General features: G+C 43.1%; 4 protein-coding genes across 9 annotated transcripts; 2 read left to right on the forward strand and 2 right to left on the reverse strand.

Annotated features, from left to right (window-relative positions):
- Nucleotides 1-7,597: 7,597 nt before the first annotated feature.
- Nucleotides 7,598-66,765, forward strand: TMOD1 (tropomodulin 1; the record flags this gene model as incomplete). 2 transcript variants are annotated; one of them, XM_079706112.1, is made up of 9 exons in its annotated part: nucleotides 7,598-7,732; nucleotides 27,346-27,502; nucleotides 35,356-35,475; nucleotides 43,331-43,420; nucleotides 44,338-44,468; nucleotides 46,210-46,317; nucleotides 50,591-50,734; nucleotides 59,918-60,062; nucleotides 66,701-66,765. In XM_079706112.1, 9 exons carry the CDS (start codon nucleotides 7,613-7,615, stop codon nucleotides 66,763-66,765), a joined length of 1,080 nt encoding a protein of 359 aa, XP_079562238.1. The 2 variants fall into 2 exon arrangements, with proteins under 2 accessions (XP_079562238.1, XP_079562237.1); XM_079706111.1 differs by lacking the exon at nucleotides 46,210-46,317 and having other exon boundaries at nucleotides 7,613-7,732.
- Nucleotides 66,766-67,147: 382 nt separating this feature from the next.
- Nucleotides 67,148-89,928, reverse strand: TSTD2 (thiosulfate sulfurtransferase like domain containing 2; the record flags this gene model as incomplete). The annotated part of the gene is made up of 10 exons (XM_079705936.1): nucleotides 67,148-68,291; nucleotides 69,642-69,908; nucleotides 71,632-71,770; nucleotides 72,349-72,507; nucleotides 73,237-73,355; nucleotides 76,586-76,691; nucleotides 77,538-77,663; nucleotides 82,586-82,706; nucleotides 85,246-85,559; nucleotides 89,764-89,928. The coding sequence occupies 10 exons, from the start codon at nucleotides 89,926-89,928 to the stop codon at nucleotides 68,182-68,184; spliced, it is 1,626 nt and encodes a 541-aa protein (XP_079562062.1). The 3' UTR covers nucleotides 67,148-68,181.
- A 3,789-nt stretch (nucleotides 89,929-93,717) lies between these two features.
- On the forward strand, nucleotides 93,718-135,360 carry NCBP1 (nuclear cap binding protein subunit 1; the record flags this gene model as incomplete). 4 transcript variants are annotated; one of them, XM_079705707.1, is made up of 23 exons in its annotated part: nucleotides 93,718-93,751; nucleotides 100,332-100,420; nucleotides 101,347-101,447; nucleotides 103,303-103,459; nucleotides 111,209-111,316; nucleotides 111,675-111,796; nucleotides 112,730-112,799; nucleotides 113,265-113,480; nucleotides 115,841-115,938; nucleotides 116,886-116,949; nucleotides 118,380-118,490; nucleotides 119,212-119,276; nucleotides 120,652-120,714; nucleotides 120,952-121,026; nucleotides 122,952-123,055; nucleotides 125,295-125,417; nucleotides 126,410-126,512; nucleotides 127,674-127,767; nucleotides 128,475-128,578; nucleotides 130,268-130,382; nucleotides 131,776-131,904; nucleotides 132,515-132,628; nucleotides 134,007-135,360. In XM_079705707.1, 23 exons carry the CDS (start codon nucleotides 93,718-93,720, stop codon nucleotides 134,118-134,120), a joined length of 2,373 nt encoding a protein of 790 aa, XP_079561833.1. In that variant the 3' UTR covers nucleotides 134,121-135,360. The 4 variants fall into 4 exon arrangements, with proteins under 4 accessions (XP_079561833.1, XP_079561836.1, XP_079561835.1 ...); XM_079705708.1 differs by lacking the exon at nucleotides 93,718-93,751 and adding an exon at nucleotides 98,943-98,985; XM_079705710.1 differs by lacking the exon at nucleotides 125,295-125,417.
- A 2,636-nt stretch (nucleotides 135,361-137,996) lies between these two features.
- Nucleotides 137,997-179,119, reverse strand: XPA (XPA, DNA damage recognition and repair factor; the record flags this gene model as incomplete). 2 transcript variants are annotated; one of them, XM_079706627.1, is made up of 7 exons in its annotated part: nucleotides 178,870-179,119; nucleotides 174,761-174,871; nucleotides 151,871-151,976; nucleotides 149,172-149,337; nucleotides 147,379-147,496; nucleotides 146,221-146,296; nucleotides 138,006-138,145 (listed from the first exon to the last, which is right to left on the reverse strand). In XM_079706627.1, exons 1-6 carry the CDS (start codon nucleotides 179,039-179,041, stop codon nucleotides 146,223-146,225), a joined length of 747 nt encoding a protein of 248 aa, XP_079562753.1. In that variant the 5' UTR covers nucleotides 179,042-179,119. The 2 variants fall into 2 exon arrangements, with proteins under 2 accessions (XP_079562752.1, XP_079562753.1); XM_079706626.1 differs by lacking the exon at nucleotides 146,221-146,296 and having other exon boundaries at nucleotides 137,997-138,145.
- Nucleotides 179,120-288,358: the final 109,239 nt, after the last annotated feature.

Here is a 288,358-nt window from a genome sequence, read left to right on the forward strand (position 1 = left end):
GGGCAGGGAAGCACTGCAGGGAGGCCGAGGCTCTCCAGTGAGGAGGTGGGGAGAGGGTGCTCCAGACTGAGAGGACCGCGTGTGCATGGCGCAGAATGTCAGGGGTGCTCAGGTGCTGGGGGCGAGTGGAGGGTCCAGCTGGAAGGGGAAAGCTTGTGCGGGGATTAGAAGCTGGGGTGGCACAGAGGCCACCAGGTCTCCGATGGCCTCAAACCCCAGGCTGGGGAGTTTGCGCTCCATCTGTCATTCAACAGCTGGGGGGCTGTTGAAGGTGGCTTCGGCTCAGGAGCAGCATCAGAAGTGGCTTTCACAAAGATCACTTGAAGGCTGAGTTGCGTGTGGACAGGAAGGTAGCAGAACTGAGGCAGGGAACTGGGTTGGGAGGCTGTTGTGACAACACAGATCCAAAAAAGGCAGTCGCCATGACAAGGGAGAGGAGGGACAGATACAAAGGATGGTAAAGAGATGGGAGTCTAGTCACAAAAGGACAACAGTGTATGATTGCACCCAGCTGAGGCACTTCGAGTAGACCGATTCATAGAGACAGAAAGCAGAATGGTGGCTGCAGAGTCTGGGGGGAGTGGGACGGGGAGTTATCGCTTAAAGGGGGACAGAGTCTCCGCTGGGAAAGATGAAAAAGTTCTGGACATGGATGCTGGCGATGGCTGTACAACAGCGTGAATGTACTTAACCCTCTAGAACTATACACTTAAAATGGTTCATTTTATGCTGTGTATTTTACCACAATCGTTAAACAACAAAAACCCCTATAGCATTCCAAAGAATAAATGAGAGAGAGAGAGAGAGAGAGAGAGAGAGAGGGTTGACAGGCGTGGGGACCCACCAGAACTGGGGGCGTCAAGGGGAGGGTTCGGACTGACCCCCAGGTGTCTGGCCTGGGTGGCTGACGGCAGCAGGGTGAGGGGCTGGTGGTGGCGGAGAGGTGACGCCCTCCGGGTTGAGCACGTGAAGCCTGAGGGACTCCAGGAGATGTGCCCAGCAGAGCACGAGACCCTGCGAGGGTCATCAGCTTATCACTGGTAGCTGACCCCACTTGGAGATAGCCTGCAGGGGGAGTGTGAGCTGTGAGAGGGCAGCGCCCAGGGGCACAGGTGGGCCAAGAAGAATTCGTCATCAGGGAGAATGAGAAGGGGTGGGGAGAAAGGAAGGAGGCAAACCGGGACAGTCTCGTACTTGTTTGGCCGCAAGGAGCAGGGATGCATTCGAGGTAGCTGAGTGCAGCGAGGGTGTGCGAGGAGAGGGTGGGCCTCGTAAGGATTGTGGTGGGGCGGGGGTCTCATGGGACTCCAGCAGGAGCCGTAGCGGCCCAAGCCTGAGGGAGCAGGGACTGGGCTCTTCTGGGACGCCGTGTTCCCCATCTCTCAGCCCCATGAGTTCACCCCCCAGATCTCCCCACAAGAAGGACCAGCCTTGCCACACCTAGATTTTGGACTTCCAGCCTCCAGAACTGAGAGACAATGAATTTCTGCTGTTTAGGCCCCTCCGTTTGTGGTACTTTGTTAGGGCAGTCTCAGGAACCAATACAAATGCCAAGGAATGAAGGAGCTCATTCAACCAGCTCACTCTTTTTTAAAAATCCAAGCCACATAGATCACTGACTAGCCACTCAGTTGGCTGCCTTTGAGCCAGGTGCCCACTCTGCCCAGTCAGCTGAGGTAGGGATCACATGCTATACAGCATGGCTGCCCCCAGAGGTGCCCCTTGGAGGAGGGCAGTGGAGAGACAGCTCTCTCGGGAGGAACAGGGGACATCTCAGGCACTCACTCTTGTGTCCCTGGAGCCAATGGAAGAGAGAGGCTCAGGCTTCAGTGATGAGGAATCATGGCCTAAAATCCCTTCAGCCAAAGTGTCTTCCCAAAGAGAAGAGAAGACGAAGACAGAGGAGAAGGGTTACGAAGAATCAACTTTGTTTGTAAATCCACCTCCCTTCACTGTGGCTGAAATAACAAGATGGTATAACTGGAAAATATTCATTTGAACTTGTGACTCAGCTCTTCCGGACCTCAGGGAAATGCAGTCCATAAATCAAGATACCTCTCCAGAGCCTCCTGCCCAAGTGTCCCCCGGGGCAGATGCTGGAAGAGCCATTAGCACAAGTGACTGCACCCACCTCCCGTGAAAGATCTAAAAGTGCATTCGGTACTCCAGGAGCTGCCCTGTCTCAGAGCTTTCATTCCTGAAGCTTCCTGATGGATGGCCTCAGCCCTTGACCCACTCATTTTTACTATCCAACCTGCCTGGTTTTACTTCCTGGCACAGCTTGTAAATTCTATTATTTTCATATTTAGCAGAAGCTTAAGGCTTCTGCCACTGAGAAGCAGGGAGGCCAGATGTGCCATTAGTGTAAAATGCACAGAATTGGGAAGACTTCAGTTTTTAAATGCATTTTTAATTTATTGAACCGTCCTTTTCTTTTCCTCACCAACTCTTACTCAGGACCCAATTTGTAAAGCAGGCAGCAGCGGCGCGGTTCTGCCTTGGGCAGCCTCATCACCCCTTCCTGCCCATCCCCCCCCTCTTGGGTTCCCAGCCCTCCCAGATTTTTCCACGTTAAAGAAGGGGAAACAGAGGACCTGAGAAGAGAAAGGACTTGCCCCAAGTTCCAAGGACACTAGAGCAAAGCCCAAATGTGCTCATGCCCTCCTAACACCTTTACCAAGCACAGGACTAGGCACTGGGGCCATGAGGACAAGACACATGTCCTTACCTGGCGAACATTACAGACTGATGATAGTGTATGGGGGGGCAGGGGAGGGGGGCGGAGAGGCAGCGGCCCCAGCAGTAGCGGTGGCTGCCACAGCCTCATAATAATGTGGCTGATATTTGTGGAGCCCGCGTTGACCACGCCCCAGCCCCAGGCTGGACGTGATTTTCAACTTTTTATTTTAGCAGCTGAATCCTTTCTTCAAGAGAAACCTTATGTGGAACCCTCCATAAATCAGACAGTACGAGGGGTGAGCCCTCTTGCTTAGCCTCTCCTGTTTAAGCCCCTGCAGGGGCTCTGGAAGAGCTTTCTCAGAGCCTGAGCTCTCCCCTGAGCACAGTTTAAAGACCACCCACGGGGGATAGGTTACAAGCAGAATTTCCGGGTCCATTTATGCCTGTTTTACAGATGAGCAAACAGAGGCCCAGAGGAGGGGAGGGATTCAGTGAGGGTCACCCAGGGAGTCACCACCACAACTGGCACACTAGCCAAAGTCCTCTGAATCTCAGGTCTGTGTCCATCTGTGACACCTCTTTTACTAGGAAACAGGGGCCTTTTACTAACAGCTATAAAATACCATCTACTCCAAGCCATCTTTTTTTTTTTTTTTTTTTTTTTTCTTCTTTTGGCCGTGCCGTGCAGCTTCTGGGATCTTAGTTCTCTGACCAGGGATTGAACCCAGGCCCTTGGCAGAGAGAGCATGGAGTCCTAACCACTGGACCGCCAGGGAGTTCCCCAAGCCATCTTTTAAAGCCGAGCTTGCAGTGGGCTGCTCTATTAACGTGGTGTTTTCACCTCCCTCCTGCCCTGTCTGTCTCCCACCTCCAGTTCTTCCACATCACTGACCATAGGAGAAGAATCTCACCCTAGAGAAACTGTCCCTGGGAGCCAAGTAGATGAGTGTGGCTTGAAGCTGACAGCTTCATAGCTTACCTTAGGAGTTCTCCGTTCCTCTCAGCTTATTTAATGTGATGCCTCATCACTCTGTAATATTCACAGGACACTTGACATTAGAAAGGGCCTTTAAAATCCTCTGAAATAGGAGTTTTAAATTCATCGGCACCGTGGAGTGTGTAAGCGGAACATTAACTTTCCTGTGTGCGCAAAGATGGAGACTTCTTCAGGAAATGTAATGATGGCATCTCTGGAGGTAGCCTGCTACCCAGCCCCATCCCTCGTCCAGCAGGCCCCATAGTTGCCACCTACCCCTCTCTTCTTGCTCATTCCTAGCTCCTTTTTTCCCGGGTGGCTTTGACATGGATTCCTCTCTCCCCTGTTCCCTTGTACTGGCTCGTCCCTTCTCCAGGGTCTGTCCATGACTCTTTCTAAGGGTTTTAGTGCAAACCATCTAGGAAAAATGAGTCAGCCGGCCCAGGTAACAAGCATGGGAAGCTCCTAGGGTTCCAAACCTGTCCCAGCTGGTTCTGTCCCTCAACCCCTTGTTGTGTGAGTCTAAATGGCTCCCGCATATGACCCAGAGGTGAATCTAAGGCTGTGTTTTCCAAACGTTCCATGAGATTCCAGTTCCAGGAGCAGTTTCTCAGAGACATGGTTTCATGGTCCAAAGGACAGGGAAGTTCTGCTTGTACCCTCCCTGTCTTGGTGACTGACATCCGTTGTGGGTAAAGCAGACCAAGAGTTTTGAGAAGTCAGGCAGAGTAGAGAGCCCTGTGCAACTTGGTACAACCCAAGACCTGTCTGAGCACCAGAAACGTGTTTTGCAGCCCATCTGAGAGATGCTAATTCGGAGATGTGTCTGTGAGTTGATTCTGGAAGCCTCTGAGCCCTTCACTAGGGCCCTCTTGGCCCTGGGATGGAGACCACAGGGCCTCTCCCGGCTCCACTCAGGAAAATCCAAATTAGGTTATTCTCTGAGAGCCATCAGGAAGGGTTTTTTTTCATCTATACCAGAGCATTGTCATCTGCTTGTGCTTTCTTTGGAAGTAAATAGAAATGAATCAAGCCAGGGTGGGGGGGGCATTTATGGTCTGAACATTGCATTCTTGGGGTCTGGTCAAAGGAAGACGTCAGACCAAGCTGAGCCATTCTTAGTGAAAAGGATGGCACTGGCCTTTTCTGTATTTGGGAAGCAAGTCCTTTCTTATCAAGCCAGCTGTCACACACTCGGATTTCTCCTACAAAGAGGCCCACACATGCACAAACTTATATTAATAACACGTGTCTCTGCTCTCTTTCTGAAATGGAGGCTTTTTCTGGTAGCCTAGTCAACTTTGTTTTTTGTTTATTTTTAATTACTTTGTTTCAAATTGACAATTAATCCCAGCTTTTTGATTGATAAGTTGGTTATCTTTTCCTAGGTTTTGTTTCTCTCTACTCTGGAAAATTCCATCAGTCATTTCACAGATGAGCCACAGGTTTTGTTTGTGTTTGTTTCCATTGGGGTCTAAAAACCACAAAATGCTGTGAGGAAGGTAATACTGATTGTATTAGTTTGCTACAGCTGCCGTAACAAAGTACCACACACTGAGTGTCTTAAACAGCAGAGATTTTTTTTTTTTTTTTTTTTTTTTGCGGTATGCGGGCCTCTCACTGCTGTGGCCTCTCCTGTTGTGGAGCACAGTCTCCGGACGTGCAGGCTCAGCGGCCATGGCTCACGGGCCCAGCCGCTCTGCGGCATGTGGGATCTTCCTGGACCGGGGCACGAACCCGTGTCCCCTGCATCGGCAGGCGGACTCTCAACCACTGCGCCACCAGGGAAGCCCCAAACAGCAGAGATTTTTGTCTCAAAGTTCTGGAGGCTAGATGTCCAAGATCCAGGTATCGGTAGGGTTGGTTCCTTCCAAGGGCTGTGAGGGTCTGTTCCAGGCCTCTACTCCAGCTCCCGGTGGTTTGCTGGTAATCTTTGGCGTTCCTTGGCTTGCAGAAGCATCACCCCATCTCTGCCTTCATCTTCACATGGTGTTCTTCCTGTGTGCCTGTGTAAATTTCCCTTGTTTATAAGGACATCAGTCCTGTTGGATTAGGGACCCCTCCTCTGGCATGACCTCATCTAAACGTAACTAATTACATCTGCAACAACCCTCTTTCCAAGTAACTGTTACATTCTTACTTGGAATGTGGTTCTGGGTTACTGAGGTACAGGGGGTTAGAACTTCAACATATGAATTTGGAGGGGACACAATTCCACCCATAACATCAACTCTATACATAATAACGCATTTCATTCTGCAGCATTTACAAAAGCTCGGAGCTGCTGCCTCACCCTTTAGCCTGTCTGCCTCAGAAACAAAAGCTGAGAGCTCAGCTCACATAGGCTGCAGGACAGGTGGGAACTGGCTTAGACACAGAGATGCTAGCAGCTCCTGCAGCAAGCTGACGCTGTCCATTTTCCAAGAGAAGAGCCCAGAATGTCCTCAAGGTGGTCTGATTGGACCACCAATGGCAGGTGAGAACTGGAATTGGGTTCATTAAAGTGAAAAACTTCCTGCTGTGTGCACAGCCGTGAGTCGGGCCCTCGGGAGAGTGGGGTGGAGCAAACCCAGGCCCTGCCCATGAGGAAGCCGCAGGAGGCAGACGTGCGAGCCGCGTGCAGAGGTGTGGGTGCAGTGCCGTGGCCGTGATGAACTTTGCTCAGAGAGGGGACACTGAGGCTTCACAGAGGAGGTGATGTGTGAGCTGGGCTTGTCATGTTATCAGACAGTTCCAGCCAAGCTGGGGGACAGAAGGGCTTAGGGCCCCGTCGTGTCTCCTGGGTTAGGTGACAGGCAGTGTGGTGTAGCGGGGAGCGCTGGGGTCCGGTGACGGGTTCTGAGTCAAGCCCTAGGTCATCCCTCAGTTTCTTTGTTGATAAAAAGGTGTTAGTTAAAAGATTCAATTTACAGGGTGTGGCATCAGGATTGAATGAGTTCTCAGGTGTGAAAGTGCCATGGTTATGGAAGTAGCAGAGACAGGATACAAACACAGGTGTTAGGTGTCATCTGTGCCACGGAGAATACGCAGTCGCCTTCTCTCGCAAGGAGAGCATCTGGGAAGTGGCAGACCTGGACTCCCACCCCCTCGATCAATCACTTCCTCCCTCTGAGCCAGCTCCCTGGGGGGTGAAATGAGAGGTCTGGACCAGGCGACCTCCTTCTGGCCATGAAGTTAGGTGACTCTATGAAAAGGTGCCTGATACAATGGCTAGAGCCGCGTGGGCTTGGAAAGCCAGCAGACTGGGGTTCAAATGGTGGTCCTGCCCCCTCTTGGTAGTGTGATTTGTGTGAGTCACTCAGCCTCTCTAAGCTCAGTGTCCTCATCTGCAAGACGGGGATAAATGCATAAATGCGTACCTCAGAGGTTAAATTAGAATGTCCTTGGGAATTACTTAACGCACAGCTTGGCGGGCGTATGGTAGTAAAAGTTAGCTGTTACCGTCAGCTGCTTCTTGTGAGGATTGAATGAGATGTTGTAGGGGAAGGGCCTGCATGCAGCAGGTGCTTAATTAACCATTGACACTTCCCCCGCTTTTAAGATCAGCCTTGGCAGAATTTCCAGCGTTCGTGTTTTCCGTCAGGGTGTGGGGTGAAGGGTGGAGGGCTGTACAGAAAATTTTCGAACTATTTGAAGAATAAGATAGTTTTCAGGCACTCGTAAGCCATTTATAATCACCTATTACTTGTAACTAATGGCCATGCCAATTACAACAATTACAAGTCGTTAAATTGCATGCCCTCAGGACTTTTACCTTGCAAGGTTTATGAGAGAATTAGTCCAACTGAATACAGGATTCCAGTGTAGTAATTATTATCCTGACAATTCGTAAAACATGCCCAGGGCTCCATGTGAGTGATAAGCATCTATTTGCTCTGAGAGCAAATCCAAGAAGGGTCTTTCTAAGATTTTTCTCTTTCTGGTAGGTCATAGATCGGAACAGAAAGTTCTTCTACGATGTCGTACAGACGAGAACTAGAGAAATACCGTGACCTGGATGAAGATGAAATCCTTGGAGCCCTAACAGAAGAAGAGCTGAGGACCCTGGAAAATGAGCTGGATGAGCTGGACCCTGATGTGAGTAGGCACTAAAGGGGACACGTTGTCACAGTTGCAAGGACAGCAGCCATTACCACCTAAGGAAGGGGAAGGCCGACTCCTGGAAGTACCACTTCCCCTTTCCCTCTATGACAATAACATTGGAGTAACATTGCCTTTGCAGGTGTGTGTGTGTGAGTGTGTGTTATATTAGTCAGGGTTCTCTAGAGAAACAGAACCATTAGGAGGTAGGAGATTTTATATATATATATATAGATAGATAGATAGATAGATAGATAGATAAAGAAATTTATTATAAGTAATTGGCTCACATGATTATCGAGGTTGACAAGTTCCAAGATCTGCAGTTGGCAAGCTGGAGACCCAGGACAGCTGGGAGTGTAGTTCTAGCCTGAGTCCAAAGGCTTGGGAACCAGGAAAGCTGATGGTATAGTTTCAGTCGAATAACTAGCAGGCTCAAGACCCAGGAAGAGCCAGTGCTTTCAGTTCAAGTCCAAAGGCAAGAAAAAAAAAAACACAAAAGCAATTACACAGCTCAAAGTAATCAGGCAGAAGGAAATTCCCCCTTTGCTGGTAGGAGGATCAGCTTTTTTGTTCTACATGTATTCAGACCTTCAACTGATTGGGTGGGGCCCACCCACATTAGGGAGGACAATCTGCTTTACTCAGTCTACCAATTCAAATGTTAATCTCATCTAGAAACCCCCTCACAGACATACCCAGAATAATGTTTGTCTAAATATCTGGGCACCCCATGGCCCTGTCAAGTTGAGACATAAAATTAACCATCACAAGTCCACTCCTAGTCAACTTGGCACCCATACACATCTCCTTAAACCATACTTATCTCCAAATAAAGACAATGACAAGGTCATAATTCTGCCTAACATGATACAACTATCCTGTGTATAACCTGCCAGAAGAAGAGGTAAAGTCCTTGAGTAATGTTTACTTTTCTCCTTGATCTCCCGTAATTTAATACTATGATGTAAAATTAACAATACTTAGATACCACCATATAAAACCAATACATCTTGTGTTTCATGTTAAGAGAACAAGAGAGGGAAGAAAACAAAGATATTTACTTAATACACATACATAGACTCACACATACACAAACATGTTCATAAAAAAATACAGAGGAAATACTCATGACAACACTGTCCTCGTTTCTCTAACTGGTCACGTGGTCATAGCTGGTATTTATAACTACCTTCTTCCACTGTCCATTCTGTACTTCCCTTGCCTTCAGCAACCATAGCCTCAGCTGGGTGTGGTTCTTTGCCTGGCGGAGTGAACCTAGTTCCGAAGGGCCTGGACCATTAGTAGTCCTGCCTGGACTGAGTTGTTGTAGTTTTCCATTGACTCTAATTACAGGTCCTGGTAATACTAAGAAAGCCTTAAGGAATCTCCTGTATTACAGACATACTCTTCTTTACCTCCCTTGTGGAGCAGCAGTCTGATTTACCCTTGGTAACCAGGACCAATCACCCCAGCCGGTACAGAAACTCCCTCTCTGCCTATTCATTCAGAGGCATAAGGATCCCAAAGTGGCAGTCTTAACCTCTAATCCAGTGGAATCACTGCTGTGTCTCCTAGTGGAAGCATTCCTCCCTTTGGAACTAACTAAGACCTTGAGGCCAGCGGAGCATCAGGTCACAGGAACAGGATGCACAATGTTTTCCAGTGGGTCACTAGGGGTACCACTGGTAATAGTGAGGGGTGCTACTCCCATTTTCTGGACCCATGAATCCTGGCTGTGGGAGAAGAAGCACCATGTATTGGACCCTGATTCAGAGCATGTACAGGCTCCTAGAGACCCTTGCCCCAGTCCTGAAGGGTATTACCACCTAGCTGTACTGCAGCTGAGTCTGCAAAAACCAAGTCCACCGTTCTGTCAAGCCAGCTGCCACAGGATGGTGGGGAATATGTGTCAGGTAGCACATATAAGTGTGTTTAGTACTCAGAATTTGCCTCTGCAGTGAGGTTACGGCAGTGGTTTGTCTGTGGTTTGGCCAGTCACCATGGAGCTGTCAGCAGAGCTGAGGGAGGTGGCTATTTCAGGGACCCCGGCCAATGCCCAGCTCAGAGAAGGGAGAGAATGAATGTTACTGAATTAAGTGAATTTCCCATTTGATATATTTTTAAATTAAAAATGGGATATTTCATGCCTTTTTAAAAAAAACCTGTCACTGCTCAACCCTAGTTTAACAGTGATCCATACAGGAAAACATTACTTTACCATTTCACTAACCCTCAAGTAATTGCAGCTAGTGTAGAGGGAATGTAGGTTAGCAGGGAATACGCAGGACTAGAGGTTAGGTGTCCCAGGTGCAACCCTGGCCCTGTCTCTTACATTCATGTGACCTTGCGCCAGTTGCTGTCCGTCCCTAAGCCTCAGTGTCCCCATCCATGAAATAATGGAGTTGGTTGGTCCCATTCAAAGCTAAGCTTCCATGAGCTTATAACCTGGTCTTGTCTCTGGGTTTGATTAAATGTCTTCTTTCTAGATAACCCAGAATCCTTGTTTAGGGGTGCTGGGTCCTAGGCCGCACAGAGTGACAAGCCCCTCCAGCAATGTGTCCTCATCTTGTTATTCACGACCCCCGCTGCCCCCCACCCTGACCCCGCCGGGAGGAGACGGTCCCTGAGGTGAGGCCGCTGGGGTTGATTAGAAGGCAGCGTTGGTGGGAGAGCCTTGGGTTCCTCCTTCCCCTGCACCATCTCTTTCCCTTAGCCTGGGTTGCCATAAAAACGAGTTGATGTAGGGAAGAAACAATCAAGCTTCCAGCTTTAGTGCTATAAAGTTATTCTGTTCTAATTCTCTCCTAGATCACCGTTGTATAGAATTGCAAGAGCAGATAGTTTTAAAAAGTGAGAACTAAAGGAAGATGTAGCTACTTCTAGTCAATTCAGTAAACATGACTCAGCTACCTGCCATGCGCCAACCCCTGTGCGGCCAGCAACAGGGGAGCCTAGCGGGGATTCTGCCCTTCAGGCCCTCCGTCCAGTGGGGAGCGGGCATAATACACCACGTCCTAAGTGGGAGCACACAGGGAGCTCAGGGAGAGGATTAATTCTTTTTGGTAGGAGGCTTCACAGAATAGGTGATACTGGAACTGGGTCCTGGATTTTTCAAAGTCAAGAATAAAAACAAAGAATTCTATGCTGAGTGAAGGTCACGAGCAAAGGCTCATGTACAGCAAGTAACTGGGGATGGGGAGTTTAGGCGTGGTTTCTGTGGAGGGCTCGCTGAGCCTGGAAGGGGGTTTGGGCTAGATATGGGGGCAGAGGGGTGCAAGGAAGACCAAAGAGTTTGGACTTTTCTCAGCAGGGCCCAGGCAATCCCGAAGGCAGAGTCAGTGGACTTGCCGACTAAGGACAGATGGACTGGAGGAGATGCTGGGGAGATGGGTGAGAGGTGGAAGGGCTCCCATGGTAGTGAGAGAGATCTTTCCTGAAGATAAGGAGGGGCCCCTACCCCTCTCCACAACCCTCCTGCCATCTTGCAGAACCTTTGCTGTTTTCAGGGTGAAGCATAGACTCCCAGGAGCCCCCAGAGCCTACTGCCTCTGGCCTTGGGGCTGTTGGAGTTGCCCTGAGCCCCTGGATGGGGGTGAGTTTAGATTAGGCTGTGGCTACAAATTGGGTAGGTGATGACAAGGGTCAGAGCCAGGCAACAGACCTGGGAGTGGGAAGGGGGCAGATGGCGGAGCCCTCTCAGAACCGAGAGTGGAGCCCCTAAGGAGTGCTTGAGCCCCAGCTAGGAGCTCCATTTCACTTCTAAACTGGCAAATGGCCTCACCCCTAGTATCAGGGTGTCTGGCCCTAGCAGCAGATTCCCAGGGCCTCTGTACCGTCACACAGCCAGCTGCCCTGAGCCCTTCTCACCGGTTATTAACAAGAAGGTATGAGTGTGAACACTGGAGGGCTGGGGAACCCGGTGAGGTGCAGAGAGCAGACTGACTTGCTCGGCATCACAGGACCAGGGCGTGGAGACTCAGATTTCAGACAGACTCCAAAGTGTAGCACCTCCCCCTCTGGCAGGAGGAAGGTACAAGTGCACTTGAATTTCGGAGTAGGTTTGGGCAATCCGAGACCTGTGATCCTCGTAGCACTGTGGCTTCAAATGGACATTTTCAAAGCCCCCTTTCTCTCTAAGTTCAAGAAAAAGAGAAGAGAAATCAGAGCAAGGATAGGAGATAACGGAGCCCAGCAGGGTTTTTGTCCCCATCTAACAATTAGCCCTTCACTGAGATGTCTCTGTTACCTGATTTGCAAGTCAGGATGGGAGTTTTGAAAAGATCTAGTGGGGCTCCATTCTGTCTGAGAGCACAAACATTCCAGCTCGAGTTTCACCTGCCCTCAGCCCATGTTCTGAAATCACAGCACAGGGAGAGGTCAAAGGTATGCAGACCAGGAGAGGCCTCCGAGCCTCTGGCCAGGAGGGGATGCAAAGACCAGCAGGTGTCCAACCGTTCAACTTACAGGGCAGAAACTGAGCCCAGAGAGGGGAAGGAACTTGGTGTGGTCACAGGCCCGAGCAGAACCAGCCCAGGCCCGCTGCCCTCTCTCTTATACTCTATACTCCTCCTGTTTTAATTCTGGTTTAACAAGTGCTTATATGGCACTTTTTATGTGCAGACACTGTTCTAGGCACTTTGAAAATATTAATTCATTCAACCGTCATCCTAATCCTATGGTGCAGGCACTGTTATCGTGCCCATTTTACGGATGAGAAAACTGAGAGGTGAAGTAACTTGTCCAGGAAACTGAAATGAGGCAGTGGCAGAGCCATGACACGGCTCTAAAAGTTCACATCTTAGCCACACCGCTATAAGGCTTCACTGGAGTCTTCAGGAAGATAGTCTGAGCCACGGATGTGCTCTGGTTTTGTAGTTGGGGAAGGTGCTGTATGAAAAATTATCCCCTTTTCTTCCTAGAAACAGTCTGAGATGCTGAGGTCCTTATTCAATCTTGGCTCTGCTCCCAACTTTGGCAAGTGCTTTTCCCTCTTTGGATCTCAGTTTCCCTATCTGCAAAATGAACACAGTGGGCCTAGATGCCCTCTGACACCTCCTCCAGCTCTAACTGTCTCTGATTTTATGAGCAGTTCCTGGCAATCTTATGACCTGAATTCAGTTAACAGGTAATGTTTCAGGGGGTTATGTTTTCAGTGATGCAGTTGTTAAGCCTCAGTGTCATGTGACACAGTAGAGTACACAGAGTTGGAAAGCTGCTTTGTTTGCAGCAGAGGATTCCAAACTTGGGCACGGTAAAAAAAAAAAAAAAAAAAAAAAAAGTCCCCAAAACTTTCTCTCTCTTAGTCTGCGTCCTGGAAAAACTCAAGCTTATCATGAGATTGTTGCACTTGGACTCCCACGGGAGAGGAATGCTCCATGTGCTAAAAGTATCTGCTGTTGACTGATTCCCCAAGGGGATCTGCCCTTTCTTGTCTCTCTGGAGTTAAGTGGATGCTGCTCTGAAGCTGAGCCAGCTCCTCGGTTCAGATTGCCTTTGTACCAGGCAACAGGGAAAACGGGCAATGTACAGTGATGTTTGAGAATGACAAGTTACACTGTGACTTGGGCAGGGTACAGTGTGTGAGCTCTTATAGCATCAATAGATAGTTGACATTTACTGGGACAAAGCCCTGCATGGATTATCTTCTTTAGTCCTCTGAGTGGTTTGGTTATCAGCTCCATTTTAAAGATGGGGAAACTGAGGCTTAGAGGTATGAAGTAGCCTGCCCAGGAGCTGGGATTCCAGCCCAGAGAGTCAGACCCAGTAGCCTGGGCTGTTAACTACCACCTCCTGTGAGTGTGTGTGGGAGGGCCTGGAAGGCAACTTGGAGAACAAAGCTGGGGAATTACCAGCAAATTACTTTTTTCTAATTCAGTTTCTCTTGAAGTTGTTATGTTATTTTCACCATAAATATAAATCTTAAAAAAAGAAAGAAACCACCAGCACAAAGAATTTCACTATAAATGTTACTTGTTAATGAGGCTTTGAGGAAAAGGAGTAATCTTTTTTAGTGTCTCAGTAAAAGGGTCAGAATATTTACACAAGAGAAGATGGTAGAGATAACCCCAAACTTACAAAGGAATTGGGTTTTACAAGTTGATTTTGAAGTCTGCTATTGGGAGTCTGTGGCACATTACAACTATAGAAACAACAATGGAAAACAACAGGCCCCTGCAAGGCCTGAAATAATAGTAATATTAATAATTTTAAAACTACAGTTATTTCTCTGTTGAGGTCATCTTACATGCCAGGTGCTATGCTGTTTTATGGGCATCATCTCAAAAAACCTCCACGAGGATCCTATGAGACTGATCCTCATAGGCTGGGGTTGAAATCATTTTAAGAAAAGGAAATGGATGCCCAGAATCACATAGCTGGTAGGTGATAGACTGAATTCAGGTAGACCTGTCTCCCTCAGCCCAAAATGTGTCAAAAGTTCTGAGACCAAGGGACCATGAACTGCAGGGAGAAATGATGGGGGAGAAAACCTAGGACTGTAGAATCTCAGAGTTAGAGGAACACTTAGACATGATCTAAGCCCCACCTCTATCCCTGTATATACAAACACGGCGCAGATAAAGAATCCCTGATTTACAGGGTCCTTCCTACACACATGTCATTCACCCAGTGCTTTACGTATTTCATCAAATCCTCATACCAACCCTTTGAGGTAAGCAGTACTATCCCCACTTTAGTGATGAAAAATCAATGCAACAACAACAACAACAACAAAAACCCTGAAACCCAGAGAAGGGAAGGGACTTGTTCAAGGTCACACAGCAAGTAAGCCACAGCACCAGGACAAAATCCTGGGACTTCCTGTCACACTGCATGGCTTCCCACCAGACTCCACAAAATCATAAAATCCTCCATATTCATGGCCCAAATGGTATCCTATAAACCAGAGGTTGCTCTTGGCTGTGCAGGAAGCAGCCATGTTTGGTCCACAGGGCTGTGGTTCTCCCCTGTAGCACAAACCAGCAGATTCACAAGCCCGGGACAGAAGTAAACAGTTGAAATGGAAAGAAATAAATCTCTGCTCTAAAAATAGGCACACATCCTTAGAAACACTGCCGGCCGTGCACAGAGCCAAGGATGGGCCTGGTGGGGTGAGGGCGAGTGAGGCCAGGTGTCAGTGTGTCCCCATCCCACGGGGTCTTCTGGCCCCGTGACCACCTCTCCACCCCACTGCCTTCCCCAAGACCGGCCTCCAGCCTCCCCAGAATGCCCTCCTCCCTGCCCTGCCATCCTCTCCTCCCTGCCTCTGCTGCTGGGGGACCTCTTGGGTCTGGAGCCCTTCATTCTCAAGTCAGAATCATCCCATTTCTCAAGGCCCAACCTCCCCACCCCTCCCTTGGGAAGCCTTCCTGACCCTCCCCCTCCAAGCCCCCAGCACAGCACCTGCCCCACTAAAGACACTGAGCAGTTTCCTTTTTGACTTTGACATTTTTAATAGGAAATATGTTAAACATATAATAGAGTACAGAATACACCTATGTTTCCACTATCCAAACTTAACAAATGTAAAAATGTTGCCTTACTTGATTCAGATCACCCTTAAAAAGAAAAAAAAAAATTACCATAGATAAAGTTTTAACCCTGTCTTCCCACCCGCCCCACAGTCTTCCCCATCTCTCCCACTGCCACACCTTCTACCTGAGAGGCAGCAAACCAGCACCCACAACATCGGGTAGGTAATATAACGAAGGGAGGAAGATGGACCAATTTTCGTGAGGCATGTGGCCATCTTGGGTCATCTTTTACTTTTCCACTCTTTTTTTTTTTTTTTTTTTTTTTTGCGGTACGCGGGCCTCTCGCTGTTGTGGCCTCTCCCGTTGCGGAGCACAGGCTCCGGACGCGCAGGCTCAGCGGCCATGGCCCACGGGCCCAGCCGCTCCACGGCATGCGGGATCTTCCCGGACCAGGGCACAAACCTGTATCCCCTGCATCGGCAGGTGGATTCTCAACCACTGCGCCACCAGGGCAGCCCTACTTTTCCACTCTTGAAAGAGATGTGGACATAAGAAAGAAATTTTTCACTTACCACTTTACCTTCCAAGAAGAAAAGCAACAGCAGAGCCAGTGATAAATGTTAACTGTTTCTTGGCCTCTGTGTCAGAGACAGGAGGGAGTGGTGGGGACTGAGGCAAATGGGAGAGTTTGTGTTTGACTAAAGGGCACTTGCTGTTCCACTCTGCCAATTGTTGTCCAATATTGCCACGTCATCTAATTTTTCAAGAGAGGCTGGAGGGCTTCCCTAGTGGCACAGTGGTTGAGAATCCACCTGCCAACTCAGGGGACTTGGGTTCGAGCGCTGGCCCGGGAAGATCCCACGTGCCACAGAGCAACTAAGCCCGTGTGCCACAACTATTGAGCCTGCGCTCTAGAGCCCATGAACCACAACTACTGAGCCTCATACCACAACTACTGAAGCCCGTGCGCCTAGAGCCTGTGTTCCGCAACAAGAGAAGCCACCACAATGAGAAGCCTGCACACTGCAGCGAAGAGTAGCCCCTGCTCACCGCAACTACAGGAAGCCCGTGCACAGCAACGAAGACCCAATGCAGCCAAAAATAAATAGATAAAATAATTTATTTTAAAAAATTTTTAAAAAGAGAAAGAGCCTGGAAATCTGAATTTTTATGTGCAAGTTTCCTATTTGAAAATGTTGGCAGCTCATTCAAATATACAGACAAAACCAAGTTTTGGCAGTTGATTGGACTATAGGTCTCCCAGTTTCCAATTCTGACTCTGTTCACATGACAGATTTTTAGATAGATAGATAGATAGATAGATAGATAGATAGATAGATAGATGAAAAGTACCTAGCCCAGTGCCTGGCACATAATAGGTGTTTAATAAATGTTTGTTGAACCTGAATATGTGATTTGCCCACTAGAATCTAGGGTTCTTGCAATTGAGAGCCACATTGTAGCACCACAGGTATAGGGCAGCCAGGTACAGTTGTGCAAGTTTTGCGCTGCACAACTCCAGCAACCACTGTTCACATAAACCAGAGAACATATAATGCCCTTGGAGTTGTGCCAGTGCATAACTTGCACAACCAGATGCAGCTGCCCTGACAGAGTCTCCCCATAATGCAGTGTCTGTTCAGTTGAATGGAAGTGAACAATTATGCCCTATGGTGATAAAACTGATTGTCATAATCTGTTTCTAATATAGAGTTCAAGGCTTTATTCTGAGGTTTCAAGCTAAAGGAGATCTTGACCATTTTACAGAAAGGGAATTCAAAGTCAGAGAGCACCAGTGCCCTGTTTGTGGCCTCAAAGCCCTGGGATGAGAACCCAGGCTGTCAGTTAGAATGTAGTTTAGCTGTGAGTAATAGAGATTCAAAATAACATGATGTAAGCAGTGGTTTATTCATCTCATAAAAGTCCAGAGGTGGGCAGTCTAGGGCAGGTAGGGAGCTTAGCTCCCCAAACGTCCCAGAGTCCCAGGTTCCATTCAGCTCACGTCCTTGCCATCACTAAGGTGTAGCCCCCATCTTCATGATCCAAGGTGGTGGCCAGGATAGCTGCATTCCAGGCATTAGAATAGAAGAAAAGGGGTGGGGGTGGAGAAAAGGAGAAAGGCCATTTTTCAAGTACCTTTTAAGGAAAGTTACTGGAAGTTGCCACTGGACAGTTCTCATACCATGACCCAACCTAGCTGCAAGGGAGCCTGGGAAAAGTAGTCCTTAATCTAAGTGGCCATGTGCTCAGCTAAGGGTGGAGTGCTTTTATTACTGGAGAAGGGGAGATATGATACTGGTGACAATTTGAAGTCTGTCACTGTGGGTTTGCCAGTCTGATGGCCTGATGTTCTGCTCTGCCAAAAGTTCTGAGGAGGAGTGAGAGGAGTTGCTAGGAATTTAAATCCAGATCCCCAAAGGAAACATTACAAAGGTCTTACTCTCTAGCTTGGCATTTTCCAAAATCTCCATCAGGAAACTCTGGTCCCACGGTGGGCTCCCGCACTCTAGCACCCTTCATAATGCATCCCCTTCCCCAGACCTGCTTGGGGAAGTAGCTGGGTGCCCAGCAAACAGCTCAGGGCAGCAGGTGTGATGCTGACTTGAAGGGTGTCCAAGAAATACCACCTTTTTCCTGCTGGAGCATCAGTGCTGTGTGATTCTGGACAATTCAGAACACATTAGCACTCACTGCTTGGTGCTGGAGAGTCAGAGACGACTAGGATACATCCCAGCTGGCCTTTGAGGGGCATTCAGTCTCCTTGGGGAGAGGGATGCCGCATAAATGTGCTCCAAGACAAATCAGAAGGAACATTATATAAGAATTGGCAAGATGCCTCAGGGTGTTTGGAAAGAGAATCACCAGATCAGTGCGGGGAGCACAGCAAAGGCTGGACAGGGTGCCCAAGGGGAGGGCTTTGAAGGATGAATGCAGGGAGGGGAGGAGGGATGGAATTCCAGGCAGAGAGCACAGCCTGAGCAATGCCCTGGCAGGGTGAGGGTGTGGGGCACAGCTGCAGAATGCGGAGCAGCCTGGAGTGGCTGGAACATGGAATACTTAAAGATGAGAAGATCGGGAGGCTGGAGTAGGGTGAGGGCAAATCACGAAAAGCTCTCCGTGTCTGGCTGATGAATTTAGTCATGATTCTGTGCGTTAGTAGAGGTGCTGAGCATTTGTGAGTGTGTTGGGGAGTGGCCCGGTCAGATGCGCCAGTTGGTGCGGTCCGTCTGGCTGATAGAAGGGAAGGGAGTACAGTTGGAGAGGCCCGAGGCAGGGAGGCCAGCCTGAGGCTACTCTGATGGTCCCAGCAAGAGACAGCACAGCTTGAACTAGGCCGGCTCCTAACGGATGGAGACGTTTCCAAACCCTGCAGCCTCAGACTCCTTCCCCTGGCGAGCCACACCCCCTCATCCTGCCAAGCCTCTGTCTCCCCGGTGCTATCCCCCGGTTACATCCCTCTCCTCTCTTCTCTTACCCCGGCTGTCTTGCCTGGTGCCCTGGGACTCACTCAGCTCAGGAGCCACCACCTCCAGGAAGCCCGGGTAGAGTAAGCTGCTCACACTTGGGTGTGTCTCCCTCTCTTGGGCCCCTGTGGAGCGCAATCACTCATTCGTTGTCTCAGGGTGCCCCGCACAGCGGGGAACGTGGAACATTTTCCTTGTACATGAGGCAGAAAAGGAGGATTAGGAGAACGCTGGGAAGGGAAGGTTTGGCCTCACCTTGTGCCATGAACAGCAGAGAGACACAAAGGGTGCTGTTGTGAGCCATAGGTTCCACCACAAACAACTACTGGGCTTGGGCTACAGGGGTGCCTTTGGATGTCAGCATGAATGCCCTGTAAAGCTGTCCGGGGGATGTGCTAGCTCCTGGGCTTCACCAGTGGTGCAGCAGGGTCATGGTGGCTGAGCCAAAGGCCTGGCTCTTTCTGGAGAGAACAGGAAGAGAGGAGGAGGTCCAGAGTGCGTTGGGCGGGTGGATGGGTGGGGAATGTATGGAGAGAGGGGGCATATTAGAGGTCTGGACCCGCTTGTCCCGTCTGTGACCGAGGCACGAGTGCTGTGCTCTCAGGCTAGGTTTTGCCGTGCGTGACCAGAAAGCTCTGCTGAAGCCCCACTGAGTGGCCTCCAGTGGGATCTGGAAGCTGCTGGTGAACGGGGCAGAGGCCGGGCGCTCTGTCTCCTGATGGGCCCCGAGGCACTGGAGGGCCACGCTTTACACAAGGGGAATCAGACCTGGCAGATAATTGGAAAATAAAAGTCCTCAAGGCCACTTGAAAAAAAGCATTTGGGTCAAATGCCGTGTAAAAGGTAACTGGATGGCTGACTGGCCTGTTTAGTGTTCAGACTGCTGCTGTGGTGGACGGGCGTCTGGGCAGGCTGAGGTCGTTTGAAGCAGGAGAGAGAGAGAAATTTACCTCCGAAATTTCTCAGTGGGAATTCTGAGAAATCTACCTCCTGGGTTTCACTCTTACCCAGGACAGTAACTCCATGCCTCCGTGCCTCAGTTTCTCCACCTGTAAACGGAGACCAGTGTGATAAAGAGGTGTACTCCGGAGAGGGAACCTGGTTCTTACACGGGGCCACATCTGGTTTCCAGGATCGGTTCTTAGAGGAAGGCAGCCGGGTGGGATGGAAAGCTTTCTGGGGCTTGGAATTCAGGAGCCCGGGCTCTCGGTCCACGTGTGACCTCAGGCAAGGCCCTTCCCCTCCCCGGCCCTCGCTGCCAATACCCAATGAAGAGCACGGTCCACCCTCTTCTAGGGGGCTGTGTATGGTTCAGTCACAGAACAGAAACCCAGGACTCCTGGAGCCCAGCCCAAGGCGGGGGGACACATTGTACATTCCCTTGTTCTTAGACGTAGCTGATTTATGGGGGAAAAGTGATAAAATTCCTTGTTTTTTGTCACTGTGAAGAACCAGGGTGAAGGACATTGTATATGTGCTAAGCCACCAGTCTGAAGACACTCATACTGATCCTTGAGAAGCTAATTATGTGCAGTGTCACCTATATATCAGCTTAGGCTTCCTGGCTGTGTGGCTAACAAGCTGTGTGACTTTGAGCAAGTGACTTCAGTTTCCCTTGCCTCAGTTTCCCCAACTGAAAATGAAAGAATTGGCCTGGAGGCTGTCTCAGGGCTTTGCAGCTCTGAGCTGCCAGGAGTCTATGATCCTTTTAATACATTGTATGTGTATGTGTATGTGTGTGTATGTGTTGCTTGTGGGTGCACTTCTAACCCAGCCCGCAGTAGTTCTAGCCAGGATGGAGTCTCTCATAGCCCCAGCTATCTATAATTAGATAATTATAGTGATAATTGTGTAGATGCTTAATATTTGGCCTTTACTTCACCTGTTTGCAGGGTGTTAGAGCTCCTAACAATGCAGTTGAGGGTTTGTCAGTTTTCATTGTCCTGTGGGCAGCTGGACTCCAGAGCTTGGGTGAGAAAATTAGACTAAGATGTTAACCTGTCAGGCTGTACATCCAAGTTTTAATTTTACAACATTAAACGGAAGTCACCATTTAAAAAACCACAAGTAGGGAACTACAGGAAGAGATTGCCTAGTTTTTCCCTCTGTGATTATTTCCAAGAACATATTAAAGTTTTGATTCATTTTTAATTTTTTTTAAACCTCTAAATTAAAAACCCATGTATACACCTCTTTCTTCCTCTGGCCCAGAGCCTGAAAGGAGCAAGACATTCAGTAATCATGTGTGGAATAAATGAATGAGTATCTTGACTTTCTCTACCTGGAATTTTAGTCTGATAGGAGCCTCAGATCAGAGGTGGCAAAATGGCAGCCCATGGGCTGAGACTGGCCTGCATCTGTGTTTTATTTGGTCTGAACATTGTTCTTAAAATATTTGGATCATGTGTCAATATTTAAAAATCAAGAGCTTTCACATAAAGTTGAGCAGATCTAAAAACACCACCCACGTTCTTACATGGCAGTAATTAGCTGGAGCAGAGTAGTGTGGAGGCATTGAAAGCTCCAATGTCCCACAGTCCTCCCCACTCCCAAGCGTATAACAGCTATAATTTTATATTTAGCCTAAGATCAGAGAGTGTCTAGAAATTCTTCCTCCTTAAAACTAACACTAACTTTCCTGTCAGGCGATAATAAGGAGATCGCCCAGGCATTAGTCACTGCCCTCCTCACACAAGTAAATTTCCAATTGTAAGTAAGGACCTGAAGGCATGCTCCAAGTCATATATATTTGTACCAAAACTGTCTCCTAAAGCAAATCTCACCCATAACCCACCGGTCTTTGAAGTGAAGATGTACATGTGACGTGTGTGTGTAAATACAGATTCCCCTTATGCAGAAGCGATATCTGTCTTGGAGGAGCAGACTGATGCTTTGAACTAAATATAAAGAAAGCACGTGCCCAGCAGATTTACCCTGTGCAGACATTAAGATTAGGAGAATGAGACTTAAGTGCCTTAAAGTTTAGATCGTTCCAATTACCAGCAGACATCATGGATGTATACGACCTTTACAGGAATGTAGAGGCTAGTTATCGACTATTCTTTGCTATTCAGTAAAGTGGACCCCATTGTAGGATCTTGATTAACCTTAAAAACTAAAACAATACATTGTTTTCCACACGTGCTATAATTGAGACTTTTCTCTCATTTTACTCTGCTTCCCCCATTTACCTTCTGTCTCCTCAGTTATTCCAAATTAGAGAGCCCTTGGTAGGGTCCTGGTCTTAGCACACTGCCTGGACACATAATAGTCACTCCATGGATGTTTGTTGAACGAATAAGAAATGAAGGAATGAAAGATACATTTCTACACATACATGTCCTGGTCGAAGGTGACAACAAAATGGTTGTGGGAACTCTTTCCTCACCAATTGGGTAGGCTGGGTCTGCGAGTCAGTTTTAGGTTCTAATAGTCATCCAAGGCAGCATTTTCTTATACATTTAACTGCTCCATGATGAGTTTACATAATATGGCACCTTACTCTGTAAAACAAGACACCATATTAAATCTGGCCAGCTCTAGCCTGCCCAATCTCAGCATCATTTTTGGCCACTGACACATGAAGAGCCTGTGTTCTCAGCATTCCATGGGCATTTAATTTATTGCATTGGCCATTTTTGTAATTTTCCCCTCACTAACATAGTCCATTTTTTAAAAATTTATTTATTTTTAATTTATTTATTTTTGGCTGCGTTGGGTCTTCGTTGCTGCTTGCGGGCTTTTTCTAGTTGCAACAAGCAGGGGCCACTCTTCATGGTGGTGCACGGGCTTCTCATTGAGGTGGCCTCTCTTGTTGCAGAGCACGGGCTCTGGGCACACGAGCCTCAGCAGTTGCAGCATGTGGGCTCAGTAGTTGTGGCTCTCAGGCTCTAGAGCGCAGGCTCAGTAGTTGTGGCACATGGGCTCAATTGCTCTGCGGCATGTGGGATCCTCCTGGACTAGGGTTCGAACCCGTGTCCCCTGCATTGGCAGGCAGACTCCCAACCACTGTGCCACCAGGGAAGCCCCATAGTCCATTTTTAATAATGCCTTTTTTGAGATGTAAAATTCATAAAATTCACGCATTTAAAGTATATAATTCAGTGTTTCTTAGTATATTCACAGAGTTATACGACAATCACCATAGTCAATTTTAGAATATTTTCATCACCTCAAAAAGAAACCTGTTCCCATTAGCTGTCACTCCACATTTCTCACCTTCCTCCTCAGCTGTAGGCAACCATTAATCTACTTTCTGTCTCTACAGATCTGACTGTTCTCTGGACATATCATATAAATGGAATCAGACACTATGTAGTCCTTTGTGACTGGCTTCTTTCACTTAGCATGATGTTTTCAAGGTTTCATCTATGATGTAGCACACACCAGTACTTCATTTCTTTTTGTTGCCAAATAATATTCCGTTGTATGGATATACCACACTTTATTTATCCATTTGTCACTTGATAGACATTTGAGTTTTTTCCACGTTTGGGCTATTATGATTATGAACGTTCATGTATAAGTTTTTGTGTGAACATATTCTTTTATTTCTCTTGGGTATATACCTAGGAGTGGAATTGCTGTCTCATCTGATAACTCTTTTAATCTTTTGAGAAACTGCCAGACTATTTTCCAAAGGGGCTGCACCATTTTACATTCCCATCAGCAGTGTATGAGTGTTTCAATGTCTCCACATTCTCACCAACACTTGTTTTTACTTGTCTTTTTTATTATAGCCATCCTAATGGGTGTGAAGTAGTATCTCACCCTGGGTTTGATTTGTGTTTCCTTGATGGTTAATGATGTTGAGCAGCTTTTCATGTGCTTACTGGCCATTTTTATATCTTCTACGTCTATTCAGATCCATTGCCCATTTTTATATTCTGTTATGTCTATTCAGAAATGTCCATTCAGATCCATTGCCCATTTTTATATTCTGTTATTTGTCTTATATATATATAATATATATATATATTTTTTGCGGTATGCGGGCCTCTCACTGTTGTGGCCTCTCCCGTTGCGGAGCACAGGCTCCAGACGCGCAGGCTCAGCGGCCATAGCTCACGGGCCCAGCCGCCCCGCGGCATGTGGGATCTTCCCGGACCAGGGCACGAACCCGTGTCCCCTGCATCGGCAGGCGGACTCTCAACCACTGTGCCGCCAGGGAAGCCCCATTGTCTTATATTTTGAGTTTAGGAGATCTTTAAGTATTCTGCATACTCGATCCTTCTCAGATATATGATTTGCAAAAACTTTCTCCCAAACTGTGGGTTGTCTCTTTACTTCACAATTTCCTTTGAAGCACAAACATTTTTAAGTTTGATGAAGTCCAATTTATTTATTTTTTTCTTTTGTTGCTTATTGTTTTAGTATCATATCTAAGAAACCATTGCTTAATCCAGGTCACAGAGATTTATGCCTATGTTTTCTTCCAAAAGTTTTATAGTTTTAGCTCTTACATTTAGGTCTTTGATTTATTTTGAGTTAATTCTTGTATATCATGTGAGTTCATATGCTGTTTTTGAAAACAAGTTAAAATGATAAATAATCATGAGTTTAAAAAATATACAACTGTCTTTGGTTTCAATTGAAAATCACGTTATAGTTCACTAAACGCACCATTTGATAGAATGAAAATAAACTCCTAATGAGGCTGATACTCTCAGTATTTACTTTAAAAATCCAATAAGCTAAGAATTGTTAGAAAAGGCCTTACACGTTGTTTTTTAAAAGTCAGCTGCTTTCAATAAAGATAAATGAAACTATATTTTAACATGCCATCTAAGTAATATTTTAAAAATACATTAAAAACATCTTCACTCCCCTATTAGAATGATATGGGCTTCAGTTTTAACAATGAAATGGTTCTCAATCAGGGGCGATTTTGCACCCCTACCAGGGATATCTGGTGATATTTGGGGACATTTTGGCTGTCACAACTTAGGAGGGGGGTGGTGCTACCGGCATCCATTAGACAGAGGATAGAGATGCTGCTAACCAGCCAAGAATGCATAGAACAAGCCATGTGACAAGGAATCATCCAGCCCCAAATACCTCTTGTGCTGACATTGAAAACCCTACTTTCCCTGCCCCCCGTTTTATTGAGATATAATTGGCATACAGCAGAGTAGAAGTTTAAGGTGTACAGCATAAAGACTTGACTTACATACATCATGAAATGATTACCAGTTTAGTGAACATCCATTATCTCATGTAGATACAAAAAAAGAAAAAGAAAAAAATGTGAAAAACCCTACTTTGAATCAGTGGCCTCTATCAGATATATTCAAAATGAGATGTGAGTTTGCAAACCCTTTTTCCCTCAGTTACAAGCTCATGGGTTTCTCCCATCACAATACTGAGCCTTTCGGAAGTCAGAATGTGCCTCAGCACCTCACTGCCATCAAAATCCTTTATGGTGACAAAAATCTCTCAGGTCTTCCTTGTGGGGATTATTGGAAAAACACTTGCTTTCCATGCTTAATTCATTTTATATTTGCATGTGTTCCTTTTTTGAAGTTTAAGATATATTGGGATAACACATCCCCTGTCCAACATACATATTTGGGTAACCAACCTCCTGGTATAAGGTATTTTATCTGATTTTAGAACAGCAACCATAGTCAATAATAGTTTATGTGCTCACTGTATCAGGCACTGTGCTAAGCACTCTTCTGCACTATCTAATTTACTTTTCTCAACAATTCTGAGAGAGTGACTGTTATTATTCACATTTTACAGCCACAGAAATGGAGAAACAGTGAGATTTGCCCAAGGTCATGTTGCTGGAGACATCATTACTCCAAGTCAGGGCTTAAGCCTGGTGTGGGGTTAACTGTGACATGCTGGCGTGTCACAAAGAATTTGATTACTTATTATGGGTAATCACAGATGGACATTTGCTGACACTTAGGCTGTGCCCTCACTCAACTGGGCTACAGTAGATGTACTTTCACTGAATGGACACACACTAGTGGCCACAGGAAATCCTGTCTCACCTGGGACATACCCGTGGAAATGTGGCTCATCTGTGGACCATCAGCCATCCTTCATATCACGGTGGACAGTGTCTGAGGACCGCTGCTTAAGGAAAACTAGGGTATCTGTGGCACCACGTATGTTCTTGACACCCATCCACAAATCAGTCACGGCTTGATTTTCTCCCAATTGGCCGTCCTCTCATAATGTGCTCCAACTCCCAAATGTCCCTCCTGACTTGTGGCCTAAATACATTTGCACACACATCAGCCCCACTCTCCGAGCCCCTGTGTGTACCGATCAGTGTGCTGGGCCCTGCTCACCTCAGCTCTCCCAGAGTTGGGCTCACACTCCAGTCTCCTGATCTTGCACCCACCACTCTTAGTGGAACAGCACAGTGGTAAACTCTCTTGTAAAAAGAACAAAAAACAAAATCATACTGCAGTCAAACAGTAGTATTTCCCTCCCAAGCTTTGTCCTTCTATGTGCCAGGCACAGAGCTCTCTTCATATAGCTGATAGTATTCCCCTCTCAGAGGGGGCTTTTAGGAAAGGATTTGAAGTGTGAGTGAGTGAGTGAAGATATGCATTTTGCTGGTACAAAGATTGGAGACGGAACGGCTCTCCAATTTAGCCATTTTGGGGGTGCAGCAAGAAGTGAGGTGAGATTCTGCTCACATCAGCCTTCCCAATATGCTCCTGACCTCCCCGAATGAAAGGGAGTGGGGAGAAAGCAATGATCTAACTAGAAGATTGCCCTCTTCCCCCAACTCTGAAGAAGGACCCTGGTTTTGGTTCTAGATTTGGGCAAGTCTTTCTTTGCTCTTGGCCTCAGTTTCCTCTTGAAGGGAGCATGTGTACACTGGATGATCTCTAAGCATCCTGGCAACCGTAAACTTCTTTGAATCTCTACGATACTGAGTTAAAGTGAAGTCCATGTGATTCAGATCCACCCTGATTAGGAATCTGCTTTAGTAGTGAGCCCACACCTAGTAGCCTGCCCATGTTTGAAGAAGAGTACACAGTGATTGGTTGATGCTATCTTTCTTGAGAGACCCATCTCCATGGGCAACGTTCAAAATATTTAACAGCCAGCCTGCATGAGCACAACAGTCAGGAGGGTAGAAAGCAGCTGGTAGGGCCAACCAGGGCTGCAGCCTGACAGCATGCCTGGCCCTCCCTGCAGTCCTGCCCAGCTTTCTCTGCTTGTTTTTTGGGTATGCCTCTTCCTGCCTGATTCTGCATCCAGGGCCCTAACTCAACCCCCCTGGGCTGCTTCTCTCCCCAGCCACTTTCTACACAACGGCTGTAAATACCCTCATGCATCCGAACACCAACTTAATCCTATTTCTCCCTCAGCAGATGCTCTTGGAGCCCTCCGCTGTGCTCAGCCCCTGGTCAGCTGACCCCTCACCCCCTTGCCTTTAAAAAAATGTTAGAGGCTGGGAAACAGGTATGGTTAAGAGACCTGAGTCCTAGCCTAGCTCCGCCCCTGTCTGCCAGTGACCTTGGGCAAGCCTCTGCCCCTCCCATATTGTTAGTTTCCTTACATGTAAATGAGCGGCTTAGATTGAGCTCCCCGTTTTTCAGTGATGAGTTTCTGGAGGAATGCAAGTCTTCAGCAGCTGACTGCTCTCTCTCTTTCTCTCTCTCTCTCTCTCTGTGCACCTGCCCCGCAACTGCCACTGTAGAATGCACTGCTGCCTGCGGGCCTGAGGCAGAAGGATCAGACCACCAAGGCGCCCACGGGCCCCTTTAAAAGGGAGGAGCTCTTGGATCACTTGGAAAAGCAAGCAAAGGAGTTTAAGGACCGAGAAGATCTGGTCCCCTACACAGGGGAGAAGCGAGGTACTGAACAATGTTGCACTTTTGAGTACGTCATTCCCCATGATCATTGAGTGCCAGCTGTATGCCAGGCCCTGTGTTGGGCCAGATGTGACTGGGCCTACTTGCCCTCATCCCTGCCTGGCCCAAAGTCACAAACCCAACTCCAAAAGCATCGGCACATGGGGTAGATTTAGTGAAGTTTTGGGGTAAACCAGACCCGTAACACTTTCCCCTGAGTCCCCTTTAACTAGGGTGTTCTGATTATTTTTCATACAAACCTGATACTGTCAAAAGGGAAAGAAGGAACTATTAAAATGGTATCAGGACACGAGGCCCAAACAAGGCCTGTCCCCTCCAAACCAGGAACAAGAGATATCCTGTCTCTACCCTAATTATCCCATCTTTTTCCCCAAAGTTCCTCTCTCTGGCAGCTGCAGCTTCCCTTCCTTCATCTGCCCCTCTAAGACTCTCTGCCCCAGACTAAGGCAAGCCATCTAGAAGGCTCCGGGGAACAGAGAGGCACTCCGACTATCCAACCCTTCCAGGACTTCCCCTACACTCCAAATCATCCTCCTGTCCTCTGGTATCATGCTCACCCTTGCTCACTGCCCTGCTGCCCCACAGGCCTCTTTCTCTTCCCCAAACACTCCAAGCTCTTTCCTAACCTCAGGACCTTTGCATGTATGCCCTCTGCATGGAATGCTGGTCCTCTGTCCACCTCCAAGCTGGCTTCAGGGCTGGCTTCTCTCCTCTGTAAGAGGCGTAATGGTTAGAAACATAGCCTGGAGTTGGGTCTACTTTGGCTACAGTCTTGGCACTACCCCTTACTAGGCTGTGTGAACTCAAGTACATTTGTTTGTTTGGCCATGCCACATGGCTTATAGGATCTTAGTCCCCGACCAGGGATCGAACCTGTGCCCCCTGCAGAGTCTTAACCACTGGACCACCAGGGAATTCCCTCCAGTACATTTTTAAACCTGCTGTGCCTCCATTTCCTCATCTGTAAAATGGGGTTGATGAATATTACCAGCCTTCTGAGGGAGTTATGAAGATTGAGTTAAGATCTATATAAAGCACTTAAAACAGCACCCGGCACATCATGAATGCTATGTCAATATTAGCTATTATTACCCTTTCGGTCTCAACTGTACTGTCTCCTCTTTCAGGAAAGCCTTTTCTGTCTACACTGTTTAGGACATTCCATCCCTTCAACTCCCCCTTGGTTATTCTCCATCTCAGGAGCCTGTGTGTGTTCTTCAGAGCAATTCTTATTTTATCATTATGTCTTTATTTACACTGGCCTGTAAGCTCCATGAGGCAGGGACTCAGCTGCTTTTGCTTACACAGTTCCCCCAACACCCAGCACAGGGCCTAGTGTACAGTAGGGCTCAGGAGAGAGGTGTTGAATGAATGAATGAGTTCAAATTAAATATATGCATAATGGATCTTATAGGCTTTTTCCTTCAAATGTAAGCTCCATGGGTACAAGTACCACATCTGTCTAGTTCATTGTTATATCCCTATACCTCAAAGACCCTAGCATGTAGTAGGCACCTAGTAAAATATTTGTTGAATGAAAGCATTAATTCTAATTAATTAATTAATTGGGTAAATAATTGTTTGTGTTCCACCTCTTCCATTCTCCTCACCCCCAAGAATGTCGGCATGATGAGCCAGGGATCCCTGTCTATGGCATTTATTTCTGTGTCCCTGTTGTATTAGCACAATGCTGCACAGAGTAGCTGCCTGATAAATAATAAAATGAAAGAGCAAACAGGTGTGGGCATTTCAGGGAGGACTTCTAGCCATCCCAGCGCCTGGAATTGAAGCTCAGTCCAGATTTTTTTTTTTTTTTTTGCGGTACACGGGCCTGTCACTGTTGTGGCCTCTCCCGTTGCAGAGCACAGGCTCCGGACGCGCAGGCTCAGCGGCCATGGCTCACAAGTCCAGCCGCTCTGCGGCATGTGGGATCTTCCCGGACCGGGGCACGAACTCGTGTCCCCTGCATCAGCAGGCGGACTCTCAACCACTGCGCCAGCAGGGAAGCTCCTCAGTCCAGATTTTACTGAAAACTTGGAAGGTCAGGGAAGCCCAGGAGACATCTGGATTGCAGAGCCTTGGAAGAATTGTGTGGTCTGAGGCACCCTGGAGCTGGCGGCAGGGGAAGGGGCCCTTGACCATAAGGGCTGAGTGTGCCTGGATGAGAGCGCAGGCACAAGATGGTTTTAAGCAAGGTACTTGTACCATGAGGAGTGATTTCTGTGCAGCAGGTAAAGATAATAAAATCTCTGGATTTCATGGGGCCTTAAAACTTCCACTATCCCCACTATACATTTGAAAAACGGGGAAACCAAGGCTGTGAGAGAGTCAGCAGCAGACCTGAGTGGACAGTTGGTGAGTCATTACTGACATCTGCTCCCTTGTGTGCCCATCCCCCTCCCAGGGGAGGAGCTGGAGATGAGATGGGGGATGGGGAAGGGAATCTGGGCGATATATAAACCAGTCCTGCTGCCCCTTCGCAGAGTGCTGACCTGGCCCCAAGCCGGGAACAGCTCTCCAGACTCCCAGAGCCTGAGTGCCCTCATGAAAAACCAGGCTGACCCAAGGAGGGTAGCTAGAATTTATTCTATTTTCATATTATGACAAGCCTAAAAGGTTTATCATCATCATCACCACCACCAGCATCGTCATCATAAAATATTTACATCATGATTGTTGGAGTCCATGTGTATTGAATAAGTCTAGTCTCAACAGAGAGTGTGGGGAAGGAGACCTTCCAGCTCTAACAGGCAGACGCAGGGCTGTTCAGTCCAGCTCTACTGATCACTTGCCCCACGCTGGGCCTAGAGTGAGCCTAGGCTGAGGGCAAATAGCATTTCAGGCACTACAAAACCCAGCAGGATGTGGTAAGACCCATAAACTGGTGCAAAGTCCTGAGGAATTTGGATTTTCCCTCACTCTCATTCAAGTGGGGGAATCAGAATAAAGTTCCATGCAGGGTATTTTCATTATACAGATTTGGCTGCATGTGCTGAAGAAACAAGTAAAATAAGAGAGACTTAAAATGGAAGTTTAGTTTTCTTTCACTTAGTAGAGCTGCAGGGTTAGGCATTCCAGGGCTTGTAAGACATCTTCCTTGACATTAGGAATCAAGACCCTTTCCAGTTTTTCATTCTGCCATCCTTGTAATATATTCTTGTCCTCATGGTCCATCTAGCTGCTGAGGCTCCAGTCATCACACCCACATCCCAACTAGTAAGATGAAGGAAGGGAAGACGTCTGAGTCCCTCTTATAGTGTTTTAGAGTCACCACCCTCATGGAGGCATCTGCTGCAGGGGCATAATAAACCATAGGTCTTAAATATTTACTGAATGTTCATCCTAGTCACTGCATCAGTCATTTTCACAGTTCATTTTCCTTTTAGCCATTTCGTTTTCTTTTTAGCCATTTTGATTTGCTGTTTTCCAGATGCACCTCTGGTGAAGGTTATGATACATTTTCTCCCAGATGACTTTGCTGACTGTTCTGCTTGTATAGTAATTGATCTTTGCTGTAAACAATTTGTTTATTTATTTATTTTATAAATTTATTTGTTTATTTTTTGGCTGCATTGGGTCTTCGTTGCTGCACGCAGGCTTTCTCTAGTTGTGGCGAGCAGGGGCTACTCTTCATTGCGGTGCGCGGGCTTCTCATTGTGATGGCTTCTCTTGTTGCGGAGCACGGGCTCTAGGCATGCAGCCTTCAGTAGTTGTGGCACACAGGCTCAGTCGTTGTGGCTTGCAGTCTCTAGAGCGCAGGCTCAGTAGTTGTGGTGCATGGGCTTAGTTGCTCCGCGGCATGTGGGATCTTCCCGGACCAGGGCTTGAACCTGTGTCTCCTGCACTGGCAGGTGGATTCTTAACCACTGCACCACCAGGGAAGCCCCTGTAAACAATTTAAATAACAAAACAAAGTAATACTCTCTGCTGAGAGGTAGGCACTGATCCCATTTTAGTGAATATCCTTCTGAACATTGCTCTTCCCACCCCTCCCCACCTCTGGTCCAAGTCACTGTCATCTCTCATGTGGACTTTTGAAGGAGCCTCCTAACCATCTCCTGGCTTCCATCCTGGCCCCACTTCAGGCTATTCCCAATCAGTAGCCAAAATGAGCAGGTTTTTAAAAATTGAAGTAAAATTCACATAACATAAAGTTAACTATTTTGAAGTGAACAATTCAGTGGCATTTAGTACACACACAATGTTGTGCCACTACCATCTCTATCTAGATCCAAAACATTTTCATCACTCCAAAATAAAACCCTGTACTCAATACGCAGTTACTCCCTATGCCCCTCGCTCCCAACCCCTGGCAACCACCAATCTGTTTCTATGGATTTACCTATTCTGGGTATCTCCTATAAATTAAATAATATAATATATGACTTTGCGTGTCCGGCTTCTTTCACTTAGAATATTATTGTCGAGACTCATTCATTCCCTTTTATTACTGAATAATATTCCACAATTTGTCCATTGACAAACATTTTGGTTGTTTCCACTTTTTGGCTGTTGTGTGATTAGTGGTGCTGTGAATATTCCTATACAAGTATTTGGGTAACTTTTGGGTATATACCTAGGAGTGGAATTGCTGGATCATATGGTAATTCTGTGTTTAATTTTTTGAAGAACTGCCAAACAGTTTTCCCAAGCAACTGCACCATTTTACATTCCCATCAGCAATATATGAGGGTTCCAATTTCTCCACATCCTTGCCAACATTTGTTATTTTCCATTTTGGTTTTTGGTTTATGTTATAGCCATTATCATGGTTGTGAAGTGGTATCTCATTGTGGTTTTGATTTGCATTTGTCTAATGACCAATGATGTTGAGCATATTGTCATGTGTTTGGCCATCTGCACAGTTGACTCTCCATATCCGCAGGTTCCATATCCACAGATTCACCCAACTGTGGATCAAAAATATTCAGAAAAATTCCACACAGTTTAAAAAGGCAAAACTTGAATTTGCCGTGCACTGGCAACTATTTACATAGAATTCACATTGTATTAGGTATTATACGTAACCTATAGATGATCTAAAGTATACAGGAGGATGTGTGTAGGTTATATGCAAATACTATACCATTTTATATAAGGGACTTGAGCATCCAATCCCCCTCAGATACCTAGAGGTAATTGTATATCCTCTTTGGAGAAATGTCTATAAGTCCTTTGCCCATTTTTAAGTTGGGTTGTTTTTCTTTTTGTTGTTGAGTTGTAAAAGTTCTTTATATATTCTGAATACTAGACCCTATCAGGTGTATGATTTGTAAATATTTTCTCCTCTTCTGTATGTTATCTTTCCACTTTCTTGTTAATGTCCTTTGATACACAAAAGTTTTATTTTGGTTAAGTTCAATTGATCTGTTTTTCTTTAGTTGCTTATTCTTTTGTTGTCATATCTAGGAATACTTTGCCAAATCTAAGGTCATAAAGATTTATGCTTATGTTTTCTTCTAAGAATTTTATAGTTTTAGGTATTATATTTAAATCATTGATCCATTTCCAGTTGGTTTTTGTGTATGGTATGAGATAGGGGTCCAGCTTTATCTTTCTGCATATCAACTGGATATCCAGTTGTCCCACACCACTTCTTTTTTTTTTTTTTTTTTTTTTTTTTTTTTTTTTTTTTTTTTTGCGGCACGCGGGCCTCTCACTGTTGTGGCCTCTCCCGTTGCGGAGCACAGGCTCCAGACGCGCAGGCTCAGCGGCCATGGCTCATGGGCCCAGCCGCTCCGCGCGGCATGTGGGATCTTCCCGGACCAGGGCACGAACCCGTGTCCCCTGCATCAGCAGGCGGACTCTCAACCACTGCGCCACCAGGGAAGCCCCCACACCACTTCTTGAAGAAACTATTCTTTCCCCATTCAATGGACTTGGCACCCTTGTCAAAAATCAATTTGCCATAGATGTATAGGTTTTTTTCTGGACTTTCAGTTCTATTCCATTTTTTTATATGTCTATCCTTACGTCAGTGTCACACTGTTTAACTTTGTAGTAAGTTTTGAAATCAGGAAGTCTGAGTCCTCCAACTTTGTTCTTTATCAAGATTGTTTTGGTTATTTGGAGCCCCTTACAATTCCATATGAATTTGAGGACTGGCTTTTCCATTTCCAAAAAAAAGGAGGAGGGCCATTGGAATTTTGATAAGGATGGCGTTGAATCTGTAGATTGCTTTGGGCAATATTGCCATTTTAATATTGTCTTCCAATCCATGAACTTGGGATATCTCTCTGTTTATTTAGGTCTTCTTTCATTTCTTTCAGCAATGTTTTATAGTGTTCCATGCACAAGTCTTTCACCTCCTTGGTTAAATTTATTCCTACGTATTTTATTCTTTTGGATTGTATTGTAGATGAAATTATTTTCCTAATTTCCCTTTCAGATTGTTATTTGCTGGTGTACTCCACTTATTTGTTTATGTTAATCTTGTACCCTGTTTTTTGTGTGTGTATGTGGAACATTTTCTGCATATGTCATCTGCGAACAGAGATCATTTTACTTCTTCCTTTCCAGTCTGGATGCCATGTATTTCTTTTTCTTGTCCATTTGCTCTGACTAGAACTTTCAATACACAGTTGGGTAGGAACAATGAAAGCAGGCATCCTTGTCTTGTCGCTGGTCTGAGGAGCTCATTTCCTCACTCTGTCAGGGCCCAGCTCACAGGTCATCTTCCCTGACCACGCTACCCAAGATAGCAGAGCCCACCTCACCCACACCCCAGCCTGGAACTTCCTAGTCTTTTGCTTGGCTTTATTTTCCTTTGTGATTCTTAGTACTCTCTGGTTTATTATCTGTCTTCTTTCACTGAACTGTATACTGTTCACTGCTGACCCCCTAGCGCCAAGAAAGGTGCTGGGCACATAGGAAGTGTTCAGTAAATATGTGTTGCATGGGGCTTCCCTGGTGGCGCGGTGGTTGAGAGTCCGCCTGCTGATGCAGGGGACACGGGTTCGTGCCCCGGTCCGGGAAGATCCCGCATGCCGCGGAGCGGCTGGGCCTGTGAGCCATGGCCGCTGAGCCTGTGTGTCCGGAGCCTGTGCTCCACAGTGGGAGAGGCCCCAACAGTGAGAGGCCTGCGTACCGCAAAAAAAAAAAAAAGTGTTGTATGGATAAATATATATTGATATATGTGCAATTTTTCATAAATGGAATTAAATAATTCATGCTATTTTGTAAACTTGCTTTTTCACACAAGGTTTTGTCTTGGACATTTTCCTTTCATAGTAAGTAGAGATCTCCACCATCCTTTATAATAACAACTGCTAGAACACCATCGTATGGATGCCCCATAATTTCTTTAACAATCGCTCTTGGTGCACACTGCAGCGACCAACCATCCTCTTGGCTCTTTGCTCTCTCGTTCAATTATGAGTCTGACACTGTAAAAATATAGCGTCCCAAGAGACATTATATTTTCTCCCTATGCCTCTTTTAATAATCTGAGTGTATTTTATTTATTTGGTTTAGAAATGCTTCTAAATTTTCCTCTCATACCAGAATGCTTGTTTAGAGTATTCCAGACCCTGGCATTTTATTATATTTTTCTTTTGTATCTTTTCCTATTTACAGATTGTTAAAATTAATAACCAATGTTTTCAGTAGTGAGCAGTCTCCCTTGACCAAGTTATAAAGTTCTTCTTTTCAAACGTGAAGGGTGCTTTGTTGGAGATCTCTGATTCCCTTTCTTTGGACAAGTTTGGCACTGGGTCCCCAGAGGGAGAAGTTTTAATGGAATCTCAGCATCGAGGGATCCACAGGGCTTTGGGACGGTCCACCCAGGGCCCCAGTGCAGCTGCACTCCCTGTAATGGGCAACCCGTTTGTTTTCAGGAAAAGTCTGGGTCCCCAAGCAGAAGCCGATGGACCCCGTGCTGGAAAGTGTGACACTGGAGCCGGAGCTGGAGGAGGCCCTGGCAAATGCCTCGGATGCGGAACTCTGTGACATAGCAGGTAAGAGGTGTTCCTGATGCTTCCCCACGTCCTCCAAAAGCATTTGACCCACGTCTGCAGGCAAGCCTTGGATGGTTTATTTCAACATACACACCCTCTCTGTTTCTAACAAGGACTAGAGGAGATAGAACTCTATTATTAAAAACCAAAATGAGTAAAATGGAGATAAAACTAAAACCCTTCCCACCACGGAGCCAGCTGTTGCTGCCATGAGACCCCATCCCAGAGGGAGGTGCAAGGCAGCCTGGACCCTTCACCAGCCATGGCATCAAATCCTGCTCAGGCCGCCTGGGAAGAGAGGATAGAGGGGGGCAGACAGAGGGCTGCCGGCATCTCAGGTCCAGGAGGCTCACAGAGGGCTGGAGCAAGTCATCTGATTTTACCATTTTGCACAGCTTGGAGAGCCAGGCTTGGAGGCGATCACCCCATATCTCATATTTGTACAACACCCTCCATCTTCATGTGTGTTTCCATGTGATCTTCACAAACAGCCCCTAAAACTCCAGAAGGCGGCCTGATATCCAGAGCTTTTTGCCACCTGCTCTTTTCCCCTTTTTTCTGTCTGGTCCCTGTCCCACTCGCCCATGTCCCTTCCCCCCGGGGGGTCAGGCTCTGGCCACAGTGTGCCCACCACCATGCTGTGCTCCCTGGCCCAGTGAGGTAGCTGGTCTTTTTCTTTTGCAGCCTTGGGGGCTACTAACCCTCACCCAGATGATGACAGGAGTGTGGGTGGGGTAGGGAGAGACTCAAGGCAAGTGGGAAGGGGAGAGGAAAGACAGGGTTAACTGTGAGGTCAAGGGAGGAGCCCAGACCTGGCTCCAGAGACTAAGTGGACATTGGTGCCATTAATGAAGGTGCATTAGTCTGCTCAGGCTGCCCTAACGAAATACCACAGGCTGGTGGCTTAAATAACAGAAATGTATTTTCTCAGTAGTTCTGGAGGTTAGATGTCCAAGATCAAGGTGTCCACAGTCTTGGTTTCCTCTGAGCCCTCTCTCCTTGATTCCAGATGACCGTATCTCATATTGTCCCTCTGTGCACATGTCCCCTTGTGTCCCTTTGTGTGTCCTAATCTTCTTCTTGTAAGTACACCAGACAGATTGGATTAGGACCCACCCTAACAGGCTCATTGACTCTTAATCACTTCTTTAAAGACCTTATCCCCAAATATAGTTACAAATTCTAAGGTACTAGAAATTACTTTATGCAACATATTGGAGGGACAAATCAGGACAAAATCAACAATTTTGGAGGGAGGGACACAGTTCAACCATAACAGTGGGGAGGACAAGGTGTAGGGGAAATACGGAGTTCAGTTTGGGACCTTTAGAGTTCAGGTTGCCTGTGGGCCACCCAATCAAGGGCAGTTGTACATGAAAGGCTTTATTGATTGATTGATTGATTGATTGATTGCTGCGTTGGGTCTTCGTTGCTGTGCGCGGGCTTTCTCTAGTTGCAGCGAGCAGGGGCTACTCTTCATTGCAGTGCTCGGACTTCTCACTGCGGTGGCTTCCCTTGTTGCAGAGCACAGGCTCTAGGCACGCAGGCTTCAGTAGTTGTGGCTCGCGGGCTCTAGAGCGCAGGCTCAGTAGCTGTGGCGCACGGGCTTAGTTACTCCACAGCATGTGGGATCTTCCCGAACCAGGGATTGAACCCATGTCCCCTGCATTGGCAGGTGGATTCTTAAGCACTGAGCCACCAGGGAAGTCCCTACATTAAAGTCTTGAGTTCTGCAAGGGGTCCACACTGGAGATAGAGAGGTGGGTGTCATTAGCATCATCAAGTTCCAGGCAGAGGGCCTGGCAGTAGTGGGGACCCAGGGCTCTGGAGGCAAGGGCCCTGGCCGAGGTAGAAGCCTTTGGGAGAGGAGTGGAAATGGGGTGAACATAGCCACAGTGGAGGCCAGGTAGCCACACATGGGCTGGGAACCAACGGCCAAATCAAGATGGGCAGAGCCTAACGCAAGAGCTAGGGAGACAGAACGAGGGTTCAGGGCTGGCCGGGAGACTCAGAGGTGAAGCCAGAGGCCAGGTGAGCCCACCAGTGCCAGGAAACTCAGCCGGCCGCAGTGTCTTCTGCTTCTCACATCCTCCTGCTTCTCGTGGGTGTGGTGCGCCAGTCCTGATGACATTCTTAGGAAAGAGGAAGAAGGGGCACCAAAGCCAGGTTGCAAGGCCAAAGGAGGGCAGAAGGAGAGCCAGTGTGTAGACCTCGGTCCAGGCAACCCTCTCCTAAGGAGGCAGAACATTTGGGAAAGGACAAAGGGCAGTGGCTTAAAGGGTGTCAGGGCTGAGAGAGAAAGGTGTTCATTTTCTCTATGAAGTATGTAGCAGTGAGGAGGTCACCTGGATGGAAATGGAGCCCTTAGCTCAGGATACCCAGCTGGTTTGCTTGTCAGAAGCCACACAAGTTGCATTAGATCCACATTAGGCTCGGGTATTTTGACGGAACTGTCTCCCTGATGCTGAGTCCCCTTGAGTTCCGGTTAATCTGTGCAGCTGGGCGGTGGGTGAGTGACATGGTTGTCCAGCATCTCCACACTGACTCACCCCAAGGGCTGTTTTTATCCTGGTCCTTCTCCTCCGATCACCCTCCATGGCGTCGCTCCCCTAGTTAGGCAGCTCAGAGGGATTATCAAATGACTGCTGTCCGTGCCAAAACAGAGCTGCAATGTTGTGCTAAATTTCTGGGTTGATATCTTGAAACTATTCCTCTTTATTTTTATTGGCGTGACTAATTATTAGTATCTGTTCATGATACCATACGCTTCCGCTGTCCGGAAAGGAGAGGGGGTTGCTGCGAGGCGACACCGGTGTTCACTGGCTAACCTTGGACATGTGTCGCTGTATGTCAGCCGTCTGCAAGGTGGCAGTGGAAGGAGGCGTGGAATGTTTGTTGACCACCTATGTCCCAGCTGCTGTGGGAGTTGCTTTCCATACCTTGCTGCGTTTGTTAACCACAGCAATCCTATGAAGTGAGTTTTATTGATGTCTCCATTTTTCAGAGAGGGGAGGTCGGCACGGTGACGTTATCCTTGCCCACGGGGTTTGAACCCAGGCCGCTTGGTCCCACTCACAGCATCACCACCCAGTACAGCCTGGATAAAGCCCTCCAGGGTAGGGGAATGGAAACGGAGTGGTGAGACGGGGTGCATGGCAGAGTCTCACAGAGTCGGCCTGGGGAGCATGGGGCCGAATTAGGAAAGGCTCCGGATGTCGTGCAAAAGCATTGACACCCGGGCCTGGGGGAGTGTTGGAAGAGGCCGGATGAAAGCAGGGGCTTGGGCAGAGAGGCGGTGGTGTTCGGAGGACGAGGGGATGTAGGAGGCAGGCCCCAGGTAAGGCCAAGGGCTGAGGTGGACTGCGTCTGGAACGTGGCTCCAAGAGATCAGCTGTTCCTAGAGCTGGGTCAGAGGCCAAGAGGCTGAGATGACGAGACGACGCCAGGCTTTCTGGCCTGAGGCATCAGAAAACAGAGCTGGGTGCCTGCAGGGATGCAAGGAGTCAGTCAGTTTAAGAGATGGAGGCGCTGGAGGCAGGACATCTTGTCGGAGTGCTGGGTGTGTTGGGGGGAGTAGCTGGAGCCCCAAGTGGATGACTCATTAGGGAAAGAAGAGGAGGATGCGCTGGGCACAGGGTCTTCAGGTCATCTCTGCTCCCCACAACTCAACTCCCAGGCAGAGCATTTCCATTAACTAAGCCTCCAATTGCTCTGGACCAATCGTAAGAAAGCGGCCTGGTTTCTGCCCTCGAGGAGCTGAGGTTAAACACTGAGGCCAACGTGGAAGGACAAGTGGGAGTGAGTGTCGGAGGGAGAAAGGGCCGAGTGAGGTGGTGGGGTTGCAAGATGAGAGTGGGGACCGAAGCTGAGCCGAAAGGAGGAAGAGTAGAGGTGAACTAGGCGGGGAGACACATCCCAGTGGAAGAGGGTTCGAACCCTGGTCCGGGAAGATCCCACGTTCTGCGGAGCAACTAAGCCCGTGCACCACAACTACTGAGCCCGTGTGCCACAACACCTGAAGCCCGCGTGCCTAGAGCCCGTGCTCCACAAGAGAAGCCACTGCAATGAGAAACCCATGCACCACAACGAAGAGTAGCCTCCGCTCGCCACAACTAGAGAAAGCCCGCACGCAGCAACGAAGACCCAATGCAGCCAAAAATAAATAAATAAATTTATTTGGAAAAAAAAGAATGAAGCAGCAAGCATTGTTGATGTGCTCTTTTCCTCTATCACTCACTCCTGGTGACATGGAGTGTGCAAAACCAAGCAAGGATAAAGTCACGATTTGGCGCTTAGGGCGGGAGAGGAAATACTGGCTTCAGAGCCACCAAGCATTCTGCTCAGCAGTGGAGATTTAGCTTGGCCTCTCCCCTTCCTCCTTCCCTCCCTTTTTCCCTCCCTCCTTCCCTCCTTCCTTCTTAGAACTCTAATCTCTGAACTGCAAAGTCGTTTTATTTCTTCTTAGGGCTGCTATTGATATACATTACCTCCTAGAATATATTGTTATCTGTCCTTAGAATTCTGAAGTTGAGGACAAGTTTTAGAACTTTAGACCTGTTGCTGACCTAGTGTGTAGAGGTGTGGATGGGGACACTAACTTAGAGGCCAGGAAGGTCCTCACCGAACGGTCTTTGACCAACCATTTCCCTCTTGAGCCTGCTGGAAAAGTGGGGACCGACAGTAACTGCCCTGGATGCTTGCTGTAAAAATCAAACAGCGTAAGAAGATGAGAAATTGCCATGTGGCTATTAAGTCCCATGTGAAGGTAAGAGATCATCCTTCAGACATAGTCCGTTTTACAGGTGAGAACACTGAGGACCCAAAAGTAGAAGTGACTTGGACAGGGTTACCCAGCAAATTAGTACCAAGGCCCAGACTGGAGCCCAGGTCTCCTTCCTCTGTCCCCCGGCACGTCCTTGTAACCTTCCTGCCTCTGCCCTCTCTTTCTGGACCATTACAAGAAGCTATTGTCCAAGCACAAAATGCATTTTCCATTTTCCACCTCTCTATACACTCTAAGCAAGACCAGCCAGCCATATGAGGTTACATCTTTCCTATGATTCCAGCAACCTCTCCAAACTGTTTTTCCAAACCGAGAATCCCAGCAGCAGCCCAGAACCACCACAAAAGCCACTCTCTGTATGGGAGCTGGAAGAGAAGGTGACTCCAGGTGATCTGATTCACCTGCTGCTGACGCAGGCTTCAGCTCCCTCCGCCCACAGAAACGCAGCCTAAATTAAAGCCCAGAGAGCTCAAAACAGTGCAGATGCCTCTCTCCTTACCAGTTCTCCTTAGCGATGAGCAGGGAAGTCTAATTTTAGCAGAGAAGACTCTTAGAATGTGAGAAACAGAAGGTACTTTGAGATCATCTTGTCTTGTGGTTTGTAGCTCCCACTAAGCATCAAAAATCATCCAAGGAGATTAAAAATACATCTCCAGAGATTCGAATCAGTTTGTTCAGGAGGAGCACTGGTATTGTCGTAAAGCTCGCGGGTAATTTGTATGTGCAGCCATGATTGAGAACCAATGGTCTGGTCTCACCCCTCATTGTACAGAGGAAGCTGAAGCCCAGAGAGGGGAGGGCACTTACCCAAGGTCACACAGCATCAGGGGCAGAGTCAGGGCTGGAGCTTGGTTCTCTTGAGTCTTCACTAAAGGCTCGCTGTTGTCTGTCTAGCTAGAAATCGTGTCTAATGAAATGGCCAGGGGAATTTTTTTAAATGAGCAAATGTTTACCAGATACCATCTTCTGGAAGAGGTAGAAGAGAGATAATATTCTTCCCTGACCTCCGGAAGCCCACGGTCCAGTAGGGGAAGCATGCATGTACCCAGAAAGCTCTAACACTGTGTTGACTATGTACTGTGATAAGGACACCAGGTGCTGTGAGAGAGCTACAGAGAGAGAAGGTGGAATCCAGGAGGACTCCCTGGGGGAGGAAGCATTATTCCAAACTTAAAGGATGGGGAGGTAGAGTTGTTAGATCAAATATAGCATGCTCAGTTGGATCTGAATTTCAGATAAATGATGAATAAGTTTCTAATATAAGAAGGTCTCAAATACTGAATGGGATGTACTTATACTAGAACATTTTTCATTGTTTATCTGAAATTACAGTTTAACTGGGTATCCTGTATTTTTATTTGCTAAATCTCAAAACTCTCCCGGGGGGCATTTCAGCAGTGGGCAGTGCAGATGGAGAGAGGGTTGCCAGCAGACAGGCAGCATTGGCAGAAGCAGGAGCAACTGCTGAGCAGTGACCATTTGTGTCGCCGGAGCAGAAAGGGCATGGGTGAGGGACAAGGCTATTGAAGCAGGGCCAGCCCCAGGGAGGGCCAGTGAAGCCAGACTCTGGAGTCACAAGGCACCGTCCTCCCAGGCGGATGCTGCACCAGCCTCATGGTCCTGCACGCCCATCCCTCCCCTCTAGTCAGTGCTCCACATTCAGCCTGAGTAACAGTCACAGAACTTGAGTCAGACCATCTCACTCCCTGCTCAGGCCACACCTAGAAAAAGACATCTGAGCTCCTTACCTGGACCTAGAAGACCCTGTAGGATGTGACCTTGCCTATTTGAATAAAATCTACTCCAAAGGGTTGTTGTGAAGATTAAGGGGAATGGCATTAGGCAGTGTTCTCAACCTTGGCTGCCTGGTGAAACCACCTGGGGAGCTTTAAAAAAGGCAGATGCCTGGGCCCAGCCTAGGGATTGTGGTTTAATTGGTCTGGGGGAGTCCTGGGCATCAGGAGTTTCAAGAGTCCCAGTGATTCTGATGCACAACCAGACTGAGTGTCACTGATGCACAGTGTACTCTCTAGCCCGACATAAGCATTTGGTGAGGACCTGTTGCCCTCTGCCACATGTCCAACTTCATCTCTATCCATCTTCAGCTTCCCCCTCCCTCCCTGGCCTTCCACTCCCCAAGCCTAGGGCTTCCCACCCGCCATCCCTCTGCCCAGAATGTTCTACCTCCCTTCTCTTAACTTGGCCAACATCTATATTCATCTCTCTCATCCCAAGTCTCTCTGTTCTCTTCTCCCAGAGCACACTGAACTTTTTCTTTACAACTCTTAGCATACTCTGCACTTACGTTTTTAATTGTGTGGGTACCTGCTTAGTTTCTCATTCCCAGCACACTGTAACCTACATGGCAGAACCCCTGTCTTTCTTGTTCCTCACTGTCCCCACCCCCCTGGAGCTGGACACATGATGCTGGCACTCGGTAAATGTTGAACAAATGAACGGATGAAAGAATGACTGATCACGGGGGGATGTGGTTAGGTTTGCCTTTCCAGAGAGATCTTTCTGGATGCTCTGTGCTGAATGCTGGTGGGGGAAGATAGGAAGAGACTGAGGCCAGAGTACCAGTGATTCCACAGCTGTGATAATACAGGCGAGAACTGATAGGGCCTTAACCAGGACAGAGGTGATGGAGTGGGAGGTGGGACAGATGAGAGGCTCTGTATAGGAGGGTGAGGATTTAGGGGAAGGGGTGCCATGTGCCTGAGGGTCTACCCCGAGGGACAGGCAGGATGACCAGATGGAACGTGAGCCAAAGGAAGAGGCTGTTGTCGGGAAAGAGGAGTTCCGTTTTGGCCAAGTTGGGTTGGACGTGCCAGTGGGACATCAGAGGGACATCTAGGAATCTGAGGCCAGGGACAGAGAAACCTAGGCTGGGGATGGAGATTCGAGAGTCACGTCAATAGAGGCAAGAGTAAAAACCAAATAAAATTTAAAAGTTTACATGCAAGTGTTTCTTGCCCTTTCTGTGAGCAAAACTTCCTGGGGCATGGAATGTCCGTGCCCAGAAGACTCTCTGTCTGAGAGGCGCGTCATGGGCCCTTCGTGTCCCCGCAGCTATCCTGGGCATGCACACGCTCATGAGCAACCAGCAGTACTACCAGGCCTTGGGCAGCAGCTCCATCGTGAACAAGGAGGGACTCAACAGTGAGTACGGGCGCCCCTCCCTGCCCCCAGCGAGGGCACCTTGGAAGTGAGGGGTCCTCCCACGTCTTGCTGCCTCTGCCCGCTCTCTGGCTCACTGCAGAAGATTTCGAATTCTATAAAGCCAAATCTATCCACTTTTTCCTTTTACTCTCCTGGGATTTTGTGACTTATTTACGAAGACCCTCCCCATCCCAGTATTAACAAAACATCCTCCTGTATTTTCTTCTGTAAGTCTTAGAGGTTTCCTTCTTATATTCAACTTCTTAATCCTCCTAGAGTTCATGTTTGTGTGTGGTGTGAGATGAGATTGAACTTTCATTTTTTTAAATCAATATCCTGTTGTCCCAACACCACTCTTTGTAAAGTTCATCCTTTCACCTCTGGTTTGGGACTCCACCTTGATCATAAATGTCCGTGTGTCCACGTGGGTCTGTCTCCGGACGCCTCTCCTGCTCCACGAGTCTCCTTGTCCTTTCCTGTGCCAACATTGCATTGTCTGAATTGCTCTGCTGCATTGTTCCAAGCTGGCATTTTGGCCCCAAAGAGAAACGAGGGCCCCCAACGTGCAATTATCCCTCCCTCTGGAAGGCCTACACATTTCTTTCCCATCCAGGCTTCATTTTACCCTCACAAGAGCCCACTGGGTAGAACGACTCGTTCACATTCTACAGATGAGGACACCGAGGTTCAGACAGTTTAGCGAATTCACCCAGTTGTTGCAGGATGGCAGAGGCAGAGTCCAAGTAGGGCCCAAACTCCTGGCCCCGGCCATTGCCTGCCCCCATCCCCCATAGCCCCTGAGATGCCCAGCCTTCCGTGTCCCTGAGCTCTGCTGCCGCTTCCTTCCGGTGTCCTTCTGTCGAGGGAGAGTGACGCCCCGTCTCTGTGAGCCACCTGCCTGTTGTCGGTCACTCTAGGTGTGATCAAACCTACACAGTACAAGCCTGTGCCTGATGAAGAACCAAATGCAACAGACTTGGAGGAAACGCTGGAGCGGATAAAGAGCAACGACCCAAAACTTGAAGAGGTCAACCTCAACAACATCCGGGTGAGGTTAACCCCTTTCACTCCACTTGCCCTGCTGGAGGGAGGTGGGGAAGCCCTGTCTAGTGCCACCTAGACCCAGACGACCCGGGCCTGGCTGTGTGGAGACAGCAGGGTTCTGCTTGGACTCTGGGTGCTTCTGGATAGGGAATAGAGACAGAAGCTTTCGGAGGGAGGATAGTATAAACCAGCACGGCCCATGGTCCTGGTTTCTTTTGGGGACTGACATCAGACCCAGATGTTCACCACAGGCCAACCCAGCTTTGGCTCTGGAAACCCGCCACCTTATTCAAAACACTGGAAGCTTCTCTGAGATAAAATTGCGAGTCAGACACATATGGCCGCATGGGATCCCGAGGCTGGAAAAGCCCAGGGCCCACCAGGTTCATGGGGTAACCCAAGCCTGGGGAGGGACCTAGCCCTGAACCAGTGTAGCGTGCACATATTCAGCCTCATTCTGCAACCTTAGAAGGGAACCGTCAGCCCAAATGTCCAAAGACATGTTCCAAGCCGTCGGCCCACATCTCTCCGGACCTTTCCCGTGTGACCACTAAGGGCAGAGCGGGGACGGATGGACAGGCAGTCCTACCCTGGACAGGCTGCAGGAGGAATTCAGAAGCAGGCCCAGCTGCCTGCCCACCTGCTCAGCCCAGGGGCCAGAGGGATTAGTTCTCGGGGGGTGTGGATGTAAGATAAGAAGTGGGCCCCTCACTCCCCGGCTCCCCTTTCCTTTCTTCTCCACTTTCTTTTAAGTGGCTGCCAGCCCCACGGCACAATCAGATTGGAAACCTGCGCCCGCAGTGTTCTCCTGCACCTGGCCTTCCATTCTCTGCTCCCACGGGGGCTAAAGTGACGCTCTGAAATGAGAGATCCGTTCAAACACAGCCAGGCTCTCTCTCTCGGGCGCCTCCACTGTCTGCCGTGTGCACAGTGGGAGACGCTGGCACAATTCAGAGCCGTGCACCCTGGCAGTGCGTACCAGGAGGCATGGGGATGTGGAACCTGGCCAGGGCCCTGTGTCTCCACCGTGAGGCCTCAGGCAAGGGCTCGGCCCTCTCCAGACCTCAGTTTCCCCTATGCACGTGAGGCAGTTGGACTAGATCGGTGGTTTTCACTTGAGGAGATTAAAAAGTAAATAAATGCCAATGCCCGGTCCCTCTCCCCGCAGAGAGTCTGATCTTATTGGTCCTGGGCAGGCCTGAGCATCAGCACTTCGTGAAAGTTCCCCAGGCACCTCTGATGTGTGGCAGGGCTGAGGTCCCCTGGGACAGATGTCTCTTAAAGATCATCTAGGGCCAAGCCACACCTTAGTTTTCCAGAAACAAACCCAGAGAGGAGCAGAGACTTCCCCAGCGTCACACAGTGAGTCAGGAACATTGCCAGTGCTGGGGCGGAGGCCAAGCCCCTGCCCTCTCCCACACCCCCAGACCTGAGCTCCCACCACGACACTCTTCTGCATCCTTTGCCTTGATGTGTTCCTCCTCCTCTGGTCTCCGCACGTACAAAGAAAAAATTACAGGTCCTATCTGAAATTTTCAGGGAGGATTTTCTCAATCTGTTTACCCGAAAGTTCTCCTCCAACCTCAGCCATTTGGGGCAAAGCAGGAACCCTTTGCCCATTCAGCTTTTTGGTCAGAGACTTGAAGGGAATCAGGTTGCACGTGTGAGAGAGCTGCTGCCCCATCTCTCTGCCCTGCCCGCCCCTGACAGGAGCTGCTGGTCACTGCTTGCCTTTCTCTCTGCAGAATATCCCCATACCCACTCTCAAGGCGTACGCAGAAGCCCTGAAAGAGAACTCTTATGTGAAGAAGTTCAGCATCGTGGGGACACGGAGCAATGACCCCGTGGCATTCGTATGTACCTTTCTGATCTGCATTGAGAGTGGGAGGCATAGAAACAGGAAGGTTGACGTTTGTAGCCTCAGGACTGGCCATGTGCCACTGATGAAGAACCCTGTGTGGTGTGGTGTGGTGTGATGTGGTGAAAGGCCCTGGGCTAGGAGCCAGGAGAGGACATGGACAGAACAGCCCTTACCCAGGCACCATCTGTACATTATCCTGGTTAATCTCCATAACCACCCCTGATCCCAGAGGTGCGGGGCTCCCCACTTTACACATGAAGAACCTGAGGTAAAGGGAGCTCAGGCAACTTGCTTTGTCCAAAGTTGCACAGCAAGTGAGAGGTGGAGCTGAGATTTAAAAGCAAGTCAAATGAGGCTTCCCTGGTGGCGCAGTGGTTGAGAGTCCGCCTGCCGATGCAGGGGACGTGGGTTCGTGCCCCGGTCCGGGAAGATCCCACATGCCGTGGAGCGGCTGGGCCCGTGAGCCATGGCCGCTGAGCCTGCGCGTCCGGAGCCTGTGCTCCGCAACGGGAGAGGCCACAACAGTGAGAGGCCCACGTACCACAAAAAAACAAGAAAACAAGTCAAATGTACCCTAAAGCCGGCTCTGTCACCACTCAGCATGTCATGAGTAGACAAGGGCCCGCCCCTCCCTGGTCCTCAGTTTCTCCATATCTAAAAATTATTATCTTCATCAGTGGTTCCCAACGACCAATTTTATTCGTTTTTTACCTCTGTCTTAAAGATATTGCTGATTAGATTAAATTGTACTTATTATAAAGTAGCCATCAATTCGTTTTTAGAAAAAAAAAACATTCAACACATATTTATGGAGTCTCTCTGTGCCCAGGAGTGAATTAGGCTCTGAGAATACAACTGTGACCAAGACAGTCATAGCTCCCACTTTCATGAACATAATGGTCCATCCAGCCATGCAGACAGCTAAAGGCTAACAGTACAGTGTGACTACTACAATACTAATAGCAGGTAAAAAGGTACAGGAATTAGCTTACCAGGCATGGTAATTAACCATTTAGTAGCAGTCAGTTTGTTGATATCCACGAAATAACTTGCTGGGATTTCGATTGAGATTGCATTGAATCTGTATCAAAATGGGAAGAACTGATATCTTGACGATACTGAGTTTTCTTGTACATGGACATGGAATATACCTCCATTTGCTTAGTTCTTTTTTTATTTCATACATCAGAGTTTTGTAGTGTGCTCATATAGATCTTGTACATATTTTGTTAGCTTTATACCTAAGTATTTCATTGTTTGGGGTGCTAATATAAATGGTATTATGTTTTGTTTTTTTTATTATTATTTATGTTCGGCTGCATTGGGTCTTCGTTGCTGCATGAGGGCTTTCTCTAGTTGCAGTGAGCGGGGGCTACTCTTCATTATGGTGCATGGGCTTCTCATTGTGGTGGCTTCTCTTGTTGCCGAGCACGGGCTCTAGGCGCACGGGCTTCAGCAGTTGTGGCACATGGGCTCAGTAGTTGTGGCTCGCAGGCTCTAGAGCACAGGCTAGGTAGTTGTGGCACATGGGTTAAGTTGCTCCATGGCATGTGGGATCTTCCCAGACCAGGGCTTGAACCCGTGTTCCCTGCAGTGGCAGGTGGATTCTTAACCACGGTGCCACCAGGGAAGTCCCTAACTGTAGATTTTTTTGTAGATATTCTTTATCAATTTACAGAAATTGCCCTCTAGTCTTAGTTTACTGAAAGTTTTTATCATGCATGGATGTTGTCAAATGCTTTTTTTTTCATCTATCGAAATGACTATTTTACTTTTTTAGCTTGTTGGTGTGATGAATTATATTAATTGATTTTCCAGTGTTGAACCAGCCTTGTATACCTGGGATAAATCCCACTTGGTCATAGTTCAAAATACTTTTTAATTTACCTTGAGATTTCTTCTATGATCCACGTGTTATTTAGAAGTGTGTTGTTTAATCTCCATGTATTTGGGAATTTTCTAGTTATCTTTCTGTTATTCACTTCTAGTTTGATTCCATTGTGGTCTGAGAGCAGACACTGTATGATTTCTATTCTTTTAAATTTGTTAGGATGTGTTTTACGGCCCAGAATGTGGTCTGTCTTGGTGAATGTTCCATGTGCACACAAGAAGAATGTGTATTCTGCTATTGTTGGATGGTAGTCTATAGATATCAATTATATCTAGTCAATAGACAGTGTCGTTGAGTTCCGTTATGTCTTTCCTGATCTTTGGCCTGCTGGATCTGTCCAAATCCATAGAGGGGTATTGAAGTCTCCAACTATGATAGTGGATTCATCTATCTCTCTTTGCAGTTCTATTAGTTTTTGCCTCATATAGTTTGATGCTCTGTCGTAAGGCACGTACTCATTAAGGATTGTTATGTCTTCTTGGATAATTGACCCCTTTATCGTTATATACTACCCTTCTTTATCCCTAATAACTTTCCTTGCTTTGAAGTCCATTCATAGCCATCAATTATTTTCTGATTTTTTAAATACATAAGACATTTCCTTTGATGTCTTTGAAGTGATGGAAATGGCTCATAGTCTCCCACTGCTGCCAGTAGAGAACCTCTAGATAGATGTCCTCTGGCCTCAGGACATCTTGGTAGATCCTGAGTTTGCCCACAGAGAAACAGCTGGCAAAGCCATATGCCCTGTCCACTGCTATGTCATGGATCAGAAACTACACCCATGCATGCTGGCACTCAGCTCAGCTCCACGAATGTTTGTGGGGAATTGACCCTGTGCCAGGCCAACAGCTGATGTCAGCCCCTTCACACCAGGATACCCATTTTGAAGATGAAAATACTTCCGGAACAATTGGTAAATAGGCTTCCAGAGCTCTGCTAGTGCCCCCACTGCCTGCCCCAGCTCTTCTCCTGTCCGTTCCTCCACTCTGATCCAGCAAACAAAGAGTTGACACCTGGCATGACAGTGCCTCCAGGACCAGCTCAGCCACTAGTATGTCTACTTGGATTGGCCTGGTGCACTGACATACTGGTTGTTAAATCTTTTGATTATCAGGCCAGGCCTTTCCTGGGGAGTAAGAAGGGTGCTGTAGAGCGGGCACAGACTCAGTCCCTCCCCTCAGGAGGGTCCAACCTACTCAGGGTCACAGAGGAAGCTGACATGTCATCCTGGGGTACATGGAAGCAGGGGGAGCTGAGGATTTTGGCTCAGAAGGCATCCTGGGAGCTGAGCCTCGCAAAGGTTTCAGCAAGCAGGGCCAGTGGGAAGGGCATTCCTGGATCAGATCATCATTTCTGACAACCAGGGCCCACTGATCATACATCCTGGCCCATCAGCTGCTGGTGTCTCCTTTCCTCCGTGACACGTCGTTTCTACCACCGGCTAATTACCTCATTTCCTTTAGAGGCTCTGATTATCATCTGCACCCCTGGCTGAAGTCCTCCAAAACGTGCTGGGGCCACCCGAGCTCCTCTCCTTGCCCAGCGGGATGGCTTCCCAGGCTCCCCTCTCTGCTGCTCAAAGAGAATGACGACTCCATGGAATTACAACAGGGACATAGAAGAGACAAGTGGAGAGCATACAGGGAGGTTGGGACTCCACTAGTCACTCAGCGAACAGTGACCAAGGACCTACTATGTGCTGGGCACTGTGTGGGTTGGAGGGCACCATGGGATGAATAAGATGACCATCAGCCCACCAAGAGTACATAGGCTAATGGCGGAGCCAACGCCAGAATAAAAACAACTCTAAACGCAGGAATACAAGTTCCTTGAGGGAGGTTATGGATTAAGTCTGTGAGGTTCAAGAGGGCAGGCACAGCTAGCTGGGGGGCATCAGCAAAGGCTCTTGGAGAAAGGGGCATTGAGAATGGCCTTAATGGAGGGACAGGGTTTGAACGAGTGAAGCAGAAAGGAAAGAGCATTCCAGATGACAGGGACAGGATGAGCACAGGCAGAGCAGAGGGAAAGCACTGTGTGCCCGGGGAACTGAGAGTAGCCCCACCAAGACTGGCAGCCAGAGTTGAGGCTGATCAGAGTGGGGGAACCAGGTAATAGAGGCTTTGGATGCAGGCTATGGAGCTGTAAATCTCCAGCTAGGGGTTCGGGGCCATGGCAAGTTGGAGGGGAGGAGAGACACAGAGTAGTGCTTGGTGAAGGAAGTTGTGGAGATCATCTTGCCTGGCCCCTGACGGTGTGCAAGGGACTCTCACTCCCAGCAAGGCTCCCTCGGTATTTTAGGTTCTACCCACAGGGGCTTCAGCCTTGATCAGGCTAACTCATGGGTACCCTGCATTTTCTCCTTTGGTTCAAGGCCCTTGCTGAGATGCTCAAGGTGAACAAGGTGTTGAAGACACTGAATGTGGAGTCCAACTTCATTTCCGGAGCCGGGATCCTGCGCCTGGTGGAAGCTCTTCCATACAACACTTCTCTGGTGGAACTGAAGATCGATAACCAGGTAAGACGGGCGGAGGTCTCCTTGTGTCCTTCACCTGATGCTCGCCAATCTGTACTTTCCCGCTTGCTTCCGCAGGGACTAGATGCTGCTGGACAGAGCAGATGCTGCTGCTTATAAAAGCACCAGAGCCCAGCTTTAAGGGACCTCCAAGGTTGTCCAGTCCACACCCTCCACCATGCTCACCTTCCTTCTTCATCATTCCCACCAAGTGCTCCTCCACCTTCTGCTTGGATACCCCTAGCGATGGGGAGCTCACTCCTTACCGAGATCACCCCTTTCATTCTTAGTGAAAATATCCTTCCTTATATCCAATAGAAATCAGCTCCTATAAGTGCTGTTTGTTGAGTTTAGCTCTGTTCTCTGCTGCACACAGGACACATCTGGTGCACAGGTTTTATAAACCTTTGGAGTCTTCCTCACTAGGCTAAACGTCCCCATTTTCATGAGTCACCCCCCGCCCCACAACACACACACACACTCAATGGACTTTTGGGTCTCCTTACCATGAAGGTTATTCACTGGGCAAATTCTAGTTTGCCTTTATCCTTACAGGGTTATCATTCCTCTATACCTTCTGTGGTTCCGTCATTTATTTTCAGGGCGACTCTCTCAGTTCCAACTTTCTAAGACAATGCTAATAAGAGTATCTTGTATGTTGCATGTGTTGAGGGTGTCCTGGGGGGCAGGCTCTGTCCTGTGCACCTTAGACACATCATCTCTGATCTTCCCAACAACTCTGCAGGATATGGGTGTTATCAGTCTCAGTTTGCAGAAGAGAAAACAGCTCAGAGAAGCTGAAGGCAAGCAGCTTTCTCAGGGCTGCCAAGTGAGCACTTTCGGAAGCAGGATTTGAATGCAGGTCTCTGACTTTAAAGCCCACACTCCCTCCAGTACACCGTGTTGCTTCCAGTGCTAAAATGCTTTCTTCTTTACGGTTTATGGATAGGGAACTTGGGCGTTTTTTCCCTTACATGAAAACGTTTGCTGAACGGTCATATACATATGTATATAGGAAAAAGATTGGGTGGAAGTATAACAAAATTGTAAACACTGGTTGTCCCTGAATGAGATTATCTCTACTTTTTTATCCTTATTGAAAAATACTACAAACAGATAGAAAAGTGCATAGAAGTTAAATGCACAGCTTAATGAGTCATAATAGGCAGGTAACCTCGGCCAAGAACTAAAGTATCACCAGCCTCCAGAAGACTTTGATGGTCCCCTCCCAATCATAAACCTTCAAAACTCTTCACAGTTTGCTCCCTACTTACTTTCACGCCTCCATGTCTTAGCTCTTGCTTTTCTCTCCCCCTGGAATGTCATCCCCTACCCCCACCCCTTCTCTGCCTAGAGAAATCCTCCTCTTCCTTCTGGATTCAGTTGAAGCCTCTCTTTCTCCTAGTGGTTCTAGAGCCAGCTTGAACCAGCATGCTCGAGCTGACTGTACACATCCCTTCTCAATTCCACTTGAGTGATGGCACGCTGGTACCTTGAAGTCACTCCTAGTGAGAGTATTTACACTATGGAAATTGGCAAACACTACAAGTCCAACCTTTTTGTTTGTTTGTCTGTCTGTCTGTTTTTTCCCAAGAGCCAGCATATCACCGCCTTCTCCCTTCAGCCTGCCACAGGGCCTCTAAGCCTCCCCCCAAGAGAGTTAGGTGCTCCTTCCCTGTGTTCTCCTAGCACCTCAGCTTCCCTGTGAGGTTCTCAGAAGATAGTGCAGTGTCTGAGTCATGTCCATATCCTATTACCCGGCTCAGAACTTGGCCCTGCAGTGGCACTTTATAAGCAGGGCTGCCCTGGATATTTGTATATGTTGTTCACTGCCCAGGGAGGACACAGGGGACAAAATCCAACCCATACTCTACTCTCCAAAACTTGGTATGGGGCTTTATTCCCAGAGAAGGCACTTTTCTCTAATTCATATAAAGAGGCCACATCAGCCTGCAGCAGCCCTGTCATGAGAGTTTGCTGCATCCAACACCTTCCATTTCTCATACGCCACTGGCCTGTGGTTGCATCACCCATTCCCAGCCCCCATCACTTCCACCCTTTCTTCCATTGCTGACCCTGCTTTATCGCAGGCAGATCAGATGGAACAAAGGCATATAGCAGGCTTGGCAGCAGCCCTGGGCCAGGCCCTGGGATTGGCCACTCATGTGACTCCGGGCCTACCCAGGCAGGGAGTCAGGATCTATCCAGTGTCAGCTGAAACCTGAGCCCTGGGGCAGAACGTTGGCCAAAGGTGACCCAGCGCACTGGCCTCAGGTCATTGCAGCGGCAGCTTACAGGGAGTGAGCTGCCCACTACTACTCTCAGCGCTGTCTCCCCAGAGCCAGTGCTGACCATCACCCTCACCCTGGCTAAACATCCTGTGCAAGGACGTTCACTTCCCTGAGCCTGTTTCCTCGTTTGTAAAATGGGGATAGTAAGAATCTCTACTTCTAAGGAGATAAGAGATGCAAACTGTGAAGTTGTTCACTTTTATAATTACTCGGAAGGTGACTTAGGGAGTTTACATGTTATTCTAAGAGTTAATGTACTGAGCAGGTACCCTATATACATTATCTCATGTAATGCTTGCAAAGACTCTTTGTGAGTAGCTGTCACAACCCACCCCAGTATTGTAGATGAGGAAACTGAGGCCCAGGCAGGCTCTGTACCCTGCCCGAGGTCGCACAGTAAGGAAGTAACAGAGGCAAGATTCGAACCCACGTCTTTGTGACTCTAAAGTCCATGAACTGTGCCTGTCTGGGCTCTTGAATCCTACTGTAGTTGTGTGTGGGTCTTGGATTTTCTCAGCTGTCCCTTTCCCTTGGTGCCAGGCCAGAGCACTGGTCACCACCTGCCCCCACCCCATCCCAGGAGCATCTTTTTTCAGTTCATCTCAGTGTTTGATAAGTGCTTGCTGTACCCCAGGGCTATGCTGGGCTCTGTGTGTGAATGAGGCTCTGGCTCTGCCCTCTAGGGATTCCACACTGGATAAGAAGACGGACAAGTGTTCAGCTGACCATCCAACCAGGTGCCCCAGCAAGCCACAGACAGTGGGCCACTGGGGGGAGAAATCTCAGTCAGGAGCAGGCATCAGGGAGGGCTTCTTGGAAGAGGTGGAATTTGAGATAAACCCATAGGGTGGACAGTATCTCAGAGGGTGGCCACGGCCTCAGGTGCAGGGAACCACACAAACAAAGGGAAGGAGAGGGGGAAGCCGTGGAGCCCATCCAAACTAAACTAGATTAATGGGACCGCCAGAGGAAAGCGAAAAAAGGAGTTAGGAGCCCAAAGGGCTCTGAATGGGTGGTTTGAGGGGAAGTGGTCTGTGGGCTGTTATCAGCACCAGTCAGAGTCATGCTCTGCGAAGATGGTTCCCGGCTGGATAGGAGAGGATTGGGGGCGGGGCGAGGCCATCCGGGCCCAGGAGACCAGAGGGGGCTCTGACTGCCCAGATGCAGGGGGCCTGTGGGGAGGTGCTCCTGGGAGCCTGGAGTCTAGAGACTGGACTGGGGCCTGGTGGGGGAGGGGTGGGCTGAAGGAAGTCTGGGGAGGGGGCTCTGCTGGCCCGGGCTAGGGGACGCCACCTGTACCTCTCGCAGTGTGCCGGGAGGCCTGGGCTCTGGGCGGCGTGGCAAAGAGGAGGTGGTGAGTGGCGCTGGGTTTATTCCTCGTTCTTGGTTAGTCACCAGGGCCTCCGGAGGCCGCAGCTTTCTCCGCAGCCCCTGCACCTGCAGCCTGTGTCAGCGTCTGTGTCCTCCTTTCTCCTTATACGGCCAAAAAAAGGGATTTGGGGCATTCTGCCTGGGGTGACACGGAGCCTCGCAGGCTGGCTCGGGACACAAATTCAGGAATAGGACTCTGGGGCAGTTTATTTACTCAGCCAGGCTCTCTTTATCTCCAGGCCATGTTCTCTTGCCGCCTGGAGTTGCCCTGGGACAGCAGTGAGGCTGGGGTGGGAGGTGGTGGCTGACCGCAGCCCAGCTCGCTGAGACACACCTAGTCCCGCCCTCCTTTTATCCCTCGGTGGGGAAACCGAGGGTCAGAGAAGGGACAGGCTGGGCCAAGGTCATGGATCAAGTTAGTGTCAGAGCTGGGCTGGAACTGAGGAGCCCAGCTTCCAGACAGGCTGCATGTATGGATGGACGGGAGAGGCCCTCCCGGCGCCCAGGAAGCAGGCAGCACACATGGGGTGCCTGCAGGCCCCGTACATCCCTGGCCGGCCCTATGCCAACAGTGGGGCGGCTCTCTGCCCGTCTTGATTCACCCTCCTCCCCCGCACCCCCCAGCTCCCTCCAGCAGGCGCTTCCCAGGACCCACAGGGCGTGGGGCACTCTCCCTGCCCCTTAGCACAGATGAGGTCTGGAAACAGGACCCCTGCCCCAATGAAGACACGGGCAACGTGTGGGGGCAGTTCGCCGGATTTCTCAACTTTTCATTCCAATATTTGACAGTGAGAATGTGCTTCATATTTTGAAAAGGCGCTAAAGGAAGTGGATTGGGGTCTCAGACAGTCTCTATATCATCTACCAGGCCAAGCCGGCCAGAGCCCAGGGCTGTGCTGGCTCCTTCAAGGACAGGCCTGAGCTCTTCCCAGCCCTTTCAGGAGCCTTGCCGGATGGGCTGGTGGAATCTTACCATCCTCCCTCTGCCTGCCCTACTCAGCAGTCCAAGCCCCATCTGAACCCGTACAAGCTCCAGTGAACTCATAATACCTGGGAGTAGTTCTCTGTCAGGAGTCTCAGCTGCGGTTCCATGCTTGTCCATTTGGGTGTTGGGCTGATGTGTCTTCTCAACCTTCCCGGGTTGCTGTGCATTGATCCTGTTCCTATTTTTTCCAATCAATTCAATTCCTTGCCCTTGCCCTAGAGATACAGGGTACTGTGTGCTCTCCAAGGGCTCACAGTCTAGGGTAGCATCATCCAACAGAACTTTCTGTGTTGATAGAAATGTTCTGTATCTGCACTGACAATATGGTAGCCACTAGCCAGTGGCTCTTGCACACTTGAAATGTGCCTAATGCAACTGAGGAACTGAATTTTAAATTTTATTTAATTTTTAAATGAAGTATAGTTGCTTTGCAACATTGTATTAGTTTCAGGTGTACAACATAGTGATTCAGTATCTTTTTTCTAGATTGGATTTTATTTCTATATATTCTATAATAATACAGTTGAAAATCTTGCCCACTTTCACACTCAATAACTTTAACAATCAGTTCTTCTTAAAATTTTGGCCTAGGAGAACATCTGTATATCCAAACAGATGGGTTTGTGTGTGTGTGTGCATGTGTGCGTGCACGTGTGTGTGTGTTTATAACAAAGATAAATATGTATAACCTATTATTCCCTGTTTGCCTTGAAAGAGAGTAACCCAAGGGCAAACTCCGTTTTTGTTTCTTGCAAACATCCTACGGTGTGGTGCCTTAAAGTACACTGCCTGTACACTGCTATATTTAAAATAGATAAGCAACAAGGACCTACTATATAGCACAGGAAACTCCACTCAACACTCTGTAATAACCTAAATGGGAACAGAATTTGAAAAAGAATAGATACACACACATGTATAAGTGAACCACTTGGATGCACGCCTGAAACCCACACAACATTTTTAATCAACTACACTCCAGTACAATATGATTCAGTATTTTTATAGATTATTCTCCATTATAAGTTATTACAAGATAATGGCTATATTCCCTGTGCTATACAATATATCCTTGTTGCTTATCTGTTTTATACACAGTAGTTTTTACCTCTTCATCGCCTATTCCTATCTTGCCCTCCCCACTTCCCTCTCCCCTCTGATAACCACTAGTTTGGTTTCTATATCTGTGAGTCTGTTTCTGTTTTGCTTTATATATTCATTTGTATTATTTTTTAGATTCCACATAAATTTTATTTAATTTTGATTACTTAAATTTAAGGTTTAAAAAAACCCAAACAATCTGACTAAAAAATGGGCAGAGGATCTGAATAAGAAGACATACAGATGACCAACAGGTACATACAAAGTTGCTCAACATCACTAATCATCAGGTAAATGCAAATCAAACCACAATGAGCTTCCACCTCACACAGTTAGAATGGCTATTATCAAAAGGTAAGAATTAACAAGTGTTGGCAAGGATGTGGAGAAAAGGGAACCTTGTGCACCATTGGTGGGAATGTAAATTGGTGCAGTCACTATGGAAAACAGTATGGCTATTCCTGAAAAAATTAAAAATAGAACGACCATATGATCCAGCAATTTCATTTCTGGGTATTTATCGGAAGGAAATGAAAACACTAATTCAAGAAGATATATGTATCCCCATTTCATTGCAGCATTATTTATAATAGCCAAGACATAGAAACAACCTAAGTGTCCATTGATGGATGAATGGATAAAGCAAATGTGGTATATACAATGGAATATTATTTAGCCATAAAAAAGAATGAAATCTTGCCATTTGTGACAACATGGATGGACCTAGAGGGTATTATGTGATGTAAAATAAGTCAGACAGAGAAAAACAGATACCATATGATCTCAGTTATATGTGGAATCTAAGAAAAAACAAAAGGCAAAACCAACCAAGCTCATAGATACAGAGAACAGATTGGTGGTTGCCAGAGGTGGGGGGTAAAGTGTGGGTGAAATGGGTGAGGGAGGTCAAAAGGTACAAACTTCCAGTAATACATAAGGCATGGGGGTGTAATGTACAGCATACTGACTATAGTTAATAACGCTGTATTGCATATTTGAAAGCTGCCAAGACAGTAAATCTTAAAAGTCCTCATTGTAAGAAAAAACCCACTTTTTTTGTATTGATAACTATGTATGGGGATGGATGTTAACTAGACTTACTGTGGTGATCATTTCACAATGTATACAAATATCGAATCATTATATTGTATACCTGAAACTAATATAATGTTATGTCAGTTAAAGAAGATTTAAAGTTAAAGAGCCACATGCAGCTGGTGGCTGCTGTACTGAACAACACAGGTCTAGTTGGAGAGACAGTTGTGGAGGCAGGTGACCCAGTAATGCAGATAGACTGGGCCGGGAGTAGAGGGGGACAAACAGTGGGCCACTTGAGTGTCCAGTGGGGAAGGATGGTTTCCAGGGGTAAGGATCAGGAAAGGTCTCGTGGGGAAGGGGGCATTTGTGATGGGTATTAAAGCACTAAGGATACACCAACAGGTGGGTACGGGAGGGTAGGGGCATTCCACATGGAGGCAGGAGGGCACATGAACATTTAGAAATAGACCTCTGCCTGCACGAGGTACCAGGTACCAGACTCCCCATCCCTGGGGTAACCAGGCTGAGTAAAGACTGAGAGAGGAAATAAAGACAAGGACTAAACTGCAGCACTTGGAGTGCCAGGCTGAAGAGGAGGCGGGGCTTATCCTGTTGGGTTATTGAATGAATTGAGACCCTGCAAGTTGCGCACAAGGCATTGGGAACATAGTAAGCTCTCAATAAATGGCAGCAGTTATTGGCAGTGGGAAGTGATTGGAGGTGGTTATGTGTTTCTGTTTGCTGCTTCTTTAGATCAATTTGGCAGTCTTGCCATCTTAGCAGTATTAAGTCTTCTGATCCGTGAATATGGGATGTTTTTATGTTTATTCAGGTCTTCCTTAATGTACAATGCTGTGGTATAGTTTTCAGCGTGCAAGTCTTTACTTCGTTTATTAAATATATTCCTAAATATTTTTATGTTATTATAAATGGGATTATTGTCTTAAGTTTATTTTTGGATTGTTCATAGCTAGTGTATAGAAACACAGCTGGGTTTTGTATATCGATCTTACACCCTGCAAGCTTGCTGAACTCGTTTATTAGCACTAATAGTTTTTTGTGGATTCCTTAGGATTTTCTAGATACAGTATTGTGTCATCTGCAAATAGGAATAGTTTTGCTTCTTCCTTTCCAATATGGTGACTTTTCTTTCTTTTTCTTACATAATTGACATCCAAGATGATTTCCTTGTCTCGTTCCTGCTCTGAGGGGGAATGTCTTTAATCATTAAATACGATGTTAGCTTGCCTTCTCTGTCTTTTCAAACCTCTTTAAGATTATATTTACTTTTTAATATCTTATTGTACATAAAACTCAAACAATACAGTAAGATACAACAGAACACAAAACAGGAAGATGCAAAGAAGAAAACAAAAACTCCCCCAAATTCCACCACCACCAATATGCTCCCAGGCCTTTCAGTGCATATATGTATGTATATGGGAAATAGAGGTAACTTTACATAAATATGACCCGTTTTGTCACTAGGCTTTGTCTACTCAATATTGTGTCATGGCATATTTTCCAGCCTGGAACTGACAATTCGCACCATCATTGTACAGCTGCCCATGTTCTACTCTAAAGCTGAACCATCATTTATTTGAGCACCCCCCTCTTGATGAATGTTTGTTTCCCTTGTATCCCCACTTGTATAAATGAGACTGATGAATATCCTCATCATATCCTTCCCAACACTGTGTATTATCGTGTTTTCCTTTCCTTTCCTTTTCATTGTCAGATGATCACTATGGATTTGGGGGTAGGGAACTAGCATGATCAGAGTGAGGCTTTAGGAGGCTAACTCTGGCAGTCCCAACTTACTCTGTGACCTTAGGCAAATCCTCTTCCCTCTCTGGGCCTGTTTCTTTATTTGTAAATTGCTAAAGGATTGGCTAGCAAACCTGGCTGTGTATTGAAATCACCTGGGGAGTTTTAAAAACCACAGACACCTGAGTATCATCGCAGCAAGTGATTCTGATTTAATTAGTATGGGGGATAGCCTGGGCCGTAGGATTTTTAAATCTCTCTGAGACTAGATGATGTGAAGGTCCTTCCTGCTGAAATATTCTAGGAAGGCTGCAGTGAAGCAGTAGAAAGATCTGTTCTTGGTGTCCAGCAGCCCCGGGTTTGAATCTCAGCTCATTCGCTCCTGGCTAGCTCCTGTCTTTTCAAACCTCTTTAAGATTATATTTACTTTTTAATATGGCTGTGTGACCTTTCAACTTCTCCAAACTTCCATTGCCCGCCCCCCTCCCACTGCCACGCCGTTCTTGGAGTGGGCGGGGACAGGGAGGTATTAAAATCCCCGCCCACCACTCAAGGTTTCTGCAGGTAGAGAAGGTTTATTTTAGGTCCTGCACAAATGAGTGAGAGGTGACTGTGTTCTTTTCTTGATCAAAGAGCCAGCCCTTGGGCAACAAAGTGGAAATGGAGATCGTGAGCATGTTGGAAAAAAATGCAACACTTCTCAAATTCGGCTACCACTTCACTCAGCAGGGGCCCCGGCTGCGGGCGTCCAACGCGATGATGAACAACAACGACCTTGGTGAGTGGACATATGCAGCCTACCCGCCGCCTCTCATTCTTTCCGCCTGTCGCTCTTTCCACCTGTCATGGGAGGTATGGCAGGGAAAACTCCACTGCCGCCTTCCCCAAGGGAGTCCTCTTTTTGGGCCTGACTCCCAGTTTTCATGCTGATTCCGTTACCTTGTTTTCGGTGTTTGCGCCTTGCCTCCCCCCAGACCCTTGCCTAGACGCGAGCGCCCTGCCTGCAGGTGCCGAGGCCAGGCCCTCCTCCCTGCAGGTAGCTCAGCTGAGCACAGGGCTGGACCCAGAGTGCACCCTCAGCGTGTTAGCCGGGTGAAATGAAACGTGGGAGGCACAAAGCCAACATGGAGTCTCCTCCTCTTCTGAATACCCTTTTTGGAGCCCAGAGTCCTCTCCAGATCATACAGTGTGGCCCAAGCCCCAGATCCCAAGGCCACCAACCAGCCCTACTATCCACACCGCAAACCTAGGGGACTTCACGTTGCTTTTAACGTAAAGGTTGAAAATGCTGACTTTATAGCAAAGTAAAACAGGTTATATTTAATCTCAGTTAAAGACATAGTTTGTATTTTTTTCTTAAAAAAAAAAAAAAGAAAGAAAATGTCACAATCTTTCTTAGGAGCAAACACCAAATAGAAATACTAGTCAGTTGAACAAAAAGGGAGACCAATCACCGACTTACTTCCAGATGCTAAGGGTTCTCAAGCTCTATGCCTAGTTATTTCTCATGTGTATTCCTACTGGCTGCTTAAAGAACTTGATAGAGTGTCCAAAGAGGAGTATGTCTGATAAGGCTATAGGAAAATAAGAAAAAAAACAAGGAGTAGGTCTGTTAACTTAATTGATCATTATATTCAGCTGTGAGTTTCCTAGAATCAAGGCAGGAGGAAGACAAACCAAGTTACATTATTCTTGTCAAAAGAGAAGGAAGCATAATGAGTTTTTTAAAAAGAAGAAAGCTTCTTTCTGGGATTGAATTGTGAAATAACTATATTTCTAAAGGACGATGCCTTCAGTGAGTTCTTCATCAAATTCAAACCTGCTCTAAATGTGTTTCTTTTTTTTGTTTCTAACGCTCAGTAAAATGCAGGAGCTTAATACTAAAGCACATCTCAGAGTTCAGGTATGTCACTTCCTGTGATGAATCTGAAGCTAGGTTAATACATGGAAGGCCTAGAAGAATGGGGATGAGTATGTATGTGCGTATCCACGAGGCAGGTACTCACAGAACCTATGCATAGATAACCACAGAGCTACTCAATTCAACCAACATTTGTCAAAGTCCTATCGGGCACTGGCTGTTGAAGGTATAGGTTCCTGTTCTTAAGAGGCTATTTATTCATTGCTTACTCCAGCTGCTACTTTTTCTAGAGCTGCAGATCTAGAAAAGTTCATCAAACAAACAAAAACAACAAAAAAACCCGCACCAGGTCAGGTGTCCTGGTTTATCTGAAGTGTCCTTATTTGAAATAAAACAGAGCAAACACAGACAGCTAAGAATTAGAATTATCATGGTGTAACAGAGGTGATAGCTACATTGAATTGTTGAGGAAGGCCTGCGACCTGGACTTTGTTGGCCCAGCTGTGATCTGGCTGCAGAACCAGCACTTAAAAGTCTTGAGTTCTATTCTGATATGCAGTCATCTCACTTTTTTTTTTTTTTTTTTTTCTCTCTCAGCTTAGATTAAGCTTCTTATGTGTCTCTTGGTGCCTATCTGAAGGCTAATCCAGCTTTGGTCTTCCAGTGGCAAGATGGCTTGGAGGACTTCTTTCTAGGGACAGAAGTTTCCGGATGACTAGAGTCAGGGGTGCTGTAGGGGGGACCCCGGGGTCAGCTGGAGGCTAGAAGAAATGGCCCTTGAGGACTCTCTGTCCTGAGAGTCTATGATTCCAAAATCCAGGCCCAATTCCTATCGCCAGGGACTTGCTGAGGTTACGGCAGGAGCCCAGCATGCCAGAGCTGGACGGGACCTCAGGCTCCTCCCTCCAGTTCTCTTCTGGAGAAACTGAGGCCTGGGAGGGACTGCCCTTCTAGACAGTGGCTCAGTCAAGTCACGCCCTTTGTTAGTTACAGTGAGCACTTTGGGAGCATCTTTTGTGTGCCCAGGATTGTGCGAGGTGACATAAGGGGTAGCAGAAAGCTAGTTCCCTGACTCAAGAAACTTTACAACCTTTTATGGGAGAAGAGACTCAAAATCATGCCCCCAAATTCAAGAAGGCCTACAAACTGTATCCAAACAAAGCTAGCAAATGATTTGTGAGGACAGAGGTGGGTTAATCTAAGCATCCTGGTGGGTGTGGGCCTGAGTCAGCCTTGCAAGGAAGAGACAGGTTGTGTGGGAGGTCAGGAGGCCTTCCTGGCAGGGGTGCTGGTGTAGGCAAAGGCAAGGTGGTAGGACCCAGTATGCAGGATAGGAGAGACAGGAAATTCCGAAAGGATTGAGGAACTATTACTGGGTGTTACACCTGGATGGAAAAACAGGAGCTCCCAGAGGAGGGCGGGAAGGGTATTCCAAGCAGAGGTAACAACATGGGCAAAGGCAGGACGATGAACAGGTATATGGGGTGTTCACGGGAAGGGGGCTGGGTAGGTGTGGGAGGCTGTGAGCCAAAGGCCTTTAATGCCAAGCTCAGGAGTTTGGTGAGGAAAGCAGGTGGGAAGTGGGACCGTGGCAGTTTTCTGGGCAGGAATGACAGGTGATGAAAATGGGCCTCTGAGTTACCCCATGGAACTGTGCAGCTATTCCCATGAGGTTTCCCACAGAAGGAATTAGAGCAGAATCATCTAGGTGACTGCACACAACAGAGTACTAGTTGGTGAAGTAGGACATCTAGCTTTAAAAGCAAATTTGCACCCATCCGCTAATTTTTGTGAAAGAAACGCTTCTGATTCTGATGGTGCGCCAGCGTCCTCCTGCAAAAGAGAAATCCTGCCTTTCTTTCCAACACAGTATTTTCATCCTGCTCTTGATGCTCTGATGAAGCAGACAGGCTTCCATGTTTCTCAGCTGAATATGTTTGTCATAAAAGCCTCCTGCCGGCCCCGGTCCAGCCACCGTGGTTGTTACCGTGTCTGCTGCTGCAGCCTGGCAGCAGCGGGCAAGCTCCGTGCGGTCGAGAGCGGGCCTCTCCGATTTCCTTCTCACTCCAGCCTACCTCTGTGCTGGCTCCTGGCCCATTGCCGGGTCTGCGGGACCTGGGCTTTGCTTGCCTGCGAGGCAGGTGGGCTCTTCCTTGGGAGACATTTAATCCCTAAGGCCATGGGTCAGCCCTGCCCAGGACCCATCCTGACTGGCATGTCTTTGGTCCTTCCCAGCCTTTGCCCTGGGCTCTTAACAGAGGGTTCTGTGGGAGAGAGTGGGGTACCAGTGTGAGGGGGGTGTCAGGAAGGAGCCGAGGACCCCCATCTCTCTTCTCCCATGGTGACACCTCAGACAACTCCTATCTCCACACTATTTATAGCTGAGAGCCAGGCTGGCACTCAGGTCCTGTAAATCTGCCCCTGAAGCCCTCTTCACTTAATGAAATCTCAATTGCAGCCTCCAGGTTAAGACAGTTGTGTGGTAGAGTAACATGTTTAAAAGCAGAAAACATCGCTTCCTGGGAAAGTCACTTTTTTACTATACTCTCAAGGAAGACCTTTCTAACAGGCGCCCCAGACACAGCACATACACCCCAAATCAATTTCATCATCTTCCCCCCAAAACCATCTTGGGAAAGGGCACTACTTTCCTCACAGCCATTCAAGCCAGAAATCTCTACCTCTCTCTATGCACTACCCCCAGCCCAGCCAGCCACCTCCTCACCAGCCACCTTGCCCTGCCCTTTGTCAAGCCCTCATCACATTTACCGGGCGTCCTGAAACATCCTCGGGCCCTGCAGCTCCTCTAGCTCCTCCAGGGTGGGCATCTCACGCAGCACTCATCCCAAAGCTTGTCCCACCACTCTGCTTAGAGCCTTTTCTGTGTTCCCACTGCTCTCAGGTTAAACTCCTTGACATGGCTTCTAAGTCCCTTAGTAATCGTAGCTGATACTTACAGGGCACTTACTGCGTGCCAGGCCTGCTCTGAACACTTCAGTCTTACCAACTCCTGTAACATTCCCAACAACCAGCTGAGGCGGGTGCTGTCGTCATCCCCATCCTACAGTAAGGAGACAGAGGCCTAGAGAAGTAGGTAAGGTTACCCGCTGTCCATGGGCGGAAGTGGGACTTGTCCCGGCAGTCTGGCCCCAGAACCTGTGCTCTCCACCTCCTCTCTGGGTGAGGCCCTGCCAGACTCATCTCTTGACACCCCAACAAGCCATCCTCTTGCCCTACTGGTACCAACCGGTCCAGGTAGCTGGAGTGCCTCCCAGTGACCCAGGCAAAAGCCTCCCTTTAGAGGACTGTTACTCTTAATGCTCCCCATACTTGCCCACCGTCTATCCCTTTATCGTTTAAGATTCGGTGTACAACTTACCCGCCGTCCTTGGAAAATCTGACCACTTCGTTCATTGTGCCTCTCATACTTGATAGAGATCTACCAGGGTACTTGTGATGTTTTATCAGATTTCTTGTAGGTATATCTTGGTCCCCTGTTAATCTTTATTTCTGGTACCTGTGCTTGGCACATCATAGCGCTCAGTCAATGCTGTTGAATAGAAAGGAATATAAAATGCCCCCCAAAGACATGATGGAGGTGTAAAGCTTGGTGGGAAGTGTTGGAGGGAGCTCAAGCCTCGAATGGGGGTTGGTCCAGATGACTCGAGATTCCTGCCGGCTCTGACAATCAACGAGTCTCTGGCAGTTGCCATGATAAGCAACGTGGAGGAGTTTGCTTTAATGAATGTAAAAAGCAGGTTGATTTGAAGAAGGATATTGGGAGACCTGGCTTCTGCTCCTGGTTGGGTCTCTTATTCACTGTGACTTGAGGCAAATTACTTCCCTCTTGGCCTCAATTTCCTTCATTATTAAAATGGAAAGAAAAAAAGAAAACCTGAATAAGTGGGTGCCTTTCCCTTCTCCCCATCCAGTCCCTGCAAAAGCCAGTGGCAGGGGAACCCTGCACAGGTGCAGCCCAGTATGCATACTGAGGGCAGGGAGGGGGAGACAGCACGGGATCCTTTTCTGTACCTTGAGCCACGAGCTGGGGACTCAGGTTCCGGGCTCTGCCGCTTGCTCTCAGGAACCCTGGCTCCCTTCTCTTCTCCAGGGGAAAGGAGCTAGTCCTCCTTGTGAGAACCAGATGAGATGTGGGTATGTAAAGCCTACATAGACAGGGCCGGATTGTACCGAGGAAGTCGCTGGACTGAGGCTCCAGATGAGTCACAAGCCTTGGTTCCTCCTGGTACCGGCTTTATTATTTTGTTCCCTGCCATACTTTCCTCATCCATAACATGGCAATGGTGACAACACTGACACTCCAGAATTGTTGGAGGGGCTCCAATGAGGGGTTGAGTGCAAAAGGGGTGTAATGCTTGTTCGGCTAACGTGGAGATGCTGTCAAGCCTGGCTCATGTAAACCCTCTGGTCACTCTGGGCAAACTTCTGCCCTTTGGGCTTTGGGTTTTGTTCCCCCCCATCTTCCCCCAAGCTGTTAGACATTCTGATGGTCTCCAGAAATCTGGCCAGACACACTGTCTTCTCTCCAGGAGACTGCCCACTGATTTGCATTCATTGTTCTTTCGAGGGGGGTGGAGGGGAGGGGAGGAGCTCAGGCCAAGGCTAAACTCTAGGCTCCAGGCTGGGCAGCCTGTGTGCCCCCGCGCCCCTCCACATCAGCGCCTAGCCTCAGTTCGGTTCTTGTTGCAGCCCGTAAGCATCTATCTGAGGTCTGCCTGCTCAGCTCAGGAACTGGAAGACATCTAAGTATAGACAGACTTTTTTCCTCTCGCAATAGCTTCCTGTCTCTGCCACACCGGCAGCCCCCTTGACTGCCCCCTACCGGCTCCACAGTCGTTGACCGATCTTTCTCTTGTGGCTGATCTAGCTTGCTGCTTGGTTTTCATCTGCAGACACTATAATTTGCTTCGAACCCTCTCCCTTTGCTATAACAAAGGGAGCCCTACCCGCCCCTCCAACCATCCCCGACATCCTGTCAGCTAATGACCCCAGCCTGCAACCCCCTGGCTCATGCTTTACATTTAACTACTTTGTTATGTGAACAGTGTTTGGGCTTGTATTGTCTTGCCCCCGGGAAAATGTCAAGGCTGACCATAAGGGGACACAGATAATACAGGGTAATCTTCAGGGCAGACACTGTTGTTTACACAGGCAGGCCAAACGCTTTGAGGAAGAGTTGGGGGAAATGTTTCCACCAGGTTAAGATCTCGTTAAGATCGACTGAACTTAAATCTTATCTGACCAGAGTGAGGATCTTCAGCCGCGGGGCCTCTGTACACAAAGGACAACAGCGGAGTTGGATAAAGTGGGTTTTATACCTGTATGGCCAGCGATTTAGAAGTACTTTATGAACGAATCTACACCACTACAGACCCTCCTCTCAGTGAAGGCTCACAAGCTGTCCTTTAAAAACACCAGACATCAGAGTTTGCTGAGCAAAGTTGTCAAGAAGCTTCCCGGCGCTCTCAGAGCCACGGTGGTGGTTCGGGTGCACAGGGACAGCTGGCTCACGTGTCATCTCCATTCCTTTCCAGTGAGGAAGAGGAGGCTGGCAGACTTGACCGGGCCCATCATTCCCAAGTGCCGGAGTGGCGTCTAGTGTGTGCGGGTGCCGACCACGCCTTTGAACTGGACGTGTTCTACTGATAGGCTGTGCTCTGCAGTGGAAACCGGAAGGCAAATGCCGGCACAAACCCTGTTGTGGTTCAGTTCTTTACGCACTAAGGTGTTAGGTTCGCTAGTGGTTGTAGTTGAAAATTTTATAAACTATGGTGAATGTGAAGTTTTTCTTTAGTCACAGAAGTTCAGTCCGGTTATTATTTAAAAACTAAAAAGCCCCCGAACTGGCAGACCTTACTGAAGACAATGTTAGAGCAGCAGTGACTTAACCCCAGGAGCCCAGTTTCGGTGACCTTGCTGTGTGGTGTTTCAGGTATATTTAAAATGTGTAACATGAACAAACAGCACCCTCTTCCACGTGATTGAAAAGCATTATAAAATATTTTATTACAAATTTGATCTTAGCTCTTTAGCAAACAGAACATATCATCATTCTTTATTAATTCTCCTTTAAATTTTAAGAACCTCAAGATTAAAGTTGCTAAATTGATTTCTGGATCAAGAACACAATTTTTTTCCCCTCAAGAAAGACAAAAAGACTGAAGCCACAGAGCTCTGCCAGGAATCAAAGAACATGAGATTCCTTAAGCTGGTTACGAGGAAATGATAGAAAAAGCCAATGGTGAAGTCTCAAATTCTAAAAACCGTCCTTTTTTTTTTAAAAAAAAACAATTCCAGGCAACAAACATTTCCCTGGGTGTTCTTTATGAACATCTGGGATTTATTTACAATTTAATACTGGAGTCGGAAAGAACTTTTTCCTTATTGAATGCCAACCTTACGATGGATGTGAAAACCTATGGCCAAATACTTGAAAACACCTTTCTCTGTTGCACAGTGGGCCAATGCCTTATGTGAGGCACATCACTAGAGAGACAAATTTCTAGTCCATCATGGCTTATGCTTACAGACTTCAACTACCTATCGCATCACTTCTTAGACAAGTCACCGCTGATCTCATGCCTGTAAATTAAGCCTCCAAAGGTCAGTGGTGAAGAAAATCTAGATATTTAAGAACTAGGAAATCTGGCCAAACCACCCAAGATGATAATTCTGAAAATGTAATTTTGGCATTCCTGCCGGATCCCTTAACATCACGTGCATCTCTTAGGATCCAGCAAAAATGTTAAGCCACACTGCCCTTGTGCCTTTTAATATGCCACGGTGCCAGTTAAACTAGTATTTCTGTTGCTTGGGGAGTTATTTTCGTGAGTGATTCAGCAAATCTTATGATAAAGGACAAGCCAAAGAGCTGACGAGCACAGACTAAGCTGCAGAGCACTGAGCAGAGAGGCTTTTGGCGAAAAAGGAAAAGTCTTGCACACGGAACTGTAATGATGGGACAGTACAGGGTAACCAGAGGTGGAGCCAGGGCCTCACCACCATGGAGGAGTGTCTACTGAGGCTGCAGATGGGCCCACGAGTGTCTCCGTGCTGCAGGAACGGCCAGCCCCACTCGGCTTCTCCTTGAAACACAATTGCAGCTGTATTCTGCATCACTGGAAACTGCAATATAATATTAAATCTGTTGGTCTAAGAATGGCTGTGCATGTATTTCTTGGGACTTGTGGGCCAGGGACATGCGCCTGACATGTTGGCTAGAGGCTGGGAAACCACCACGGCAGTGCTGAATAACCTCACACAGAATGTCTTGTGTTCTGAGGTGTTCACCTAAAAACTACTGCCCAAGTGTCAGTGTCATCGAGCTCATGTGAAACTCTCAAAGAGAATACTTCAGAGCTAAGAGTGTGGGTGTTGGGGAAAGCAGAGGAAATCTCTCACAGAAACCAAACCACTGACACATGAAGGTGGACCACATCTTTAAGACCATCTCCTCCATCAGAGGAGCTGTTGGTCTAGACTAGGGGTGGCAAGTTTTTTTCTGTAAAGGGCCAGATAGTACAGGCACACCTTTTTTTGTGGTGCTTCGCAGATATCTCGGTTTTTACAAAATGAAGGTTTGTGGCAACCCTGCATTGTCAGATGATAGTTAGCATTTTTTAGCAATAAAATTTTTTAATTAGGTTATGCACATTGTTTTTTAGACATAATGCTATTGCACACTTAATAGACTACAGTATAACGTAACCATAGGTTTTATATGCACTAAGAAACCAAAAAATTCACGTGACTCACTTCATTGCAGTGGTTTGGAATCGAATCCGCAACATCTCCAAGGTATGCCTGGAAATACTGCAGCTTTTGCAGGCCATAATGTCTCTCTTGTAAATACTTAATTCTGCCATAGGTCATATGTAAATGAATGGGTGTGGCTATTCCAATAAAACTTTATTTACAGAAGGAGGTGGGCCAAATGCCATAGTTTTCAGATCCTGGTCTAGTGCTCTGAGGCTAGCAGAGAAGGGAGAAGGGTAGGGGTGGATGGCAGATTGACCTAAGGGGCCTGGTTCCGAGGAGTCCACTTCCAGGGTCACAGCTTACACATTCTGCCATCAGGACAGACAGGTTTGCTGATAAAAAAAAATGACTACTCCCAGCCCTGCTGCATGGCATAGAAAGGGCATGACCTGGTCACCAGGCTCAAGGGTCTCTCCCTCAGCAGCTTTGGGATCCTACACAGCTCACCTTTTTCTGTGCTCTAGCATCTTCTGAGTCAGAATGTCTCCGGTAAGAGGTCAGCACCCAACTCCCTCTTCCCTCCTCTTGTGAAGGACAGGTGGCCAACATGGTGACTAGTTGGCCATGGTGGCTCTGGCAGCACTAAAGTTCCCGGTTTCTCTGCTGGAACAGCCCTAATATTCTCCAATACATGGTCGCCCCAAACCTAGCTCTGTGAAGGCTTGGGAAAAGGCAGATGGGGCCGCTCATGTAAGCATGGCCCATCCTCATCATCACCTGGCCTGGGCCCCGGGCCCACAGGGAGTCGCCCCTGCTGTAAGAGCTCCCTGGGTGCGCGTAGCCGTCGGGCTGTACACTCGCATTCCTCTTTAAAGCTGCTCTGGGCTGGGCTTGCAGCCTGCCTGCTCCCTTTGTCTTGACACGTGACACAACAGGCTGTGAATCCTTGTCCTTGGCAGGCAGGGCAGGTCAAGACGAGCTGGCGGCACTGGGGAGTGGAGCACAGTTTATACTGGTCCCATGGGGCCCCACAGTATGAACATTCTGGGGAAGAAAGAAAAGCCTTGTTATAAAGACACATGAGCACACACGTGTACACACACAGATGTGTACACACACACACACACACACGTACCACATGCACACGTAGATGCAATTCTCCAGTTCCTAAATATAACCCTTAGCTCATCAGCATCTAATGTATCCTTTTGGGTCTGAGGAAGGTTTCTAAATAGTGTAAGTCTCCTGTCTTCTAACAGACAAGGTTCCCCCACCCCCACCTTTTTGGGGGGAGGTTGCTTCTGGGAACTGTCTTCTGATTCCAGCATTCACTGGCCCATTTTTCTTTTCCTCATTTAGAAAACAGGTAGTAACGTTTCTCTCTTTCATTGACTAGTCCAAAGCTGGCCAACCACCCTTTGTTGAATGGTCTTTTCCCTTTAGATCATTCCCTTTTGCACTGGAAGACAACACGCCTGAATACAGATAATCCCACACTGACATTTGGCTTCTGCAGTCCACATTCCTCTTCCCCAGGCCTGAGGTTCTCCTGCTTTTGCCAGGGGACACTTGGCCACACAACTCCTAAAACTCACATTATCTACTTTCTCGGCCCCTTTTCCCTGCTGACCTCCTATCACCATTGATAACATCACTCTTCAAGTCTCTTTACCTAGCTTATGTAAGCTACCTTTGGGCCCGCTCTCTCCCCTTTCTGCTCCATCTAGCTCCATAAGAGATCTGAAGTTGCTTCCAATAAGACACAAATATAAGACCATTAGAACGAATAAAAAGATCAAGAAGAAAGGAGAGAGGAAATCAGACTCCCATCTTATTCATTATCTGAGTGTTAATTCAATCTCAGCCCCTGATCACAGGAGTTCTAGAAAATTCTGACAGCCACTAGGGTTGTCTGCCTGTGATCTTTCCCATTCAAAATGGTGGCATCCAGGGGGAGGATCCATTTTTCTTAAGGATTATTTCCATCCTTCTTTTACTGACTGCCCTCATCTGGTACCATGTTAGTGTGGACTCCAAACTACAGTCATACCACAGACTTCCTGTAGCCACCCCTGCCTCCTGCCTTGGCCCTAGGCTCAGCTCCCGCCTTGGAATGCCCCACTCACCACTCGAAAGTGCATACCACATGTGTCCACAGACCGTCTAATTAGGGGTTCTTTTACTTGTGCCATGAATTTACTTGACAGTCTAGTGAAGACTATTCTGTCTTAGAAAAATGTTTTTACAATGCATAAAATAAAATACATAGGATCACAAAGGAAACCAATTATATAGAAATACAAAATAACAAAATATGCTTTAAAGTCTGGTATACAGTAAAATACTTATTAACACCTTCTATAACAAGATTTAGTGATGGGCCTAAAAACTATTTCCATTTTGAAGCAATGATGAACATAAATGCTATTTTGAAATACAGCAGCTGTAATATATGAAAATACTGTGATTTCTAGTGATAACAAAGTCACAGGTACATCTAATACTACTGATTTGCTGCTTACATTCATAATTGAAGGAAGTACTATATTTAGTGAGGGGTTATGAAACTAAAGATAAAATTATTTTCCATTCCAAACCCTGTCTGCTCCACTGCTGCATCTCCAGCTCTGTTAGGAAATGGTGGTACTATGTACTCCTTTCCCCTTGCTTTATTCTTCAAGTAATCAGTACTGGTCTGTCTTCCAGAAGGTTAATACAGAGGGTGTGCCTGATCATGAATTTAGGTTCTGAGTCTATGCTGACCTACCTGACACTATGTCACTGTTGAAGGATAAGGCATAACGCTCATCAAAAACAAACAACTTCCCTTTGTAAAAACCATCAGGAAACTCCTCCAGGTACTTGTGGATGCCACCCTTGAGCTGGAACACTTCCTTGCACACTCCCTGTGTGTGGAAACACAAGAGGAAATTTGAGGAGACTAGCAGAGACCAGTAGGAAGCTCCACAGAGGAGCAGCATGTGGTAGGAATGCCGAAATGGGGCTCCTGGCTCCCCCTGCGGGACACCGAAGAACTGCTGACCAAGGGGGCAAGGATCCAACTGGCAGATCTTGCCTACTAGGGTGATGGGTGAGGACAGCAGTCAGGGCCTTCACTCTCTAGATCCTGGGAAGCCCAACTATTTTTGCTGCTCCCTAAATATAGGAAGACACCTGTTAGGACATGTAATGTTACTGAATTTGCTCTTCTCAGGATCAAGCAAAAGGATTAGGAAAAGGGAGATATGAACTAATCTTTCCCTTTTGTACTTGATGAGTCTCTAAGACTGTTGAGTGCTTTTCACATCTTGAGATTTAAGAACTTCAGATTTTATACTTAGAAACTCTATGCTGGGGAGAATAAATCCCTGGCTGGCTGGGCGTGGGAGAGGGAGTGAAGGTGGGGATTGGAAAGTTCCACACACGCTGTGGGTGGAGCCTTCTTCACCTCCATGCCTGCAGTGCCCTAAGGGTGGTGACTCACCTTGGCTTTGAGGTAGGCTGAACCCCGCTCACAACGGATGCCCCCAGTGCAATACATCAGCACCCTCTTCTCTTTGAAAAGTTCTAGATTTTCATCAACATAGCTAGGGAAGTAACTGAATTTCCTGATGTCTGGGGCTAAGCAGCCCTGGAACCGTCCCTACAATATAGGAGCAGCAGAAAGAAAATGATCAGAAAAACACACCTGGTAAGGACAAAGCTTCTTTCTGTGTCAAACACCACTCCCCACCCCTGCCTTGGCAAGGAAGCACTTGCTCCCTGCTGTTTTCATCCCACACGCTAGCCTTTCAAACTTCAAAATCTGGAACTTAGGGCCTCCCTGGTGGCGCAGTGGTTGAGAGTCCGCCTGCCGATGCAGGGGATACGGGTTCGTGCCCCGGTCTGGGAGGATCCCATATGCCGCGGAGCGGCTGGGCCCGTGAGCCATGGCTGCTGAGCCTGCGCATCCGGAGCCTGTGCTCCGCAACGGGAGAGGCCACAACAGTGAGAGGCCCGCGTACCACAAAAAAAAAAAAAAAAAAAAAAAAAAAAAAAAAATCTGGAACTTAGAAACAAGGCTGGTGGGCTGTGGGTCACCCATCCAGAGACATCAGGGGAACTGGAGAGGCTGCCCAAAAGCAAACTTGACAAGATCCTTGACACATGTCAGGGGTAGGCATATGGGAGCCAGAAAGTCCATTATGTGCCAAGATGTCTTTAATCCATATTTTCTTAGACTTTCTCACCAGACTCTGAGTTTGAAGTCTTGGGTTTTCTCTGATGCTGCTAGTAGTGGGAGGAGAGCCACTGACTCAGCCACAGGTGGGCGCACAGCGTCCCCTTCAGAAACATGTTATGCTGTGGGAACTCAGTTCTGGTTCTTACTTACTATTTTGCTTTCATAGAAGTTTCTGCAGTCCAGTAGGATAGTATCCCTTTCTTCTTGATTTGCCTGAGACAGAAACTTTTCTACTTCTTTATGAAATTCACCTGGGGATAAATGGATACCTAAAACCAAACAAAAAAATCAGTTAAAACAAAACAAACACTAAACCCAGTTACAACTGGCCCAGCCCGATGACTTCCATTTGCTTTGTTTCTCCCCATCTAAACCTTTCCTCTCATAATTACAATTACGTCTGAAAATGACACTATCTGATGATCATAATGAAAGAATTTAGTAATTCCATGTATCCTCACTCTCCCTCCTCCTAAGATGAGCACTGTGGAGACCTGGCAGTTTAGAAATAATTAGAGAATTCTGCATCCTCATACTTGGCCTAACCCAATAATAAAAGCCAGACAGAAGGGATATATACTGCCATGTGGGTTTTCCGGTCCATGTTATGGCCAGTGTTCTATTGTCACTGTATATGGAGGAGCCTGGGCATGTATATGCTTGACTACAGGCTTTATAAACTGTTCTATACCAACGTCAAGTCCGAGGCTAAGAACCCTGGCACAGGCAGGTGTGAGCATATGGTTATGGAACAAAGTTGGAATAAATTTTTTAAAAATACAGAAGAGTAAGAAGAATGTGTCTAAGTTTGTGTGCATGAGTAAAAGAGAAAAGGGCAGGAATGAAATATGAGAAAGAAGGCAAGAGAGAGAAAAGGATGAAACGCTAGAAGGAGGAGAGAAAGGAGATGAAGAAGATAAGTAACATACAAGGAGACTAAAAAGAAAGAACCTGTCTGGTGAGGCCCTCTGCCTTCTCTACTCTCTAGGATAGAAATACTCCTGTATCTTTAGGGTCCAGACATCTCAGTAGTTTGTGAGGAACTTCTGGTGAATTTGGCCACCATACCTCACGGTGGGGGGTGGGGCGCTCTGGTCCTTGAGTCACCACTCATGATACAGCCTGACAGCTCCGCTCAGGGGTGAATCCCAACAGCCCCGTGAAACTGCTGGGTACCCAGATCGGGCTGGAGACCCAGAGCACGGCCAAGGAATCTGGACTCCTACCTGCTTAACCTAGGACTGCAGGGAGAATTTAACAAGGCCAGATTTTATATAAGTTACTGTCACATAATTACAGTCACCAAAACAGTGGGGTGGGAAGGGAGGTTCAAAACTGTGATGAGGGCTTCCCTGGTGGCACAGTGGTTGAGAGTCTGCCTGCCGATGCAGGGGACACGGGTTCGTGCCCCGGTCCGGGAAGATCCCACGTGCCGCGGAGCAGCTAGGCCCGTGAGCCATGGCCACTGGGCCTGCGCATCCGGAGCCTGTGCTCTGCAACAGGAGAGGCCACAACAGTGAGAGGCCCACATACCGCAAAAAAAAAAAAAAAAAAAAAAAAAAACTGTGATGAGAAGCATGGAAATCTGCTAAGACTTCTCCTTACAGGGAGCTGCAGGGAACCCAGCCTGTTCCTGCTGCTGCTATTACTGTGGCTACTCTCCTGGCCCTGTGGAGGCCTGACCAGAGAGTGACTCACATGAAGTGCTTAAAAGAAGTGCCTCCAAACAACCTGGCTCAAATGAAAGCAGCGAAGCACTGCCTGGAGCCCACTCTCCCCTAAGCTCCAGAGCAAGGTCCTGTAGCGCCAACGAAGAGCTGTTTGTGGTCATCCTGCCTCCTGCCAAGGTAGGGACACTAAGCAGACACGGCCCTTTTTGGCCCTTTTCGCCTCATACATGAGTCTCTTTTCCCAGATGCTTGTATCTTACTCTCATTTCCCTCTGGTTTAACTCTTAGCCTTCTTTTTAAATATTTACATGTTAAAAAATGAACATAGAGCCAGCCAGACCTTTCTGTTTCCTGATAAAAGGAGACAATACTACCTATGAAGTAGACTTGGGGAAAAAAAAGGAAAGAAAGAAAAAAGGAAATCAAACCTGAACCTGACCAAGCCTCTAGACATGAGCTATCTAATACGGTAGCCACTAGCCACATGTGGCTAATGGGCACTTGAAATGTGGCTTGAGATGTGCTGTAATAAGGGTGACATAGATGCAGGATTTCAAGGACTTAGTATACAAAAAAAAGAGTACAATATCTCATTAATAATTTTTTATACTGGATACAAGTTGAAATAATATTTTGGCTACATTGCATTAAATAAAGTGTATTATTGAAATTAATTTCACTTGTTTCCTTTTACTTTTTAAAATGTGGCTACTAGAAAATGTAAAATTCCATTGTAGCTCACATTATATTCCTATTAGACAGCACTATGATAAATCTAACTACAGTTCATAGGAAATACAGAGGACAGAGGAACATCCCATGGAGATGCAATCAGCATTATACTGATTGTGGGAAATGCTATAAGCAAAATGATCTAATTCCTTCGAAAAATAAACTGCAGGGGAAAATAAAAGATGGAAGTGAATTTCTAGGTTAAAAGGGACTTTAGGAGACACAGTGATCAATCACAACGAGTGGACCTTACTTGAATCCTGATAGAAACAAACTTAAAAAAGTATGAGATAACTGGGAATTTTAACCACTGGCTGGATATTTGATAACATTAAGAAATTGCTGTTAAAATGTTTTAGATGTGATGATGGTTTTACAATTATTTATTTTTTAAAAAACCTTTATCTTTTAGAGATATCTACTAAAATAGTTATGAATGAAATGACATGACATTGGGATTCTCTTCTAAATGAACCAGGATGGGAGAAGCAGGTGGGGATAGATCAAAGTTGTCCATGAGTTTATAACTGTTGAAGCTGCGGGAGAGGTACACGGGAGTTCACTGTACTGTTTTCTCTATTTTTTTTAATGTTTGAAATTTTTCATAGTAAAAAGTAAAACAAAACCAAAAAACCCAGCCAAACAAATGTCTTTCAACCATCTACGGTACCCGTGAGGGAGGGGCAAAGAGAACATTCTAGAGCACTTGCAAACAAACTGCTTTGGTGTTGAAAGCCACTTGCTTCCTGTAGCAAAAAGCCTGTGTTTTATTCAGTTGATGAACTATTTACAAGGAGTAATTACACTCTTTCCAAGTTGTTACCTTTGGAAAGAAAACGACTTCTTGCCAAACCATCACCAAAAAGAATAACTAAGCCAAGTCATTCTAAGCAGTGAGTCTCCAATCACCGGAGCACCAAAGATAAGAACCAGTTTAAGCACTGAATGACCCAAGTGTTAGCCACCCCACAGATATTCTGAAGAGAGAACTCATCACAACTCTCGCTGATCAGAATGTCTAGCTTTCACATTTGTCTCTATATTAAGATTTGTCCCTATGAAGAAAAGGAAAATGTTTCTTCTTAAAGCAAGCATACCAGGCTTCTTATAGGAGATCTTACTGGGACTGATCCCCATGGGCACAATCTCTTCAAACACACCGACACGCAATTCTGGAAAACAGCAAGCTCCTCCTTTGCTGGTCTAGCCAATGAGAAACAAAACAGAATACAGTCTTTCTCTCCCATCTCCAGGTATAAGATATTTATTCAGTTAAATTATCTGGAACATTCTACGCTCTAACTCCCTTTTCCCACTGAAACAGTTGTTCCTAATTTGAGGTTTCTTAATACTTCAGCTACCCTATTATTACACAACAGATATAATTCTTATATTTGGCACTTATTTATTGTGTATCTACCATGTGCAGAAATGTCAAATTGAAAAGGTGTTTCTATAGCAATAAGCATTTAACTATAAAAGTGAAACAACACTGAGCAATTTCAACATGTAAGATTACATCCCAGCTTTTGTTCAGGAGCTACGACCTTTTCTTTTCTTATCATCATCACCAGCACTAACACTAGCAAGGTATTTCCCACCACCTCTATCACCCATGATGCTAAAGCATAAAGTCACTCCAACAAAGCAGCTCTCTTGGGAGAGCAATAGCTTTATTCCCTGTGTGTTGTGAAGTACTGATCTGATCCCACCAGGTTTACTAAACACGTAGTGATCCTCTGATACAGCCAGGTGGTCTCTCAAATGAACAAACACGGCTAAGTTTGAGAGTTTATAGAATGTATAAGCTGTAACGTCCTTATTCTATAAAAAAGGAGACCAAGGCCCATGATCACGTGGCGACGTGGTGGACGAACTGGAATGAGCATGCTCCTTCTCCTGCACTGCCTTGGGACCCAGCAAGAAAAGGGTGTTCTGTCCAGCACTGCTTACTTCTCTACAGTGATCCTCTTCATAGCCTGGAGTGGGAAGAGGCACTGAAGCAGAAGCAAATGGCTCTCAATCCATTTTATGTTCAATTTCTCTTACCTTAAAATCGTCCTTACACAGATAATCCTTAAACAATGGGCAGGAAAGCATGACTTCTACATAGAGTCTGGTGGCCAATTTGCTTCCACCCACTGTCCCATTGATTCCTTCTGTAGCAATTCGAACCTGAGACACAAGACAGTGAGAGAAAGGAAATGCAGGATGTTCTTAGCTCGGTTCAAATCTCTGCAGGGCAGAACAGGTTCATGTGTGTCAATGAGTTTAACAGGAAAAGCAGAAACATTGCTGTGGACACCAAAGTGTTACCACACACAGGATGCTTGTAGTTTTCTAAAATGGCACACTGCCCATAGTTCAGATGAGGTACTCAGTTAACGTGTGCTGAACAAGAGAATGAAATGGATAGAACAACTGGAAAGCCCCATTTGCTCTGGAGCTCCAGCTGTCCAATGGCCAAAACTTAAATTCAGGTCAACAGATGTAGGATCAGGATTCAGCTTTGCCACTTACTTGCTAAGTGACCCTGAGAAATTAATTCTCTTCTTTGAACCTCAATTTCTTCATCTTGATAAAACAGATGGAAAAGAATCAACAATGAAAAAACTGCTGTCCTCAAGTCCTAAAGCACAGAACACATCTGAGGGCTGGGAATGCACGTGAGCACATCTCTGCACAGTGTTGGAGGTAAAGCCCACCACTGCAAACCCACCCGTTGGAATACAAATTCCAGGAGGAACTTATGTCTCTTTTGTTCTTTGTTGCATAATCAGTGCCTAGAATAGTACTTGCCACACAGTAGGCATTTAATATGTATTTGCTGAGCAGTGAATGTGTATCCAAATCTAAGGCTTTTTGGCTTCTCAAACCCTCTATTCTCTTTGAAATGCTTCACTGGTTAGGGGACATTAAAGCCTGGGTTAAGCCCCCTGCCTTAAGAGGCAATCCTCTGGGGGGCCTGCAAAGTTACTTGTTCTGGTACCGCAAAATCCTCTGGATAAGTTTAAAGATGGATCATCTCTAGACAGAGCTAGCTTTCTAGGGAAAAGTAAGAAAGTGCAACACTGTATATCATGGTATTCTCTGGAAAGAGATGTAAATTAAGTCAAGGTCTTATATTGTTACCATTTTGTTATATATTGTTATTTATATAGCAATGATACCTACCAATGCATTAGAATTTGAAAAATTTTAAAAGCTCCCCTTTTATTGGGGCCTAGAGAAGATACTTCATTTGTTGCCTCACTTGATTCAATTCTTTAGGGCATGGATATAAATGGGATTCATTTCACAAGCCAGGGCCAACTCACTAGTAGTGGCTCTCCAGAGTTCCGTGATGAGCCTTCTGAGTCACATCCAGGCTCCTTGAGAAAGAGAAGTGCAGTCTATTGAAGCCTGTTCTGGGCTGGGAGAGGAAAGTAGGAAGCATATGCCATCTCTGCTGTACAGACTACTGCACCTATTACCGACTCGTATTTTTTTAAGGGACAACATAGAAAAATAGAGCTGAACCAGCGTAAGGGTCAGGAAATCTACCCTAAAACTGTCTCTGATGGGGGCAAATATGATGAAGAGGTACATACGTCTGTGTACCTGCCTTCTAAGTAGGTCAGAAGACCCTTTCCTATGCTATTTTAATCTCAGAACCCAAATAAAAGACAAGCACAGGCACTCCCTAAATAGCTGAGGCAGAGCAACCTCTAAACTCATGCACTAGACCTTCAACTTCTCTTGGAGGATTCTTCAACTGAAACCTTCAAAGTAGCTGCTAGGTGAGGAAGGCCTTATACCTCAGAGATGAAGAGCAATAGTTAGCATTTATTGAGTACCTAGTATGAGACAGGAACTTTACATTAGACTCCTGGAAAGTAGATATCAAAATTCCCATTTGACAGAAAAGGAAACAGAAGCTTAAAGAAATCAAGTAACTTGCCCAAGGGCACAGAGTTGGTAGGTGGTAGATCTGGGATTCAAAACCATATCTTATTGGGTCCAAATCTTGCAATTTTTCCTTTCTAAAGCCTCTAATGCATCCCCTCAAATTTCTTGAGGCAGTAAGAAATGTATAGCAAAGGGATCAGAAGCTTCTTTCCGTAATTCTAGAATTTTCAAGTTCTCCTCTTTCCCTACAAATGCCAACATTCTGCCAAATCTCCTACCAACACAAAACTTGAAAACTTGGCTGAAGCCTTAAAATTTAGAACTAAGAGCCAGGCAGGTGCTGCCACCTTGTGGGTAGAGACCCTCACTGCTAGATCACCTTGGGCTGGGCCAAGAATAAAAATCCGTCCCAAACCAAGGAAACAAATTGATTTCCTATTTTGTAGGCTCAGGTTTACTGTGAGAGAATATCCATCTTTCAAGGTGTTCTCTAAATAGAGATGGTGATAAACGTATATACGCCACAAATGTTTACTGAATTTTTTTTTTTTTACAGTGTGCCAGCAATTGTGCTAGGAATTGGGTCATAGTGGTTAAAAAATAAATTGTTTTTGCCCTTTGGGAGCTTACAGACTTAAGGAAGGTCACAGATATTCAGAAAAAAGTCACAGACTGACAAGTGCTATGAAAAATCACTGCAAGTGGCAATGAAAGAGTGTATTTGGAAAACAGAATTTAGATGAAAGGTCAGGAAAGATGTCTTTGAGGAAGTGTCATTAAAATTGAGAACTGAAGATCGGTTAAAAATTAGATAGGAGAACCCGAGTGGGTGTGGGAGAGTTCCTTGAAGAGAATTTTCTTGTAAAAAGGCCCAAAGGCACCAAAAAAACTTTGTGGGCTCCAAGAAACTAAAAGGCTATTTTGCTGGAGTGTAATGAGTAAAGAATGGTATCAGATATGTGGAAAAGGCGGAAGGGGCCAAATAATCCAGGAAACGAAGGGCACGTTAAGGATTTGGGTTTTACTCTAAATGCACTGGATAGCTACTGAAAGATTGTGAGGAGGGAGGGAGGGAGATGATTTCATTTACCTTTTAAGATCATTCTGGCTGCTGTGTGGAAAATGATTAAGTGCAGGCAAGGATGGAAGAATGGAGAGTAGTCTGGAAGCTGCAGAAATGAACTAGGTAAGAGAGGGTGGGGCTTGGTTTAAGGTGGTGGAAGCAGAAGACAGAGTGAATGGAATCAAAGGATATTTTAGAGGCATAAGTGGCAGGACTTGGTGATGAAGTGAATGAGGTAAAAGAAGCTTTCAGTCACTATCTATAAAACAACATGGGTATGAAAAATATCACTGACTGATCAAATAATTGCCTTAGGGAATTAAAACCTAGGACATGTGTGGGAAACATTAGGCCTAAGACAGTACAGCGTCGTAACCAGAGGTGATCTCAGAGGGAATCTAGTTCACCTCCTTTTGATTTAAAATTTTAAAATACATACATACACATATGTGTGTATATATATACATATATATATGTATAATCATCGAGGATTTGAAAAAAAAATCCATAGTCCTATCACGTAGAGATAATCACAACTAACATTTTGATATTTACCACTCTCCATCTTTTTACACACACGCTTGTGGTTTTGTTACAAACATACATTCATCCTTTTACTCAACATTCTCCAAATATTTACTGTCTGCTATGTGCTAAGCCCTGTTCTAGCACTGACAATGTATCAATTGATTAACAAAGTTCTGTACTCATGAAGCTTATATTCTACAAGGGAGATAGATTATAACAAATTAAACAAAGATTATACTCTCCAATAGTAGTAAACTTTTTGAAATTCTTTGAGCAGAAGGGAATAGAAAGTGATGAGGTTTGGAGAGAGACAGATTAGAATTCTCAGGAGATAACATTTGAGGGGAGATCTGAAGTGAGGAACAAGCCATGTGAAGATCTAGGGAAAAAAACATTCAAGAGGGAAAGGAAACAGCAAATGTCAAAACCACAAAATGGCAAAAGACTGACATGTTCTAAGAAAATTAGGAAGCAACTTGATATCACACCTATATGCACAGTTCTCTAAAATGTTTTTCCAGTTCCCCATGCAAGGGGTCAGCAAATTATGCCTGCTTTTACATAGGTTTTACTGGAATACGGCCATATCTGTTCTTTTACATATTGTCTATGGTTGTTTTCATATTACAACACCAAGTTTGAGCAGCTTTTGTGCAAAGTCTAAAATATTTACCATATAGCTCTTTAAGAAAAAGTCTGCTGATCCCTGGTCTATGCCTTTATGTAGTCTTATAAAACACCATTTTTTTAATTGAAGTATAGTTGATTTACAATGTTGTGTTAATTTCTGCTGTACAGCAAAGTGATTTAGTTATACATATATATACATTTTTAAAATATTTTTTCCATTATGGTTTATCATAGGATACTGATTATAGTTCTCTGTGTTATACAGAACGTTATTGTTTATCCATATATTATTTATTCCATATATAATAACTTACATCTGCTAACCCCAAACTCCCACTCCATGCCTCCCCCAATCCCCTCCCCGTTGGCAACCACGTCTGTTCTCTATGTCTGTGAGTCTGTTTCTGTTTTGTAGATAGGTTCAGCTGTGTCATATTTAGATTCCACATATAAATGAAATACGGTATTTGTCTTTCTGACTTACTTCACTTAGTATGATAATCTCTAGTTGCATCTACATTGCTGCAAGTGGTATTATTTCGTTCTTTTTTTATGACTGAGTAGTATTCCTTTGTATATATGTACCACATCTTCTTTATCCATTCATCTGCTGACGGACATTTAGGTTGTTTCCATGTCTTGGCTATTGTGAACAGTGCTGCTATGAACATCGGGGTGCATGTAGCTTTTTGGATTAGAGTTTTGTCTGGATATATGCCCAGGAGTAGGACTGCAGGATCCTATGGTAGCTCTATTTTTAATTTTCTAAGGAACCTCCATACTGTCTTCCGTAGTGGCTGTACCAACTTACATTCCCACCAACAGAAAACATCATGTTAATAGCTATTTAGTATTCTACTTAAATGCCTAGCAGGAATTTGCTAATTTCTAAGAACCCAACTGGTGAGGCCTTCAAGCACAGCATCTGCAAACTAAGTTGGAGGCAAGATGAGTCCAGTGAAGGATAGGGTGTGGCAGAAGGCATTACCTTGCCCGTGAGGTGCAGGTGCTGACACAGAGCTGTCTGCCAGGCACAGATCCAATCAGGATGCTCCAGGTCACAGTAGCAGTAATAAAGTAGCACCTCCCCTTCACCATTGCCGTGGCCACTATAAAAAGAAAACCACAGGGGAGAAAGCATTTGAGTCACTGGCATAAGGAAGACACCCAGGCAGACTCAGAAGAAAGGCCTAATGGAGCAACTCATGCCTGCCTTTGCTCCTAACTATCATTCTCCCCCTGAAATGAGAAGCAACTCCTGTCTGTATTTGCTCTAAAGAAGACAATACCTGCACTGAACTCCTTCCTTTATAAGCAAGTGAGCTTACTTTGATTTCCTTGTTTAATCATCATATCCATGAGATAGGTATTAATAACCCTTTTTCATAAGACAGCTGGAAATGTGAATCCATTCTGGCTTATACTCTATAACACAAGGCAGTATCTGTTTTGAATCTCTCTCTGTACAAAAAGGTTTCACTTCCATTTTTTCATGTAACCCTGTTACCCATGAGACAGGTTATTATCATCCCCATTTTACAGCTGAATAAACTGAGCCCAATTCATCCCAGGTGAGACAGCTACAAAGTGACAGTCAGCACTGGAACACCAGTCTTCTGATACTAGAACCCATACTCTTTCTACTGCACTGTGCTGACTTATACTAACTAGTTATGGGACCTGGGTGGGTGTCTTATCATCCCTGAGCCTTGATTTCCTCATCTGTAAAACTGGAGGACTGAAATAAACTGCATTTCTCAAAGTGTGCTCTGAAGCTGTTCTATGAAATCACATGTCTGAGAAGTCCTGCAGATAATATCTCCCCTTTGAGAGTCACAGTGAAAGCCCCTCATCTATGAAGGCTCTGGGCAGTCTTGCAAAAAAGAACATTTTAACCTAATGCTTCCCAAACTTAAGCATCTCTTTTCAACACTTGATAGCATCCTCCAGAGCTAGTGTTGTACAGACATATTTTAGAGAATGATATAACAGATAATAATTAAGGTCCTATCCAGCTCTGGAATCTGTGACTGTCTCATCAGTGCCCTCTTCATATTTCAGGGCCTAGTCTCTGAAACCTGCTTATCTATTTCAGAGCCTATCTATTTTCCTTCCTCTAAATTCCTGTAATGAATTACTGGCTGAGCCATACAATCGTAAGTGATAATTATATAGCCTGTCTCGTACCATCTGCTAAATGTTTCATGTATCCTTTTCTTTGTCTTTCTAACTAAAAAGCAGGGCCATACAGAAATGAAGAGACCACATTTGTATAGCACTTTATAGTTCACAAGTGCTCTTACCATCATCATTTTATATAATTCATATAGCGATTCTGTGAGGTAGGCAGAGCAGGCATTATTATTCCAGTTTAGAGGCGAGAACGTAAAGGTACAAATAATTTTAGTGACTAGCTCAAGTCTGACTCCAAGTTCAATTCTCTAACTTTCTCTTCCTCTTTCTGATAAAGGGAACTGGCATAACACAGGTGACAAAAATGTATCAAATTTGGGCATTTTCTATTCACCAAATAGTTTAGGAGTTGCTTAAAATCAGAAATCTGTCCTCTAGAATTATGTAATATTATGATTTGGTGAGGTTTTCAAAGGCAGATTTAAATTTCTAATCCTATGCCTCAGTTCTAAAACTTAACATAGGGACTTACCTGGTGGCACAGTGGTTAAGAATCCACCTGCCAATGCAGGGGGCATGGGCTCAAGCCCTGGTCCGGGAAGATCCCACATGCCGTGGAGCAACTAATCCCATGCGCCACAACTACTGAGCCTGTGCCCTAGAGCCTGCACACCGCAACTACTAAGCCCGCATGCTGCAACTACTGAAGCCCATATACCTAGAGCCCATGCTCCGCAACAAGATAAGCCAGCGCAGTGAGAAGCCTGCGCACCGCAATGAAGAGTAGCCCCCGCTCGCCGCAACTACAGAGAAAGCCCGTGCACAGCAACAAAGACCCAACACAGCCGAAGATAAATTTTTAAAAATAATAATAAAATAAAATAAAACTTAACATACTTTATAAAACATATTCAGCTCAGAAAACCACATTTGGCACCAAAAACCCCTTTTTAAGTCCTGACATTATTTAGGGTACAGGAATCATTAACATTTCTGGGCCTTCTGATTTCTCTTTGAGAAAAATACAATTTTCTATTCTTTACCTCTGCCTAGAGAAGATAAGATGTAGGATGGCTTCCGAGAAACCCGGAGCACAGTGTAAGCTGTGCGGGTATATGCTACCGCATAGGCTATGGTCTTCTGTTATACATAGAACATGTTTATCGGCCTAGTTTAGGCAGTAGAGAAATCCTGTGCCTCAAGGATTTGCCATTTTAGTGGATGGGTGGTATCTCACTGTGACTGGAAAAACATTTTTTAAATTAAACAGGGCTTCCCTGGTGGCGCAGTGGTTGAGAGTCCGCCTGCTGATGCAGGGGACACGGGTTCATGCCCCGGTCCGGGAGGATCCCGCATGCCGCAGAGCGGCTGGGCCCGTTAGCCATGGCCGCTGAGCCTGCGCGTCTGGAGCCGGTGCTCTGCAACGGGAGAGGCCACAACAGTAAGAGGCCCGCATACCGCAAAAAAAATAAATAAATAAAAAATAAATTAAACAAAAGGTATAGAAATTCTTACCGTAACAGCTCATCAGGGCTAAAGCAGCTTGTATCAGGGAGCCAAGCAGACACTTCATGGTTATGGGTAAGGTCTTCTTTGAAAGGGTTTCTTTTGTCTGCAGACTTAAGAGTCTTTGAGGTGCTCGATGTCACAGTCAGCTGCTTTAGAACAGAAGCAGTCTCGTGGTAAATCTCATCAGCATGTTGTGTTGCCACATGTCTGTGGATGCTGGTCTGGTCTGTGAATAGTTGCTGACAGCATTTCCACCATTTTTCTTTATACTCAGAAGGAGGTGCTGGAAGTTCTTTAGTTTTGACAAAAAGGGCAAATGCCTACAATTAAATTTCAAATATGTCACTGTTAAATAACCTTAGGTTTCAGGCTAGAATGAAAGTCTCAGTGAAATCCCTTATCCTTCCACAAGGGTTTCTAGTTTTACGTCCTACTGTTCTATAGAAGAACTTCCTGAGAGACTGAACTTCCTCCAAAAAGGAAATGGTCAAGGAAATTATGGAGTATACTTACTATGGAATATTAAGCAGCCAGTTTTAAATTACATGGGAAAATATAATATTAAATGAAAAAACTGGATAAAATTTGCTTATACAATGTAATCTCAACTACATTAAAAAGTACATTGAAAAAGACTGGAAAGACTACCAAAATGTTTTGATTTGTATAAAGAGGATTTAGGCTAATTGTTAAAAAAAATTTAAACAGAAGAGAAAATTATGGATGCACCATAACTTTTTTAACCAATTCTAAATGAGTGAGCTTTTTTTGTTTCCAATATTTGCAGTTATAAGCAATGGTGAACGAACATGCCATGCACACATCTTTCTATATGTCTTTAACCATCTACTTAGAATAACTATTTAGAAGAAAGTTCTGGAGGTGAGGAAGCATAAAATTTTAAACTGTGAGAAATAGTGACTACCTGGAAAATCATACCAATTTATACACTCACCAGCAATACATGAGGGTTCCATTTTATCCACAGCATTTTTATCAGTATTTAATTATTGTCAATATTTTTAATATTGACCCAAATAAAAGGCAAAGGAAATATCCTGTTTTTATTTGTGTATCTTTGACTTAAGGTTGAATATTTTTTCATATTGATTCAATGTTCTTTTCTAGCTTACCTGTTAATATCTGTTGCCTATTTTTCTACTGTGGCATTTATCTTATCTTCTTACTGATTTGTAAGTGGTTTTAGTGACCTTTTGTTGATCATAGTTATCCAAATTTGTTTCCCAGCTTGTCATTCATTTTCAACTTTGTTTTTGGTGTTTTTTGATGTATAAATGGAAGTTAAATGGCATCTATGATTATCAGCCTTTTTTCAAGGCTGAAAAAAATGGAAAAGGTATTTTTACATATATATATGTATCTATATATATTTTAAACAATTTTCTTAATGCATCTGAAGACTATAGTACAGCACCCAAAATTGGGCACTCTGAAGAATAACAATTATAAATATGGAGCATCACTTTTGGACCTTCCTCAGTCTGTACACAACCATATCTGGACTGTCCCAGACTGAATCAGGATGGGGTCGTCTGAAATTACACTGGAGGGCATTTTTTAGCCTCTCCTGCAGTTAATCCTTCTGTATAGGCAAAAAAGAGAGACAGAGATGGTGTGTATGTCAACGTAAGTGTTTCTTTGTATTATACTTAGAACTGAGGTGTATGCATCCAAGGCCTCACTATCATCGAGGCCTCAAAAAGTCATGGTCCTTAAAGAAATACTATATAAAATCTGAATTTTTTCCTTCTTCCCTCCTTCCTTTGTCAAAAAGCCATCAGGCAGGCCTGAGCAAGATGGGAGGCCCAGTGTAAATGTGGCCTGCCGCTGGTCTTTTAGGGCCTCGTGAACAAAGCATTGAGGATCCAGCAGCAGCTAGGGCCCGTGTGGGGTCTGTTCAAGAGGGATGCAGGCCAGGGCTTCCCTGGTGGCGCAGCGGTTAAGAATCCGCCTGCCAATGCAGGGGACACGGGTTCAAGCCCTGGTCCGGAAGACCCCACATGCCGCAGAGCAACTAAGCCCGTATGCCACAAATACTGAGCCTGCGCTCTAGAGCCCGTGAGCCACAACTACCGAAGCCCACGTGCCTAGAGCCCGTGCTCTGCAACAAGAGAAGCCACCGCAATGAGAAGCCCGCACACCGCAACGAAGAGTAGCCCCTGCTCGCTGAAACTAGAGAAAGCGCGTGCATGGCAGCGAAGACCCAACGCAGCCAAAAATAAAATAAATAAATTTTTTAAAAAAGAGAGACAAATTACTTCTCTAAAGAAAAAAAGAAAGAGAGAGAGATGCAGGCCAGAGTTAGGAAGGCAGCTCAGAGGTGGGTGAGGCCTATGTGGGAAAGGCAGGCCCTGGTGAAGGAGGCAGCTTGGCAGAGTGGGAAGACCGCATACAGGGAATAAGCAAGTAAGTCAATATATTGGGACTAAATGGAGCTAGGTTCTCCACCAATATGAAAGGAGAGAGAGGGAGTTCCATGGCGGTCCAGTGGTTAGGACTCCACGCTTTCACTGCCAAGGGCATGGGTTCAGTCCCTGGTTAGGGAACTAAGATCCTGCAAGCTGCACAGCGCAGCCAAAAAAAAAAAACTGGAGAGAGAATAAACCTTGTGATGTTGGAATGGAACTGAAAATAATGGTATGAACTCATTTGATTTACACTGATATAAAAGTAAATATAAAAGTATGTGTATGATACATATGGATGTATGTGTATTCATCTCTATATATTCCTAGCTCTGTCCACCAGAGGTCCTGGGAGAAGCAACACCTTAGAAGCAATGCGCTCACCTAGCCCCCAGGTTTTGGTTTTTGACAATTCTCCACTAGAAAGAACCAGGGCTCCTTGAAGAAATGTCTGACTCCAGGGATGAGACAGGGAAAATACAAGATGACCCTGAAACATCTTGTTGAATTAGAAAGTAAGGAAATGCTCAAAGAATGATGAGGGCAAGTCAAAAAGACATAGATACTAGCTTAAAGGGGTTCCCAGCCAATCTGAGATAATCTGAGCATCAAAATAAATAATTATAGTAATGGATTATAGCCCACTGAATAAAACAGAATTCTTGAATACACACTGATACAAATAAATTGGGAGGAAAGAAAGCTCTTCCTTACAGAATAATGCCAAGTAAGAAATCTAGAAGGAATGAAGCAATTAGAAAATCACCGTTTAGAAACCATCACAGTAATAATTCGGCAAAGAAACATCAATGGATCTAAAACTAGTAGATGAAAGTTGGTTGAGGAACAGGCTATTTACATAGTCTCAACGTATTTCCCCCCAAATACTGAATAATTAAAAGGGAAAAAAATAATTTTATAGCAAAGAAATCCGACAGGCACTTCCTTAATCAAGTACCCAAAATTAACATTGCCAGTAATGGGACAAACTGGCACTATGACCGCATGACAGAACGCAGCCAGGTGAACACAGCATCTCTTGTGGGGCAGTCTTATTAACAAGCCATAACTTGAATCTAATCACAAGGAAACATGAGTGAAAATCATGAGACGTTCTACGCCATAACTCATCTGTAATCTTCAAAAATGTCACAGTCATGATTTCAGTGGAAAAACATGAGAAAGTGGTCCAGATTGAACACTTATGAGACATAACAACTAAAGGAGCTAACTAAAGCCATTTGAGGCAACTGATAAAACATGAATGGAGCTGCTGGGCAGAGGGGAGACGGGGATCCTCTGTACAGTTCTGGCAACCTTTCTATAAGTTTGAAATTATTGCAAAGTAACTTAAAAAAAAACCGTTTTGTACCCTTTGGGTTTCATTTTCAAGGAAATCTGTGTGAGATGAGGGTAGAAGGGTGGTAGATAGGAAGTTATAAGCAGAGACATCTATTCTTCATTGACATGGAGCCAATATAAGATGATTTTGCAAAAGAGGGACCACAGATTGGAGGTAAGAAAACTGTCTCAATTGCACTTCCTCAGTCAAGTCATTTTCCTTTGAGCTTCAGCAGGTTTAGTCAATAATCCCTAAAAAAAGAATAAATGGCATAGAAGAATAGCATCCATACCACCCCTGTAACCCAATCCTCAGTAAAGCCTGCAGCATTCTGGGCTGCTCTGTTCCTTCTCCCAACCAACGGAGCCCTGCCAGCTGGACTGGATCAGGAGTCTTAGACAGCAGTTGTCCTAATGCCTGTCTGTTCTCCTTATGACGAGGTTTCCTGGGTTCCTGGGATTCTTCCCATAACCCTAGGTGGGAAAAGGAATCCAGCCCATCTGTCTAGGATCTGTCCTCAAGTACTCCACCATAAATAAGTGTTCCAGAGCCACACCTTGCCTATGATTCTCCTTTGCTTGACACTGAACTAAGATTACTGGCTAATGGCTCTGACTAGACCTTACCTTGAACATGGCATCAGTCTAGTGTCTTGCTAGCCCTCCACTCCCTGGAGGAAAACCTTGATGAGCTACTTCTAGGTATATCTACATTAACTAGACCTAAATGATCCTGAAACACCAACAGCAATTTTACCTTTTTCTTTGCAAATGAGTATTTCTTCTTTGTACTGACATCTAACTCTGCTTTGATACTGCTACTGGGATTGATAAGACTTGTTCCTTTCAAATCCAGGTCTGAAAACCTTAAAACACAGGCCTCCAGGTCATCTCCTTGGTCTGGTGAAGTGGAAGAAGGCATCTGGTTTGGTTCCAGCAGTGAGGCAGACTCCTTTCAGTTAACTATCTCCTAGGAAGTAAGCAAGGGAAAAACAACAATGTCCAAGTCTTTGATTACTATGTGAAATAAACTTGAAGCTAATCAATCATGCAAATGAGCATGGGTCCAAGTAGCTCAAGCTATCCATCCATTCATTTACTCGTTCATCCAAGAAATATTTATTTAGCACCAATTCTATGCCTAGCACTGTTTGAGGCCCTGGAGATACAGCAGTGAATGAAACAGAAAAAGTCTCTGCCTTCTTAGACCTCACTTTCCAGTGGGGAGAGAGAGAAGGTAAACAAATGAATAAATTGTTTTTAAAAAACAGTCAGATGGTAAAAAGGACTATGATGACAACTAAGCAAAGTAAGGAGACAGAGTCACCAAGGGGTTCTTTAAAACTCAGAGTAAAGTCTTTCTGAGGCAGTAGCATTTCAGCAGAAACCTGAATTAGAGGGCAAGCCATGCAAACATTTAGGGAAAAAGATACCAAAAAAGCACCAGATGCAACCAAAATCAACCAAGCTTCCTGTTAGTACCTTCAATTATAAATGTTTTGTTCTTTTTTGTCCCCTAATTTTTAAGTTGGGCAAATTCCCTTACTTAGAAGAAATAACTACCAAAAGAGCCTCATTTTAATGAGCCAAAAGAAATATACAAGCTGCTACTGTGGCCGAATCTTGTCAAAATGGACACAGTACAACCAACATGCTGTTTTTTTGGTAAAGCAAATGGTACAAGTGACAAATGTGAAGAACATGAAAGACTGGGGAAAGCATGGGCTTCGGATTGTGGTGCAGCTGGGTGCAAGTGTGTGAACCTGGGCAGGATATTTAACTTTTCTGAGTTCTAATTCCCAAATGTGTAAAATGGAGATGACAGTATCTACCTTGCAGGACTATAGTGGGGACTGGAAAGGACTACGTAGCCTTTGACACATACGTAGTTCCCCTACCACTCTAGGCTCATCTAAGACAACACTCTCCCTCACGTATCCTGTTCTGGCCATGCTGGACTTCGCCTAGTTCTGCAAGTGAGCCCTGCTCTCTCTTGCCTCAGGGTCTCCACACATGCCTTTCATACCACCCCAAAATGACCTCCCCTCACTCTAAACCCTCTTTCAGTTCTCACTTTAACTTATTTATATATTCTTTATTATTATTTGTGGGGACTTTGCTATGTGCCTGACAGATAAAATAGTGATGCAGATGCAGGTCTTAATGGAACTGATAAGGTCCTTGTTAACTTGGAGCTTATGTTATAGTAAGAGAAGAGACACTACGTAAACAAAAAAACATGAAAATATCAGTGATAAGAGCTACTGCTTCTCAGTTTTCTTTGTTGCGGATCCTCCTTATCATCCCAACCTCTAAATGTTCAATCACTCTATCTACACTCACCTTTGAGGTGATCTTCATCTAGTCCCAGGGACTTATAAACTATATTTACTTCAGAATAACTGGGCAAGGGGAAATAATATAGGTAAAAGAAGATGGGACATTAGTTGGTAATTGCTGAAGCTGGTTGATAAAGTCCATGGGGGTTCATTATATAAATTCCTCTACTTCTGTAAATGTTTGAAGCTTCCATGAAAAAATTAAAAATGGAAACAGTCATAAAAGAAATTTTATGTTTAGAATACTATACGCTAGATGACTCCAAATTTGTATCTCCAGGCCAGGCCTCTCCCCTGAACTCCAAATTCATATAACCGATGTCTACTGGACAGCTTCAGCTGGAAGGCTAGGAGGCTGTTCAAATGCAACTGTTAAAACCAAACTCTTAACTTGCTCTTCCTCAGTCTTCCTTACCTCAGTAACTAATTCCATTCTTCCTGTTACTCAGACAAAAAAACTTTGGGATTCTCATTCTCATCTCCTTACTCTTTCAGACTATTGAAAAGCCTATCAACTCTGCTTTTGAAATACAATGACATCAGACCACACTGCACCACCTTCACTACCAACCTCATTCAAGCCATCATTTCTTGACTGAATTACTGCAGTTGCCTAACTGCCCTGCTCCTGTAGAAGCCACAGAGGTAACTATTAAAAAATAAGTCAGATCGCCCTCCAAAGGCTTCTAAATGTACTAAGATAAAAGTCCAAGGTCCTTATACAACCCCTTCCACCACCTCCCTAATATTATCTTCTCCCACTTTTGCTCACTACCTCTGATTGCACTGTTTGCTGGTTCCTGAATGGGTCATCAGCACTGACAAAGCAGGGGTTTTCCTTTGTTCACCTCTGCATCCTCAGCATCTAGAACAGTGCCTGGCACACAATAAATATAACATATTTGTCAAATTAAATAAAGAGTGATTGGGTGGCCAGGGAAGCCTTCACCAAGGGCCTGATGTTTGAGCTGAGACCGAAATGACAAGGAGCCATCCATGCAGACTTAGGAGCAGAGAGATTAAGACAAAGGAAATAATGAGTATAAATTCCTCAAGTGGGAACGAGCTTGACTTACTGGAGGTACAGAAAGAAAGAGGGGTTGGAATACAGTGATGAGAGAGTAGAACCCTATAGGAGAGATTATGGAGGGTTTTTTTTGCCACGGAAAGCTGTAAACAAAGGAATAACGTGATCTGCTTCTGGATCAGTTCGGAAAGCAGAGTCGGCAGGGTCTACCGATAGATTGTTCCGTAGGAACAATCCTACCTACATTTTTGGATTAAGCAATAGAATGGATGGTGCCATTTACTGAAATGGGTAAGACGGAAGGAGGAATGAGTTAGGCCAGCAGAGTGAAACGTAAGTTCCATTTCAGACGTGTGAAATTTCAGATGGCCATGGACAAGGCAGTTAGATAAGCAGCTGTGGTGCTCATCAGAGATGTCAGGGCGGGAGATATTCACATACACGTATGGAGGTATCCAATAACTACTGAAAATATTACTAAAGCAATCACCCGTTCCTTCCTAAACAACTCGGAGGCGCGAGAGGTCAGATGACGGCCAGAGGGTAGCCCCGGTGTACCAAGCTCACACTAGGGAGGGTCTTTCTGTCCCCGGGGAGGCTAGAGCGGCGCCGCCTCCCACCCGGGCCCCACCCCGCGCGCCTGGGCCTGGCCCAATCTCTCCGCCCAGCTTTCCCAAGCCGGCAAAGGCCCGGAAGTGGGAGAAAGATGAGCACGTACCCGCCTGTCCTGATCCTTTCTTAAATCTTTCTTCACGGAAAGGTCTCCGCCTAGCAACTGTCACCGCTCACTGCCCTCGCACCTCCAGCCCCAGCCTGTGTTTACGTAGGAAGGAACGCCGGGGACCTCACCTCACTCCGGAAGTCTAGGCCATTAGCGAAAGGGCCGCCGGGAAAACCTCCGAGAGGCCCAGGCGTGGGAGGGTCTGAAGTGGAGGCGGGGACTAGAGCGTCCTTCCTAGACCATTGGCCTCCTAGCGTGGCTCGCGGCTGACGGGCTCGGACTGGCTGAAAAGGCGGTGCTCTCCGCGTGGCCCCGGAAGGACTTCGAGGGAAGGCGGGCGAAGGAAGCAGCAGAGAGGCGGAGGTAGCCCGAGAGGGCGGTTGCGTGCGGACCAGACGGCCGCGGCCTGGTGAGCTTCCAGACGCCGGCCCTCCCGGATCCAAGCCCGCCGAGCCACCAGGCCACCTCTACCCCTTGTGCTTCCGGGAGCCGTCGCGAGTGAGTGCGCCTGCGCAACAGCCGCTCCGCGCGCCTCACCGCTGTCCTCGCGCCGGCCGGCTGCCCGAAGGTTCCTGCCGCGCTTCCCGCCCGGCGTCTCGGCTCGGCGGCGCACCGGCGTGCGGCATGTCACGGCGACGGCACAGCGACGAGAACGATGGTGAGTGCCCTGGGCCCGGCCGCCGAGGCCGCGCCCAGGAGGGGTCGAGCTTTGGCTTCTGTGGTCTTCGGGTCTCGAGCGAAGGGACGGGAAGCCCTTCCCTCCGGGAGCGTTCGGGGAGCCGCGGAGAGAAGCGGGTGGTTCAGCGAGAGTGTGGCCGGGCGACTTCTGAAAAGCCCCTGCTTCTCCCCGCCCCACCTCCTTCAGTCGTCGGCCGAGGAGCGGCCTGGTGGACCCCTGGTCTCTAAGGACTCTTCAAGATTTGGCCCGTAGCACCGCCGAGCAGGGAAATACACCTGTGTCTGTGCCGCCGCCTCTTAGGGATAGTGACAGGGACCCACTCAACGCCGTGTCTCGTTTTGACCCTCAAACTGCACCTAAAAAGGGCTCTCAGAAGACGAGAGACCTGATGAATCGCAATCTGAGCTCTCTCCTGTACCGGTCATCCGTCGTTTTGCCTTTTTTCAAGCGGCAAGGAAAGAAATCGGTTTCTTATCCACACCCAAGAGGTCTCTAAAAAAAAAGATGTACGTAGGTTGTGTTAGATTTTGAACTGGCCGTAAGCGTATTTCCCTCGTGTAAGAAAAAGTGCCGGAAGACTAACTGGAGAGCTCGTAGAGATTTAGATCTAAATTCCCATCTCCATTTGCATGGTTGCGCTCATGGGGATCATGGAGTTGCCATCATAAAAACCAAGAATAATTTTGCTAGTTAAAAATAGAAAAGGTGCTTACATTACAAAAATCAGTCAAGAACACATCCAAAAAGAAAAAAAGAAAAACTAACAGTAATTCTGTTATTAATATTTTAGGGTATTGTTCTTTGAAAAGAGTGTAGTGTAGTGGCTAAGAGGCCAGACTTTGGAATCAGAGGGCTTAAGTTCAAAGCTGGACCCTGCCATTTACTTTGTGATCTTGCCCAGGTTTTATCACCTCTTTAAACCTTAGTCTGTAATATAGAAGTAATGATACATACCTCTTGGTTTTGTGAGGATTAAATGAGGTAACACATGTGACTAATTGCTCATGATGGTGTGTTTTTTATCACCTGTTAATGCTTAAGAGGTGACAAACATTGGCAGATGTCGACAATGTAAGAAAAAGTACAGAACAAAACATTTGAATTAATTTTCTCCACTAACATTTTTCTCTCCTGGAATGTTGGGGCACTTTGGGCCAGGAGCAGAATCCCACTAATTTAGTTTTAACAGTGAAATATCAGATTTCTGCTGGGGCATGGCTTGAGAGGATATTCTAGTTCAGCCTCCTCATCTGACACTTAAGGGTCTAAAATTTTAGTGTAATTAACGCGGAGACACGATTAGTAGTGCCCAGACACCAGTGAAAGCAAGTCCAAGGTTCTTGTCACTACACAGGTATTACTACGCTGCATGCTTTGATTTTTTTTTTTTTTTTAAACACAGGAGGCTTCTTGTATAATGTACATACAGGGCACAGAAAATAGTTTTCAGGTGCTTTGCCTTTGATTAATTAAAGACTTAATCTCCTAGAAGTCATCACTTGGGGTTTGGAGAAGTTGAGGCTTTTAAAGTTCTTCCCATTTTCTTTGCTCTTCTCATGCTTTCTCTACTCTTCTTCTTCTCTCTTCTAGGGCATCCCTAAAGGGAGAGAAAATGTTTCCAAGGGGCAGCCTGGAGAATTGAATGTGAATATGTAGGAAAACAACTTTGGCTTTGGTTATTGGGATGCTGGCATAACTTTCTTAGGAGTTGGCTTCTGGCAGCTAAATCACTGTCCATTCGGGTCTTGCTGCAGGAACTTCAGAATAAATACGTAAAGACAAAACAAAATAAGGAGTTAATTAACCAGAGTTTACTATGAATAATATAGTAGTCGAGGGGCAGTTTATAGTCCCTCTTAGATACTACACCAAGTCTGGAACTTCTGTAAATTGCAAAAGTTTGGGTAATGAACAGCTAGGGTTTATCCTAAATGGTGATCTGAATCAAATATTTTAGATACTTTTCTTTTGGTTAAGCATCTACTAATTTTTTTTAAATCAGAAATATTGGAAGCTTAAATACTGCAGAAAGCTATTTTAAAATAGGCTGAATTATTATTGTTGTATTAAATAGATGCATCTGAGCATTTCTCGATTATTGTCAGCTCTTATCAGTCACTGACTGCCATGGCTTTCCATATGCTTGACTAGATATAATAATTTATTCAACAAATATTTAACAGTGCTAGGCACAGTTCTAACTACTGACAGTACAGCAGTGGACAATATAAAGATCCCCTTTTACAGGCAGAATACAATCAAGTAAATATAGTGTATAATATGGTGTTAAGTGCTATGGAGAAAAAGAAAACTGGGTAAAGAGAGTAGAGGCTGCTGTCGGGGAGGAGTTGCCATTTTGTATTGGTTGGTCAGGGAAGGCCTCACTGAGAATCGCATCTGATCAAAGACCTGCAGGAGGTGAGGGGGCAAACCAGATGGCAGTGTGGGGGAAACGCAGTAGTCTAAGCACAGGGAGCCTCAAGTGCAAAGGCTTTAAGGCTAGAGTATTCCTATCATCCTGAAACAGCAAGGAGGCCAGTGTTGCTGTAGCAGAGTGAGTGAGGGGGAGAGTTGTAGGAGATAAGATTGGAAGGGTCGCAGAGAATCAGCTCACAGAGGGCAATTTTAAAATTGTATCTCTGTGCTGAGACTAGAGTCACCTTGATCCAAGGAGATAAGTTCCGGAAGCTATACCAATGAAGTTCACCTAGAGATGGATTTATAGACAAGGAAAGGAAAATCCTAAATGGAAATTAATGTGTATGGATACTGGTCCAGTGCTAAATCTAACTCATTTCTTAGACTCTTTTTAAGACTGTCTCTGAAGCTTTTCAGTTATTTTGGATATGCATACAATATCTGTTCAATATATTGCTTTGTTCTTTTAAGAAAGTTTTTAGATTGTCCATAATCTTGGCCAAAACCCCATATTAGTCCCTTTTAAGCTACTTAGAATTAGGTCCTTACCTTTTAGACGGTGACTGTTCTTTTACCTAACTATAGAAAATAAAACGAATAGAAGTGAAGGGATCTGTTATTCTGATGAAAAGTATAGTTTGTTTCAGAAGTGATGGTTACTTCTTTAAATCTGCAGGATCAAGGTGCTTTACTTTTCCCCTTTCCCTTGTTGTTTTTGTTACTTTCTCTTTTATAGAGTTGGTTTTTGTTTCCACTTTGTGGGTCTAAAATTTTTTATAGTACCTAATTCTAAATAAGGATATAAGATGTGTAGTATAGTGTATCCATATAGAATAAGGATCACCTTACAGGTGAAAAATTATTTGGTGTATTAAGATTCTTTCTGATGGGTTTTTTGTTGGTTTTTTTATTTGGCTGCATTGGATCTTCGTTGCTGAGCATGGGCTTTCTCTAGCTGCGGTGCGCGGGCTTCTCTCGTTGCAGAGCACAGGCTCTAGGCACACAGGCTTCAGTAGTTGTGGCACGAGGCCTCAGTAGTTGTGGCTCACGGGGTCTAGAGTGCAGGCTCAGTAATTGTGGCACACGGGCTTAGTTGCAGTCTTCCCAGACCAGGGGTTGAACCTGTGTCCCCTGCATTGGCAGGCAGATTCTTAACCACTGTGCCACCAGGGAAGTCCCTTTCTGATGGGTTTTAATAGAGACTTGCTTCTCTCTTCTAGCCAAGGGTGTCAGAACGAAGTGCTAATGTGTAGCTTTAATTTACATTGTAAAACTTATACTTAGTTAACATGTTAATATAAAATCTGTTGTTGTTTTGGGAGCTACCTTAGATATGCTTTCTTGAGGGTAGATGAAAACATTCAGCTCGTTCCCAAAATTTTATTCTTCATTAAAGTGCTTTATTCTACTTCCCCATGCTCTTGCCCACATTCTCTTGAGTTCAGTATCCTGTTACTGTGTATGAGTTCACATTGTGTCTGTATGTCCCCCTCCCACCCCTCTTTATATTCTCTCCAATATCAGGTGAGTGTGGGGCATCTCTTACTTCTTAATACTTTCTGCCTCTTCTCATTCTCCAAGCATAGTAAAAATGAGAAGAAGAAGAGAAAAGAAGAGTTGCACTTCAGAGATAGGACTGTATACTGTATTTTCTAGTTTTTCTTCAGAAATCCTACCTTCTCTCCCCACAGCAGTATTTTCTTCTTTTCAGTCTTACAAGAGGGCCTAGGAGGGTTGCTTTAAAGACTGGGATATGATTCTAAACTGATATGAGAACAAGCCAGCTGGATGGTTAATTTAGAGAGGGTGTGGAGGTGGGATGTGGGATAAAGGGTTTTGGCGAAGTAGATGGGCCAGAAAGAAAGGAACAGTGGATAAAGTTTAAAAAAAAAAAACTGCTCTCATTCAGCTAGTTTTTTAGCATCTTCATTCTCCCACCCTTACCAGAATCTGGTTCTGAAGAACATTTAGTATATTCTGCTTTCAGAGTTTCAGAACAGAGTTTCTCGACATCAGCACTACGGCCATTTTGGGCTGGATTATTCTTTATTGTTGGGCGTTGTCCTGTGCAATGTGGTACGTTTAGTAGAATTTCTGGCCCCTGCCCACTGGATGCCAGAGTTGTGACAACTAAAAATGTCTCCAGAGATTGCCAAGTGGCTCCTGGGGGACAAAAAGCCAACCCAGTTGAGAACCACTGCTCTTGGAGAAGGCTATTTTAATGTCCTGGCTGATCGCTTATATAAACATTGCATCAAATATGTCATTTTTTTCAATGAATGAATCCTGGAAATAGAAGTCCTTTGTGTCGAATTTGGCTCTTGGGGTGGTGGAACCTTTATAGAGGTCCTGTGACTTCAGTTTAATGTATATTTGAGAATCAAGGTCACTGATCCCACAATACCACACATGTCCACAACTTTACACGGACACATATCTCCAGGAATACATCACAGCTGTCATGCTGCATGTGTATTATATTTTTTATGGCATTATCCCTTCAAAACTATCCCTTCAAAATTCAGTGGTTATTTAAACCAGATCCTAATGATAACTAAGGGGCTGGGTGGGGGGGTCAAAGCACACAATGCTTTGCCCTATGGCCTTTTATAATACTTGGTTTGGTCCTATCTAGATAGTAATAGATCGGTTTTATTCAGCTTGAGTTCAGGTGGTAGGTACCTGAAGATCATTTCAGACATTGGAAAAAATTTTAACACCCCAAGCTTGGAATAGCCAAGTGCTGTGTTTTATGAAAATCATTGTATTTTTCAAGCCAAATGTTCCAGTGGCAAGTAAGTAATTATGAACTCTGTAAAAATGGTTCAGTTCCTTTGGCTGTACAAGTCTGGAAAAGATTAAAAATATAACTTGCTACTGGGTAACCCTATATCTGCAGATTTTCATTATTAATACAGATCTCCAACACAGTTATAGATTATTGCTTCCTTGTTCACATTCCATCCTAATAATCTAATTGGTGGAAGTTAAAAATTGAATTATACTGGGAGACTAGCCAACATTGTGTGTAGCAACAGCATCATGTTCCATATTTAACACCTTATTTGAACATTTTTCAGCCTTATGTTAGTCCACAAAAGGATATAAGGTGGGTATGTTGAGGTTTTAAACAAAATATTGGTAGTAAGAGATCACTAACAGCAAGACAGTCCAGTGCTTAAGGATTTTGTAGCACAGCTTCATTCAAATTGAATTCTTTAGCGACCAAAAGGACAGAGAGATGACTGGTAATGATTTCAGAATGGTAGTTTTTGTTTGTTTGCACAACTCTGAATGACACCGTTTTTGAACGTAATAGGATCAGTAAAGTATGGAACCAAGAGCTGGTTAAAGCAGGAAACCATAAAACATATACCTTTTCCCCACCGATTGTTTGATATAGTACTCAGGACTTTTCTTTGAGTATGTCTGCTGATTGTAATTCTCATTGTTTGGGATGAACTAGACCCTAGTGCTGCAAGGCCTGTAGAACCAAAACTGTTAATTGAAGAGTTAAGAGCTCAGACATTTGTAAAAACTAGTGAGGAATCCTAATGTTTTATGCTCCCTTTCCCATCTTTTGAAGTTTTCCTCTTCATACCTTTCTTTTTTAAAAGCTTTTTTTCCCCCTAATCAAGTCTTTCCACAGCATTCAACTTGGTTTTTACACCCATATTTCATCAGTTTACATAATTTTCATTATTAAAATAATGAGTACTACTGGCACCGACAGGTTTTAGGAACAAGCGACTAAGGATGAATAAACAGCTCAAGTTCAAAGAATGGGAATAGCCATACATGAATATTACAGGGAGTCTTCTAACTGCTAGTGGTTAGCATGTTATGGGCACCTTTGCTGCCTATCCATAGAAATGGACAGGACTGCTGCATTGCGTTGCTCCATGGGGGCACTATAATCACAAAATTTAACATAAATAATGCTTCCTGGAGTTATTATGGTGCCACTGGGTATGGAGACTGTTGGTTGATCTAGCCTTGTCTGAGAAGTGGAGGGTCAGTTAAGCACTTCTGTGTAAATAGTAGGGCTTCTGGTACAAAAGTGATTATAGCATTAAAAAAATTAACGTTTTTGATAACAGATTCATCATGTAATGTTCACTTTTTTACATTGTTGAAACAGGGGGACAGCCTCACAAAAGGAGAAAGACCTCTGATGCAAATGAAACTGAAGATCATTTGGAATCTTTAATATGCAAAGTAGGAGAAAAGGTATGATCAAAATAGACACAGACTGTGATGGGCTTAGGGTTGTAGTTAACTGTGCTTGATTAGTTTCTGCATCTGCAAACTCGATGATCTAAGTTGTGGGCAAAGTTTGTATTGCCATATATCTATATCCCGAAGTAAATTCATATTAAAAGCCTTGGAATGCAGAGAGTTAAATGTTATTAGTAATTTTCATAGAATATGAGTCTTAGAAGGGACCTTAGGGAATAGTCCACTCAATTTAAAAATGAAGACCAGGGGCTTCCCTGGTGGCGCAGTGGTTGGGAATCTGCCTGCCAATGCAGGGGACACGGGTTCGAGCCCTGGTCTGGGAAGATCCCACATGCTGCGGAGCAGCTGGGCCTGTGTGCCACAGCTATTGAGCCTGCCATCTGGAGCCCGTGAGCCACAACTACTGAAGCCCGCGCGCCTAGAGCCCATGCTCCGCAACAGGAGAGGCCACCATAATGAGAAGCCCGCGCACCACGGCGAGGAGTAGTCCCCGCTGGCCACAACTAGAGGAAGCCTGTGCGCAGCAATGAAGACCCAGTGCAGCCAAAAATAAATAAATAAAATAAATAAATTTAAAAAAATTTTCTTTAATGTATTAAAAAAAAAAAAACTGGAGACCGAGGAAGTTCTGGATAGGTGAGGTAATTTGCCCAGTCATACAGTTAAGTGAATTAGTTAGAGAAGTAGAATAGAGCCCAGAACGTCCTCCCATTTCTAATACTTGTTCTGCTGTCTTAGATTGCTTTTTAACTTTTATTCGTTCTCTTTTCATGGTTTTCTAAAGAATAATAACAACCTGAATTTATTTATACTAAACTCTCAGTGCCTTATGTGTAACTTTTTTATCATCACCTAGAAAATTTTAATGCACTAATTGCTGAGTACTTGACACATATTTAATATGCTGTCCTCTACAGAGTGCCTGCTCTTTGGAGAGCAACCTAGAAGGCTTGGCTGGCGTTTTGGAAGCTGATCTTCCTAACTATAAGAGCAAGATCTTAAGGCTTCTTTGTACAGTGTATGTATACAAAAGATTTATGAATCCAGGTGATAATGTATTATCTACTCTTAAATGCTTGTGAATGTTCAGAAGATGTGTTTATGTTCCATATGTCATCTGCTTTCATTCTGTGGGGAATTTGTCAAATGAAATGACCTTTTGCCCTTTGGCGAACTCTTAGCGATAAATAGGATGAAAATTGAGCATTTTCTTTGTTTTGTTTCTTGGATCCTTAGAATCATTTGAGTTGACTACTTTTAAGTGAGAAAGTAGACAACTTCACATTCAGCAATTTTCTTTTAAGCACGTACAATTAAATGTATATAATAGAGTTTAATTTATACTTTTAATCAGTAGTATCAAACATATTTGAGAACCAGTCACTCAATTAACAATAGCCCTTCTTAGAAGGCTGAAGATACTTTTGAAGCTATGACATAATAGGCATAATCTTTCTCTCAATTAGGTTAGCTAGAACGAGTATCAGCATTTAATTTGTAAGGACATTAGAAAGGGAAAAGTCTCACATGAAATCATGAAACAGTCTCTCCCAACAGTGGAATTAGCAATCCAGACTTACTCATCACTCAGGTGGACATTGGTCACTCTAAACTGTATGCTTTGCAAAGGAGTATCTATGACTTCTGGATAAAGAAGTCTTCATTATGAAGGTGCCTTAAAATGTTATTTCAGTTATTTTAAAATAATGGGGTTTTTTAATTGCTTACAGCTCAGTTTTGAAATTTAAAAATGTACACACAAATTGAAACTATCAGTGGATTTTACTTTAGCAGCTCATAAAGTACAAATAATTTCAGATGCAATTTTTTTAAGGAATCTAGTTAATATTCAGGAAGACATGTCCTTAGACTAAGAAACTAATACTAAGAAAAGTTATTTGGCTAAAGTTATCCGTAGATTCCTTCTGTTCTGAAAGCATTTATTAGAATAGAGTAGATTTATGCTTAAACTCTGATGGAAGCCATGACTTTGAAGCAGGGGAGGGTTGAGGAGGAATGGTTACTATCAATGCAGTTATTTTTTTAAAACCTAAATTGTCCCTAACACTCTTTGCTAGGAACCTTGGGAAAATGCAAAAAGTATAAGAGAATCTGAACAATCAGGAGTTCCCATTTGCTTTTCTTTTTTGAGCTGATTTCTAAAGGCTGCCTAAATTAGGGATCAACATTTGCTTTTTTCAAAGATTTATTACTGTAATCCTCTTCTCTACTTTTCAAATAACTTTAATGAAAGTTAACACACTTGAGTAAGCAAACTGGATGTAAAGAAATCTTACCATATCAGAGTACCATGTTAAAAATTCAACAATTTAACTGATAGGAACTGGTTTTCGTTCTGAATTTTTTCTAAGCAACTAGAATAGTGTTTCTCAAAGTGAAATTCTGATGCCGTGACATTTGGTCGGCTAAGTTTAGAAATGTTGATTGCTCCATCTCTCCCTTAATGATTCTGCATTAAAGAAACTTTTTATATTTTCACTCAGCAATTGCCAGATATTTTACCATGGAAACCATTTTCTGTAGACCTGCTATTCAGTTCCACTAAGCACATTGGAAGAAAAACTGGTCTAGCGTCAGTTATGTCTATTTTAGTTTGATGACTTCACAATTAGAGTGTTTTACTTTCTTAACTCTTGGATTAACTAATTAGAATTAAAATGAAAAAATTGAGAGAGCCATGTCTGCAACTCTTCTCAATATTTATGCCTTTTCTGACATAGTTTTAAAAACATAGCTAAATGTAATGCTTTTCTAAAGTTAGTAAAACAATTTAAAATTTTATATAGTATAAAATTCAGCAACTTAATGCTGTTGTTTTGGGATCTTCTTATTGTGCTGGGTTCTCAAATCAGTGCACGTCTGTTACCTGAGAAGTTGACAATTTATACAACATTAGTTGGACTACTAAATGCCAGGAATTACAACTTTGGTGGAGAATTTGTAGAAGCCATGATTCGTCAACTTAAAGAATCGTTGAAAGCAAACAATTATAATGAAGCTGTATATTTGGTAAGTTTTTTGTGCTTTTGGCTTTTGGGGAGCTTTTTGGTATGTTATGACTTAGTGTTGGGATGAAGGGGAGAGGTGAGCTACAACCAAATAATTTCTTTTCTCTTGAAATACAGTTCCCCACTCACCACAACAGCTGCTCTTTTGAAACCATTCTTTTTTTTTTTTTAATCTTTATTGGAGTATAATTGCTTGACAATACTGTGTTAGTTTCTGTTGCACAACAAAGCGAATCAGCCATATGCATACACATGTCCCCATATTCCCTCCCTCTTGAGCCTCCCTCCCATCCTCCCTATCCCACCCTTCTAGGTCATCGCAAAGCACCGAACCCATCTCCCTATGCTATGCTGCTGCTTCCCACCAGCCAACTGTTTTACATTCGGTAGTGTATATACGTCGATGCTACTCTCACTTCGCCCCACCTTCGCCCACCCACCCCATGTCACCAAGTCCGTTCTCTATGTCTAGCTCTTTATTCCTGCTCTGCAATTAGGTTCATCACTACCTTTTTTTTTTTTTTTTTTTAGATTCCATATATATGCGTTAGCATACGGTATTTGTTTTTCTCTTTCTGACTTACTTCACTCTGTATGACAGACTCTGGGTCCATCCACCTCACTACAAACAACTCAATTTCGTTTCCTTTTATGGCTGAGTAATATTCCATTGTATATATGTGCCACATCTTCTTTATCCATTCATCTGTCGATGGACATTTAGGTTGGTTCCATGTCCTGGCTATCGTAAACAGTGCTGCAGTAAACATTGTGGTGCATGTCTCTTTCTGAATTACGGTTTTCTCAGGGTATATGCTGAGTAATGGGATTGCTGGGTCATATGATAGTTCTATTTGTAGTTTTTTAAGGAACCTCCATACTGTTTTCCATAGTGGTTACATCAATTTACATTCCCACCAACAGTGTAGAAGGGTTCCCTTTTCACCACACCCTTTCCAGCATTTATTGTTTCTAGCTTTTTTGATAATGGCCATTCTGACTGGTGTGAGGTGATACCTCATTGTAGTTTTGATTTGCATTTCTCTGATAATTAGTGATGTTGAGCATCTTTTCATTTGCCTCTTGGCTATCTGTATGTCTTCCTTGGTGAAATGTCTATTTAGGTCTTCTGCCCATTTTTTAACTGGATTGTTTATTTTTTTGATACTGAGCTCCATGAGCTGTTTGTATATTTTGGAGATTAATCCTTTGTTGTTTCATTTGCAAATATTTTCTCCCATTCTGAGGGTTGTCTTTTTGTCTTGTTTATGGTTTCCTTTGCTGTGCAAAAGCTTTTAAGTTTAATTAAATCCCATTTGTTTATTTTTGTTTTTATTTCTGTTACTCTAGGAAGTGGGTCAAAAAAGATCTTGCTGTGGTTTATGTCAGAGTGTTTTTCCTATGTTTTCCTCTAAAAGTTTTATAGTGTCTGGTCTTAACATTTAACTCTTTAATCCATTTGGAGTTTATTTTTGTGTATGGTGTTAGGTAGTGGTCTAATTTCATTCTTTTACATGTAGCTGTCCAGTTTTCCCAGCACCACTTATTGAAGAGACTGTCTTTTCTCCATTGTATATCCTTGCCTCCTTTGTCATAAATTAGGTGCCCATATGTGCTTGGGTTTATCTCTGAGCATTCTGTCCTGTACCATTGATCTATATTTATGTTTCTGAGCCAGTACCATACTGTCTTGATTACTGTACCTTTGTGGTACGGTTTCAAGTCGGGGAGCCTGATTCCTCCAACTCCATTTTTCTTTCTCAAGATTGCTTTGGCTATTTGGGTCTTTTGTGTTTCCATACGAATTGTAAGATTTTTTTGTTCTAATTCTGTGAAGAATGCCGTTGGTAGTTTGATAGGGATTGCATTGAATCTGTAGATTGCTTTGGGTGGTATAGTCATTTTCACAATATTGATTCTTCCAAACCAAGAACATGGTATATTTCTCCATCTGTTTATGTCATCTTTGATTTCTTTCATCAGTGTTTTATAGTTTTGTGAGTACAAGTCTTTTGCCTCCTTAGGCAGGTTTATTCCTAGGTATTTTATTCTTTTTGTTGCAATGGTAAATGGGAGTGTTTCCCTAATTTCTCTTTCTGATTTTTCATTGTTGGTGTATAGGAATGCTAGAGATTTCTGTGCATTGATTTTGTATCCTGCAACCTTACCAAATTCATTGATTAGTTCTACTAGTTTTCTGGTGGCATCTTTAGGATTTTCTATGTATAGTATCATGTCATCAGCAAACAGTGACAGTTTTACTTCTTCTTTTCCAATTTGTATTCCTTTTATTTCTTTTTCTTCTCTGATTGTTGTGGCTAGGACTTCCAAAACTATGTTGAATAAGAGTGGCAAGAGTGGGCATCCTTGTCTTGTTCCTGATCCTAGTGAAAATGCTTTCAGTTTTTCACAATTGAGTATGATGCTTGCTGTGGGTTTGTCATATATGGCCTTTTTTATGTTGAGTTAGTTTCCCTCTATGCCCACTTTCTGGAGAGTTTTTATCATAAATGGGTGTAGAATTTTGTCAAAAGCTTTTTCTGCATCTATTGAGATGATCATATGGTTTTTATTCCTTAATTTGTTAATGTGGTGTATCACATTGATTGATTTGCATATATTGAAGAATCCTTGCATCCCTGGGATAAATCTCACTTGATCATGGTGATCCTTTTAATGTGCTGTTGGATTCTGTTTGCTAGTATTTTGTTCAGGATTTTTCTGTCTATGTTCATCACTGATAATTGGTCTATAATTTTCTTTTTTTGTGATCTCTTTTTCTGGTTTTGGTATCAGGGTGATGGTTTCTTCGTAGAATGAATTTGGGAGTGTTTCTTCCTCTGCAATTTTTTGGAAGAGTTTGAGAAGGATTGGTGTTAGCTCTTCTCTAAATGTTTGATAGAATTCACCTGTGAAGCCATCTGGTTCTAGATTTTTGTTTGTTGGAAGATTTTTAATTACGATTTCAATTTCATTACTTGTGATAGATCTATTTATATTTTCTAATTCTTCCTGGTTCAGCCTTGTAAAATTGTACCTTTCCAAGAGTTTGTCCATTTCTTCGTGGTTGTCCATTTTATTGGCATATAGTTGTTTGTAGTAGCCTCTTATATATAATCCTTTGTATTTCTGCAGTGTCAGTTGTGATTTCTCCTTTTTCATTTCTAATTTTATTGATTTGCATCCTCTCCCTTTTTTTCTTGATTAGTCTGGCTAAGGGTTTATCAGTTTTGTTTATCTTCTCAAAGAACCAGCTTTAGTTACATTGATCTTTGCTATTGTTTTCTTCATTTCTATTTCATTTATTTCTGCTCTGATCTTTATGACTCCTTTCCTTCTACTGACTTTGGGTTTTCTTTGTTCTTCTTTCTCTAGTTGTTTTAAGTGTAGAGTTAGATGTTTATTTGAGATTTTTCTTGTTTCTTGAGGTGAGATTGAATTGCTGTAAACTTCCCTCTTAGAACTGCTTTTGCTGCATCCCATAGGTTTTGGGTCATCATGTTTTCATTGTCATTTGTTTCTATGTATTTTTTTCTTTCTTCTTTGATTTCTTCAGTGATCTCTTGGTTATTTAGTAGCCCACTGTTTAGCCTCCATGTATTTGTGTTTTTTACAGTTTTTTTCCTGTAATTGATTTCCAGTCTCATAGTGCTGTGGTCAGAAAAGATGCTTGGTAGGATTTCAGTTTTCTTAAGTTTTCCAAGGCTTGATTTGTGACCCAAGATGTGATCTTTCCTGGAGAATGTTCCATGTGCATTTGAGAAGAAAGTGTATTCTGCCACTTTTGGGTGGAATGTTCTATAAATATCAATTAGATCTGTCCGGTCTATTGTGTCATTTAAAGCTTGTGTTTCCTTATTTTCTATTTGGATGATCTGTCCATTGGTATAAGTGGGGTGTTAAAGTCCCCTACTATTATTGTGTTACTGTCGATTTCTCCTTTCATGGTTGTTAGCATTTGCCTTATGTATTGAGGTGCTCCTCTGTTGGGTACATAAGCATTTATAATTGTTATATCATCTTCTTGGATTGATCCTTTGATCATTATGTAGTGTCCCTCCTTATCTGTTGTAGCAGTCTTTATTTTAAAGTCTATTTTATCTGATACAAGTATTGCTACTCCAGCTTTCTTTTGATTTCCATTTGCATGGAATATCTTTTTCCATCCCTTCACTTTCGGTCTGTATATGTCCCTAGGTCTGAAGTGGGTCTCTTGTAGACAGCATATATATGGGTCTTGTTTTTGTATCCATTCAGCCAGTCTGTGTCTTTTGGTTGGGGTGTTTAATCCATTTACATTCAAGTTTATTGTTGATATGTATGTTCCTATTACCATTTTCTTAATGGTTTTGGGTTTGTTTTCGTGGGTCTTTTTCTTTTGTGTTTCCCTTTTAGAGAAGTTTCTTTAGCATTTGTTGTAAAGCTGGTTTGGTGGTGCTGAATTCTCTTAGCTTTTGTTTGTGTGAAAAGCTTTTGACTTCTCCATCGAATCTGAATGAGATCCTTGCTGGGTAGAGTAATCTTGGTTGTAGGTTTTTCCCTTTCAGCACTTTAAATATATCCTGCCACTCCCTTCTGGCCTACAGAGTTTCCACTGAAAAATCAGCTGATAACCTTATGGGGATTCCTTTGTATGTTATTTTTTGTTTTTCCCTTGCTGCTTTTAATATTTTTTCTTTGAATTTAATTTTTGTTTGTTTGATTAATATGTGTCTTGGTGTGTTTTTCCTAGGGTTTATCCTGTATGGGACTCTCTGTGCTTCCTGGACTTGGGTGACTATTTCCTTTCCCATGTTAGGGAAGTTTCCCCCTGTAATCTCTTCAGATATTTTCTCAGACCCTTTCTTTTTCTCTTCTTCTGGGACCCCTATAATTTGAATGTTGGTGCATTTAGTGTTGTCCCAGAGGTCTCTGAGATTGTCTTCAATTCTTTTCATTCTTCTTTCTTTATTCTGCTCCTCGGCAGTTATTTCCACTGTTTTATCTTCCAGCTCACTTACTCATTCTTCTGCCTCCGTCATTCTGTTATTGATTCCTTCTAGTGTATTTTTCATTTCAGTTATTGTATTGTTCATCTCTGTTTGTTTGTTCTTTAGTTCTTCTAGATATTTGTTAAACATTTTTTGTATTTGTTTTTTGGTATGTTATGACTTAGTGTTGGGATGAAGGGGAGAGGTGAGCTACAACCAAATAATTTATGTTTTCTCTCGAAATACAGTTCCCCACTCACCACAACAGCTGCTCTTTTGAAACCATTCTTTTTTTTAAAAATAAATTTATTTATTTAATTTATTTATTTTTGGCCGTGTTGGGTCTTCGTTGCTGCACGTGGGCTCTCTCTAGTTGTGGTGAGCAGGGGCTACTCTTTGTTGCAGTGCATGGGCTTCTCATTGCGGTGGGTTCTCTTGTTGCGGACCACGGGGTCTAGGTGCACAGGCTTCAGTAGTGTGGCTCACGGGCTCTAGAGCACAGGCTCAGTAGTTGTAGTGCATGGGCTTAGTTGCTGCGTGGCATGTGGGATCTTCCTGGACCCGGGATCGAACCCGTGTCCCTGGCATTGGCAGGTGGATTCTGAACCACTACACCACCAGGGAAGTCCCGAAATCATTCTTATTAAAGATGCAGAGCTCATTACCGAGTCCAGTGGCTTCTGTTAACTCAATCCTAGTTGACCTCCCTGTAACATGGGATGCTTTACACTACTTGGTTTCTGCAGCACAACTCTTTTCAGGACCTCCTGCTGCCACTTACCTTCTATTCCTCAGTCTCCTTTTACTGGGTAACCTTCCTTTGCCCCTTAAATTTTTGTGTTTCCCAGGATTCTATCCTCACTTCACTTTTTTTTCAAACATTCTCTGCTGAAGCATTCTCATTCTCTCTCATAGCTTCATAAACTACCTTTATTTTGATGACCTTCTCCCCACCAACTCTAGTCTGTATCTCCTGCTTCAGCCATTCTCCTGAGCTCCAGACCTTTGGTCCAAATACTACCTGGATAGCCCTAAGGTATCTTGCCTGGAAGTCCCTGAATTAATGCATTCTTCATACCTCCTTTCCTGTGCCCTCAGCCCAACCCACACAAGTGGCTGCTATTTACTGGATAGCCCGTCCAGAAACCTGAGCATTAATTTTTGTCTTGCCTTTGCCCTCTCATACTCCAAGCAGTCTCCAAGCCCTGTCTGTCCTACCTCTTAAATTTCTCTCCAGTCTGTCCCTTCTCCTTGTCTCCAGGGCCTCTAGTGCAGTTCATGCCTTCCTCGTAATGTCTTAACAGCTCTTAACAGATCTTTTTACATCCAGATTCTCTGCCTTTCACTTTATCTTCTATAGTGGCACCAGAATGGTCTTCTGTAACTAGGCTCTGTTCATGTTGGTTACAGGTTAAAAACCTCAGTTCCTTCCCATTTTCTACAGTGGATAGTCTTCAAAGCCTGGTGCACAAGATGATGCAGGAAGTAAATATCAGAACTCTTACTTATCTTAAATGGAAATGGAATTAAGCCTTTTTAATACATAACACATAGATTGACAGTGGGCCAACTTATATTTATATATAAGTAAATATTATGTGTTGAGGTATGTGATCAAATTCTTTTCTACTGAGTACATAATCAAAAGAGTTTGGACACTCATCAGGCTATTAAGTTCAGATTCCATTAAGTCTGATCCTTCATGGTTGCCCCAGTCTGTTTCTCTTTGCCTCCCATATACCCTCCAGCTCTATCTGAATTATTTGCTGGTCCCTGAACACACCTTGTTTTTGAACCTTTCTGCCTAGAAGCCTCTCCTTGCTCTCCACGTGAGGACTACTTTTTTCATCCTTTATGATCTAGCCCGATTGTTACCTCCTATGTGATGTTTCCCCCTACTCCCTTTGTCCCTATTTCTAGAACACTTTATTTATCTTTTAGTATAGGATTTATCCATCTGGGTTGAGATTGTGCTTGTCCCACTAGTCTATGAGCAGCTCCCATGTGACAGAGACTTTAATAGTGCTCAGCAGTGGCACACAAAGGGCACCCAATAAATATCTGTTCATAAATTTCCATTTCTGTGGTCCAGCGAAAATTTTTTCACAGCCAAACAGAAAAGAAGATTATTGGTTGTAATAGCTAGAATATTACAGTTTAGGTTCTTAGTCTAGTATAAATGTAAAGCTATAAATTCAGATTCCTGTCCTTCCTACAGTCTCTGTCACAACTACTCAGCTCTGCTGTTATAGCACAAAAGCAGCCACAGACAACATGTAAACAAATAAACATGGCTGTGTAAAAGTCGATTTGCGGACAATGAAATTTAATTTCATATAATTTGTATGAATCAAAATATTCTTTTGGATTCTTTTCAAGCATTTAAATATTTTAAAACCATTCTTAGTTTGCAGGCTGCTTAAAAAACAGGCAGTGGGGGCTTCCCTGGTGGCGCAGTGGTTGAGAGTCCGCCTGCTGATGCAGGGGACACGGGTTCGTGCCCCGGTCCGGATAGATCCCACATGCCGCGGAGCTGGGCCCGTGAGCCATGGCCGCTGAGCCTGCGCATCCAGAGCCTGTGCTCCACAACGGGAGAGGCCACAACAGTGAGAGGCCCACATACCGCAAAAAAAAAAAAAAAAAAAAAAAAAAGCAGTGGGCTAGATTTGGTCCTTGGGTTGTAGTTTTTCAGAACTGTGGTTTCAAACATTACAGAATTGCTTGTTTTATAATTATTATAAAGGACATTTAGATTTCATAGAAATTGTTCTCCCCACCAGGTCCGTTTTTTATCTGATCTTGTGAATTGTCACGTCATTGCTGCCCCATCAATGGTTGCTATGTTTGAAAATTTTGTAAGTGTAATTCAGGAAGAAGATGTGCCTCAGGTAAGAAAACCCCTTGTGCTGAATCTTGTCCATATAGTACCAGGAATTTTTCACTAGTAACCCTTTCGTAATAAAAACAGAAGATTAACAGTAGATTTATCACATTATAAATTCTTAATGTCTAAAAGTTAAGTCAGCTGGTATAATGGTGGGTTCTCATGACATCTGTACATTAGTTAAATGATTCTGTCTAGTAAGATTAAAGCTAATATATCTAAAAATGCTCTAAATGAGCCAGATGTCTTTGTTAAGTCCTACTGAATTGCGTCCATAGGATTTTATTCAGGAATGAATATAATATGAATGAAAATTCACTAGCACCTATTTTAAATGTACCTTTTAAAAAAAAATTCTTTAGGTGCGCCGGGATTGGTACGTGTATGCATTTCTATCATCTTTGCCCTGGGTTGGAAAGGAGTTGTACGAAAAGAAAGATGCAGAGATGGACCGAATCTTTGCCAACACTGAAAGCTATCTTAAGTAAGGGCACAGCAGCTTGGTAATGATTTTGTGTCCCCTTAAGTTTTTTCAGAAGAATTTTGTTATAAGTTTCATTTTCTATTAATAGGTAACTCTTTGGATATTGTTAATATTTACGTAGTTACAATAAAGCTAAAGGAAGTCCAAAGATAAAAATCTGCTTTCTCATTACCCTAAGGTACCTTTAAATGATTTTTTAAATGTTTTATATTTTTCAAAAGTTGTACTGTTTTTTTAATAATATATAGATGTTTACAAAAGAATGAAAGTAAGAGTGTGAACATGCTAACATTTGAATGTCATTCCCCCTTTTTATACAAATGATAGTCCAGTATACACATTGTTCTTCTATACACACTTGCTTTTTTTTCCCTCTTAATATAGTTTGGATTCGTTGCATAAGATATTTAGCTCTACCTCATTCTTTTTAACAGCTGTATGGTATTCCAGTCTTTTAATGTACCATAATTCCTTTAACTAGTCTCCTGTTGGTAGACATTGAGGCTATTGCAAGTCTTTGGCTATTTTAAACAGTGTTTCAGTGAATATCCTTGTACATAAGTCTTTATGTGCATGTACAAATATGTTTTGGGGTGATGTGAATTCTTAGAAATGGCATTGCTGGGTTGAAGTGTCTTTACTTTAACAATTTTAATTTTGATATTTAGTCAGATTGCCTTCTAAAGAGATTATACTCTTCCAAATGTCATCTAAAGAGATTATATCAATTAGCCCTCTGCCAGTGATGTTTTTGAAACCATGTATTTGCCTACATTTTGGCAATGCAATACATTATCAGAGATTCTAATATCTGCCAACCTGATAGGTTAAAATGTTTCACTCCCTTAATTTGCATTTTATTAATTATGAAAGCAACTGAATATCTTTTCATGTTTTAAAAACCTAAATGTAGATTTTCATTCTTACCTTTAGAAGACGCCAGAAGACTCATGTGCCCATGTTACAAGTATGGACTGCAGAGAAACCGCATCCACAAGAAGAGGTAAATTGATTTCAGTCTCTTGTGATACGAGCACAGAGTAGATTCTTACCTCTGTGACATATTCAAATCATCCATTTGCATACCTCAGCTGGGTTTTCACATTTCATATCAGGGGTTCAGCTCCTCATAGCCCTAGGCATATAGTGGATTTTTAATAAACGTTAGAATGTCATCAAAACATTCCCTATTCTTTGGGATTCCAGATATCATAGAGTTGATGTATGTTTTATTTATGTGCCCAATTTGAAAAAATAAGAGGTATCAGCCCCAGACAGACTTTATAAAATAATTAAAACAAAAACAGGAACTTAGCAGTATTCCTTAGTACTGTATTTAATTGTAAGTTAGCTTGCTTTTGTATCCTGTATTTTAGAAGGCAGTAGATTTTTGGTTTTGTCTAGTCAAAATGTTATTTCATCTAGCCTCCAAATATCTATTAATTGTTCAAAATTAATCTGTCTTTAGTATTTAGATTGCCTCTGGGCCCAGATTCAGAAATTGAAAAAGGATCGCTGGCAGGAGCGGCACATCCTAAGACCTTATCTTGCCTTTGACAGCATCCTGTGTGAAGCACTGCAGCACAACCTGCCTCCTTTCACACCACCTCCTCACACTGAAGATTCGGTGTACCCGATGCCAAGGGTCATCTTCAGAATGTTTGATTACACGGATGATCCTGAGGTACGTGCATGACCAACAAAAGTGCCTTTGAAAGCGCCTGTGTTGTGTTGTAATTGTGGTTTAATCTTGTTTGAATTATGCCTATGGGACATTTTAATTTTGAGTTGTTTATTATCTAAGAGGGTCAATGGCAGCGAAGTTAACAGTTTAATTCAGTGAATGGTATCACCTCATTATTCAAGAAATCATATTTAGGCAGTGTAAATTGACAGCACGGTGTACAATTGAAGAGTGTAGGTTTGAGAGGCCAAGTAGGTTTGGGTTTTAATCCTGGCTTAGTCACAGCCCAGCTGTGTGATCTTGAGTGAGTTATTTACCTCCCGACCTTAGTTTCCTAATGGAATAATAATAGTATATATTTCATAAAGTTGTAATGAGGATTAAATTATTAACACATAAAGTGCATAGAACAGTATGTGACACGTGATGAGTGTTCAATAAAGTGTTTTTAATTTAAAAATCCCAAAGATTAGTATAAGCTGACTTTATAGTCCTTAAATATATATATTTTTTATTATGAGGTCAGGTTGTTGATAGCTGTTATACTTTAGCAATTAAGAAAATGTATAATTTTGATATTAACATTTGATATAAAAATTTACATTTTAACTGTGCTTTAGTTACTTTATACCTTTGCATTTGAATGACTGTTTTTTGGGGGTTTTTTAAATTTATTTTTGGCAACGTTGGGTATTCCTTGCTGCGCACGGGCTTTCTCTAGTTGCGGTGAGCAGGGTCTACTCTTCCTTGCAGTGCGCGGGCTTCTCATTGCAGTGGCTTCTCTTGTTGTGGAGCACGGGCTTTAGGCAAACGGGCTTCAGTAGTTGTGGCACATGGGCTCAGTAGTTGTGGTTCATGGGCTTAGTTGCTCGGCGGCATGTGGGATCTTCCTGGACCAGGGCTTGAACCCGTGTCCTCTGCATTGGCAGGAGGATTCTTAACCACTGAGCTACCAGGGAAGCCCATGACTGTCTTAACTTTAATACCCAGGCAGCAAGCACAGTGATCACTGGGCTGGTTCTGAAAAGAAGCTCGCCTGGCTAAAATACTATACCTGTTGCTTAGTACATTCCAGTCAGCATAGAGCAGAGTTTCTCAGCCTCAGCACAACTGATGCTTTGGGCTGGGTAATCCTTTGTTGTGGGGCTGTCCCGTGAATTGTAGGATGCTTAGGAGCATCCCTGGCCTCTACCTTCTAGGTGCCAGTAGCATGTCAGTTGTGACAACCAAAAATGTCTCCAGAGATTGGCAGATGTCCCCTTAGGGGCAAAATTTCCCCCAGTTGAGAACCACTGGCATAAGAACCAATGTTACCACCTTAGGTCAAACTTGAGTTTTCCTCCCCTGTCTTCTCTCTTCTGTCCTACGGAAAGTTGCTTATGACCAGGGAAATTTTAGCGTATGTATACTCTATCTCAGGGTAAAAAGTTGTTGGATAATTGGTTATATATACAAAATTATCAACTTGCTACCCACTTGCAATATTGCATATATAATAAAATGCTTTTAGTCAACTTTATGTAATGGTCTAATTAGAGTATATATAATTGGAAGTCTAATTTACAATAAGACTGTTAGAATCTTTGTGATTAGGTATTGATTTGTACAAGGGGAACATTAGAATGACACCTCAAAATTTGCTTCTGTACTATTTGTACTTAATTGGTGTTGCCTCTGTAATGTGCCCATCATCTTTTGCCAGAAGAGCGTAAATATGCAAAACATCTGTTTGAAGAGGATTTGTTTTTTTGTTCTGGGCTTTCAAAAAATGTTTTGTTTTGTTTTAATTAGAAATGATAAAGTAGATTAAAGTAAAAGTCACCAATAAGTAGTAAATAATAAGTAAATAAACTCATTGAACCTGTTTGCTATGCATTTTTTTAAATTAAACAATATTATGTAGGTAATGTTTTTTAACCTTTTTTAAAACAGTGTAGTGTGGATATCTTTCAATGCATACATGATTTTTTTGTGTCTACATAGTGTTCGAGACAAAATTTTCCCTCTCTCCATGTTTTTTATGGAAGTAATCCAGTCCCATGGTTTCAGAAAATAAACTGTATAGGACTAATAATATACAAAAATTATTTAGTTTGCTTCATTTAAGACTTGAAGTGGGCAAGGATAGTACAGTGTCAGATGTAGAAGAAACACTATAGCTGACATTCTAATTCTCTTGTAGACATGAGTGAACACAACAATAAAATTTGCTGAAATACAGAGCTTTCACACTTGTGAACTTTTATCCCCAGCATCCAATACAGTGTCTGGAACATAATAAGCTCTGATATATTTGTTGAATAAATGAAAAACAATATTTTATCTAGGTCTGGAGTATATGCATTTGGTTTTCTTTCCAGGGTCCTGTAATGCCAGGGAGTCATTCAGTGGAAAGATTTGTAATAGAAGAGAATCTTCACTGCATCGTTAAGTCCCACTGGAAGGAAAGGAAGACTTGGTAAGATGCTTTTCATGGTACTTTTATTAGAGTGGAGAAAAAGTAGCAATCTTGATGATTTAGTAAGAGCAAAATGTACGTTAAGAGTAAGAAAATCTTCCTCTCTTCCTGATGCCCTGTCTTGCTAAGACTGATCTCTAAAACACTTGATTTGCTTTCTGGAGGCACTTCACCCTCAAATAGTACTTTCCTGGATGCTGTATGGTACTATAGTGCTTTGTAGTAATATGCATACTGCTCTTTTGTGTGGATATTTGCCATGTGCTCTGGACAAATTAACTTGAATGGCAAGCTATTTTTGGTATGAATGTTGTGGGAATAAATGAATACTAATGGTTTTGCTGTTTCCTAGCAGTTAGAAAAGTTTATTTTTAATATTTTCTGAAACCTTGGAAAGTTTTGGTTTAGATCTTAAAATGGAAAGGAATATAGTATTTTGGGAATGGTCTACCTTATAAAACATTTTAAGTTAGTAGATCTGAATATACTTCCTTACTATTATTACTTACACTCCTTTTTTTTTTTTTTTTTTCCCCTCGGTACGCGGGCCTCTCACTGTTGTGGCCTCTCCCGTTGCGGAGCACAGGCTCCGGACGCGCAGGCTCAGCAGCCATGGCTCACGGGCCCAGCCGCTCCGTGGCATGTGGGATCTTCCCGGACCGGGGCATGAACCCGTGTCCCCTGCATCGGCAGGCGGACTCTCAACCACTGTGCCACCAGGGAAGCCCACTTACACTCCTTTTGATCTTTCAAGGAGTTTTGCATGCATTAAAGAGCTTCCTTATGGTAGACAGAATAATCTGTGCTATAGTTAAGTGAAGTAACTGAAATCTAGAACATTTCAGAAAAGATTTCCTTTATATCTACATACACTGTTTTTGAAACTGCTTATTTGGTTTTTCATATATCTGTGTGTACTCATTAAACTTAAATTACACTTTTTATAGTGCTGCACAGCTAGTGAGTTATCCTGGGAAGAACAAGATCCCCTTGAACTACCACATAGTTGAGGTATGCATTCCAAATGGAGTTTGTTTTTAAGTTTCAGAATCTTTCTGTTGACTGTGAAGTGTAATCTACTCTTGGCCTTTTTGTTGTTCTTGGTACTTGGCAGGTGCTGAAAATTAATAGAGAAGAGAGGAAATTGCTTTCAGTTTTGGAGCTCTGTTAGCCATGTTAGTAAAGAGGAAAGAGGTTAAGCCCAGTGTACAAATGGAATTTTGAGTTGCCTATAATTTATTTATATATTGATAGTATATCTTCATTCATGAATAGTTATCATGGATAACGTAAGTTACCTCTAACTCTATCAATACATTGTCCACTTAACAGATGTATAAGAGGCTTAAATACTTTAAAGTATTGTATTCTTTAGGCAGATAACCCATCTTTAACTGTGTTTATCTGGCCTCTTATTACTAGGATACCCCTGACTAGTGTATTATTTCCTGTATCACAGGGTAGGGATAAGTAGGAATCCTTATTTATTCTTAGAAATCAAAAGAGCCAGTTGTTTTAGAAGTGGAAAAAAATAGATAATGCTTTTGATTCCATATGAAGTCATACAGAAGGATGATACTAGTAGCGTAGTTGAACACCTTGTAGAGATTTATTTCCCAAAAAACAGTGTTTTCACTTGAGCTGTGGGTCAAACTGTCAACTGCATTATTCATTTATGTTAAAATACTCAAAGTGAGCATAATTATGTATCATTTGATTCACTTTTTATTCATATTCTACCTATGTACTTCCTTAGAAATGCTGCATCTGTTCTCTTTATAGAACTTGAGAGTGTGCTTAGGCTATGAACTTGACTCACTGACATGTCAATTGAAATGCAAAATATAAGTCATATTTTTAAATCTTCAAAATGTGTAGAAATTCATACAAAAGTGTAGGAGATGGGAGTGAGAAGGAATGCACACCAGGCTCTAGAAGTCGAGGTAGATGGTCCACAAATAGAAGGAGGATGGAAACAAGTTTGTGAACAAGAGCATGGCAAAAAAGTCTTGGAATATCAAGAATACAGTAACAGTGTAGAATGAGTTAACTATCTTCTGTTCCCATCCTCCAAGTCTACAAAGGACTTTTACTTCTTATAGAAATGAAACTCTGGTGGATCTGTGAGTCCCCAGTAAACTGTACCTCCCTGAATTAACTCTGATACTTCCAGAGTTGAAATTGGACAGTTCTCTGGAAGTATCAACTAAGCATTAATTTTTGCATATTCTTATTTGATTGAGTTATAGAGATAAGAAATCTTCATTACAGTATTCAATTGTAGATCTTTGTGTTTTAAAGAGCATAATTTTAAAGGTTAAAAAGTAATATTTTTTATTATGAATACCATAGAGTTAGAGTTTAGAACATTGAGGTGTTTCTAATAGTAGAAATGTGTAGATAGCTGTTGAATTGAGTTCTGACTTGTGATTCCTTTGTAGGTGATCTTTGCAGAGCTGTTTCAACTTCCAACACCCCCTCACATTGATGTGATGTACACAACACTTCTCATTGAACTGTGTAAACTTCAGCCTGGCTCTCTACCCCAAGTTGTATCCTTTCCTTTGTTTTTAATGTACTCTCTTTGGCCTGACTTTAACAGATTATTAAATATTTCTGCTTGTGGGTTTAAGTCACTTCATGAAAACAGTTTGGCATTTCTTTAAAAGTTAAACATTACATGTGCTATACAGTCCAGCCATTCTGCTCTGGAGTATTTACCCAAGAGAATTAATGTTCATAACTTTATTTGTAATAACCCAAAACTGGAAACAATCCAAATATCCATCAATACAGAATGGATAAGCAAATTTTGTTAACAGCTATACAGTGGAATACTACTCAGTAATAAAAAAAAAAAGGACAAATTTTCAATGCAGGCAGCAACATGAATGAATTGCAGAATATATTGAATAAAAGGTGCCAAACAAATATGAATTCATACTATATGATACCATTTACACAAAATCCTAGAAAATGCAAAGTAATATAGTGACAGCAGACTAATATTTGCTTGGGGGCATAAATGAGGGGAAGAAGGGAGAATGGATTACAAAAGAGCATGGGGAACTTTTGGAGATGATGTAAATGCTCATTATCTCAATTTCACGGGTGTATACAGATCAAATGTAAATCAATGATACCTCAAAGATCAATTACTTGAAACGAAGCTCAGCATTATTAGTCATTATATAGACTTCTAAGAAATGTTATTTTTTCTATCACAGCTTATTTTCAAGGAGAGTATAGTTTTCCTTATCCTGAAATTCACAGCTTGCACAGGCAACTGAAATGTTATACATGCGTTTGGATACGATGAATACTACATGTGTAGACAGGTATAGCAATTGCCTTATTTCTGTACTGAGTGTTAGCAGCTTCTGCTCCCTGTACTTTATAAAAGAATTTGATCAGGAAAACATTGGCCTTTTTAAGAATTTCCAAGTTGATTTTTCTTTCTTGCCTCCCCCAGATAATCCTTTATATAATAAAACTCATAATTGTTATAACATTACACTTTCTAGTTTAATTTTCAATATGAAGTGATGCCCATACTGAGGTTTTCTTTAATTGCATTGTTTGGTTCTTTGGTATGGTTACACTTTTCCCTCTGTAATTGAGTAGGTAAGCTTTTAAAACAGGTTTTATGCTAACCCATATGTGGAAGCAGAGTCTAATACTGTATATTTATGTTTATATAATATATATGTATTTTTGTTTATGAATAGTATCTGCTTCTAAAATAATTAGCTACTATGTGACTACAGCTCCAAGACTCAGTTTATACAAAAAGCCATATTGGATTTTTATAGCTGTGGTAATTTCATGCCCGTTGTCATCTTCTGGGTGAGGTATATGTACTACCTTTATTAGCTGGTGTTCTCTCTTCTGTCAGTTTTCCAAAGTAGATCAGGACAGATATTGAACATTTTCCATAATCTGTCATGTCTGCTGTCCAAATGCGATATTTGAAAATTATCAGTAAAGGCTATCCTGTGTCGTTGACCTATTATCTTGAGTAATTTTAATGACAAATTATAGATGCATGAGGGATGTGCTTTAAGAAGGTGTCTGCTGAGGTTTTTTTCCCAGTCTAATTAATAAACCATCAGTTGTGCTGGGCATCCCTATTATGCCATTCATTCAGCAAGTGTTCATTGGGCTCTTAAAAATTTCACAGTTATACAGTCTACTAAGGTGATCCCTATCTAGTCAGAGAGATCAGATGTGTTTTTAAGAGAAAAGGGGGCTTTGATGGTATAGTTTGTTGTTTGTGGTGAAAGGGTGTGGTATGATGAGAGACTACTTTGGCTTGTCCGTTTATAAAACGTTTTTAATCTTTTTTATTTTTGCACCTCACACCTCTGTTTTGTTGTCAGTTAAATGGGGAAAATAATACATTCCTCAGAAGTTATTGTGAGAATTAAATTATATAAACATATATAAGGTACTTGATATAAAACAGGCACTTGAATCATATCTATTATTCACTTAAAAAGGATAGCACTGTTAGGAGGAGTGAGATGGGGGACTGTTACTTTTTGAAGTAGAAGGTGAGTTACAGGATTTGCACAGAAAAGGGTAACTGGCAGGAGAAAATACAGCTGTAGGTAGGGGGGAAATCGGGTTTTGTCTGAAGGATTATGTAAGTTCCTGTTATAAATTGCAACCATTCATCCTTTTCTGTCCCCCCCACCCCACTTCTCTGTATAGGTTTATTAATTGGTTTTCCCATCATCTAAGTAACTTCCAGTTCCGTTGGAGCTGGGAAGATTGGTAAGCAGTGTTATGTATATTATATCTTTCTTCTCTCTACAGTCTACCATTTTTTTAAAAAGTTAATATTTAAAACTATAAAAGCAATCTTTTTCACAGTCTGAAAGATTTAGGGTTTTTTTGGTATGTATATAAATGTAATAATTTAGGTAGAAGGGAACTATTTGTAGCTAAGTACAAGTTAGGTATAGGTGCAGATCATGTGTAAGAACTTATAAAACTATATTTCCTCATTAGGTCAGATTGTCTTACTCAAGATCCAGAAAGTCCCAAACCAAAGTTTGTAAGAGAAGTTCTAGAAAAATGTATGAGGTAAGTTCTTTGTGTTTTCTCCTTGGCTTAGGTCTTCTAATTTCTGTGGGGGTATTTTTCCCTTCTCTGCATTTGTGATGTATGTCTAGAATATTATTTTTAAATTCCAAGTACCTACCTCTCTTCCCTTTCAGTTTAATAAAGATTTAGGCTGAAAAACTTGGGCAACCATGCCATCTGGATTCTATGTGAATTAAGCCAGTAAGGTTTTTTTGTCAAATAGACTTTGAAATAATTTCAAATTTCAGGAAAATTGCCAAAATAGAGCTCTGTATCGTGTTCATCTAGATTCCCTAGTTAACATTTTACTACATTTGTTCTAATGTCCTAGTCCTTTTTCCCTCTCTGTATATATAATCTACCCTTTATATTGGTCTTTTTCTGAACCCTTTGAAAACAAGTTGCAGATACGATGTCCAAGCATCCTTTAATGGTCGGTTGTATATTTCCTCAAAACAAAGACACTATCCTACATGACCAGCATACAGCTCTCCAAATCAGGAAATGAGCTCTGATACAGTAATACCACTATACGATCCACAGGTGCTGCTGAAATTTTGCTAACCATCCCAACAATGTCTTTTCCTTTTCTGATCCAAAATTCCTGGATAGAACATATGTAGCATTTAGTTGTCATTTTCTTCAGTCAATCTTGAACAGCTATTATGCTTTATCTTTCATGTCCTTGTCAGTTTTAAAGAATGTAGGCCTTACTTTGTTGTGTTGCCTTGATGTGCCCTCATGACTCAAGTCTTGCATTGTCCCACCACTAGAGATGTTAACCTTGATTACATGGCCATGTCAGGCTTCTCTAACTTAAATTCACCATTTTTCCCTTTGTAGTTGATTAATATTTTGTGGGAAATACTCTGAGGTTACACTCACATCCTGTTCTTCATCAGACCTCCACTGACAACTTGTACTTTTATCTGTCACCACTATGGTAATTGCCAAGTGATGATTCTCTTTGTCTATTATTCTTTCTACATTTATTAGTTGGCATTCTACTGTAAGAAAGAGCTTTCCTTTTTTACCCATTTATTAATTCCTGTGTTTATGTATCAGTAGGGACTATTTCATTCAGTGGGTTCTAATTCATTACTGTCTTTATTAATTATGATGCTGAAATTGTCCCTGATTTGTCCATTGGGAGTCCTTCGTTGCTCCTGTGTCCTTTTCTTTTTCTTCTTTAATGTCCCCCTCCATTCATTGAGCATTTCCTTATTTCTGGCACAAGATGTTCCAGGCTTATCTTGTGTTTCCTTGCCCCTTCCCTGGAATCATCTATTTATTCAAGGAGCCCGAGTTTCTTTTAGTGGAGCATGGCACTTAGAAAGCAAGGTCTGGACACTTGATGTGCTTGTTGCTATTGGGGTGTCATTGGTTCTAGGCCCTCTGGATGGACAAGGGTAGTGAATATATTTCTACACACACACACACACATCTGTAACTATTTTTATATCCACTTAGATGTGTGTATCCCTCCAATTCCAACCAAACATCTCATTTTTTTCCTAGCCTTCCCCTTTGCCGTGATTTGTAAATACCTTTGCAGGCATTAAGAAACCTGGTTCCCATTAGCCTCAATAAGTATTTATTTGCTGCAATATAACCAGTCTCCCAACCATACAAACTGTTTCCTCTACCTCATCCCACCCCACCATCACCACCCCACCTACCTGGCCTCCAGGCTTGTGGACCCAGTGGCCCATATCTCAGTGCAAACCATTAAGTTTTGAAGAAGGCCTGAGTTCTGGTGCTGGCCTAGACAACAGTTTAAAAGACTTGTTGTCCTGTCCCCTTTTATTTCTTGGTTGTCAGCTGAGTCCAGGGTGTTGGAGATTGTGACCTTCTGGGTAAGCTGGATGTTACTGAAGAATGGAACTGATGAATGATATTTTCTGAGGCTCTTATTTGTATTGTAGGTTGTCTTACCATCAGCGTATATTAGATATTGTCCCTCCTACCTTCTCAGCTCTATGTCCTGCAAACCCAACCTGCATTTACAAGTATGGAGATGAAAGTAGCAGTAAGTAATAAAACAAATCCTGTTTTTAAAAGGTACTGATGCAAGTATTAAGTCGGTTATCTAAGGTGGAGAAAGTGAACTTTTTCTCTTCTTGGGTTTGTATTTTCTGTTTGAAAGGTGATTTCTCACTAACCTCTATTGTTTTATTTGCTGTCATCATTTTGAAGGTTTATTATGATTTACTTAGTTATTACTGGCTTACTTTTTTCTTTTAATATTGTTTATATCTATGACATTATTTTAAATGTTGCTAAGTATAGCAAGATGAATTTATGGCCAGAACTTAATAAAATGAAAATGTTTGTTATGGCAATGCAGATTACTTGAACTGATTAACATCTGGTAACAGTGCAGGTGTAGGAACACAGGTGTACATAAACTATATTTTGACCAGCAGTATGCCTCTAGAAGTAAATTCTTAAACTTGCTTTTCTTACTTTTTGGTCACATCATTTCTGAGGTGGCACTATAAATCGGGGGGGCCTATATAATTTGATACGCCATTTGTGTTTTACACTTAATGAAGGTAAGGTTGTACGTTGGTGAGCACTGGTAGAGAGTTAGGTGTGGAGTTTCCAAGTTAGTCTTTTCACATGGCACTGAACACAGCTCCTCCATGAGCCTTCCACTTCGTGTTGTGTAGCAGTTCTTTGCATCTTGAAACTCACTCCTCTCCCTTGCCTTCTCATATTGTACCCCTGGTTCTCCACCTGCACCTCAGACTACACCTGTTTTCCTTGAAATAAACTCAGTTGGTTCCAATGCTAAGTACATTTCCTATGTTACTATGTCACGTATTCCTTAAAACAACTCTGAGAAATAGGTATGTTTATTACACGAATTTTACAATGAGGAAATGGCTTCAAAGAGGTAAAGCCAGAGTGAGATTGCTTCTGAGTGGTAAAGCCCAGAGTCAGATACTGAGCAGCCCCGCTCTTGACCACTGTCTTTTCCTGAAAAAGCAAAGCTTGATGTGGTACTTGTAAGTGCCAAGTTTTGATTTCTGCTTTCTACTGGCTCAGAGATACAGTCAGAGAGTTCAGACTTTTGTTGAACACTGAGCTTTTTTTTCCATAGAAATAACTCAGCCTAACACTTAAGGCCCTCCTGTCATTCCTACTTCATGATTTGTCAGTTCTTCTCAAACGAACCTCCACTCCAGCCAGGCCCACTTCCTTTTTTATTTTTTCTATGCTTCTTTCTTGCGTTTGCTTTTGTGCCATTATCCCATTCTAGAAAGCCCTTTCTGTTAAGCCCTTTCTGTTCTCTGATTCCTGTTCTCTTTCCAGGGTCTAGCCCAAGCTCCAGTCTTTTAAATATTTTGTTAACCTTTGGCAAGCCAGTTTTCTGTTGTCTCTGGCTACTTCTTATGTGAATATCTTGGTTTTCCACCTAGAATGTAGACATCACAGTGGCAGAGGATTCTTTTTTTCTTCACTTATTTTTCTCTCCCACTTTCAAGAGAAGCACACAGCACATGTGACCTGTTGTAATTGACTTTATTCATTCCAAGTGCTTAGTGCTTAGTAACTCATATTCTATGTCAGAATTGATTTTTTGTTACCTCTTTGTCTACCTTACATTAAAAGTAGTTGTTCTGGTGATGCCATACAGTATATCAGTATATACTAGTACAATGTAATACAGTAAGGACTCAACAGATATTAACCACCAGTAAACATGTGGAGTCAAAGCACATGAGCATCTGGCTTACATAGATTCAAGTGTGTGGACTCAGCAAAAGAGAAAAGCAAAAAATCTGTCTTAAGTTGGCAGCCTTCACGTTGTTCAAACCCAAATTTAGTTTCCACTGTCTTAGGGAAAGGGAGGAGGAAGGGTACATTGACCAAAATGAAAGAGAATACATTGATTCTCAGCTTTTCAGCTTACGGAGGCCTAGGGATTTGAGGACTGTCAAAGGACAGCTGCAGCTGTGTCCCCTCACCCTCATCCCTGAGGAAGATCAGTACCCCTCATACTCTGAATTTCAGTTAGCTCCGTGTTCTTAAGGAAGTATCGAGGCAAGAATTACCTCTTATGCTTTATTTTAGGTGAAAAAACCATTGCCCTATTAAATGAAACTTTCACATGTGGTTATCTTTATACAGAATAAATATTGATCTTAGGATAAAGAGTACTGTATTTTAAAAGAATTTTTTTTTTAAGTTTCTCAGTTATTTAACTGATTGCAACAATAGTCTTAAAACCTGATCTACTCTCCTCCCCATTCTGTGCTTAGACTCTCTTCCTGGACATTCGGTTGCCCTCTGTTTAGCTGTTGCCTTTAAAAGTAAAGCAACCAATGATGAAATCTTCAGCATTCTGAAAGATGTACCAAATCCTAACCAGGATGACGATGATGGTAAGGGAATTAAATATTTCTTGAATGGAACTCTGTATGGACCATGTTAAAAGTATAAACATAATTTTCTTAAATCTCATGGGATACTCATAAAGCAGTATATTTGTTTGGCCTGTCCATTGTTCCCAGAACCCAGCTATCTTCTCCCTTAAACATTCCCTGTTTTCACTTTAGAGAGTTTCCTGCCCAGAAAGACTTGGTATATTATAAAGTTGGATGTTCTCTCCAAATTAAACTATAAGTTTATCATCAACAGCTAAGACAAAAAGGATGAGATGGACTTGCTTTATCTCGTATTAAAACATCTTGAAAATTACAATAACTAAAACAAAAAAATCAGTAAAAGAGATGAAAAGTCCACTGGGAAAACTAGGTTAACCATTTGTGGGGGGGCGGATTTTGTTGTTAGATGTGTTACATAATGACGTGCACAGAAAAATGACGTCGTCAAAACATTGGTATTTGGGTTATTTATTATTGGGATTTTGTTTGTTTAGATTTTTTAAGAAACTTGTATTATGATGTTAGAGAAAATGTATTTAGAAAGTATAATTCAAAATGACAGTGTTAAATTTAGGCATTCTCAGACATCTTAGGACACAGACCTAACTGTTAAGGGCTTACTGTATTTTTTTCTTTTACTATATTTATTATATATTATTTATTATATATATTATTATTATCTTGCCACCATGTAGAGAGATAAGAACAAGGAAATCTATGTGGTATTTGTAAAAAGAAATGGATCATATAGAAGAATCAGGGAAACAATCCCCAAAAACTTAAGAATTAAGATTATATAGTTTTATATTTTGAGTATTTGAAATCAATGATAGTCTTTTATCATCTATTAGTACTCAAAGACATTGCTTGAATGTCTCACCTGGTATTTGGATGTGAGTGTGCCATCTGTTTAGCAATTCAGGCGAGGGACCAAAAAATTGCTATACTTAAACTTTTTCCTAACTCTCTTACTGTGGGCTATTTTTCAGATGAAGGATTCAGCTTTAACCCATTGAAAATAGAGGTCTTTGTACAGACTCTGCTACACTTAGCAGCCAAGTCATTCAGCCACTCCTTCAGTGCTCTTGCAAAGTAAGTACAGCAAGAACACACATGCTGTCTTGAGGGTTTAGAACTTTGTTTGGTGAACACCAATGGAATACTAATTTTTACCTAAAATTATTGACTGAAGATCTTAACAGTATTATCATATAATTTGATACAATGGGTTTTGGTTTGTGCTGGCTAAAATCCCCATCCTATGGCTCCTGTCAGTCTGTTAGCACAGTTTGCGTGTATATATATTCAAAAGAATGTACATTTTTTCATATAAACCTTAGAGAAACAAGTGAAAAACCTGAGTCCATAGGACAGTCATATACACAGTCAAGAAGTTCCCACCTTGGGACATCCCTGGTGGCATAGTGGTTAAGAATCCACCTGCCAGTGCAGGAGATGCAGGTTCGATCCCTGGTCCGGAAAGATCCCACATGCCACAGAGCAGCTAAGCCCATGTGCCACAACTACTGAGCCTGCACTCTAGGGCCTGCAAGCTACAGCTACTGAGCCCACATGCCTAGAGCCCGTGTTCCACAACAAGAGAAGCCACCACAATGAGAAGCCCACTCGCCACAACTAGAGAAAGCACACACACAGCAACACAGCCATCCATCCATACATCAATAAATAAATAAATAAATTTATTTCTTTAAAAAAAAAAAGTTCCCACCTTGTCTAAGCATCTTCCTAAAAAAAGGTGAGCAGAACTGAGAGCCAGCTACATTTTTAGGAGCCACCCAAAAGGTTGGCATCTAAAGACAGAACTTTCTAACTCGTCCTACCGTTCCAAATGAAGAAAGAACATATAGATATTCCTTCAGTTGAGCAGAGAAACTAGACTCCTCACCCCATCTCAACTTCCAAGTCTCTATATGACTTGCAGGGTTCTCACAGAAGGCACAGTCAGAATACTGCACCTGTGTTTGGAGACAGTTCCTTAGCCCTCATCTATTCTTAGATACACAGTAAACTATAGTCCTAGGCTAATGATAGTATATTGTAATTTTCCTAAGATTTTATGACAAATTCCATACAAACTGTGAAATCCTAATCATACCTTTTATATCCTTAATGGTTAACGTTTGGTTATTTTGCATTTATATATTGCGCTGTAAACTGAGTAACACTGTAAAGGCTTTGAAAATATTAAAATGCTTAAGTTTGTATGTGGTATTTTTCCCCCACTGTCAAAAGGTTTCATGAAGTCTTCAAAACCCTAGCTGAAAGTGATGAAGGAAAATTACATGTTCTAAGAGTCATGTTTGAGGTCTGGCGGAACCATCCACAGGTAAAAACTAAGAGGTGCTGATTGTACAGGTATAAAAATAAGGCAGTTAATACCATCGTTTTAGTTTGCAGAACATGAAATTTGACTTGCCTATAGAACAGTTTTTAAATCTGTAATTTTAGTGCTCTGAAAAAGTAATGATGTTTGAGTCATTCTTTAAAGAGCAATTGTTATGATTTGGTTTGGTATTATAATATCTCAGCACATTTTAAGTACTTAATAAGAAAGAATGCTTATTTCTTGGAAGGTTCTCCAGTTGGGTAGGAAATAGTTATCTAGTCTAGCCAGTTTCTAAAAAACAAGCTCCAGATTTGTCAAATCTTGATACACTATCATACCATCTGTTATAAAGAGGCATTAAAATAAATTTCAGAGTTATATTAAGACTTTTGTGATAAAACTATCTTGTATTTCTAAATTTTAAGATTCGATGGAAATTATATATTTTGTATATATCATCTAAAATTTAAAGAAACATTTTTAAGTGTTAATATTCAGAGTTTTTCTTTTTGCTCAATCTTTGTGTTCTTGTATTCTTACAATAAGTACCAGAGCCAAGCAGAAGGCAAAATAAATCTTAAGACCTAATGGTTAAATTGTTCAGTTCCATAGCCACTGAAAATGAACTTCAGTTTTGTAGCAGTGGGATTATTGTGGCCTACATATAAGTGTCATTTACCCTAATAATTTATTTTCTCTGATTGTAGATGATTGCTGTACTAGTAGATAAGATGATTCGTACACAGATTGTTGACTGTGCTGCAGTAGCAAATTGGATCTTCTCTTCAGAACTATCTCGTGACTTTACTAGGTAATACGGATTATTTTACAAAGTTCCTGTTCTCTAAGAATTAGTTTACATGTGGTCCCTTATACATGAGGTCCAATCTGGTAGGATTGGACTTGGCAAAGATTCTTGCACAGTGGAAATCCACACAGCCAGTCAGGTTGCAGTGTCTCTTAGGGATACACGTAAGTTGAATTAGGACTCAATCAATCAAGTAGAAATGCTTATAAAGGATCCAGACTGTTGGGAGGGAAGATCAGGCTGTATGTCAGGGTCTCAACTAGACAACGGGACATGGGCAGGAGTTCCAGCTCCACTGGGGACCTGAAATGCACCCCAGGAACTGGTAGAAATCACAGTCCGTCATAGATTACACATCATGGAGGGACTGAGGAAAGCCTGGTGGGCACCTGAATGCCTCTGGGGGAGGGAGGTCTCACCTAAGTCATAAAAGTCCTAGATGTAATACACAGAAGATTCATTCTAGACTCATTCCTCATAAAGAGACTTTTCATTAAGCTTGGTTCTCATACATGAAGTTGAGTCCATAGGCTTTATAACTGATCAGGACTGGGACAGCAAGAGTTGACACAAAACAGGAAACAAAGGAAAATTACTTGCAAAGACAAATATCCATTACAACCTTTATCCTCTTCATTGTATGTTATTGACAGAGGACACTAGTCTGAGATAAACTGAATCCTTAGGGTGAAGGAATGTGGTCTAAGGGTATCATACCAGCCAAGTAGGTACTCACAAATGAAGGCAACGTCAGACCATTCTCAGATTTGCAATATCTCAGAAAACTGACAACTCAAGTAGATGTCAGCCATTATCCTGAATGATTTACATCTGCAACTCTAACTCTGCAAAGCCTTCCCTGACCACCCCTTCCAGAGTTAAATTACTGTGCTCTTTTATCCTATCTGCTAACATTCTAGACCTTGAGTTTTATGAAATGATTGGTTTATTATCTTCCACTTAAACTGTCATCGTCCAGATCAAAATCTGCAGAACGAAGTACTCTTCTGTGCTGTATATCCCAGGGTTAGGAGACCAAATGTATAGACATACAAGCAGTTAAGAAGCTACTTAAAAAGCACATGCATATTTATGCGACAAACATTTAAAGCACTTTCAGGTGATCCTGGTATTTGAGCAGTTTGAGAAAGTAGTTGACATATTTATGTCAAATATCTCATTCTTAAAAGCCTAGCAGTTGATAGCTATTATCAACTAATGAGATTCTTAAATGTTTCAAGAGAATTGGCTGAGTTTGCGCTAGTTAAATATCAACAGTATAAACCATGCAAATGAGGCTCAGATTGTTTCCATTTCAAGTTGCAATACTTAGTGTTTACGTTTAGAAGAAAATGTATTTTTGTTCCTAACCTGTTTTTTCTGGTTTGCCATTTCATTGAATATGTACACATACCTTCTATGTGTGTCTAGTAGGGGATGGAAAGAAGAAAAATGACAAGGACCCAATATTGCCTTCAGGAAGCTCACCTGAGTAATGGGTGGAGCTAGATGTTTTGTACAGTTGACAAGAAAAATCATAATTGTTGCTGGAGAGATATGCCTTATTCTGTCTGCCTAAAGAACAGAAGGCTATGTAAGACCTCAAGAATGAGTAGGTTATAAAAGTTGAGAGGTCTTATTTTCTATGAGTATAGTTTAACATATAGTAATCAAATGCCTTATTACTTTAAGATTGTTTGTTTGGGAAATCTTGCACTCCACAATTCGTAAGATGAACAAACACGTTCTTAAGATCCAGAAGGAGCTAGAAGAGGCTAAAGAAAAACTCGCAAGGCAACATAAACGGGTAAGTCTTGTGTTGATTGTAAATGGTCAAAGAAAATATACCAGAAACTTCTGCGAATATTCATTACCTTGATGGGAACTTATTTTTTCGAGACCAAATCATGCAGAGCTGTTTGTAGAAGTGGAGGAAGGGACGGACCTGGGGTCTGCTGTTCTCTCGTTCTGCACGGTGAACCTGTTTAGGAAGCCACAAACCTCACTTCTCCATAGTTCACCATCTCTGGATCAGTTTCATGTTTGCCTTCCCAAAAAGGAAGGAGAAGGAAGGAGGACACTTGTGTTTCTGTAAGAGTTTCTGATGCAAGAGGGGAAGAGGGAGAAGATTGTCCGTGTTCACCACTCCCCCGGTAAGGTTGGGGTAGTGGGGGGTCATTCCCAGGCCTATAAGATACTTCTCATATTAATAAGAAGTTAAGTATTTTAGCTATTTTGGGCAGAAACAGTGAGCTGGCTGTATCCTGCAGACAGTGCTGGCGTTGTTCAGACAGTGCTGGTGTTGTTCGTTACAGAATTTTCCAGTTCTGCACATTGATCATAGTAGAGGGTAAAAGCAAGTTCAATGATTTAGATGAACCAGAGCATGTTCGAGTGCTCGTCTCCATCTAGACACTCATACATACCTGAGCACGTATGTAAACACACTCACACATCTCAAATACTGTGATAAGGCAAATGGTATCATCCCCATTTTACACATGTACAAACTCCAGAGACTTGACTTCACACCACGCTGTTCTCTAGATATGTGGTGTCCAATATGGTGACCACCAGCCACATGTAACTAGTTACAAACTAATTAAATTTGAATACAATTTAAAAGTCAGTTCTTCAGTCACACTAACCACATTTCAAGTGCTCAGGTGTCATGCGTGGCTGGTGGCTATTGTGAGGGCAGCGCAGATCTACGGTGTGTTGTGATGAGAGGCTCCCAAGACCCTAACCCTGTATTTCCCCTAGGAGCAGCAGTTCAGTGTTCACAAACTCAGGGTTCCCAGCAATTTCATAAAACAGATTATGGTGAATAACAAGAATCAGCTGTACATTTTCCATGGCGCTCAAAGCTGTTTTCATTTTGAATGGAGGAAAAATGTGACACAGATTTCCTCCTTGAGTGGGCTGTCTTATAAAAGGCATAACTTACTTCTGCTTTATAGCAAATCTACCACGATTACCCAAGTGCCACTGAATTTCCCTGGCCTAGATAAGAGGTACTCATCATAGGACTTGGGACGTTTTGCCTGTATGTTTGGGACACGGGAGTACTTTTACTATAGAATACAAGTCTTCAAATAGCATTTGACCAGACATAATAAAAATCCTTAGATTTACTTGATGGGATTTAATACACTGCAATCCTAAATGGTGTTTTCCCTTTGTTCCTTTGCATTCGGTAGCGAAGTGATGATGATGACAGAAGCAGTGACAGGAAAGATGGGGCTCTTGAGGAACAAATAGAAAGACTGCAGGAGAAAGTGGAATCTGCTCAGAGTGAACAAAAGAATCTCTTCCTTGTCATATTTCAGGTACCTTGGCTTGGGACACTGATATGTTCAAAGAAACAGTACATTTCTTCAGTTTTAAAAAATGTTTTTATCACAGAAGTAATACATATTCATTTATAAGATCTTAAATATATAAAAGTTTACAAGGGAAAAATAAAACTTCACTAACTGGAAGTAATTGTTATTTACTTAATGAGCATTCTTGCATGAGCATTTCTCCTTGCTTTAAAAAAAATGGATACTATTGTTAAATACCTCTTTCATATTTAATTATTCCCAATTGTTGATCTATTTATTGATAGATGATTGTTTTCCTTCCTGAAGATTTTTGTGTATACATTCCTGTTAACATTTCTGATTATGTACTTAGAACAGGTTCTAAGAAAAATTACTAGCATAAGTAATCTAGACATTAAAGGTCTTCAGGTATTCCCAAAAACGATGTACTAACTCATTATCACTGCTTTTCTACACTGACAGTTATTTATTGAATTATGAAAGTTATGGATACACACCACAAAGACAGGGTGAAACAAGCAATACCTTTGAGGTCTCTTGGTCAAAAATGTGATTGTTTCCAAAGTACAAGAATTTTTTCTGACACCTCTGGAACTTTGTACCCCTTTTCCAGCGTTTTATCATGATCTTGACCGAGCACTTGGTACGATGTGAAACTGACGGGACCAGTGTATTAACACCGTGGTATAAGAACTGTATAGAGAGGCTCCAGCAGATCTTCCTACAGGTTTGTGGAAAACTGATTATATAATAAACATCATTATTCTCAGCCACAGGGATTTTCCATTTCAAAAAGTCATCAAATCTGTCAGGAGGTTATGTAGTACCTGTAAGCCCCTTAGTGTCCATTTGTTCCTACTGCTGCTCATCACAATATTTAGGCTTAAACTGGCTCTATCATTCAGACTCCTAATTACCATTCTCTTTGGAGAGCCTAGCTGTAATACAACATATAGAGAAAAAAATGCTAATGGAAGAGTAATTAGATTTTAAGAATCTCTGTAAATCCAATGTGCAGATGATAACCTTGTTTCTGGAGGCACTATTTAAGTTCTCTGAGGTCCTTATAGAAAGCAAAATGCAACACCTACTCTCTGCTAGATTTAAGTTAAAGATCTGTAAGAGAGTGAAACTAATCCTTTGTATCTTCAGACACTAACACCCCAAATCCTCATTTGTTTGTTCTAGAAAAATGATTAAAGCAGAAGGCATAAAAGGGGGGGGGGTTCTTTAAGGCTGCAAGCAAAAATTTATTCTAGATTTTTTAGTTACTGTCAAATTTAAAAGCTTTAACAGCCCCTAGTTAGTCCTATAGGAATCTGAGTATATTAAAGTTTATATTTGTACACATAGAAGAAACTATTTCATTTTCTGACTTTTTTTTCCAGTTAGGTTCAACAAGTCACTGATATTCAGTAAGACAGATAGATGACCTCTTTATTTTTAAAAGGTTAAAAAAATGAGGTTTTCCTATTTTGTGGAATACTTCACAGATCACTGGCTAATATCACTGGCTAATTCTCTAATATTTTTTTCTTTTGCAAAGAGATACATTAAAGCCCTAACCAAAAAAAGGAAATGATTCCAAATTTTTCTTATGTTTCAAGGACCATGGTTAAATCATGGTTACTTAGTAACAGTGCTATTCTTATTTGTAATGTATACCACCTCCCCCCCAACCCCCCCCTTTTTTTTTTAAATCTTCCTAGATCAGTCCCTGTCCTGACAGCTTTTAAAAAGTCATACTGTATTTTGTCCTGATTAGTGGAGACACATCTGAAACTCATCTAGAATAGTAGCAGGTGCTGCTGCCACTGCCTTGAAGCATGAATTGCATTTACATAGAAGCAGGCCAGAACTGGATTTTTTTAAAGTATTGAACATCGTTTTGTTTTGTTGTTTTCTTTGAACTCGTTTACTCCTACATTTTCTTAATGTTGAGGCTTTTCAGGGGCCTATTATTCCTACTGGCAAAACCACTTTTTTTTTTCCTGTTCTTTCCCATCATTCCAGTGTCAGTGGGCCGCTGAGGAAAATGTTCTGCAAGACTGCTTATGTGCTCTCTCTCCTGACCTAAACATTTATCCCCTTTTCTGTGTCCACAGCATCACCAAATAATCCAGCAGTACATGGTGACCCTGGAGAACCTGCTCTTCACTGCTGAATTAGACCCTCATATCCTGGCTGTGTTCCAGCAGTTCTGTGCCCTGCAGGCCTAAGGGTCATTTTTTTTTCCCTTCCTGTCAAGATTTTTTTAAGATCTCAAAATAATGTCTTATTTTTGATGGTTTGAATGCTTGCTTTCTTGTAGCATCCTTTCTTGAAGCAGAGGGGGAGGACAGGACAGTGAAGAATATGGTATTGATTACCTTTAACTGCCCCCTAAAAAGCAGATATTCCCTAATGACAATAATGTGACAGTGGATGTATTATATATGTGATAGATACAACTTTTCTCTGATATTTTTCTCCTTAAGGCACAAAAGATAACTGATTTGAGGTATGTGAAACACTAGAGATCAAGCTTACAAGTAGTATATAGAACTGATGATGATGGATTTATTATCAAGTAGCATAGCTTTTCACAGCTCATGGGTAACATGGGTCATCTAACAAACATGGATGAAATAAAACTGAAAATATCTTTTTTAAACTTTAGTATTTCATGATTTATCATCTCAGTCTACTTTAAAATTAGTGGTTTCTTACTAAGTGAGGTTTCTTACCTCTATCTGAAATTTTCTCTTCAAAGTATTTTTCATTACTGTAGTATTTTAAGACACTACTGTTATTAAAAGGTGTTACTAGAGTAGAAGTTCCCAAATTCATCTGAACATAAATCACCTGGGGCTCTCTAAGGTTTTTTTTTTTTAATTAAACCACACTCTCTGGGGGTGGAACACAGACATCATTGGTAGTTCTTAAAGCTCCCGGGTAATTCCAATGTGCAGATAAGTTTTAGAACTATCATCATCTTAGAATATCTGATCATTTCCTCAAATCTGAGACATCTGTCAGGTCATACAGTGAATTACATGCTAAAGTGGGATTTAGAAGTAGCTAGATTGGCTAAAACTATACTTGGCATTAGATGTAGGTTTGGATTTTATTTCTATGGAGTCTGGGTGGGCCAAGTAACTACTAATTCCGGAGCCTGTTTCCTATATGGTGTTGAGGCTTAATTAAGATGATAAAAGTACACTGTTAAATAACACACAAGGGATTACCTGACATTCCAAATCCTAACATTTTTAGACTTTTTTCATTAAACCTTCAGAAAAATTTACCAATAATCTCACAACTGAAAGTATCTTTGTGCATTTGTACTATCTTTTTTTTTTTTTTTTTTCTATCTTTTTTTTTAACTTTTAGTACATCATAAGTTTATGATGCATTAGGTATTTTCCATATTAATAAATGCAGTCTCTTTGGTTTACCATACATTTAGTGGCTACAGAATACAGTCTACGCAATAGATGGAAATTCCTAGGATTTTAAAATACCGTACCATTTTTAAATACCGTACCATTTAACAAATAATCACAAGATTAAGGTTGCATGGCAAGTTACTGGCAGAAAGGGAACTAAAACCCAGGTTCTTTGCTAAATGTTCTTTTGTTTACACTGTTCCTCCTTCCCACAAATTATGTAATTAGAAAAAGCTCCTGTCCTCAAGAAGCTAAAGGATAACCATTTAAGGCTTTGGTTAACTTTGATCCTAAACTGCTTTGTAATCCTTTCATAATGTATTGCAAAGTTTGGCTAGTTATACTTACTTGATCCAGATCCTAGAGGAATTTTTAGGTTTTCACCTCCTTTCTCTTGGACCCTCTCTTCATGTGTAATGGTTGCTTCTAACGGTTGCTCACTGATGTAACCCTGCTCTGACCCAGTCTGGCAGCTAGGTATATGAAAAAACTGAATCAGAGACTGAATTTTGAAGAAATAAAGGTACAAGAGCAAACATTCAACAGTTGCTCTCCCCACTAATGAAGCTCACACAGACAAAAGAATGGCATGTCACTGTACATCATACCTTGCAGTAAATCAATATTCTATTAAACTGTGCTGATGCCATTTAACATGCTTTGGTCAAAGTGAACATATACTTTTCCTTAACTCTCAATCTCCCAGGAATTATTCAGAATGCAGTTCATATGAAGATAAGTTTGTTTGCTTTTCCTGGAAAGTATTTAGCAGTGATTTGTGTAACTTACTAATCTACAATTATACCTGAAAATGAAAGATGAGGACAGAACTTGGCAACCTGAGTAAAGCAGATCTGGCTGTCAGCGACAGCTGGATACCAGGACTGTCCTAAATTGATGAAGGTGAAGAGTGACTAGAAGCCCACCTCAACTGGACAAGTCTATTAACTACACTGGTCTTGATGATATGATGTGCTCATTAACAACTGGCTGTTACGTGCCAGATGCTATAGATTCACCGTATTTAATCGTCATGAGAGTCCTTACATTATTATACCCATCTGACAGATAAAAACAGGCCCACGGAGTAACTTACCCAAGGTCCACAGGTAGTAAATGGAATCTGAAACTACGTCCATGTGGTGGTTTTAGGGTTCCTTGTCTCCCAGTAGTAATGCTGTTGTCAGCAGCCTGAACCCCTAGTTACTTGCTGGGAAGGTGTTTTTTTTTTTCCCCAAGAAGTTCTTGCTGCCCATTTGGAATCGCTTTTTACTGAGCTGTAATATTCAGCATAACACATTAAAAAAAATCAACACGATAAATAAAACATTTCTGTATTGAATACTTATATAGGGAACAATTAGTAATTATAGTCTCAAGTCTTTGGATTTGACCTGTTTTGACTTTTGCCCTTCCCTCAAGCATAATCTCCAAGAGCTGATCTAGAGAGAGAAATGAAAATGTACAAAAACTTCCTATTTATTTGTAGCAGTGGGATAAGAAGTCCTGTCAAAGAACTTGAAAATTTATCTAGTTTATCATAACTTGAATTTGTTTTTATCAAAAAAGAATGCATAGGGGCTTCCCTGGTGGCGCAGTGGTTGAGAGTCCGCCTGCCGATGCAGGGGACACGGGTTCGTGCCCCGGTCCGGGAGGATCCCACATGCCGTGGAGCGGCTGGGCCCGTGAGCCAAGGCCGCTGAGCCTGCGCGTCCGGAGCCTGTGCTCCGCAACGGGAGAGGCCACAGCGGTGAGAAGCCCGCGTATCGCAAAAAAAAAAAAAAAAAAAAAAAAAAAGAATGCATAGACCCTGTAGTCAAGCACTTGGGATCAAATGCTCTTACTAGATATAACTACCTTGTAATCCTTTTGACAAGATAGAGGAATATTTGACTACCTAAACTTGATCCAGGTGTCTGGGGTGATGTCAGGTTGTAGGTTACCACTCCTTTAGAAGTGTTAAAACAAGCACAGAAGCAAGCTGTCTTCCCTCCCAGGATTAAATGAGAATACCTGTAAGGCACTTAGCATAGTGTCTGCATGGCACATGGTAAATGCTCAGTAAATGTTAACAAGTTATGATAAACTTATCACTACCTTTGATCAATATAGTTTTTCCATTTTAATCCAGATTTGAAAAGGGCTATCTGGAAACTAATATTAAGATCTATAGTAGTAAACCCTAAGGGTACAGAAAACTTGTCCCAGCAATAGCTCCCTGCTCCCTTGACTTGCAGACAGTAGTCTAGAAGACCTGGCCCAGCCCCTGGGGTGCAGTGGTCTACCACCATCCCTGCTGTTTCTTGGGATAAGAATCCAGTTCAGCCAGTTTTTGCCTTTACTACTAAAAGCTCTTCCTCCTACCCCAATCTAGGGTTTGTCTTGGTTGCTTATTTCTCAATTTTAGCTCTAACCTAACATTTTTGAACCTATCACTCAGCTCCCATACCTATTGTAGAAAAAATGGTCACAGACCCAATATTTTGCCCACAACCAGACCTGCTGGACCTTAACTGAAACTTTTTCTTAAGCCATAACATACATAATTATTGAAGCATTATTTATACAAGTGTTTCATTCATCTATGAAGACTTTACATTTTGATGAATTTTGAACAAGACCAATCTAAAAATTTCCACACTATAAAACATATCACTTAACTAAAAATCACATTTTCTCGTATGTCAGTTCATGGCCACACACAGTACAAGTCTTCCGGTACATGTCATCCTCTAGGTTTTCTTCTGGTCCATACTCATGTTGATGAGCAACTGTCTCCTTTTTCCATAGACTGCTTCTTACTGCTCGCCGTAATTCTAAGAGAAAAATAAAAGCCAGTTTTTCAGTGGCGCTATTTCAGCTGTGTGTGTTTAAACCAAACGTGGTTTACACCTTAATTTTATAACAAGTCAAAACTGCTGATACAGATTTGGCAAGCTTACTTTCTTATCTCACTCACTGGTTTGGCCTGTGAAATTATTCATGTGATTGTTGGAGTTAGTGTGAAACAGGAGATTCAGAATTGAGGTATATGGACTAGAGGGACCGCAAAAAAACAGATTCAGAAGACAAGCGAAAGAACAGGGTTTGTTCGAGCAGCTGACTATGGAAAACAAGATGCCACAGCAGGAAAGGGCAATCAGCTGGGATGACTGAGGATAAGGAGCATTTTAAATTCCTTGTAAGTCAGGAGCTACTTCTCTAAGAGGCAAGTCAGACTTTGCTTGCAAGAAAACTAGAAAGCCAAGAACACCACTAGCTCATGGCTGTTAGAAAAGCTGCTCGTGCAACTGACCTTATGTCTATTAAATTCTTTACCTTATAAAATGAGAGCAATAGTTTAGGACATAAATTGCTAGTAATCATTGCAAAGTACAACATAAATAAAAGAATCACTGACTATTAAGACCTGGAAAGAACCATGGAGTTATTTTACTTCATTTTACTTTGCAGGTAAGGAAATTGAGCAAAGATAGCATGGGAACCCAGGTCATTTATTCCAATGTTTAGAACTTTTCCTGCTACATCACGTTAAGATGTCATTTTCATAAAGAAAAGTTATGTTGGATGCTCTGAAAAGTGACTAGGACATTCTAAAGTTCACACTGCATGTTACCTGAAGAAACCAAATGCTTTGTGTTAATCAGAAATTAACAGGGAAGGGATGTGGGAACAGATGTATATGTATGACTGATTCACTTTGTTATAAAGCAGAAACTAATAAAAAAAAAAGAAATTAACAAGCTAATAACATCTCAGTTTCTAGTTTAATGAATAAAAAGCAACACGAGTTGTTTTCATTTTTCTATTCTGACCAATGATCCATCAAGCCCTGCACTTTTGACAGCAGCACTACCTAAGGGAGGGTATGACCATTATCTTCTATAATCTCAGCCTTAAAAATCAAAGTACACCAAGTAATCACACACATTTTCTTTAATCCATTTTACTATGATAAGTACTATCAAAATAATACTTGAACCTTTGTATTTTCAGCCTTTATTTGTACCATGAGGATAAGCAAGCAAATAGGGCTATGTATCGGGCACTGTTCTAAGCACTTTATTTATAAACATTTAATCCTCACAACACTTTGCAATAAGTACAACTATCAACCCAATTTTACAGATGAGAAACTAAGGCTCAGAGAAGTTACATAAGTTGTGTCTAAGATCAGGCAGAGGCACAGTCTAGCTCAGGCCATGTTCTTAGCCACTAAGCTGTGATGCCTTTTCATACACCTCCAACATGAAAAGCACTTTATCTGAGACATTTTCAAGCTTCAGTGTATATACCTCTAGACAGTTTCCAAACTAGGGAGAAAATCATGTTCATCCAAACTCCAACCTTTATTCCTATATCCTCTCATATTCTGAAGAACCCTAATTTTTCTAAACGTATCTGGAATGCCCTTTATCCTTTTATTTTTCTACCTTGGGATATTTTTAAAATAAAAAATAAATGATATGCTGACCAGAACTGCACAGATGCCTCATGGTTTCAGATAATGACAGGAAGATGTCTCCTGTCCAAGTTCCAATACCAACTTTTCAACTTTGCTCTGATGTAAGGTATCCTGGCCACTTTCCCTTTACTACCCCACGAGGAAAATCTCTCAAAATCTGACTGCATCCCAGTCACTAAGCTAACTGCCCAATTTGTGCATTATGTGAACTTAGGGAGATAAGAAAATTTTCTTAACACTAAAAGAATACTTAACAAAAATCCAGCTTACTAGGTGTAATTGTCACAACTGAACATAAGGTTTTATATTGACTTTATGGCTTTTCTTCCCATCCTTCAGCTAATCTATCAAGGTCTATAATGACAATAAAGCCATATCTTTAGTATTTACTAGACATTCCTGGAAAAACTTGTGCTAGGAGGCACTAAAACAAAACAAAACTGGTATATCTGTCATTTTCTTGCCCTTCTTTCCCCACATGACCAATCTAGTCTTAAAGCCATGAGGTGGAGCAAGTGGGCATGGGGAGGGGAGGGAGCCCAAGATAGATAAGGAAGGTCTAGAGAGGAGGCAGCAACAGTGAAGGGAAATTAGGTACATTCCACTAATCAAATAACTATATATTATAAAGGATAATGGAAATCAGGTTTCTCACTGTCAAAGAAGGAAATTACAAATAAGGAAGAAAACCAGAATAAACCCTAAAATTTTGGATTAGAACTCGGTATATCAGTGTAAACTCAAGGTTTTAATTATATATTATAGATAGATATACACGTGTTTTAAGCTAGAAAGAAGTGCTCAAAGAATGATGAAGACATGTCAAAAGGACACAAGACCTAGCTTGAAGATACTCCTATGGGCCCAAATCTGAAACAATTTGAGCACCAAAATAATTGAGGACAGAAATGAACCAAAAGCCACTGAGAAGAACAGGAATTAATGAATCCATACCAGTAAAAAACAAATGGGGGAATGATGCTATAGAATGCCGATTTCCAACTGGTTAAATGTGGAGTGAGCGCTGAAGGTAGAAAACAATTTTTGCAACCATCATACTAAATACTGATTCAGGCAAGAACCATCCACGGATGAATGTTAAATTTAGGGTGAAGTGTTGAGGAGAAGCAGGACATTCAGGTGGTCTTACAGGGTTTTTTTGCTTATCAAAAATAAATATTACATCACCACTGAGGGCAGATGGATATCACACGCCTCCAGATGTGATGCCCTAGAAAAGTCACTTCATTTATGCTCTATCCAACCTGAAATGAATAACCCGAATCTAACCACCAGGAAACATGAGAAAAACCCCAAATGAAAAACATATTACTACAAAAAAGGCAGGCAGGGGAAGAGAAAAGACTCCTTCAAAAATGTCAGTGTCATAAATGATAAAGGTTGTGGAAATATTCCAGAATAAAGTAGTTTAGGAAGACTTGGTACCTAAAGCCAATACCTGATCCTAGACTGGATTCTGTACTAGAATAAAAAACTACACAGGACATAATTGGGTCAACTAACAGAATATGGATGACAGATTAGATAAAAATATCAATAGTATACTTTTGTAAGAGAATATTCCTATTCTCAGGAAATATACACTGTAGTATTTAGGGGTAAAAAAGGGTGGCAATGTACACAACCTACTCTTAAATGGTTCAGAAATAAACGTGTGTAGAGAGAATGCAAATGGCATAAAGTGTTAATAGGTAAATCTGGGTGAAGAATCTGGGTGTCCCTTGTACCATTCTTATCCCTGCAATTTTATGTAAGTTTGAAAGTATTTCCAAATAAAAACATTTTTAAAAGACAGTAGCTAGATTGACGGGGCTTCCAATGGCCAAATTTGGGCATCAAAATGAATAATCAGGAATGGACAGACTGTAACACTTACTTGAGAATAAGAATCCATGAATCCAACTAGTACTAAAAAAAAGCTCTTCTTTCCAAAAGAAGCCAAATAGTAATTGTAGAAATAACAGAAAAAGAAAGTCACCATTTATATCCACCCTAATAATAACTGACTCAGGCAAGATTTAACCTGGGTGCTAAAACCACTGAGTGAAACTTAAGGAATGAGATGTTCACATAGTGTCAGTTACCCCATAGATTTCTCATTAATTACAAAGGGGAAAGGGTACCTTTACAATGGAGAAATCTGGCAGACACTGCCTTACCTAAGCGATACCATGTGTCTCCTGAGGTAACCTAAGCGATACCATGTGTCTCCTGAGGTAACCAACCAGAATCTAATTGTGAGAAAACAAACTGCTAATAAACCAACGTTGGGACATTCTGCAAAACAGGTGGCCTGGATTCTTCAAAAAGGACAATGTTATGAAAGAAAAAGGCTGAGGAACTAAAAGAGACTATGGATATGCATCATCCTTGATTGGCCCCCAGATCCAACAACTAAAAAGCTATAAAGGATATTGGAACAACTGGGGAAAGATAAATAATATAGATTATATACTAGGTAAAAGCATTATATTAATGTTGTTTATTGAGTGTGATTATTTTTTGGTTAGCAGAAACATGTCCTGATTTATAGTAGATGAATGTTTAAGTATTAATAAGAATCACAATGTCTACAAGTAACTCTTAAATGGTTCAGCAAAATATGTGTGTGTGAATGAGGGAGAAAAAAGTAAATGTGGCAAAATGTCAACATCTGGTGAAATAAAAAATTTGTTTAAATAAGGATTAGAAAGTTTTTCACATTACTTTATTTAAGCAACTTAAAACTTTGGAAAGTAGAGGTCAACTACCTACTGCTGAGAATGAGAAGAAGAGGTGGAAAGATCAGAGACTTTAGAAGAGTGAGAAAAGGTCTGCTAGGCCTTGGGAAAACTAAGGAAACCTTGGGGGTGGAGCGGGGACATACCAAGCAGCCCTGAAAGCCTAACCGAGGCTGGAGAACAGAATAGTGGTTACCGCGTTCCAACCTCCTGGCCCCACTGGCCTAGGATTTCACAACACAAAAAGCTGTAGACTACTTCTCTGGGAAGGTTATAACATTGTTCATGATAACCATCAGTCTTGCTACTGATTATCTTCAGGGACTGTTTCTATTTTTTACCCAAAGAAGTTTTCCCCTAAATTTTTGTTTCAATGAAAAATGTATTTTATACCACTCTACAACTTGTATTTTATCCAGCTTAATATCTTAATTTTACAGAAGAGGCAGCCTGTATTCAAAGAAGCCCAATGCTGTTTACCAGGTAAACTTCTAAAAGAACTAGTGGAGAGAGACCAGATACTTCTAAATAACTGATGGGAGGGCAGGAAGTTTTGACATAGGGTGCCCATTGGTAACGAGAGGGAAAAAAAATCACACGGAAATAACATATGAAGCTTTGGTCTTACTTTGTCCTCCAAAACTAAGGATAGGAAACTGTGTCCTTCAAACTCCCCTGAGAGAAGTCCAAAAATAGTCATAAATATAACCACTGGCCCAGAATTTAAAATGTTCACAAACTTAGAAGGAGCCCCCAAATGGGATTTTCTCACCCACCTCTTTTGGGGAAAAAAGTGCATACTAACAAACAATGAAGATTAATTGTTCTTTGTTTTTAGAAGGCTAACCTCTACCAGTATTAAGAGAAAGCTGAGTATAACTTTAAAGAAAAGCCTTACAGCCACCTTATCTGTGGAAAGGAGCCACGCAAACCCAAAATGTTCTGTGTATTTGCACCAATTCAAAGTTCCCATCCAATATCCAGGCCAACACATACTGCCTTTTTAAAAATCTAGTTAAACTAAGAACAGTGATGCCATCCTTTCTACTTCTGCCTTCTTGGATCTAAGAGATCTGTAACAATTTGAACTTGCCGACAAGGAAATTCTTTGTCTTTCACCTTGTCTAAATTTATATATACACCTTACACTATCTATAATTTTCTTCTCTAGTAAGATCAGTTATTTCTCAAACTGATGAAGTAGAAGATCCTATTCTAAAAACAGGTAAATGTAACCTCTTACCTTTCCATAAAGAAGTAAACTTTGTGTCAGCTTCTTTGTGGATCAAAATCAGAAGACCAAGAGGAACCAGGTTCCAATTTCTTTTGAACTAAAAAAACTTTTAGACTTGCTTTTATTCCTCTCTGTTCTGAGCCTTCTGAGCAAAGTGCATAGTAAGCTCCTCGTTTCTAATTTCTACAGTGTCTACTCCACTCTCAGCCCTTTGTGGCCTAGTCAGGAGGACAGGAACATATCCACCAACCTCTAAAGTAAATCAACAAGAAGAAGCCATAATTAAAGAAGGCATGGCACTGACCTCAGCACATTAAAGACCAGAAGACAATGGAGTAATGTTTATACAACTGAGAGAGAACTCAGGTTTTCATATGCAAGAGAAACAGAAAAACATTCTTAGATTCGTAACAGGGTCTTAGAAAATAAACCATTCTTGTAACCACTTGGAAAATTTCCTCAAAAAACATGCTTCATCCAAACAAGAAATAAACTGAATTAAAGAAACCAGTCTTAAGAGGTCCAAGAAAAAATTTAGGGCAAATTCAAACTCTTCAAGGATGAGGAAAATCCACAGTAGTTTATCTGGTGGATAATAGCAGCAATTTAACATAGCGAGAAAAACAGCCAATTATGTTTGAGTTTATACTTCTTTAAAAAAAATACCCATGTGAACTGTGTAAATCTTAAAAGAAATGTTCTATTCATGCTAATATTTAAATAGATATGACTATCTTAATAGAATTGTTATAGAAAAAAAGCATGAAGAAATTAAACAGATGCCATCCATCATGCTATTGTTAGTCAAATTATAGAATTTAGTCCCCTTTAGATGACATCTTGACCAAACTACAGAAATATTATAGTATCTAATAAAACTACAGATACACCCTCTTTTTAAAAATATTTCATCACTTTGAAGGTATAAGTTTCTAATTCCTTTATCCATATATTATTATCTACAGCAAAATACCATCAGGAAAGTGGTTTGAGGAGGCAGCAGAAAGGGAAGAGCTGAGGTGATTCAGGGAGCTGGGGCTAACAAAAACTCTAGGCTGGTATGTGATTAGTCTACCAATGTGCCCTCCTCTTTCACACCCCTTAAGGTGCCTTCTGTTACCTGATCCCTCAAGGCTTTCCTTGATGTTGAAAGAGAAGAAGGGTCGGGGTAAAACATGGAAGAGATTAAAGAAAGGACCAAATTCAAAAGAAGTCTTTCCAAATCCTCTCAACTGGCCCTTGCAGGTATTCTGGAAGACTGTGGTACAGAAGTGGCTAATTGGGGGACGAATCTTCAATGAAATGCTCTTACATGGCATAGTTTGCTATAGGAAACCTCTCTACAAAGGCATAAAAGTGTCCTTATTACCCTCTGATTCAGGAAATGATATGTTAAGTAACTATAATTTATATAAAGATGTGTATAAGGATGTTTTATCATGGGGTTGTCTGTCTTTTTTTTTTTTTTTTGCGGTATGTGGGCCTCTCACTGTTGTGGCCTCTCCCGTTGCGGAGCACAGGCTCCGGACACGCAGGCTCAATGGCCATGGCTCATGGGCCAAGCCGCTCCGCGGCATGTGGGATCCTCCCAGACCGGGGCACGAACCCGTGTCCCCTGCATCGGCAGGCGGACTCTCAACCACTGCGCCACCAAGGAAGCCCAGGGTTGTCTGTCTTTGATAAATTTTTTTTATTAAACTTTGATTTTTATTCTTTACTGTTAAGTTGATCAATTTTATATATCAAAAATTTCATTTTTAATCAAAATTAAGAAAGCTGAATTAGAAATCTGAAATATGCTCAACTATTATTCCCTTCCTATAATTAAGGAATAAAGCAATCATTGACAAATATTTGAACATTTACACCCAAGTCCAAGGATATGTAAGTGGATCTGTTACCTGCCTTCATTATATAATATCTACAGGGGAAAAAAATAAAACTTTTCTCTAAAGAGTATCCTTGTACAGCAACACATGCAGAACTGTCATATTCTTATAATAGGTACATAATATTCCATAGTAATACTATGATCTATGGGATGTCACCCTGCCCTAGTTCTCATCTAAGCAACTTATGTGTAATGTCTCACTGATTCCTTACTAAACTTTTATAAGGTGGGTGGTATTATCATCATTTTTATAGTTGAAGAAACTGAAACACAGAGAAGTTTTTTTTCTTCTTCTTTTTTTTTTTACAGAGAAGTTTTGATAAACTTCATAAATGTCCAACTGTGCTTCCATTTTTATAAAAATTTTTAAGGGCCTATGCATAGAAAAGAACAGGAAAAATAGACATTAAACTGTTACTGATGATTGTCTCTGGGTAGTATAATTATGGGATAGAAGTTCTTTATAGTTTTCTAACTTCTCTGCACTGCACATGAATAACTCTTGTACTGAAAAGGGGGAAAGAATTCCCTCACAATAAGAAGGAACAAGGTAGGCTTACATTCAATTTTTTTTTTTTGCTCTTTTGTTTTTAAGACATCTGATCTTCATGCACCCTCCAAAACCTCTTCTAAATCCTAAACACATAAGCAAAATTACTTATTATGGCTACGATACTCATTTTAAATGGATCAATTTATTATATGTATAATAACCCTGTATATACAGAGAATACATGTTATCTATATACACTTGACACCACACTGGCACTCTATTGTATGAAGAACATTTATGCCTACTTTTATAAGATTCTATTCTCTGTAGGGAATCTGTGATACAGCCAACAAGTGCCCTTTGTGCTCCTATAACACCCTATGTTCATCACCGTCACGGTACTTATCACACTCGATTATGACTAAGTTTACCAGTCTTTCTCTTCTGACAAAATGTTGACGCCAGCATTTGTGTTAGCACAGAGCCTGGAACACAGCTGACACTTAGCAATTGTTGGATACACTGATTACAGATGGATGGACAGACAGACTTCTGCACATATGCATACATGGATGGATGCATGGACAAATAAATACAGAGATAGATGGACAAAAGAATGGATAGTCACGTGGATAGACAGATGTATGGACAGAGGAATGAATGTACCAATGCAGACTTTCGGTCATGAAATCCCGGCTCCAGTCCCAACTCTCTAGCACCTATGTAACAAGTCACTCTACCTTTCCAGGTCTTTTATTCATATATAAAAGTGATTAGACTATCTGACATTAGAAGGTTCCTTCTAGCTGCTAAATTATATCACTGAGACTTAGGGATTATTTTTTCATTTTAAGCAATTAGAGAGGTTTGCTGGTGGAAAACTTCACTTTTGATAACTGTGTGGGTCACATTTAAGATTGCATTGAGGCCAAACCCTTAACCAGGGGTACATTCCTGACCCTACTGCCGTTCCTATACAAAAACATGACTCACTTGAAGACGAGGGCTTACATGCTTTTTTAGAATTGCAGTGAGGTTTGGACTGAGAGTCTCAAACACCAACTTACTGAGGGCAAACTTTAAGTCTTTTGTTCTTCAATTTATGGGAAAAAAAAAATTTCCAATCCAATGGTGACATTGTATCTTTAAAGTGGAAGAACTTAGCTAAAGGCTCTTTGCAAAGCAGTAGAGCACAGTCCTTCATGATGTAAATGTAGCCACTTACCTTTTACTTTTTTATCAAACTTCTTCTGTTTCATTTTTTCTCGGTTTTTCTGTTGAACTTCCTTCGCTTCTTCTAATGCTTCCCGACTACCCCAAACTTCAAGAGACCTCTTCACAATCTGAAATACAGAATCCATAAATTAGTTGTGATTCATTGTTGTAAAATAGTTATAATTATTAAATCCATAGGTGCCAAAGAGTGATCTAACTTAAGTGCAATTTTATGAGTATTTATTTGAAATTTAAGTTTTTAAATATTGATAAGAAACAACTCTAATAATATCTCTATCTATAAACCTATGAAACCTTCAGTGAATGTATGATGAATTAGATTACGTATTTGCAAAGCACAATAAAACCAGGTGTGCCTGTGTAAATAGAAAAGCTGTCCTCTGACTGCAATCACTTCTCTGCTTTGTTTTCATGTGAATCAAGAGAACTACATGTAGTCAGTGGGTTTGATCGAGTTTTGGCAGGATCACCAAAAAAAATCTGCTGACCAATTATATGAGGTCATCTCCAGAAATCTCCCATCACAGGAAATCAATCAACTACTACTCTTCTCCTGAATCAATAACAGTTTCCATCCACTTGACTAATTTCTGATCTTCAAAATATGAATTTTCTTTAAAAACTTTGGTAGCTGAATGACCTAACAAGTCTTTATTCTAGTTTAAAAACCTTGGAATATATATATATATATATATATATATATATATATACTCTTTATAATATATATATACTCTTTATAATATTTATTTACATTTAGAGAAATAATATACACACTGAGAATTATGCTCGGGATATCCCTTACAATATGTTACAGGGACCAGAATACCAATCAATAAAGCCAAACTGAAATTTCTTAACATAAAGTAATATACTGTTATTTCATAGATTCTAAAACATCACATTTTCCACAATTTAACATCCCTGAAAATGCTGCATCACTAATGTAACTTAATGGTACTTTAACAACTCTGAGTCAAGAAGTGGTTCAGAAGAATTGGACTCTGAATGTAAGGAAGTTTAGGAATACCTTAATAAATCTGTGGTACTTGTATTTTCCTTTTTATGTACACACAAGCATGATTTATAGCAAAAAAAAAAAAATTTAGTAAGTCTAATGGCACTATTTCAATAAAATAAAAGCACCAAGTGATAAGGCAGCACTGGGTCAGTTTAATTAGCAGCATTTTTCATTTTTAATAGTACATAAAATTATGGTGAATCTTTTAATCAACAGTGTATTATGTTTAGTGAAAATTCAGTATATGTCTGCTTTTACAATGTGGTTTCTTTATTAGAAGATACTAGGATCTTCTAGTATATTCCAATCAAACTGTGCTCTAAAGCAATAACTCCCAATATTTTTTATATAATGGCACAAAAAAAAGAATATTATGATATTTGTACCATTCTTGGGTAGACACAGGAAGCTGGAGTTAGATTCTGGGCATCTGTGAAATTCCCAAATTTTTTTTAATGATTTTATTTGGGGGGTAGGTAGGCAAGGGAAACACGGGCTAACTCCTATTTCAAGCATTTTTGTTTCCAAATTGTACTCCTAACATCACCCAATAGTAATATATTTGCTTCAAAGTGCCACATCAAAAAGCAAAATAAGTAAACATGTTATTAAATGTCATTATGTGTAGCTATGACTCATGTAAAACAATAAAATGAAAAGGATCTTTTTAACTTTCTGTAAGTAAACACTAATTATAACTAGTTCATTGTTAAAATTTCACCCGACCCAGGGTTTAAAATGACTGAATATAACTTATTAGAGACCTGTAATTTTAAGTAGAGTTTCATATCACCCCATTGTGCATGACGAGGATTCTTCTTCACAATAAATTTAAGAGCTGGTTCTCTTTTTTCTAAATCACAGTCTTTCAGAAGGTATTCTTGTTTTGCTTCTGTTTTAGTTATAAGCTTGTGTTTATCATCAGCATCTCTGAAAACAGATTAAGTCCATTACATAAAGTAGTTGTTTTAAATAAATTAGATTTTCAAACAGTCCCAAAACCTAGGGGCATACATGCCAAAAGAAACATATAAAATACTTTTTCCTGAAACTCTCATGGTCAAATTAGCAGCATAAGAATTCCAACAGAAAAATACTTTCTTTTACTAATTCTGAGAAGCTATTTATATTAGCAGCAGATCCATGTTATTTAACATGTTAAGAATTTCTTTTTACTAAGTCCCTCTTTTCCATAAAGTATTTGAAATAACTTACATGAACACAGCAAATATAAATGAGAACTAAGACTCAATGAGTAAGAAAATATAAGGCTTAAAGTCAGGACAGGCAGGATATAAGGAATATAAACATGCAAGGTCCAAATGCACCAAGCACAGCTGAGTTTCCAGTTGGCTCTGAGCTTCTTCAAAGCCCAGGTAAAAATGGAGACATAGTCAATTACGTAGCTCTTCTCATTCATTTGTTCTCCATCTACATGCTAGGTATTGTTCAAGGTACTAGGAATACAGCAAAGCATAAAACAAAGCCTTGTTTTCAGGAAGCTTACATTCTAGTTAGGAGAAGACAGTCAATAAGCAAACATGATGATTGATAAAAGTGCTATAAAGGAATACAAAGCATGGTAAAGGAATAGAAATTTTCAGAGAGATTGGGAAATCAAGAGAATGCCACTGATGAGGAAACATTTGAGCAGGGCCCTTTAGAAGTCAGAAAACATTCTGAATAGCTAGAGAAAGAACATTCATAGCAGAAAGAAGAGAAAGTGCAAAGACTCTAGGACAGGAGTGTGCTTTGCAAATGGAGTTCACAACAAGCGGGCCAGTGTGACCAGAATGCTTAAAGTAAGTGATGGTGAGGAGTGATGGAAAATAAAAGTCAGAGACAGGCAAGGGTCTTGTAAGAAATGGTGAAGACAATTTTATTCTAAATGGATTAGAAACCATTAAAGAGTTTTGCGTAAAATGCTATATGGAGAAGAGACTAACCGTGCAAAAGTGGGGGAAGAGGCCAGTTACAAAAGTACTACTGCAGTGGTCCAGGCAAGAGCTGAGAGGGGCCCAGTCTAAGGCAGTAATAGTACAGAGGATGAGAAATGGATGGATTCAGGATATGGTTTAAATATAGACCCAAATGGATTTGGAATTAAACACGGGATAGAGAAACAGCCAGTGAATGAAGCTGGCCTTTACTGAAATGGTGAACACTTAGGAGGAGGTATAGGACAGGGAGTGGGGGGAGCGGGGAGGAGTTATAACTGGGAATAGCTTTAAGAAGACTAAATAATTTGGAAGTATACACCAAAGGAGGGGACAGGTAAACTACATTGTACTAATTTATAATCGTCAAAGATGTTGGAAAAAACAAATAGAATGGAGGGCTGTATTCCTAATTATGTTTACATTTTAAAAGTATATTTCCAGACTACCACATAACATTGTATAAATTGATAATTAGGTTGCTTCCATTTTCTCATGGAAGTAAGGTTATATGTGGTAATTTAGTTCCTGAACACTATCTGTACTTTAAGGAGAGTGATAACACTGTGGACCTTAACCACTGTGTGCCTTAATGACACTGTTACATCAATGGGAATAGAGTTAATAATTCCAGCAGGTACCAGAACATTTCCCATCACAGATCTGATCATGAGACCAGAAACATCTCCCATTCTATCTTCTAAGGATCTACTTAGCAACAAGTCAGTGGTGATGGCTCTAGATGTCTGCAGCAGGGACTCTGAAAAGGCAGGTCCACCAGGCGTGTGAGCAGTTGATCTGGGACTGTACGTACAAGAAGTGGGGACAGGGAACAGATAAGAGGGCTAAGTAAGAATCCAAGGTGGGATCTTTAGGTGTGAAAGGCACCAACACAGGACTTGGCTGAGGTAAGCAGTAGGGATAGGAGAACCAAGTGGAGTGAGTAATATTCTGTGGTGATACAAAAAGAGATAAAGGCTAGGAGAAGAAAAAGAATGACAGAAGAATGTGACTTTTCGTCATCTAATCTCCTCCCTGCCAATTCAGGAGAGTAGAAAATGAATGGAAAGAGGTGTTCTGAGTACCAGAAGAGTAGCTGGAGGCGTTATACTTCCCTCCTCTCATTGAAGGTGCCAGTCCTCTGACCAAGGTATCAACACACACTGGTCAAAGAAAGAAAGAAAGAAAGGGATCCTTAGGGGCTGGGGGGAGAGAAGGGTTAGGAACCTGCTACTGAGAGATGGTTAACACCCCCCCAACCCCCCAGCGAAAGGAAAAGGACATATCTGTGGCAAAACCAGGGACATCCTTCCTATTTATGTGGCATAATGTTGATAAGCACAGTCTTCCTGTAATTCTTTAGCAAAATGGAAAACCCAGAAATTTTAGGAAACTCCCAAAACAAAAAACATATTTATGAAGAAAATATTAAATCCAAATGGATCTAATTATTGTTTTGCCCTAAACCTACAAGCAAACATTAAATTTTAGTAATTTAGAACATGCTCTGAAATAAAAATAAGTACCTGCAGTTATCACAAGTTGCCAAATCAAAGTGGTTCATTAGATAAGAATCCATAAATTCTTTACCACATTCTTCACATATAACATAATCAAATTCCATTACAGGTCCTAAAGAAAGGAAGATTAATTCTCTAAGTTGCCTTTTTTTGTGATTAGAATAGAGCTTCCTCTATCTTATTAGCTTACCAGCATGTATTTTATGCCTGATACAAACATATTTATGTAAAAGACAACATAAAACCTTGATTAAGTAATCTTACATTTATCTAAAAAAATTTTTTAAGGAAAAAAGAAAAGAAAAAGGAAATAACATAAAGGAAAAAATTATGGACTCACTCAGTATTTTTGAACTCAAACAACATGTAAGGTACTTTTGTATTGCTGGTATAACAACTTACCACAAATTTAGTGGCTAAAATAACACATTTATTTTCTCACAGATCTGTAGTTTATATGTCTGACACAGGTCTCAGTGGGCTAAAGTCAAGGTGATGGCAGGGTTGCACTTCTTTCTGGAGGTTTTGAGGGACAACCTATTACCAGCCATTTCCAGCTTCTAGAGGCCACCTGCATTCCTTGACTCATGACTCCCTTTCTCCAGGGATGTAACCTGGAGCCAGCAACTGCAGCTTCTTACATTACTATGGCTTCTTCCATAATCACACCTACCCCTGACTCTCTCCTGCCTCTCTTCTACTCTTAAGGATCCTTGTGATTACACTGGGCCCAGCTGGATAACCCAGAATAATCTCCCCATCTCAAGGTCTTTAATCTTAATCATATCTGCAAAGTCCCTTTGGCTCTGTAAGGTAATAAATCCACAGGTTCCGGGACGGTTAGGATGTGGACATCTTTGGGGGCCATTACTTGGCCTACCACAGTACTGTTGAGAGTACGAAGATTTAGTCTCAAGGCCGAAGGGAGGTGGGGGAGCTGCTTACAGATAAGGGAGATGGGCACTAACATATAACACAGAAAACAGAGGCAACAAAGAATTCACTTTCAAATGGGAAACTTTTTCTCTCCCTCCCCCCTACCAACAGAGTAAACAGCTTCCTCTTCATCTGTCTCAACCACTAGATTGGAAATCTCTCGAAGGCAGAGACTGTATTTAGTTTAGTTATATATCCTCAATACCCAGCACAGAAACTACTCTAGGTAGAGTAAGGCCGGATTCTTTTTTTTTTTAAAGATTTCAAATACCTAGCTAAGGATCTTTATCCTACAGAATTTTTTTTTTCCAACAAGTCTGAAAGTTTTACTCCTAAGTCTTTAGGATGATTGCTACTGCCAAGCCCCAACTCTGAGAACTGCCACAAGTCCCAGCAGGAAGAAAAATGGAGTTGCCATTTGTTCATGATTTGTTCAACGTATTCCTATCACTGCCTTCCCTTACCTACTTCCAACACAAGAAGGTCAGTCAGTATTCTAGCACTCCTCAATCTCACTAATCTCCAAACTCCAACAAAAAAATCACTCTTCTTTCTAAAATATTATAGGGGCATAGCTATGGACAAAAGGAAAAACTGAAAATATAGTCAAAGTGGTATCTTCAAAAAAACTGGTTACTGGAATGTGTTTGGATAGAGAGAAATTACAGTCAGAAATACCAATTAGGAAGGTACTGCACAGTATTATTAATCAAAAGCCATAAAATGTGCATACATTTTCCTAATTTTAAAAATGCCTTATAATGGAAATTTTAAAATATACATAAGGATGATTTTTCAACTCCATCACTCCCTTTACGTTTACCATTTGGAAATTGCCAGTCTACTGTAATCAAGAGCCTTCCCCTCCCCCATTCATTCATTCATTCACTAACACATTTATTATCCATATAGACTCATGGATTCCTATTATTTCAATGGTGTCCTTCATTACTTTAGCATTCAAATTGTCTGAAATTTGGCCAGTGGAAGCCCCTTCAAGCTGACACTTATGCCTCTGTAACATGCTTCTATCACTTTCGGAACACTGACATATTTTCTGGCATTACAAAATGTCCCAAGCTCATCTTGTAACCATCCTGCCCCAACCCTGGAATCAGCTATTTCTCTGAAGGGCCCTAGTTCCTTTTAGTGGAGAACAGTATCAGCATCCAAGATCTGGACACCAGCTGTGCTCACTGCTACTGGGCTACCTCTGCTTCATGGCCATTTCTGTGAACAGGGCTAGGAAATATACGTATATACAGACACACACACAAATACTCATACATGTACTGTATACTATTTTTGTTGAGATCTAACTGACATAACATTATATTAGTTTCAGGTGTACAACATAATGAGTCAACAACTGTATATATTACATAATGATCACCACAATAAGTCTAGTTAACATTCGTCACCATACGGTTACATTTCTTATCATAAAAATTTTTAAGATCTAGTCTCTTAGCAACTTTCAAATATGTAATACAGTATTACTGTTACCATGCTGTACATTACTTTCCCATGACTAACTGCAAGTTTGTACCTTTTGACCCACTTCAAACGTTTCACCTACTTCCCTCCTCCCCCCTCTGGCAATCATCAATCTGTTCTCTGTATCTATGAGTTTGTGTGTGGGGGGGTTGTTTTTAGATTCCACATATAAGTGAGATCATATGGTATTTAACTTTCTCTGACTTACTTCACTTAGCATAATGTCCTCAAGGTCCATCCATGTTGTCACAAATGGCAAGATTTCATTCTTTCTTATGGCTGAATAACATTCCACTGTATGTGTGTACACACACACACACAGCACACTTTCTTTATCCATTCATCCATCGATGTACACTTACATTGTTTCCATATCTAGTTATTGTAAATAATGCTGCAATGCACATGGGGGTGCATGTATATTTTCAAGTTACTGTTTACATTTTCTTTGGATAAATACCCAGAAGTGGGATTGCTGGATTATATGGTAGTTCTAATTTTTTGAGGCACTTGCATACTGTTTTCCATAGTAGTTGCACTGATTTACATTTACAAGCGTTCCTTTTATCCACATGCTCACCAACACTTATTTTTTGTCTCTTTGATAACCACCATTCTAACAGGTGTGAGGTGATAGCTCACTGTGGTTTGATTTGCACTTCCCTGATGATTAGTGATGTTGAGCATCTTTCCATGTACATACTGGCCGTCTGTACGTCTTCTTTGGAAAAACGTCTATTCAGATCTTCTGCCCATTTTTTAATCAGATTGTTTGGGTTTTTGCTATTGAGTTGTAGGAGTTCTTTATATATTTTGGATACTAACCCCTCATCAGATGTATGATTTGCAAATATTTTCCCCCATTCAGTTGGTGGCCTTTTCAAAGGTTTGCTTTGCTGTGCAGAAGCTTTTTAGTTTGATGCAGTCCCACTTGTTTAACAGTTTTGCTTTTGTTGCCTCTGCTTTTGGTGTCATATCCAAAAATATCATTGCCAAAACCAGTATCAAGGAGCTTTTCATTTATTTTCTTTTTTTATTGTTTTTTTATTTATTTGGTTGCGTTGGGTCTTAGTTGCAGCTCGCAGGCTCCTTAGTTATGGCTCCAAGCTCCTTAGTTGTGGCATGTATATGGGATCTAGTTCTCAGACCAGGGTTCAAACCTGGGCCCCCTGCATTGGGAACACAGAGTCTTAACCACAGTGCCACCAGGGAAGTCCCCATCTGTTTTCTTCTAAAAGTATTATGGTTTGTCTTACACTTAAATCTTTAGTCCATTTTGAATTACTCTGTGTGTATGATGTAAGACAGTGGCCCAGTTTCAATCTTTTGCATGTGACTGTCCAGTTTTCCCAACACCTTTTATTGAAAAAACTGTCCTTTCCCCTTGTATATTCTTGGTTCCTCTGTCATAAATTAACTGACCATATGTGCAGGTATATTTCTGGGCTCTCTCTTCTGTTCCATTGATCTATGTGTCTGTTTTTATGCCAACACCATACTGTTTTCATTACAATGGCTTTGAAATATAATTTGAAATCAGGAAGCATGAGGTCTCCAGATCTGTTCTTTTTTCTCAAGATTGCTCTGGCCATTCAGGGTTTTTCATGGTTCCATATGAATTTTAGGGTTGTTTGTTCTATTTCTGTGGGAAATTGCCATTGGAATTTTGATAGGGACTGCACTGATTCTATAGATTGCTTTAGGTACTATGGACATTTTAAGAATATTAGTTCTTCCAACCCAGGAGCACAGAATGTCTTTCTATTTATTTGTGTCTTCTTCCATTTCTTTCATCCATGTCTTATAGTTTTCAGTGTACAAGTATTTCACCTCCTTGGTTAAATTTATTCCTAGGTATTTTATTCTTTCTGATAAATGGGCAACTGTAAATGGGACTGTTTTCTTAATTTCTCTTTCTGATAGTTCATTAGTAGTGTACAAAAATGCAACAGATTTCTATATATTGATTTTGTTTCCTGCAACTTTCCTGAATTCATTTTTTTAGTTTACATGTACACTTTTACATGCATACACATATACATGTTTTAGAAATCAAGAGTTCACACTGATACTGGCAATTTTAATCCATCCCCACAGGGTTCTTTCTTGCCTTCTCCCATTCCATATTTGTATGTCCTTTCTTCTACAATGAGAACCTTGGCTCCCAACAACATCAAGAAATACATTCATCTGCTTGAGCCAATAATACATCTAAACTAGTTTCAAAATTTCTTCACTCATACCACTCTATAAAATGAGTTCAGGAATTTTGTTGTTTTCCCCTTACCACACCCACTTCAAATTGAGGATATACTGTCAAATACTGTCCTCATAAATCATTTGGACTAGTTCTTTCTGTCCTCTTCAACATGATCATGTTATTTCGTTTGGAAAAATACGTCCATTTGTTTATTTGCTTTTAGGTTGTTTACTCCTTCTATCAATGTTAATTTAACTTTTTTTTTAAGTACGTAAACTTTACCAGAAATATACATACTTTTGGGTCAGTTACCCTACTGCTATGAACCAGAGAGCTGGACAAAAGTGCACCTCCAAATATATTCACTGCAGTAATAATTATTAGAATAGAGAAAATAAATAAACAAAAGAGCTGCATTTAAATGAATCATGGGAGGGAATCGGGAAGATGGCGGAAGAGTAAGACGCGGAGATCACCTTCCTCCCCACAGATACATCAGAAATACATCTACATGTGGAACAACTCCTACAGAACACCTACTGAATGCTGGCAGAAGACCTCAGACCTCCCAAAAGGCAAGAAACTCCCCACGTACCTGAGTAGGGCAAAAGAAAAAAGAATAAACAGAGACAAAAGAATAGGGACGGGACCTGCACCAGTGGGAGGGAGCTGTGAAGGAGGAAAAGCTTCCACACACTAGGAAGCCCCTTCACAGGCAGAGACTGCGGGTGGCGGAGGGGGAAAGCTTCTGAGTTGCAGAGGAGAGCACAGCAACAGGGGTGCAGAGGGCAAAGCGGAGAGATTCCGGCACAGAGGATCGGTGCCGACCGGCACTCACCAGCCCGAGAGGCTTGTCTGCTCACCTGCCGGGGCGGGCGGGGGCTGGGAGCTGAGGCTCCTGGCTTCGGTTGGAGCGCAGGGAGAGGGCTGGGGTTGAACACAGCCTGAAGCAGTTACTGCACCATGGCTAGCCGGGAGGGAGTCCAGGGAAAAGTCTGGACCTGCCGAAGATGCAAGAGACTTTTTCTTCCCTCTTTGTTTCCTGGTGTGAGGAGAGGGGATTAAGAGTGTTGCTTAAAGGAGCTCCAGAGACGGGCGCGAGCCGCGGCTGAAAGCACGGACCCCAGAGACGGGCATGAGATGCTAAGGCTGCTGCTGCCGCCACCAAGAAGCCTGTGTGCGAGCACAGGTCACTATCCACACCTCCCTTCCGGGGAGCCTGTGCAGCCCGCCACTGCCAGGGTCCCAGGATCCAGGGACAACTTCCCCAGGAAGAAAGCACGGCGCACCTCAGGCTGGTACAACGTCCCACCGGCCTCTGCCGCCGCAGGCTCGCCCCGCATCTGCACCCCTCCCTGCCCCCGGCCTGAGTGAGCCAGAGCCCCCAAAGCAGCTGCTCCTTTAACCCCATCCTGTCTGAGCGAAGAACAGATGCCCTCCCGGCGACCTACATGCAGAGGCGGGGCCAAATCCAAAGCTGAGCCCCGGGAGCTGTGAGAACAAAGAAGAGAAAGGGAAATCTCGCCCGGCAGCCTCAGAAGCAGCGGATTAAAGCTCCACAATCAACTTGATGTACCCTGCATCTGTGCAATACATGAATAGACAACGAATCACCCCAAATTGAGGAGGTGGACTTTGAGAGCAAGATTTATTATTTTTTCCCCTTTTCCTCTTTTGGTGAGTGTGTATGTGTATACTTCTGTGTGAGATTTTGTCTGTATAGCTTTGCTTTCACCATTTGTCCTAGAGTTCTATCCGTCCGTTTTTCGTTTTTGTTTTTTTTCTTTAAAAAATTTTTTTTTCTTAATAATTATTTTTATTTTAATAACTTTATTTTATCTTACTTTATTTTATTGTATTTTATCTTCTTTCTTCCTTCCTTCCTTCCTTCCTTTCTTTCCCTCCCTCCCTTTCTTTCTCTCCCTTTTATTCTGAGCCGAGTGGATGAAAGGCTCTTGGTGCTGCAGCCAGGAGTCAGTGCTGTGCCTCTGAGGTGGGAGAGCCAACTTCAGGACACTGGTCCACAAGAGACCTCCCAGCTCCACGTAATATCAAACAGTGAAAATCTCCCAGAGATCTCCATCTCAACACCAACACCCAGCTTCACTCAACGACCAGCAAGCTACAGTGCTGGACACCCTATGCCAAACAACTAGCAAGACAGAAACACAACACCACCCATTAGCAGAGAGGCTGCCTAAAATCATAATAAGTCCACAGACACCCCAAGACACACCACCAGACGTGGACCTGCCCACCAGAAAGACAAGATCCAGCCTCATCCACCAGAACAAAGGCACTAGTCCCCTCCACCAGGAAGCCTACACAACCCACTTAACCAACTTTAGCCACTGGGGACAGACACCAATAACAATGGGAACTACGAACCTGCAGCCTGCAAAAAGGAGACCCCAAACACAGTAAGATAAGCAAAATGAGAAGACAGAAAAACACACAGCAGATGAAGGAGCAAGATAAAAACCCACCAGACCTAACAAATGAAGAGGTAATAGGCAGTCTACCTGAAAAAGAATTCAGAATAATGATACTAAAGATAATCCAAAATCTTGGAAATAGAACAGAGAAAATGCAAGAAACATTTAACAAGGATCTAGAAGAACTAAAGATGAAACAAACAATGATGAACAACACAATAAATGAAATTAAAAGTACTCTAGATGGGATCAATAGCAGAATAACTGAGGCAGAAGAACGGATAAGTGACGTGGAAGATAAAATAGTGGAAATAACTACTGCAGAGCAGAAGAAAGAAAAAAGAATGAAAAGAACTGAGGACAGTCTGAGAGACCTCTGGGACAACATTAAATGCACCAACATTCGAATTATAGGGGTCCCAGAAGAAGAAGAGAAAAAGGGACTGAGAAAATATTTGAAGACATTATAGTTTAAAAACTTCCCTAGTATGGGAAAAGAAATAATTAATCAAGTCCAGGAAGCACAGAGAGGCCCATACAGGATAAATCCAAGGAGAAACACGCTAAGACACATATTAATCAAACTGTCAAAAATTAAATACAAAGAAAACATATTAAAAGCAGCAAGGGAAAAACAACAAATAACACACAAGGGAATCCCCATAAGGTTAACAGCTGATCTTTTAGCAGAAACTCTGTAAGCCAGAAGGGACTGGCAGGACATATTTAAAGTAATGAAGGAGAAAAACCTGCAACCAAGATTACTCTACCCAGCAAGGATCTCATTCAAATTTGATGGAGAAATTAAAACCTTTACAGACAAGCAAAAGCTGAGAGAGTTCAGCACCACCAAACCAGCTTTACAACAAATGCTAAAGGAACTTCTCTAGGCAAGAAACACAAGAGAAGGAAAAGACCTACAATAACAAACTCAAAACAATTAAGAAAATGGGAACAGGAACATGCATATTGATAACTACCTTAAATGAAAATGGATTAAATGCTCCCACCAAAAGACACAGACTGGCTGAATGGATACAAAAACAAGACCCATATATATGCTGTCTACAAGAGACCCACTTCAGACCTACAGACACGTACAGACTGAAAGTAAGGGGATGGAAAAAGATATTCCATGCAAATGGAAATCAAAAGAAAGCTGGAGTAGCAATTCTTATATCAGACAAAATAGACTTTAAAATAAAGACTATTACAAGAGACAAAGAAGGACACTACATAATGATAAAGGGATCGATCCAAGAAAAAGATATAACAATTGTAAATATTTATGCACCCAACATAGGAGCACCTCAATACATAAGGCAAATACTAACAGCCATAAAAGGGGAAATCGACAGTAACACACTCATAGTAGGGGACATTAACACCCCACTTTCACCAATGGACAGATCATCCAAAATGAAAATAAATAAGGAAACACAAGCTTTAAATGATACATTAAACAAGATGGACTTAATTGATATTTATAGGACATTCCATCCAAAAACAACAGAATACACATTTTTCTCAAGTGCTCATGGAACATTCTCCAGGATAGATCATATTTTGGGTCACAAATCAAGCCTTGGTAAATTTAAGAAAATTGAAATTATATCAAGTATCTTTTCCGACCACAATGCTATGAGACTAGACATCAATTACAGGAAAAGATCTGTAAAAAATACAAACACATGGAGGCTAAACAATACACTACTCAATAACGAAGTGATCACTGAAGAAATCAAAGAGGAAATAAAAAAATACCTAGAAACAAATGACAATGGAGACACGACAACCCAAAACCTATGGGACGCAGCAAAAGCAGTTCTAAGGGGGAAGTTTATAGCAATACAATCCCACCTTAAGAAACAGGAAACATCTCGAGTAAACAACCTGACCCTGCACCTAAAGCAATTAGAGAAAGAAGAACAAAAAACCCCCAAAGTGAGCAGAAGGAAAGAAATCATAAAGATCAGATCAGAAATAAATGAAAAAGAAATGAAGGAAACATGAGCAAAGATCAATAAAACTAAAAGCTGGTTCTTTGAGAAGATAAACAAAATTGATAAACCATTAGCCAGACTCATCAAGAAAAAAAGGGAGAAGACTCAAATCAATAGAATTAGAAATGAAAAAGGAGAAGTAACAACTGACACTGCAGAAATACAAAAGATCATGAGAGATTACTACAAGCAACTCTATGCCAATAAAATGGACAACCTGGAAGAAATGGACAAATTCTTAGAAATGCACAACCTGCCAAGACTGAATCAGGAAGAAATAGAAAATATGAATAGACCAATCACAAGCACTGAAATTGAAACTGTGATTAAAAATCTTCCAACAAACAAAAGCCCAGGACCAGATGGCTTCACAGGCGAATTCTATCAAACATTTAGAGAAGAGCTGACATCTATCCTTCTCAAACTCTTCCAAAATATAGCAGAGGGAGGAGCACTCCCAAACTCATTCTACCAGGCCGCCATCACACTGAGACCAAAACCAAAGATGTCACAAAGAAAGAAAACTACAGGCCAATATCACTGATGAACATAGATGCAAAAATCCTCAACAAAATACTAGCAAACAGAATCCAACAGCACATTAAAAGGATCATGCACCATGATCAGGTGGGGTTTATTCCAGGAATGCAAGGATTCTTCAATATACACAAATCAACCAATATGATACACCATATTAACAAATTGAAGGAGAAAAACCATATGATCATCTCAATAGACGCACACAAAGCTTTCGACAAAATTCAACACCAATTTATGATAAAAACCCTGCAGAAAGTAGGCATAGAGGGAACTTTCCTCAACATAATAAAGGCCATATATGACAAACCCACAGCCAACATCGTCCTCAATGGTGAAAAACTGAAACCATTTCCACTAAGATCAGGAATGAGACAGGGTTGCCCACTCTCACCACTCTCATTCAACACAGTTTTGGAAGTATTAGCCACAGCAATCAGAGAAGAAAAGGAAATAAAAGGAATACAAATCGGAAAAGAAGAACTAAAGCTGTCACTGTTTGCAGATAACATGATACTATACACAGAGAATCCTACAGATGTTACAGAAAACTACTAGAGCTAATCAATGAATTTGGTAAAGCTGCAGGACACAAAATTAATGCACAGAAATCTCTTGCATTCCTATACACTAATGATGAAAAATCTGAAACAGAAATTATGCAAACACTCCCATTTACCATTGCAACAAAAAGAATAAAATACCTAGCAATAAACCTATCTAGGGAGACAAAAGACCTGTATGCAGAAAACTATAAGACACTGATGAAAGAAATTAAAGATGATACCAACAGATGGAGAGATATACCATGTTCTTGGATTGGAAGAATCAACATTGTGAAAATGACTCTACTACCCAAAGCAATCTACAGATTCAATGCAATCCCTATCAAACTACCACTGGCATTTTTCACAGAACTAGAACAAAAAATTTCACAGTTTATATGGAAACACAAAAGACCCCAAATAGCCAAAGCAATCTTGAGAACTAAAAACGGAGCTGGAGGAATCAGGCTCCCTGACTTCAGACTATACTACAAAGCTACAGCAATCAAGACAGTGTGGTACTGGCACAAAAACAGAAAGATAGATCAATGGAAAAGGATAGAAAGCCCAGAGATAAACCCACGCACATATGGTCACCTTATCTTTGATAAAGGAGGCAGGAATGTACAGTGGAGAAAGGACAGCCTCTTCCATAAGTGGTGCTGGGAAAACTGGACAGGTACATGTAAAAGTATGAGATTAGATCACTCCCTAACACCATATACAAAAATAAGCTCTAAATGGATTAAAGACCTAAATGTAAGGCCAGAAACTATCAAACTCTTAGAGGAAAACACAGGCAGAACACTCTATGACATAAATCACAGCAAGATCCTTTTTGACCCACCTCCTAGAGAAATGGAAATAAAACAAAACTAAACAAATGGGACCTAATGAAACTTCAAAGCTTTTGCACAGCAAAGGAAACCATGAACAAGACCAAAAGACAACCCTCAGAATGGGAGAAAATATTTGCAAATGAAGCAACTGACAAAGGATTAATCCCCAAAATTTACAAGCAGCTCATGCAGCTCAATAACAAGGAAACAAACAACCCAATCCAAAAATGGGCAGAAGACCTAAACAGACATTTCTCCAAAGAAGATATACAGACTGCCAACAAACACATGAAAGAATGTTCAACATCTTTAATCATTAGAGAAATGCAAATTAAAACTACAATGAAGTATGGCCTCACACCAGTCAGAATGGCCATCAAGAAATCCAGAAACAATAAATGCTGGAGAGGGTGTGGAGAAAAGGGAACACTCTTGCACTGCTGGTGGGAATGGGAATTGATACAGTCACTATGGAGAACAGTATGGAGGTTCCTTAAAAAACTACAAATAGAACTACCATATGACCCAGCAATCCCACTACTGGGCATATACCCTGTACCAAATTCAAAAGGAGTCATGTACCAAAATGTTCACTGCAGCTCTATTTACAATAGCCAGGAGATGGAAACAACCTAAGTGTCCATCATCGGATGAATGGATAAAGAAGATGTGGCACATATATACAATGGAATATTACTCAGCCATAAAAAGAAACGAAATTTAGCTATTTGTAATGAGGTGGATGGACCTAGAGTCTGTCATACAGAGTGAAGTAAGTCAGAAGGAGAAAGACAAATACCGTATGCTAACACATATATAAGGAATTTAAGAAAAAATGTCATGAAGAACCTAGGGGTAAGACAGGAATAAAGACACAGACCTACTAGAGAATGGACTTGGGGATACAGGGAGGGGGAAGGGTAAGCTGTGACGAAGTGAGAGAGTGGCATGGACATATATACACTACCAAACGTAAAACAGATAGCTAGTGCGAAGCAGCCACATAGCACAGGGAGATCAGCTCAGTGCTTTGTGACCACCTAGAAGGGTGGGATAGGGAGGGTGGGAGGGAGCGAGACACAAGAGGGAAGAGATATGGGAAGATATGTATAACTGATTCACTTTGTTATAAAGCAGAAACTAACACACCACTGTAAAGCAATTATACTCCAATAAAGATGTTAAAAAAAAAAAAAGATAGCTAGTGTGAAGCAGCCGCATAGCACAGGGACATCAGCTCAGTGCCTTGTGACCACCTGGATGGGTGGGATAGGGAGGGTGGGAGGGAGGGAGACGCAAGAGGGAAGGGATGTGGGAACAGATGTATATGTATGACTGTTTCACTTTGTTATAAAGCAGAAACTAATAAAAATAAATAAATAAATAATAAAAACAAAAAAAAGGGGGAGGAGATATGGGAACATATGTATATGTATAACTGATTCACTTTGTTATAAAGCAGAAACTAACACACCATTGTAAAGCAATTATACTCCAATAAAGATGTAAAAAAGTAAAAACACAAATGAATCATGGTGCAGCCATCAAATGGAGTATTATGTAGCCATTAAAAAGAAAAGTTCTGAAAGAATATTTAAGAAATGGGGAAATGCTCTTAACGACATTCTTATAAAAGAAACATATTACATTCTCATTCACATATCAAAGACAGTCTCAAAGATAATACATCAAAATGTTTGCACAAGAAGTTACTGTTTAATGGGACAAAGTTTCAGTTTTGGATGATGAAAAAACTCTGGAGATGGATGGTGGTGACTGTTACAAAACAACGTGAATGTATAGTACTTAATGCCACTGAACATACTAAACATACGCTTTAAAAGGTTACAATTGTAAATTTTATGTTATGTATATTTTATCACAATTTTTTAAAATAATTTTTTAAAAAGACAGCATGAGCAGTGACTGACCTCACTGTTACACACTATTCTCTCCACATGGCTGCATTCCTCTGTAGTCCTAGAGTACACAGTGGGTTTAATTCTAGACCAGAGGTTGTCAAAGTGTGGCCCCCGGGCCAGCAGCATCAGCATCACCCAGGAACTTGTTAGAAACAAATTCACAGTCCCTACCTAAGACCTACTAAATCAGAAGAAGCCCTAGGGATGGGGCCCCACAAACTGTGTTTTAATCAAGCCTTCCTGGTGATCCTGAAGAACCCTGTTCTAGATTCTAAAAGCATACAATAGGCTCTGTTTTATAGGTAGCAAAGCTTAATGGCCCAAATAAATTATTTTGATTTTTCTCAGCTATGCTACAAAAATAGACTGTCTTTAAAATTAACAAAGAAATCCTTGGTGGGCGTGTGCTGCAAAAGGTCCAAGGGACACTGCCCTCAACAAAGGATAGAGTACCCAGTCATAAGAATCCTGGGAAGCAGAGGGACTTCCCTGGTGGTCCAGTGGTAAAGAATCCGCCTTCCAGTGCAGGGGACACGGCTTTGATCCCTGGTCAAGGAACCAAGATCCCACACGCTGTGGGGCAATTAGGCCCACATGCCACAACTACTGAGCTTGCGAGCCGCAACGAGAGAGCCAGCATGCTGCAAACTACAGAGCCCACGCACCCTGGAGCCCACACACCACAACTAGAGAGAGAAAACCCCCAAACCACAACCAGAGAGAAGCCTGAGCGCTGCCAGTGAACCGCAACAAAAGATCCCACATGCCGCAACTAAGTCCCAACACAGCCAAGGGAAGGAAGGGAAGGAAGGGAAGGAAGGAAGGGAAGGAAGGGAGGGAAGGGAGGGAAGAGAAGGAAGGGAAGGAAGGAAAGGAAGGGAGGGAAGGAAGGAAGGGAAGGAAGGGAGGGAGGGAGGGAAGGAAGGGAAGGAAGGGAAGGAAGGGAGGGAAGGGAGGGAAGGGAGGGAGGGAAGGGAGGGAAGGGAGGGAGGGAAGGGAGGGAAGGAAGGAAGGGAAGGAAGGGAAGGAAGGGAAGGAAGGAAGGAAGGAAACAGAGGAGGAACCAAGATGGTGGAGTAAAAGGACGTGCTCTCACTCCCTCTTGAGAAAACACCAGAATCACAACTAACTGCTGGACAATCATCGACAGGAAGACACTGGAACTCACCAAAAAACATACCCCACATCCAGAGACAAAGGAGAAGCCACAATGAGATGGTAGGAGGGATACAATCACAGTAAAATCAAATCCCATAACTGCTGTGTGGGTGACACACCAACTGGAGAACACTTATAGCACAGAAGTCCACCCACTGGGGTGAAGGTTCTGAGCCCCACTCAGGCTTCCCAACCTGGGGGTCTGGCAACAGGAGGAGGAATTCCTAGAGAATCAGACTTTGAAGCCTAGTAGGAAATGATTGCACGACTTCGACAGGACTGGGGGAAACAGAGACTCCACTCTTGGAAGGCACACAGAAAGTAGAGCGTGCATCAGGACCCAGGCGGAAGGAGCAGTGACCCCACAGGCGATTGAACCAGACCTGCCTGCTAGTGTTGGAGGGTCTCCTGCAGAGGCGGGGGGTGGCTGTGGCTCACTGTGGGGACAAAGACAAGGGCAGCAGAAATTCTGGGAAGTACTCCTTGGTGTGAGCCCTCCCAGAGTCTGTCATTAGCCCCACCAAAGAGCCCAGGTAGGCTCCAGTGTTGGGTCGCCTCAGGACAAACAACCAACAGGGAGGGAACCCAGCCCCACCCATCAACAGTCAAGTGGATTAAAGTTTTACTGAGCTCTGCCCACCAGAGCAACAGTCAGCTCTACCCACCACCAGTCCATCCCATCAAGCCTCTTAGATAGCCTCATCCACCAGAGAGCAGACAGCAGAAGCAAGAAGAACTACAATCCTGCAGCCTGTGGAACAAAAACCACATTCACAGAAAAATAGACAAGATGAAAAGGCAGGGGGCTATGTACCAGATGAAGGAACAAGATAAAACCCCAGAAAAACAACTAAATGAAGTGGAGATAGGCAACCTTCCAGAAAAAGAATTCAGAATAATGATAGTGAAGATGATCCAGGACCTTGGGAAAAGAATGGAGAAAAAGATGGAGAAGATGCAAGAAATGTTTAACAAAGACCTAGAAGAATTAAAGAACAAACAAACAGAGATGAACAATACAATAACTGAAATGAAAACTACACTAGAAGGAATCAATAGCAGAATAACTGAAGGAGAAGAACGGATAAGTGACCTGGAAGACAGAATGGTGGAATTCACTGCCACGGAACAGAATAAAGAATGAAAAGAAATGAATACAGCCTAAGAGACCTCTGGGACAACATTAAACACCAACAACATTCGCATTATAGGGGTCCCAGAAGGAGAAGAGAGAGAGAAAGGACCAGAGAAAATATTTGAAGAGATGATAGTCAAAAACTTCTCTAACATGGGAAAGGAAACAGCCACCCAAGTGCAGGAAGCACAGCAAGTCCCATACAGGATAAACCCAAGGAGAAACACACCGAGACACATAGTAATCAAATTGGCAAAAATTAAAGGCAAAGAAAAATTACTGAAAGCAGCAAGGGAAAAATGACAAATAACATACAAGGGAACTCCCATAAGGTTAACAGCTGATTTCTCAGCAGAAACTCTACAAGCCAGAAGGGAGTGGCAGGATATACTTAAAATGAAGGGAAGAACCTACAACCAAGATTACTCTACCCGGCAAGGATCTCATTCAGATTCAATGGAGAAATCAAAAGCTTGACAGACAAGCAAAAGCTAAGAGAATTCAGCACCACCAAACCAGCTCTACAACAAATGCTAAAGGAACTTCCCTAAGTGGGAAACACAAGAGAAGAAAAGGACCTACAAAAACAAACCCAAAACGATTAAGAAAATGGTCATAGGAACATACATATCGATAATTACCTTAAATGTGAATGGATTAAATGCTCCAACCAAAAGACACAGGCTCGTTGAATGGATACAAAAACAAGACCCATATATAAGCTTTCTACAAGAGACCCACTTCAGACCTAGGGACACATACAGACTGAAAGTGAGGGGATGGAAAAAGATATTCCATGCAAATGGAAATCAAAAGAAAGCTGGAGTAGCTATACTCATATCAGATAAAATAGACTTTAAAATAAAGAATGTTACAAGAGACAAGGAAGGACACTACATAATGTGATCAAGGGATCAATCCAAGAAGAAGATATTACAATTATAAATATATATGCACCCAACATAGGAGCACCTCAATACATAAGGCAACTGCTAACAGCTATAAAAGAGGAAATAGACAGTAACACAATAATAGTGGGGGACTTTAACACCTCACTTACACCAATGGACAGATCACCCAAAATGAAAATAAATAAGGAAACAGAAGCTTTAAATGACACAATAGACCAGACAGATTTAATTGGTATTTATAGGACACTCCATCCAAAAGCAGCAGATTACACTTTCTTCTCGAGTGTGCACGGAACATTCTCCAGGATAGGTCACATCTTGGGTCACAACTCAAGCCTCAGTAAATTTAAGAAAACTGAAATCATATCAAGCATCTTTTCTGACCACAATGCTATGAGATTAGAAATGAATTACAGGGAAAAAAAAACATATAAAACACAAACACGTGGAGGCTAAACAATACGTTACTAAATAACCAAGAGATCACTGAAGAAATCAAAGAGGAAATCAAAAAATACCTAGAGACAAATGACAATGAAAACACGATGACCCAAAACCTATGGGATGCAGCAAAAGCAGTTCTAAGCGGGAAGTTTACAGCTATACAAGCCTACCTCAAGAAACAAGAAATATCTCAAATAAAAAATCTAACCTTACACCTAAAGGAACTAGAGAAAGAAGAACAAACAAAACCCAAAGTTAGCAGAAGGAAAGAAATCATAAAGATCAGAGCAGAAATAAATGAAATAGAAACAAAGAAAACAAGAGCAAAGATCAATAAAACTAAAAGCTGGTTCTTTGAGAAGATAAACAAAATTGATAAACCATTAGCCAGACTCATCAAGAAAAAGAGGGAGAAGACTCAAATCAATAAAATTAGAAACGAAAAAGGAGAAGTTACAACAGACACTGCAGAAATACAAAGCATCCTAAGAGACTACTACAAGCAACTCTATGCCAATAAAATGGACAACTTGGAAGAAATGGACAAATTCTTAGAAAGGTATATAACCTTCCAATACTGAACCAGGAAGAAACAGAAAATATGAACAGACCAATCACAAGTAATGAAATTGAAGCCGTGATTAAAAATCTTCCAACAAATCAAAATCCAGGACCAGATGGCTTCACAGGTGAATTCTATCAAATATTTAGAGAAGAGCTAACACCCATCCTTCTCAAACTCTTCCAAAAACTTGCAGAGGAAGCAACACTCCCAAATTCATTCTATGAGGCCACCATCACCCTGATACCAAAACCAGACAAAGATACTACAAAAAAAGAAAATTATAGACCAATTATCACTGATGAATACAGATGCAAAAATCCTCAACAAAATACTAGCAAACAGAATCCAACAACACATTAAAAGGATCATGCACCACGATCAAGTGGGATTTATCCCAGGGATGCAAGGATTCTTCAATATATGCAAATCAATCAATGTGATACACCATATTAACAAACTGAAGAAGAAAAATGATATGATCATCTCAATAGATGCAGAAAAAGCTTTTGACAAAATTCAACACCAATTTATGATAAAAACTCTCCAGAAAGTGAGCATAGAGGGAACCTACCTCAACATAATAAAGGCCATACACAACAAACCCACAGCAAACATCATTCTCAATGGTGAAAAACTGAAAGCATTTCCTCTAAGATCAGGAATGAGACAAGGATGTCCACTCTCATCACTATTATTCAACATAGTTTTGGAAGTCCTAGCCACGGCAATCAGAGAAGAAAAAGAAATAAAAGGAATACAAATTGGAAAAGAAGTAAAACTGTCACTGTTTGTAGATGACATGATACTATACATAGAGAATCCTAAAAACGCCACCAGAAAACTACTAAAGCTAATCAATGAATTTGGTAAAGTTGCAGGATACAAAATTAATGCACAGAAATCTCTGGCATTCCTATACACTAATGATGAAAAATCTGAAACAGAAATTATGCAAACACTCCCATTTACCATTGCAACAAAAAGAATAAAATACCTAGCAATAAACCTACCTAGGGAGACAAAAGACCTGTATGCAGAAAACTATAAGACACTGATGAAAGAAATTAAAGATGATACCAACAGATGGAGAGATATACCATGTTCTTGGATTGGAAGAATCAACATTGTGAAAATGATTCTACTACCCAAAGCAATCTACAGATTCAATGCAAACCCTATCGAACTACCACTGGCATTTTTCACAGAACTAGAACAAAAAATTTCACAATTTGTATGGAAACACAAAAGACCCCGAATAGCCAAAGCAGTCTTGAGGGAAAAAAACGGAATTGGAGGAATCATACTCCCTGACTTCAGACTATACTACAATGCTACAGTAATCAAGACTTTATGGTACTGGCACAAAAACAGAAACACAGATCAATGGAACAGGATAGAAAGCCCAGAGATAAACCCACACACCTATGGTCAACTAATCTATGACAAAGGAGGCAAAGGTATACAATGGAGAAAAGACAGCCTCTTCAATAAGTGGTGCTGGGAAAACTGGACAGCTACATGTAAAAGAATGAAATTATAACACTCCCTAACACCATACACAAAAATAAACTCAAAATGGATTCGAGACCTAAATGTGAGACCAGACACTATAAAACTCTTAGAGGAAAACATAGGATGAACACTCTTTGACATAAACCACAGCAAGATCTTTTTTGACCCACCGAGAGAAATGGAAATAAAAACAAAAATAAACAAATGGGACCTAATGAAACTTCAAAGCTTTTGCACAGCAAAGGAAACAGTAAACAAGACCAAAAGACAACCCTCAGAAAGGGAGAAAATATTTGCAAATGAATCAACGGACAAAGGATTAATCTCCACAATATATCAACAGCTCATGCAGCTCAATATTAAAGAAACAAACAACCCAATCCAAAAATGGGCAGAAGACCTAAATAGACATTTCTCCAAAGAAGACATATAGATGGCCAAGACGCACATGAAAAGCTGCTCAACATCACTAATTATTAGAGAAATGCAAATCAAGACTACAATAAGGCATCACCTCACACCAGTCAGAATGGGCATCATCAGAAAATCTACAAACAACAAATGCTGGAGAGGGTGTGGAGAAAAGGGAACCCTCTTGCACTGTTGGTGGGAATGTAAATTGATACAGCCACTATGGAGAACAGTATGGAGGTTTCTTAAAAAACTAAAAATAGAATTACCCTATGATCCAGCAATCCCACTACTGGGCATATACCCAAAGAAAACCATAATTCAAAAAGACACATGCACCCCAATGTTCATTGCAGCACTATTTACAATAGCCAGGTCATGGAAGCAACCTAAATGCCCATCAACAGACGAATGGATAAAGAATTTGCAGTACATATATACAATGGACTATTACTCAGCCATAAAAAGGAACAAAATTGAGTCATTTGTTGAGACGTGGCTGGATCTAGAGACTGTCATACAGAGTGAAGTCAGTCAGAAAGAGAAAAACAAATATCGTATATTAACGCATGTATGTGGAACCTAGAAAAATGGTACAGATGAACCAGTTTGCAGGGCAGAAGTTGAGACACAGATGTAGAGAACAAACATATGGACACCAAGGGGGGGAAACCACAGTGGGGTGGGGATGGTGGTGTGATGAATTGGGCGATTGGGATTGACATGTATAAACGGATGTGTATAAAATTGATGACTAATAAGGACTTGCAGTATAAAAAAACAAACAGAAAAACAACTAATACTAAACTTTCTTTGGGTTATTTATGGAAATATGTTAATATAAATGTTTCAGACATTACATGAAATTTCTAAAAATCTTGTATGTTCTGGTATAATGTTATAAGTCATAATTCTAGTTATTACTTTAAAACGTATATCCCAGAAATAACTAAGAAAGAGCTCTTAAGCTGCACCAATTGTAAGTAACTTAAAACATTAAAAAAAAAAAAAAAAGTCCTAGGAAGCAGAAAAGCAGAGAAACAACCAGCCTCTTCTCCATAGGCATCTAGCTTTTTACCAAAGGAGAGGTTCTACTGCTCCCTCAGTCAAGAGTTGCAGAAGCTCCACCCTAACCCCCCTTTTGAGATCTCCCTGTGCAGTGTCCTAATCCACGGGGCCCCTCTCCAGTATGTATGGAGACATCCAAACTTTTATAAACCTAGTGAAGCCCATTTCCTTTCCTTTTCAAGCCCTTTCATCATTGTGACTGTCTGAAATTCTGCCAAGTACAGAAATTAGTGTCTCACTCTAAAAAAAAAAAAAGTGATAGAAAATATTAATTACTCTCCCCGTTTTCTTCTACCCATAGAGGTCATCCACATAAAGTCTTAAAAGTAAGCTCCTTGTGCAAAGGCACCTGCCCAAGGGGGCAAACAGGTGTCAAAATGCAGCCCATGACCACTTTTTAAGCCATGAGCCCTGGCCCAGGCTAAGTCAGCCCAGAGAAAGAGGGTCTTTTTCTAATTTCTCTCCCAAAGATGACACTGTGGAAGAGGTAATCAAGGATGTGACCACCGGTTAACCTGTGAGCTGGACCTGGGCAATCAGAGGCTCCTCACTCTCTCTCCTTCTCTCCTTGGGATGTACATTCTGCCCCACGTTCCCACAGTGGGAGCTGTTTCAAGGACACAGCCTTGAGAGAGTATGGTGTTGTTGAGACCACGTGGACTTGAATATGCAGCTGAACCCAGTGAAAGCTTCTACATATACTTTAAGATTTGGCGAGCAGGTGTGGAGATCTACTTAACTCACAGCCACCCAAGACAAGCCTCGTAAGAAAGTTCCCTTGCTTATTAAAACTGCCACCTACCAATCTGGAGTGCTCTCTTTCTTTAGCCTCTCCCTGCCTTCCCTGTATGGGGCCAGCTTGTGAATAAGAGACACCTTTTCTAACCTGCACAAATTCGCTACCAGAGTGCTAACTGCAAGCAGCAGCCCTACCGTCAATAACAGTATACGACACATGCCACATACATACCTCAGTCAAGCAGAAAGGCACTACAGTAGGTTCTCAATTAATGTTTGTTGCATGACCTGTTAAATGAACACGGCTTTATAAGCCTGTGGTGGATTCAGGAATCTATAGAAAAACAGTTACAGTGAATCTTCATATCCATAGAATCATAAGGACTTTGCAGGTCACTGAATTCAAGGCATTCCCTCCTGATACAGGGCTTTTCTAAAACATCCTGCTCAAGTGGTCTCTCAATCTCTGAAGCCCTCCAATGCTTTGCTATTTAGAGGCAGCACTCCACATGGTTTGGCTCACATGATATATGTGCCAACACCCTATTTAGTGCAAAGTACAAGTTCACTGTACTGAGTTGGAATCTCCCTCACTGTAAGTGTTACCCACTGTTCCAATTCTCCCCTCCAGAGCAAATCACAGTAAGTATAATCTGTCTTCCATAGAGGAATACTTCTTGCATTTGCAGGCAGCTGAAGTGTTTCTAAGTTAAACATATCCAGTTTTGACAACTGTTCCTCACATGCCAATTGCAATATTTCCATTTTGACCACCCTGTTTTGGACATATACACTTGTCAATAGCGCTCATAAAATATGGCACCCAATATATACAGTGGAATATTACTCAGTCATAAAAAGAAACAAAACTGAGTTATCTGTAGTGAGGTATATGGACCTAGAGTCTGTGATACAGAGTGAAGTCAGAAAGAGAAAAACAAATACCATATGCTAACACATATATATGGAATCTAAAAAAAAAAAAAAAAAAAATGGTTCTGAAGAACCTAGGGGCAGGACAGGAATAAAGACGCAGACATAGAGAATGGACTTGAGGACACGGGGAGGGAGATGGGTAAGCTGGGACGAAGTGAGAGAGTGGCATGGACATATATACACTACCAAATGTAAAGTAGATAGCCAGTGGGAAGCAGCCACATAGCACAGGGAGATCAGCTCGGTGCTTTGTGACCACCTAGAGGGGTGGGATAGGGAGGGTGGGAGGGAGATGCAAGAGGGAGGAGATATGGGGACATATGCATATATATAGCTGATTCACTTTGTTATAAAGCAGAAACTAACACACCATTGTAAAGCAATTATACTCCAATAAAGATGTTAAAAAAAAAAAAAAGGCACACAAACTAAAAATAAGTATTTTAATCCTTCAGGTGTCAGCTTCTGAAAACAATAGTTTAGACACACACAGAAGAGAACAGGATTACCACCTACCTTGATGAATACACAACACTTCTAATGCTACAACCAAAACTGGAATAGCTTTTTTAAGCTGTTATATTCCACTACTGGCTTCAAACTTATGATCAAGTGAAACTATCTTTTTCAAAGAGTGTGAAAGTACCCTCATCCAGAGGATGGATGGATATAGATATATATGATTTACCAAAACTTTAACCTTAGATAATAGTTATTTTATTATTCTTTTTATGCCAGACCTATCTTGTACTTTACACACCACTTTTTTTCCTCTAAACATAAAGACCTAAATTTTATCTCTTGCATTCAAGTCCCTCATTTCAGCCTATCAAGATACTTTTAAGTATTTATTCTATCAGCCTGCCTATTATAAAACAGAGAGCATCAACCCTAAGTACACAAACCACATGTTGAATGAATCATTGCCAAATTTGTTTCATTTTTCATCTACTAGCAAAACTGCCAAATTTTATCACTCTTATAAAGCCAACCTGCTCAGTGACTAGACTAAATGTGGCATTTTCTAGCATCACTTTGCAAAGAATTATGCATGTTACTCAAAATGACCAACCTAGGTATCTATTTTCTGAAAACACACTTTACCTGGTTGATGAACAACTTTTCCAATTGTATGTTCTTCTTCCTCCTCCTCTTCCAGAATGAAGCCTCCTCTTGTGTCAATTATCTTCGGGGCTGCTTTTACATTAGCCATCCCTACAAAAAGTAAGAGTGGTCAACAAATGAACTAGGTAAGCCCTTATGTTCCCTTGTGCATAAACAGGAACTTTAAAAAATTTAATATATATCAAACAAGACAAGGATGTCCACTATTACCACTTCTATTCAACATTATAATGAAGGTCCCAGCCACTGTACTATGGCAAGAAAACAAGACAGGCATAAAGGCTGGAAAGAAGTAAAACAGTATTCACAGATGATGTGATTAGGTATACAGAATACCCAAAAGAATCTACAATTAGAATGAAGAAATAATACCTAGGAACAGATGTGTAAAACCTCTATACTGAAAACACCACTAAGAGAAATATACGTCAATTCTCCCCAGATTTACCTAAAGATTCAATGTGATTCCATTCAAAACCGCAGCAGTGGCGGGGGGTGGGAACGCACGTGTGTGTGTGTGTGTGTGTGTGTGTGCACGCGCGCAGGCACGCTCCAGAGGGGGAGGAGTAATGGGAGCTGACAAGCTGATCTAACATTTATATGTAAATACAAAGAACACACAATAGCCAAGGTAATCCTGAACAAAACTGGAGGATTTACACTACCAGATTTAAAGATTTACTACAAAGCTTCAGTAATTATGATAGTATAGTACTAAAACAAAGGGACCAGCGTATTGATAGTAGAAGAGAGAGTCCTGAAATAGACCTACACATATTTGGTCACTTAACTTACAGCAAAGGCTCCAAGACAATTCAGTGAGAAAAAGATAATATTTTCAATAAATGATGCTAGGATTTATGACAAAGGTACTACAAAACAGTGAGGAAAAGATGGTCATTTCAATAAATGAACTTTGGCTCTACCTCATACAATATACACAAAACAATGTTTAAATGGATCATAGTCTTGAATGTAAAGGGTAAAAGGTAAAACAATAAAGCTTCTAGAAGAGGGCATTGGAGAATAATTCCATGAACTTGAGGTAGCCAAAAACTTCTTCAACATGACACAAACGTATTAACCATAAGAGAAAAACTGCTAATTGAACTTGATTAAAACTAAGAACCTCTATTCATCAAAAGACACCATTATGAGAGTAAAAAGACAAGATACAAATCGGGAGAAGCTATTTGCAATATGTATATCTGACAAAAGACTCATCCAGAATATGTAATGAAATCCTATAAACCAGTAAGAGACAAATAGCCCAACTTAAAAAAAGGGAAATAGACCTGAAGAGAAACTTCACAAATGAAGATATGCAAATAGCTAGTAACCACATGAAAAAGGTCTCATCATCATAAGTAATTAGGAAAATACAAATTAAAACCATACTGATGGGCTTCCCTGGTGGCGCAGCAGTTGAGAGTCCGCCTGCCGATTCAGGGGACACGGGTTCGTGCCCTGGTCCGGGAAGATCCCACATGCCGCGCGGAGCGGCTGGGCCCGTGAACCATGGCCTCTGAGCCTGCGCGTCCGGAGCCTGTGCTCCGCAACGGGAGAGGCCACAACAGTGAGAGGCCCGCGTACCGCAAAAAAAAAAAAAAAACAGACAGTACTAATCAAATGGTCAGAATGATAGTTACTTCTGAGGGTGAATGGTTGACTAAGAAGTGCCATTAGGGAAACTTCTAAGGTTCTGGAAGTGTCTGTACAGTATATTGATTGCTGTGGTATTGACACGAGTATTCACATAGGTAAAATTCAGATGAGCGCGTTTTACATTAATGTATGAATGTTATAACTAATTTTTTAAGACAAATTTAGTAGGTATTATCTTGCTTAAGTCTAAACTCTCCTTCTCTGGCCTCAATTTATTAAATAAAGGAATTAGAGTATAAGCCTGTTTCTACTGTTAACAGCAATTCTCATATGCTACTACACTGTCTGTCCATCTCTCTACATCCCTTGATTAGACTGAGTGCTTTTACCTCCGTAATTCTGAAAAATAGTTAAGCATTCCACGAATATTTACTGACTGGATAGAAATCAATGAATGTATCAGAATATGATTCTCATTTCATGAATAGTATAGCGAATGATTAGAATGATCATTCATGAGTGCAGTAAGAATTAAGAAGGGAGGGCTTCCCTGGTGGTGCGGTGGTTGAGAGTCCGCCTGCCGATGCAGGGGACACGGGGTTCGTGCCCCGGTCCGGGAGGATCCCACGTGCCGCGGAGCGGCTGGGCCCGTGAGCCATGGCTGCTGAGCCTGCGCGTCCGGAGCCTGTGCTCCGCGGCCGGGGAGGCCACAGCAGTGAGAGGCCCGCATACGGCAAAAAAAAAAAAAAAAAAAAAAAAAAAAAAAGGGAAGCTGGGGTAATCAAGACCATAATCTGCAGGATCCTGAACACTGGTAAATCATGCCAAAAACAAAGCCCAATTTCTCTCTACTGCTATGCCTTGTTTTTGCCCCAGGCTCTTAGCACTACTCTTAGCAACACATTCTAAGCAAGTTCTTCTCAGTCTTTTTCATGGCATGTCATAGCACACACAGAAAATGAAAACTGTACAGTACATTGAAATAAAAGTACTAAAAAGATTAAACATCTCAGCACCTACCTAACTCTTGAAGCACAGCAGGTTGTACACAATGTTGCAACACAGTTCAGTTCTTTGGCAAATACCTAAGAAATCTAACAAAATATTCATGCTACCTTGCTTTCCATTATCAGACGTTTAGTTTAATACCACTTTATGCTCTATTTTGCACCGGTGTTCCACGGTCTTTTAGTACAGATCTAGAAACCTTTATGGAATAATGAATATGAATTAATCAATGCAGATGGACAACTTTTTGTCCTGACCCTAGAATGCTTCAAGTTGGGAAAGGAATAAAAGAAAACCACTATAAAGCAGAAAGGATGAGACCAGAACCATTAAAACTGGTTGCAATTTGCAGATTCAGTGTCAGTATGAATATCAAGACATGCAGCTCGCTCTTTTCACTCTTTCTTACTTCTGGCTGATGAAAAAGGGTAGTGGATGACACAGCTCTGACCGTGCTCAACTGCTCACACAGTATGGATATAGGTTTAGAACACTTGTGCTTCACATTATAGAGGTGGTCCTGAAGAACCACATGTCAACCAAACTGTATTTCCCTGAGGAAAATTATTAGTTGACCCCACTGGAGAATTACATGATAGACACATACATGATAGGCAAAGAGACAAATAAGCCGCCAAGGGCTGCCCTAAGAAAAGGGAAAGATGAAATCCAAACAAGAATAACAGCCTTTCTTCCTATGGGTGAGAGAGATGCCTAGTATAGCAGAGGCAGCTCGTGAGCAAGGAAAGGCCCCGAACCCAGGGTCAGATGACCCGAGTTCTAGTCCTGATTAGGCTTTGCACTTACTGGGATGCACCTGAGCTTCAAACCCCCTTTCCTTTTCTGATCCTCAGTTACCACCTCAGTAAAACACGGATACCAAACCCTGTCCTAATTATTTTCTCACAGGTTAGCTGTGAGAATCAAATCAGCCAATTTGAAAAACGTGAAGCACAACAGGTGCCACTCTGTTAGCCCCACGAAGGCAGCAGCTAATGTCTGTTTGCTCCCAGCACGGAGCAAGCACTGTGCCGGTTACGGAATATGCACTCAATCACCCTGTGTTAAATAGATGACTGAGGGAAGCTGGTGCAGAACCACTAGTTAAATGTGTTACAAGGTCTAAAAGCTTTACACAAAAACCACCCCTGGGACCGGTGGAAGCTGCAGGAAGAGAGCAGAAAGGGAGAACTGAGGCACTGGCTGGCGTTTCCCGACGGCGAGGGCGGCTGCATTCCCAAGCTAAGGACCGCCCAAGAGCAAGGAGGAAAGGCCAGGGCTGGGAGTCAGGAGTCGCCCTGTGGTCTCGGACAGCCCGCTGTGACAACGCCCGCTGAGCGGATCCCACCCCCACCCCCCGCACCTGGGACTGCGGGAGGGTCTAGGCGGAAACGCGAAGGGAGTGCACGCCACACCCAAGACGCTACCCCTGGTCCGCAAGGAAAGAGAAGGGCAGGCGCCGCCCGGGCCCAAACCTCCGGTAGCCGCAGCCGTCGTCGCCGGGTAAGGCCGGGCCGCCAGCCGGGCCTGGCGCAGCATCAGCGCCCGCTGCCGCTTCCGCTCGATGCTCGCCCGCACCGCGGCAGACAGCTCCGCCGGCTGTTCTGAAACCGCCGGCTCAGACGAAGCTCCCCCGGCGGCCGCCATCTCCGTGCTCCCCCAACGACTGTGGCTCTAGCCCCGCGCACGCGCATTGGCTCCCCGAAGCGTGCCCAAGGCCCCGCCGGCGCCGCCACCGCTTCCGCGCCTGTTCCACGGCTCAGCCTCCGACAAGGAGAGCGCCTGCGCAATTTGAGAAGCTCGTGGGAAAGGGAGGGGCGACGGGCGGAGTCTGCGCACGCGTCGGCGCGGGGACTACTGGCCGGCTTGTAACCCAGGGGGAGGGCCGTGGCTGAGATCGGTGATGGTCATCTTTAAAATCATAGTTTCGCTTGGTGGTTCAGAATATGGACTTTGGAGTCAAACTTGGGTTAAATCCTATCTCTGACACTTGCCATCTGCGTGACTTCAGCAAGTTATTTAACCTGAGTTCAGTTTCTTCAGTAGTAAAATGATAATTACGGAACCACTTCCATGGTTGTTGGGAAGATTAGATGTAGCCTTTCAGCACAATGCCTGGCACATAAAAAGCTTTCAAAAATGATGGCAGGACTTCCCTTGCAGTCCAGAGGTTAAGACTCCGTGCTTCCAATGCAGGGGGCGCGAGTTCCAAACCTGGTTGGAGAACTAGGATCCCGTATGCCAGCAGCACAGCCAAAAAATGTAAAATGAAATAATAAAATAAAATGGCAGCTAGTAGTAATAGTAGTGCCAATCAAGAGAGATCAATAGATGATTGGTCTGACTACTTACAACACCTGGCCTAGGGGGGCAGTGTCTTAGATTCGAAATGAGAGCACCTGGGTTTGAACTCTCACTTGCTGTGACATCAGGCAAATGCAGCACCAGGTTCCCAAGGCTGGTATGCTTGAGCTCGGCTGTCTTTTCCTTGGAATATTTCTTCAGTGTGGATGAGCTGCCACCAGGTAGACAGTGGGTTTGGATTTGGGCCAAATTCTGACTTCCCAAACGTGTGGCAAATGAAGCAAAAGAAACACTGCATGATTTTCTAAAAATGTATGCTTTTTCTTTATTACAAATAAAACCTAACTGAAGCCAGAAAACATTAAGTTCTAATTACTACCTATACCATTTGGGACTAGTTTTTAGAGCAAGCTGGCACACTGAGGTTTCCCACTAATATTCAATGATAAAAGTTTGAGAAGCACAAACTAGTGGTTCTAATCTATCAAATATATGTATATTTAAACTGGAGGACCTTATATAAAGCAGAGAAATGCTGAGCTCTTCTGGTTGAACTGGAGACAGAGACCTCAAGCCATCCCTATTCCCTTTCTCCTCAGATTCTTCTTGCTCCCCATCCATTGACCTTGTCCAGGTGATAAAATCTCAAATTCTATATGACACCTAAAGCACGAGCAAGAAAAGAAAAAATTAGAGAAATTTAACTTCATCAAAATTGAAAACTTTTGTTCATCAAAGGACACTATCAAGAAAATGAAAAGACAACTCACAGAATGGGAGAAAATATTTGGAAATCATATACAGGTTTCCATGTTCCCTACCCAAAAGTAGAGCATTCCTAAGAAACCTTTTCTAAGCCAAAATGGCATAAAGCAAAGAAGCAATTACCTTAGGACACATCTTGCTAACGAATGCACATGCACAAAATAAATCGATAAAGCACAGATGCTCAAAGACACAGTTCAAAGCTATGGCAGCTGGATGCTAAGATGCTGAGGGTAGTTCCCCAGGAAGGAGCTTGGTGGTGTCATTCTCTCAAAGCGCGCTGCCTCTATTCTGCCTCATGCAAAACAAACTCGAACACTATTTTTACTTTTCCCCTTTTTTCCTGAAAGTGGAAATCCTCTTCACATTTCTTTCTGTTAGTGAAAACAGGTACTAATGAAGGTCTTTCGTAAAAGCAAATTGAGATAAAGCAAACTTGAAAAGCGAGGGATACCTGTATCTGAAAAGGGAACTCAAATGACAAAAAGGCAAATAACAGTTTTTAAATGAGGTAAAGACTTAAATAGATATTTTTCTAAATAAGATATACAAGTGGCCAAACAAGCACATGAAAAGAATTCATCATTAGTGAAATGCAAATGAAAAGCATCAGATCAAATGTGAAGTGCGATACCATTTCACACCCATTACTATGACTAGAATTAAGAGGGAAAAAAAAAACAGAAAATAACAAGTGTTGGCAAGGATGTGGAGAAATTGGAATCCTCATACATTGCTAGTGGGAATGTAAAACAATGCTGCCCGTGGCAAACAGTTTGGCTATTCTCCAAAAAGTTAAACATATAGAATTACCATATAAGTCAGCAATTTCACTCCCAGGTAGAATTCAAGTCCTCAAAGGTTGAAAACAGGTGTTCAAACAAAAACTTGCATACAAATATTCATAGCAGCACTATTCACAATAACCAAAAGACTGGAACTACCCAAATGTCCATCAAATGATGAATGGATAAACAATGTGGCGTATCCCAAAAAGGAATATAATTCAGCCATAAAAAGGAAGTACTGACACATGCTACAACATGGATGAACCTTGAAAACATAGGGACTTCCCTGGTGGCACAGTGCTTAAGAATCTGCCTGCAAATGCAGGGGACACAGGTTTGATCCCTGGTCCTGGAAGATCCCACATGCCACAGAGCAACTAAGCCTGTGCGCCACAACTACTGAGCCTGTGCTCTAGAGCCCGAGAGTCACAACTACTGAAGCCCCCGCACCTACAGCCTGTGCTCCTCAACAAGAGAAGCCACCGCAATGAGAAGCCCGCACACCGCAACGAAGAGTAGCCCCTGCTCGCCACAATTAGGGAAAGCCTGCACACAGCAACGAAGACCCAACACAGCCCAAAATAAATAAATTTATTTTTTAAAAAAGAAAAGAAAACATTATACAGTTCTTTTATATGAAACATTTGAAATAAGCAAACCCACAGTAACAAAAAAGCAAATTAGTGGTTGCCAGGGACTGAGGGGAGAGGGAAATGAGAAGTGACTGCTTAATAAGTATGGGACTTCCTTTTGGGGTAATGAAAATGTTCTGTTGTAACGGCTTCACAACATTGTGAATGTACTATGTGTTACTAATGGTAAATTTTATTTTATAATAAGGTTTTTAAAAATTCCAATTCTAACTGGGCCCAGGCAGGTAATGGAAGGTAATGAATCCATCCAGGTGTGGGGCTCTGGCAAACTGGAGTGTGAGGGCCCCGCAAAGGGAAAAGCTACTGCACAGCTCCAGTGGGCAGAGAGAATTTGGGCCCATTGTTGCCAACTGCCCAATGTTTGAAGAAAAGTAACTGCTTCTCAAATTGTAATGCACATACAAGTTACATGGTGATCTTGTTAAAATGAGCATTCTCATCGGTAGGTCCATGGTGGGACTCGGGAATATGCATCTCTAAAGAGCTCCCTGATGGGGCTGCAGCTCCACGAACCACAGATCCAATAGTAAGGGTCTGGCCCACAGGTTCCCAAACTTGGCTGCAGGTTGGAAGCACCTGGGGAGTTTAAAAACCACAAACAGAGTTTGATATCATTGGTCAGAGGTGGGATCTGGGCATTAGGATTTTATAAAGCAACCTCTCCCCCACCCCCATGATTCTAATGGGCAGCAAACTTTGAGAGGCAGCACCCTTAAATGACCCCTCTAGACTCTACACAGCTCTAGGATCATCTAAGGCTGTGCAATATTTCCGTAGGACAAGGTAACAGTTCTCCCCCAATGTAAATTTTGACAATTAGCCACTAGAAACTCCTCCCCAGAAAAGCATTCCAAACTTGAATATTGAAGGACATGGACCATAGCTCAGATGCTGCACCAGCCCTGGTATTTTGTTAACTCCTGACAAACTGTTGGATTTCCTTTTACGGGTAACTCCCTCTCCTTGGGCTTCCTGACCTTTGTTAGCAAGTTTCGTGTAATTGGGTCTGAATTGTTAGCTGAGGCCTCAACCAAGGTAAACCGAGATTCCTCCTTTAGAGAAAAGAGGAGTACATGCCCTGATCTGTGCGTCCCACACAGTGACAGAGGCTGCAGGGCTTGCCTGGAGCACAGGGGCATGAGTCATCTTGGTGGGGGCACAAAAGGAAAACAGGCAAGGAGAATAGACCAGTGGATGTGTTCTTGCCCCTTCCCATTCACAGTGTCGGGAAAAACCTGCTACTACATCTATCTTCCTGCTTTGTACCTCTCACTTCCCAGACCAACTGTGATCCTGGCTGAAAGAAGGGTAATTAACAAAGCACAGGAAGAACTGAAAGCCCTTAACGGAGGCTGAAAAAGAGCAGGCAGGTAAGAATGGAAGCCAGGAAGGGGAATGAGAAACTTGGCAGTGTTTCCTGACAGGGCCTCCTCTCTGAGAGCATTTCTGGGGTTATTCATGCCTGAGATGACAGGATGTGCACATATTTGTCTTTATTATCTAGTAAATAGTACATGTGTGTGGCTTTCTTTTTTACTTTCATTTTTCCCGATTCCATTAACCCCCTTAATGTGGTTACTTTGAACGTCGTTGGCATAAATTCACAATAGGAGAACATCTGTGGTAAGGAGCATGCCAAGGGGGGAAGCTGTCTGGGACGAGGATGCAGCAACACAGAAATTAGCCCGATCCTGTAGACCTAAGCTGTATTGATTTAGTAACCAGGAAATGCAGTCTCTTTTGGCTGTGATTGACACTCCTTCTGGAAAAACTTAGATTTCAACCTCCCTGCACCAAAAGATAAAGGCAAAAACATCTTATTGGAACCTTGATCAATAAAACGTGTGTGCAAAGGGATTTAGAAAACATCTTAAAGACTCACAAAAATTTTCTTTCCAGAAGCAATAAGAAGTAGGAGGGTCCAAACATTCAACTAAGGACAGGACCTAGGAAAAATGATTATCAGCACTGGAAGCCAAAATCCAGTCACCCACTGACCAGCAAGGGCAGATCTTCCCGACTCTGCATTCCCCAGGTCCTGAATGTGGCCCAAGGGACCTTGCTTCTTACTACTTCTTCCGGGAAACTTGCCTGTCTCCTTCCTCAGGCTCCTATGAACCTCTTGTGTGCTGGTGTTGTGGCTCTTCCACACCAGAGGTGATACCTACCTGCCGTCCTTAACTAGACTATCAGGTCCTCGAGAGCTGGGACCGTCTGGTTCATCCCAGTATCGCCAGCACAATGTCTGGCACAGAGTAGCTGCTCATTAAATGTTTGTGGAATTAAATAAATAGAATGAATAGTACTGAATAAACCTAGTCGGATGTCTCACCAGCACCGAAAACTCAGTGTCCAAAGCTGAACCTGACAACCACCTCAGCTCTGCTTATATACCTGTGGTGACAGGGAACACTCTACTTCAGAACAGCCTGCTCCATTGTTGTCTAGCTTTGGCCAGTGTTTTTTGCAACAATAATAATAATAGTAAACACTTACATGGTGCTTAGTATATAATATAGTAGGTGTTTTTAAGCATTTAAAATTTATTAATTAATCTAATTTTCATAACTACTCAATGAGTATATTCACTAGTGCCAGTTTATAGATGAGATAACTAAGGCACAGAGATGTTAAATAACTTGTTCAAGGTCAAGGTGACAGAGCTGAGTTCAACCAGGCACAGCCCAGCCCCAGTATCAATATTGTCAACCACTAAACTCTTAAGTCTCGAAATTAGAATGTCTTCCTCTTACTTCTCCACTAGTACTTGTTCTGCCTGAGTTAATGCAGAGCTGGGATCAGAAACCAGATCCTTGTAATACCCTACATGCTAACCAAGTGGCTTCAAACAGACTGGGCTGTCTTTGTCTGAAGCCTGGTGTGAGAATTATTATTGCCAGTCTTAGATAGGGCCAAGGGAGGGTGAATGTGGTCCAGGGCTCATTCATTACATGGATGAACTCCAATCTACATAATGGGGTCATAGTTTTGTGGTTCCCTGTTTTCTTACTATCCCCAATTGGGGTTTTTGTTTTCCTTTCAATTACCTTTATAAAGAGTGTGGTTGCAACTTTTATTCCAACTTTTTTATTGGCAAGTACTTCCCCTAATAGTTGGAGTTCTGTTGAATAGGTGAACTATCTGTCACCAGATGCACTTGCTTTTACAGTTTTTATAATACTTGGAAATTGGCTGAATGTCTCTGGCTTCCATCCCTTCTCTGGTCCCACTACTACTGGCCTAGTTTAGCCTCCATCATCTTTTGCCTGACCAGCCTCTAAGCTGGTCTCCCAGCCTCCAGACTGACCCCTTCTGACCCATCTTCCACTTGGCCTTACAGCATCTTTCTAAAGTACAACTTTAAGGAATTCCCTGGCAGTCCAGTGGTTAGGACGCTGTGCGCTTTCACTGCCGAAGTCCCGGGTTCAATCCCTGATCAGGGAACTAAGATCCCACAAGCTGTGTAGCATGGCAAAAAAAAAAAAAGAAAAAAAAAAGTACAGGTTTAACCATTTGCTCAAAAGTCATTTGACCCCAAGTCTATAGCTAATCCCCATCATCTGGTTTCAGCCACCTTTTGCGGGGACTTACCTTCCGTGAATCCTCATTGAACTTTATGCTTTAGCCAAACTGGTCTATCTTCTAGGCCAGTCCTGCATTCCTCTTGCTTCTGAACTATTTCTCTCCCTGAAATTCTTTTGTTCATACACTCACTCACTCATTCTTTCATTTGTATATTCATTCAGTCAGCAACTTTATGACACCATGACACCGTGTTCCAAGCCAGGTCCTGTGCTGAGGACCAGGAATACAGCAATGAATTAATGGTCCTCCTCTCAAGGTGCTTCAAGTCTAATCTGGATTCTTCCTGATCACATCCATCACCATCTGTCACAGTCTTATCTGAAAGAATACTATTCCCCTCTCCTTGAAGCCTTTTCCCAATGTTTCAGCTAGAAGTAACCTCTTCCCTTCTCTGAGGCTACTCCATTACCCTCCACCTCCATCTCCCAAGCACCCCCATCTTCCAACCTTGCATCCTGTATTATAATCATGCAGCTGCCTATTTCCCCTGGATGATACAAGATGCACTTCAGCTTCTTAAGGCAAAATCCCTCTGTATCCAGGGACCATCCGAGGAGCTAGCCCAAGGTAGACACCTATCCAGCCAAGGCTGCTGAGAGACACTGCATCCACCATGAGTCAGGCAGAACAGATCTCAGAGAGGTTCCACAAAGCACTCACAAAAGGCAGTGTCGTACAGCTTTATTAAGATTTAAGTCACATACCATACAATTTACCCATTTAAAGTGTGCAATCAAATCATTTTCAGTATATTCACAGAGTTATGCAACTATCACCACCATCTATTTTAGAACATTCTCATCACCCCAGAAACAAGCACCATACCCATTAGCAGCCACTCCCCATGTCCTCTCAAACCCTCTCAGTCCTAAGCAACCACTAATTTGTTTTCTGTCTCCATAAATTTGACTGTTCTGGACATTTCATATGAATGGAATCATACAATATGCGACCTTTTGTGTCTGGCTTCTTTCACCTAGCATAACGTCTTCAAGGTTCATCTATGTTGCAGCATGTACCAATATTTCACTTTTTAATTGCCAAATAACATTCCATTTTATGGATATACCACATTTTATTTAATCCATTCATCAGCTGATAGACACTGAGTTGTTTCCACTTTTCGGCTATTATGAATAATGATACTATGAATGTCCGTTAACAAGTTTTTGTGTGGTTATGTGTTACCACTTCTCTTGAGTAGACACCTAGGAGTGGAACTGCTCAGTCATACGGTAATTCTATGTTTACTAGTCTGAGGAATCGTCAGACTGTTTTTCCAACGTGACTGCATTATTTCATATTCCTACAAGCAATGTATAAGGGTTTCAATTTCTCCACATCTTTGCCAGTATTTATTATCTTCTTTTTTACTATAACATCTTAGTCGATATGAAGTGGTTTCTCATCGTGGTTTTGATTTGCATTTCCTTAAAGATTAATTATGTTGAGTATCTTTTCATGTGCATATTGGCCATTTGCATTATCTTCTTTGGAGAAATGTCTATTCAAGCCCTTCACCTGTTTTAAAATTGGATTATTTGCCTTTTTATTGTTGAATTGTAAGTGTTCTTTATATACTGTAGATATCCCAGAGTTTTTGTTTTCCTTATGCTTTTTGTATTTTCTAAGTCTTCTACAATGGTAATGAGTTACTCTGGTAAGCAGAATATCTAATATGTGATACTAACCTACCTGAAAATATAGAAATTGTACTAATCAAACTTACGAAGGAGATTAAGCTAGAAAGGGTGATTAATGTGTTTGGGGTTTTTTGTTTGTTTGTTTTACAAAATCAAGATCCATTCCTGGAGGAGTGGAGCTGTGGGTAAAACAGTACTATGTGTGTTAGTGTGAACTTCCTCATTTCAGTTCAACAATTTTGTCAAGTGTCTGATGAAGTGGTCTCTTTCGCCTGTGTGGGAGGTGACATTAGACGATCTCCAGGACCAGGTTCAACATTCACTGTCTATGATTTTCAGTTAAGGCAGGGGTAGAACTCTCTTGAGAAGGGTTCCTGAAAAAATAATCTGAAGGTCTCGGTGTCTCACAAACTCAGTGGCGACCAACATGTGATGTGACCAATGAAAAGAGATGATGTGATCTGAGGTGACAAGAATAAGAGCAGGGTGTCTGAACTGGGGGAGACATCTGTCCTGCTGATTTGAGCTGTTCAGACCACATCTGAAGCTGGTGCCCACTTCTGGACAATACTCCAGGAATCAGAGCACTGTCCATGTGGCCAGGATGGAGAGGGAAGGGCTGGGAAGAAATTGTTGGGAGGGAAGCCAATTCAGAAAAGTTGTGATCAAGGCACTACATCTCCAAAGGGCTTCCCTGGGCAGAGGCATCGATGTGGCCTACCAGGCCTTTATCATCTCACTTAACTGGAAATTCATAGCAGCCTCACTGGGCAGGATTTCTTCCTATCTCAGACCACAAGACCCAGGACTACACTCATGGCCAGCTCCAGTGGCCCCTCATCTAGGGAGCTGAAGACCCAAGTGGCAAGACGGTGAAAGTCTGACCCGAGGTCCACACAGCAGGGATGAGAAGACACGAAAGACCCTATAGGGCAGCAAATTCAAGTTGTCATGGGGTCCAAGCTAGCAATGAAAACCAGTGGAGCCAGTTGAGCACTTGCCTTTTCAACGTATAGAAATTTCTTCACTTCCACAGATAAATATGTCATACACTATTTTTCTTAAAACAAATGACTTGGTTTTTGTTTTCCTCTTTTCAGAAAGAACTAAAAGATGTTTTTAGGTTTGTTTTTGCAATAAGAAAAGCAACAGCACATGTGCAATAAGAAACGGCATCCCAGTCATCCTTGTTGCTGGGGTGACAATAGGGAACCGAGAGGACAGCTGTGACAGGACTGCAGCAGGCCCAGTGAAGCCAGGCCTTCTACTTTGTTAAAGAAGAGCTAAAACTTGGGATTTTTATGTGAAATCTTCCAATATCTAAATCTTGATGCCGTTGTTTAGAAAATATCATACAGGCTTGAAATCCCTCTACAACATCTCTTCTGTGGTCTTCTTAACTCTGCTTGCATATCCAGGGATTGGAGCCCAAGCCTACGAATTCAGCCATCTGTGTCTGTGGACTGCTGTGACTGATAGGAATGGACTCTTCAAATTAAACTGAAATCAACCCCTTTACAGTACACTGGGCCAACCACCCCACAACCCGCACAGCCTCTGCCATTAGTCCTAACCTTCACCTCTCAGCCACTCCATCTATTCATTCACTCATTTACACACATACACCAGGGGCCCAATTTCACACCATCTGTTGAATCCAGTGGATGGGAGTCCCCCACAAGTTGAATACGTGTTTTCTTTATCTCTGAGTCCCTTGGGGCCTAGAATAGAGGGAGGTCCCCTGGGTGGGAACATGGTCTCCCAATCCCTCTCCTGAATGAAGGCTGCCGCCCCAGGAAGAAGTTCCCTTGTGGACCTTGTGTGTGGCTCTCCTGGGCAGTAGCCTGGCATTGAGCAGGAGCACAGGGTTTACTGGATCTGGACCCTGGACAAGTCATTGATGTCCCAGCCCAGGCCTCCCCCTTGTGTAAACAGGGGCATTAACACCCAATTCCTGGCAGATTTTGAGGTAGGTAGAAGTCATTTTAAGGGGAAAGTCCTACACACAGCATCAGGATTGTGACAAGTGGTATTGACATGGAGGCGTGGAAGGAACTTGGGGTCCCACAAGGCTGGGTTTGAATCCAGGCTCAGCCACTTTGGGCAGAACATCTAATGTCTAAGAGCCCCTACTTCCTCATCTATAAAATACGGATAAAACTGCCTAGTCTACAGGCCTGTTCTTTGGATTGAAAATTAGCAGTAATGGCACACGTTGAATGTCCTGCACAGTAGGCACAGTAAGGGGTAGCTGTTGTTGCTGCCATAACTGGTAACCAGTAGAGGGCACCAAACTACTCCATAAATGAACCCAGCCTGGTGTACTCACCACAGGGGCCAGAAAGCCTTTACCTATGTGGAGGCTGCGGGAGATAGATACATACACACACACACACACACACACACATCTTTTACATTGGAAAGTTAGAAATTACATTTTACATTGTACTATTGGGCAGGGGGTTCATTTAATAACAAAAGCAGCTTGGGAGCACCCCAGAGAGGAAGGCTTCCAGGACGTGGGTTCTTGTCCTTGTGCTGTGTGACCTTGGGAAAGTCTGGACCCCTTTTTGAAGCCCGAGAGGGTCAAACCGTAATCTCTAAGGGACCTTCTAGATGTCTATGACTAAGATTCTGGGACAAATATATTTCATGAAGCATGCAGGTGGTCAGGGTCGCGATGGGGTGAATGGACTAAACAACCCCTGGATGCCCTCCTGGGGCTGGGATTTGATGGTTTGTACACAGTCATGGGGAGCCTCGTACGGGCTAATCCTGGCCTTACAAAGGAGTGCGGTTAGAGTCGTTGGGTGGTGGCGAGGTTTCTCTGCAAGCACACACGATGCTTATCATCTTTTGTGCAGGTTGATGCCGAAGCCCCAGAGACCACCCAGCCTGACAAAGAAAGGAATTCTTGTCTGCAGTTGACAGCCTTCAGGTTGAAGGCTTTCCATTTGCCCCGGAGGCTGTCACTCGCAGAACAATGGCGACGAGCAGGGTGGCTCTCACCTGAGACTGGCGCTGCTGCGGGGGAGGGGGAGTGACTGCTGCCTCTCCTCCCAGGACGTGGAGGCGGTAAGATCTCTCAGCCAGCAGCAGGCACGCAGCGGCAGACGTGCCTGGAGAGGCTGTGGAGGATTATTTTCTGCGTGGATGGGGTCTCACTCTACAGATCAGAAAGCAAGTAAGTGCTTAGGACATCGCTCTTCATTTAAAAAAATTATCATGAATTATTGATACACACAAAGCATAAATCAATCTCAAATCACTATGTTGGGTGAAAGAAGTCAGACACAAGAGATTACATACTGTATAAGCCCATTTCTATGACCTTCTGTAGAAGACAAAACTAAGCTGTGGTGCTAGAAATTAGATCAATGGCTGCTTTCTTAGGAGAGGGAAAGGTTGACTGCAAAGGGACAGGGAGGAACTTCCTAGGGGGTAGAAACTCTGTCTTGACTGAGTGATGATGAGATGGGTGCACCTTTGTGAAACTCTGAACTGTACACATAAAATCACTGCATTTTATTGTATGCAATTATATTTCAATAACACTGATAAAAACTAAACTGTAAAAACAAGTTTAGGGAATTCCCTGGTGGCCCAGTGGTTAAGACTCAGTGCTTTCACTGCCGTGGGCCTGGGTTCAACCCCTGGTCAGGGAACTAAGATCCCACAAGCCGCGTGGCACGGCTGAAAAAACAAACAAACAAAAAAACAAGTTTAATGACTTTCTCATTCTCAAAAGAAATACTTGTTGGGAGTTCTCTGGCAGCCTAGTGGTTAGGATTCCAGGGTTTCACTGTAGGGGAACTGAGATCCTGCAAGCCACATGGCACAGCCAAAAAAAAAAAAGAAAAAAAAATGTTCACATTAGAAGACTGAGAAAATACAGATATGGTGAAAAATAAAGAAAAATCATCCATAATCCCATCACCCAGAGGTAAACACGGTTATCATTTTGATATGGGTAGTGCCAGACCTTTATTTTCACAAAAATGAAATCATAATCTGCATTATCATTAATTTATTTATGCATTAAATTGGCAATATAGGTACATAAGTAAAACTTCAAAAGGTACGAAAGGTCGTAAAGTGAAAAATAAATCTCTCTCCCAGTCTCCCCTCCCTAGAAGCAATTACTCGTATCATTTACTTGTATATTCTCCTGGAGATATGTTATGCGTTTACAAGCATATATGCGTGATGATCCTTAAGGAAAAAAAATGGTAGCATACTCTATACACAATTTGTACCTGTATTAACCTATATATTTTAATATAACATGACAGGAATATCTTTCCATGTTATTGAAATTTTTCTACAGTGTCATTTTTAAGCAACCTTTGATTCAAGTAGAACATAAAAACCAAAATATGCAAAAACTATAAGTGTAAAGTTCAAAGTGTTTTCATAAATTGAATCTACTTTTATATCCAGTACAAATATAAAACAATAGATCAATACCAGCGTTCCAAAAAACCTTTTGGACCTTCTCCTAGTCACTGTCTCCTCTCCTGCAAAAGAAGCCACTATCCTGACTTCTAATTTCTAATGAGTTTTGCCTGCTTTTTGAACTTTATACAGTATTTATATACTGATAATAGAATTATACAGTATTTATTCTTATGTCTGTATACTTTCACTCAACAGTATATGAATGAGATTAATTCGTGTCATTGCATATAGCAACATTTCATTCACATTTAACTGCCATATAGTATTCCTTTGTATAAATATATCACAATTTATTTACCCATCCTGCTGTTGAGGGACATGGGGGTTGTTTTCAGGTTTTGGCAGTTATAGATGCTATGAACATTCAGTAGATGTCTTTTGGTGAACATATGTATACATTTCTGTTGCATGTATGCTTAGGAGTGCAACTGCTAGGTCATAGATATGCATATATTCAGCATTAGCAGAAAAAAAAAGTCTCCAAAATGGTTGCACCAATTTACACTCTCTCCTGCAGTGTATGAGAGTTCCAATTGCTCTACATCCCACCTACAAAATCAACTTTAATGGCTATGTAGCATTTCATTATACAGACATGCCATACTTTATTTTACCTGTTTCCTGTAATTCAGGGATTCCTAACTCTTTTTGAGCCATAGACACACTGGCGTTCTGATAAAGCTTGAGGACCCCTTCTCAGAATATGACATAGTAAAATATGAGTTTTATTATTAACATACTAAATGATAACATCTAGCAGCAGGTCTAAAATCACAGTAACATCGAAATTTCAAAATCAACATAAACATTAAAATGCTTATTCCCCTTTTGTGCTGCTTTTCCTGTGAAATGCATGTCTTAGCTTTTGCCAATTTTTAATGGCCTATTTATTTTCTAATTTTTATATAAGCACCCCTTGTGTATTATAGATAATATCCATCTATGTGAAATGTTACAATTTTTTTCATTTGTCATTAGCTTTGCCATTGTGTTTGTTTTTTAAATAACAGCTTTACTGATAAAAAAAATCACATACCATAAAACTCACTCTTTTCAAGTATACAATTTGGTGGCTTTTAGTACACATCAGCATGTTTTCAGGGCTTATCCATGTTGTAGCAGGTGTCAGTAATTCATTCCTTTTTATGGCGGAATAAACTCCATTGTATGGTATGGTAGACCAAGTTTTTATTTATCAGTTGATAGCCAGGTGGGTTGTTTCTACTTTATAGCTATTATAAAGTACAAGTTTGTATGTAACAAGTTTTTGTGCAGACATATATTTTCATTTATCTTGGGTATATACCTAGGAGTGGAATTTCTGGGTCATATGATAGCTCTATGTTTAACATTTTGAGGAACTGCCAGACTATTTTCCAAAGTCGCTTCATCATTTAAAAATCCCACTAGCCATGTATGAGATGTTTATGGTTTTTTAATACATAAAAATTTTTAATTTTACATAGAAAAATAAATCAAATCAATGTTTTTCTTTATGGTTTCTGTCTTTGAGTCATTCTTAGAAAGGCTTTCACCATTCCAAAATTATAGAAATAGCCATATGTATATATTTACACACACACACACACACACTATGTACTTCTATGTTTTTCATTTTTGTAATTAGAAACTTTAAACAACCACTTGGAATCTACATTATGCAATGCCAGGTCTTCCTACTCTCTCTGCCATTTTGATGGACTTCTGAATCCATTTCTGTCTGCCTTATAATTAATGGCAATTTTCCCCAGATTCAGAGGTGTGGTGAATTGTTATTGAACTCTTTTCTTGTTTCTTCAGTTTTTATGGCTGTTTCAGGTACTTCTAACCATATGCCTTTTCTCGTTTTGGCATATGACTTTTAAATGAAGTGCTCAACTGAATGTATTTTTCAGTGGTATAAACATTTTATCAGAATTGGGGAAAAAAAAAAGGCTATGGGACTTCCCTGGTGGCGCAGTGGTTAAGAATCCGCCTGCCAATGCAGGGGACATGGGTTCGAGCCCTGGTCCGGGAAGATCCCACTTGCTGCGGAACAACTAAGCCCATGCGCCACAACTTCTGAGCCTGCGCTCTAGAGCCCACGAGCCACAACTACTGAGCCCAGGCGCCACAACTACTGAGCCTGTGCTCTAGAGCCCGAGAGTCACAACTACTGAAGCCCACGCGCCTAGAGCCCGTGCTCCGCAACAAGAGAAGCCACCACAATGAGAAGCCCGTGCACCACAACGAAGAGTAGCCCCCGCTCACCACAACTAGAGAAAGCCCGTGCGCAGCAACGAAGACCCAATGCAGCCAAAACTAAATAAAATTTTTTTTAAAAAGGCTATGGATGGTATTCTAGACACACTTTATTTCATGTGTCCTGTCTTTCCCTGCTTTCATTGTCTTTAGAGTGAATGGAAGCCCTGTGTTTGGCAAGAAGACAACGATTGGCTGAATAAGTAGTGAAGAGACTAGCGGGGCTGAGAGAAGTTTGGGAGTCTTTGGGGGAACATTCACTAGGTTTCCCAGCCTGTCCTCTGTTTCTTCTCACTCTACCCACCACCTCACAAACAGAAAGTTGACTGTTTCCACTTGTAATAGTGTAATGAAGCCTCACATTTCCAACTTTTCATATCATTTTTATTCTGTTTTTTTGTTGTTGTTTTTGCAGTACGCGGGCCTCTCACTGTTGTGGCCTCTCCCGCTGTGGAGCACAGGCTCCAGACGCGCAGGCTCAGAGGCCATGGCTCACGGGCCTAGCCGCTCTGCGGCATATGGGATCTTCCTGGACCGGGGCACGAACCCACGTCCCCTGCATCGGCAGGCAGACTCTCAACCACTGCGCCACCAGGTGTTTTATTCTTACTGCAATCCTAGGAGGTTAGACGGGACCAGGGCTCATTAGCCCCATTTTACAGATGAAGAAACAGAGCCCCCAAGAAGGGAAACGCTGAAACCATAAGGCTGGGGCCTGGTAAAGTAGCATCTTAACAGTCTAGGACTCCTGACTTAAAGCCTCAAAAACCCCTGTTCAGCAGGGAAAGAGGGTCAAAGGTCCAGGGTGTGTACACATACAGCCCTCAAAAGGAATGTGGGGTTTTGTGGTTTGAGTTTTTCTTCCCCTTTCTAAGCACGCTTCGCATGCCAGCAAAGGGCGTGCGTATGTGTGTTGGGGGATGGGAGGGGTAAGTCTCAGAATTGCATGTCATTCCTAAGCTATTTTATAAAGGACATCAAAGCATGGAACGTGTCATGAAGTTCACAAGTCCCTTCTGGCCTTCTGGTGTCTCATCAGAGCCCAGCTTCTGCAAGAGAATGACGGAATGAGTAGAAACTAGGCTTCGGTTCCATGTGACATGACTCATTAAATGGTTTACTGTGATCTGTACCTGTGCTTCAAATTCATAAAACACCCCTTTTGTGACAATAGAGAGAGACAAACTCTGCTTCATGGGTTCAAAAATAAAAGTTGAAAAGATAAAGTCTTTGCATGCCTGTGACACTGCATATCCCAATGTGAAGCGTCCTTTGGGGGAGGGGGGAGATTTTCTGGTCAAATGCTTTGAGCAAATGCCACATATTGCACACCCCTCTTGGAGATTCACAGTGAAAATCAATATATTTGAGGCTCCAAGAAGTCAAGCAATGATGAGGCGTATTGAATTCTGTACCCTGGGGTTTACCTAGCGTCTCTAACCACTGAACTCTTTCCTCAGGTGACATCCAAGATTTCTTGCCCAATAACGGTTCCACAGAACCTAAGTTTGCATAGCACTGCTATAGAACATACGTTTCTACTACATCTGTGTAAATATTAATACATTCCTCCATTAATTCCAATCTATGACTTTGAATAAGCTGACAGTGTTTTTTGAGCCTAAATATAGGTTAAATTCTATTACAACAAACCCCAAGAGGCTGCCCCAATTCTTTTATATTTGTGCTGTGCTTCTAAATGTATCAAATATTCCTTGTTATAAGTGTACGATTTTCAGAAACTGAATGCATTTTTGATCATGCAGATATTTTTATTGTGTAAGAAATTTATTATAATATACTTTCATCTGTATTGTAGTTATTGAGTGGTTGAACTTGATATCTCTATCTAGTATTCATAAAATATCTTATTTTCAAAATTGTCCATATTATATCATCATCAATTTTTATTGAAGCTGTATATGTAATTTTCATGAAAATATTTAAGTGGATTTTCCCTTTGGGGTATTAAAGTATATCTGAATAGAATCTTTGTTATTACAGGAATAATTGATGAGCCCTTTTAAGTTTTTACAAAATACAGAAAAGCAGAAAAAAGACCGTTATCTATTCTCTCAAATACAACCACTATTAGCATTTTCACCTATGCATATATAGTTTTTACATAGTGGAGATCCCACTTTGCAGTGCTGTCTCTTACTTATTGACTTAACATTTTACCAAGAGCATTAGCATTTATTTCTATATTTGACGAATGTATAAACAAAGAAAACAATTTAAGATGAGATTCTGCCTTCCAAGAGACATTGGTGGTTTCAATTATGTGGAGCCCAAGAGTAATGAAGAGGTTCCTCACAGGATGCAGAGAAGTGCAGGGCTGCTTAGATGACCCTGAGTGTCAGTGAAGTAGCATCTTGGCCCCCAGCAGTGCCCCCTCCCTATAGCTAAGTCCTCTTGGGTCCCCCTGGAAGTTTCTCCAACCCCAGGTCCTAGGACCATCCCCTCCCTCACTCAGACTTAAGTCAAAGAACCACGGTCAGGAGAGACAGGTGAATTCACACTTTACGTTATAGAGAAAATTGAGATAAACAACCTTCCCTCAACCACCAAGTTTTGCTTTTCCCTTTCTCCCACATTGGCTGTAATATGAACAATTGCACATTACCTTATAGTTTAAAATCCTGATAATTTTAAGTATTCTAATATTACATATTCTAATGTAGTCCTGGTGAGAGCCTTTTACAGATGAGGTAGTTGCGGGGGCTTAAGTGATTTGGCCAAGACTCCTTTCAGCAGGTAAGTAATAGCTCCAGAATCCCAGCCCCGGTCTCTGGAGTCCCAGTCTCTGGCAGAGACTATGCAGACCTGCACCCCTGCTTTCAGGCAGGCATAAAATGCCATATAAAATGTCAAACCAAACTACAGCTGTCCTTGGCTGTGGGGAATTGGAAGGTATTTCAATCCGACAGAATGAATGGGCTTATTACAAAATCCTTCGAATTCCTCAGTCAGCTTGTCTGAGCCACAGTTCTGGGCCCTCCGTTGCTGGGTATTCATCTATGGCTGACAGACACTGCACATTCAGAATAAAAAGCACGCAGGGCTGGGAGGTGGCTTTGGTTCTCATAATGGCCACAGGTGTGGTCAGATGACAAAGATGATGGCAAAGACTGACATACCTCTCTGAGGTTTTACACAGCTAGGAGGATTTGTTGTGTGGGGCAGCTTTCGTTTGCCTGCCTGTGTTTTCCCTGGAAAAGGAGGACACTCAAAAACATCTCCAAAACTTTGAATCTGGAGGGCAGTTCAGGCTCAAAACTGAGTAAGAAAAGGTTAGAAAAAAATTAGAGTGAAGTTTAAAGAGCATTTTAACCAGGCCATGTACGAGACTAGGGTTGGAATTTGCTGGTGACGGCCAGAGAATAGTAAGAAAGGAACAAAACTGTATTTGTTTCTTTAAAACTGACAAACTTCACCATGAAATGCATGCTCCTTGCCATTTGACATCATTACAAATAAATACAGTTTCCCAAATATAGGGCCCCAAATGGAACCTTTCAATTTTTTATTCTAATCCTTCAAGTGTTCCTGAAAGACTGGGCCAGAAGATGTAATTTCTCAGTCTGGGTCTTACTTCCCCTGTCTGTAAAATGAAGGATTTTGAACACACAACCACTTAGGGTCCTTCTATTATAGTTTCTATTATTTTTACATAAATTCAACTTAACAAACGCCATTGAACACTTATCCTATGGCATTTCTTGTTCCTGGCTCTGACAGTGCATAAGATACTCGTTTCCTGCCCACAAAGAGCCACTGTTCGCTAGTGGGGGGATGAGACTAGTGGAGAGGCTTGTAATACAAAGCCAAGCCTGGTGTGTGTACGTGTGTGTGTGTGTGTGTGTGTGTGTATGTGTGTGTATGGTACACAAGATGCAGTGGGCCAAAAGAGTGATAGAAGTAGAGAATCTGGCCTTGAATGCTAAGGCAAGGCGTGGGCAGTTCATTTGGTGGGTACTGGGGAGCCACTGAAGGCCTGAAGGAAGAGATGTAATGTCATCAGAATTGTACTTTAGAAATATTAATCTAAATGGGCCTATTGGTTTTCCTAAAGGCCTCCCAGGTGGCAAACAGAGGAGTTGAAATTAGAACCCACCCAGGCTGACTCCCAAGCTTGGGCATATAGCTCTCCAAAAAGGCCACAGAAACACTCTAGATGAGCTTCAAATTGACAACCACTTAGACTGTTTAGACACCAGCGTCCTAACCGGAAGGATACACTGGGGGAAAATAACATCTGACAGGAAGGGGTGAAGATTTACTTGCTAATTCCTAGGTATTGAAAGCTGACCCTTAAAAGACATGTCCACATCCTAATCCCTGGACCTGTGAATATTACCTTGCATAGCAAAAGACTGAATATTACCTTGTAGAGCAAGAGACGTGAATAAATTAAGGATCTTGAGAGGAGGAACTTATTCTGGATTATTCAGACAGCCTTACATGCAATCACATGTATCCTTATAAGAGAGACACACAGAGAAGAGGAAGAGCAATGCGACCACAGAGACTGGAGTGATGTGGCCACAAGTTAAGGAAAGCCTGAGACCACCAGAAGCTGGAAGAGGCAAGGCATGGATTCTCCTGAGAACCTCAGAGAAGAGATTGACCTTGCGACACCTTGATTACAGACTTCTGGCCTCCAGAACTGTGAGAGAAAAGATGTCTGCTGTTTTAAGCCACCAAGTTTGTGGTACTGTGTTACAGCAGCCACAGGAAACTAACATACAAAGCCACTTTTTGTTAAATTTAATTAATTCATTTCAACTGGTAATGCATGCATATGGGTCAACATTTTGAAAGGGTAAAGAATATATACTGAAAAGGAAATCTTCCTCCTTTTCACATCCACCAGCCACCATTTCCTCCCATTAAATCTTGTGTGTGTGTGTGTCTGTGTCTGTGTGCATGTGCGCAACTACAGATTTGCACATTTTCCCAAAATAATCTGGAAGGTAGCATGTGGTCATGCGGTAGCAAAAACAGACCTTATCTGGGCTTCCCTGGTGGCGCAGTGGTTAAGAATCTGCCTGCCAATGCAGGGGACACGGGTTTGAGCCCTGGTCCGGGAAGATCCCACATGCCGCAGAGCAACTAAGCCCGTGCCCCACAACTACTGAGCCTGCGTGCTGCAACTACTGAAGCCCGCGCTCCTAGAGCCCATGCTCTGCAACAAGAGAAGCCACCGCAATGAGAAGCCCGTGCACCACAACGAAGAGGAGCCCCCGCTCGCTGCGACTAGAGAAAGCCCACGCGTAGCAACGAAGACCCAACGCATATATGGAGACTCTCTGGACAAGCTCCCTAACCTCAGAGGGCCTTGATCTTCCCCTCTGTATAGGGGGGAATGATGATGTTTCCCACCTCTAGGACTGCGGTGAGGATTAAATGAGATGATGTGGGTGAAGCTCACAACAGAGACTGGTATGTGGCTACATAGAAAGTTCCCATCTTGTGAACTACTGTCGCTGTTGCTTATGTGGCCTGTTGGGGGCGCTTCTCAGCTCAACACTTCTCCACTTGCAATCAGCCAGCACATCTTTTGCTGACAAGCCTAAAAGAGATGGCCGCATTCTTGTCATTCCAGGGTTATTTCTGTCTGTCTGTGGGCTCTTCTTTCGGTGTTGATGGAAAACAAAGGTTACATAACATCAATAAGCCAATTCTTAAAACCCATAAAGAGAAAGTAAGGAGCATGAGAGGAAAGCAGATGTGCCTGAGTTACAAAGACAGGATTCTGGGCCTTCACCCACACTGTTCCTTCACCTGCAATGCCTTTTGGAGTACAAAAATTCTAATGGCAACCCTGCATTGGGGTCTTCAATGTAATAGAAAGAACACAGGAGTTAGGGAATTCAAACCCACTTACACTGCAACTTTGGCCAACACGCTTCCACTCAGTGAGCCTCAGTCATTTTAATCTACCTATCTCAGAGGTGTCATGTGGGTTACAAAGGAGGAGCCAGGGACCAGCTTAGACATTAGCTACTCCATTGCTTATTTTACAAATGAGGAAGTCAGGATCCAGAAAAGACAAGTTGCCTGCCCAAGATTACCCAAGGAGCCAGTAGCTGAGCTGGGGCAGGAACTCAGCCTTCAAGAAACGTCCCTTTTCTCTTTAGCAGGCTGATGAGACATATGTGATGAACCATCATATACTACATAAGTGTCATTTGAGGTCACTGGTCTTAATGATGGCTACACCTTGGTCTACCTGTTTCTTTTTCTAAAGTTCTATCCAAAATGGACGCAAGTCCCAAGCCTCTGCTTTTCAGCCTTTGAAGGAAGGGTATGGGGTATCTGAATTGCCCCTACAACTATGGGCCTCTGGTCCTAATCCCCACTGGCTGCTCCTGACCCCACCCCTGTGTGCCCCTTGATCAGGAATGCAGGGAATGAGCCTGTGCATAAGGCCACTTGACCTTCTGCAGGGGGAAATGGTGATGGGGACAGGGCACCGGGAACCTTTTAGTGGCAAATGATTCTTACTTGGACTGGGTAAACATTCTTTAAACCCACACATAACTCTCAAATATTTGTCTCCCTGACTTGGACTTCATTCTTTCCAAATTGTATGAAACTGGAAAACAAGTTGGGAGGTTTCTAACAAATGTTTACCACCATCCAATATGAAATGTCTTCTTTCTTTTTACCTATCAATAAAAATAAAACAACAGACTATACTATCTGGAGAAACAAGGCTGTTTACATTGTGTGTGTGGGAAACTGTTATTTGCATTAGCAGGTATGGGCAGAAAGGTGATTGGTCACCTTACCCTACAACAACTAGAGACATCCAACACTATGTTTCCCTTCTCTCATATCTAGAGACACCAGAAATAAACAAACTCAGTAGAATTTAAAAGAATCAATCAGTTTTCACTTATAACAAATTAGATGGTCTAGAATGAACACAGACAGGTCTCCTGGGAACTACCAGTGTATCTTAAACTTTCATTTGTTTTTCATGTTACTAAGTAGCATCCTTTCATTTCAGCTTGAAGAGCTCTGTCAGCATGATGATTCTTATTACAACCACGCTTTACCATGATGGTTGCAAAATGATAATCTTCCAACCCTAGCACTCCCTTCACACTTATTGGTTGGCATTTTACTGTAAGCAAGAGCCCTTGCCTCTTCCCTATGTAGTCACCCATTTATTATCAGTACAGATTCATAGAGTCCTATTTTTTCAATGGTTTATTATTCCTTATTTTCTTAATTATTTTGATGTTCAAATTATCCCAGATTTGGCTGGTGGGCTCCTCTTCAAGATGATTCCTGTGTCATTTTGATTTACCCCCAGCATTTTTTTTTTTTTTTGAGCACTACCTTACTTTCCAGCACAAGACAGACCAAGCTCATCTTGTGAAAGAAAAACATGGAGATTAGAAAAAAAGAAAGTGGCACTTACATATCAATAAAGATGACTGCGCATTATCAAAGTATGGGTATTAACCAAGAATAATTATTCTAAGTATTTAACACACAAAGAAATAATTATGCATAGAAAAAAGAAAGGACTAGAAGAAAATGCTAGAAAACTAGAAGAAACTCTATTGGAATTATGCAAATTTTTTCATATTGCTCTTTTTTTCTGTATATCCCAGATTTTATGTGGTGAGAATAAATTATATTTATAATGGGAAATTTTATGTAAAAGTTTTTTTTCTTAAGAATAATGGAGTAGGGGACTTCCCTGGCAGTCCAGTGATTAAGACTCTGCACTTCCAAGGTAGGGGGCACAGGTCTGATCCCTGGCTGGGGAACTAAGTTCCCACAAGCCCTGCGGCCCAGCCCAAAAAAAAAAAAAAAAAAAAGAAGAAGAATGGAGTGGGCCAGCTCTGAGAACATTACATAAGAATTTATAAGTATGTTAACAAACACTATTAAAAATCACTGAAAACACTTCATCAACTACACCATCAAAACAAAGCCCTGTGGCACACACTGGTACTGAACTAGGACATAGAAAACTTGGGCTGCTACACCTGGTTCTGCCATGTATAATATGTCTGGGTAACTTTAGGCAAAATCATTTCATCAATTTGGGCCTCAATTTCCTCATCTGAAAAAAGGAGATACCAATTTCTTCCTATATCAGCAATGTAATGAAGCTCAAAGGAAACCATGAGTATGAAAACTCCTTTAAAGTGCTACAAAGGTAAATGGGTTTTTTTTTAAGAGCTTAAAAAAAAGTTTGCTTAATGCTTTATTGAAAGGTTAAATTTTTAGTGGTTTCCCTTTTTTTTGGTATTTTTTTCTTCCAGTTTTATTGAGATATAATTGACCTACAGCACTACATAAGTTTAAGGTATACAGCATAATGATTTGACTTACATATGTAATGAAATGATTACCACAATAAGTTTAGTGAATATGCAGCATTCATGTAGATACAAAATAAAAGAAAAAAGAAAAAAAATTTTCCTTGCGATGAGAACTCTTAGGATTTACTCTCTTAACAATTTAAATATATAATATACAGCAGTGCTAATTATATTAATCATATTGTACATTACATCCCTAGTACTTATTTATCCTATAACTGGAAGTTTGTACCTTCTGACTGCCTTTATCCAGTTCCTCCTCCTCCACAATCCCCTAGCAGATTCCTTTTCTAAGTGAGTGGCAGAAAAGCCCTCTAGGAGTTTCTGTGCACCTGCTTGAGTTCCATCTTACAGCCAAAGCAGCAGCATCTCTACGGCTGCCTCTTAAATCAGGCTCCCCAGAAGCAACCTTGGTAGGAGGAGTCATGTGCAAGTGATTTACTAGCAAGTGCTCCCAAGCAAACTGGTAAGGAAGTAGGGAAGTAGGATCAGAAAGGAAAGGGAGCTCAGCAAAGGTACATTATCAAACAAGTCATTCGGAAGATACTTTTGGCTCACCCCTCAAGGAAACTCTGGTGAAAGTCACACCTCAGAGCCATCCTGTTTAGGGGCAAGGGAGCTGGAGTATTTACACCTCTGTACCCATGGTTACAGGAAAAGGGGGAGGAGTAGGCAATCTCCCAGCACTTCCAGGTCTCCTGGGTGCAGGCAAAGCAGAGAGGTTGAGTGACTTGCCCAGGGTCACACAGGTGGCAGGCAAGATTCCAGCCTTGAGCTGTCTGGGAGAAGTCCCTGTGGTCTGTCCACAGCCTGGGCACCTTCTTCTATGCTGTGTTCTCACTACACTGGGACTAATATCTTTTCTATGGCGGGCTACCCATAGGGAATCCTTCATGTTCCACAGAATCTCACAGACTACCCTGCCTTCAGAAATCCCAGAGTCCCCATGGGTGTCACCATGATGGCATTAGTGGCTCTTTCCCCATAGTCACTCCTCTCTTCTTGAATTTGTCTAACACAAGGCACCAGAATGGATTTAATCATGACTTTATGAATTCCAAAAAGAGACGCCCATGTCTCAAATACAGCTGGCCCGTCTCCTGGCTGCAAAGACATTATTAGTGATTCGGGGAAGAGTCAGTTAGATAAACAGGTACCATCCCAAACAAAAGACCTTGTGAGCACACCCACTTGGTTCTCCCTTGTTGTACTTAAGGGCAATTTCCCCACATCCTGCATTCTGAACATGAGCAAACATGTGAAGGAGCAGACACACAGGAGCTCAAGTCACGGAGACCTTGCATGTAGCTGGGGAGCAATGGTCCGGAGCCCCAGGTCCATGGCCAGCCCCACCACACACTAGCTGAGGGATCTTGGGTAAGACGTAGAATCTTGTCAGGTCTGAGCATCCTTGTTCATAAAGTGGTTAAAGCCGCATCTACCCCATAAGGGTATCATGAGGCTCTATGACGTATCTAGAGGGCTTCATAAAGTGTCAAGTTCAATGCACATGTATAGATATTGCTACCCACATTTGTCCTACCAGCATGATTTTTACAAAACCAAATGCAGTCACTCCCCTTTCTGGGGATTGCTGATCCAACATCCTCAGACATCCAGAAGTCAGCCAAGAGTTACGATATAAGCCTGTAAGGCCTCTGGGTGGCTGTAGCACGTGACAGGCACCTTCTTCACAATGAAGCAACTGGGCTCCAATGTGCAGTGTGTTCTCTTCCAGGTAGTTCTAACAAGCTTCATTATTGTGTCTGGTTTTTTAGAGTAGAAGCAAACAAAGACTCAAGAAGTTGGCCTACTGACCCTAGCAAAAAGCAATAATTAACAGCCTGACAGGAGAAATGTCCAAAAGAGTATAAATGACAGCTGTATTCACTCAGAATCATAGTCTGGATTGAAAGTCTACACATTCCAAAGCTCCTGGTGCTGGTAATGACTCAAAACACTAAGAATCAAGTTGCTTTGTGATCTGTGCTCTCTATTTAAGAGTGCAGGATTTTGTAATAACCATAAATGGACTGTAATCTTTAAAAATTGTATAAAAAATAAAAATGAAAAAGACAAAAAAAAAGAGTGCAGGGACAACTAGTAGAAAAGTTGACAGAAAAATGTCCAATAGCACTGGGAATTAAAACAAAAGCACAGGGTTTCCCTGGTGGCGCGGTGGTTGGGGTCCGCCTGCCGATGCAGGGGACGCGGGTTCGTGCCCCAGTCCGGGAGGATCCCGCATGCTGCGGAGCGGCTGGGTCCGTGAGCCGTGGCCGCTGGGCCTGCGCGTCTGGAGCCTGTGCTCCACAATGGGAGAGGCCACAGCAGTGGGAGGCCCACATACAGAAAACAAACAAACAAACAAACAAAAACAAAAGCACATTAAGCAATAATAAAGTCTATGATGTTTACATTAGCGTATATTTTCTGAAATGAAAACATTCAATGCTGGTGATGATGAGGTAAAACTGGTTCCAGAAAACCAAAAACGAAGGAAAGTTCAAATGAATTTTAATTAAACAAAATATGACATTATGCATTCACTAATAGTGAAAAATTTGAAAACTATACAGGAATATGGAAAATTGCTTATGATATTACATGAGAAACCACAAGACACTAAATAGCACATCCAAGCCGAATAGAACAGCCCACAACTACAGGCCTAAGAAAAAAAAGACTGGAAGGAATATCACTGTGCTTTCCTTCTTTCCATCCCCTCCTTCCTTATCACTTTACAGATAGGGAGACTGAGGCCGAGTGGCTGCCCTGCTGTTGAGAACCTGTTCCTACAGCTTCCATGGGGCCCACAGGGATACCTGAAGGGGCAGAGTGGAGGAGTGGTGACCGTGCACCAGGAGGGTCAGGTCATGGAAGGCATCTGGGGCTGGGGTGGAGAGGCTGTTTCAACGCGTGGCTTTGGCACACGCTTCCTCAGTGACACGGCCGTCAGGGACAGAGGCAGATCAGACCTGGCGCCCGCCCTCATAAAGCACCTGGCAGAGAGAGAGGCCTCTGCCTGGATTAATCAGGGAGAACACATGGCATGCTGGAGCCAGTGTGTGCCAGCTCATGAGAGCTGATTGCTAAATTTTCAGGAATCTCGCATGTCAGTGCTTAGGCATAGCCATTAATAAAAATAAATTAATGGGACTTCCCTGGTGGTCCAGTGGTTAAGACTCCACCCTCCCAATGCAGGGGGCCCGGGTTCAACCCCTGGTCAGGGAACGAGATCGCGCATGTCGCAACTAAAGATCCCGCATCCCGTAACTAATAAGATCCTGCATGTCTCAACTAAGATCGGGTGCAGCCAAATAAATAAATAAATATTTTTTTTAAAAAAAAGGAAAGGGGAGGATAGGAGAAGTCCACAGTTTTAATAAATAAATAAATGATATGAACTTACAATTTCATAAATAATATTTGAAACAAAGGTTAACACTCCAAACTCATCACTTCCTAATTATTTTACTTTATTTTACTATGATCTTTGAGGTTGAGGTTGAGGTTGAGGTTTTTCACGTCTACTGTATCTGTATGGTGGGAATACTATGTAATGGTCTGCTCCCATGCATCTCTCCCCAACTCCATGCTGATAGTGACATCATGTCAGTAGCTTGAAACTGGCAGTGGTGGGAGTATTTACACCATGGAAATGGGCAAAGGCTACACATCAGGACTTGGTTTAATGCTTTGTTGCTTGTCTACAGGCTGGATTCTGGACTTTAAAATGTGATGGAAAAAATGTTAATAATACAGATTAAATTTAAAAGTCTGTTATATCTACGTTTTTTTTAAATATTATGAATAGCACCAAAATATGAGGAAATACTTCTAATACTTGAAAACTATTATCTGATTCAGCAAAAAAGTTATCTTTGTCATTAATGACTGAGTGAAGTTCCATTATATGTCTTCATTATTTCACTTTTGTCTTAACGCATTAGTGTAAATGAATATATCAGCCAACATTTATGAAAGAACTTCACTCAGTGACATGAGTGACTTCCTGGCTGAATCCTATGATAACCAAGCATTTGTTCGTAGTTTGATTTTGTAATGCTATTGTTGTTGATAGAATTATGAAAACCAATAGTGGATTTCACAAGGAATAGCAGAACTGAAGTTAAAGGTGTATGGAATTTACAATAAAGAGTATTGCATATTATTATTTGTAAATTGTGTGCCACACATTCTTTGTATCAGGAGAATGTATAGCAAACTTACGTACAGATATATATGCATACATATGTTTTTAAGAGAGCCTTGTTAAACATTTACCAACATACCACTGGTAGGACTCAGGAAAAGACAGGGTGGGCGTGGGTAGAGAAGGGTGTAGAGTAGGGATTGTAAAATGGGTTCTGTAGCAGAGTGACACTGTAGGAGATGATGTGGCTGCTATCTCTCAACAGGGGACCAACATCCTCACTGCCCTAGATTCCCCTGGCCCGGGTCCCTGGCCCAGACAGCTTTCAGGAGGGAGGAGGAGGCCCTGCGTGGGGTGGCTCCCGACCTCCCAGTGAGTGAGCCTGGCTGGAGGTATGCTGAGCCCAACCACCCCAGGAGGAAATGCCTTGAGGTGGTTGGAGAGAGGGGCCCTGCACAAAGCATCCTAGAGGTGAAGTAGCCAGAAGTAGGAGGGCCCAGAGATCTCCCCACATAGTGCCAGCCCTCTTGAGGTCAAAGAGGAAACAAGTGCAAGTAGGGGAAGTTGGGGCAGAGATGGGAGGTCTAGACTGGCTGAGCTGTCTCCAGGGGACTCTGCACACCCAATCTGGGACCTGTGCTTCTGCCCTTCAAGGACACACACTGCAACCCTTGAGGGCATTGGTCTTTGCCTGATTCTGCCATTGCTTTGTTCTGTTTTTGTTTTTGTATTGGGGGTAGATAAACGAAACTTCATCTAATGCAAACCAAAGCTTGTGTTTTGTTTTTTGTTTTTTATAACTGAAGTGTAGTTGACATACAAAATTATATTAGTTTCAGACATACAACATAGTGGCTGGACATTTATATGCAAAACAAATTGCCACAATAAGTCTAGTAATCATCTGGCACCATACAAAGTAATTAAAATGTTATTGACTAAATTCCTTATGTTGTACATTACATTCCCATGACTCATTTATTTTATAAATGGAAATTTTCCTCTTAATCCCCTCCGCCTATTTCACCCAACCTGCCACCCCGCTTCTTCCATTACTCTGAATCTTAGCGAGACAGGCAACTCCAGGAAGCTCTCTGTCCTTCATTGTGTATGCCTGTCCTTACTTTCCTCACTACTTACTTTTCTTCTATAGTTTTAAATCTCTGTGTCTGTAGTCAGATTCCTCTTTTAACCCCTGCCCTTATTTTTGTTCTTGATGTTGTTTGTGTCTCTTTCCCCTTAATTATTCCTAAGACCAGGCTATTTTATCAGCTTTTCAAAGAACTGGCGTTTCGTTTTGTTGATCATTTGTATTGGGTTTTTTGCTTGATTTGGTTGTTTCTATTTCAATAATTTCTCATTTTAACTATATCTGTTTCTTCCTTACACTTCTCTGGGTTTATTTTATTGTTTTCTAGCCTTTTGGATTGAAAGTTCAGTGATTCCACTCCTTATTTTTAAAGTTTTCTCTTTTGATAGTGAGGACCGTTAAAGTTATACATTTCCCTCTGAGTACTGCTTTGGCAACATTTCACAGATCTGATATCCAATCATTCAACAACTATTTGTTAAGTACCTACTAGGTACTAAGAACTAAGAAATGGTGCTCCCATCATACAGTTCTAAATAGTGTAATTTCCATTTGGATTTCTCTTTAACCCAAGATTTATTTACAAGGGTTTTTATTTCCAGGTGTATGGAATTGCAAGGGGGAGCTATCTTTCTTTTTTTTTTTTTTTTTTTTTTGCGGTACACGGGCCTCTCACCATCGTGGCCTCTCCCGCCGCGGAGCACAGGCTCCGGACGCGCAGGCCCAGCGACCATGGCCCACGGGCCCAGCCGCTCTGCGGCATGCGGGATCCTCCCGGACCGGGGCACGAACCCGTGTGCCCCACATAGGCAGGTGCACTCTCAACCACGGCGCCACCAGGGAAGCCCAGAGCTATCTTTCAATAACTTAATTCTAGCTTTGCATTCTGGTCAGGGAATATAGTTTGCTTGATGGCAGCATTTTGGAGTTCACTGAGATTTCCGCTACCTACTATTTATTCTTAACATTAAAAAAAATTGCTGTAGGGACTTCCCGGGTGGCATAGTGGTTACGAATCCACCTGCCAATGCAGGGGACACGGGTTTGATCCCTGGTCCAGGAAGATCCCACATGCCGCGGAGCAACTAAGCCCATGCACCACAACTACTGAGCCTGTGATCTAGAGCCTGTGAGCCACAACTACTGAGCCCACGTGCCATAACTACTGAAGCCCGCATGCCTAGAGCCCGTGATCCACAAGAAGAGAAGCCAATGCAATGAGAAGCCCAAGCACCGCAGTGAAAAGTAGCCCCCACTCACTGCAACTAGAGAAAGCCCGCATGCAGCAATGAAGACCCAATGCAGCCAGAAGTAAATAAATAAATAAATTTATCCCAAAAAAAAATTTGACGTAAAATACACACTCAGTAAAGTGCATAGATGAATTTTCACCAACATATATATCTATGTCTATGTCATGTGGATTAACATAAAGAAAATTACCTAGACCACAGAAGACTTCTTCTTGCCCCCTCCGAGTCAATATCCCTCAGAGTTCCTCAGAAAACTAAAAATAGAACTACCATATGATCCAGCAATTCTACTCCTGGGTATATATCCAAAGAAAGTGAAAACACTAATTTGAAAAGATATATGCACCCCATTGTTCACAGCAGCAGCAGCAGTAGCAGCAGCACCATTATTTACAATAGCCACAACATGGAAGCAACCTAAGCGCCCATCAACAGATGAATGGATAAGGAAGATGTAATATATATATAAATATATACAATTCTTTTTGCTTCTTCGTATTTTCTCTTTTGTATTTAGATATCTAGGATTGAGGTGTTTTCTTTCATTTGGCTTTATCCTCTCTTGAAGAGCTGTTCTAAAATTCCTGATTTACCTGGTTGCTTCAGGATCAGCTCACAGAATCTTGTTTTTAGGTTAGATACAAACAAAATTAATCATACTTGGTGTAAATAAATAAATAAATAAATAAATATATATATACACACACACACATATATAACAATCTCCTATTGAACTACATATACATATATATGTACATATAATGGATTACTACTCAGCCATAAAAAAAATGAAATTTTGCCATTTGCAACAACATTGATGGACCTGGAGAGTATTATGTTTAGTGAAATAAGTCAGACAAAGAAAGAAAAATAATGTATGTTATCAATTATATGTAGGATCTAAAAAATAAAACAAATGAATGAATATAACAAAACAGAAACAGACTCACAGACATAGAGAACTAGTGTTTACCAATGAGGAGAGGGAAGGGGGAGGGGTAAAATAGGGGTAGGGGATTAAGAGATACAAACTACTATGTATAAAATAAATAAGGTACAAGGATACATTGTACAGCACAGGGAATATAGCCAATATTTTATAATTATTTTAAAAGGAGTATAGTCTATAAAAAATTTGAATCACTATGTTGTACACCTGAAACTAATATTGTAAATCAACTATACCTGTTTTAAAAAAGCCAGATACACACACACACACACACACACACACACACACACAATAACCCTGAGAGATATTATCCTGATTAGTTTTTTCATTTCTAAGTTTTAAAAATCCTTCTAAATGGAATCATACAATATGTATTCTTTTGTGCCTAGTTTCTTTCACTCTACATTATGTCTGTAAGAGTCATCATGTTTTTGAGTGTAGCAATGTTTTATTTCATTTTTACTGAGGCATAGTAGTCCATTGTACAAAAACATTACAATTTATCCACTCTCCTACTGAAAGACACTTAGGTTGGCCAATGTCTGCCTATTAAAAATAGTGCTGCTATGAACATCATCTGGAGTGCTTGTCAGAAATGCACAATCCTGTATCCCACGCTCTTGGATTGGAAGAATTAATATTGTTAAAATGGCCATACTACCCAAAACAATCTATAGATTTAATGCAACCCCTATCAAATTACCCATGACATTTTTCACAGAACTAGAACAAATAATCCTAAAAGTTATATGGAACCATAAAAGACCCAGAATTGTCAAAGCAATCCTGTGGAAAACGAACAAAGCAGGAGGCATAACCCTCCCAGACTTCAGACAATACCACAAAGCTACAGTAATCAAAACAGGAAGGTATTGGCACAAAACAGATATATGGACCAATGGAACAGAATAAAGAGCCCAAAAATAATGGACAATTAATCTTCGACAAAGGAGGCAAGAATATACAATGGGGAAAAGACAGTCTCTTCAGCAAGTAGTGTTGGATAAGTTGGACAGCCACATGTAAATCAATGAAGTTATTAGAACACACCCTCACACCATACACAAAAATAAACTCAAAATGGCTTAAAGGGGCTTCCCTCGTGGCTCAGTGGTTGAGAGTCTGCCTGCCGATGCAGGGGACATGGGTTCGTGCCCCGGTCCGGGAAGATCCCACATGCCACGGAGCAGCTGGGCCCATGAGCCATGGCCACTGAGCCTGCGCATCCGGAGCCTGTGCTCCACAACGGGAGAGGCCAGAACAGTGAGAGGCCCACGTACCGCAAAAAAAAAAAAAAAAAAAAAAAGGCTTAAAGACTTAAATATAAGACATGACACCATAAAACTCCTAGAAGAGAACACAGGCAAAACATTCTGACATAAATCATACCAATGTTTTCTTTTTTTTTAATATGAATGTTTTCTTAGGTCAGTCTCCAAGGCAATAGAAAGAAAAGCAAAAATAAACAAATGGGACCTAATCAAACTTACAAGCTTCTGTAGAGCAAAAGAAACCATAAACAACAAAAAGACAACCTACGAACTGGGAGAAAATATTTGCAAATGACGCAACCAACAAGGGCTTAATTTCCAAAATAGACAAACAGCTCATACAACTCAATAACAAAAAAAGAAACAACCCAATTGAAAGATGGGCAGAAGACCTAAATAGACATTTTTCCAAAGAAGACATACAGATGGCCAATGGGTACATGAAAAGATGCTCAACATTGCTAATTATTAGACAAATGCAAATCAAAACTATAATGAGGTACCACCTCACACCAGTCAGAATGGCCATCATTAAAAAGTCTACAAATAATAAATATTGGAGAGGGTGTGGCGAAAAGGGAACTTTCCTCCACTGTTGGTGGGAATGTAAATTGGTGCAGCCATTATGGAAAACAGTATGGAAGTTTCTCAAAAAACTAAAAATAGAGTTGCCATATGATCCAGCAATTTCAATCCTGGCCATATATCTGGACAAAACTGTAACTGGAAAAGATACATGCACCCCTATTGTTCATAGCAGCACTATTTACAATAGCCAAGACATGGAAACAACCTAAATATCCATCGACAGATGAATGGATAAAGGTGTGATATATATATACAATGGAATATTACTCAGCCATAAAAAGAATGAAATAATGCCATTTGCAGCTATATGGATGCACTTAGAGATTATCATACTAAGCAAAGTGAGCCAGAAAGAGAAAGACAAATGCCATATGATATCACTTATATGTGGAATCTAAAATACGACACAAAGGAACATATCTATGAAACAGACTCACAGACATAGAGAACAGACTTGTGGTTGCCAAGGGGGCAGGGGGTGGGGGAGGGAAGGATTGGGAGTTTGGGATCAGCAGATGCAAACTAGTATAAATAGGATAGATAAACAAGGTCCTACTGTGTAGCACAGGGAACTATATTCAATATCCTGTGATAAACCAAAATGGAAAGGAATGTGTAAAAGAATATATATATATATATGTATAACTGAGTCACTTTGCTGTACAGCAAAAATTAATTCAACATTGTAAATAACTATACTTCAATAAAATTTTTAAAAAAGAAAGAAACAGAAATGATCAGAAAAAAAAATGCACAATCCTGTCCCTGCCCCAAACCTATCACCCTGGTCCTCCAGGAGCTGGACCCAGGAATCTGCATTTTAACAAGTATCCCCAGGTGATTCTACTGCTCATCAGATGTGAAAACCTTCCTGGATTCCATGTTTCCATGGGCTATGGACCAGTGAGAAGAATTAGCACCATCCCAGGCAGCCTGGGTCCTTCCCTGTCCCCTTCTGAGAACAGCAGTTACAACTGGGTCCTCCCCTTGCCCCACTGTCTCCTCGTCTTTGCTCCTAAAAGCCCAAGCAAAGAATGTGGATGATTTGTCAGAACTACCAATAAGTTTGGGTGGATCTGGTCCCTTTCCTCACTGTACCCGTAGGAAAACTGAGGTCAGAGGATGAAGGAGGCAGGGTCCAGGAAGAGCCTGTCCTCCCTACCTCTACAATAAGAAAAAAGCCCTGCAGAAGGAAATCCCTTAATCCCAAGTCTCCTGGGAGTATCAGAGTTCAGGAAGGGGCTTATGTTGTCATAAAATAAGCATGGCCTTGGGAATCAGACAGACCTGAGGTCAGATTCTAACTCCTCTCCTTGAGGCAAATAAATGGAGGTTTCTGAGCTTCGGGTCCCAATCTTGAAAATGGGATTAGAGCTGATTAGGATTAGAACTAACATATATGAAGTGCCTGGCACATGCTATGTATGTGCAGAATAAACAGATGTGATGATTAGTAGGAGACTCTGTATCAACCAGAAAGTCCTGTCACACTGTCTGGAATGTTACACAGTTTGGGTAGCAGGAGTCGAGGGAGAAAGGAATGCTGGCTTTCCCAATGCTTCACCTACTGTCTTTAGGTTCTTCCTTCCTCTTGTGACCTGCATGCCTGAACTCCAAGTTCACCTGGGAGCTGTCCCATTTCCTGAGCAGCGACTGTGGGCTGGGTCCTGTGAGGGGCACTGGGGTTTCAGTTCCTGCCCAGAGGAGCACCCAAGCTGACAGACAGGCAGGCGTGTGTATGGAGAGCTGCAGTTAAGAGGGCAAAGTGAGAGTCCACGGGAGGAAGCGGAGTTTGGGGCGGGTCCCAGGGCCCAGGGCAGGCAGGGGCCAAGATGAATGCAAGCCTGGCAGTCTACAGATGGGTAAGCGCAGGGTCAGGGACTTGGGCAAACACTCCTAGTGGCCCTAAAACCAGACTGCCTTGCCTCTCCTTCTATTTTGGAGTTTATCTTTTAGGGAAAGCTGAATTGATACACTGTCAATAAAGAGCCCAGCAGCTATGTAAGAGCTTAGTATGAACTGGTAGGCAGAAAGCTAATCAAATATGCTAAGCAAACAGATTCACAAAGTCTTTTGTATGCCTATCTGAGCTAATATTTCAGAAAGAAAGAGGGCACCCCTTCCCCCCCCAACCTCTGCACAGTACATGTGAATTTGTGTTACTAAATACTGTTTACAAAGCATTTTGGTCTCAAAATCACCTCTATGTGGATGTTCAGATGCAAGAGAAAGAACTCGCCTTAAAGAGCACTTTGCTCTTTTCAGGGCCACTCTTGGTGTGTGAGTCCTGGGAGTCCAGAGGCCTGTGTTTTAGCCAATCTGTGCTTGACTTGCTCTGTGTCCCTCTCTGGGCCTCAGCAGCTCTGTGAAATGTGAGCATTAGGCTAGTTGCCTCCCAGGGCTCCTGCAGATCCAGAGTTTTGGGACCCTGCCATCTTTTTCTGGATACTTGTAACAACCCTGGGAGGCAGACATCATCATGCCCATTATACAGATGGAGAGTCAAGGCTCCGAGGTCACCAGAGAGTCAGAGGCTGAGCCAGACCAGAACCCAGAGCCCCAGACCTTTCCTGAGTATTCCTTCTAGAAATCCACGTGTGTACACATCCATGGATATCAGGGTGCGTGTTTCCACATGTGCCCCAGAGCTGCCCTGCAGTTGTTCCTGGATGCTGCGTGTGCAGACCCATAGGCTGGGCCAGGCCTGTTCCAGGCAGTTCCACCCTGTGGGAGGTGGGGGAGAAGGAAGGAGTGGGGAGGGAGCTACACCTACATTTTTGTGCTGCCCACGGATTTCAGCTGCTGCAGCTCAGGCTCCTGACTGCTGTGTACTTAGCTAAGTCTGAGTGACTCCATACACGGGCAGTGAGCTGGAACGCTCCCTTCCAAGCATCACAACTATGAGTTCCTCTCACAGCTGGGATCCAGGCCTACGGCAGCATCCATGGATCTTCACGCAGAAACAAATGCATACATGCACATACACACGCACACACAAACATGCACGCATGCACACACACGTGGCAAACTTTTTTCCCCACTCTGGTCCCAGTTTTCTCATCAGTAAAATGGGAGACAACTCTCTTTGCCTTGCCAGAGGATCCTTTGAGCTCAGAGACATTGCAGTTAACCTTGAAAACTGTAAAGAACTGGGGAAAGACCCTGCTGAGATAATGCTCATCCACATGAATGGCAGAGAATGGGGCTTTTTTCCTTTTTCTCAAATAATAAAAGAAGCCATGTGAGCTGCCTTTAAAGGAGACTAGATAAATTTACTCTAGTTTTATCTTAATACAAAACTGGCGATTTCAACCTCAGAATCACACTATCCAGTGTGCCCTCCTCCTGCCAAATCTGGAATGGTTTGATTGCAGAGAATACCCTGACTCACAATTCAAAAGGAAGCTGGTACAGTGAAGTGGTTAACAGAATGGACTCTGGAATCAGACTGCCTGGCTTCTAATCCCAGTTCTGCCACTTGCTAATTGTGTCACGGTGCCTCGGACGTGTTATTAATGGCCTTGTGCCTCAGATTCCCCATCTGTCAGGTGGGATTTCACTGGATAGCTATGAGTATCTAGCTATCATTCAAAACTGTTCCATAAGAGTGGCTTTCTTTTTTTTTTTTTTTTTTTTTTTTTTTTCTGTACGTGGGCCTCTCACTGTTGTGGTCTCTCCCGTTGTGGAGCACAGGCTCCGGACGCGCAGGCTCAGCAGCCATGGCTCACGGACCCAGCCGCTCCGCGGCATGTGGGATCCTCCCGGACCGGGGCACGAATCCGTGTCCCCTGCATCGGCAGGTGGACTCTCAACCACTGCGCCACCAGGGAAGCCCCAAGAGTGGCTGTTTTTGATGGACATATTCAAGGTCACTCAGAGATTCATTGCCAGTGCCAAGGCTAACCCGGAGCTCTCCTGTGTCCCCTCCATTCTACACTGGCTTTGAGAGAACCCTCTGTTTTTGGAGGGAAAGCAGGTACTCTGCCCCAGCTCCCTGCCCACAGCTTTGTCTAAGGTCCCATGGGAGGTTTTAATGAGGGAAACTCAAACTCTCACTGGTTAAATGCAAAAAGGTGGGGCTTTCTGCTCCACCCTCCACCAGTGATAGCATCAATATCACCGTCATCTGTGCCTGGACACCAATGTCTTGTGGCAGAGGGTTTGAAACCCTGAGGGCTGTAAGGACTCAAAACTTTATTGGAAAAGGAATAAATGAAGAGTTGGGCTCCAATTTCTGCTCTGCCCTGACAAGCTGGATGACCCAGGCAAGTCACTTCATCTCTCTAAGCCTTTGGAGAGAACAACATTGGTTGCGGTTCTTAAGGCTAGGATTTGATAGGATCAGAAATGTCACACTCCCAAGGATGCTGATAAAAAGCATTTGCTCAGCTTGGTGAAAGTGTGAGGAGAAATCAAACATGGAGACTGACTCTAACCTGCTAAGCTGCCAAGAACCATCATAAGACCTCATTATTGAAAAATTACTTATGACGGTAATTTTATTTGCAATTCAATCACAACACAAGAAGCCAAGACACAAAAGATCAAGTCATGGAAGCTGTCTGTTCTGAAGGCGGCTGCCCAGAGGGTGAAAACTGGTGAGGCTTCAGGCTGTGAGTGAGCACTGCGGTAAAAGGGCTAAACACGTGGCTTTTGGTGTTAGCCAAACCTGGGTTTGAATCCCTGCTTGGTCACTAACAGCTGATTGACCTTAGATAAGTCCCTCAACCCTCTGCATCTCAGCTTCCTCATCTGTAAAATGGGCATGATGATCATGGCCCACATGGCTGTGTGCAGGATTACATAAGGTGAGGCAGTGGAAAGCTCCCAGCACATAGTAAGCTCAATAAATGGAAGATGTTGGTCTCATTTCAGATTCTCTTGCCTTGGTGTGAGAGAAATAAAACTCAAGTAGTTTTATTTCTTAACAAAGAGAGCTTAAGTAAAGAAGGCATTTTATTGCTTTAAGTAACCAAGAAGGGCAAGGGTGGAGCTGGCCTCAGGGAGGTCTGGTACCAGGGACTCAGACACCAAGACACTGTCTTCTCAGCTTCTCATCTCTAACTGTTGGCTTCATTTCATCCTGCCACAGACAGGCTTCTCCATGGGTGTGGATTTGGCTTCCACAAGCTCTCCATCACATCAGGAGAGGATTCTTTCCCACCAGCTAAAAGAAACCCCAAGAAAGGACTCCAATTGGCCTGGTTTGGGTCACATGATCATCCTTGGACCAATCACAGTAGCCAGGAGGTTGGAGCCCTCTGATTGGCTCAGCCTGGGTCATGTGCCTAAGGCCTCAAGGGGTGTTTCTTCTTAGAATAAACAGAGGAAGGGGGTGCTGTGCAATTTTCTCCTTAGAGACACCAACATGTGGGTGGAGTTGGCGAACAGTTCTCTGCACCAGCTGCTGGGGATGGCATGAAGCCACTTCTTACAAGTGCTACATCCTCTTAGCGTGTCTCTGGTGCCATGTTTATCCTAAAATGTACTCTTTGTAGAAACAGCTCAACTTAATACAGCTTAATGCTGCCCAAATCCACCATCTTCAGCTGCTGTTTGCAGAGCTTATGCAGTGCTCACAGCAGATGGAGCCCAGGCACGATGGCAGTCTCCCTGGAGGGCAGAGTGGACCTTTCCTTGCCTCTACCCACCATCTCCAGACAGTGGGACCCTTGCCTCTGGTTCTGCCACTGACCCCGGGCTGCAGATCTCAAGGAGACTGGGAGTTCTGTACTTAAAGTAAAAAATGATAGCACTAGAAGGGACCCCATTTCACAGGTGGGGAGATGGAAGGCACAAGAGGACAAGGGGCCTGCCTACCCAAGGACACAAAGCTCCTTTGGAAACTGTGTCATCATCAAGCACCCTCAGCCTGTGGATATGGTAGGGCCTCAATAAAGGAATATTCCTGGGCTCCTGATTCCCAAGCCCATATCATTCTGCTTCCTCTTGAGCTTAAAAATCTTAATTTCTAGATCTAAAGTCCTTTCTCATTCTAAGGGGGATGGGTCCTTGGCCAGGAAGGGTAGGAATGACCAAAATGTTCACAATCCTAGCTGAAGTGACTGAGAAGTGGTGTGTGGTATTAGGGACAGGCAGATGGCGAGGAACAGATGGGAGCAAGGTGAATATACTCATCATCTTTTTACAATTTATGATTTGGTCCTGTGTGTGATAGGCAGGGCAGGGGGTCCATTCCCATCTGCTGTATCAGAAGACTGAAGCTCCAAGAGGGCAAGTGACTTACTCAGCCTTCCTTCCCTTCCAGCAAATTGTGGAGGCACTTAGACCCCTTCTCAAGTTTGGGAGTTTCAGCTTCTGGCTCACCAGCCCTCTGTAGCAGACACTTTGGTGGCTCACCCACATGCCCTCAGCCCCTGCCGCTCTGCCTGGGGGCTCTACCTGCTGGTCATTCCCAGCACAGGCCAGACATGCTAGGAAATTAAGAGTCCCCTCCCTGGCAGCAGTTTTCCACTGGTGGCTGACACGAGTTGGGGGATACATACCCCAGCTGCCTGGCCCCTCAGGTGGGTCAATGCCAAGGCTGCACACACCGGTTCCCAGAGTCCCCAGCATAATCAAGCTCCAGTTACTAACAGGGGCCACTTGCTTGATAATGTGCCATTTACTGTGCTCTTCCCCCTCCCTGTTTTACTTCCAGGCTCCCTGGCAGCATTTCTTGGGACCCCCTCCCAAATAAACTACTTGCACTTGAATCTTTGTCTTAGAGTCTCCTTCTAAAGTCACCCAAACTAAGAAAATCACCTTCTTTTGAAAAAAAGAGGGTGGACCGATTGGCTAAATAATGACAGATACAGACTATAAAAGGTAAAGTCAAGTCAGGTCTAGAACGCCACAATGCCTGCCTGCCCCTTTCCCGGCTCCACCCTCACCAGTCCTGCAAGTTTCTCCACCCCCCATTAAGGAGGCCATTACGTGTGAGGGCATCACAGGTCATGCTACTGAGAACCAGCACCATGCAGGGCTGACTCCATCCCTGAGCCCTGGGTGACAGTTTCCCATGGCTCTGACAAGCTGTCAGGAGTGAGTCGGCACAGGCTCTGCCTTCTCAGGCAGGCGGCTGGTCTGTCCTGATGCCACACATGAACCCAGCCTCATGTCACCCCGTTCCAGGACTGACCCTCTCCCTAGGATAACCTATGACTGGGCCTGAGAACTAGAGTCGTGGTGTGGGTCATGGAATGCCGGAGCAGGAGCCAGTCACAGGGACTGGGCTCCGTGTCTAACCCACCCATGGTAGGGGGAGGAGCTGAGACCTGGGGGCACAAGGTCTGTCCAAGGTCACACAATGCATCAGGAGTGGAACAGCGTATGAACCCAGGCTTTTTTCCTTTTATTTCCAGTTTGATGCATTTGCTTCTCATTATCAGACTGTAGGGAAAGAGGAGAGGGGAGCAGGGCAGAAGAGCAGGAGCACTGGATTGAAGGCAGGCGGACCTCGGCCTAAAACCTGCTTTCGCCAACTGTTGGCTGTGTGACCTTAAGCGACTTACTCAGTTTCATGTACCTCAGTTTCCATGATTGTAAAGTCAAGGTTCTATTACCTTTCCAACAGTGCTATTGGGAGGCTCAGCAGAGATAACCGAGGTGGAAGGCACCTGGTAATAAGAGATGCTCAATAAACACCAGGTGACTCTGAGTCTAAAAGGAGATCCCTCCCATTGTACAGGCTCCCACGTGGGTTAAACTCGACAGAGAGTTGATATAGAAGTGTCCTCACCATCTTCATCATCACTTCTAGAAAGTCTATAGCACAGTCTAGAATTTCCGGATGCAGAATTTCCGGATGGTGTCCTTTAGAGTAAGTGCTACTGCTGTGTAAGAAAAGATGCCACGTGAAAAAAGAACTGCACTGCCAAGTACATTTGGAAAGGGTGGCATTAACGTCGACCAAGTTCACAGGCTGCAGGACCTGTCACGGCCTCTGCTCCTCCATGTGCTTTGCTCATGTGCAGCATCTCCCAGCACATCTGACCGTATAACTCTTTTTTTTTTTTTTTTTTTTTTTTTGCGGTACGCGGGCCTCTCACTGCTGTGGCCTCTCCCGTTGCGGAGCACAGGCTCCAGACGCGCAGGCTCAGCGGCCATGGCTCATGGGCCCAGCCGCTCTGCGGCATGTGGGATCTTCCCGGACCGGGGCACAAACCCGCATCCCCCGCATCGGCAGGCATACTCCCAACCACTGCGCCACCAGGGAAGCCCCCGTATAACTCTTTGTCAGGAGCATTAAATGTCTCCCAGTAGTTGGGAATGCTCCAGGAAGCAGTTTGGGAAACAGTTGCTGTCCAATGGAAAGGCCACCTGACTGAAGTCAGTTACTGTCACTTATTCATGTGACTTTAAACATGTTCCTGACCTGTATGGGCCTCAGTCTCCCCATCTGTAAAAGGAGAGGGGGAAGTGGAATCCCTAAGGCTGCCTCCAGTTCTGATGTGCTGGGATCTTGAAGCTCTTCTCCTCTACCATTAGCTCCCTGCTTGTAACACTAGTTCACCCAACTCTGGCCAAGGACGGTGCTGGGAGAAGGGCAGAGGGTTCCAAGAGGGCACCGGCAAGCAGCCCCATGGCTGGTCTCAAATCTGCCCTTCAAACGTAAGCGGAACTGTGCTGGGCAGGGTGCAACCAGCCTCCTGCCTGGAGAGAAGACAGGAGAGCTGCTGTCTTCTCCTCCTTCCTCCTCTGCCCTGCTGCCGGGACAGTCAGCCGCTGGGGGATTAAGAGTGGGCCCAGCGCCCATTCAAGCCATTCAACAAGACAGGAAACCAAGCGCGCTCTTGCCCGCCCGTCTCTGCTGGGCAGGTCGGCAGGATTACACGCATTGTGCTGGGGAATCACACAAAGGGAGGCCCTGCCCATCAGGAAAGGCCGTGTCCAGGCGGGTATGCACCGCCCGATGGCTGGGGCGGGCTGCTGGGCTGCAGCGCTAATCCTCTGCTCCATCAAGCCACAGGCTGCACCCTCACGGTGCCCAGAGCTGCCCTTTACCTGCACAGTGAGTGGTTTGGGGCTCCCAGGGGTACGAGGGGTGCCACCCATTACAATGCCTCCCAAGACAAAGTCCCCGCATCCACACATGAAGTTTCAGCCTGCGCGCAGAAGTCTTTTCTGAGCACAATGCAGAGACCTGCACAGAGGGCAGGCAAACAGGCAGGCGGGTGAGGACAAGTTCACCTCTCCGAGCCAGAGGCTCCTGAAGGCCTCTGGGGAACAGGCATGTTCATTTTCTCTACCTTCTTACAGCCACCATCTAATCCTTAACCTGGATCTGGCTTTGAAGGTGACTCGAACACAGACATGTCCCTGTCAGTTCCCAAGGGCCAATGGGCCAGATGTGACTGGACAGCCAGGCTCCGTGCAGATGGATCCCACCTGGCCACTTGAAAACATGGGCATTCACTATCTGGGATCCTGTGATTTGCACTCCAGGTGATGCTGGGTGCCCTGAACTTCACTCATGCCTAATTTCAGCCATATCTGTGTACACCTGCGCTATTACTGATAATGTTTTTCTTTTTAACAACTTGCTTTTTAAATTGAAGTAACTTCTTTAGCCTTTTGCTAAGCTATAATATCGATGAAATCATGGGTCTTACATGCTAGTAGTTCCTAATACAATAAAAATAATTTCCCAACCTTAAAAAAAACATGGTAGGTCCTTAGACTACCTAAAATCAGCTTGGGAATTATCAGTGGTAAGTGACATAGAGAGAATGAGGCTGGATAGTCTCTAAGCCCCCTTCAACTTTTGGGAGCTGGGATTATAGGATACTGAGAATCCTCAATGCCACTGATTCCAAAATTCTCCACAGTCACCTAAGCCAGACCCTCAAGAGTCCTTCCAGACTCCCCGATGCAGTCACTAGGCAGTCCTGCCTTCTGAATACCTCTCGCATCCCCAGGGCCACTGCCTTGGTTCAGGCTTTCACCCACTCTCACTCGAACGCCTGCAGTAGCTCCTGGCTGGTCTGCCTGTACCTCCTGCCTCTAATCCCTCTCCACTCTGCCGCCAGAGCACTCTTTTGGCCATGCATATTAAAGTACCTGGAACATGGGAAACACTCCACTAATGACAGCTCTGATATTTTTTAAGAATACAAATCTAATCATGTCTCTTTACTGCTTAAAAGCTTTCCATGGTTTCCCCATAGACCTCAGGATAAATGGAAACTGTAACCCAGTATGGAAGGCTCTTTCTGATCTAGCCCCTACCTAGTCCTTGGGCTGTGTTTTCCATCATTTCCCAACTCTAACCCTGTGTTTCAGTGAAACCAGAACACTGAGGTGTCCACGTGTGCCACGCTGTTTCATGCCTCTGTGCTTTTGCTGATTCTGTCTCTTCTGCCAGGAATGTTCCCCCTTCCCTGACTGCCACCTCTTCCTCAGATGTCTAGCCAATTTAGGATCTTACTAAATTGCATCATCCTCTCTGTATCAGTTAGCTTCTGCTGCATAACAAACCAAAACATAGTGGTTTAAAACAAAAAACACTGATTATTTCTCATAAGTCTGTGGATTGGGTGGATGGTTCTTCTAGTCTAGGCTGACTCAGCTAGGGCCAGATGGTCTGGAGTGGCCTCACTCACATGTCAGCGGCCTCGGCTGGTATGTCTGGGATAGCAAGGATGGCTAGAGTCTCTCTGGACATGATCTCACCCTCCAGGAGGCTAGCTTGGACTTGTTTACATGGTGGACTCAGGTTCCCAGCAACAAGAGAAAGGGCAAGCCCCAGTGTGCAAGTGCTTGTGAAACCTCTGTTTACATCACATTTGCAGATGTTCACTGGCCAAAGCAAGTCACCAGATTCAAGGGGTAGAGAGTGGAAGAGTAGCAAAGTCATATTGTAAAAGGAGTGCATATTAGCATTGGAGGTAATTATGCTCTTTTATAAAACCCCACATTTTCTGAAATTTTCTACAGTGAAAAACTCTTGTCTTCCTGGTACATGTTTTCCCCTTATTCTGGTAACATCACCCTCCTTTCTCTTGAAGAACTAGTCCCTCCTCACTTCAGTCAAAATCCCTCCCCCAGCCACAGTACCTCATCCCCTGGGCTATGGTGATTGGCCCAAAGGTCAGGCATATGACCCAACAAAAGCCATTCAGTATTCTTCCCTAGGATTTTTAAATTGGAGCTGGAAGTAAAGAACCTTCTCCTCTCGGATGAGGAAGCTGGGAAGACACGCCCAGAACTACCAGCAATCATGAAGCTGCCAAACCTACATGAAACCATATCCTAACCATCCCAGGATTTGCTCACAGGAACCAATTAATGCCCCCTATTTGCCTAAATTGATTAGAATATCTATCACATGCACCCAGAGTCCTGACCACCTCACCTTTCCTGGTCCCAGGCAGAAGTGACCATACCTCCTCCCTTGTTCCACTATTATACCTGGGGTTCACCTCAATTATCAAGTGTTGGCTACATGACATCAGTCAAGAAATGGTAAAGCAGCTGACCTTCAGGAGCCAGGAAGGTCAACAGCACTGCACAAAAGATATCACCTTCTCAATGTTTCTGTTCAAAGGGGAATTCTTTTTCAGCTTGGATTCCAACCAGGAAATTATTCTTCCAACCAAAGGAAACAGATTATAACTCTCAGAATTGTCACATCCCTGCAGAAAACAGGGAGATTTGGAGCAGGCTGCTCATATTAGGAGAAGGGAAGCCATCCTCAGATGGAGGCAGAGGCAGGGTGCTGGAATCTTGAAGAGTGAACAGAGGAAATAGACGTCTTCTCTAGGAATAAACTAACAAAGGCTTGCACTTGTCACAAGCTCTGAGTAATGTCATAAGACAAGCCTAAAGATGTTCTTTAAATATTAATAAAGGCCATGAGACAAGAAAATGTCACCCTCTTGCAGGTGGCACAGAAGTCCAGAGGAAGATCTGTGAACTTGGAACAAGACAGACCCATAACGGACCTGAAAGGAGGACCTTCCTTAGTTAAGTTGATCTTTGGAGACCGGGACACACTCTCAAGTACTAGGGTTTCTAGAGGCATGCCTGAGGGATTATACTGTACCTCCAGGTGTACAGCATTTACTTGCTGGTCTCTCGGCATCATGACATTGTTTGATAGGACTGTGTGCCCTTACATACCCACAAAGGAGAGCTCTTGTGTGTAATCCTATTTCTCACTCCCAGTGAGTTGTACTCCAGCTACCCTCAATCCCATAATCTCTCCAGCTCAATCTTCCAACCACATCCGGAATTACTGTAGCTGAAATTGAGCTTATACCTTTGTGGTACTCCAGTGTACACTGGTTAGGAATTGCTGCCTTAGCTGTACAGCTAAGCCAATGAGACCCTCTGACAAGGAGCTGGATGTTTATGTCAGAGCTCATGGATTTGCAGTATACTGTACATACTCTCATGCATAAATAAGTATATTAAAATATATGTAATTCGTGCTTAATAATATGCTTCAATCTTTTTTAGTAGTCCATTTATCTTAAAGAAAATTTTTAATTAAGGTATTAACTGTGGGCTTCCCTGGTGGCGCAGTGGTTAAGAATCCGCCTGCCATGCAGGGGACAAGGGTTCAAGCCCTGGTCCGGGAAGATCCCGCATGCCGTGGAGCAACTTAAGCCCGTGCACCACAACTACTGAGCCTGCGCTCTACAGCCCGCGAGCCACAACTACTGAAGCCAGTGAGCCACATCTACTGAAGCCTGCACACCTAGAGCCCGTGCTCTGCAATAAGAGAAGCCACCACAATGAGAAGCCCACAAACCGCAAAGAAGAGTAGCCCCCGCTTGCCGCAACTACAGAAAGCCCACGTGCAGCAACGAAGACCCATCACAGCCAAAAATAAATAAATAAAATTTATAAAAGAAAAGGTATTAACTGCATACAGTAAAGTACTGGAAATGTCCTATATCTTGATCTTGGTATATGTTTATATATTCCTATATATGCTCATAGATTCCTGGCTTCTTTTGTTCAGCATAATGTTTCTGAGATTCATTCACGTTGTTGCATATATCAGTTGTTTGTTCTTTGTCATTGCTGAGAAGTATTCCATTGTGTGAATATATTGTAATTTGTTTATAGACACTAGGACACCTCCAGTTTAGGGGTATTATGAATAACACTGCTATGAATCGTCTTGTCTTTTGGTGAACCACATTTCTCTTTGGTTTATATTCAAGAGTGGAAATTCTGGATCATAGGATAGGTGTATATTTAGATCTACTATGGGATTTCAATAAATTATGGAGGTTTTTTTCCCTTCATAAAGTCCCTCCAGGTACTGTTATATGCAGGCTCCCAGACTGAGATGGACTCTACCTGAACTTCAGCCTATATTCTGGTGTTCTAGACTGGCCCAACCAGATCAGCAGCCCCCTTTGCAGAATGCTGTCTTAATAAAGCATTTTTCTACCTTGTCTGTGCTACAGACCACACAGGCACTGTCTCACACTCCACTGTAAACATTGTTTTATATTCCACAACCCCCTCCAATCCCCACAAGACTGAATGCTCTCTGAAGGCAGATACTCTGCCATCCCTATAATCTCCCTTGCTTGGCATGCAATAGATAATGAATGTCTAATAAATGTCTAATAAATAAATAATAATAGCTAGTTTATTAGTTAGCTGTTGCCGTATGACAAATTACCCTAAAGCTTAGTGACTTAAAACCACATTTGTTATCTCAGAGTTTCTGTGGGTCGGAGAGCCAAGAGTAGCTGAGCTGAGTGGTCTGACCCAGAGTCTCTCATGAGATTGCAATCAAGGCACTGACCAGAGCTGCAGTCATCTGAAGGCTTGACTGGGACTGGAGGAGCCTCTTCCAAATTCACTTACTGCTGGCTGATGTCTGGACACCTCAGTTCCTTGCCACAGAGTCCTTATGACATGAAAGCTGGCTTCCCCAAAGCAAGTGACTAAAGAGAGAGAAGGACCAAGCTGCATTGTCTTTTATGACCTAGTCCTTGAAGTCACACGTGGTTACTTCTGCTTCATTCTATTCATTATAAGTGAGGCACTAGATCCAGTCAATACTCAAGAGGAAGAGAATTAAGCCTCACCTCTTGAAGGAAGGAATATTCAAGAAGTTGTAGACATATCCTAAAACCATCATCTCTAATAGTAGCTAACATTTACTGAGTGGTTACTATGTGCCAGGTGCTACACTGTATGTTTTTACAGAGCATTTTGTTTAATCCTTATTACAATCCTACAAGGGAGATACTATCCTCAGCTTTTCAGGCAAGAAAACTGAGGTGCTGAGAGACTAAGGAATTTGCCCAAGGTCCCACAGCCAATGACAGAGCTAGGACGGGAACCCAGGAGTTAGACTCCAGAGCTTTTGCTCCTAACCACTAAGTTATATAATGAATGAGAGATGGTGGATGATTTCATGAGTCTAGGTTCTCAGATGGAGTGGTGGGCCAAACGGTGGCACCAAAGATATGTCCATTTCCTAATTTCCGGAACCCATGAATATTACCTTTCATGGCAAAAGACGTGATTAAGTTAAGGATCTTGACAGGAGGAGCTTAATCCCGGATTATCTATGTAGACCCTACGTGCAATCATATGTATCTTCATGAGAGCCGGAAGGAGTTTTGACACAGACAGAAGAGGAGAAAACACACAGGAAAGGTGAGGTGAAGACAGAGGCAGGGATTGGAGTGATGCAGCCCCAAGCAAAGGAATGCCAGCAGCAACCAGAAGCTGGAAGAGGCAAGGAATGAATTCTCCGCTAGGGCCTCCAGAGGAAGCGTAGCCATGCTGACACTTTGATTTGAAGCTTCTGGCCTCCAGAACTGTGAGAGAATAAATTTCTACAGTTTTAAGCCACCAAGTTTGTGGTACTGTGTTACAGCGGCCACAGGAAGCTAACATAGATGACAAAATGTGTTCTACCTCCCTGCTCACCAGTGTTGCTCTTGAGGACTGGAATGGGGTGTCGCAGGCTTGTTAGCGTGGTTCTCATCTTTGGATCAGCTTGGCATCAACTCATCCTGAAACAGCAGAAGAAAAATTAAACCCGGGTTTAAAAAAGGAAGAAAATTGTATAAAAACTACCTATATTATTATTGAACTTAAATTTTACTCTGATCTTCCTGGTAGTTGAGGCTAAAAGAAAATCAGGATGGATTATATAAATTTCACTTTCTGATAAAAAGGAATCACATCTGTTCTTCAAGAAACATGCGTCTTTCCCTCATATTATATTCTAAGAATAACTGAGCAAGTATATCTTCATACACTGGACAAAACAAGAGATAAAATGTCAACAGTAACTTAAGAAGACCGAGGGACTGTCCACATGTGGAGGTTTCTCGTGTAATCCTTGGATAAAAACTACAGCCCAGGGCTTCCCTGGTGGCGCAGTGGTTGCGAGTCCACCTGCCGATGCAGAGAACACGGGTTCATGCCCCGGTCCGGGAAGATCCCACATGCCGTGGAGCGGCTGGGCCCGTCAGTCATGGCCGCTGAGCCTGCACGTCTGGAGCCTGTGCTCTGCAACGGGAGAGGCCACAACAGTGAGAGGCCCGCGTACCGCTAAAAAAAAAAAAAAAAAAAAACTACAGCCCAAAAGAGAAACACAGTTCAACATCCTGGCCACACAGGCTGGAATCCAGGAATGAGAGCTCACATGGATACAGGGTGCCAGAGTTCACAAAGTGCTTTTATACCCATCATCTTATATGTGCTCAAACAGTTCCTGAGAGCCAGGCAGGGCAGACAGTATAATCTGCATTTTCAAATGTATAATCCAAGGCCCAGAGAAGTGAAGAGAGTGTCCCAAGGTCACAAAGCTGGTGACTGGCGGGGCTGGGTTTCAGTGAGACTCCAAGAACAGATCTCCAGGCATGCTGGCTCTACATAGTCCACATGCCTCCTACTGTTCTCCAAGGATTTCATGCCGGTCTGTCGTATCTCTCCAAGCACACTGAGCCTTTGGAGGAAGGGTCCTCCTCTCATACTTCTTGGGAAGCCCCTGCTAACTGCCCAGGGCTGGTCCTGAAAGATATCCCACCATGTGTCAGGCCCTGCCCCAGGAGAGACTATGCCCACCCCACCCTGGCCTGCTTTTTTAGTCAGTTCCCAAGCCAGCTGAGAACAGCCACCTAAAGGAGAGGAATTGAGGATGGGATTGTGGGGTTCAAACCCAGTACCTCACAGAGGGATCTAGGAGTGAGCACAATGCCCAGCCCGGCCAGGGCGCTGTCCACCCCGCAGTGCTGACCTGCCCCTGGTTGCTGGGAAAAGATGGGACCCCCCCAGGGAGACGGGTTTGGCCTTCCCATCTCCCAACCCTCCACGACCAGCGGCTGAGGGGTTGGAGACATTTTGTCCCCTTGTGGACCAGGAAGAGAAAGAGAAGGAAGGGCTGACTACTTCTGCTCTTCTCCTCACTTTCTCCCCACCCATGCCCTTTGGTGCTTCTTTTTCCCTAATTCATCCTCTTCCTCTGCTTTCACCCCATTCCAGTCTCCTTGTCTTTCCTCTGGAGTCACTTTCTTTCCACTTCCCTCATCCCTATCCTCTCTGTTTCTTCCCTCCTCCCTCTTTATTTTTTTATTGAAGTATCATTGATTTACAATATTATATTAGTTTTGGGTGTACAACATAGTGATTCAAATTTTTTATAGACTATACTCCTTTTAAAGTTATTACAAAATAATGGCTATATTTCCCTGTGCTGTATAATATATCCTCGTTGCTTATTTATTTTATACATAGTAGTTTGTCTCTTAAACCCATACCCCTATCTCACCCCTCCACCCTCCCCTCTCCTCACTGGCAACCACTTGTATGTTCTCTATATCTGTGAGTCTGTCTCTGTTTTATTTTACACATTCACTTGTTTTATTTTTTTAGATTCCACATATAAGTGATAACATAGAGTATTCATGTTTCTCTGTTTTACTTATTTCACTAAGTATAATACTCTCTTGGTCCAGCCACATTGTTGCAAGTTGCAGAATTTCATTCTTTTTAATGGCTGAGTAATATTCCATTATGTATATATACCACATATTCTTCAACCATTCATCTGTTGATGGGTACTTAGGTTGTTTCTGTATCTTGCTATTGTAAATAGTGCTGCTATGAACATTGGGGTGCATATATCTTTTTGAACTAGTGTTTTCATTTTCTTTGGATATATAGCCAGTAGCAGAACTGCTGCATGATATGGTAGTTCTATTTCTAATTTTTTTTAAGAACCTCATACCGTTTTACACAGTGGTGGCACCAATTTACAATCCCACCAACAGTGTACTACGGTTCCCTTTTCTCTGCATCCTTGCCAATATTTGTTATTTGTAGACTTAAAAAAAAATAAATTTATTGGGGCTTCCCTGGTGGCACAGTGGTTGAGAGTCCGCCTGCCGATGCAGGGGACATGGGTTCGTGCCCCAGTCTGGGAAGATCCCACATGCCACGAAGCGGCTGGGCCCGTGAGCCATGGCCGCTGAGCATGTGCGTCCGGAGCCTGTGCTCCGCGACAGGAGAGGCCACGGCGGTGAGAGGCCCACATACCACAAAAAAATTTTTAAAAAAAATTTATTTATTTTTGGCTGCATTGGGTCTTCGTTGCTGTGTGTGAGCTTTCTCTAGTTGCGGCGAGTGGGGGTTACTCTTCATTGCAGTGCGAGGGTTTCTCATTGAGGTGGCATCTCTTGTTGTGGAGCACAGGCCCTAGGCACACGTAGGCTCAGTAGTTGTGGCGCACGGGCTTAGCTGCTCCACAGCACGTGGGGTCTTCCCGGACCAGGACTCAAACCCGTGTCCCTGCATTGGCAGGCGGACTCTTAACCACTGCGCCACCAGGGAAGTCCTATTTGTAGACTTTTTGATGACATCCATTTTGAGAGGTGTAAGGTGATATCTCATTGTGATTTTGATTTGCACTTCTCTGATGATTAGCAGTGTTGAGCAGTTTTTCATGTGCCTGTTGGCCATCTGTATATCCTCTTGGGAAAAATATCTATTCAGGACCTCTGCTCATTTTTAATTGGGTCATTATATTGAGTTGTATGAGCTGTTTATAGATTTTGGATATTAACCCCTTATCAGTCATAACATTTGCAAATATTTTCTCCCATTCAGTAGGCTGTCTTTTCATTTTGTCGGTGGTTTCCTTTGCTGCACTAAAGCTTTTAAGTTTAATTTGGTCCTCTACAACGAAGTACTACCTCACACCAGTCAGAATGGCCATCATTAACAAGTCTACAAATAATAAATGTTGGAGAGGGTGTGGAGAAAAGGGAACCCTCATATACTGTTGTGGGAATGCAAATTGGTGCAGCCACTATGGAAAACAGTATGGAGGTTCCTTAAAAAACTAAAAATGTTGTTGCCATATGATCCAGCAATTCCACTCCTGGCTATATATCTGGACAAAACTGTAATTTGAAAAGATACATGCACCCCTATGTTCATAGCAGCACTATTTACAATAGGCAAGACATGGAAACAACCTAAATGTCCATTAACAAATGAATGGATAAAGATGTAGTATATATACACAATGGAATATTACTCAGCCATAAAAAGAATGAAATAATGCCATTTGAAGCTATATGGATGCACCTAGAGATTATCATACTAAGTAAATCAGAAAGAGAAAGACAAATACCATATAATATCACTCATATGTGGAATCTAAAATATGACACAAATGAACTTATCTACAAAACAGAAATAGACTCACAGACATAGAGAACAGATGTGTGGCTGCCAGGGCAGGGGGCAGGGGAGGGATGGGTTGGGAGTTTGGGACTAGCAGATGCAAACTATTATATATAGAATGGATAAACAACAAGGCCCTATTGTATAGCACAGGGAACTATATTCAATATCCTGTAATAAACCATAATGGAAAAGAAAAAAATTTCAATAAAATTTTAAAAATATTTAATTAGGTCCCATCTGTTTATTTTTGTTTTTATTTCTTTTGCCTTAGGAGACAGATAAATATATATATATATATATATATATATATATATCGCTACCATTTACATCAAAGAGTATTCTGCCTATGTTCCCTTCTAGGAGTTTTGTGGTTTCAGGTCTTTCATTTAGATCTCTAAACCATTTTGAGTTTATTTTTGTATATGGTGTGAAGAAATGTTCTAATCTCATTCTTTGACATGTAGCTGTCCAGTTTTCCCAGCACCACTTGTTTTAAGAGACTATTTTTTCCCCATTGTGTATGCTTGCCTGCTTTGCATTAGATTGACCATAGGTACACGGGTTTATTTCCAGGCTCTCTATCCTATTCCATAATCTATGTGTACGTTTTTGTACCAGTACCATGCTGTTTTGATTACTGTAGCTTTGTGGTACAGTCTAAAGTCAGGGACTGTGATTCCTCCAGCTTTGTCTTTTTTGTCTCAAGATTGCTTTGGCAATTCAGGGTCTTCCCTTTCCTTATTTTGAAGCATATCTCAGATATTATATATTTTTGTCCATAAATATTTAAGTGTGGGCCTTTAAGGGATATAGTTAATTTTAAAAACATAACTTGAAACCATTTCCACTAAGATCAGGAACAAGACAAGGTTGCCCACTCTCACCACTCTTATTCAACATAGTTTTGGAAGTTTTAGCCACAGCAATCAGAGAAGAAAAGGAAATAAAAGGAATACAAATCGGAAAAGAAGAAGTAAAGCTGTCACTGTTTGCAGATGACATGATACTATACATAGAGAATCCTAAAGATGCTACCAGAAAACTACTAGAGCTAATCAATGAATTTGGTAAAGTTGCAGGATACAAAATTAATGCACAGAAATCTCTGGCATTCCTATATACTAATGATGAAAAATTTGAAAGTGAAATCAAGGAAACACTCCCATTTACCATTGCAACAAAAAGAATAAAATATCTAGGAATAAACCTACCTAAGGAGACAAAAGACCTGTATGCAGAAAATTATAAGACACTGATGAAAGAAATTAAAGATGATACAAATAGATGGAGAGATGTACCATGTTCTTGGATTGGAAGAATCAACATTGTGAAAATGACTCTACTACCCAAAGCAATCTACAGATTCAATGCAATCCCTATCAAACTACCACTGGCATTTTTCACAGAACTAGAACAAAAAATTTCACAATTTGTATGGAAACACAAAAGACCCCGAATAGCCAAAGCAATCTTGAGAACAAAAAATGGAGCTGGAGGAATCAGGCTCCCTGACTTCAGACTATACTACAAAGCTACAGTAATCAAGACAGTATGGTACTGGCACAGAAACAGAAAGATAGATCAATGGAACAGGATAGAATGCCCAGAGATAAACCCACGGACATATGGTCACCTTATCTTTGATAAAGGAGGCAGGAATGTACAGTGGAGAAAGGACAGTCTCTTCAATAAGTGGTGCTGGGAAAACTGGATAGGGACATGTAAAAGTATGAGATTAGATCACTCCCTAACACCATACACAAAAATAAGCTCAAAATGGATTAAAGACCTAAATGTAAGGCCAGACACTATCAAACTCTTAGAGGAAAACATAGGCAGAACACTCTATGACATCAATCACAGCAAGATCCTTTTTGACCCACCTCCTAGAGAAATGGAAATAAAGACAAAAATAAACACATGGGACCTAATGAAACTTAAAAGCTTTTGCACAGCAAAGGAAACCATAAACAAGACCAAAAGACAACCCTCAGAATGGGAGAAAATATTTGCAAATGAAGCAACTGACAAAGGATTAATCTCCAAAATTTATAAGCAGCTCATGCAGCTCAATAACAAAAAAACAAACAGCCCAATCCAAAAATGGGCAGAAGACCTAAATAGACATTTCTCCACAGAGGATATACAGACTGCCAACAAACACATGAAAGGATGCTTAACATCTTTACTCATTAGAGAAATGCAAATCAAAACTACAATGAGATATCATCTCACACCAGTCAGAATGGCCATCATCAAAAAATCTAGAAACAATAAATGCTGGAGAGGGTGTGGAGAAAAGGGAACACTCTTGCACTGCTGGTGGGAATGTGAATTGGTACAGCCACTATGGAGGACGGTATGGAGGTTCCTTAAAAAACTACAAATAGAACTACCATATGACCCAGCAATCCCACTACTGGGCATATACCCTGAGAAAACCATAATTCAAAAAGAGACATGTACCAAAATGTTCATAGCAGCCCTATTTACAATAGCCCAGAGATGGAAACAACCTAAGTGTCCATCATCGGATGAATGGATAAAGAAGATGTGGCACATATATACAATGGAATATTACTCAGCCATAAAAAGAAATGAAATTGAGCTATTTGTAATGAGGTGGATGGACCTAGAGTCTGTCATACAGAGTGAAGTAAGTCAGAAAGAGAAAGACAAATACTGTATGCTGACACATATATATGGAATTCAGGAAAAAAAAATGTCATGAAGAACCTAGGGGTAAGACAGGAATAAAGACACAGACCTACTAGAGAATGGACTTGAGGATATGGGGAGGGGGAAGGGTAAGCTGTGACAAAGCGAAAGAGAGGCATGGACATATATACACTACCAAACGTAAGGTAGATAGCTAGTGGGAAGCAGCCGCATAGCACAGGGAGATCAGCTCGGTACTTTGTGACCGCCTGGAGAGGTGGGATAGGGAGGGTGGGAGGGAGACGCAAAAGGGAGGGGATATGGGAACATATGTATATGTATAACTGATTAAATTTGTTATAAAGCAAAAAAAAAAAACCATAACTAAAATATACTTACTATTCCTTAAAACTCTGCATTAATTTAAGATTACCAAATGGGAAGGGGGCATTCACATTTCCAATTATTGTCATGCTTTTCTGCTCTCCCCTTCTGCCTCTTTTAATAAAGATAATGATACCTCTTCCACTGCAAAGCCCTTCCAAACATGTTAACTTATTTAATGCTCATATTTGCCCTTGGAGGATGTTCCTCCTTCTGGAAATGAGGAAAGTGAGGCTCAAAGAGGTAAAGAGACTTGTCCAAGGTCACACAATGGGCTAGGGGCAGAGCCAGACCCTGGCCCAGGCCCCGTGTCTCCTAGCCCTTGCTTCTCTCCACCCCAGGGGCCTCGCGACGGGAGATTTCAACCATCAAGCTCAGAGGCTCCAGGGGAACCTGGAGGAACAGGCTGAGAGGCTCTACCCCAGTGGCAGCAGGCTGGATAGTATGCATCCCCAGCTAGGGAGGTACATCCAAGCTCTTTCCTCCAGGTAACAACAGGACCAATTCCTTGGCTCAGGCTTATTTGCATGCAGTAGCTCCCCAAAGCCTCCACAGTGACTGGGGCTTATCACCCCAACTCCTGAGCAGCGTGCCTTAAGCCCCTTGCACTACGGCAGATTGGACGCTGACACCCAAAGGGCAGGCACAATAGCCAGATCACTCAGCCAACCTTATCTTAATTCTACTTTTTGCCTAAGTGCAGGAGGAGGGCAAAGGTCTCTGTGTTTTTCTTCTGGGAACCTCCTTGCTTAGCCAGCCATGCACATGCAGAGAATGCCATGGATTCCATTCTAAATCCCCTGGCTTTTGTGGCTAATTCTTCCATTAGTCTGCAGACTACAGAGCAAACCCCTCAGCCTGGCATTCAAGAGCTGCAGTCTGCCCAACACACTGATATAACCTATCATAGAGACCAATGGGACATGGTACAATTTCAAGGCAGGCAAAAAAAAGCTTTATACTAGCTAATTCCTGAAATTATCCTATTAGAGCTTCACTTCTTTATCTTTAGACTATGCATCTCTGTTTAAATGCAAGCATTGTTCCTGTCAGCAGTGTCCATTAAATCTCCTTCCATACCTCAAATTTAATGTCCTAATATTACCACTTGCTACTTGTTTACCCATATAAACCATGGCATTTCATATCTCCATACCTTTGCTCATGCAGTTTCCTCTGCCTGGAACTTCATTTCTTCCTTCTTCATCCACTAGCTACTAGGGGTGCTACCTCCTCTGAGGAATCTTTCTGAACGCCTCCTCCTCTCACAGCCTTCCCACCCCCCAAGTGGGCAAAGGGCCCTTTCTTGGGTTTAACTTGACCATAGCTGTATCTCACTGCATGGTACCCAGCACACTGTGAGCTCCCGCAAGGGCAGGGATCAATGCTGTGCATCTAATCTTCCCTAGATCTGAACACAGGGCCTGGCACATAGTATCGTCTCCACTTAATGGGATGGTTGAAATACTTTATCTCACTGAACCCTCGCTGCAGCCCTGTGGGTTAGGCTGCTGAGGAACGATGGTTCCTCCCATTTCATAGAAGTGGAGGTTGAGACACAGAGAGGCAAAGTGACATGTCCCAGGCACCCAGCGCTGAGTGGGGGCCACTGCTCTTACGCATGTCTCCTGACCCCTGGTACAGCGTGCTGCTCCTGCTGCTGCCCTCCCAGACAGACCCCGGCTGCCCAGGGCCGAGGACCCGTGACAACGTGGAGCAGAAGCCAGAACTCCGGGCACACTGGAGCTAGCAGCTGTGCTCAAACACCTCAGCACAATTCCCCGCTGCCAAGGGCAAAGTCCAAATTCCTCATCACAGCCTCAGGGCTTCCCACAACTTTCCCCAGGCCCACCTCTGCAGCTTCACCCTCTACAGCTCCCTTTCACACGCCCCTGCTCCCACCACACCTGCCTACTCACCCTTCTCTGGGCTCAGCTGACTTTTCAGAACCCTGCATAGGGTGCCCAAGCCCTGCCCCTGTCACTGATCATGTCCCCATGTTCAATGCAACTGGATGGAGAGGTAGGGCAGATGTTGACAGGAGTCTTCCACCAATGTCAGGGTGACAAAGCAGCATAGCACAAAACAAGCGGATCAATCAGCATTTGCCACACTGTGCTCATGGAACACTAGCATCCTGAGAGATGCTTATAACTATGTCTCCACAAAAGAGCCCCCTGGGCAATATAACAGTAATGCCTGGCATGTATTGAGTGCTCATATTTCAGGCACTGTGCAGAGCATTTTGCATGCAATGTTGCATTTCAACCTCACAAGAATACTGAAAGGCAGGCTTCATTTTTTTCTCTGAACTACAAACAAGGAGACTGCAGCTCAGAGAGGCTAGTAAACTTCCCCATGGTCACACAGCTGGAAAGTAGGAGAACCAGGATTCAAAATCCAGCCTGTGCTCTTAGTTATTTTGTGAAACTACCTCTCTCTTTCTCCTGCATTGTTCCTTGAGGAAATTACAGATGTAATTACCATCCTGAGGATTCATATCTAAATTTAACTAAATATTTCCCACACTTATTTGAGGCTGGAACAAGCCCCTCCTCACCACCTTTTGTTTTACTGAATCCTATACACATCCCACAGAATATAATGTTTCACTGAACTCAGTTTGTGAAACGTTGCACTAGAAGATATCAGCTCTTATTGTCCTAACAATCTGAGAGCACAGGGTGGAGGAAGGAGCCCTGGAGACCTCTGGGCAGAGCTTCCTTATTGTACACATGTGTTCTGAGGCCCAGACAGTGGCCAGTGTTCTCCCTCGTCACGGCCAACGAGGGGAAGGAGCAGGTCTATGACTCCTTCTCAGGACCAAGAGAGGCCTTTACTCAAGGCAGGCAGGTGAGGCTGGCAGTTTGGAAAGCTCTCAGTGGGTGGAATTCACATACCTTCCTGCAGAGGCCGCACAGGCTTCAGGAGATGGAAACTGCTGGAAGAAGCACTATCTTATTGAATAAAAATCATAAGTTCCGAAGACCACAAAGCAGGACACCTCCACAGATCACACCAAATTTAACTTCTCCAACACAAAGGCCCAGAGAGGGAAAGGCACTTGTCCAAGGCCACACAGCAAGTTCAAAGCACAGCTGGAACTAGAATTTAAGCTTCCTGCCTCCTACTCCAAGGATCTGTCTGACATTTCCTGCAAATGCTGATATGTGTGTATGTCTCCTCAGCCTGGCCAGAGGCCCCTCAAGAGTCAAAACAGTGTCCAATTCATGCCTGACTTCCTGGCTCCTGGCACTTAGGGTTAAAGAAATACTGATTAAGTGAATGAATAAATAAAACCCTTGATTTTTACCCAAAACTCTATTTCTCAGCTTGGTCATTCACATGGCTGAGATTAACTTTTAGCCGCTTCTGAAAATGAGTATACCCTCAAAGGATAAACATATGCTACCAAAGAATAACAGCAGTACTTCTATTATGCCTAATATATATGTGTATGTATACATACACATCTACATGCACACACATACACAGAACACCACTCTAAGCATTTTACCTATATTAATTATATTTAAATATCACAGTGACCATAAAAGGTAGGTATTATTATAATTATCATTCCCATTTTGTAGATGAGAAAAAATGTGGCAAAAAGTTAAGTAACTTGCACAAAGTCACACACCTAATGAATAACAGAATCAAGATTTGAACCCAGGCACTCTAACACAAAAAGCTATGTTCCTAACCACTGCCTCTCGAAGGTCCTGTCTATCAAACATGTAAAATGTGCCAGATGCTTTGTTAAGGCATCACTTAACATTACCTGTAATCCTCAGAGGAAAGCCCAGAAATAAATGTTATTTTCTATTCTGCAGCTGGAACAATGGAGGCTCAGAGGTATAAAAGGACTTACCTGTCTAAAGTCACACAGTTAGGAAGTGACAGAATTGGGATTTGAAGCTATCAATTCTAGTGATATGCCCATAGTCATCTTTTATGGTTTATGGCTAAATTGCCATACACAATTCAGCCAAAACTTAAGTAAGAGCTAATGCATTATCATCTTCCATAATATCATATGAAATATCTTCCTTTTGTTGGTTAGTTTTGCTCCAAGGTTTAGTTATTCATTAATTCATTTGTTCATGCAAATATTTATTGGATTATACACACATACAGACACATGCACGTGCACGTGATCTGAGGGATATGGTAATAAACATGACAGATATTGTCCCTACTAACCCTGCCTTCACAAACCTTACATTCTGGTAAGACAGAGCATCATTAAACAATTCATTTCACAATTAATTAGCCAATTAAATGGTGGTAATTGCTACAAAGGAGAGGTAGAGAGAGCTATGGTGTGATTAGCTGTAGAAAGTTCTGGTTAATCTGCTGAACGTTTTGAAAGCTATCATTAAAATTAACTTTTCCATAGCTCCATATGGCAGTTGTTTTAAAAAAGAGCAGGATTCCCCTCTTATTTAAATTAATTTAAATTTCCCTCTTATTTATCTGAGGGAAATAAAATCATTGATTAATGCATATTCCTAGACAACAAGACTATTTAAGAGTAAATTAGAGATAGTCAAGACATACTCAACGAGAATGTCTCCTGAGCATCTACTACACAGTGAAACCCTCTGGCGGGCTTTCCCAACGATACTGTTAAATAAGAGCTTTTATCCCAATTTAAAGAGGAGAAACTGAAGACACAGAGGTTAGCCAACTCTTTGAAGGTCAGTCACACAGCTACCAAGTAGGACCAGGATTCAAACCTAGGGTGGTGGGCTTCCCCGGTGGCGCAGTGGTTGAGAGTCCGCCTGCCGATGCAGGGGACGCGGGTTCGTGCCCCTGTCCGGGAAGATCCCACATGCCGCGGAACAGCTGGGCCCGTCAGCAGGAGAGGCCACAACAGTGAGAGGCCTGCATACCGCAAAAAAAAAAAACCTAGGGTGGTGTGACAGCAACACCCAGAATCTTTCCCTGAACCATACTGTATTTTCTAATCTTAAAAGCTGATCAGCCAAGAGTTGAAACTTTGGACTCTGACATCATAGGTATGCAAAGTCTTCTTGTCAATCCCATCTCTCCTCCATGTGGCCCTGGAGAAGAAACACTGCATTTTCCGGAAACCAAAAGGATCAAAATGAGGAGACCATGTATGATGCAAACCACACTTCTTGGGGGAATTGTTCATTACTGGAATGATTGCATTCCTTTCCCCTGAGATATAGGCTTCTTGAACAAAAAGCTTTAATATTTTGTTTACGCAAATGGAGTAACCATTCTTCAACTCTCAAATAAGATGCCCACGTGGGGTCTTTTCTCTGCCATTCTACAACTTAAGCAAACAAACTTTGTTCTTCTCTAAGGCAACACCACCCCTTGGTGCAGCCAAACATTGCCCAGAGTTCCTGGCCCCAATTTCAGGAGCAACACCATTTCCTACTAATCCAGTTTTCTCAGAGTTTAAAAGGGACAATGAGGCTTCACTTTGCATTTGAAGAAAAAAAGCTCATCTTCTCTGGACTCATCCTCTGGCCTGGGGATGATCTTCATCTGATCACCCAGTGGGTCAGACTTCACAAATGCCCTTTTCCATCAATGACCGACACTTTGGAGCATTTTCCAACATTGAGAAAGAATCCAACTTTGGAATAGAAAAGTGTAGATTGTGCCTTGGCCAATGTGCATTCCTGGAAACCTGCTCTTGGAAGCCTACTGCTCCCACCACCCCCAGGCAGTCCCACCACAGGGGTTTGGGAACCCAGATGTCCACTGAGCTGCTCCTGAAGCAGACATCTGTCTTCTTGAGACTGAACAGGAAAGAGGACACCTGGACAGACGTGTTCAAACAGCCCTCCCTCCTAAGGAGCTTGCCTTGCAGGTTTCCTAAGAGCTGATGTGCCTGTGGATTCTATAATGAAGAGGGATTTGTTTGTTGAAGGATCTTTTCAGCTTTATTGCTTAACTCAAAGGTGAGAAGGGGGTGGGGGCAAGATGAGAATTACTCTCCTTTGCCTTCCCAAATAGTCCAAATTTAAGCGTAGTCTGCCCTGAAACAGCAGCAAAGATAGTTTTAAAAATGTGGAGCCAGAAGTTCTACTCCTGGATTGGCCCCCTAACCTGCTATGTGGCCAGGGCAAATCCTTCCCTTTCCCTGGGCTAGAGTCCCCTCATCTGTTCAATGAGAAGGTGGGAACTATTTTCTGTGTCTCAGTTTCCTCATCAGTGCAATGGGCATTGCAGTAAATATCTGACTTCACTCTCCTGGCTGTTAGAAAGATCAACATGGAATAATATAAACTAGATCTGAGAACTGAAGGCTTAATTTTGACAATGGATGAGTTAGGCCTATAAAGCAGTGCCACGTTCTCATTGGCTTTGAGATTTCCTTGGTGGTGGCTATTAACTTCTTCGTGCAAGCAACGTAATTTATTTTATTTTATAACTTTTTATTTTGGAAAACTTTTCGATTCACATAACAGTTCCAAAAAACAGGATAGAGAGTTCCCATTCGTCATTTGCCCCAACTTTCCCTGATATTAACATCTTACATAACTATTGTAAAAGTATCAAAACTAAGAAATTATCATTGGTACAAAACTGTTAACTACAGACTTCATTGAGATTTCACCAACTTTTCCACTCATGTCCCTTTTTTGTTCCAAAATCCAATACAGGGTAACATATCACGTTTAGTTGTCATGTCTCCTTATTCTCCTCAGTCTGTGACAGTTTCTTTTTTTTTTTTTTATGACCTTGACATTTTTTGAAGAGTACTGCTCATTTACTCGATAGAATGTCATCAACTCAGGTGTGTCTGATGTTTTCTCAGGAAACAACAGAGCTAATGAGCTTTTAGGAAGAATATCACTGAGATGAAGTTCTCTTCTCACCACATCATATCAGGGGTATGATATACATAAAGTTATTACTGGTGATGTTAAACTTGAGCACTTGGTAAAGGTGGTGTCTTCCAGGTTTCTCCACTATAATGTTACAATTTTTCCCTTTCCATATCCTACTCAGAGATGAGAAAGACTGAGCTCAGCCTATGCTACACACCAAGTTCTCCCACCCCCTGGGAGAGGAATATCAAAAAATCTGTGGACATATGTTAAAACCACCACACTTGGCAGGAGGTCCCTTGAGGCAATACAAACATCCTGTTTCACCTTAGAGTTTTGCCTACCAATTTTACCATACTCAGTGGATCTCGCAATTATTACTGTGGTGTTCTAATGGTGATTTTCTATTTCCCTTATTCCTTCTATTAATATATTCATTATTTGGAATTCTTCTATAATGAAGATCTGGCACTTCTTCCTTACTTGTTTATTTATCTATCTATTCATATCAATATGGACTCATGGATCTCTTTTTAATATACTTTGGGTTATAACCCAATATTATATTTACTTTACCCACTGCAATTTCTTTCAGGTTGACTTTTTTTTTTTAAGGCAATAGTTTATTTATTTATTTTTGGCTGCGTTGGGTCTTTGTTGCTGCACACGGTCTTTCTCTAGTTGCGGTGTGCGGGCTTCTCATTGTGGTGGCTTCTCTTGCTGCAGAGAACGGGCTCTAGGCGTGCAGGCTTCAGTAGTTGTGGCACATGGGCTCACTAGTTGTGGCTCACGGGCTCTAGAGCGCAGGCTCAGTAGTTGTGGCACATGGACTTAGTTGCTCCGTGGCATGTGGGATCTTCCCAGACCAGGGCTTGAACCCGTGTCCCCTGCATTGACAGGCGGATTCTTAACCACTGCACCACCAGGGAAGCCCCAGGTTGACTCTTATGTCCTTTTTTCATTCTCCATCTTTTTTTTAAAAAATACTTCCTTACTTTCTGGCACTACTTTAGGCATTAGAATCATCTTGTATTTACCCTGACTTCGTCCTATAAATGGCCATTTCTCCAAAGAGCCCTGGCTCCTTTCACTGGAAAATGACATTTAGGAACCAAGGTCTGGACTCTGAGAGTGCCCATGGCTACTGGGGTGTCACTGCTCCTAGGCCCTCTCAGCAGACAGAGCAAGGAAATGTAGAAGTATGCTGACCCATGTATACACACATATCTATATTTGTTTCTGTATCTATCTGTATATATATATTAAAATATACATGAATTCATACTGACACTTCTAATCCTACTGTATCCCCACAGAGTTCATTCTCGTTTTTCCCCCGTGCTCACGTGTGACTTCCTTCTCTGACAGGAGAAACCTGGCCCCCATTATCTACAATTTATTTACTTATTTGTTTAACCCTCGTGTACATGTAGTTTCAGAATGCTAACCTCTATTCCTATGAAGAATACATTTAACAACTAGAGTACAGTGTTTATAAACAGTTCTTTTTGTCTTTAGCCAAATACAATTTTTAATATTTAAAAGAATGTCTGGATTTAAACCCCATCTCTGCCACTCGTTGGCTGTGTCAGTGTGAGGAACACACTTAACATCTCTTTCATCTCAGTTTACTCATCTATAAAACCAGAATAATAGGCTACCTTCTTCATAGTCCTGATGGAGAGGGAAGAATTAGAGGAGAAAAAATATACAAAGGGGCTCAGGAAAATCGCCTAGCACTCCTCAAATGTTTGATGTAATCATAACATCACAGCCCCTGAGCTCCAGGGCTGGGCCCTGCAGATGGTAGCTCCTGTCCTCTGAGTCTTACCCTGCTCTAAGGCACATACAAGGGTTACAAGTGTCCACTCCTTTCTGCATCCAACTCAGTGAGTCTGATCCAGGCCAAGCTGGAAGGGAGCCTGGTCTCTGGCTAAATAAACACAGACACTACAAGTGTCTAGGCTCTTGGAGGCTCTCACTAGCTGCTGGAGCATTTCAGCCCAACTGCCCTGACCAGAGCCAAAGTTCTTCACTGGCCTTTGTCCTCAGCTGCCTTTTCTTCTGCAAGCAGCAGACCTTTCTGGGGGGCCTCTCCCTCTTTGTTGGGAAAAACCCCAGCATCCTGAGATGGGAAACTTTGCTCTTACTTTATTTTGCGGACTGGCAGGGCCCCTTCCCTCCTCTGGTCTTCAGTTTTCCCATCTGTAAAATGAGGGTGTTGGATTAGGTCAGCAGTCCAAACTGGTAGCTGGATCCAGCAGGCATGTGTTGTATTTGGCCCACAGGGCACTTTCAGTATTTTTTTAAAATTAATAGCCCTTATTTTTAGAGCAGTTTTAGGTTTACAGAAAATTAGTGGAAAGTTGAGAGCTCCCAGATGCCTCTCTTCCTACCTCCACCACCCTGCCAACAGTTTCCTTTATTTTTAACATCTTGCATCAATATGGTACATTTGTTGCAACTGATAAACCAACATAATACATTATTATTAATTAAAGCCCATCATTTATATTAGGGTTCACTCCTTGTGTTGTACAGTTCTATGGATTGTGACAGATACAATGTCATACATTCACCATTACAGCAGCATAAGAATAGTTTCACTGCCCTAAAAATCCCCTGTGTTTCACCTATTCATACTTTTCCCTTCCCCCTAAACTCCTGGCAACCACTGGTCTTTTCACTGTCTCTACAATTTTGTCTTTTCTAGAATGTCATGTGCTTGGAATCATACAGTATGTAGCCTTTCCAGACTGGCTTCTTTCACCTAGCAATATGCATTTAAGGTTCCCCCATGTCTTTTCATGGCTTGATCAATCATGTCTTTTTATTGCTGAATAATATTCCATTGTATGGATGTACCACAGTTTCTTTATCCATTCTCCAGTATAATTTTAAGCTGGAATTATTTGCCAATAGTTAAGAATGGAAGGCATTATACTGAAATCCATATTTTCAGCTTCTCTTAAAAATGGGAAGATCTGTAACATTGGGTCTATCTTTCCAGATGGCAAAAATTGGCTAAAATTGTATAGTATCAGGTCTCTTTGGATACGGCATGGGTGACCTGCCCACTACAGTCACCTCCTGCTTTCCTTATGTGACCTGCCAGTTCCTGGTAAGCATTTAGACTGAATTTTACATATTATTAGCAGAGTGACTTCAGGCAAATGTGCTGATTGTTTTCCATCTGCACCATTTCCTATCCCTTAATCCTATTTCTACCCTTTTTTGTCCTGTTCTGTGTCCTAAGACACTGGCCCTGCACAGACTGCATCTGTGGGTTTGGCTGTAGGAGGCACTGGTGTGAGATCAGAGGTTGAAAGGAGACAGGGTCCACTACCCACTCCCATCGTGCTCCCCTCACTGCTTGGGTTCCTACTGTCCAGCAGTAGCTGCAGCTCTCCAAGCCATTGTTCCTGCTGAGCAACCCTCCCCTACTGTCCCAACCCTTTCTGGGCACAGTTAACTCCATGTCCTCCCTTTGTCCCTTCCCACTGTGGCTAGCCTCTAGGTCTCTCAACACTCTTGTTTATTCCCTTAACCCTGTTAGTCCCCTGTAAATAGCCCTTTCGTTGAAGTCTCTCTATTTGAACCATCCAGTTTATTCCATTTCCTGTTGAGACTGATACAGCAAGTTGCTTATGTTCTCTGAGCCTCAGCTTCCTCGCCTGAAAATGGGAATCATGTTAATGCCCACTTCAAAATGAGAAAATGTGTATATGATACCTAGCATAGTCCCTGGCATAGATAAGTGCTCAGTTAATGTTCATTAATATTATTATCATCATCACCATTAGAATTTATCGCTCTGGGGCTACATCATTTCTATAGGCCTTTACAGCATGGATAGAAATGAATGGGTGATTCACCTCACAAAAGTTGCTGCCAATAAATCTCCAAAGATCACCTTAATCTTTTGATCCCAAAGTAGAGTTGAGGCTTGGGTGGTATAAACTGTAATTATCTCTTGCCATTCATAAGCAAGGGGACTGGACCCTTTATAGGCAGCTTCGATATCAAATCTTTTCTCATGTGACAGTGGCCATATGGAACTCTTATCCCACTTACAGATAACAGCTAACATTTATGGAGTCCTTTCTCTATGCAAATAATCCAACTCTTCATATGTGGAATTATGTAACCACTGCACATCAGTGCCTCTACAGATGAGACAAATGAGGTTCTGAGAGACAACGTGACTTGCCCAAGGTCACACAGTCAACAAGTTTTTGGACTGAGACTACACTCAGGTGTCCAGGCTCCAAGTCTAGTGCACTTCCCATTACACATTCTTCCCCTCCATGGAAGAGGACTCTGCCACACCAACACCCAGAGTTTTCCTCACCACAAAATTCTTCCCACTTCTAAACAGAAGCCTCACTCGGCCTTACAAGACCCCTGATTATGTTAGTTAGGATCTTGAGAAATGTAAAGTGATATGATTGAGGGTGGGGTTAAAGTCTGCCCTCGGCCACCCTCTTTCCTCGTTGGGCTCCAGCAAACAGCCCCACTCGCTCACTTCCTGATGCTGACCAGGCTCACGGAGCTTGCACGCAGGGTGATCTCCTCTGATGCGTCTCCTTGTGAGAAGGGAACAAACCTGTCAGCTTGAGAGGCCCAGTGAGGAAAAGGCAAAAAATGAGGCTCAGACAAAAAAATCAGATCCCTCCACCCAGATGTCAGCACAACAAGTATTTGTGGAATAAAGGAAGGGAAGGATGAAAGAGTAAATTTATCCACCAAAGTATCAGGGTCTGGACCATCATGCTTCCTTCTCTGAGCCTCGGTTTCCTCATCTGTAGACTGAGCTACTGCCACCTGTCTTTTTTTTTTTTTTTTTTTTTTTTGCCGTACGCAGGCCTCTCCCTGTTGTGGCCTCTCTCGTTGCGGAGCACAGGCTCCGGACCCGCAGGCTCAGCGGCCATGGCTCACGGGCCCAGCCGCTCCGCGGCATGTGGGATCTTCCTGGACCAGGACACAAATCCGTGTCCCCTGCATTGGCAGGCGGACTCTCAACCACTGCGCCACCAGGAGAGCCCTGCCACCTGTCTTGAGCTATCTTGAGGTTTGAAGTACCCAGCACACAGTGGCCCTCAGTGATGGCTAATTCTAGCCCTCTGCCTTGTTTCACATCCTCTCAACAGGTTCTTTGATTTCTCTCAGCCTTCTGGAAACTTATTCTGGATGATTATAGCAATAACATCTAAAAATCAATATATTTTAGATTTTTGGAAAGCAAAATGCCCAGAAACATGAAGTTCTAAATCCTTGGGCATATATCTGTACGTCTCAGCATTCAATGCAGTGCTTTGAATGTGGTAAGTGCTTGAGAATTGATTTAATGTAGATGGATACGTTAAATTTAGATGGCTGAGGCTTGGATCATCATCACCTCCCTCCTACTCTTAGTAAGCATAAACTGACATTTATGAAATCTCTAGAGTCCCCAACAACCTATGAGGTGATCCAGAAAGTATGTATTATCCCCACTTCATGGATGGGAAAACCAAGTCTGAGTGAGGTTAGGCAAGTCTCCTGATTCAGAATCCAGTGGTCATTATATTCTCATGGGCTGCCTTTTTATCTGTTATTGGAAAGGAAGGGTATCCTTGAGGTTGCCTCCAGGTAATGCTTCTCTCAACCTCAGAAGCTAAGTTCCAGTGAGGGGAAGCACCTTGCCCAGGGCACACCACAGTGGAAACCAAGTTGGGACAAAATTTGGGTTCTCCAACTCTTTCCTTTGAGTTCTTCTCACTCTTCTATGTGCCTTAGATTCAACAGGAAATAGATATTAGGCAGGGAGTAACAAAATGAGCTCCTCAGGCCCCCAATGAATCAAGTTTCCCCTGAGAGGGATCGGAGACTAGTCTTCTACCAGCCCAAAGGACCCAAGGCTGGGATGTCTCCCCGGAGGCTGGCCTGGCTGCCCAGCTGCTGCCCAAGAGGCTCAGAGACGGCATTCAACCTCAGAGCTCCTGGGTAGAGCCAAGCATGGGGACCCCAGGGCACTTGGCTGCACTCAATGCCCTCTCCAGCACTGCTCCTGACCCAGTTGTCATAGGTGAGTGGATATTCAAGCAGCTGCTGGGAAAGAGGTGGCCAGGGCTCCAGGGACACTTGACTTGTCTCTCAGTGAGGCCAGGGACATGCTCCAATGACACCCATAGATACTTCCTCTGAGGGCACACTGCCTTTGTCCTTGCCAAAGAAGCTAGTGGGAGGTAATGAGAGGGTCCTGCTCTGAACTAAGCAGCCAGAAGAATCTGGGTGAGCAGAGAGTCATGGATAAACTCATGTATTTACTTATTCAACAAGCATTCACCAACTACCTGCTCTCTGTCAGACTCTGCACAGAGACTAGGGATTCTGCAGTGAACTGGGCATGATGTTTGCTCTTTATATCTTAGATTTGTACCCAAGTAGCCAAAATACAAAGCAGAGACTGGCAGGGTCCTAGAAGAGGGACTCCAGAGTCATGCTGCCTGGTCCAATCTCCACCTAGCCCTATGATGCTGGGTGACCTTGAACAAGTTGCTTAACCCCTTAATCTTGGTTTCCTTCTTGCAAGAGCTATTTTAAAGTGAAATGAAACAATTGGCTTGGAAGTACTTTGCAGACAGAAGATGAAGATGATTACTAGCATTTCATAGTTTCATCATTAATGTAAATGCCACTTATTCAGCACCTTCTAAGTACCAAGTATCTGTTCAGCATCACATGTAATTATTCCCACAACCCTAGTGACATTGTCATTATTATCTATATTTTAGAGATGGGAAATGGAGGCTCAGAGAGGGGTGGTGAGTTACCCATGGTCACACAGACTGTAAGTGACAGAGCTGGGATTGGAACCCAGGTCATTTGGATTCCAGAGCCTATGCTCTTTCTGGACTGCCCCCTGTGGCTTCCTTCTTCCTCTTCAGTCTTTCATTCAGCAATGGCTTACTGAACCCTTTCTATGTGCCAGGCATTGTGCTAAGCTCCGAAGATATGGGTGGAGCAAAACAGACCTGGAGCCTTCCCTAACAACCTCACGGTCTAGTGGGGAGGAAAGCAGTGAAGAATAATTACAAGCATAATAACTGTTGCCAAAGAGGGGGGATCAGACGCCCATGAGAGTGTAAACCTTATCTGGGAATCAAGCAAGGCCTTCAGGAGAAAGTGATCTTTGAGATAAAATCCGAAGGCTGACTGAGAGTTGGGCAGACAAGAAGTCACAGGGAGTGGGAACAGCATGGAATCCTGAGCCACAGATGGTCAAGAAACATAACAGAACACATAGTTCAAGGAACACAAAGAGACCAGGAGCACAGGCAGCAGGAGAAAGCGGTACAAGATGGGCTGAAGAGGGAGGCAGGAGCCCCGGAGCACATGCCAAGGAGTTTGGACTTGATCCTGAGGGCCCTTGGGAGCTGAGTTCATAGGGCCAAAAATTCCTCATTTTATGTCTGGTGTTTTCCTCTTCTGCCATCTGACTGGCTGGACCAGCAGCTGAGGATGAGTAGAGATGGGGCCAGAGGAGCTGAGAGTGACCAAACAAGCTAAGGTCAGCACGGAACTGCAGGAAGGGCAGGGAGAGGCCAGGCCAGGGCAGCACCAGGGACAGCTCTCAGTGGCTCTTGGGGCTCAAAGGCCATCAGAAATCATTCACTCTTTCATTCGTTCATTCATTCTACAAATATTTATTGAGTGCCCCTACCCTGAGGGCACTGTTCTGGGCACTGGAGGACACATCAGAAAACTAAACAGACAGAAACTCTCTGTCCTCTTTAAGATTACCTTCTAGTAGAAGGAGACAGAAAATAAACACAACAAATAAGACAATCATGCACTGTATTAGAAGGTGATGTGTATGGGAAGAATAAAGCAAGGAAGGGGAATCAGGAGAGAAATCAAGAAGGGGAGTGGTTATAACTTTAAATAGGCTGATCAGAGAAGGCTTTACCCCGAAAGTGACATCTGGGCAAACACATGAAGGAGGTGAAGGAAGGGTTGGGGGCATCCATAGGGAGGAGTGTTTCAGGCAGAAGGAACAGCAGATGCAAAGCTCCTGAGGCAGGAAAATGCCAGGCCTGTTGGAGCCTCTGTGAGGAATCTGGGGTGGGAGAGCAGGAATGGTTGATTCAGAGATGGGAGTCAGAGCATAGAGGGCCATTGCAAGGACTTGGCTTTTACTTTGGGTGAATGAGGAGCCACTGGAGAATTCTGAGCCGAGAGGTGACATTATTTGACTTATATTTTCATGGGATCCCTTTGGCTGCTGGGTGGGGGTAATTATCTTCACTTTTCAGACAAGGAAAATGAAGTTCGGGGAGAGAAAGCTACTTGTCTGTAGTCACATGGTTAATAGTGGTGGAGCTGAGATTTGAACATAGGTCTCTCTGATGACTTCAATCCCTGCACTGGCAGAGCTTTTAGTACAGGCGGAATTTCCCCTGGGCTTTAAAAGCTAGGTAGACTTTGGACATGTAAAGGGAAGACTGGGATGGAGAAGGGAGTAAAAGGTATTTAAAGAAAAAAAGGTATTTTAGGCAGAATGAAAAGAATGCAAAGCAGGGAGGGTAATTATGGGTCTCTGGATTTATTGATAAAAATAGAGACATCTTTGCTTTCTTTAAAAAAAAAAAGAGAGAGTACGTGCTGGGGAGAAGCTAGAGCTAAGTCTGAGAAGGCCAGTTCATGAAAAAGAGCCTTGAATGCCAGGCTAAGGAGGATCAAGGAGCAGCCCCCTCCTCTTGCAGCCAGAAAGCTTCCAAACTGGTGGCCTCAGTACAGAGGGTTAGAGAGGAACCCAAAACAACATGAAAGAAAACGGTTTCTTGTATCATATCTAACCAAGCAATTTTAACAGCTTTTGGAGGAAAAAAAAAAAAAAACCTGCCAGATTTTGCTTGATGGTATCTACAAGGGAATTTTGGAAACAGACAGGCTTGTGGATCAAAATATAATGCTCATCACTTAACCAGCTTTGTTTCTCAACAACTACACCAGGTCCCTAAGCCTCTCAGCAAAAGGGAGGAAGTAACAGGCATCACTTCTCCTTGCGGAGGACAGATATCCCAGTTTGTGGGCACTTTGGGTCCCAGCTCAGACCCCAAGGGGAAAGTGGGGCCCCACTTCCTTAGCTTTGGAAGGACCCAAGAGGGCAGAGGAGCTATGGGTGGGGAGGTGTGTCTTCTTAGATCTTGTGTCTACCCTCAAGCCCCACCTTAACCCTGACACTGAGGCCTAAAGGGGAAATATTTGGAGATCTATTAGGGGCAAGGAATGGATCTCAAAGGGTCTCAGTTGCCCACCACTTTCAGCTCCTTGTTTTGGGCTTCCATTTGCTTTGCTCTGGTCACCTGCCATATGACGTAACTACCACTGCAGGGCTTCACCATATGGGAACTGCTAAAAAGCCACCCAGCCACCCCCAGCCCATCCTCAATACCCCACAACTCACCCGCAAGGCTCTATGTCTACCAGCCTCTACTGAAGATCAGGAAGAACAATGGAATTGCATCCGTAAAACTAGACTCCAAATAGAACTCTTCCAAGAGTCCAAGATAAAGAAATATCAACCCTCCACAGGAGGTCTCTTGTTTCTTGCCTTGAAGACCACTTCCTTTTCCCTTCTCTGAGAAAGGAACCCCTTTGTCAGTCCTTCACCAGGGGCACCTCTGCCAATTAGGAAAAGCTCAACCCTGATCACATGGATGGCACTAACCTAAGGTCAAGGAGATTCACAGTACACAGTAACCGTCTGGCAGTATCTCTCCCAAAGTCTGAATCTAGAATAACCATGCAGGGCCCCAGCAGAAGATAGGGTGGGCTCGGGCCCTCAAAGGATGGTCCTCATCCATGTGTCTCCACCAGTATGAGATAAAAATTCCTACTCATTCTTCCCATAGTCTTCCAAATGGTAATGCTTGGAGAACACACACACACACACACACACACACGCATGCACACACACACACACCATTTCCCAAAGCTAAACCATAATTCTCAAAACCAATATAGGCTCTAGACTACTAGAAGAAAACCATTTTTCTAAATCCACATAATCTACGTGGATTTCTCTGCCCACACGGAGATGCAGCTTATATTATTACACAAAGCAGTATCATGTCCCCCTATTTTGCTTAAACCAGTTGGAACTGAGTTCCTATCACTGACACTGAAAGAGTTCTGACCAATGTACCTCACCTCTCTGTACTGTTAAGAAGCTTTTAGCTGCAAATAACAGAAATGTTATCTCACAAAACAAAAAGTGTAGAGATAGGATGGCCTTCAGGGAGGGTTCATTCAAGGGTTCAACGATGTCTTCAGGTTCTTTCAAACTTCCCATTCTGCTTAGAAATGAGATGACCATATCTGATTTCAGATATCACATCCACATGACATCAACACAAGGAAGTAGAGGGACCAGCTTTTACTACATCTCTTTCTCAGGGGTGAGACAAGGAAACTTTCTCCAGCAGGTATCTCCTGTGCTTCATTAGCCAAACCTGTATCTCATGCCTTTCCTCAACCAACAAGTTGGGACAGGGACAACAGCAAGTGAAATAGAATTTTCCTGAGACCAACTGGGTTCATCTCTGAAGTTAGGGGTAGGTCAGAGTCCCCCAGAGGCAGGTGGCTGCTGTACGATGTGTGTACGATGGGGCTTCTGTTAAGAGGGAGCGAGAGAGGGGCTTCCCTGGTGGCACAGTGGTTGAGAGTCCGCCTGCCGATGCAGGGGACATGGGTTCGTGCCCCGGTCTGGGAAGATCCCACATGCCGCGGAGTGGCTGGGCCCGTGAGCCATGGCCGCTGAGCCTGCACATCCGGAGCCTGTGCTCCGCAACGGGAGAGGCCACAACAGTGAGAGGCCCGCGTACGGAAAAAAAAAAAAAAAAAAAGAGGGAGCCAGAGGAAAAATAGACAACTAATAAGGACCTACTGTATAGCACAGGGACGTCTACTCAATACTCTGTAGTGACCTATATGGGAAAAGAATCTAAAAAAGAGTGGATATACGTATATGTATAACTGATTCACTTTACTGTACAGCAGAAACTAACACAACACTGTAAATCAACTATCCTCCAATAAAAATTAAAAAAAATAAAAAAAAAAAAAGAGGAGACAGGGCACCGGGCAGGCAGCCACTAATGTGCGCTGCGCTACATCCAATGGCTACCCTCACTGAAGCTTTCCTTGAACCTGGGCCACAGAAAATCCTTAGGCAGGACATTTTCTCCTACTAGTCTCTGCAAGAAGTTGGACTGGAGTGAGATGGGGCTGGAGGCAAGAGTGCCAGTTAGGAAGTCATTCAGGCTGTCAGACCAGGACCTGTGAGATGAGGAAACAGGCCAGCCCAGTAATGCCAAAGTCTGAGTCATGGGCAAGTTTTTGGTGGGAAGACTGAGGACAAGAAGGGCGTGGTCTCAGAGACGGACCCTTGGGGATTCTGCCAAAGGTGGATGGCAGGACCCTGAGCTCTTCCATGAAGGCCAGGCAAGGAGACAAGACTCTGTGAGTAAGGGGCAGAGGAAGGAGACCCCCTCCAAAGCCACCACCTTAACTTGTCCTGAGCCAGGCAGTTTGGACAGACAGGCCCCTCAACAGGCCTGCCCCTGATGGCCTCTACTCAGCAGCTCAATGGGCATTCCTTGGGGGACTGGAACAGGGAATCTGGGATTTGATTTCTGCCGCTGGCCCTCCTCCATCCACGCACTGACCTTCACCCTCCAAACCTTCTGTGCTCTTTATTGCTTTCGAGCCTTTGCCTATGCCGTTCCCTCAACAGGAAGGCTTCTTCCTGCCCAGGATGCCCCACCTTATCCTTCACATACAGTCTGTAAAGCCCCACCTGAGTGAGGGGCTCCCTCCTTTGACTCCCACACAGCTGTAGTCTGTATGCCTCACCTTGGACTGTCATTTCTATCTACATGCCAATCCGTCCACCTCCCAGAATAAGCTGTGAGCTCTTCTGGGGCAGGCCCCTGTCTTGTTCATCTTGGTGACCTCTGCAGTGCCCAGTCAGTGTGGGGTCACAACACCTATGCAGGATGCAAGAATAGGGACGATGGGAAGGAAGGAGGTTCTGTTGCCTTCTTTAGAGCTGAGTTGTCCAATATGGTAGCCAAGTAAAATTTAAAATTTAGTTCCTCAGTTATACTAGCTGCTTTTCAAGGGCTCAATAGCCACTTGTAGCTAGTGGCTATTGATTGGACAGTGCGAATATAGAACATTTCCATAAATACAGAAAGTTCTAGTGGACAGCACTGTTCTAAGAGATTCAAACTATTGCTGCGGCTCTAAAAGGAGCAGATCATCTGCTACAGACTCCTTTCTCCTCCAGTCCAGCCCTCAGCACACAGCCAGGTACCTCCTCCTTTCTCCCCTCTCTCCTTCCTCTCCACCTATCTTCCTCCACCCCATCTTCCTGTCTCCCCACAGGGCCGGAAGAATAATTCACAGTGGTTTCAGAGTCCTCAGAGCCTTCTTATAGTCTGTGTATCTCGACCCTTCACTACAGTCCTGGAAGGTAAGCAGGAGAGATTATACTTTTCATTTTACAAGCAAGGAAGCCAAAGCTCCGAGAGGTGAAGACTCGTGCCCAAGGTCACCCAGCTGGCGAATGCTGGTGTCTGGATCAGACCTCAGAGTAGACTCTGGCCCCTTCTTTTCCACCAGTGTCATATCATCTCTCACTAAGGAGTCGTCTAATCCAGCCTGTTGTCTGATGCACTTATCCATTCAACAACATTCCTCTCAAGCGTTTATCCAGCTTCTGCTTCAGTGCTCCCTAAGATGTGAGCCTCACTATCGTTTCCTGAAGCTGCGTTTAGATAGCTCTGCTAGAAAACGCCTGCTTATGCTAACTCAAAATCAACCTTGTGGGCTTCCCTGGTGGTGCAGTGGTTGAGAGTCCGCCTGCCGATGCAGGGGACACGGGTTCGTGCCCCGGTCTGGGAAGATCCCACATGCCGCGGAGCGGCTGGGCCCGTGAGCCATGGCTACTGAGCCTGCACATCCGGAGCCTGTGCTCCTCAACGGGAGAGGCCACAACAGTGAGAGGCCCGCATACCGCAAAAACAAAACAAAACAAAATCAACCTTGTAACTTTTCTGTCCTGAGACCTCAGAAATCATGTGATACAGCCACTAAAATGCCTTCTGCAACACCACTGCCAGTTAGCTTGCAGCCTCTGCTCACACACCTCCAGTTTGGGAGAGCTCAACACCGCTCAAGGAAGCCCCTTCCTTCTTTGGCCATTTAAAACCCAGCCTCAATCCTGCAACTCCTCCCCACTGGCTTTGCCCTCTGGGTCTCCCAAGACTATATCTGCTCTCTCTCTACCCAGGGCAGCCCCTCAGAGACAATGACCATGCCCCCTACTTTGCTTTTGTCCTGACTGCAGACTAAACAAATCATCAGAGAAAGGATGCGCTGTTCTATTGGCACATGACCTCTTCTGGCTTCCCTTCCCCATTAGCACATGAGCCCCCTTATTCCATGGACCCCATGGGAAGCCAAGGTCGTGTCAATAATAATAACTACTGCCATTTATTATGTGTTCACCATGCAAGGCAACTTGAAAAGTGCTCTGCCTATATTTCATCTCCAAAACCCTGCAAGGTGGTCATTATTATTCCCATTTCACAGATGAAGTGACTGCCTATATACATGTCTGTCACCCCAGGTGAGAGGACAATTGCAGGAACCTAAAGGATGGATGGGACCTGGGATGACCCAGGTTTGAGTCTGGGTCAGTCCCAGGGCCCCAGGCCCCAAGGAGGGTAGAGGAGTACAGAGGTTATGTGCACAGGCTGTAGGGGCAAAAGATCTGGGTTTAAATCATAGCTGCTTACCAGCCGTGTGACCTTGAGCAAGGTCACTTCACCTCTCTGAACCTCCATTTCTTCATGTGTAAAAGGGAGCTAGTAGTACAAGGCACGGAGCCCAAGGACTGCAAAGAAGAAACAATGAATTCTTAGCACTGTGCATGGCACCTAGCAGGTTCTCAGCAGTGGGAGATGATACCAATATTATCATCAATATTATTACAGAGAGACCATACCCAGGGCCAAGGCAAATGTATTTACAGTATTATCATCCCAAACTGAGCCTGGTCAGACCCAGTGGACTTTTGTACCCCCTCGTGGCTCCCAGAAAATGGCTGGTATCTGAGATGAGTTCAAATGTGCTAATGGGGCTGCAGTGTGAGGTGTGAGGGGTCTGAGCTGCTCCTGTGGTGAGCCAAGCAGTGCCCATACTTCTCTACAGAAAAGACAGAGGGGAACGCACAGGAAATAAAGGCTAAGGGAACTAAGAGATGGCAAGAAAAGAGACTAAAATTGAGGTCACCTCACTTGTAAAGCAAACACAACTTTGAACAAGTTGTCTTCCTCTCTGAGCTTCCATGTACAGTTCTATCAAATGGGGTAATAACACCACCCTTGCTGCCCTGGGGTCAGGATGAAGGAGGTGCTGTACATGGAAGCCCCTAGGCAGGGTGCAGCCCACAGGAGCACTTGGTGAGGGTCTGCTCCTGAAGCATCGCTGAGCAGCTCTCATGGTGAGCTTAGGCCATCATCGCAGTCGACAAAAACAATGTAATAATAATAATACCTATTTCCCAAACTCCTGCTCTGGGCCAATACTCACAGCAACCTTTGAGGAAGGTGTCATTATCCCCATTTACTGATGAAACTGACAGTTCAGCAGTGAACAGGGGTGACACGCCCCAGGTCACTCAGTTAGTAAGCCAAGATGCCGGGACTGGCACCCAGAACTGGCTGAAGCCAAATTTTATTCCTTGATACCAGGCTGTGGAACCCCTGTGAACCAGGCCCAAGGTGTGGAAGCCTTTCGGTTGATCTTCCAGCCCAGTAGAGGGACCACCACCACAGACCTGGACCACAACCACTGTGCATGATGGAGGAGCACTGGACAAATGTCCAGAGACCTGAGTTCTGGTCCCCTCTGCGCTGCAAAAACAAATGCATGGTCTTAAAAAACAAATGCATGGTCAGCCTCAGTTACTCCATCTGGGTGCCAGAAGTCAGACTCTTGGGGTTTTCCAACTAACTCTCTGAGATTGTGCAGACAGTGGCAGGAAGAAGGAAAGCTGCCCTAAATGGAAACAGTGCACTGTGTTCCTCCATCCCTTAATAACCACTAATTAGTTAATCCCCACAGCAGCAGGGTGAGTTATCAGGTTGTTTTTTTTAACATCGTTATTGGAGTATATTGCTTTACAATGGTGTGTTAGTTTCGCTTTATAACAAAGTGAATCAGTTATACATATACACATGTCCCCATATCCCCTCCCTCTTGCATCTCCCTCCCTCCCACCCTCCCTATCCCACCCCTCTAGGTGGTCACAAAGCACAGAGCTGATCTCCCTGTGCTATGTGGCTGCTTCCCACTAGCTATCGATTTTACATTTGGTAGTGTATATATGTCCATGCCACTCTCTCACTTCGTCCCTTCCCCCTCCCCGTGTCCTCAAGTCCATTCTCTATGTCTGCATCTTTATTCCTCCTGTCCTGCCCCTAGGTTCTTCAGAACCTCTTTTTTTTTTTAGATTCCATATATATGTGTTAGCATGCGGTATTTGTTTTTCTCTTTCTGACTTACTTCACTCTGTATGACACACTCTAGGTCTATCCACCTCACTACAAAATAACTCAATTTCGTTCCTTTTTATGGCTGAGTAATATTCCATCGTATATATGTGCCACATCTTCTTTATCCATTCATCTGTCAGTGGACACTTAGGTTGCTTCCATGTCCTGGCTATTGTAAATAGAGCTGCAATGAACATTGTGGTACATGACTCTTTTTGAATTATGGTTTTCTCAGGGTATATGTCCAGTAGTGGGATTGCTGGGTCATATGGTAGTTCTGTTTTTAGTTTTTTAAGGAACCTCCATACTGTTCTCCATAGTGGCTCTATCAGCCACTATCATTCCCACCAACAGTGCAAGAGGGTTCCCTTTTCTCCACACCCTCTCCAGCATTTATTGTTTGTAGATTTTGTAATCAGGTATTATTATTATTTTTTTTTTTCGGTACGCGGGCCTCTCACTGTTGTGGCCTCTTCCGTTGCGGAGTGCAGGCTCAGCGGCCATGGCTCACGGGCCCAGCCGCTCCGCAGCACGTGGCATCTTCCCAGACCGGGGCACGAACCCATGTCCCCTGCATCGGCACGCGGACTCTCAACCACTGCGCCACCAGGGAAGCCCTATAACCAGGTATTATTATCCCCAGTTTACAAGCAGGAGGTTGAATGAGAGAGGGATTGGCACCACGCTCAGGGCAGGGATGGGATCAGTGAAGATGCTACAGATTGCTTCAGAAATGGGGGAGAGCTCAGTAGAGGGATGAGGGAGGCCTCAAGGGGGAGAAACCACATAGGAATGTATTTCTGAACCTCAGGGAGTTGAAGTCCCTTTGACGGCATCTGAGCCAGTTCTCTCTGTGCACAGATGGGCAGATGGAGGCCCAGAGAGGGAGAGAGACTGGTCCAAGGTCACACAGCCAGAATCACAGGCCAGGAGCACACAATGCCACAGGTTCTCAGCTGAGGCTGCTCTGATGGGGGCTGGGGAGTAGGGGATGGATCTTAGGAGCTGGGCTCCCTCTGTGGCCTTCCTTGAATTCCTAGAGAAAGCAGTAAGCCCCCGGGGATTATGTCCGTACTAATGGCCTGTGACAAAGACAGTAGGATAAGCAGCTTGCTCTGCAGACTAAACAAGGTGCAAGAAGCCAAGTCAAACAAAAGCTGAGGTTTTGTGTTGGCCTGGCTGGTGGGCTAGAAGCAGCCTAGACTCTCGGTGGGCCAGGCCTTGTGTCACTGTCCAGAATCTCCTCTGGTGGCCTTTTCCCCCTTTGCCACTGAGGGCTGGACAGAGGTTTGTCCACAACACATGATTGCCCCTGTTTGTAGCACAGAATGTGCTTTTATGACATTGCCCCCAAGATGAGGAAACTGAGGGTCAGAGAGAGGAAGGAAGATAATGTCCCAAGGCACACAGCAAGTCAGGCAGAAAGTTGGGACCCAAGACCTCCTGACTCCCCATGCCATCATGGCCTCCCAAATTCTTCCTTTAATTAGTGCTGAGTGACAAATGAACACTGGAACAGAGGGAAATGAAATTTTCTAATTTCTATCCAAAGTGTTTCCCTACGTGATATCTCATGAGAGTCCACAGCATAGGCTCCAAGGGCAGAGAAGCTTGGATTCAAGTCCTGCTTCCACATTTTTCTAGCCCCATGGCTTTGGCAAATTACTTCACCACTCTGAGCCTCAGTTTGCTCTGGAAAACAGGAGAAACAACAGTACCTCCCTCACAGAGTTGTTGGGATGATTAAATGAGTTAATGGATGTAAAGCGTTTTGCTCTGTGCTTAGCATACAGTAAGCACCTAATTACTGCTATTGCTATTAGCAACTCTTGCACCCACATGCTGGATGGCCCGAGGCAGGGCCCTCACTCTCAGCCTCCATACTCCTCTCTCTCAAATGAGCTGTCACAAAGATTTCTTCTCACTCCAGGGCTCTGTGGTCTCTACCACCAGCCTTTCCAACCCAAATGAAACTGTAGACTCCAGAGGCAGTGAAGTGGGCTGGGAGCCTCTGTCACCTTCTAGGCCAGGCTGCTTGCCCTGCCCCCAGCTCCACACACCTGCTCCAGGATGTTCTGGGTGTGAGTCCCCTCAGCAGGCAGTCTGTCCCTCCCCAGAGCTGGTGTTGAGTCAATACTGTGCTGTTCCAACGGTTTGCATGTGATGGCCAATCAGGAGACCATAGGCTTTGAAAAGCTGGGGAGAACTTGGAGATTAGAGCTGAGGAAGAGGGTCAGGAAGATTTGGGGGCTAGCTGGGAGAGCATCATGTCCCTCTGCCCTGGCAGTGCTGCCCTAAGGGTCTAGGGAGTCAAATCCTCCCTGCCTTGTTTCTGGTAAAAATAGCTAAAGACGCTCCTACCTCCAGGGACTCAGAAGTCGGTCTCAATCAACTCCCTCAGCAAGGGTCAAAGGGACCCTCTTCACAGTCCTAACTGTGCAGGGATTGTTCTAGTTGTTTCTGAATGCAGCTTCCTTTCTACATTCTAGAACTCACTTCTGCAAAATGAGAATGGTTTGACTCCAGGCCTGGGGCCATTTCTCACTCCTTTCCTCCTGGTTCCCAACAGGAACAAGAAGAGATCTGCCTCATGCGGATTAAGGTGATATGTTCTCTAGCAGGTAGGGAGGTGGCATGAGGAGATTACCTACCTCTCCCGACTTACCTGTCTGTGTGTCAAGTTTAAGCCCCTGGAGGGTTTGTGCAACACTGTTAGGAATCTTAAAAAGTAGAGACCCTGTTTGTGGGATTACAGGGTGTGGAGACATTCTCACCTTTTACACTGAGGCTTCAGACGGCTACCAATCCCACTCAGTCCTGCCAGCTGCTGGGCCCTGCTTTGCATAGAAGCAATTTATTCCAGTCTGTTAAAAATGAGTCACATCCCAGGAGCCCCTTATCTTTGGGACACATTCTGCCATTGACCAGTTTGGAGTCAAAGTAATGTTTCCAGACACAAATGTAGTTGGGAAAGTGCTGGGCTGCGTTAAAGGCTCTGCTCCTCTAGGTGCTTCTGTGTGACCTTAGGCAGGTCATTTTCCCTCTTACCTTCCATTTCTTTCTTTCTTTTTTTTTTTTTTTTTTGCAGTATGCGGGCCTCTCACTGTCGTGGCCTCTCGCATTGCGGAGCACAGGCTCCGGACGCGCAGGCCCAGCAGCCATGGCTCACGGGCCCAGCCGCTCTGTGGCATGTGGGATCCTCCCAGACCGGGGCAAGAACCCGCGTGCCCTGCATCAGCAGGCAGACTCCCCACCACTGCGCTACCAGAGAAGCCCTAAGCTTCCACTTCTTAACCTGTTTCCAAAACACAACAACCTCCAGCCACATCTGTTGTTCATGGTTAGGTGAAAGAGCTTTCTGAAATGTATATTGTGGCATAAATTTGACATTTATCATTGTCGAATCTCATAATAGTTATTTGACTCTTTATGTATATGTATAACTTTGATAAAAATAAAAACTTTTAAAAATGACGTGTTGATAGCTGTTTTATAGTTTAGTTGAAATATTTGGGAATCATTAGAGAAAAGTACATAGAAAACTAATCAAAGCAATTATTAACTCCAGGAAAAACAAAACTAAATACAAAGAAGAGAAACACAGTATTTTACTTGGCTTAGCATTAAACAACATTTACATAGTTATATCAATACTTGTGAAAACACTGAATACTGACTGAACCAAACATTGTGATAGTATAGTAAGAGGATAAAGACAGGGAAATTTAGAGAAGGTTAGTTAAGAGGGCTACACCCTCTTCCTTAAAATAGGAAATCAATAGATAATGTCTAAAATTGATAAATCAAGAAATAACAGTATAAGCATATCAATTGGAAATGCAGATATAAGTAGCAGAAGAAACAGCTAATGGAGTGTAAAGTGGTTGGCGGGGTCAGCCCTGGGGAATGAGAAAGGATGAGGAAGAGAGTTATTTTTCATTATAATAAGACTTTAGTATTATTTTACTTTTCAAGTTATATGCATATATTCTTAGATTAAAATTAAAATTAATTAAAAAAATAAAAATAGAGGAAAGTGACAGGTACAAGGAGGCTAATTTTGGTTCCAGATAAGGAAGAACTTCCTAATATCTAGAGCTATCCAAAACTGGAACCTCTGCAGATAGTGAATTCCCTGTCATCATAAGTTTTTAAACAGAAACTATATGTCCATCTGTCAGAAACAAGGTAGAGAGTTCTAGCTTTGGCTGGGCTTCGCTAAGTAAGCTTAGGGATCACTTTCAATTCTAAGATCTCTTCTAATTCTATGCATCTGTGGAAGCTGGGATGTTCTTGTCATTTATCTCATAACTAATTCATTTATCTGTGCGTTTAATAAGCATTTGCTTAGTACCTATATTGTTTCTGGTGCTGCACCAGGTCCTAGGTTGAGGATAGGGGAACCAAGATAGATATGACATAGTGTCTGCCAACAAGAATCACTGAAAGTCAGTCCTGGAAAGTTCCTCAGCATTTGTCTGATCCAACCCTTCATTATACAGAGAAGGAAACTGAGGCCCAGAGAGAGGGAGACACTTGCACAATGTCACACAGCATTAGTGGCAGAGTCAGGCTCACATCTAGACCTCTTGATTCCTGTGCTAGTAATCTTTTCCTCACAATCCTGCTTCTGAAGAGCACTTCTTCAAAAATAGTTCTAACAAAAATAAAGTTGAGGGCTTCCCTGGTGGCGCAGTGGTTGAGAGTCCACCTGCCAATGCAGGGGACACAGGTTCGTGCCCCGGTCCGGGAGGATCCCACATGCCACGGAGCGGCTGGGCCCATGAGCCATGGCCGCTGAGCCTGCGCCTCCGGAGCCTATGCTCCACAACGGGAGAGGCCACAACATTGAGAGGCCCGCGTAACGCAAAAAAAAAAAAAAAAATGAAGTTGATTCTTCATGGTATTTTACTAATCTCATTCATGTAGATACATCATCATTGTGCAATGAATCTTATTATTATTTTAATTATAGCAAGGTTTGACTTCCTGGATATCTGCTTCAGAAAGGTATGCAGTGAGCTTTCTGGAGACACCCAGTAAAAGTTCACTGAACCCAAACCTCCAAGTCATTCACCAGAGAGATCTAAAACAACAGAAATAAAACTAACTGACATTGCTTTGTCTCACCATCTTGTGACATGCGTGAGAATTCTTAGGTAGAGAGTTACCGCCTGTGTCATGGGTAAAATCCCAAATCATTTTGTGGAGTTTGTTATTATTCCAACAGCTATGAGAGCCAACATTTGCATGTACCAACATCTCCTTGCAGTATCACTTCCTGGATCCTTTTTGCTCGATTTAGTAGTCCTGTCTTTGCCACTTTGAAAAAAGTCCCACATCTCACTGAATTTCAGTTTTCCCTATCTGTTTTGTTTGTTTGGTTGGTTGGGTTTTGTTTGTTTGTTTGTTTTTAATAATAGTCACCATGGGTATTAGATAAGACTAGTGTTTCTCAACCAGGGACAATTTTGTCCCAACCCCTAGTGGACATCTGGTAATGTCTGGAGACATTTTTGGTTGCCACAACTGGGGTGGAGTGATACTGGCATCTAGTGAGGTAGAGTCCAGGGCTGCTGCTAAACATCCTATACTGCACAGAGCAGCCCCTCCCAACACAATGATCTGGTCCAAAGTGTCAGTACTGCTACTGTTGAGAAACCCTGGTTAGACTCTTTGGCTGCAAGGGACAGGAAGCCAAGTCCAACTTGCTTTAGTAAAAGAAGAAAAAAGAAAAAAACAAAAACAGGGTGGTTATTGGAAGAATATTATCATTGTTTTTAAAAAAAGAAAAGAGCTAAAAAAAACTTCAGGATGGATACACCTTGGAGATTAGTGTAATTCAGTTCCCATCTGGACTACCTCTCCTGTCTGTCTTCCTTCTGTTTTCATTCTTTCCATACGACACAGGCCTAGCCACCCTAGATTTGAGCTCATATCCTCTCAGCCTCACAACCAGAAAGGAAAAGGTCCTTTTCTTTCCTAGATCCACTGTCACAAATTCCAGGGAAGGATTCTGATTGGTCAAGCTTGGGTCACATCCTCATCACTTGAACCAATGACTAAGGCCAGAGAGGGTGAAGTACTATATACAATGATTGACCTAGCCTGGGCCAGTGCCTACCCCTGTGGCCAGAGGGATGAAATCTGTTTCCTGAAGTGGAGAAAGTAGGTTCTAGATAGAGAAAAACAATAGCCACTACAGCATGGAATAATAAAGAGGGTGCTGGACTAAGAGTCAAACATCTGGATGCTATTCTTGGCTTGCCTCTAACTTGCTGTGTGATCTTGGACAAGTCCCTTTCCCTCTCTGGGCCCCAGTTTCTTACCTGTACAGTGAAAAAATGGACCAGAAGTCAAAGATATCTCCCACCTCTAACATTTGATAACTTTTGATTGGTTAAGTATTATTCATGTTCCCAAAACAATGTTGACATTTGAAAATACTTGCTAAACCCACCTAGCTTTTAGATTGCTGGTTCCAGGATATAATATAGTCTAGAAATATCTAATTTTTTTTCAAATTTAGTTTAGTTATCTGATATTTTCCAACTTCTTAATGATTATGAAAACAGCATCAACTAAAATACTTTAGCATCTATTCATATTTTCAAAATGGTCCGTGTACTTCTCAATTCTTTCATAATATTCAACCCTTATAGGAAAAATTTGTAGACCCACAAGAACCACTTACACAGTGCTTTTTCTTTTAAAAGAATTACTAGTGATTAAGAAAGATTAAATATATGAATAAAATCTACTTTCAAATTGGTATATGAATTTTATGTTAATCCTTATTTTGAAATGCATGTAGTCAAAAGAAATAGATGGTGTTGGGAAATCTCCAACAATATGGAAGATAAGGCAAAGATTTCAATATCACCAACCACTCATTCATTCAACAAATAGTTTCTGAGTACCTACTATGTTCTGGACACCATTCAATGATCTGCCCCTGTGTAACTTACATTCTAATGGATGCAGCTACATTTTAGTAATTGAAGAAGGATTTTTTGAATTCTAGCCCATCATCAACGAGATGAAGTCCATACTTCTCAGCCCCTTGCCAACCCCTACAGCTCCAAGAGAACTCCCACTCACATCCTACACCTCACCAAATAGAACTTCCAGATTGCTACCTTCAAAATTCACCAGTTTCAGGACTTCCCTGGTGGCGCAGTAGTTAATAATCCGCCTGCCAATGCAGGGAACACGGGTTCAACCCCTGGTCCAGGAAGATCCCACATACCGCGGAGCAACTAAGCCCATGTGCCACAACTACTGAGCCTACACTCTAGAGCCCGCGAGCCACAACTACTGAAGCCTGCATGCCTAGAGCCCATGCTCTGCAACAAGAGAAGCCACCGCAATGAGAAACTCGCGCACCGCAACGAAGAGTAGCCTCCACTTGCCGCAACTAGAGAAAGCCCATGCACAGCAACAAAGACCCAACGCAGCCAAAAATAAAATTTAATTAATTAATTTTAAAAAATTTTTATAAAAGAGTAGCCCCCACTTGCCGTAACAAGAGAAAGCCCATGCTCAGCAACGAAGACCCAGCAAAGCGAAAAAAAAAAACCTCACCAGTTCCCGCACACCTCTTCTACTTGGAACCCTCTTGCCTTCTCCACATTAGTATCACTGCCTTTGGGGAACCTCCTTGTATGGTTCTTTCTTCCTACCCCACAGATTTAGTCCTGCCCTACTCTGTGGCCCCCAAACCTCATACACATGTCTATCACTTAACATCTCTCATTTTATGTCAGAATTATTTTTTATGTCTTGGCTTCTCTCACTGGAATACAGAGTTCTCTAGGGAAAGGAAAGGTTCTTATTTACCTGAGGACTTTCGGGGCTTGACAATCCACACACTCACACACGCACACACACGTGCACATGCACGTGCCTCAGACCTGCTCTTCCTCCTCTATTCCCCTTCTCAGTGAGTGACACCCCCACCCTCCTAGTTGTTCAGGCTAGAAACCTGGGCATCATCCTCAATGAATCCCTTTCTCTAACCTCCCACATCCAACCAAGGTTCATCATGTTTACCTGCCTCCTTACATACCCTCACCTCTGGATGAATCAGTTACTTCCCTTGGCCTAGATCAAACTTGCCCTATCCCTCATAGCCTGGGTAGCTTGTTATTCAGGGTTTACTTTAATCTTGACCTCCTCTAGGAAGCCTACCTTAATTCTTGTCCCTCCAGGCTGGGCTGAGTGTCTGTTCTCTGGGTAGTTTAGGTCTCCCGTGCTTTCTAGTTTATATGGCAATTCTTCTCTCCTAGTAGACTATACACTCCAAAAGGGTGGGTTCTTGTTTATAACTGCATCCCCAGCTTCTAGCCTATTTCCTGAGATGTGATAATTTACCACTAATGACTTTTTAAGTAAATGAAGGAACAAACTCATTTGGAGTCAGAAAGCCTGGATTCCACTCAGATCTGCCATTAACTAGTTGGGTCACTATGCACATAAATTCACTGAGCCTCAATGTTCTCATCTGTGAAATGGCCATAATAATTCCCCCCAGTCTACCTCCAGGGTTGAATGCAAAAAGCATATGAGATAATAAATGTGAAAGCTGTTTATAACCTCTGGGTTGTTTTACACATGTAAGGAGTTACTTCTAAATGTTTTGGGTTGTGTTTGGTTTTGGTTTTTATATTTTCTCTGATTATTTTAAATATAATTAGGTATCACTCCTACTTGCGAATTTCCTGTAGGTGCAGAATCCAAGAACTATGTTGCTGCTACTCATCTCTTGATTTTTTTTAATGTTTAAGAGAATATTTTTGATACAAATTGTACTGGAGGCACTATTGGAAATAATCTAAATTTCACTTAAGCAACTAATACCAAATTGATACAAATTAAACAAATTAACTCTTTATAATTATTGATATAAAGGGAAAGAACTGACAATTTAGAACAGAATAAGAAAAGAAAATATACAAAGCAAACTTAACTTCAGTTTTACACTTATTAAATTAGCAAAAAACTTTTTTTTAAAATAGCCTTTGCTCTTCTCATTGGTTGATCTTAATTTATTTATTTATTTTTAATAAATTTATTTATTTTATTTATTTATTTTTGGCTGCGTTGGGTCTTCGTTGCTGTGCGCGGGCTTTCTCTAGTTGTGGCGAGAGGGGGCTACTCTTCGCTGTGGTGCACGGGCTTCTCATTGTTTCTCTTGTTGCGGAGCATGGGCTCTAGGCACGTGGGCTTCAGTAGTTGTGGCTCGCGGGCTCTAGAGCGCAGGCTCAGTAGTTGTGGTGCAAGGGCTTAGTTGCTCTGCGGCATGTGGGATCTTCCCAGACCAGGGCTCAAACCCATGTCCCCTGCATTGGCAGGCAGATTCTTAACCACTGCGCCACCAGGGAAGTCCCACAAAAAACATTTTTAAATGATAAGTCTCAATACACATACACTGCTGTTGGAATGTAAATTGTTCACTTCTCTGAAAAGCAAATTGATAAAATATATTGAGAGCCAAAAAATAATTCTACTCTTGGAAAGCTATCTTAAGGGAAGAATTTAACAGAATAAAAAAGTTTTGTGCACTAAAACATATAGATTACTCATAAATAATCAAAAAGTGCCAGCAACTACGACAATGGAGAAATGGTTTGGTAAAGCATGCTGCATCCATGGGATGAAGTATTTTATACAATTTAAAGCAATCATTATGGATGCATGGCCAGGGTGCTCTTAGTCCTGCCCACAAAACTCCTGTGAGTCCTGTTGGATGGTTTCTTCATGATCAGGGGAGGGCCAAACTCTCCGAACAGATCCTTGCTCAAGTCTTCAAGCACTCAAGGCCAAGTTCTCCAAGATGTTCCCAGTGAAAGTATTCAGCTTAAGCCATAGCCTACGATATAGTGGCAGTGGATTTGTAGGAGGTGGCAATGGGCACACTAACATTTCAGTAGCTTGGTAACTTACTGTTGACTCTGCTCACAGTGAGGCTGTTCACATTCTGCTGGCCTTGAAGGAGACTATGGACACCTGGAGCAAGGTTGTGTCTCCTGCAGCCAGCTCCTAACCAAAATTAAGAGGATGGCCAGGGACTTCCCTGGTGGCGCAGTGGTTAAGAATCCGTGGCAGGGGACATGGGTTCGATCCTTGGTCCGGGAAGATCCCACATGCCATGCAGCAACTAAGCCCACGCACCACAACTACTGAGCCTGCACTCTAGAGCCCGCAAGCCACAACTACTGAAGCTCGTGCACTGCAACTACTGAGCCCACACGCCACGACTACTGAAGCCTGCGCGCTGTAGGGCACACGTGCCACAATTACTGAGCCCACGTGCTGCAACTACTGAAGTCCACGTGCCTAGAGCCCATGCTCGGCAACAAGACAAACCACCGCAATAAGAAGCCCACACACCGCAATGAAGAGTAGCCCCCACTTGCTGCAACTAGAGAAAGCCTGCGTGCAACAACGAAGACCCGATGCAGCAAAAAAAAAAAGAAAAAAAAAAAAAAGAGGACGGCCAGACTCCCTGGGGAGAAGGAGTCAAGTGCATTCAAAAAGGCAGGGGGGGGCTCTGACTCTGGGCTCCCTGTAATTGTAAGAGGGTCCCATGAACTGTGCCTCATGGTATTCATGTGCATGTGTAGTACCCTCTTCCTGAACCTGGACTGGTCCTGGTACTCAACTGTAACTAGAGAACACAGCAGAAGTGAAGCTGCATGACTTCTGAAGCTAGGTCAGGAAAAGCTTTCAAGCTTTTGTCTGGAACACTCTCTGAAAGCCATGGGCCTCGTGACTGCCATCCTAGAGAAGCCACTTTTAGGCACTCTGGTTGACAATACCAGCAAAGCTCAGCCTTTCAGCCATTCCCAGTAAGGCACCACACGTCCTCCAGACCAGCCCATCCACGAGCTGAATCCCCCCCGCAAGGTGACTTCAGTCGGTATTGTATGGAGCAGACAAATCAATCAGCTAATCTTGGACCAAATTCCTGACCCATGAAATTATGGGGCATAATTAAATGGTTGTTGTTTAAGCCACTAAGTTCTAGGGTAATTAATACACTATAGTACATAAGCAGCACATCACCTTTGGAGGACGCTTGAGAATAAACTCATAATTCCAGAAATAGGTAACGATAAAGAATCAAGTATTTATCTTGCCTTCCCTTTATGAACTGTACTTCAGAGTAACCAAATAGTTGATGAGATCAAGCTCTTCTTTATAAATAATTATAGCTAATAAATGATGAGGGAATATCAGAATTAGAATATCACCATTTGAAATCCCCGATGAAATAATAACGATGATCAATGACTGCAAAAATCATTAGGCAAAACCCCAGCAAGGAACAGTATAACAGATTAGGCTGAAAACACCTCAACCCAACGATCAATATCTTCTTACTAAGCCATGAAGAGAGAAAACCAGACCTTAGGTGCCTCCTGATATGAGGCAACAAGAAGTATATGGCGCCAACTCTGAAGTTTTCTTGTCCCCAAATCAAATCTGAGCCTGATAACACTTCTAGATTTCATCCCAAGGGCCAGAGGAACATGTTACATGATCCCCTGGGGGTGTAATCCACAAAGTCAAAAACATGGAAAGCTCTACGGGACAAACAACCAAGTTTCTTCAAAATATAATTTTTTTTAAATAGAGGAAGAAGGGGACCCTATTGATTAAAAGAAATTTAGGAGATACATCAACCAAATCCAAATGTGTAGACTATCTCTGGATTCTGATATATATATATACACACATATATATACATTTGAACATTTAATACATTTGAAATATATATATATATTACTGTATATATGATAACTGACCGGATATTAGATGATATTAAGAAATCATTTCTAATTTTTAGGTGTGATAGGTTACTACAGATAATTTTTTTAAAAGCCTTTATCTTTTAGAGATAAAAGATACATCTATTCCAATGCATATGGGATTTTTCTTCAAAAGAATCCAGTGGTAAGGGGTAGGAGTGAATAGGGTATAAATGAAGCAAGACTGGCCATATATTGATATTTTAAAGTTAGGTGATGGGGATATGGAGGTTTAATATACTAATATCTTTAGTTTTATATATAATTTAAATTTTCATTAAAAAAAACTTTAAAACAAATAGCTCTAGCCAAAAAAAAGTGTTTCCAGTGATGCATCTCTGAGTGGTCTGAGAGCAAGAGAGACAAGTCTTTACCTCCTCCCTCTTGCCAAATCCCCCTGCACTTACAGGACTAGAAACCTAAAGACGCATCTGAAGTCACATTTTAAGGAAGCATAATGGAAGAGAGTTTGGAGAGGGAATGAAATCATTAAGGAGGATTATACTGTCACCACTCGACACAATGGGGATTGCTGCTTTTAACTGCTTTAAACAAGTCTTACTTCATACCAGAGCTTCGACTCAAGAAGGCGTCACCATGGGAAGTGGATCCTGCCCAGGAGATCAAATCTTTCTTCCTGGCTGAGTCTTTGAGTGCATGCTCCTGCCCTCCACAGCAAGAGAATAGAGGAGATTCTTAGAATGCACTTGAAATTCTCTTTTCCTCTTCATGGTGTCCTTGCAGCCAGGGGTCTTGGAAAGCTCAGGAATGAAGGTGCCTCAGATAAAGTGGCCTTCCTGCCTCTGAGGGGCTGGGGGACCAGGTCAAGTTTCTGCCTTTCTGGGGGTCTCTACTTCTTGCACATTCAATGAGATGTAGTACAGCATAGAGTCAGCCAGCCTCTGGACACAGTTGGTTCTGCAAGTCACCAGCTGTGCAACATTCACCTCATTGTATCCCTGAAAGTAAGATACGTCACCAGTAGCTCTACTGGAGCCATCCACAAAAATTCAGCCAAAGTTCTAACTCTTACTGCATCTGCTCAAACTGGCACCATCTGATCAGGAAATACAACCTAAATATGTGCCACCAGTGTTTCCATCAGTCCATGAAGGATACAGGCTTCATCAAGTTGGACTAAGTGATCTTCCCTGAATGGATTATATAAGACATCTACCTGACAAAACAAAGAAAAAAAGTACAAAGCAAAAAAGTCTTAATCTTAACAAACAAAAAAAAAAGTAGGGAAGATAACTCCCAGCTCACATTGTTGTTGAAAGGATAAAATCAGGTAATATATGTGAAGTGCTCAGCATGGATCCTAGCACTGAGTCAGCTCTCAATAAAAGGATATTACTATTATTTATTTCTCCATAAAATGTGGATCGAAAGATCCTTAAGCTTCCTCCTAATTCCAGTGTTTGAGGATTCATTCATTTATGCAACAAGCATTTATTGCCAAGCCCTACACCAGGTGCTGGTGCTATAAGATGGAGACACCTGACATGGGAGTTGGAGGCTAAAGTCAGCATATAAGGCAAAAATTGTGCATACTCAAAATTATTCTTGAAAACTCTTCCACCATCAGCTGACCTCCCAAGCATTTGCTCCCCCATTCAGAGGTGCTGTCAGAGGTGCTGCTGGTGGGAGGCGCAGCATGGAGTGATGGTGGCTGAGGGATCTTTCAGGACATGGCATCTTGTCTCCTCCCAGGCCCCAGAACATGAAAGCCTTAAACTTTCCTCCATTCAGAGCAAAGCTGTGTTCCCTCCTTTGCTTTTGAGCCTTCAGCCCCAGTGCTGGATGAGAAAATGGTGGGCAGCCTCAGGGGTCACCTTCCATCAAGCTCAGGGTCGCCATGAGATGGTCATCGCCCAGTTGACCAGTAGCATGTTATTCCACTGAAATGTATCAAGCACCTTCCATGAGCAAGGTGCGCTGAGCATTGGCAGGAGTGGAGTAAGCCAAAGGTGGCTCCCCCAGGACTGTACAGATGCAGACCCCAGCCACAGTAAAGCAGGGTCAATAGGGCCACAGGAAGACCCAGAGATGGGCTATAGGGACCTAGGGGACAGAAAGCGTAACGTCACCCTCCTGGGTGGTGATACTGAACCTGACCCTTGGAGAACAAAGACCTGGGGGCAAAACACTGGGGAGAGGGTGCCCTGGGATGAGGAGACAGCAAAAGGCAAAGTTGGAAGCAGGGTTGATGGGCTGTGTCTCAGTAACAGCATGTAGACCTTATGTTTGGTTGAAGAGGAAGGTGAGGCTGGAGAGTCAACGGGGCCAGGTGGCAAAGGCCGTAAGGTCAGGCCAAGAGGACTGGGCTTGGTTGTGTAGGCAGTAAAGAGCCAAAGGCCTGGAGCTGGGCTTAGCGAGAGGACCCGCCTGGGGTGAAACTCTCCTCCCAGTACCTGCCCACACCCTCTCATAGGACAGTGCACAGCACCCTCCCAGGTTCGGAAAGCCCCAACTACAAACCCTTTGCCCCAAGATCAAGCCTTTCCATAGTGGCTTCAGCAGCAACTTTAGGTTTCTCTACACAACTGCCCTTCATTATGGAGAAACCACACCAAGATGGGGTGGGAGTGGTGGAGGAGATGAAGGCTAAACCTAAGAATAAGGGCTACTGACAAAGTGGCAGACTAAATAACCTGAAATCTCCCTGCTACAAAACACCTAGAAATGCTGGGTAATATCTGTTTTAGTCATTTGAAATATACCGGAAATGTCACGAGAAAGTAAGGGTATTTCCAAGATCAAAACAAAGGGAGAGGGACTTCCCTGGTGGTGCAGTGGTTGGGAGTCTGCCTGCCAGTGCAGAGGACACGGGTTTGAACCCTGGTCTGGGAAGATCCCACATGCCATGGAGCAACTAAGCCCGTGCACCACTAATACTGAGCCTGCGCTCTAGAGCCCGTGCTCTGCAACAAGTAGGGAAGGCACCACAATGAGAAGCCTGCACTCTGCAACAAAGAGTAGCCCCTGCTCTCAGCAACTAGAGAAAGCCTGCACACAGCAACGAAGACCCAATGCAGCCAAAAATAAAAATTAATTAATTAATTTTTTAAAAAAACAAAGGGAGAGCTGAAAACTAGAGCAGGAAGAGGGCTGCAGTCTTACAGAGGAGCTGTCAGGGTAGCAGTGGAACTAGGTGCTTGCCTTCCAAGCATGTGGGAAGATTGGTAAGAATTGCGCTAGAAGGGCCCTTGGGAGTCTCACTCTGTGTGTGCTTCTAAGTCCCTGGCTGCCCTCTGCTTACAATGCTTGGAAAAGCCAGAAATGTTCTCTCTAGAGAGACAACTGGTATGGTGGAAAGAACCCGTGACGTGGCTCTGCCTCTATCCTCCGACATTCCTTCTTCCCTTCTCTAAGCCTCAATTGTATCATCTTTTAAATGGAAATGATGCTGCCACAACTGGCCTCACAGGGTTACTGGGAAAATGCACTCATTCATTCAACAAACCTGTATTGAACAGGGAGTGTGACAACTGCTGGGATATGGAGCGAACAGGATAAAATCCCTGCCTTCAAGCAATTCACATTTAACAACTGAACAAAGAGGACAGAAAACAATATGGAAACAAATGTGTAGAGATAGGCAAGGTGGAGAGGACAGAGCTCTACCCGGGCTTGGCCAGGAAGGTTGGCAGGCTCTGGGGGAGGTGTTGTCCGAGCTGAATCATGAAGGATGAGTAGGAGTTGCTCACAAGAAGGTACAAAGGGCATTCCAGGCATGAAGAGAGCCCAGGGTCTGAAGCAGTGTGGCATGAATAGGGAACTACACATGGCACAGTGTTGCTGAGCGATAAAGTACAGCTGGGGGCGGGGGGTGAGAGAAAAGGGCCAATAGAGACACAGCTCACATGGCTGGAAGACAAGGCCTTGAATAGGCACAAATAATAACACTTACGTGAATTCCAGAGAAACTTCTTCCTCCTTGAAATAATTCAATCCTCTTCCCACACCCATGACACCTGGGGCAATCGTCAGAGCAAGAGGCAGGCTACTCCTCTGAGTTAGCCTGGGTTCCTAGAAAGCAGAGCATGAGTCAGGGGCTTACGAGCTATTCTTTTATTAGGGATCAGGAGTGAGGGACAAGGGGAGTGAAGCAGGAAGGAGGGAGGGCCACTACAAGCATGTGCTATGGAGAAGGCTACCGCTAGATGCACCTCATTATTCAATTTCATGGAAATGTCCCCATGCAATCTGCATCTCAGTTAGAGTGACCAACTGTCCTGGTTGTCACAGGTCTGAGGGATTTCCCAGGACATGGGACTTTCAGTGCCAAAACTGCAACAGTTCCAGGCAAACCAGGATGAGTTGGTCACCCTGCTCTCAGGACTGTCTTCAGTGGTTGAATTTTCTCCTATGGAGTGTTAATTTCCCCCATATTTCTGGGTTGTGCACGTATGGGCATCAAATTGACAGGAAGGTCAATGGGGAAACCTCAGGGAGGGAGGAGAGAGACATGTAACATGGGCCTGAGTGAGATACTACCAGGATGAGCCTATATGAAATAAGCATCCACACAAAGTTGGTGACTGTAGCAGCCACTGGAATAAGAGATAGTGAGGCCAAGAGGATCTGAAGTGGGGCATCCTTCACCCCTAATTCAGAGACATTAGTCCTGGGCAATCTCCTATCTTCAATGTCTGAGCTCTCAGCATGTGACAATCAGCTTGGTGCCTTGGGTCCTCTCCCATGTCCATCGTGAATAGAACAGATAAGTACTTTTAAATTACAAAAATCCTTTTTTTTTTTTTTTTGGTCGTGCCACACAGCTTGCGGGATCTTAGTTACCCAACCAGGGCCCCCCTGCAGTGCAAGCGCAGAATCCTAACCACTGGACCTCCAGGGAATTCTCCAAAAATCCTATATATCAACTAAGAATAAAGAGGAAATGTACAAGACTGTAAGGGATTATAGGTCTTCACTAGGTGGACATCTTTAATAGATATGAAAACACAGATGACAAAAAGTCACAAGAGTATCTAATCCAGGAAGCAATGGGGATGAAACATTAACCAGAGTTGCTTTCAATCCAGATCCCTCGCCAATTCAGCACAGAGTTCAGAATTGCTCTCCTAATTCAATTTGAAGCCACTGAGTGTTCTTCCCATAGTACTCCAGTGCCTCCTCAGCATATAGACAGTAGCTAAAACCACAGGAGTGAATGAGATTGCCCAAAGAAAGTCTGTAGAGTGACAAGACCTGTAAGACAAGAATGGATCCTGAAGAACATAACATTTAAGGAAAGGACAGAAGAAGAGGTGCTCACAAAGGAGACAAGTAAGAGCAGAAACAGGAATATTCATTGTTGTGTGTACCAAAGTAGTAGTACCAGAAGGAAAGACTCCTCAACTGTCCAGTGCAGCAAAGAGGTTGAGTCAAATAAGGACTGAAAAGTTTCTAATGGGTTTGGCTATTAGGGGTTCTTGGTATCCTTAGGGAAATCTAGGGTGGGGGCAGGAGGCAGAGTACAGTGGGTCAAGGAGTGAATAGGCAGTGATGAAGTAGAAATGGTGATTTTAGACCACTCTTTGAAGAAATTTGGTGAGATTGGTCAACAAGTTGAAAGGCAAATACAGGAAAGAAAGGAGATAATTGTTGCAACAAGGCCCTGAAGACAGCTGGAGGGAACAGATGAGGTCCAGAGCATAGGTGGACATATTGGCCTTGAAAAGAATGAAGGACACTCTGAGAATGAGATAGATGATGGATTTGAGGGTAGGTAGGTGGGAAGACAGGGATGGTCACACTTGATGGTCTTAATTTCTCCATGAAGTAGGGCACACACGGAGGGTGTGGGAAACTAAAAATGGGGTGCGAACAAAGGTTGAAGAAAATGGAAGAATGGGTAAAAAGATTAACAAGTGGCACTAAGAGCCTGGCTGAGACTGAAGATCTTGAACTTGTTGCTAAGTGTGTTCATTAATTCATTCATTCATTCACTCATTTTGGAGCACATCAATGACTGTTGGTTCCCACTGGAGCCAGTACTCAATGACTTAGTTTTGGTCATAGAGATACATGTCAGAGACTCACAAAGCTCAGGGCTCCAAGCTGTGATCAAGGATCATGACTCCATCACAGCAACACCTACTGAGTGATCTCATCTTCCATCACAGTTTCTACTACTAGGTGGATGCTGATGACCTTCAAATCTCTGACCCCAGTCCAAACCTTTCCCTAGGCTTTAGACCAACATATACCCAACAGATATCTCAATCTCAACATATCCAAATCCATACCATCTTCACCCCCAAACCTGCTCCAACAGGAGAGTGGATCTCCACAGTCTGTGCACATGAGGATGTCAGGTTACCTTTTCAATGTCTACTTCCTTGCTTGGTTCTAAAAATACCATCTCCAAATGCTTCCCTTTGATGTCAGGAGTCATGACTTTCTGGGGCTATGCCTGGCCCTGCCCACTTGAAGGCTCAAAAGAAACGTTATAATGTTACTTCTAGGCTCCCCCACCAGCCTGCACAGTCACACCATGACTTGCTACAGGGCACTCCAACTGACCAACACCCAGCACTGAAGATTCCTCCTGATACAGCCCAGCCACCAGCTCAGGGATCCTACCAAAGAACCAATGTCAATACTTGAGATCAGGGAACAGGACAAACAGATCTAAACTCATATCATCACTTTATCTTCGCCAACAGGGTCCAACCTCCCAAAGCCAAGCTTCAGACACTCTACTACTGTTAAGCAAATTAGACCACAGACCAACTGGAACAACAGATGGATTTCATCCTCTCTGCCAGCTCAGGTGGATTAATGATGGCCACCTGAAGTTACAAAGGACTGTAGAACCTCCAGCAGGCTCATCAGGAAAAAGCTGTTGATGGACTGGTCATGTCTGCCACTGGGACAGGCATGAGATGGGGAAGTAACACCAGTTATAGGAGAACTTCACATGTGAAAAGGCCTCATTAGACTACGAGCCTCATACTAGATCACAATAAAAGTCTTCCAAGTCTTAACACTGGTTATGGAGCACATAATTGTTTTACGTTAGCATGTTTATTCATTTATTCTTTTGTTCATTTAGAGATATTTATTGAATGTCTATTTTGTACCAGATATTGACCTAAGCACTAGGAATACAGCTGTGAATAAGACAAACAAGATTCCTGCTCTCACAGGGCTCTCATCCTAGCAGGATGTGTAACAAATAAGAAACTGTTAGGCAGATGTAAGAGCTATGCAGATAATTAAAGCAGGATGATGTGATTCAGATTATCTGGATGACTCCTTTTGACTGGGCATCAGGGAAAGCTGTAGAACGATATAGAGTAAGAGAGTTCTAGGCAGAGGGAACAGCTAGTGCAAAAGCCCTAAGTCAGGAAATTATTTGTGTTCAAAGGATGGAAAGAAGGCCATGTAACTAATGAGGAAGAGCCTGGTTCAAAAAGACACTGGAGAAGTAAACAGGAGCTAAGATCACATGGAGTTTTGTAGGCCAGGATAAGGAGTTTAGAGTTTATTCTTGGTGTTTTGAAAAACCATTTAAGGATTTTAAGCAGGAGAGTTGGCATAATCTGATTTATATTTTTAAAGAAACACTCTGGCTGCTGAGTGGAAAATAGAGAGCAGGGGTACAGGACAGAGGCAGGGACACCAGTTAAGAGGCCACTGCAGCAATGCATGTGATAGTTGATGTTGGCTGGGATGAAGGTGGTAATAGTGATGATGAGGAAAAGTTTCAAATTCTTGATTAGTTCTAGAGGGACATGCAACAGGACTTGTGTATAAGAGGTCAGAAAATCAAGAAATCAAAAATATATCTAAGGGACTTCCCTGGTGGTCCAGTGGTTAAGAATCTGCCTTCCAATGCAAGGGACACAGGTTTGATCCCTGGTCAGGGAACTAAGATGCCACATGCCTCGGGGCAACTAAGACCGTGCACCACAACTACTGAGCTCACGTGCTCTGGAGCCCGCACACTGCAACTAGGGAGTCTGCGCGCCGCAACAAAAGATCCCGCATGGGCTTCCCTGGTGGCGCAGTGGTTGAGAGTCCGCCTGCCGATGCAGGGGACACGGGTTCATGCCCCGGTCCGGGAAGATCCCACATGCAGCGGAGCGGCTGGGCCCGTGAGCCATGGCCGCTGAGCCTGCGCGTCCGGAGCCTGTGCTCCGCAACGGGAGAGGCCACAACAGTGAGAGGCCCACATACCGCGAAAAAAAAAAAAAAAAAAAAAAAAAAAGATCCCGCATGCCGCAACTAAGACCTGACACAGCCTAATTAATTAATTAATTAATTTAAAAAAAAATATATATATATATATAAGGTTTCAGGCCTGATAACCTGTATGAACAAATATTATTTACTGGAATAGGAAATGCTGAGGAAAGAACAGGCTTGAAGTTGGGAGGAACCAAAAGTTGGATTTGGGACAAGTCTGACACACCTATTAGACATCCAAGTGAAGGGACTCAATATAAGGCTGGATGTTTCTAAGTCAAGTTCCAAGAGGCAGACAGAGCTGGAGATAGAGTCTGGGGAGACATGGCTATACAGAGAGTATTCAAAGTTTTGGACCAGAGGAGATCACCAACGGAGAAGAAGTAGCTAGAGAAGAGGACTATGGTCAAAACTTTGAGCACTCTGACATGTGGAAGTCAAGCAGTTAAATGAGGCCATCAGCTAGACAGACCACAAAGGAGCAGCCAAAAGCATGTGATATTCCAGTAATCAAGTGAAGAAAGCAGTTCAAGGAGGGAGTGGTCTACTGAGTGAAGTGCTGCTGAGAGATCAAGTAAGGACAGAGAAGTGACCACTGGAGGTTATTGGTGACCTCATCAAAAACAGTCTCAGTGGACTGGAGAGAAAAGAAGCCCAATCACAGAGGGCTGAGCAGAAATAGGAGGTTAGGAAGAAGAGACAGGAGACAAGTCCGTGAGAAAGGCTGCTTTGAAGGACAGCAGGGAGACAGGCCATCAGCTGAAGGAAGACATGGGGTAAAGGAAAGGCTCTGCAGACGGTGGAGATGATGGAATAGGTACGCATTTTGTTGGGAATGACCTGAGTTAAGAGAAAGAAACTGAGGATGCAGCAGAGATGGGAGAACTGTAGCAGACACGGGAGAATTGGAAAAACAAGAGACCAGAGGATTCAGCTCCCAAGTAAAAGGAGTATCTTTTGGTAAAAGTAGGGACACTTCATCCATAGCAATACGAAGGCAGGCAGGAAAGAGAAACACAAATTCAGACGGATTAAGAGGTGTGGTGGGAAGATAAGGGTGTTCCTTTGTAACTGCTTCCTATTTTATCAATGAAATAGGAGATGAGGTCATCAGATGAAGACAGGGGGAATGGATGGCCCCTCCTGAGAGGCCCTCCCAATGAGTGGGGGAAGGAAGGAGGTAAAGATGTGAAATAACTGTCTTTGGGAATAGGAAGTAAACACCCAGAGAAGAGTGGTAGGATTGCTGAACAGGATTGGATGCTAATTGGGGATTTGTTGTCATGAATTTAAAGTGAGACCAGTTGGTCTGGGTATATGTTTTCTCCTATGCTTGAGTTCAGGTATGTGGTAGGAAGATATGTAGGCTTTAAGCAGAGGGCAAATATGAAGGAAGAAGAGTGGAATAAGGGAATTAGGAGTGTTTGAAAAGACTAGTTATGACAATGAACCACAGAAATAAGTGCTGGTTAAGGAAGAAAGTGAGCACAGGAGGGAAATGACAGATGATAAAAAAGTGGGAGGAGCAGTGTATTAGAAGTCTTGATGAGACAGTGTAGAAATACTACCCTCTGGGAGCTGGAATGAGAGGAGGTGGTGGTCAGAGAGTGGGATGCCTAGGTTTTGGGTGATGATATGGTCATGGGTGTGACAAAGGAATGGGTGGCTGGGGTGGGATAGATCAAGGGAGGAGATGATCAAAGAAAGGCATGGAACTGAGAGGCCAACATGTTAGATGTCTCATCCATATGGGTGCTGAAGTCACCAGGAACGGTGTCAGGAAAAAGGACAGACAGGAAGACAGTGTATCAGTGCTAAAGACACTAGTGAATGAGGGTAAAGAATGGGTTCATGTGAACTTCAAGGGAGTGGAGTTTTGAAGGAAAAGAGAGAACTGGATTTAGAATTAACAACAGAAAGCAAGGAGACTCTACCTAATCCACCACACTTACCTCACCTATCCCACCTACTTCACCTCCAGGCCCTCAGGTACCCAGTGGTTAAGAGGAAAAACGTCCTCCACTTGAAAGGGTTGCAGAAGAAAGAGTGTCATCGGCAGACACCCAGCTTTCATTTGGTACAGAAACGGAAGTGAACACTCAGAAGAGGTTGAGGATATTGGGGAGAGTGTTCCCAAACCATGAGTTCCCAAACCCCCAGAGGAAGAGTTTGGGAGTGCCAGAAGTGGTGGGAAATTGAGTCAGATTAGAGACTGTTCAGAGAACCATGAGGATTAGGGTCCCATTGCCCTGAAGAGCTTGAGTTTCTGGAGATGACTGAGGTTAAACGGTGCTTGAGGCATCTTGGGGTTAATCTTGAGGGTCTCCTACGGAAAGGCAGATTTGATATAGAAAGAACATGGCTGGTGGGCAACAGTTCTCTTCTGTGCCAGCACGTGGGGCAGAAACCACAAAGTGAGCCCCTGGGGGATTGTTCTCTTAAGTGGATGGTGCTGGAGTTCTCTGTGAAGGCTCCTGGGGAGGGGCCATCTGCCCTGAAGCTGGATCCTTAGGGCCAACTTTTCTCTCTGGTGGTGCAGTGCTATGGAGATCTGGAGCACAAGGTCCACAGTCTGTCACTTTGCTCCTGGGTAGTGCAGCACTGTGGTGGACAGTTTCATCTAGAGGTAGGGTTACCAGATAAAATCCAGGACTCACAGTTAAATTTGAATTTCAGATAAACGATGAATACTTTTTTAGTGTAAATATATCCCAGATATTGCATGGGACATACTTAATACTAAAAAATTATACTCTATCCCTGACAACTGCCACATTATGTCAGTGCTTGTATTAGGCAGGGTTCTCCAGAGATCTACAGGGTGAGTCAGCAAGCTGGAGACGAAGGAGAGCCAAACGGTTTAGTTCCAGTCCAAGTCCCAAGGCCTAAGAGCCAAGAGTGTTGATGGTATAGTTCTGGTTCAAAGACTGACAGGCTAGAGATCCAGAAAAAAAGCCAGTGTTCCAGTTCAAAGACAGTCAGACAGGAAGAATTCTCTCTTGCTCAGGAAAGGGTCAGCCTTTTTACTCTAGGCAAGCGTTTAAGTGACTGGATGAGGTCCACCCACGTTAGGAATGGCGATCTCCTCTATTCAATCAATTTAAGTGTTAATCTCAATAAAAAACATCCTCATAGAAACACCAGAATAATGTTTAACCAAATATCTGGGCACCCCCTGGCCCAGTCAGGTTGACACATAAAATTAACCATCACAGTGCCCATGTTTGCACTTTTATGATGGAATTGGAATCAGGCAGTAATATTTTAATTATAATAGTTAATGAGAAAAGCGAGGCAGACCTAATCTCAAGGTGTTAACTGAAGATTAACTATCACAGGCCTGTAAGAAGCAAGCTAACAGAGGTTCAAATGGAGAAAGGTTGTGGGAGAACTAAGTCATCTCACACGCACAGTAGTATAAGCATGATAGATTCAAAAGAACCTTCCTCTTAAAAGGTCAGCCCCAGAGTAGCGTTGCTAATAACTGTTTAGTGTTGGCAAGAAAAAAAAAAATCCAACACATTAAATGCCATTAGTTTGGATTTGATGGGTTTTGTACTATTATATTTGATTTGTAAATTTGTTTTGGTTTTATTATTTATAGGGAGGTTATACCTAGTTTTATATCTGTACATATTAAAATTACATTAAACTAAAATACATTTAAGTCAATACTGGGGAATCCATGAAATTTTTGTCCTTTTAAATGGGTCCATTAGACCATTATCCTTAATTTAAGAAATATTTATATATAATTTAAATGTATTTCAGGCCCTTTTTTAGGGGATTTATGTTCTGGAGCATTTCATTTGTAAAATTCATTAAACTAGATATTACTAGAGGATTTTTTTAATAACAAATTTTAAAAGTGTGTACTATATGCTACACTGGATTTGGAAAATGTACATCGTATCTCCTCTCTGACATACACAAAGCATTTTAGTAAATAAAAGGCTCTGAGAAATCCAACAGAAAAAGATATCAAATGTTGTTTCACTCAGTGTTTCCCAAGCTTATCTGTGCAAAGAATACCTCTACCACAGCAACTATTAATATCCTGAGGAACAGCTTTCTTTGAAAAACACTCATCTATAATACTATCTAGAATAAGAATATTTATTCAACACTTTTGGGCCAAGGACCTCTCTAGCAGTCTAGCAGAGTCTATGGACATCTTAGAATGATGTATTTAAGTGCATAAAATATAAAGGATTACAACGGAAACTAATTATACTGAAATACAATTTTCAAAATAATTTTAAAACAAATGGGAGTACCTGAAGGAGAGAGAAAGAGGAAGGGACAGAAAAATAAATATTTAAAGAAATAAGGGCCAGGGCTTCCCTGGTGGCGCAGTAGTTGAGAGTCCACCTGCCGATGCAGGGGACACGGATTCGTGCCCGGTCTGGGAGGGTCCCACATGCCGCGGAGCGGCTGGGCCCCTGAGCCATGGCCGCTGAGCCTGCGCGTCCGGAGCCTGTGCTCCGCTACGGGAGAGGCCACAACAGTGAGAGGCCCGCGTACCGCAAAAAAAAAAAAAAAAAAGAAAGAAATAACGGCCAAGGACCACATACTGTATGATTCCATTTATATGAAATGTCTAAAATAAGCAAATCCATAAGCAAATAAATAGATTAGTAGTGGGGGTGGGTGGGGGGAGGTTGGAAGGTGACAGCTAGAAGGAACAGAGTTTCTCTTTGGGACAATGAAAATGCTCTAAAACTGATAATGTGCATCATCCACATAGATAATAATATACATTAATTGTATGCTTTAAATAGCTTAATTATATGTTATACAAACTATATCTCAATAAATCTGTTTAAAAAATAATGGCCAAAAATTTTCCAATTATATTGAAAACTCTAAATATACAGATCCATGAGGCCAAGTGAATTCCAAACAGAAGAAAGATGAAGAAAACTACACCAAGGCATATCATAATCAACTTGCTCAAAACAAATGACATAGAGAAAATCTTGAAAGTACTCTGAGAAAGAGACACATTATATACAGTGGAGGACAAAGATGATGGCAGATTTGTTGTTGAAAGCAATGCAAGCTAGAAAAGAGTACAGCAAAATCTTTAACATCTGAAAGAAAACACTAGCAACCCAGAATTCTACATGCAGTGAAATTATCTTTCAAAAACAAAGGACACAAAATGAGATGCCACTTCACACCCATTAGGATGGCTATTATCCAAAAAAAAAGGAAAATAAATGTTTGCAAGGAAATTAGAACCCTGATGCCTCACTGGTGGGAATGTAAAATGATACAGCCACTGTGGAAAACTGTTTGGTGGTTCCTCAAAAAATTTAACATAAAATTACCATGTGATCTAGGAGTTCTGCTCCCACATATATAGCTAAAACAACTGAAAATAGATGCTCAAACAAACACCTATACACAGTACCTAGGGTCAACAAAAATGTATTATACACTTAAAAATTTGTTAAAAAGGTAAATCTCATGTTAAGTGTTCTTACCACAATAAAATTTTAAATTTTTAAAATGTTCATAGCAGCACTATTCATAATACCCCAAAAGTAGAAAAAAACCCAAATGTCCATGAACTGACGAAAGGGTAAATAAAATGTGGTATACACATGCAATGGAATATTATCCAGCCACAAAAGGGAATGAAGTACTGATACATGCTACAAACATGAACTACAAAAACAAGCTAAGTGGAAGAAGCTAGTCATAAAGGACTAATGTTGCATTATTCCATTTATTTCATATTCCATTATGAAATATCCAGAATAGGCAAATCTATAAAGACAATAAACAGATGAGTAGTTGCCTGGGACTGGGGGAGTGGGGAATAGGGAGTGACTTCTTAATGGATATGGAGTTTCCTTTGGGGGTGATGAAAATATTCTGCAACCACAGTGGCGATGGTTCACAGTATTGTGAATATACTAAATGCCACTGGACTGCACACTTTAAAATGCTTAAAATAGTGAATTTTATGTTTTTCTGTATTTTATCACAATTTTAAAAACCACAATGAGATACACTGCACACCTATTAAAATGATTAAGGTTAAAAAGACCAAAGGACTAATCTTTCTTAGAAAGTTCAGCATACACCAACTACCATATGATCCAGCCATTCCTTTCCTAGGTATCCCAAGAGAAATGGAAGCACATGTCCACACAAAGACTTGTACACAAATTTTCATAACAATTTTACTCTAATAGCCCAAAACTGGAAATAACCAAAGTCCATCAATAGAGGATGGATAAACAAATTGTGGTCTATCCTTACAATGGAATAGTATTCAGCAGTATAAAAAGAATGAGTTATTGACATATTCAGCAATCTGGAAGAATCTCAAAAGAATTATACTAAGGTATAAGAAGACAGGCAAAAATGAGCACGTATTGAATGGTACCCTTTATATAAAATTCTAGGAAATGCAAATTAAGCTATAGTGACGAAAGCAGATCTGTGGTTGCCTTGTGACTAGGGATAGGACAGAGGGGTTTCAAAAGGACACAAGAAACCTTTTGCAGGTAGGGGACATATTCACTATCATGATTGGAGTAATTGTTTCACAGGTACATACACATGTCAATACTTACCAAATTATACACTTTAAATACGTGGAGTTTATAATATTTCAATTATATCTCAATGATGCTCTTAAAAACATTTTCTAAAGTATATGTGATAAGGAATGTTTAAGGAAGAAAATCTAAATCATGCTTTTATTTTCTACTAGATTGTGCAGTTATAAATTTGTCTTTAAAAAATTTAAATCTTGGGGCTTCCCTGGTGGCGCAGTGGTTGAGACTACGCCTGCCGATGCGGGGGACACAGGTTCGTGCCCCGGTCCAGGAAGATCCCACATGCCGCGGAGCGGCTGGGCCCGTGAGCCATGGCCGCTGAGCCTGCGCATCCAGAGCCTGTGCTCCGCAACGGGAGACGCCACAACAGTGAGAGGCCCGTATACCGCAAAAAAAAAAAAAAAAAAAAAAAAAAAAAAAAATTTAAATCTTGTTCCAGGGACTTCCCTGGTGGCACATTGGTTAAGAATCGCCTGCCAGTGCAGGGTACACGGGTTTGATCTTTGGTCCAGGAAGATCCCACATGCCGCGGAGCAACTAGGGCCGTGCGCAACAACTACTGAGACTGCACTCTGGAACCCGCGAGCCACAACTGCTGGGCCCATGCACCACAACTACTGGGGCCCACACGCCCTAGAGCCCATGCTCCACAACAAGAGAAGCCACCGCAATGAGAAGCTCACACACCGTAACGAAAAGTGGCCCCCTCTTGTCGCAGCTGGAGAAAGCCTGTGCGCAGCGATGAAGACCGAACACAGCCAAAAATAAAAGTAAATAAAATTTAAAAATTGACTAAGCACTCAATGTGTTATACTGATTGCTCTATCGATGACTGTATTGGACAGAATAGGCTAGAATAAACTACGGTAACAAACAGCCCAAATCTGAGCAGCTTAATACCACTGAGGTTTATTTCTCACTCACCCTGCAAATCCGTAACAATTGATGGGGGTCATGGTCATGGTAGTCTCCCTGAGACCCAGGCCAATAAAGCTCCAACATCCTGGAATGTGGCCTCCTTAGTCAATGCAGCCGGAGAAGAGAGAACTAAAGAGTCAAGCACCTGCGACTCAAAGCTCCAGTCCACAGGTGACAAACACCCCCTTGTAATCATATTTATTGGCCAAAAATAGTCATGTGACCATGCTTTACTTCAAGGGGACTGGAGATTGCATGATGTAGGGAAGAAGTGGATATTGGTGAACATTAATAATCTACCACAATTACCCATGCATAAAATTATTTCCACACCAACAAATGACAAAAGGATTGAAACAGAACGTACTCAAAGAATGTGGGACTCCCCTGGTGGCACAGTGGTTGGGGGTCCGCCTGCCGATGCAGGGGACACGGGTTTGTGCCCCGGTCCGGGAAGATCCCACATGCCACGGAGCAGCTGGGCCCGTGAGCCATGGCTGCTGAGCCTGTGCGTCCGGAGCCCATGCTCCGCAACGGGAGAGGCCACAGCAGTGAGAGGCCCACGTACCTCAAAAAAATAACGAAAAAAAGAATGTGAACTGTCCGGGAGCCAGAGGTTCTACCCAGAAAAGGTGGGAAAACTGCAACTCCATCCACACTTAGAAGTCCTCTATTCTCTCAATATGTTCCCTGAATGGAGAGCCACAATTCCAGATAACCCAGGGACAGCTGGGTGGCAACTCTACTTGACTTTTAAAAGTCTCTAAGTGGCCTACATATCAACTTTTTTACACTTGCTATGCATACCATCAAATACCTCCACCACTCACTCATTCAGTATCTGCCCATTAGGCCCAGGTGTTGAAGAAACCCATCAGGTGGGGCCTACACTCAAGAGGTCTAAACAAGGTGCTATGGGAACACAGAAGAGGGAGCAATGACTTTTTAAAAGATGTTTTAAACACTGACCTAGCCCCTTTTTTTCCTGCTTTTGTGATACAAATCTGGGTCCCCACCTTGCCAATACTGCTCCACAACCATACACAAATCCCTTCACCTTTCCGAGGCTCAGTTTCCTCACCTGTAAAAGGAATAGTAAGGCTTACCTCCCAGGATTGTTGTGAGAACAAGAATGAGATCATGTCTATGGAATTGCTTTGTAAACTATAAAGTTTTGTGTCAGTCCAACTTATCACCACCATCACCATCATCACGCTGTCTTGCACTGTCTGGAAGGGGAGCCCCAGGATTGGGGAAGGCCCAGAGGACACAGCGGCTCCCAGCCTGACCGTGGAGTCAGGGCCTCTCTCTAATTAACTCTTCCTGGCAAAAGTTCCTTGCTGGACATGTTTGCCTACCATCCAATCTCCAGGTGAGGCTTCCAGGGGCCGCCCACTGGCCCTAACACACCGGAGAGGAGTGATGATTCACCAGCCCTCTAACAGCCTCGCTTACAGGCCTCTTGGTCCAGCCCCTGACAGAGGCTGTAGAGGGCTGGCAAGAATGCAGCGGGGCCAACAGGTTTTTAAGAAAAGAAAGAGAGAAAGATGGAAAGAGGGAGGGGAAGAAAAAAGAGAGGTAAAGGAAAAGAAAGAAGGGCACAAAAAAGCAAAGGGAAGAAATGAAGAAAAAGAAAGTAGAATGTGATTACCACGGGCTGGGGGGAGGGGGAAATGGGGCGTTGTTTTTCAATGGGTGGGTATATAGTTTCAGTTTTGCAAGATGAAATAGTTGTGGAGACTGGTTGCACCACAACGTGAATGTACTTAACACTACTGACTGTACACTTAAACATGGTTAAGTTGGTAAATTTTATATTATGTGCTTTTTACCATAATTAGAAATTAAAAATTATTTTCAAAAGTGAAGAAATGAAAAAGGGAGGAAGGAGAGGCAGGGAGAAAGAAAGGAAGGAGGAGAGGAAGGAAAGGGGAGAGGGAGGAAGGAAGGAGAAGGGAGTAGGGAAGGAGTTAGGGAGGAAGAGATAGAGGAAGGAAGAGAAGGAAAGAGAAAGGATGGAGGGAGGAGGGACAAGGGGAAAAGGAAGGAAGAAGGAAAGAGGAAGGGATGAGGAAGTAATGGGAGGAAGAGGGAGGAATACAGGGACGAAGAGGAAAAGAAGAGAGGGAGAAGGAAAAAAACGAAGAAATGAAGATGAAAATAAGGAAAAGAATGCTTTTCAGGAGACTACCTGGCAGCGCACGCACAGCCACGCCCGGCTTTCTCCCGGAGGTCCGCGGTGCGGGGTGGCCCGCCGGGCAGAAGCCGTGGGTTCGGGGCCGCTGCGCGTGACGTCATCGCCCGCGCCGCCTCCCCGTCTTCCGCTCCCCACGGCCTGGCGTTGTGCAGTCGCGCGTAGAGCTGGTGGCTGGTCCCACCGGTGGGTACCGCTCTTCTTGGGTGGCTGGGAGTCCCTTGGCCTTTGGCCTTCTGCCGGCCATCCCCTGCGGCGGCGGCGGCGGGAGGGCGATAATTGCCCAGAGACGCAGCACTTATCCGGGCCGGTTGTGCAAGGTGCGCGGGAGGGAGGGCTCCGGGCGGCTGCTCTCACGCCTCAGCGGCCAGGCATGCGCGCGGGGGCGAGGGGCGGGCGGGGGTCTCAGGGGGCGCCTCCGGGTGTTCCCGCTGGAGACACCGCGCCGCTCCTCGGGAAAGGGCCGCCGCGATCGTTGCTGGGAATGGGGAAGACCTGGGTTCCCAACGCGGTCCTGCCACCTGCCATGGTGTGTGATCTCGGATGTCACTTCGCTTCCGGTCCCCAGGCTCCTCTGTGCACAAGGAGTAAAATCACTACTTCTCCTTGTGGTTTTGAGGCTCAGAAATAGTGCAGGTGAGGCCTGGAGCAGTGCCAAGTACACACTGGGTACACGATGAGTGGTGGCCATTAATTATTTCTCTTATCACCCACTCCAGGAGCTCACGCTAAAATTCTATATGCTACCCTCTCCCACCTGGCCCACACACAGCCTATCAAGACCTGGGTTCAAGTTTAGTCTGCCACTGACTTGCTGAATGACCTTGGAAAATTTGCCTACCCTCTCTGGTCTTCAGTTTCCTCTTTCGAAATGGCGTGATGAAGGTCTCCACTTCTACAATCCGTTGGGAGGATTAAATGAGGTGGCCCTTGAAAAGGTGTGAGGGTCATACCTATATCAGATCCTGCCAGCCACTGTCCTTGAAAAATTCTTTTCCCTTGGCTTCCATGACAACAGGCACTCCAGGTTTTCTTCCCACTTCTCTGGCTACTCCTTCCCAGTCTCGTTGCAGATTCCTCCTCCCTTACTCATCCCTTAGGAGTTTGTGTGCCTTGGGGTTCTCTCTTAGGCATCCCTCTGTTCCTTGGTGAGGGATGACTTGATGACTGAATCCTCTCCAAGACTTCAGGTCCCAGCAGCTACATGCAGTCCAGACCTCTCTTCTATGGATCCACATATTTACAGGACACCTCCACTCGGATGGGTGCCACAGGAACCTCACATTCAATATGTTACAAGCTGAACACATCATCTTCCTAACCCAAAATCAGAGGGCGATGTCTAGGCTCTCCATTCTTCCCAGGTCAGGGAGAAACCCGAGAGCCATCCTTAAGGCTTCCCTCTCTCTCATCCTCCTACTGTCCAAGCAATCACTATGTCCTGTCCTTCCCACCTCTTTAATGTCCCTTCAGTCTATTTTCCATTCCCACTGTCACTACCCCAGTCTTGGCCACTGCTACATTGCTCACTTGGAGGACTGCAACAGCCTCCTAACTTGTCACTCCATCTCCAGTCTTGCCCCCAATCAGTCCTGTACACTGAAGCCAAAGTGCCCTTACTAAATACAAATCTTCTCATGTCATGCCACATGTTACTTGCCTGCTTTCCAGACTCTAATCACATGGAATTTATTTCTGTTCTCAGAGTGCCATGCCCCTGGGCCTTCTCACATGCTGTTCCCTCTGTCGAGAACACTTATCAATACATTCCCTCTTTGGCTAAGTCCTACTTGTTCTATGGATCTCCCCCTGGACAATTCTTTTGCATAGCTTCCCCAGACCCCCAATCCCTAACTACCTTAGGGACCCTCCTATTTGCTTTTAAAGTAGGAATACATGAACTCTTACCTCATGGTGAATTCGTTTTGATACAAACTTTCTAGAAAGCAAAAGGAAACATGTATCAAAAGCCTTTAAAATGTCCATATTGTTCAACCCAGCAATTCCTTTTTTGAGAAATTTAAGAAAACCTGAAAGATGTACCCAAATATTTAAAGACACATATTCATCAGAGTGAAAAATGAAAACAACCAAAAGGTCCAATAGGGGATTGGTTAAATAAATATTACCTCCATACAATGGAATACTTTTGAGCCATTAAAAATATAGGAGTATATGTAATATAGGGGAAAATCGTGCACAATATAATATTAGGTGGGGAAAAGCAGGTTGCAAAATGCTAGGTATGCACTGTAAGGATCTAATGTTTAAAATGAATTTTACACAGAAAAAAGCATCAGGAAATATATATATGCCAAAATGTTACTAATGATCATGTCATGGGATTATGGGAGATTTTAATTTAGTTCATTTTGCTTATCCGTGTTTTCTCCCATAATCCTGTAGTTACTCTCTAATTATGTGATTTTTGGCCACGCCTCGAGGCTTGCAGGATCTTAGTTCCCCCACCAGGGATCAAACCCGAGCCCTCAGCAGTGAAAGCGTGGAGTCCTAACCACTGGACCACCAGGGAATTCTCATGAATTTTTTTTTTTTTTTTAATAAAGTAAATGCTGGTTGACTGATTGGATATTTTTATCCAGAGGCCTGAGTCAACCTGGCTGGGATAGTTGGGCCTCTTGGAGCTCTTCACCAACTTGAGAGAGGAGGGACCTAAATGCCAGAACAAAATGCCTCTCACCTGTATCCAATTCATATACATAGCAATGCCAGCGGGAAGAAAAACCAGTTGCTCTTTCAGTAGAAATGGATACTAGAGGAATTTTCATTCATCGAGGAATTTGGCTTGGGAATTTCTAAACTGGTAGTATTCACTGAGATTTTGGAGCTCTTCAGATTCAACCCCCTAAACTTGGAACTGGGGAACTGGAAACCCAAAGATGATTGGTGACTTGCCAAACCTGTTCCATCACACAGGAAGGTAGTGGCAGAGCTGGAATTTGAATATGTTTCCTCACTCCCTGGTCTCTGCTCGGTCCAACATATGTTCCCACCCCATCC

The sequence above is a fragment of the Hyperoodon ampullatus genome (assembly GCF_949752795.1).
Source record: "Hyperoodon ampullatus genome assembly, chromosome: 6".
Taxonomy (NCBI): domain Eukaryota; kingdom Metazoa; phylum Chordata; class Mammalia; order Artiodactyla; family Ziphiidae; genus Hyperoodon; species Hyperoodon ampullatus.